The sequence below is a fragment of the Labrus mixtus genome, chromosome 9, assembly GCF_963584025.1.
Source record: "Labrus mixtus chromosome 9, fLabMix1.1, whole genome shotgun sequence".
Classification (NCBI taxonomy): domain Eukaryota; kingdom Metazoa; phylum Chordata; class Actinopteri; order Labriformes; family Labridae; genus Labrus; species Labrus mixtus.
The window spans coordinates 640,732-929,089 of record NC_083620.1 but is presented as its reverse complement, the minus strand read 5'-3'; the positions used below and the strand labels follow the sequence as shown (position 1 = coordinate 929,089).

The window sequence follows — 288,358 nt, the reverse complement described above, 5'->3', positions numbered from 1 at the left end:
TTGAGCTCAGTCTAATTTCCCTAAAAAATGAATACAACTTAAATGACAGATATGTTTTCATTATGATTGATATGTTGCATTGACAATCAGAACATGATTGGCATTTGGAAATAATTGATTCATTATTTTTATTTGAATCCCCTTTTATGGATAAGCATCAATTTGTTAAACTGCTATGAAGGACAAACGTCATGAATTGATTTTGCCCTGGGTAGACTCTCTCAGCAGGTGTTAATGGACAAGAGAAGTATTTTTATCCTTTCTTATGTGACTGTGCAGTAAATTAGAGCAAAAAAAAAACATTACACCAACAGTAGCCTACATTAAGAATATTAACAGGCAAAATGTTCACACAATCCTAATTATTTGGTAACATCTGCAAAATGTAGCCTCCAGCAGTACCAACTTGACAACTTAGTTAATCTGACACAAATGTGAATTGAGAGCAGGTAAAGAAATGCGTTGATATGTAGCCTTAAGCAGTTTTTGGGGAGACACGATCACTGGACCTTTAAAGGGTCGAGACATTTCTGTGGGTATGATCCTCACATACACAGTCACATGTATTCTTTTAAGTTAATCGTTCTGTGATCGCACCGTAGACGTAGGAGGGCACGAACGTATCTCTCCCTCTCTGTCTCTCTCTCTCTCCCTCACTCTCTCTCTCTTGTTTCTCTCCCTCCCTCCCTCACTTTCTCGTTTCTCTCCCTCCCTCTCTCTCTCGTTTCTCTATGTCTCTCGTTTCTCTCCCTCCCTCTCTCTCTCGTTTCTCTCCCTCCCTCACTCTCTCTCTCTCGTTTCTCTCTCTCTCTCGTTTCTCTCCCTCACTCTCTCTCTCTTTTCTCTCCCTCCCTCCCTCGCTCTCGTCTCCGTCTCCGTCTCCCTCTCTCGGCTGGCGTCAGCGGTCTCCCAGCAACAACCAGGCTCGAGCTCATCTCAATCATCCTCTCGTGAGCGCCGTCAAGGCGCAGAAACAAACTGAGACCACAACAGGAAGAGAGGTGGAAAATAACAGCACAATGATTCTGGACGTGTTTTGTGTAGTTCATATCAACGCAGGCCTATTGGTCGTAATCTTTTTTTTATTTTTATCTTAGACTAATTTCTCAAGACAAGTTTTGAAATGACACGTCTTTCAGATATAAACATAGCCTATAGCCTATTATTTATATTTATAGCTTATATCACTTTAAAAATGTTAAACAATTTTTTTTTAAAGTGACGTAATTTCCATTTTCTGTTTCTTAGAGAATTACCTTTTAAATTGTGTTTCAGGCTACAGGAGAGTGAGAGGTGCATATACAAATCACTACTATTATGATATACACCACCGACATGCTTCACTTGTGTTTGATTTTGAAAACATCAACCGGAAGTCGTATATCTGCAAAGCTACTTTTTTGCCCCCAGGTCAGCTCATCTGCAGTAGAAGAACAGAGGAGAGATATGAAGCGCAACACGCGGGCGGAAAGATGCCAGTTTGTTTCTATGTGTAGGACACTTTTAGAGACAGTGGGTGTTCTGTTTGTAGGTCACTTTTAGAGACCGTGGGTATTCTGTCCTTCAACGGTGATTGGATTTAAGTTATTACACCCGCGCGTAAATTGACTGGAGCGGTCGAGGAGAAAAGAAGTAACCGGGAGCTACCAAAGAACGGGAGGAAAGGAGGAGTGCCTGAAGCGCTTCAAAAAGAAAGGGACGCGGGTTTGATACAAATGCCATCGGTGCAGTTTTTGTCCACGCAGTGAAACAAACAAGAGTGTGTAGAGGAGATGCCGTTGTACGCCCGTACGCTGCGTATCACCCGGACTGCTATCATGTCTGTCACATGCCTTTAGAGGGAACACTTACTTTTGTTCATTGAGCTGTGAGCGGAGCTGAGATTTCATTGAAGAGGCTCTCCATAAAACGCAGTGCATGAACATTTACGAACGATGGTGAAGTTTCACAACTCAGATCTCTGGATAGCCTGGGTGGTCATTTCCTTCATGAAGGGTAAGTTGTAGCACTTTAAACTTGTGTACGTTACCAATCCCTAACCTAAAAGTAGGCTATATGAACATTATTTTGAAAAGTAAAGAACACCCTAAAGTAGGCTATATGAACATTATTTTGAAAAGTAAAGAACACCCTAAAGTAGGCTATATGAACATTATTTTGAAAAGTAAAGAACACCCTAAAGTAGGCTATATGAACATTATTTTGAAAAGCAAAGTAATTTCTATCACGTTCCCTAATCATTTACAATCCATCTGCAGCAATTCTGCAAAAAACAGATGTATCTGGAATTAAATTGTGCCAATGGTTCAGTCTCTCAAAGCCCCCCCTCCCCTATTTGTGGAGCTGACAAATCCCCGATATTACCACATAAAGCACTGGTTTAGGATGGATTTTCCCCAGAAGTCGAAATGTCGGCTCACGCTCAAAGCATTTGGGACATTTTAGTGTCCATGTCTTTCTGCTTTCTGTAGTTACTGATTTCACTTTTTAGGATTTTGAAGCTTCACATTTGGTTTCAATTATCCTCTTTTTTTAAAACGTGGAAGTAAAGACGTGCTACAACTGTATTACTGTTTAGAAACAAATACAAAGGAGGAAGAATGACTGAAATACCAAAGATCACAGAGGCATTGCTGTGAAGGACAGCATGCATTGTGTGACAGTTCATAAGCACTGTCTTAGCATTTAGAAGACTTTTGATATTTGTTGTACACTGAAATATCAGGCACATATTGAAAATAGAACAATCTCACTTGTATGTGATATGTGATGTTATTTTTTGATTTTCTATAGACTAGTTCTATATTTCAGAGTAAGCATTCAGAGATATAATTAAAGATGGACAAAACAGCAGCTATTCATTAAGTGAGCATCACATGAGCATGATGTCATGATGTGAGCACACTTTATAGAGATGTAAAGACGCTACAACTGAAAAAGGAACGTGTCAACATTTTGGCAGAAAAGGGCAAGACGGAGCAGATACAATGCTGTAAAACTCCATCCTATTAGAGCCTTATATAAGAACACAAAAATAACTTTTCTTTTATTTATGTATACACATACACACACACACACACATCACTTTATTAGCCTTTGTAATGAGTGAAGGTAAAAGTCCGGTGAAAGAACAAATTGCTCAGCCAGAAAAAACTCAGCTGTTCTGTTCCCCGACTTTTACAGAGAGAACTTTGTTTACTGGAGAGTTCTTTCTTTCTTTCCTTTTATGTCTTGTAGGGATCTGCCAGTGTTTGTTCAAAGTCCAGAAGTAGTGACTTGTTTTGTCTGTATGAACTGACCTCCCTTTTTTAAATGTCAGACCTCTCACTGTATTGATCCTATCTGTGATTTATGTTACCAGACACTGAACTTCTTGGATTTTTAAGTAATTTTGTAGAATTGTAGAATTGTAATGATATCTTAATGGTTTTATTTATCTTGCTTTCCTTTAAAACATATTGTAATATTACAAGACAAAAGAGTAATATGCGTGAACATAATGGACATACCAGAATGTGTGTGTTTTTTTGTAGCTGTGTACGTACACTGGGTACTTAAAAAGAAACGTTTTCTAAGTCTTGAAAAGCCAAAATAATCATCAACTATGAAGGGAGAAAGTCAAATTCACAAGAGACCGGCTCAGGCATCAGCCATCTACCCATAAATGTTGAATCTGTTCTTCTGTAATAATAAATACGATCTTACAGCAGTAGTGCAGAGCTGGCTGCTTCAAATGTGAAAATGTGCCTCAAAGTTTAAGAAAAAGTTTGTGAAAGTAAGAAGAAAAGCAGCAGAGGCTTTCTGCTGATAAACAAATTGGTTCAGCTGTTGTCACAACACATCCCCCTGGCGATATGAACACAGAGATGCTCTGTCCATGATGCCCAAACTTAACGATTCACCCAGAACAACCCTCAGGGGGGTGATTCAGGGACTGATCCGGAGCTCCATTCAATACAACACTTTGATTCAAGCGGAGGTTGTGACTTTGAAAAGTCCAACTAGTTGTGTCTGTTTTTGTGTTGTGCACAATAGATCTTATAGAACATTTCAAACTTTAACACTTCAATGTTAGCGTCTCCATGCTTCTCTTGTCCAGCCAGTAAGACTCCAGTCTGCAGTTAAAGGTATAGTTGGACGAGGAGCACTTAACCACAAACACAAAACAACACAATTGAGTATTAGTTTAGCACATGACATTGATGACCTCCATGTCTGCATCAAAGCTGTACAGGCAAGTTCTCTTGTGATATCTCTGTGGGCTTGTTGCTCTGCACACAGTCATGAAATGACATAGCAACCCTGGTCTGTTTGTTGTTTACATGGTCGTCTCTGTTAGATGATGCCATTTGAGTCCATTTTCATTCAAATACAATTCATGCCATTCAGTTGCTCTGTGTTTGTGGTCGAAGTTTTTGATTATTTACAGGCCAGAAAACATCTAAGTGTCAAAGCAAAACCTGTTCTAAACTTACATTCTGTAGCTATCTCATAATGTTTAGAAGGTTCTAAATCAACAGCGTGTTTGAAGGTATAATGAAGATAAAGATAACTAAGTATGAAAAGCTTTAAGAGCAGGATCTTTATGTTCCCCTTGATTTGTAATAAAAAAATGTATTTCACCCCTTCTCTTTGTTGGAACATGCCCCGCAGGTTTAAAATCCTATTGATGCAGAATGCTAATGATAAAAAAAAATCCTGTCTGTGTCAGTTGAGTCTGATAGGTTGCGCCCCACCCCCCTTTTTCCGCCTGCTGCTAAAAAGGAGCAGCTGGAACAAGAGTGTTGGACAGATGGAACTTTCCACCTCGATTATTTTTCTCTCTAAAAATAGCTTCTCAAAAATTAAAAGACCTCTGGGACCGCTTGGAAAGTGCCTGAGTGAGCATGCGTATGCTCGTGTATGGATGATCGACAGAGGCGCAGAGAGGTGCAGCTTCAGATGATGGCTTCCTCAGATGATGGCAGCAGCAACCATCTTGGGAGCGTAGATGAATAAATGATAGGCAGATATTTGGAGAAGAGCTAGCACAGCATTCCCCCAGTCTCTTAAGCGCACACTGAACCTAACCCTAAAGAGTCCACAGTCTGCTCTGCTCAAAGGCAGTCGGCCAAGTATCTGGGCACGCGTTTGACGTGGTCAGTTCACAGTTTTTTGGGGGCGTTGGGGCCCCGGTTGTACCGTTAAAGAAAGTGGTGAATTGTTAGTAAATCTTGAGAGTGTTAGCAGGATGATGTAGTTGATTAGTTTTGAAAGATCCTGTGAGCTACTTAGTTGGAGTTAATGTTGGTGAGCCATGTGGCCGTCCTCTCATGTCTCTACTGAACTTGTCTCCTATGTCATGTTTGTAATGAAAAATGTCTTCCTGATTTCTTTTAAAGGCTTTATATGTGATTTTTTGATCCAGCAGATGTCGCCCTTGAGCACCAGCATGAAACCAAAACAACTCACGCTGCATTGTTGTGTTAGCATGCTAATGCTAGTGATCTTTATTATGCTCGTATCTTCACACTGCATGTAAATTTACCTGAAATGAGCGTGATCTAGAAACACAGTTAAGCAGTGAGTACAGTATGTTATTCTTCTTTTCTCTAGTCCCTCAATTAAACAACTTTTATACACGAGGGGAGGAGTCAGCCGGCCGTCCGGGCGATGTAAACAAACTGAAGATAGGACTCTGAAAACATCACAAACAGTGGGACTCGGGTGTTACACCCATTGTAGACAGTCATGACTCACAGAGTTATTTTCAGAGGATAAACTTGATTTATATTATATTTAAGAGTGAAAAATCAAAGCCTTTAACATTCAAGTGTGCACACTTTTGGTAACAGCACAATCTCTGTCTCATGTTTGTATTTACACCTCACCACTCTGTAGAAGTAAGAATATGTGGTATTGCGAGTGTTGTTTGAACGACTGGCCTGGCGTGTAGACTTCATGTTTTTAGTTGTTTTTGCGGATCCTTGTGCACAACAGTTGTTATCAAATGTTGTAGTCCGCACACACTTTTATGAAAACGCTAATGAAAAACAATTTCATTTTCAGTGGATGGTATACAAGTAAACGTGGTCTAAGAAAGCTGTCATGTACCAAATAGAATAACATCATATGGCAGGCATTACATCATTATTTATTTATTGATTTATTTATTTATTGTTTGTAATTCTGGCCTACAGCACCTCATTCTAAAACACTTTTATTTCCTGTGGTAGGGCTGTACGTTTTAGTTTTTATATGAAATACATTTAAATGAATAAACTCAGACCAGCTACAGGGATTCATGTTTGGTAAAGATGGTCAGGTTTTATTTAAAACACAAGTCAATCTAGATTCATGGCGTGTTCAGCAGTATCTCTGGTCAGTAACATACTGTGACAGATTGAACCATTTGGATGAAACCATCGTTCCTGTAGAATGTGCGTGCAAAAAGCCCCGAGCTTATGCATATTTGAAGCGATGTCTTCCTCATGTCAGGGCACACTGAAGATCCTCTCCTTCAAATGAACATTTGTGCTTCACTACTGGACTTTTTACAGGGCGTTGGTGACAGGCCTCTGCCAATGACATCGCTTACCTACATAGATAATGTTTCCACAAATATTCAGTCTAAAAATCTCACTTTCAAAGTTTTAGTTCAGTCAGTATGTTAGGGGTGGTAAAGTCTGTGTATGTGAACAATTATGTTCAAAACTCACTTTGTTGTATAAAGGAAAGCAAGATTAAAAAATAAGTATATTTTCGGCCTAGCTATTAAGGACTTAGATAAACCCAGCTTCTTATTCTGGTGCTATTGCTTTTCATTTGTTCACTCAAACCTTACAGAACCTAACAAAACCTTAAGCAGTCTATCCAAGTACAACAACATGAACATGAAATGTTGTAGGACCTGCATTGTGTTGGACAGTAAGAAAGTACATATTACTTGATTACTGTACATTTAAGTTAAACATTTTTAGTATCTGTACTTTTCTTGAGTAAAATCCAATTTGGAAATCTGAAAGACAATAATCTGTTTGGGTAGTGCTGCGTCTGTCTCAAGTGGTGGTGATGTACATGTCACACATCTCATGGTTGAAAGTAAAGCAAACACAGCGCTAACGTTACGCAGATCAGGCAGTTCATTTATGGGATAGAGAAGCTTTTCTTTTCATGTTTAAGTTTATGACGCTGGGAGCTAACCTCACTGCAGAGAAGTGGAAAATCAAAGGGAGCTTTAGCTGTATCAGGAATAAAAAATATTGTGCATAATTGCATAGTTCAAGAGGCCTTGCACCTACTGAAAGAATTCTCTCACTGCAGTGTAAAGCCTGGCTGGCCATCGGGTATTTTTGTTTGTTCCTATTACTGTTCTTATTATTTTGGAACTGCAAATCTTGAAATCTGTAGCATGTGAGTTTAAAAAATGTAAATAATGTTTTCTAAATATACATGTCTGATGATATACAGAATGTACACCCATGTATTCTTGGCCACAAATCTCAAAATACATTTTGAGATTTTAAAAACAAGGAGTTTGAATAGCCTACTTAAGTATATTAAAAAGCAAAATATCCGTTTCTTTCACTCAAGTAATAATTTGACTGAGCAATTTTCACTTGTATAGGATTAACATTTGAGCAGGAGTATCCATACTTGGTGTACTTAGACAAACCTGTACTGCATTGACAGCAGGCTTTAAGAATCATGCAGATCAGTTTCAGTTGTTTTATGTCAGGGTTTCCAGATACAAGTGCTGAAACTGGGACTATATATAGATATGTTCAACTGTTCTCTCTGGAGTCCTGTGGCTTTGCATCACTAATTTGAAATTGATTCTCAATCGATCCAAACAAGAACTAAATGACCTTAGAGTACTTAATGAAGCCAGAGGCTGAAGTGACTGGTGTAACACAGAGATGCTAGAAATGATTTGACCTGCTTTAAGTGTGCTCTCTGACAGAAGCACATTAAAATGCAAATGTGACAATGACGGTGTAAAAGTGGCCAGGTTTATTGCGTAATGTGTAATGACAGCAGCACATTACAAAGCACATTTTGAAATGACAAACTTAAACCTTTATCCCTGAAAAATGTGGTCGTGATTACTGACAAACAAAGCTTGAACCTGCGTGCTGGAAGTCCTGACGCCGACACTGGCTAATGGAGTTTAATCGCAGAATACTGTAAAAAGAGGAGAAAAGAGGGGAACAAAGTGAAAATGGGGACAGATTCTCCTGCATAAAACATGCCCAGGGCTTTTCACAGCCATAGGTAATTCATAAACTGGCTGTTCATAGAACACTGTATTATTGTGCCTTTGCCCCTTTAATCTTAATAAGTGTATCTTCTCTCAAAAGCTATGTACTAGAATCCCATTTCTTTAGACAGCAGGGTGGTAAATACAGCTTCAAGTAAAACCTTTGGCTTCATGTGACCTGAGATTTCATTTATAAATGTGATGTTAGCACAAAGCAGGGTCTAAAGTGGCACTTCCTATGCAAAGTGAGTGATCTATAAAAACAAACTTGATGGAAAAATGTCAAACTGGTAAGCAAACTCTGACCCAAAAGACACATTTTGGAGGCAGGGGGATTAGCGATGCAGATGTGGAGGTGTTGAATTGAAGCAAGGTTTAAGTAACTATCATATTCATTCAAACACTAGTTTAGTGCTCAGGACTGCAGTGACTTGTTTTCCATATTAACCTTTCAATATAAAAAAGATTTAAACATTTATTTAAATATAGCTTGCTAAATATTTCATTAGAACTTTCTCACCTTCACATTCCCCTGAAGGGCAGAGGAGAGGATTGTGTTGTATTGTAAATGAAGAGCTGGATGTTGAAATCAGATCAGATCCCTGTGCACAAAGACTGCAGCAGACACCCGGGTCACTACTTTACACTCTCTGCTGTCTCCTTACTCTACACCTCATCGTGCTGCTGGATAAGTTTACAAATGAGGGTCTGTGTTCACAGATCGAACATGTGTCAGATAAGATCCTCGAGTGGGGGAGGGGCAGCTGTTTGAAGTGTGCACTCTGACAAAATGTGAAGAAATCTGTGTGAGTGCTGAACACATAGAAACACTGCAGTGACACATTCAGTACATTTACAAGATGTTCACATGTTAGTCTGACTGAAATCGTACCAACTTGAATTTCTAAATCACACTAGCACACCTGGAGAATGTAGTTCAGAGTACTCTTACACCTCAACAGGGTAAGAAAACAGGACCAAGGTATCAACATGGCAACAGTACAGACATAAATGTGTCCATCTTTTCAGTGTTCGACATTCAACCGATTTGCTACTGGCAAACTTGTTCATCAATTGTTTATTATATGATGTAATAGTTCAACCAGAAGAACGTCCACGAGTAACTATCTGAAAGCTGAGTCCCCAGGTGCATCATGGGTGAAGTGAGTTGTCAAATTGAATGAATATTATCTCTAACTGTAGCTGAACTTAACTGTGCATTCGACTCAACTTTATTGATCACCCATTGGAGGAATTCTTTTATTACAACAGCTCCAATATAGAAGGTAATGTAAACACACTGGATGTATCCTGCTAACTTCATTGAGCACTGCAGCGTTACTTAACCACTGTTATGTTAAGGATATGTCCTTAAGAGAGTGAAGGGAGAGTGCTCTGGTCCCTTGTAAATGTGTGTTTACTGGCTGAGTGCAACATGTGACAAGACTCTCAAACAACTGTTGCTTTTTGCTATCTCCCAGGTGTCATTCTTATTAACACAGTTCACAATTCCCTGGTTTATTTATATTTGCCTAAATCCCCATGCATGTCTCTCTTTCCTCCTTCTATCCTTGGATTTGTTTCTTGGTTTTATTTTATTTTACTCATTTCAGAATTTCCCTGACTTTGCTTTTTTCATTTTTCACTTTCTTTTTTTCTGTGTCTCTCTTCCACACACTCTTAATGTCTCTCTGTATGTGCTTTCTTTTCTGTGTCCTCCCACACACTCAACACACAAATTACTTTCCAGGGATGAAACTGAAAAGTGGTCCCCACTTGTTCTATCCTTGCGTACGACAAATGAGCATGTCAAATCTGATGCATTTGAACAGCCAGGAGGAAGTGCGTGTTAAGGCACAAAAGAGAGAGAAAGATAGACAGAGAGAGAGAGGGATTAGAGACAGAAGAGAGAGAGAGCGAGCGAAGAGGTCCCATCTGTGCATTTTTACAGCAGACTTCACCATAACAGTGTGGCTGTTTTATCCCATAGAACCTGAGGGGGCACAGGTGGAACTTTACAAACTCAGGGAAACACATTTACACAATTTATTAATGCACACGCATCATCATAACAATAAAACACTTATAAAATACTACATACATTGAAATAAAAAGACTTTCCATTTGTTTATACAAAGAAATGTGATATTCTACATTATTGTACAACAGGCTTCTCACCCCGGCTCTGCCTTCCCTCTCCTCTCTCTACAAACTCTTTGCTCTGTTTTTCCCTTTTCTCTTTTTACATGTGGGTATTATGAGCAATGACAGCTAGCATGGAGAAGGTTGTTCTAGGACGCCGGAGCTAACTATGAAGCCTCTTTGAGGTGTTGTGTACGGTGGCCGGTAGGGGTCAAACGATCAGCCACTGATGCAACGACATAGATTTAGAAAAACGCCCAGCATATATAGAAACACTGCACATTCAAAAGCAAATGCAAACTACCACAACAAATGTAAAGACACAAACGCGCTGCAAATAGGCAAAATAACTGCAGAAGCGTCAAACGCGCTGGAAGTACAGAAACAAAACTTAAGTCAAAACACAGACAACCAGAAAACAACTGCAAACACAGAAACGCTGCAAGTTAATCCTTAAACTGAAGTGCTCCAGGCCTGTAGGGGCGCTGTGGATCTGTTTATTTCGGTTTATTTACGGGAGAGAGTAAGAGAGACAGCTAGGAACAGAAAGTTATGATTAGATAGGGAAGTTGTATCGTTGAAAGACACGGGATAACTTCAATGTTACTGGCGCCGTTGCCCGGCTTGAGTAGGCGTTTCTGTGTTTGCAGTTGTTTTCTGGTTGTCTGTGTTTTGACTTAAGTTTTGTTTCTGTACTTGCAGCGTGTTTGACGCTTCTGCAGTTGTTTTGCCTATTTGCAGCGTGTTTGTGTCTTTACATTTGTTGTGGTAGTTTACATTTGCTTTTGAATGTGCAGTGTTTCTATATATGCTGGGCGTTTTTCTAAATCTATGTCGTTTCATCAGTTGCTGAGCGTTTGACCCCTACCGGCCACCATAGTTGTGGGCCTTACTTGATGAAACATTGGTGAAGGGAGATTCCACACTAATGGCCATGTGGTAGAACAGGTAGTAGTTGGTGCATAAAATGGAAACATGGTTTGTTAAAAGGTGTTGCTGTCAGGGTTGAGGTTGCCTCTAAGGGCCATATGGTAGATTATGTGATGAATCAGCAGGGCAGGGAATCATTGGGAGGAGGGGTTTCTTCTTGTGTTTTATTCCGAATCACTCAGAACAATTTATCAGATGTCTGAAATACAGCATTAACATTTCAACTAGCAGAAACGTTCATGTTCTCCTTCCCATGTGGAGAGGACGCTGGTGTGTACATCGCGCCTTCTCAATCTAATTGATTTTGTGTCGATTTGAGCTTTCTCTGTATAAGTAACTGTGGACTACTCAGTTACTTCCTGTCTGTTCTAACCTTTTCCCAGTCCTTTGTAGCTCACAGGTCACTGGTTTTGATGGTTGTAAACTTGTGGCTCTATATTCACATGGAGACTGACAACAGGCTGTTAGCCTCCTAGCTAGCTGGCATAGTGGTTATCTGTCCACTGTTGTACTGAGCACTGTGGAATATTTACCTTGATATACACAGACTGGACTGATTACAGATAGGACAGGTTTGTCCTGGCGCTCCCCGGTTGTCGAATTAGTTTTAATGAATGAATCCATAAGTTCATCTGTCTGCTCCACATACCCACTTACAACCCTATGGTCGACTTCAGTATTCACGTGCACTCCAGTTGCACATTTGCCACTGTATTCCTGTCACTAGTGGACTGTTTCAACATCGCACAGCACGTTTGAGGTCCCACCCAACTCAGTGGTCACACACTGGAGAGCGCTCAGCAGGTACAAGGTGATCCAGAACCAGAAAGAACCATCATGTTCATGAACATTCAAACAGTTCATCCACTGAGCTGAATCACACAATGATCCTCCTGTTACCATGCTAGATGGCCTGTAGACATACTTTTTATTTTTTACTCTTATCCTAGTGTATATTTTAATATTACGTTTGTATTTATATGAAATATGTTTTTCCCTCTAAATTTATTACATTTGGGGCGCTGGTGGCGCAGTGGTTAGTGCGCGCGCCCCATGAATGGAGGCTGTCATCTCAAGCGGCTGGCCCGGGTTCACTTCCCACCTGTGGCTTCTTTCCCGCATGTCGTTCCCCACTCTCTCTCCCTGATTTCCGACTCTATCCACTGTCTTATCTATCCGTTAAAGGCACAAAAAGCCCAAAAATAAATCTTTTAAAAAAAAAATGTATTACATTTTTGCAATTTAGCATTTTGCTAAAAACACTGAGAGCAGCTCATCTTGTGCATGGTTAAATGTTACAGTATGTCCATTTCAAATAAACAAATAGATTATTTAATTAATGTGAGTGGGGATGTCCACAGACTACAGCAGGTTGTGAGGTGACGTTGTTATTGTTAAATTACCTGCAGACACCGTTTGACCGGATCACACGTGTTCCCGACTCGGTCCGTAAGGATCAACTGTGTGCAAAGGTGCACATGGTGGCTGCTGCTCGTGTGTGTGTGTGTGTGTGTGTGTGTGTGTGTGTGTGTGTGTGTGTGTGTGTGTGTGTGTGTGTGTGTGTGTGTGTGTGTGTGTGTGTGTGTGTGTGTGTGTGTGTGTAGCAATATATGTTGGTGTATCTCAGCTCACAGTCATGACAGCAGAGAGAGGAGCAGGGAGAAGTAGCTGCAGCTACATAAAGAGCGCTTCATACTCATAGAATAGTTTTTACTGCTCTGTGGTGGATAGTCCTCTGAAATGTACTCGCCAAACTGAAAATCTACCTGCATTTGGTGCTTAGTGGGTGTTAATTTCAGACCCTATAGGAGCAAGGCACCGCAATAGGAGTAGTGGACCTTCTCTCTCTCTCTCTCTCTCTCTCTCACTCACTCACTCTTACTCACTCTCACTCTCTCTGTCTCGCTCGCTCTCTCGCTCACTCTCTCTCTCTTTCTCTCTCTCTCTCTCTCTCTCTGCTGATGTGATTCTGCTCTCTTGGTTTTGCTAGTCAAGAGGGATTTTTTTATGTTGTCCTCGCATGCTCTCTCTCGCTCTCTCTCTCTCGTGCACTCTCTCTCTCGCGCGCGCGCGCTCTCTCTCTTACTCTCTCGTGCACACAGCAATTTTATGAATAAATGAACAATTCAATAAAATTAAATATACTTGGGCGGCCAGGTGTCATCACTGTTGTGTAGTCTCTTAATGATTGTTAATAATTCTTTAAGTAAGTCTGGAACATGAACTCATTTAACCTTTCTCACACTTTTCATAATTGAACATAACAAAAGTCCAAATAAAATCAAACTTCGACAGTATCTAACTGCCATGTCGTGATGTATTTTCTTACTGAAACAGGATAGAAACAAATCTTAAGATAGAAGGCGGGACATATTGTTAAGATGAATTTGATTGGATTGTTAGCTTAGACAAAGCTTTGTCGAAAATTAGTAAACTCCCTTGAGTGCAGGATGAGTCATCAGGCATTTATAAGTTTTACAGGAAGATAACATTCAGTCATTTTGGTGTAAAAATACTCAGATAAGGCTTGATTGAAGTAAATGTGACAGATAATAGTAGATAAATGAACATTTAACACAGGAACTGGCAAAAAGTGTCATTTTAAAGATCCATTATAGAGCTATACCAGCGTAAACTGCTCTTTTCCCTCTGTCATTCTACAGGTTTTTTCCTGTCCTTTTATTTTTATATTTTTACGTGAACATATTTCCTCTAACACACTTGTAAATGGACTTGAGCTTATATAGCACTTTTATAGTCTTCCAACTACTCAAAGCACTTTTACACCACATGTCACACCCTTTCACACACTGATGGTAGTGATGATCACTATGTAGTATCATCCATCAGAAGTAACTAATCCCATTCATACACCACCACAGCACCACCCAGCAATTTGGGGTGAAGTGTCTTGCCCAAGGACACATCGGACATGTTGCCCAGCTGGGGATCGAACCCTCGACCTTCTGGTTGAGAGGTGACGACTCTACCAATTGAGCCACAGCCACAGCTTGTATTTTATTTTATAACTAACCTATTTTGTCACCCACTAAGGCAGCGTTGTAACAATATAAAGGGGATGGATATCATGCTGCTGTGATGACAAGGAGGGAAACACACTCCAACACATACTGCTCAGTATTTCAGTGTGCTCAATAAGGAAATCCTCTCGGCCCCTTGATAGATAAATATATTGATGGAAATTTAATAAACCAACAAAATATCACATATAGACACAAATATACAAACACATGCATTAATATCATAAGGTTATTAACAGACTTAAGTGATTTTACCAGTTACTATCAAACCCACTGAGACAGTGTTTGTTTGTTTGTTTGTTTCATTTCTCAATGATCCTACCAAAAGCTTTCTTTTAGTACATCTCATGTACTGAAGCAGTTTAAATATTCTCACCAGACTAACATCATGTTGCTCTGTGAACCTTTTTTCTCACATGACATCAACTGCAGGAAGGGCTAAGTATAGAAATACATTAGCCCCTTTTCCAGATTACTAACCTGGAGAAATACACTTACTGACGGTATGAATAAAAAGGTGAACCGTTTTATGATACATATTTCAGGATATTTGTTCCAGTACCAGCTGACTGTGTGCTCATTAGCATACAGACTTAATGAAAAAAAACTGGAAATACACATTGTTGAACAGCTGATAAAGCTTTTGTATACTTCAATAATACTGACAATGCAATGGACCTATAAAGTACTTTTCTGAATACTCAAAGAAGCTTAACAACAAAACAAAGAATACAAAGATGAAATAATCTAAGAGAAGGGGGATAAGAACAGAATGTGTCAGTAGTTTTAGTTGATGTTGAAGAAGTGAGTTTTTAGCGATTTCTTGAGGATTGGGAGTGAGGGGGAGTCATTGATGTTTTTTGGGAGTGAGCTTCAGAGGGTGGGAGAAGGCCCTTCCCCCCAGGGTGGGTGGTTAGTCTTGCAGTGGTGGGACCGGAGAGTGTGTGTGGGAGTGTGCTGGTGAAGGAGCTCAGACAGGTAGGGGGGAGCCAGGTTGTGGAGGGCTTTGTAGGCGATAATAAGGTTTTTAAAGTGGATACACCCGGGGAATAGGGAGCCAGTGTAAGTTATGAAGGACATGGTAGTTGTGGTCACAGGTGTGGGAGTGTATGAGAAGGCAAGCAGCAGAATTCTGGATATATTGTAGCTTCTTAACGGTATAAGACTATTGCAGTAGTCCAGTCATAAAGGGATGAATGCGCAGATGAGGGTCTCAGCAACTGAAAAAAAAGAGGGATGGACGGAGGCGGGCAATGTTTCTGAGATGGGAAAAGGCTGTTTTGGGGCTGTGTTTGATATGTTGGGTGAAGGAGAGGGTTTGATCAAAGTTGACACTGGAGAAGTTCTGGGTGGATTTGATGAGGGATTTAGAACAGATTACGATGACTTGTTAAGTTTTAGAAAGTTGGATTGAAGTCAGGATTTTATTTCAATGATACAGTTGGTGAGGATAGAGTAAGTGGCAGGAGTGATGGCTTTTGGTGCAACATGGAGCTGGATGTCATCGGCAAAGCAGTAAAAATTAAATCCATGATGGTGGATTATGTGACCAAGGGGGAGCACTTACAGGATGAAAAGGAGGGGTCTGAGAACTGAACCTTGGGGAACACCTTGGGAGAGGGGAGCAGTCCCCCACTGCTCCCCCACTGTATACAGTTGTTAATGCTGATGAACTAATATCTGTCAGAGAGATTTTATATGAGCACTGTTGGCTGATTTATTCTTTGTTTCCATTACAATATTCTGAAATGTACCAACCTGATGCTTCCCCGCTTCTCATCTTATTAGCTATGGCTGATGATCCATGCAGCTTGTCTCCTAAGAGGTGATTTGTGAATATGGAACAATGTGTAAACTATTAAGCCAAAGCCCAAATCATCTGCTAAGATGGGCTTTGGGAAAGATTATGTATGTCATTTGGTCTGTGACCCTGGTTTATAGATTTGAGATAGCTTTGGCTTTATTTGATCAGTTCAGTGACACACCAGCAAGACCTCACGTGGGTACACACACACATAGGTTGCACATAGTGAAAGACAAGCTCGATTCAGTGAGCGGGCCACTGTTTGTACCAATTAATGTATCTTTCATTTTCTAATTTTTATGTAGTGTTTGTAAAAGCGGAGTGACAAAAACATAACAAACTTGAAGGGATTGCAATAATGCCAACAGGTTATAGCTACCTGCTTGCATTTCTGAAGATACAGCCTGGTAGGATATGCTCTGCGGCAATTTGTATTCTGATTAGATACCATAAGGTTACAGGGCAATTTTTCATTTTTTGTCTTTGTCTCTCTTACCAAAAGTGCTTCAAAGGACCAAAAGAATACAAAATAAAAAAATAGTGGGAACTGTGTCTGTAAAAAGTGGAGCCAGAAAAACAGAATAGCACAGCATGTGTGCGCGTGTTTGTGTGTGTGTGTGTGTGTGTGTGTGTGTGTGTGTGTGTGTGTGTGTGTGTGTGTGTGTGTGTGTGTGTGTGTGTGTGTGTGTGTGTGTGTGTGTGTGTGTGTGTGTGTGTGTGTGTGTGTGTGTGTGTGTGTGTGTGTGTGACGGTGTGTGTGTGGGTGTCATATCTTGTCTTCATTGTTCTTCATTGTTGGAATACAACCTAAGTGATTCATAAAATCATCCTGCCTCTTTTGTTTTCTCAACACTGTGAGACTGTGTAAAGACACACACTGGGACACTAATATCATTCCATTGTGTGGCTTAGTGTAGAGTACAAAGGTTTAGTGATGGCAGAGCTTTACTGCTGTGTAGGACTATTGTGTACGGTGGCCTGTAGGTGCATAGGCTTACCCACAATTCACACATACTCCGTGCGCGCCGCGGTCCATCAGCGCCATGGTTTTGCTCCGTCGGACGGCCCATTCACACTGGATCCGTTTCTGGGACGTCAGCGCAGCAGATCTCACTCATGACTCATCACAGGAGAACTACAAGATGCCGCGGGAATAAAGAGAAAAACATGCAAAGAACATGTTGCTTTGTCTTTCTGAGGATGAATTGTTGTTAATTCGGTTCCTGTTTTGACGTAATGTTGATAAAGTGATGAAAAATAGGATCGCGAGTCCGTATATTGTGTTTTATTTTGAAATTAACCGGATGTTCTGTGCGTTTCCTTGTCTGACTTCCTGTCCGGGCTGTCATATTCTGTCCAGCTTGACTTTCCGCCTTCAGCGGACTCCGGTGAAAATAGGCTCGCTGTGTATTTGAAACAGAGCAGACTGTAGTGAACACAATGATTGACTAGAGTGGAAGCTAAATACAACGTAGTGTGTGGCGCTGACGGACTGCGGCGCGCACAGAGTATGTGTGAATTGGGCTTTACAGCTGAAATGGCGTACAGTTAGAGAAATGCACAGCATGTAAAAACAATAAGATATATTGTGTGTGATGCATGGTACACCCTGGACAGGTCACTTACAGGGATGACATCAAGTCATAAAAATGTCGCAAAAGCAAATTGACATCTCCTCCCAGAAAATGCTTTAGTTCATTAGAACTTTCTTTAGTGTCAGACTAATAGAGTTTAGCTACAATGGTTATTTGTGGTGTTGTGGCAAAATATTCAAACTGAAACCTGAAGACATATGATGCTATGATGTTAAGTGGACCACTCGGCCTAAAATAGTAGTGGTGTAGGGGGTCCTTTGTCACCTGTTTTACAAATTGTAGGTAGGGAATATATCTGGGTATGAACATTTTCACTCAGAAGATTTGACAGTGTTTCCCCTACCATTATATTAGGGGGGCGGCCCGCCCCCCCATTGGCACCCCCCGCCTCCCCTTGAAGTTCAAGTTAATTAAAAATTGTATTTTATTTATTTATTTATTTTTTTTGAGCTTTTTGGGCCTTTATTGTAGGGATTGGATAGTGGATAGAGGCGTAAATCAGGGAGATAAGTCATTCAGGATACCTTTCCGATAGAAAAGGACATCTGTCATTGAAAGTAACGCATGAACACCAAGATTCATTCAAGTGTTTGTGTCGGCGGCTGTCTGCCCGCACCCCTCCAAAGCTGTAGACCTAGGGGAAACACTGTTTGATTTTGTATTAACAGAAGTAATCAAATCAACCACACAGTCAGATTTTCATTTGAACCTGAAAGGGAATAGGAGATTCATGACAGTTCTGCGCTAGTGGACTTAAGGTTGAATTTCTTTCTTCTAGTTTTGGACAACTATGGCTCACATGATCTTTCAGTTACATTTAAGAAGTTTTTGGTTAACTAAACAGAATCAACCAAAAGATTATTAATGCCTTAGTTGCTACAATCATAATTTATCTACAATAGGCCATTGTATTTTTGAGTAAAAATACATTTTTGCTTTATTTGCCCTCTGCTGCTGTTTTGCTATTGCTTTTATATCATGAAAGATGCTCAGGTGGAAATGAGTATAGCTTCCCTCATTTATGACGTCAGATTAAATCACACATGCTGAGGTAGTATTTTAAATTGTGCCTTAAAGCACATGAATTCAGAAGAGATAATCTAATTTCAATGGTAGATGAATACATTTCCATGCTCTTTTTTTCCTTTCTGTTTTATCTTCCTTTTCTTTAGTTGTGTTTTACAATTTCAATCTTTTGCTTCTGTGATTTGATATTTTCTTGTAATGCTCTTTCTCTCGTGCAAACCAGTGTTTCCTATTGTGAGCGTCAAACAGTATTCCACTTCCCCTCTTTTATCCATTTCTCTTTCACTTTAATGTGTCCATGTGACCAACCCCCCCCCCCCCCCCCCCCGCACCATTAAAAAGGCCTGTATACTCAGCCTGAAAGCTAAATGCCAGTCTTTCTCTGCCAGGCGCCTGCTTAGAGCTGGTCTCCTTGGTGATGAGACCAACAATCAGCCTGTTCTGCACCAGACATTGAATGGCTTGTGAATGAGCCTGCATCTTTTTGTGACTATGTGTGTTTATGTTTGTTACAGTTTATACTACATTTATGATTAAGGATACTGTATGTTAAGGAGAGGAAGCATGCAGTACAAGGGACATATCTTTTTTTTCTTGCTCATTATCATGTGAATGTATTGTGTTTTCTGTTGACATGCCATAGCCGAACAAGGGGGCTCTGTTCTCTGTGCCAGGGCTCCTGAAGGGACCTAACGGGTTGTGGTTATGCACAGGCACAATTCACCAGGAGTGTAGCTCTACAGACACTGCTTTTAGCCTTATCCTGATGAAGTCTATCGAGCATCTCAGCAGCCACTTTGTGGGAATGAAAGACTTCTTTCACAAATGTTTAATGGCAATTTGATTAATTGAATAATGAATAAAAGAATATATCCTGAAATATATCTATAAAAATGTAAGGATAAAAAAAGTTCAAATTTTAAGAAAAATTGAATGTCAAAATTGACAGAAATGTCTTACAGTGACAAAGACATGTCTGCATTTATTATCAGTTTGGTACATCCATTAGGGCTGACATTTTTTATTTGAAATTCAAACAATCATTACAACCTAGCGGTGGGAGGTGGGGGGGTTCAAACAGTGTATTAGGCAGTCTGATCCAGCAGAGTAACTTAACCATTGAATGCATTCTTGACCTCAGTTAATGAAGGCTGTGATGTTGTGGCAAAAGCAATAGAGCGGGGTATTACCTCTGATTGCCTGAATCGATTCTATTCCACATCACAAGGTCCCATTTGGGTTCAATTCCTGATTTGATTTGATACGATATCGATTAATTTAGGGATATTTATGTTACAATTCCAATTCTGCTTAAATACTGTATGATTAGGATTCTCAGAGAACTAATGTTGTAAATTAGGGAACCTTCTTACCATTATTAAAATAGAACCTTACGGTGTAGCAGTTTACCATGAAATCCACTCGCTTCAACGAGTCGGTGGCTTTCCTCTGATACACTCTGTGTTTGTATATTCAGTGACTGTGTGGATCCAGTCCTCCCCTAAATGAGTGAAATCTGTCATGATTTGTGTAAACATTTTAGTGAAAATAGTGTAACATCTGTTAGCTCACCCGGCTAATGCTCTTGTTTGGGGGCGGGGGGTATTTCTTGCTTTTTTTCCCTTTAACAATCACATCACCGATCTGTCCATTGTGTATACCTCTGTTGATAAAGTACATAAACAACACAGAGTTAAAGAGTTGTTGGACAGCTACAAGAACTACAGCTTAATCAACAAATATCTGGAACAAAGACAATGAAGTCCAGCTTCTTTGCCATGCAACGAATTAAGCCCTGATGTCCTGATTATTTTTTCCTCAAACAAATCCCCAGATTATTAAAAAATACTGGAGGAAAACTTTGTCTAGAATAGACTTTGTAGACAACAGGCGCGCACATAGCCTCTGTGATGTTCCCCTTATGTTGGCGCTCGGTTTCTAGCTGCTGTTGGTGGTATTGATCAGACAGACAGAGACTCATTTTCTGTTGCAAATGACAAAACATAGAGTAAGAGGTAAGCCATGTTGTCTGACCTACCACACCTCACTGGGACCAATTTAATGTCCATACTAGCTGTGGAGCTTAATGTGTTTAGGGAGGGATGTAACATATACAGATGTGTTCATACATTTGCTCCAATGTCTTTGTGCAAACAAGATTAAGATGCTTTGACTCACATCAGTAAGAATGACAGAAAGTGAATTAATAAAACGTAACTCATATAATTTATTGTTCGATATGTATTTGGAAATACAGGAGTTATGTGACTGGGGTAAAGTAACATGGTACGTTCTGAAAAAGGTCATTTCAAATTGAGGTAGGGTATTTATTTTCATAGTATTGATTCTTCCAAGAACAGAGGATTTGAGACCCCCTGCTGATAGATGAAAGGAGATGGTCTGATGAGATGGTATGTTGAAAGGTAAGGCAACAGATTTGCCTTCATTATTTTTATTACCTGACGAAGAACCAAAGGAGGCGAGAGTTCAGTACTGCAGGAGAAGATTTATCAGGCCAAGATATTGAAAACATCTCTTACAAATAAGAAAATAACGTGATATATATGTATATATATATATATGTATATATATATATATATATATATATATATATACGTATATATAAGAGATCAAAAAGCACCACTTTCATACAAATGACTGTAATATATCACAGTTGATCCGTACAAGTTGCATAATAATCATAATGTAATCATTAGAGTGTGTATTCTGTGTTTTGGAACATGATTCTTTGTTGGTTTTATTTACCAACATGTTTTTACATAAGCTGTATTAAAAGGTCTCCTCATCAATGATTAATAGCCATTTTGCTGTAATGTAGGCTAAGGCCCAGGAGGCCAAATCGCTGGAACATAAAACAAATACATCATTCTCCATAAAGGAAAACATCTTTTAACACTGCATCGTACTTACCTGTTTTACAGACTTCAATCTGAGGGCTGACAATGAAAAATCATTATTATGAAGAAGTATTGAGGGGTTTTTATTTCTTGTTTTTAGACTCTCAGTGACTGTGTGTTTTAACATACACACGAGTGAGCACTCTATCTCACTCAAAGGCACGCTCACCTACTATCAAAGCAATACACTAATGACGCCTTACAGAAACAAACAACTTGATTAAGTCTCAGAGGAGAAGAGAATCAGGTGTGAACACTGTAGGTCATAAAATCATCTGTGAACATATGCCAATGCTGTGTTTTTAAAAGTGCTGTTTGTGTAATGCTCCATCACCTGAGGGAGTGAGCTTGGGCATGTTATCTCATACATCTCTGCTCACTTCTTCAGCACACTAGCCAAGGAGAGACAAATGTTGTTTGCCTTGAAAAAAAAATGTTTTGTCTACCTGAAGCTGTGTTTCATCTGAGTTCCAGATTATACTCTTAAGGGCCCGTGTCCACAGACAACCTCTGTTTCAGAGCGCTTCTCACCAGCGCTCATTATTGCTTACAAAAGGTAAGGTTAGGTGCGTTTTAGATAGCTCAGTGTGCTTCATATAGAAAACATGTACAAGAGTCATGTCCTGACATTAGCAGCAGTTCTTCTACCCTCAAACGATGATTCATACTATTGTATCCTCCGCCATTGATGTTAACAAAGCTGATATTAGAACTCCCGATCCTTCTTGTTTTTCACTGGTTAATGAGCGAGAAATGACAATGATGAGCGCCGCGCTGTTCCAAAAGTTGAACTATTTTCAACTGAGAGTGCTGTCAGCTGAAGCAGAGGATGTTATAGTGCTCAGGCTGCTGAGCGCTGAAAACACTGAACTACATTGGTTTTGTATTAAAAACAAAGCCCTTTACTACAAGACCCTATTAGAACAATGAGTCATTCAACTCAAATCATTAACATTATATTTTTGAGTGGATTCAGAAGTTACAACTATAAGATCATTTGAATTGCTCTTACTAGGTTCTGTTTGTCAAATAAGATATTTGACGCATTTAACTATCTTAAGATGTCGGGCACTGGAAAGTATCAATTTCACAACATGGCAACTGTTCATGACAAGATTTAGTGCTGAGCAAGTATACTATGTAAAAACAATTAAATCAAATAACTAAGAATGGTTTAGTTTACGTGTCATTGCTTCCTCAACTTGTCAAAGCAACTGTTATGAACTTTGATATTGTATTTTGAATTAGAAGCCCCTGTAGTCAAAGAGGTCAATGCATCTTATCTATCTGCTTAACTTGTTCTTGTTCTGTTTAAGCATTTGTCCTCCTGACAGAGTTTCTTAGGTTCTAGCTTTCTTTAAAGTATGCAGCTACTCATTCCTCTGAGGGAATCTGCCAATCCCACAACACGGTACCCCAGGTGCTGTAGCCATCAAAGGAACATAGACTTGTATGTCCCCTCTTAAAATCGGTTGTATTGTGTATAAGTGTAAACCAGCACTGGGATGTGTGCTCATGATAATGGAACTAGATTCATTCAAAAAGCACCTTGCTTAAGTGCATGTTGAGTAATCTTGCCAACATGCCTAGCAGCATTTCATGAATATTTATAATCAGGGAACATATAGACTCTGCATGGGGTTTGTTTTCTGTGTGATGTAGCAGTGAAGGACTTTATTTCTAATATGACATCAGACAGACTCTTCTTGTAGATTAGTCATGGAAACATGGAAACATGGAGTTTCATTTTCCATCAAACACTCAAAAAGTAGCAGAATGACATGTTTCACTTTGTATGATGTGACTATTGCATATATATGCATGATATATGACGGCCATTTTCAAAGGATGTACTCTGCAGCTGTGGCTCTGCCTCTAATCGGGATATCAGTACCTGACTCCATGTCACCTGCAGTTTACATGGGAAGGTTTTCTTGGGTAAGACTCTGAGTTTCAATTAGTCAAAGCATGTATGACTGAGTGTCATAAGATCCTAATGGACAGAATTCAAGTCAAACATTATTGAACATAATTAGATCATTGTGCAGGGCTGTACCTACTCTTCTTTATGAGTTTAAGAATGTGTTCATGAGAGGAGAATCTGGCAGATGTAAAAAGTGCTTTGAGTGTTTATAAGACTATAGGAGAGCGCTATAAAGGTGCAGCTTCTTAAGATATAATTTACCATTATATTACTTAAATTTTAACAGTTACTTAAAAAAAGTATATACTTGTCTTTTTTTAAAAGAACAAAGAAATACACTAAAAGGCAAATCACATGTCATAAACAAAAATAACAAAAATCCAGTATTAAAAGTTAATCCCCCAATTTAATTTTAACTAAATAAATACAGCATTGTTTTTTAAATACAAATAAAATGAATTGCAATGCAAAACATCAAACATATACTGTATATTTGCACTGATTTCTCTTTCTTCTGAAACTGAACATTTTGGTGATGTGACTATCACATGCTCTCTATGAGGGGTGTGACAAGTTCTCGTGATCATGGAGGTCAAGTGAAACTTTTTAAAATGAGGGTTTTGTTGTGTTGCACGGACCCCCCTCAGACTTAAGAAAAAATAAAAGCTGTTTACAACACTTGGCAAATACAGACTCCAAAAATCTGTACGAACAGTTTACAAAGCTGTGCACTCATTAAGTCTGAGCAATGGTCATTATGTCTGTGAGAGATGATATCACCTTGTTCTCTCTCTCCCTCTCTCTCTCTCTCTCTGTCTCCCTCTCCTCTCCTCTCTCTCTCCCCTCTCTCACTCCCTCTCCCTCTCTCTCTCTCTCCCTCTCCCTCTCTCTCTCTTTCTCTCTCTCATGTTCAATGTGCGCAGGCAGATGAAAGCATTTCTGTTCTTTAAACTGTCCCAACCCCTCTTTAAAAAAGTGATAATAATGTCATTGCATCGTGATGATTTGATTTGTATCTATCATTTAAAGGCAGTAGTGCAGGTACTGCTTCTGATATTGCTCTTACAAAGATCTTCTATAGTTGTATTTTTATATATATTTTAGAGTTATCTTTATTTATTTCATGGTTTCTATCAATGGGTCTTATCTACAATCTTTTACCAACCAAAATAATAACATAACATGTAACTTAGCTTACACTATTCAAGAGGATCACATGAGACAATACATACACCAAGGCACATCACAAAATGAAAAAAATAAAGACATGTCATTTATATCCCATTTATTCATCTTACACAAACCGCACATACCACATAAGTCCTTGTCCTGTGTTTGACCGTATTGCTGTCGGCTGGCAGGGGAAGGGGGGGACAACTTTAAAGTTTTAGATTGACTCAAAAGTAATGCTGTTTGGCCTGACAACAAAACGTTTGATGCATAATAATTCTTCTTCAGGTGCAAAATATAAGAAAAACAGGCTGGTTTGACTTCAGCCAACTTTGGATGGTAGTAAGGTTTTGATGACAGCAATCACATTTCAGTCATACAGTTTAGACCAATGTATTAAGATGATAAACATAAGAGAGATTACTTAATGTTTGGTCAGTAGTTTACCCTGTGTGTGTGTGTGTGTGTGTGTGTGTGTGTGTGTGTGTGTGTGTGTGTGTGTGTGTGTGTGTGTGTGTGTGTGTGTGTGTGTGTGTGTGTGTGTGTGTGTGTGTGTGTGTGTGTGTGTGTGTGTGTGTGTACGTGGATGTGTTGATGTTCAGTCCATTGCTGTTGTAATAATAGTTAATAATTATCTGTCATTTTCAGTCTCTATTGAGGAAATGGGGATTGCATTTGAAAATTATTGTGACATATTTTTTTTACAAAGACTGAAGCATCTATTAACAGCAATGACTTTCTGCTCAGTTCTAGGCGAGGATTTAATTAACTGTCCCTAGTCAGGGTAGATAACTAATCAATACACATGAAACCCCCCCCCCCCCCCCCCCCCCACACACACACACACACACACACACACACACACACACTGTCCCTCTCTGTCCCTCCCATGTCTGTCTCTCTCGCTCTCTGAGTCAATATGTGTGCCACCCTCACACTATGCCGTGGTTAGAATGAACTATCAATAAGTTGGTGTTGTAGTTAATGAACTATGTAGTTCAGTCTGCCACCAGAGAAAAGATACTGAGAATGATTTTCGTTATAATTGCTTCATCCTTTTGGTAGGGCACTGCTCAACCTCTCTTGTGTTTACACAAAGTAGTCATTATGTTCTCTTTTCTTTTTTTGCAGGATCAGTGTTTGATCTACACAATAAAAAAGGTAAAAAAAGTCTTACACTTACATCCTAGTCAAATCCACACATACAGTACATGATCATGCAGTTCATGTTTACACTTTGTATCCGTCATAAGACACAAGCACATACACAAATATATACACAGCAATAGTTACTAAATAAAAGAATGCATCTATAGCTTTTAAATAATATCTTGACTAAAATACCATTTGTGCACTGTGGGTGCTTAGCTAAATATTTTATTGAAGTGTGTTTAGCATTGCTTTATATTTGATATTGTGTTGATTGAAAGGATCAGATGATTTGTTGTAGAACAGCACTGTGTTTATTGTGTTGTTTAAGATGACAGTTATAGCTGTTTTGGGTTTCACCAGGATTTGATCATTATGGTTATTGTGGGCTCCTTTTGGGCTATTTCAGGCAGATTGAATCTGTAAAGGTTTATGTCTGTGGTCTTCCCTCTGTAGATCCCAGAGTATTTTAGTACTGAATAATCCTCACCATCTGCTGTCTCCTCTACTATGTTTCAGTCCTCAGTATCTCTCCTACTATCTGTCATTCATGTGTACTCTTTCATGCATATCCTCTTCTGCTTTTCTTTATATTTTGTAGGAACCAGTTTTATTTATGAAACCCCTATACCTGAGAAACCAAACACATGATAAATAGTTTATATTCATTCATTCTTTGTACTCTTTTGATCTTAACATTGCTATTTTCAGATCTGTATCTTTTAAGTTAAATGTGAAAACAATAAAATATTAACAGAACAGCAATACTTAAAAGGAAATTATCAATGACATAAGAAATGTGAAAACAATATGTTGCTTGATCAGAATATTGAAATCTCTTCACTTCCATATGATAAGCACTAAGCTGCCCAGGCAAAGCATTTGCTTTTCAGTTCTCTGTCAAATGGTACATGACTAATGCAAAAAAACTTAAAAATGCAGGACTGTATTTGCCCTTACTCTGAACTCTTCTTTTAGACTATTAGATTATCCAAGTGAGACTGTGTTCTCAAATAAATGCAACTGAGACCATGACAAGAACACATGACTCAGCGAAGAGACAGAGTACAAGTGTAATTATCTTGGATACACTTAGATCTGCTGTTTGTCCTCGAGTGACACCAGCACTCGAGGACAAACAGCACAAAATACAGACATGTCAGCACCATGTATGTCAGCCATCAACACATGTACTAACAGCTGGATTAACAATGAATGAATGGATTAGTGTATGTGTTTCTTCAGTTCCTTGCTCTATATTACATTGTTTTATTTCCAACACACTCAGCGCTTCTTGTGCATAGATTTATTGATTTTTTTTTTTTAAATCTGCTTTTTTTTCTAGTTATTACTTGTTTTCAAATTCATATTTCTTATTGTATTCCTATTATTCTGCTGTTTTGTTCAAGAGAAACTGTAACCATCACATTTCTCCAAAAGGGATGAATATAGTTTTTCTGATTCTGTGTGTAAAAGTGAGAATAAGACAGAATGATTAAAAAAAAAAAAAAAAAAACATTGGTGACTCATGTTACAAGTGTGTAAAAGCTGGATACCTCCAACAGAAACTGCTAATAACCTGAAATGATTGATTGTGGCTTGACTGCTAATCACATCACGAAACGATGTGTTCCACATGTAAATGACGGCCCACACACACACACACACACACACACACACACACACACACACACACACACACAGCACTGAGCACATAACAACCTCGTCATCTGACCCAAATCCATTAGCAGTAGAAGTCACAACCTCATCCATCCTTTATTCTCCCTCGTTTTCCTCTTGTTTTTCTTCCTCCTCTTTCTTTCCCGGACATCAGGTCTGGGACAGATCCTCCATCTGGCACAGCAGAAACAGAAACAGCCAAAGTGTGATGCTGTTACGTCTAGTTTTCCTTGAGGGCACTTATTGTGCAGTTAACAAGCTACACCCTCGTTAACAAACTTGTTACCCTTACCCCCTCACTACTCTGAACGTAAACCTTCTTACCATCCTCTGAGCATACACAGTTATATAAAGCTAACTTGTTTTTGTGTGTTTGTGTGTGTCTGTACATTGTTTTATTAATGTGTTGTGCTGTGTGTATATCAGTCATTAATTTAAGACATGCAGTTTTACACTACTTTAAAATGCTTATCGTAATGCTTTAAAGATAGATCCTGATTATTTACTTAATAGCTCACAGATAATATGTGTGGATCTCAAGTTCGGTTTCTACTGTCTCTTACCAAATGTTGATACGTATCACACCCATGCATGACACACACAAACACACACACACACACACACACACACACACACACACACACACACACCTCGATGAATCACTACTACACATTGACCTTTTTGACCCAATAGATAGATAGATAAATACTTTATTCAGGAGTGTCCCAAAACTCACAAGTTAGACAAAAATAGAACAAAGAGAGAAAACAAAACATCAACATTAATTTAAAACTACATGGATATTAACAGTTATTTATTTAGCTTATTGACGGACCAAGTGTGGAGGAGAGAGAAGCAACAGAGCTTTATAAGGACAGACAACAGATGGAGAGAAAATATGTTGAGTTTGGAGAGCTGAGGTTGAAAGAGTCCAATGATTGTTGGTGAGAGAGGAAGACAAGGAGTAAATCTAAGGGGCGAGGGATGGAAGGGAAGGAACAGCTGTCTTTAGAAGTCAAACCAGAGACATCTTTACACAACCAAGAGGAGTCTACAGAAACAAACTGAAGAGACAGAGAGATGGAGAATATCAAACTTTGTTTATTATTGATAAAAATATGTTTCTTAAAGAGATATGTTTTTGATCTGTGGTTGCATGATGAGTAATAAGTCATCTAAAGTCCTGAAAGCGCTGTTTCTTTTACTCCTTGCTTACTTCATCTGAACACCAGAAGTTTGGCTACTGTGTTTTCTAAGGTCGTTACAGAGTCCCATGACACCCACTTAAAACACATAATCATTTCAAAGATCCAAGATGACCGGGGGAAATGAGACAGTTTTCATATTTATTAGAATGCACAAGAGTGCTTCACCACAACAGTGATCCATCTATTGTTTAGGTACACAGATGATCATACATAACTTTAATGAATTTAACACTGTGTGTGCAAAAGACCTGTGACCTCTTTATCATCTCCTGAATGGGTAATGTTTTCATTTGTAGCATAATTAAGTGTTTTAGGCCACAGCACCTCCATGTGACTGAGCAGAGGCTGCTGCTGTTTGTTTACTCAATTTGAACTTCAACTGCAAACAGTCAGCCATGCAGTTACACTATCTTAGATTGTTGTGATTCTTGGACATTGCATGTGTTCTCTTCCCACATGAGCATCAGTCTGGCCTTCTAGGCTTGATCAGATGCAGTGAATGTGTCAAGACTCTCATACTCGATATTGTCGCAAATTGTTAAAATCAATCAATCACTTTTTGTATAACAACTGTTATCTCAATTCACTTTACAAAAGAGCATATGGGATAATATGCAGGCAGGATTTCTCCTTTGTATTCCTTGCGTCTGTGCATGAATGAGGATGGCGATTGTTTAGGGGACAACGCGGTCCGATTGTGGTGGCTGGGTGTCGGGTGAAACCACAATTAAGATATTACCTTAAACGATATAATGCACACTCCTAGTAGCTATTGCCAAATGTGATTTGGGGATGGCCTGGGCCATTATTTAAAATACAAACTATTTGCTAAAGGAGAAACAAATAGAAAAGCAACAGAAGCTTTTATATGTCACAATAACGTCACAGTGTTAGCTGGAGGCCCAACGAAGCTAAACTAGAAGGGAACAACACCACAGGGTAGGAGGCAACAAAGGAGTCTTAACATGATGTCTTGTTGTGTTGTTGGGTGCCAGATTACAAAGAGTAAGAAACTGAAATTCTACCGACCACCCTGCCCGTCAACAACATCAACAACAACATCTTGCTGACCTCTTAATATAGCTAACTTAACAAGTGTGGCTAATATTTGGTTTTCTACTTCAGTGCATGTAAACCATAAAAGTCACACTGATATCACTTATGTAGTTTGGTTGATAACCACTTTCAAATATATGCTGTAGGTCCACTGCATACCCAGCCGTGCAAGCGCAGTTAGCATGATATAGCTGTTAGCTTTATTGACAATGACCCAAGCCTTGTACATGGCTGTCCTTTGTCCTGCCAACGGCTTCGGTCTGTATGACAAAAACCTCATTGGTTAAATCATGTAAGTCCTGTACACAACATAGTTATAGGCATCTACTAGTAAAGTAGTAAATACAAACTCAGGACCTATATACCCTCAGTTTGTATCTACTATACACACTAGGTTTTTCTATCAGGAAGTTGTAGCTAGCATTGGCTAGCACGTTGTTTGGATAATTCAAGGATAGTTATGTGTGTATCGATTATGTTTCCAGTTACTTTTTTGGAAGATAGCGCTTTTGGGCATCATCACAAACATTGGCCTTGCACTTTCAGAGTGATTTAATGTTTGAGAATCATTATCAAAGGCCGACATTTGAACTTTGCAGTGAGGTCTTTTTTATGTTACACATCAGCGTGCATGACATATCAGAACTCATCTGCAAGAAGAAGTCATTACTCAGCATGGCAGATATCTTGTTTCTAATTTTTTCTTTTTTTCAGGTGAAGGCCACTGGATATATTTTATTTACGGGTTTTGTAAATTATTCATGGGAAGGTTTTTCTACATGGAGCAGGCTATCTAACTGTCTACCACCTACGTATGGTTGAGTTATTCTTATGATCCTGCTCTGTCCCTCATGTATTAGTGCATGCCTCAAGGCTTTAATAGAACTACTCATCAAAGATTTTCTCCACTGAGGAGGTTTTTTTTTTCTAAGCAAAAGGTGTTGCTTTTGATGGAACTTTCATGGAGGGGTGACATTCCCCCTCGCAATCCTCTTGAAAGTGTTCGATCTGCATGGATGGATTTGCAATATCATTAGCATGAACACCTTTATGTGTACAAATGATGTGGGTCCTGTTGCGACCCTTCATCCAAATATGGCTGCAGTTTTTCAACTGTTTTGCTTTCTTTTTGCAGCATAAATACCCCTGTGTGTGTGTGTGTGTGTGTGTGTGTGTGTGTGTGTGTGTGTGTGTGTGTGTGTGTGTGTGTGTGTGTGTGTGTGTGTGTGTGTGTGTGTGTGTGTGTGTGTGTGTGTGTGTGGGGGGGGGGGGGGGGGGGGGGGGGGGAGGGCGCTTGGGAAAAAGGCATTCTTCTCTCCAACTGATCTCTTTGAGCTGTCAGTTTTGACAAGGTGTTCAAACAATACCCCTTTCGAAAGTCCTGACTTCAGGTAGCCCTGTTCAGTGGAAATCTTTTTATACTTCAAATTGTTAGATGGACAGTTTTACCTTTCACTTTATTGAAGCTTTAAGAATTGAAGTTTCAGCCCGAGTGGACTTCCTCTGGGAAGAGTTAGAATAACTCCTTACTTTCTATAATTTTCTAAACATTGATCCCTCATTCCTCAAAGCAAAAACAAGAAGACAGAAGGGGACAGATTACCTGCTATGTATAGAACATGGTTGTTCCCCCTTTTCATCTCCTCCCACCCCCAAGACATTTGATACACCTTTTGGTTAGAGTTAACTGTAGATGCAAATAGACCACCCCTTTCATCATCATGCTTTCAAAATGCATTAGCAGGAGCTGCTTGGTTTTTCTTCAGGGTCGAGAGCCTCATGACCAAAACACCTCACAGTCAATAACACGTTCACAGATTGACTGTGAGGTTTGTTTGTTGGCCTCGCAATGAGAGTTGTTGTTTTGGTGGTAAAGCCTGTTCTTTAGTAAGTGGGCTTATGCATGTCTGTCCAATTGGGTGCTGTTGGCTTATGTTAACATATTGAAACAGATGACTATGGTCCACAAAGTAACAGCATCTATTCCCTGATGTTACTTTGTTCTACAGAAGGTTTATTCTCTCCTGGCAGTAAGGCAAGGATATTCTTGCTCTCTAACTTTTTTCTGCCATTTTCACTATTCTGTGCTCTTCCTGCAACCACACTGTATTGCCTTTTTATCTCTGTAACCGATCTTACTAACCAAGATAAATCAAATGAATGAATAATTGTATGTTTATACTCGTATTGAGCAATGTTTCACAAGATGTCTGATAAATTATTACTATACAGAAGTGTATTAGAGAGAGATAGGAGCGTCAGAGAGAGAGTTGGGATGACATGCATCAAAGGAGCCCCATGTTAGATTAGGTCCAGTACATGGTGCATGTGAACTAACCAATAGGCCACCTTAAATGTCCCACATTATGCTTTTTCTGGTTTTATATGCTCTTTAGTGTGTTTTCCAAGTGTCCTGTGCATGTTTAGGTACATCTATGTGCAAAAATTCAAAGTCCGCAGAAACACGGCTTCTCCTACGTCCTCCTGTTAGCTGTAGCATTAGCTGCATGTAACGCTCGGTTCTAGCCCCCCTCGATAAAAATGTGTCAGTGTGACGTCATTGTCAGTGTGAGATCACTGATCTATGCTCATTGGCATTGGCCACCCCCCTAATATAATGGTAGGGGAAACACTGACATTTCTTGATTAAATAGAATTTCACATCTTCAATAAACATACAAGGTTGTTTATGTAAAAGCTGCAGAATCCTTTGTCCAGCAACACCAGACTTTTAGTAGAGGACAGTGTATACCGTATACAGATGTGGACTAAAAAGAAAAAAACTGTTAAATACACACATGACTTGATTACCAAAGGCATATCAGTCGAGAGATTTTGAAAAATAAATGGAATAACATTTGATTGCATTATCATTTCATCAAAAACTCTTTCTTTTTGATTTCTGTCTTATCTTGGACATTTTCATCATCAGCAAATTGCTTTTTAATTTTTTTCCACTGTTTTGTGCCAGCAAGGAAGTGAAGAGACAAATTTTAGTTCTGACCTTATTCCACAGCTCGTAGATGGAGTAGGTCTTTGTTAGCCTCGTTGACATTCCACTTAACTTGATTCATTACTGTGCGCTGATGCTGTTATTGCTTCATGCAAGGAACTGGGCCACTTGTGTAGCTTTGAAATATCCTGATAGAGTTCATGAGACAACGTGGTATGAAAAAGAAAGAATGAGTCAAACACAACTTGTTTGGCTTGTTTACAGACACCAGCCTATTTGTCACCATATTTGGTGAAACCATAGATACATATTAACATATATTTATAAAGGGACTTTATAGATGCCCTTAGTAAACTCAGTCAACAGTGTTACCCAATAGTAAAATAATGATAATAATCATCATCATCATCATCATCATAATAATCATAATAATAATAATAATGCTTTATTTTTTAGAGCACTTTTCAAGACAGGAGCACAGAGTTTGATTTGTTTTATGCTTATACATTTCTTTACATACTTTTTGATGAGCAGACATGTTTTTGTTCAAACTTGTTTCAAACTGTTTATCTGATGGATTGATTGAAATATGGATGCATGGATTGATTGTTCCAGGATGGGGAACAATGATGAATATTGTCACACAAAACAGCAGCAACTTATAAATCACTTTAGAAGTGATGAAGAAGAAGAGCTTATTGGAACTGAACCTCTAACTGATATACATCACAGATACAGTGCTGTCTGAGGTTAGTGTTTGAGAAGGCTGAACAGTCACTGAACTCTTAGGTACATAAAGAGAGCAGTGTGTGGTCATCAGTCTATGCAGTCAGTAGGCCACACACACACACACACACACACACACACACACACACACACACACACACACACACACACACACGCTGGTCCATCTTGCTTCAGGGCTTCTTCTGCATGACTTGCAGTGCTTGTCCTCTTGTTGGCTAAATGACTCTGGGTAGCCTCTCAGATTCTTACTATGACAGTAAAAGTGAACTATTCCTCCAGTTGGAGTGACAATGTCTATTGTTCAGCTGGAGGAATGCGTACGCAGATATTCTTTTGAATTGTTCAACGACAATGATTAACATTAAAGCTCATTTCCCGTGCTCATTGTTTTTCAGATACATCACCCTCAACCGTCACTCCATCACACCCACTTGTAAGAGGATTCCTAATTACCATGTATGGTTATTAAGTTATTTAATACATCTACCCTAAGCATATTATTGCAGGTTGCAGTTAAACCATATGTAACAAGTTTGCACTACTTCTCGTTTTCTTCATTTTGTGTGTTTAATTTTGTTTCTAAACTTGTAGATACTGGAGTTGGAAGTTCCAGGGCCCTCATGGCTTCCAACAACAGCAGAGATTATGTTTGAATTCTGCTTTCAAATAAAAGTAAGCGGAAAGGATTATTGTAGGGTGAACAAACATTAAACTTGTACAAGGAAGTGAAGACGTTGAGTACATTATAAAGCACCAACTACAAAGGCCTCATATGTTAGATGAACAGTTACATAAAATAGGGTTGGACATTATTTCTCTACTCTTTCCAGAATAAACAACAGTTAACATGCTGGTAGAAGCATTTTTAGAATATTTTGTGCATTATTATATTTGTACTTTTACTAGAGCTGTCTAATTAATCGCGATTTGATCGTTATCTCGATATGACCCATTGAAATAAAGACATCTTCAAAGTCTGACTTTATCATATAAAAATAAATGAAGCGTTTCTTTCCCCCTCAGCATTGCACCTATTGGACCTACCACCTACCTAACCTTCATGTAATGTTACTGCAGTCAGATTAAGCTACAGCTAGCTTTTACTACCCATGGGTTTTTTTAGTGCCAGTTAAGTGGAGGAAAATAATTTATTTTGGATTCAGGATGGGATGGTGTACACACATGTATTGTATAAAACATTAAGAACAGCAGATAGCCAAAGAAACTGAGATATAGCTATATGCACTCTTTATTTGTTGTTTATTTGTCACTCTTTATATCATTATTGCAATATTGAAAAAAATCCCACATCGCATATTTTTCACACATAAATGCAACCATCAAAATAAAAGTATTTTTTGGGGGACTGATTGCTCTTGGTGGGGCTGGCTTATGTCAGAGTAGACCCACCATTTCATAAACCCTTTTCATGCTAGATGCTTTAAAATATCATGTCAGTACACTAAATAAAAAAAAGAATGGATTCCATGTCTTCCCAGTTGACAAAGGTCTGGTCTCCTCTGGGTGTATAATGTGACTGTGCTGCTCTACAGGATTTTGTCTTTACCTGTTGGATGTTATTCATGTTTACAGCCTCTGACATAAACCAGCTGTTCATCAGCTCAGCTGTGAGTGTGTATGTGTGTGTATATGTGTGTGTGTGTGTGTGTGTGTGTGTGTGTGTGTGTGTGTGAGAGTATGTGTGTGAGTGTTTATGCTTAGTAACCTACTGCCCTGGTTTGTTCCAGACACAGAACAATCTGATCAATCAGCTCACATCACACCTGTTATATCTGTCAATATCTTTTTTCTAACCTACATATCTCTGTCACATTTTGAGTGTAGGCAAAAGATGAAATGAGATATCTGACCTAAGGAGGATTCTCTGATTGTGTTACTAGCTACCCCCCCTTACCCTTTTGTTTCTAATGTCATGTAACTTGAATCTATTATTTTAAAGATAATTAAATGTTCTAGGCCTCTTGTTTTTTAACATCAGTTAAAACAAACTATTTAATTGAGTTGAAATATATTTATAACATTTGAGTTTCACTCGTCTGCGTCAGAGTTCACCATCTACAGTAGTTTGAAACTGAATGAATTTGGGATCTGTTGGGTCATGAAGGATGCATTGGATGGATCCTTCGTTGGGGAAGAGAAGAATGCATTTGTTGCCAACATTTGAAAGAGCCTTTCCAAATAGGACAGTCTTCATTGCTCCACTGTGACATAATCGGTCTTCAAATGTGCCCTCCAAAGATTCAGCCCCTAAATTGGGACATACCCAGTCACTGGAAACATAATGTTACTTTTTTTGTTTAGGGAATTTGAATCTTTGTTATTGAATTGTTCTTGTATATAGTTTGAGAGGAATGTAGAAGGTTTTGTTGGTCAAAGAGAGATGTTAAAAATAAAATCCTAATTCAAACTACATCTTCTGGAACTCTAAATGATCAACACATGTTTCAAAAGTAGCACATAACTCTCCATAAGAGCTCCAGTGGCACTGAGTTTAAACTCTCAGCTACTCCTGTCTGACTTAATAACTTCTTGCGAGACATCTCAAGATGACTGTCTTATTTTTACATGACAGCAGCTGTGCCACTTGTATGGTGGAGGAAATTGTCCACAGTTATTTTGAGAGTTTCTTTCACCAGCCAGCGTAATTTAATCCATTTTATCTGTGGATGGGCGGGAGAGAGAGAGAGAGACAGAGAGATATGAGTAAAAGAAAGAGAGAAGGTGAGAAAGGCTTCTTTGACCCAGGGAAAGTGAGAAGGGAATCCAGTTGCTGGTGCCACTGAGTGAGTGGACTATTCTAAGAAGCAGTGAACACTTTTATCTTTATTGAGCTGAAATACCTCTCAGGGCAGGCCTGTCTATCTCTCATTATTCTGACTCTCAGTTCAAGGCGTGAGATTTACACGCCTGTGACATCTGGCCCTACAATATGAAGTGCAGCGCTGTGTTTATGTGTGTGTGTGCGTGCATGTACAAGTGTGTGTTGTGAAGCTCACACTCTCTTTTTTTTCTACATGTCTTGCTTCTGCAATGCTGTGATGCCATGTGACATCACAGACTGGGAAATTGATATTTACGCCGTTGCAGAGCTTCATTACAGCATTGTGGCATAATCACAATTTGAAAAAGTAATTTTACTCATTCTGAATCAGTTTCCATACAGCCAAACTCTGGTGCTGATAACTGTTATTCTGTGTCTCAGACAGACAGTGTTCTTTTTAAGAATGAGTGATGTCGCTGTTAACCCTTACCAGGAAACTGAGCCTGTGTAGAGTTCAAGTGTCAGGGGGATCTCTCTGGGTGTATTACTGAAAATGAATGTTATATTTAGCTGCTTTGGTTGTCCAGTGGTAATAAGACTGCAATTGCTTAAGCTGTGTCTCAGATATCTCAGGACTCAGGGTCATCATTTTCTCCATCAAATGTCTTTGAGACATCCCACATGATCTACTGATTTGATCCTTCAGGATTGTTTAGTGACATGTTTTCCTCTGATAGCAGACTTCATTGGCAAACAGTTTTTTACCTCCTTTGTCTTGTACATGTGTCAACAGCATTTTTTTACAGAAAATCTCATCCAGCTTTCGTTTAACAGACGTATCAGAGAAGAATATTTGCCCTTGAAAATGTCAGAAAAAAGAAGTAGACTTTTAGCAACTTGCAGTTAATCACTTTGTATGATCTGTAACATGTGTTGGGTGTTTTAGGCATTTATAGTGAAAATAAATAAATAATCAATCTTGTCGCTGAACTATTTGCTCTAGTAGCAAATAAACATCAGATTTGATTGAATACTGTTTCATAACCCTCTAAAACTCCTCATAGGAGCTTTGTGGTGGAAATGCAATAAATATACCTCAATCAGGCCTCAGACAGGAGAACGCTTGTTTACAAGTGATAAGGACTTCACAATGGGTGGCTGTGGCTCAGTGGTAGAGTAGCTCCTGCAGCTGCATGTCTGATGTGTCTGCTGTTTTGTGTTTTAGAGCAGCGGTGACAACTGAATTTCCCCCTGGGATTAATAAAGTATTTCTGATTCTGATAGGCATGTGGATGTGTATGAATGAAATTTGTTAATACTGATGGACACTAAAAATAGCCTCGATCATCTTTGTGTGAATGGGTGTGAAAGGCGCTATATGTACCATTTACATTAAAATATATTATATCTTACAGGTTCACAGTTTATGTTCCTTAAAGGTCCCAGTGTTTCCCCTACCATTATATGTAATAATATATGTAATAATATATGTAACGCTCGGTTCTAGCCCCCCTCCATAAAAATGTGTCAGTCCGACGTCATTGTCAGTGTGAGATCACTGATCTAAGCCCATTGGCTCGTTGTGGCAAGCCCTGCAGCTCATGTTGAAATTTCCGAGAACCATGCTGAGCAACTGACCAATAACGACAGAGCGGATCGGCAGACCAATCAGAGCAGACTTGGCCCACGTGGGGTCTAACAGTGTGGGCTCAACAGAGTGTCGCTGATGGACTCAGAGCGTAGAGGGAGCAAGGAGGAGCAGTACATGAAAACAGACACTTTTTAGAACTTTAGCTATTGTGAACGTACAAAAGTAGGTACATAGATTAAATATACGAACCCCAAAAAGGGCAGAATATGGGCTCTTTAATACGTGGCAGTAAGAGTGATGATGTTAATGTGACATATGTCCAATGTGATTCATTACTTTGTTTAAACCTGCTTCAAACACTTGAATGTCTCTCTGTCTCTCTCCTTCCAGTGCTGGGGAAGGTGTGAGTTGCTATAGTTGCCTGATTTGCTTTTTTACCTGAAAACAATACAGATGTGGCTCACACTGGTGTGTTGGTGGGAGCTTGTCCATAGAGAGGCCAAATAGAAAGACTGCAATCAATTCTTATAGGTCAGGTTGAAGTTCTAAAGCAGCTAGTTTAGTGCACATTGTCTCTCCTGCTTCATTATGTTTATATTTAGCTGTTTTTCTCCAGGATACATCCAATTGAATGCACAGAGGCAAAGAGAGAGAGAGAGAGGGAGAGGCAGAGAGAGAGAGTGAGAGAGAAAAAAGTGAGTGAGAAAGGCAAAAAACCTTTTTGTATGTTAATTTCAGTTTTGTCTTTTCTGTTTGTTTGTTTGTTTTTTAAGTTAGGCTTGTATTTTTGTAGTTTTAGTCGTACTGATATGTGTATGTTAACTAGTTGTTATACTGTATTTAATATTGTCTGTGTGGTATCAGTATGATTTAAATCTGTAAGGTGGTTTTGCTTATGCTTATGTTTTCCTTTTATGAATCTGTTTTTTAATTTGAGGTTTTAGGTAATTTCTCTTCCATTCTGTTCTGTTCTCTTGGCAATGAGGGGTTATATAAGGTGTTGCAATCCGATTTTACATGTGTGTGTATATAGATTTTTTGTTTAATCAGTATGCAAGTGTGCAAGTTTGCTGATATTATGCACGTCACGTAACATCCAATTATGCCCCTGCATCCCGGAGTCCCTTTAAGTGTGATTTTTCACAGGAGCAAGTGAGAAATCTCAAGGATTGGATGAAAATCACACCAAGTCTATATTCAGAGACTGAATCACGCTTCTTATTCCTTTCATCCAAAGCACTCCCTAAAGGTTACCAACCAAATGGATGTTTGTGTTTAAATGCTGATTTTCAGGTGAAAGTAAAAATATATGCTTGGTTATCTATCTTCTTTCAAGTGGATTAAAATAGAAGGACCATTCATGTTTAAGTGAAGCTATTATTGACTCAAAATATATTTTTCTGTAATACAACAAAATAAACAAGGACAAGTGTTAGACTGAATTTTATCTAAATATTTCATATATTTGGGCCTGAAGTAAATATCGACATTTTTGTTGTTGTTTTTTTTGTACAAGTTGTACAAGCGGAATGGATTCAAAATCTTGACCTCATTTGAAAACGTGTTCTCTCTCTGAGGTCCCTCTCACCCATACTCAATGTGTAAGATGGTTTAGTCCGCCTGCACAAGTTGACAGGATTGATCCTATACTGCAGTCAAAAGAACAAAGTGACTGATGAGGCAGCACCATTTCTCCCGCAAGAAAGCAAAATCAGGATAGGGCTACAGAAAGAAAGGAGAAAGAAAGAAAGAAAGAAAGCTGAGGGAATATGATTTCACAAAGTTTCTTTTATAAGAAAGGTGAGCAGGGGATATACGTATGGATCCTTACAGAGTAATCCACTGTATGCTTAAATGTCAAAGTGATATGTTAAAATATGAGCGATCAAATATAAAAGTATTTCAAAAATAAAATGTATGATCTGAAGGATTTTGGGGTTAAATATATCATGCATTATATTGAAAAACAATTGTAAATTTTTTTTTTTTTACATTTTTTATATAAAATATATCAGTATATTTTTATATTATGTGTTTAAATGAATTTAGTTTTTGCAACAGACGACTTTAATCTGCTCAATTTATCCATGCACGCGCTCAATATTCTGTTATTTATAGGAGTCCAGCATCAGCAGCAAGCAGCCAGCTGTACATTTACATTTTTAAGCCATGAGAAGCTTCAGTGTTGCACAGAGCCGAGCGAGCTGGGGGAGAGATAGAGCGTGCAGGCGTGTGCGCTCTCTCTCTCTCACGCACAGCAATTTTATGAATAAATTAAAAATTTAATAAAAACAGGTCGGACATATACCTGGGTGTCATTACATTTACCTGCCGGCCTGCCCAGGTATCGTCTACGTGTGGGAAACAGTGTTGTAAGTGTGAGACTAACCTCACCAAGCAGGCGAGGTTAGTCTCACATCAGCACAGCAGCATCCTGGGAGAAAGAACAATCTAATCAGTAAAATACCTTCATATTGAAAACAACTACAGTGTTATGTGCGAGTGGTCACAGCAACACTAAATAAGGTGAACACTGATGAATACTGATATGACAATTGAAGCAAAAAAGGTAACACTTAAGTTACTTACCCAAGTAACTCGTTCATTTTATAAAGCACTAACTCTGTTAGTAACTCATTAACTTCAGTAACTAGTAACTGTAACTACAGTAGTTTTCTATCTACTGTAGGGGGTAGTCGACAGATCACACATCAGCTGTGTGCCTTTCTCTAGTAGCTGCCACACAAACGATTTAAAAGTGCTGCCCTCACTAGACACACAGCTCATCACCTGTTCGACCTTTTGCCCTCTGGTAGAAGATAGACATTGGTCCCTCAGAGCAAAGAGCTCCAGGATGATTTAAAGATTTTCTTCACAGTCAGACCGCTCAACTCTACCATCCTGTCAAACCCTATATCACAGCATTGTTACAAAACACTGTACTTTAAAGTATTCTTATACAAGTGCTGACTATTTTCTTCTTTTCATTGTTTTTGTTGTTTTTTAACATTGTTTTTATTGATTTTCAAAGACAAAACAATAACAGCTCAGTGTATTTGCATAGTTGGTCCAGGAGTCACATTCAGCATCTACCAGTATAGTATTTGTGATTAACAGTGATGTTGTACAATAACAATATAATCCTTAATCCCATTCAGTGATCATTATGACAAGCTGCACTTAACATTTAGACGATTCAAAGGCTCCTCCCATTTCCTTTTTAAGAGATGAGTCTTTCCTCCGATACAGTATCTCAACTTTTATAAAGTCACAACATCAGATATCAGTCCACAAGTGAACAGTAGGTGATTCATCCCCAACCCATTTTCTCATAATAACCTTCCTAGCCAACATTAAAAGAAATTGTATTATGTCCTTATGTTCCTTCAAAGGGTTCGGTAGACTTCCTAGGAGGCATAGAAGTAGGCTTTCTCCACATACTGCCTTTTTTTCACACTCCCAAAGACAATGTATCGAGTTCCAGTCTTAGCATTGCATTTGGGACAAATTGGGGAAGCTCCTGTTGTGAACTAACTATTGTGTGGCAATTAGAAATACAAATTTGGAGTGCTGTTCTTGGTCATGGTAAATGGACTTGAGCTAATATAGCGCTTTTCTATTCTTCTGACTACTCAAAGCCCTTCTAAGCTTTTACCCTACCATTATATAAGGGGGGCGGGCCCCCCCTTATATAATGGTCACTTTCTGATTTGGGAGGTCATTCACTTGTTGCAGGTTCCAGTGCAGGGAGACATTACATTGTAGGCAGGGTTGCTCCCAACCTGCTCTCTCACAATGTAGACGGTATTCTCCCAGTATGGTTTAAGCCCCCGCTTTCACTGAGGTCACGGACAAGAACTTTGTCCCCAGGGTCACGCCCTTGCACCTTGTGTCATAGTATTCTTTCCCATTGGAGCTTGACTGGTGGTTGTTTGCATTCGCTATTTGATATGCCTCAGTCATCCTTCCTGCCCATTTCTCTGCATAGCCTTTTGGAGTTTCAGCTTTCAAGTCTGCCATGATGCCAAAAATGACCGAACAGCAATGAATGAGGGGAGAAGTCTATGGACTCGTACTCTGAGCAGTTGCAGGCGTGGATAATGTGGGGCAGGTGGTCTTTCTTGATCACTTTTTTTCGCCCCTAGTGTCCGAAGCATTTTCAATAGCAGCGGGATTACCTCAGAGGTGAAATGGCAAGGTTCTAGAGTAGCCCACACCAGACAATTGTTGGAGTCTTCCAAACAACTACTTCTCAAACTCCAACCCTTGGACATGGTTGGAGTGTGGTTGGACTACCAAACCTAGATGAAATAATTGACAAGCCGGTCAGCGGCTGTTTTACAAGCTTTGTTCCTAGTGGGGTAGAGCTTCGCTAAACTGATAAAGTGATCTACCATCACCAAGATGTATTCACAGCCATGCAGACAGGCTTCTGGTGGAGGAAGTCAATGCAAGTCTATTAGATGTAACACTCATAGGTGCTCTTTAATAGCAGGACAGCTTCTTTTGTTTAATACAAGGTCACTTCCGAGTTATGTACTCTTCTGTTTGTCATTGTTATGTTACAGAAGAGCAGGTTAAAGACCTTACTCATTGCTATATTATTTACAAAGACCCAACGCTATCCATCATGAGCACAGCATTAAGCAACATTTAGCAAAGTTACAGAGGCAAGAAAACAATGTCCTTTTCAAAGGCAGAAATCTTGGGGAAAACCAGGCTCATGATGAACAGCCATCTGCCCAAACTGCGTTTATGAAGATCCATCACTTAGAACGGGCTCCGGAAGGTTTTCTTCTGTTAATTCTGTTTACAATCAGATGCTCTATGGGCAGTAATGGGATGAAAACCTTGATGGCTCATGTAATTGTTAAACAATGTTGTCTGCTATTTCCAATTTGCTGCTGTTTTATACCTTTGTTTCAAATTGGACAGTGTATGCTTGAAAAAGGCAATCACTTTTGAAAAGAATATTGTATAGTAAAAAACGTTGTACTGCAACACAGAGACACATTTTTCCATCAGCATTGTGCAGACTGCTCATGAGCTAGTTAAGTTTTCGAACGCAAAGCTAGACTTAAAATGGCTGTACAAGCTTTAATGAACCATGCTGAGAACTGAATGATTAACCAGCTTTGCTTCTACCAGCCCCACCCAACCACTTTCATTGAGTAATCACCTAATATTTCAACCAAGAGGGGAATAAAAAGTTTTAACCCTTAGTATTGAGATTACTCCTCAGTTCCTCCATCGCTTATACCATCTTTGTAGGACGATCCAAAGAAAAGACACGATGGGTACAAGGTTTAACCTAGGTCATCCATTCTTATTCCAGCAGTGCTGTGGTACAGGTCAAAGCTCTCATATTCCCATCATTTTGACCCTCCACTTAACAGCTTTAGGAGGAGAGGATGAGCTATGTTATTATACATTGCAGTGTCTTCTGAGACATCTCAGTGGAACACCAGCCTAAATTCTGATCCTAACAAACATTCAATGCTAAGGGAATCCACAATTGTCTTTTATTGATTTTGTGGTGCTATGGAAACTCATTAAATTGATTGTAGTTCCAGCAACACCTACATCAGAACACCACACTCTACATTTTACAAGTGAAGGATGCAAGAAAGTACCTAGTTGTGTTCACGAGTTATTCATTGTTTTGCATCAATATCACACGCGATTCAGAGATTTACTTTCTGTGCCATTGCTAGCAATTGATATAAAAAGTATGCAAATATCAATGCATGTTTTTCTGAATCTTTCAACAACACATTTTTTTCTTTTTTTATATATATATTTATAGTAAGATAACCAGGAAACTGTTCCTTGTCAGTCCTTTTCTCTGTCAACAATGAATCGTGTTTTTTGTTTAATAACCGTCATTTACAACTACAATTACAACTCATAAGGAAACCTCCCGTTATCATGTTCCTTCAGTCCCTAGAAGAATAGAGTGATCATGACCAGGGGGTCATTCCATGAAGCAGAATACTGGCATATTTCAATAAGTTTTTAATTTCATTTAAGGAGGGGGTTTTGTTCCATCACCGTAGCTTATATGAATCCTCGCTAAGTTACCATGGTAACTCATGCTGGTGAACAAGTCTGCTCTGGACCAGGCTAACTGTCAAACTGAGTTTAGCTGTGAGTCAAAGAATGTCTGACGTGTAGAAACAGACTAATATAAGACCGTTCAGTCAGGTGAGTTTCAGACATCACTCATGTCATGTTATAATAATAATAATAAAGATCATAAAACTCTCAGCTTTATTCAAAATCTATCATGAATAAAAACCTTAACTATGCAAAAGTCACACATCTAATGCAACTACACATGAGAAAATATAAAAAAAGGTAAAAAGAACATCTTATCTTATCTTCTGATCTTATAAAAAGCCTAATAAATAATTCACATCCCACAAGGACACACCCTACTCTGTCTCTGATTGGGTAGTAAAACAAGAGATACAGGCAGACAGTAATAGACAGAGAGAGAGAGAGAGAGAGATAATAATAATAATTTATGCTTTATTGATCCCACGAGGGGAAATTTGTTTTTACACTCTGTCTAATGAACATACTACACACACAGGTGAAATACACACACATGCACAAACAGTATTATATGGACATGCGTTAATGGAGAGGTCTCAGAGTGAGGGGGCCAGCGCTCAGAAAACCACTATTCAACCTGGTATAAATGGCATCTCCTTTTATATATTATTTTGAAAATATTATGACAATAAAACTGAAATTTCACTGTATTGACCACAGTGGAATTTTAGTAAGTAAGGACTTACAGCTTTTTCAGCTGCACACTAGTTGGACAATAATAATATATTACAACAATTACCTTAAAGTAGGCTATGCACAGACTCATTATGAACTACTTCCATTCACACACTGCTGTACCATAAAGGCTTCTGTGCAGCTGTAACAGAGGTCTGCTCTATATTTTACAGGTGTCATTTTAATCTATGATTTTATAGTATAAAGGGTTTTATACTTATTCATGTATATGTTAATTTACATTTTAATGGTACATGTCTAATTTGTATATGGCTTACATTTGTATCTCTAGGGGTTTATTTTGAATGTATTTGCAGGTAATAGGCTCTATATATACAGGGAGGGGCAGAGAAGTTTTAGTAAAAGATAAAAAAACACAGAATGATATAAAGTGAAACACACGTAGCATGAAACATGACATAACCCGTCGGTATTTTTCTACCATGCCATCTCCCTGGATTATTATTATTTGGAGTTTTACCTTTTTTTTAGTAATAAAATCTTTAAATTCTTCGAACAGCTCACTCAGCAGTGTTGGTTCAGCTGTTGAAAAAACGTTGCTCTTACTCTCCCCTCTGTGTGACTCATTTGATCGTATTTTCATTCATCCATTCATTTGGGCTTCTTGTAAACATCAGGTGCGTGCACAAAGCGAGACTATGCAAGCCTGACTTGAGTAAGTCCTGATTAATTAAGGCTGGATTGTGTTCATGGAACCACTCGAGGCTTATTTGGGAGATGGAATTAGTTTCAGTCTGACAAGTGAGCTTGGCTTTCTTTAGCTATGTTTATGGAAGACCCCCCCAGATTAACTTTTATCCAAATATTTACGACAAGTCGTTCAAATAAAATGTTTTCAAACTATCAATTTCAAGGGCAATCAAACAAGCTTATATGACTGTTTAAGAAGGGGAACAAATGGAGGTTGTGACAAGAACGATACTGTTTAACCTCTCTGCATAGAAAATGTTTTATTTTTTCATAGGGAAGAAGGAAGCTCTTCAGTGATCTATTTGATACACCAATAGTTCTTCAAATATAGATGAATGCATAAATAACTTAAAATGTAAGCATCTCTGAGCGTGATTGTTTCCTCATTTTCCCCACCCCCAACCCTTTCTCTAAAGAACTAATTTGTTCCCTTTGTTGCCACCCAACCCCCACCCCTGCTTCCTTTTCTGAATCAACACTACATGACCATCTCTTTTTTCTCCTACATTAATATATTTTTGAACATCTTTTTATTTTTTTGGTAAATTTTCCTTTTATTTCCAAACAAATAATTGCCACAGCAAGGGTGACTATTATATAACCTACTGTATAGGAAGTGGATGATGGAACTGACAACAGAGTTAGTAAAACAGTGGCTGAAACTGAAGCAAGTTTGTGAGCATTGACCGTTACCTCTTAGAATAATCATTTTACTGTTTGGTTTATTTAGGCTCTTGTTTGTATTGCGTTTATAATGTCTGTATTTGTATAGTATCACTGTTTCTGTATTTCTGTAAGTCTAATAATTCTGATTTAATCTTAAAAGACAAGCCAGCGACAGTGGTTGCAAATTAGCAAAGGCTATAGAAACTTGTCTGCATGGCATCTACTTTGTATTAAATATATGAATCAATGTTCACTGCATGTGTCTCTGCTAAATAACCAAATCAATAAATAAATAAAAAGGTTAGACCCTTTCTATCTATCATTTTTGCAATATTTTTTCTCAAAAAGATTCCACTAAGGTAAACCAAAGCATCGATAAGTTTCTTGTTCTGTCCTAGTCAGACTTGAATCAAACTTAAAATTTAATTGATTGCATACACTACATTTTACAATCACAACATTGTTGTTGCAGTCATCGGTAATTTTTTGTATTTACATATGAATTTAGCTTTTTATTTTTTATTTGTGAACAAAACAATCACAGGCTTCTGGGAATATTGTTAATACATTTCTAAAAGTCGTTTTGAAGTACCTTTTTAAAAATCCTCTTACATGATATGGGCCACTATATCTCCTTTATTATAATTTATTTTTGTTTTTTGACATGAGGTCAGTTTATGATTTGAAGTTCAGAGTTCAGAATTTTGTTTTTATTTGTTTGTGTTTATTTGTGTGTATGTTTGTGTGGTGGGGGTTGCTCTCCATTGTGTGAGTATGAGTTTGTTTTCATTAGTTTGGCTTTTCCGCATGTTCCAGGTTGCAAGAGGAGGCTTCTCTTCTGGTTGCTCCATAGTACACACATACACACCAGAACTCACCCTAGTGGATGACTGCACGTTTCTACGGATGATTAGATTACATAAGAAAACACTGCAGAGCCCTAATAGTTGGTAAACCCAGATTACACAGGATTAGCGTCCCTTTTGCTCCGCCTCTGCTCTCCCTCACTGCATGTTTGTGTGTCAGTATACAAGGAGAGTGGATGGCAGGGGATAAAACAGGAGGAGGAGGATAGGGGAAGGGGTGGTGTGTGGGGTGGGGCAGTGAATGATGCCACAAACACCAGAGCCAGATGGGACAGAACCTCTAAGCAGCTTAGAGCCACAGTAATCACGTACACTAAGTTGCCATCAATCGTGTACGTATGTGCATGTTGGTGTGTGTTGCATGCATGAAGATGTGCATTTGTAGTATTTCATACATTAAACTTAGGTATAGCAGATGCATTCTCTATACAAAAGCTGACGTCAGACAATTTGAGAAAGAGAGGGAGAAAGAGATGAAGCAAAGATTCTTATGCAATCAGAAAGAGAAGGTATTATTCTGTGTCTGTTCATCGAGATGGAGCAGAAAAAAAAAGTTGGAAGTGACGCTACGCTGATATCGGCCAATGGAAATCAGAAATCAATAGCCCTCTGTCAATAGCAATCTGCCTTGAATTTCTGCACCAACTAATCAATGAACATCAGAAAGGCTAAGTAATATCCACCTTTCATGACTAAAAAGTCAGAATATTGAGAACTTACATGATACTAACATAAGGGCCTTTATTTGTTATGATGCATGAACACATACAAGACTTTTAATTCATTTCTGTTGTGTTTCAACACACTGAGAAACGAGAGGGCTTCAAAACTTCAAAACAGCAAACTGTATAACCCAGGAGAGATGCTTGCATAAATGTATTTACCTACATGAATATTCAATAATGGGGCTGCAGCACTTCACAAGGAGAAGAAACCACTGATTTATTCATAAGTGTTTGTGACATGCTATGCAATTATGCCACTGCAGGCAAGCTGTGGGCTGTGCTCTGCCCTGTCCTAAAGCTGTCTGTATGTAGCGTCCACATGTCTGTGTTGTGGCTTTTTGTATTGAGTTTGAGTTTGCAATATTGATTTAAAAAGATCAATAGTGATGATTGTTCCTGTGTAGGCATAACAAAAGAGATGAGTCATTCATGGATAAATTAAAGGCTTCTTTCAGTGGTGTGCAATCAACATTTTTTTTATGGTATCGGTCATCAGAGATTTATGAGCTTCTTTGTATAATTACTTAATTCAAAGGCTGAAATCAAATGTTGATGTCACTCTCTGAGACTCAAATGTCTTTGATTGTATTCCATTCTTCTCTGGACTCTTCTTTTTTTACTCCTGTTTCTTTTGAGAAGGGGGGGGCTGTTTGCTTGGGTCTCTGCTCATTAAACATTCAACTTTGCTTTTGATGGAATTCATTTAAATGTAAATGATGCTATGATGGAAAAGTATTCATTGGCCCCAGCACAACATTTCCCACGCAATACCACCCATGTTCCCCTGATGTGTGAGCCAGTCCACTGAGAGGGAAAAATTAACAAAGAACTCGCTACAGTATCTCTCTCCCTCTGTATGAATAGCTTAAGTTAAAAACAATGTTGGAAATATCTTTAGGCGGCAATAAATAAACCTGGGCCTCAGCCATCAGACCTGGTATATTTATTGGTGGGAAACACTGGGGGGCAATATGTGTTGGCCGGTTTGGGGGGGAGGCAGGTTTCCGGAGGGGCACAGAGTAGTGTTGATCTGGCCCTTTCTGCAACCACATGTCAACATTTAACAGCTTCTGCTGCTTTATCAGGGGCATGTGAATGTTTATGAATTGATTATTTAATAATGATGATGATGATAATTTACATAACAGCCTTCACCATCAGTGTGTGTGAATGGGTAGGTGTGATCTGCAGTGTAAAAAGTACTTTGAGTAGTCAGAAGACTGGAAAAGTGCTTCAAACTCAGGTCCATTTAATTTTGAGCATTTTCACAATTCAAGAATTTTGTGAATTTATGAATGTAACAGCTGCTGTTAGGTCATTCAATGTTTTACCCCTCTGGAAATGCTAAATGCCTGATTGCCTTTGAAAACAGGAATGTAAAATCATGGATGTAAATATTATTGGATCTAACATTGAGTTCACAATTGTATTTTGCAGTACTATTGGTATACAGTATTGCCATGAATTGCAACAAATTTTTTCATGAGAGGTTTAACAAACGTTAAGTTAGTTATATACATGTAGAGGGTTGCACCTATACTTACAGTAACTAGCTATACTAGTATAGGTGCAACCCTCTGAGGCTATTGCTATTGGGATTATCCCCTCGCACAACTGTGCAGCAATGAAAGAGTTATAGTCCACGCCCACCCACATAGCACCCCACTCACGATCTCCCCTCAGTTATTTAAACTGCTGACATCATAGAATCTGCTCCAAAAAAGAACCGCTTTTTTCTTCAGCCATTTATGGAGCCAGTGGGGCCAAAGCATAGAGGGCTGCGCCTAGACTCATAGAATATGGAGTTACAGTACAAAACTAATGTTCTTTGTCTTATACACAAACAACGCTCTCTTAAGGCTGAGATAGATAGCACTCAGATAAGGAGCAAGTAGAGTGAGACAAGGAATAACAGGAGGCAATCCGGTTGGCAGACATGGAGTCACATAAAATGTGCCCTGCAGGGTGCAAATATCTGCTGGAAACGACTCAAGGCAGCAGGGCGCGTAACGTGGCTTTATAGGGCACGCTTTGGGCACAGAAGGTTAGGTGGGTCTTCCTCCTCAGATTTGTGAGGAGGGGGAAAAATCCCATACAGCATTATCACCCTCTATAAAAAGTGGTGATGTTTTTTGGGCACAAATGCAGGACAAGGTCTCAAAACGGCTGAGCTGCCGTCTCATTAGATCCTGAGACAGGAGGAGGGCAGATCACTAACCCTTTTGCTGATGTTAAGGCCAAAAACACAAACTCAAGTGGAACCTTGTCCAGTGGCTCAAATGGAGCCCTAAACAGAGCGCATAAAACCAGCACCAAATCCTACTGTGGAGTCAGGCTGCGTCAGAATGTGTCTCCGTATGCCCTTTAAAAAAAGGCCAGAGACGCTGGCCCAGCTGGACAGCTCCTGATTGCTCTCCCCACCGGAGAGAGGGTATCCCAGCTATACCGGTCTGTTGCTTGCTTGAAAGCTGGGCTGCTAAGCTAAGTTAGCTGCTAAGCTGCTGCTAACCTCTATCCAGGCAGTGTGAATCCGCTGACATGCTACCAGCCATGTTTTTCAGTTTGCTGCCACAGGAGACTCTCCCATTCACCTGTCTCTGTTGTCCTTTCCATCTAACACTATTGAAATCCTGACCACTCAGACCTAAGAGTGTCAATCAATCAATCAATCAATCAATCAATCAATCAATCAATCAATCAATCAAGCTTTATTTATATAGCACCTGTCATACAAATCAAATGCAATTCAAAGTGCTTTACAGTGACTGAAAAAACAAGAACAAGAAAGAAATAAACATAAAATATAGTAGTGACAAAACATGTTAAAAACAAAAACGGATTTAGAAGAAGAGACTAGAAGTAAAAGTACGGACTAATGCACACAAATAGGAATAAAAAATAATGTAATTAAAGATATAAAAAGGTGAAGAGTTAAACATTTGTTAAAATGAAAACATTAACAAAAATATAAATAGTTGAGATAGTAAGAGAGTAAATATAAATAAATAAAATATTCAAATAAAAAAAACACTAACAAGTTTGATAAAATTAATAGTTAAATAATAAAAGATGAATAGTTAAAGATAAAACAATACAAAACAAAACAAAAAAAATAACATTAGAATCAATATAAAATATTATAACAGTGTAAACTCCTATATAAAAAAGCCAGACTAAATATGTCTTTAGTTTACGTTTGTGTCAAAGTGTCAGACTGTTCCAGCGCCTCCGAGCATAGTGGCTGAATGCAGTGTCACCAAACGTTTTTGGGACCACTTAATTATAAGAGAAGAGTTGGAGGATGTGAGGGGCCTTCTTGGTTGGTAAACTTAAATCATCTCTGAGATGTAGTGCGGTGTAAGGCCATGCAGTGCTTCATAGACTATTACATTAAAATTATTAAAATTATTACAATCAATACGAAAACTCACAGGCAGCCAGTGTTAAGATTTTAAAATTGGTGTAATGTGTGCTCTCCTTCTGGTCTTTCTGAGCACTTGCACTGCTGTGTTTTGAATGAATTGCAGCTGATTTACTGTATTCTTTAGTAGACGTGAAAGGAGAGCATTTCAGTAGTCTAGCCTGCCAGTTATAAAAGCGTGCATACGTCTCCCTTTGTTTCTCAGAGAGAGAAAGGCCTCACTATGGAAATGTTCTTTAAATGATAAAATGCTGTTTTTGTGATCGTACATGTGGCTTAAAATTGAAATTAGAATCAAATAAAAGACTTGATAGTTATGTCTTGGCTTGGGCTAAGTCCAAGTGCATTTAATGTTGAAGCCGGTTTCTCTCTCTGCCAGTTCCCCCGGTAGTCTAAGCCTATAGCAGCATAACTAAGAGCTGGTCTACACCAGCACCAGCCCTAACTATAAGATTTATCAAAAAGGAAAGTTTTAAGTCTATTCTTAAAAATACAGACTGCATCTGCCTCCCGGAGGAGAGGAACCCGATAACTGAAGGCTTTACCCCCCATAGTACACTTAGAGACTGTAGGTACCACTAGCAGGCCTGCACTCCGGGACCGTAATGTGAGAAGAAGGATCTTGAATTCTATTCTAGACTGTATAGGGAGCCAGTGCAGAGAAGCCAGGACAGGAGTGATGTGGTCCCTTTTCCTAGTTCTAGTCAGTACACGAGCTGCAGCATTCTGGACCAGTTGAAGAGTCTTTAGAGACCCACCAGAGCACCCTGACAAAAGAGAGTTACAATAATCCAATCTGGGGGTAACAAATGCATGAACTAGTTTTTCTGCATCACTTTGCGACAGGATATTCCTGATCTTGGATATATTACGAAGGTGAAAATAGGCTGTTCTTGAAATTTGCCTGATGTGAGAGCTAAAAGACATATCTTGATCAAATAGAACAGTGGTGCTAGATGCCAGGCTGATGTCATTAAGGACAGTCACATCATTAGAAAAAGTATCTCTGAAGAGCACACTAACTTCAGTCTTGTCTGAGTTAAGTAGCAAAACATTTCTGGTCATCCAGGTCCTAACGTCCTTAAGGCATGTTTCTAGCTTTCATAACTGACTGGTACCATCGGGCTTCATTGATACATAAAGCTGAGTATCATCTGCATAACAATGGAACTGTATGGAGTGTTTCATCATAATATTTCCCAGAGGAAGCATATATAATGTAAAGAGAATCGGTCCAAGCACTGAACCTTGTGGCACTCCATGGCTAACTTTGGTGTGCATAGAGGACTTATCATTAACATGTACAAACTGAGATCGATCTGATAAATAGGATTTAAACCAACTTAAAGCAGTTCCTGTAATTCCAAGTAATTGTTCTAGTCTCTGTTATAGGATGTGATGGTCAATAGTGTCCAATGCAGAACTAAGATCTAACAAGACGAGCACAGCAAACAGGACAATATTGCATAATGTTGTCGCCAAAACAATTCAAAATTATCAATAAAAGTGAACCTAAGATTCTCAAATGCAGCTTTTAGCCATGAGTTAAAGAGCCCATATGCACTTTTTGGGGTTCGTATATTTAATCTATGTACCTACTTTTGTACGTTCACAATAGCTAAAGTTCTAAAAAGTGTCTGTTTTCATGTACTGCTCCTCCTTGCTCCCTCTACGTTCTGAGTCCGTCAGCTACGCTCTGCTGAGCCAAGATTGTTAGACCCCACGTGGGCCAAGTCTGCTCTGATTGGTCTGCCGATCTGCTCTGTCATTATTGGTCAGTTGCTCAGCACGGTTCTCGGAAATGTCCCGCCTCTTTTACCATATTGGGAATGCAGCCACTGGCTCCGTCCGAGGGGAGCATAAACATTAGCACCTTAGCACTACTGTGCTACCGCAGGCTACGGCATATCGTGGGCGTGCTACAGAAGTTAACGGGCGTGCAACATGAGCTGCAGGGCTTGCCACAACGAGCCAATGGGCTTAGATCAGTGATCTCACACTGACAATGACGCCGCACTGACAAATTTTTATCGAGGGGGGACAGGAGGACGTAGGAGAAGCCGCGTTTCCGCGGACTTTGAATTTTTGTACATAGATGTGCCTAAACATGCACAGGACACTTGGAAGACACACTAAAGAGCATATAAAACCAGAAAAAGCATAATATGGGACCTTTAAGTGAGAGAAGAAGACTGCATTTTTCTATGCCCCCTTTGTAAGTCAGCAGAGGTCCAGAGAAGTTCTTTTTCAGTAGCTTTAAGGTTATTGAGAAAAGTTTGGTGATTCTATAGGGTTTCAGACTCACAGTAACAGGTTGTGTCATGGCTGCCAATATGTGCCAACACAGTACTCACATCTGTGTGCTTTTCCAGCATTGCTGTAAACTGTAGAGTGAGGTCCAGCACACGGGCTCCAGGAAAACAGTAGACCGCTGGGGTGACTGTGTTCCGATATTAGCGGAGGCGATTAAATCTATGTTTCTTTCAGAGTGTTGTTTGGCCTGTCACTTGACAGAGGAACATGTGCAGATCGATGATTTTCCTGAAGTTCTTTGATTTTGTCACATTTAATTCAGATCAAATTATCTGGTAAATCCTCCACATTAATGATTTAAAACATGTCACAAAGTTCACATGTTTGGGCCCGCTTATTCTCTATTGAAGTTTGATCTTCCATTTCTCAGAGTCCAGAGAAGTAGCAAGTCGCCCAAGTGGCAGACTAATGGAGATATTCTTATAGAAGTGCTCAGTTAGGTCAAGACTTAAAACGTTTTGTTCTTCGGTTTCAGTTGATGTTAAAATATCATTAATCATATAACTAAAATGATAAAAACGATAAAACAATTTAAAACTCAGAAACAAAACAAACCGGAGAAGACAGCCGGCACCATCTTGGACATGCGCAGAGTGTAACATTGTTGCATTACTCATTGTGTTCTCGCTTTTGGATCCAAATATAATCCAAAATGGGCCCCTACCTCCATGACCCTCACCTGGCCCTTAACCATATGTGAACTGACCACAAAGATGTTTGTGTCCTCTTATGTGCCTGTTTTTAAAGATTTAAACTGGCTTAGTTGATAAACATGCTGTGTTTTGTAACTGTTGCATCCTGACTGAAAAATCTGCCATGCTTTTGATGAACATTTAATTTCAGCTGAAGACTTTTTATTTGACTCCTTACACCTTACAATATGGCAACGTCTGATATTATGAAAATGCTTCTCTGGCATCTTGATAGTCAACTTACTGATCGTCGTTTTCACCCAGGCCTAGATGAACCTTAAGTAAACAACTAGGACAATTTAAACACTTTGCATTCTGGCAAAAGTGTAGTGATCAATTGAAGGAATTTTTGAATGCTAATAGTAATCTAAATATAAGTGGGGTTTTATTTATCTACCTGTCACAGGAATTTGATTTAAAAAGTGAATTTATTATACACCAGCTTGATTCCTTCTGCTTTACTTTTCATTTGAGCAGCACTCGTAAGCCCTTTCAGTTTGCCTCATTTTTGTTGTTGTTATATCCTCATTTTAATAATAAATCACTTTACTAACACCATCTGCTTTTTATGTTGCCTTCCTTTCCCCTCACAAACTGGTTCATAGCTCCATTATATTTGGATCATGAAATGATTCACCTATGTCTGCTATACGGCCTTGGCATAAACATGTGACTCTTTGATGCTTTGTAAACTCAGCCTGTCTTTGACTCTCCTCAGCTCGTCATTCCTTAGACAGAGGTTAAAGGAAATCATATCTTTTGGAAGTCATACTTGTTCAATGTTCTCTCTGGGGCTCTTGAGACAGAAATAGACTGATAGAATGTGTGACTGCCTCCACAGTAATTACATGATGAATGGGTTCATTTAGTGTGTAGCCCTGATCACTGAATAGCTCGACTGTTCATTGAGAGTTGTGTTTTTTGTGTTTACTTGGAGGGAAACATTAGAAGAGAGCTCCTGAACAAAGATGTTTAAATGAAGAGCTAATATCTCTCTCTAATCTTTTTACATGTACTTTTATTTGAAAATAAAATGAGAATTAAAATACCAACACAATCTGTGAAAAAATAAAAATGTGTTGTCAAAATTTACCCCCACCCCCTTTTTTGGAGGCAAGCAACCTGCCCTACGAATTCCAGCCTGTAGACAGACAGTAGAGAATTCACATTTACAAACAAACAAGAACAAAGTAGTGATAATAAAGAGACATTCATCAAATCGAGTCAAACCAACAGAATACAATAGGAAGAATGCCCTAAGTACTAACTTTTGAGAATGGATGTATCAAAGTTATTTAGATTCAAGAGAAGTAAGATTTTACTGTAAGTACAAGATGTTAGACTCCAATGTTTTGAATAAATTGGTATAGGAACCTTAACAGGAACATTTCATCTCTTTGCCATGAGTGAGGCAAATGCAACAACAGCAGAACATTTCTTTCTCAATCTAAAGTATATGGTGACAGTTTGAATTCTTATGGTTAAATAGAGGTGGGTTAATATGACCACATCAGATTCACATCACAGTTGTTGTTGTATTTTTGTTGCTTTTTCCGTTAACTGTATCACAGTATTATGTCAGGCCTATTCAAAGGGATTGAGCAAATAGACATAGACCCCCCCCCCCCCGGGTAACCCCGTGAGTCACAGCCCTCTGCTTTTATTCATCACAGACTTAAACACACCTGAAGCAGGTAGATGGGTTGTAATGGAGGCACATATGCCAAAGCCCCAGACAGAGTCGCTCTGCACACGATCACCTCATGTTATTATTAGCTGAGTGGGGAGAATACACGTTTAGCTGATTACTGTACCACAATTCACTTTCATCGAATTTGCAATATGTTGTGTTGATTGGTTGAATTTGCATTAATAGTTGCGATCACAACATTACAAATTTCTGATGACAGTGATGGATATCTGATTGTATAAATTGGTTAATGAGAAGCCTTATAATTGCAATCAATTTTCCCTTTTATTCAACAACATAACAAAAGGCATACTGACCTTCTAACTCTGCTCTTCATTTTAACAGATAACAGTCGAGGTTAGATAAACGTTTCAGATCAGTCAGCAGAGCAGGCGCCCCATGTACAGGCCTGGTTACTGGTTGGACTCCTGATCAAGAAACATTTGGTGTATGTCAAAACTCTCTTTTCCACGCACTCTTCAACTGTGGAATGTTGGCCTTTTTGCCAAATTCATCTTTAAAAATTATTTATGTAACAATAATGCAGTTTTCAGTGTACAACTCTTCTTAGTGCTTTTTTTAGAACCCCTGTAGAATCTCAGTGGATCTTGGTGCACACTTTATGGCTTTAATTTGTACATCCATTCAAACCTTGGGGAGAAAGTTCATATTGGTGCGAACATTAACTTGTCATGTTCTAAATTTGTTCTAAGTAGTTTTATTGAAAAAATGACTGCCCTAACAGACATAGATGTGTTGGAAAGATGCCATTCACGCATGCCAATACACACCCCTACAAAACAGAAGCCCCAGGACCAGGTCTCTGACCTGCACATCTACAACAGTGAAGGTATTGTTTTTTTATGATAGTGCAGTCTTTGTGAGAAGCTCAAAGCAGCAGAGGAGGAGAGAATGAAATAAAGAAAGATGGGAAGAACGGGCAAAGTTAAAGGAAGCGAGATGGGGGGTGAGGGTGAGGAGGGCAAGAGGAAGGAGTACAAAGATTTGACAAGGGCCTTTGATGCTGTGCTTTTTGCTAAAAAAAAAATCTTACATGTATTCCAAGGCCTTTGAAATGTATTAATTAACAGCTTGAGGTACACTGATGGAAGTCTTATGATCCCTCGAAGAACAAGATTTTGCATTTCACCATGAGCTTAATTTTTCAATCCTGGAGGTTGCAGAATGGATCTTACCCAAGTCTTAACTTATATGAATCTAATAAGGGAATATTATCTGCTGCCCACATGTCCTGTCTCTCTTCTGCTGTATCATTTGTCTTCTGCTATCAATAAATACAAAAAGCAAAAAAAATAGTCTTGAAAAAACAAAGCTTGTTTTGAGGTGAAATGAATCTACCAACTGATAGACACACATGATTATTTTTCTTTTGTCTGCCTTTTTGTTTCCCTTTCAATTTTTCTCACACAATTTTCTGTCTCTCATGTTTGTAGACTTATTTTCAATGATTCTCTTTTTTCATTGCACACTTTCTCTTTGTTGAGGATAAGTAGGAGGCATGTTTGCCAGACATATGGCAGTGCCGGGAGCGTCCAGAACAGATGTAATCGGCATTGGGGCTGTGCTCTGTCAAGCACATAAAAACATACATACAAGCACACTAACCTCACTCACATGCTCACACACTGAGCAAGGCTTACTCCACGCCTGTTGTGAAGGAAGAGGTCCCTTACGATAAAACATTATCTGACTCTCAAAGTGAACATTTGCTTCCCACAGGAGTATCAAAACCCACAGCAAGGAGCGTGTGCTTTAATTAAAAATCAATAAATGTGATTATTAAATGTTATTGCCCAACACAGTGTGCAGTGTTCTGAAATAATGAATCCATTTAATGAACACATATCAATTTAGCCAAATCATTTGAAAAGTATCAACAATGAATGTTTGTAAAACCACTGAAATGCCACCTAAATGTGTAGCCCTGTAAGGCAAGGCAAGTTTATTTATGTTGCACATTTCAACAACATGGCAATTCAAAGTGCTTGACACATCAAAAGCATCATGACAGAGGAAAGAAAAGAAACATTAAAATAGAACATTTAAAAATCACTGAAATTATTCAATCTGAACATATGTTCAAATAAAAATAATTACAATGAAATTAATTGAAATAAATAAAGTAAAAATATAAAAAGAGTTAAAAGTTACAGTGCAGAGTAAAAGTTTAAAATCTTCTTAAAGCTGTTTAATGAAAGGCAGCTGTAAACAGGTGTGTCTTCAACCTGGATTTAAAAGAGCTGAGAGTTTCAGCAGACCTGCAGTTTTCTGGGAGTTTGTTCCAGATATAAGGAGCATAGAAACTGAACACTGCTTCTCCATGTTTGGTTCTGACTCTGGGGACAGAGAGCAGACCTGTCCCAGACGACCTGAGCGGTCTGGATGGTTCGTAATTAATCAGGAGGTCACTCATGTATTTTGGTCCTAAACCATTAAGCGCTTTATAAACCAGCAGCAGGATTTTAAAGTCTATTCTATGACAGACTGGGAGCCAGTGTAAAGACCTCAGAACTGGACTGATGTGATCCATTTTCTTGGTCTTGGTGAGGACTCTAGCAGCAGCGTTCTGGATCAGCTGCAGTTGTCTGACTGATGTTTTAGGCAGACCTGTAAAGACACTGTTGCAGTAATCAAGACGACTGAAGATAAAAGCATGGACAAGTTTTTGTACTATGAAATGTAATTAAAGCATAGTCATGTAATGAAAACTGATTTGCGATTCCTTGATATTTCAAATATATCATTTTATTTATTTCTATTAACTGTACACTGGTTAGTGACGACAGAGTTTTGTTTCATTCATCAGAGTGCAAGAAGACTTGTTTACAGACTTTAATGTTTTAGACTTCCTGGTTTCTTTGCAGTTTGGGAAAGAGCACTCTTGCCTTGAGAGTGCCGACTCAGCATGCTTGGGCATATTTTTTAGCATTTTTTTGCTGAACAGTGGCAGAACATGGAGATGTGTGTTTGTCTTTGTGTATGTGTGTGTCTACAGTACACTTAAGAACTAGAGTTTCCTCTGATTTAAACGACATGTAAATTTGACCAGTATGCAGTTTCAGAATGCAAAGGGGGTTCCCAGTGATTGCTGAGCCAGGGTTTGACCTACATCAAACATCCACAGCAGAAAAAGTCAAAGCAACACGCTGGTCAACACCCAGGCATGAAAACACATCAAAGGGTGTTCGAGAAAAAAAATCAAACCCCCTCACATAAGCACTTCTCAGAGATCATCAGTTTCTCAGAGTTGATTTATTCCTTTTAATGTATGAAAGTTTATTATTAATATCTGAACAAGTGAGTAACAACTTGAAGTGTAACCTTTAACTAATAGTGTATATTATACACAAATGATGAAAGCTTGAGCTATAAGCATGTTCATTCTGGTCTAACAGTTCTGACACAACACCAACCACAGACAATATTTAGTTCCTGTTGGAAAGAGATTTTAAAAAGTAAACACATTTAGTAATGCATTAAACTGAACCAAGGAGGCTGAGCTTTGATATCACTGCAAATGCTATTGTAGTGACCATTATGATGGTCACTACAATAGCATTCTGAAACAATAATATGAATGAAGGAGAGAGCTTCACATTTCTTATTCTGTGAAATACAAAATGACTCACTGACGTCCAATGATCCCTGGTTAATGCAAGAGCATTTGTATTTTTCTGTTGTTTCAATGTAGTAGCTCTATGTGTTATATAAGTCAAACTATTTCTCCCTGTGATGCTCAGGCATGTTAGAGTCAGTGTTAGAGTAGGAGGATCCCCAGCTCCTGCAGTCACATGTCCTTGGACAAGTCTCTGCTCCCACTGCTATGCGGGCAGCATGTTAATGGAGTAGTAATGTTACTGCTGTAGGCGGCAGTAGCTCAGTCTGTAGGGACTTGGGTTGGGAATCGGAGGCTCACCGGTTCAAGTCCAGAAACTGGTCTGGTAGCTGGAGAGGTGCCAGTCCACTTCCTGAGCACTGCCAAGGTGCCCTTGAGCAAGGCACCTAACCCCCCCACCAGCCCAGGAGCGCCCACTGTGGGCTGCCCCCTCACTCTGAGACCTCTCCATTAGTGCATGTCCATAGGATCCTGTTTGTGCATGTGTGTTTATTTCAGCCTATGTTTGTGTAGCATGTTAACTAGACAGAGTGTAAAAAACAAATTTCCCCTCACAGGATCAATAAATTATTAAACAGGACACCAATAAACATAACCTCTGCCATCAGTGTGTTGATGTAGTGTGAATGTGAAATTAAGTGTAAGAGAAGACTAGAAAAGGGCCTATAGTAGTCCATTTACCAGACAAGTCCAGTCAATTCAACTGAGTCTTCCACAAAGTGTCCGTGTAACAATAGCAACTCACTTGCACCTGCCTTGGTGCACCATGTATGGAGAGAGAGACAGAGAAAAGAAGAGAGAGAGAGCTGCTTGATTGATTGCTCCGATCAGCCTGCATGGAGAAAAATCTCCTTATTTTACTGTTAAATAATGCTGACTTTAAAAAAAACATCTGAGGCTCGGACGTCACAGAGATCATCATTGGGGTTGCAAAATTCTGGGAATTTTCAAAGTTGGAAACTTTCCATGGGAATTAACCGGATTTAATGGGAATAAACGGGAATAAACCGGGGATTTACAAAATTGATGCTTGGCCCTGAACAGGGAACTTAAAAATAGTTGGGAAAATATATTTTAGCATAATCTTGACTAAAACAACCAGATGTCATGCAAGTACACTTGAATATCTATTTCTCAATCACATGCACATAGCACACTGCTTACTGCAGGGCTATTGAGGCCACGCCCCCTCCCTGCACTGTGCACTCCTCCATCACATGCACACATGATTTCTAGAACCCTGGACCAGAGCACAAGACTATTGAAGCCACACATTTTAGCCCGTGGACTACATAAAGTGAATTAAATTTTGATGATATTGTGGAGTTTCCGATTTGGAATATTTCCAAAATTCCCCAGCTTAACTTCCCATGGAAAGTGTCTGGAAATTTACCGGAAATGTTCCACCCCTCTGCAACTCTAATCATAACCTCCATGGGTTTATTGCTGTCTGTTTGCTCCTTTGACAATCTTCATCAGAAATTTGTGTGTTTCATAAAAACTCTCATCATGATAGGTTTCACTCCTGATTACTTCACCAGAAGATTTAAGCCTCATGTCGAGACACTTCATATTAATGAGGTTGAAAAAAAATGAGTGCAGAATAACATCAGCTGCAACCAGCAGCACAAAACAACCAACACTTTATTAGAGGGCTCATATTTAACATGTTGCACCACAATCCATACATTTTATGAGTCCCTCTCTCATCATCTGTAGAGTATGTCAGACACAGACACACAAGGATCAGTTGACATATAGACCGTACTCTAGTTGATCAGTTTAAGATGGAAATCCTACACAAATTTAAAAAAAAGAGAAATCCAAAAATCAGCCAGCAAATATACTCAGGCCGCCATTTGGTAAAGGAGTGGGGAGCCAAGGCTGTGACACTGGCAGAGAGTCTCTACAGCTACCACACCATGGCCTCTTTCACTGGATGGAGTAGAGGGAGCAGGTCTCAACTAATTACTGATCCCAGTCTTAACTCCTTCATCTCTCTGGGACATTTGGCCTGCTAAGCCCTTTAAACAGAGGGCACTTTCCTCCTTAGTTAGGGCTGTAATGATAAAGAACTTCATGTAGGGGAAAGGGTCCTAGTGGCCCGTGAATGTGCAGCTATCTCAAAGTCAGGACACTTTTCTTCTGCTTTTGTAGTTCATGTATTAGCATATAACTGTGACACATCATCTTTTTTTCATTCTTTTGTTTCCGTCTATCATGGTGAGGTTTTTCACCTGGAAGCCTCAGCATACCCCACTGGGTCATGCTAAGACCCAACAAGAGGGCACTGGCTGTGGTTCAGACTGTGCCGTCAGTTGTGGCTCAGTTGGTAGAGTTGTCGCCTCTCAACCAGAAGGTTGAGGGTTCAATTCCCAGCTGGGCAACATGTCCGATGTGTCCTTGGGCAAGACACTTAACCCTGAATTGCTCCCACTGCCTCAGTGGTGGTGTATGAATGAGATTAGTTACTTCTGATGGCATAGCAATCACTACCATCAGTGTGTGAATGTGTATGTGTGACCTGCAGTGTAAAAGCACTTTGAGTAGTCAGAACACTAGAAAAGCGCTATATAAGACCCAACATAATAAGCCCAGCACTGAGCAACATTTAGCAGAGTTACAGTGGCAGGGTACATGTAGCTATCTATACATGTTCATGTAAGTTACCGACCACATAGGTTCCTCTGGATAGTTTGTGGGGACGCCCTGCTGCTATGGACCTCTAAGTATGATAATCTGTCTAATATTAAGATTAGCAATGAAATGATGAGGAAACGGGGAGGCCTGATTATGTTAATTAAAGAGGTTGAAGTTGAGCTGCTCTAAGATTCACTTTAATATTCATATTCATGATTATAGATGTGAGCCAGATATTAAAATAAAATAATAAGAATAATACATTTTATTTAAAGACGCCTTTCAAAACACTCAAGGTCACCTTACAAAGCAGAGATAAAAACAACAAATTAACAATACATCAATAAAATTAACATTAAAAAGACACATTTACAGGATGTAGTAGATTTATGAGACTGGAAGGGGAATGATCAGACTGAATATGTTTAAAAAGATGTGTTGAGATGTGAATTAGAAATGGAGAGAGAGTCGATATTACAGATGTGTGGTGGGATATACATATGTATATGTAGAGAGGGGGGGGGGAATAATAATAGAAATAGAATTCCAGGGCCTGGCGATGACGGATGGAGCCTGGAGGGAGGGGGTGGAAAGAGGACTCTTATGTATTCATTTATTTATATTTTTTTTGTCTATTTATTTTATCTTTTAATTTTTGTATTCATCAAGTCTTCTGTTAAATTCCACTTCTTCCATTTTCTCCTCCTGACTATCTTCAAAGCTTTCCTCTTCTTGCTGCACCCAACAATTACGCACACACAGGCACACACACACACACACACACACACACACACACACACACACACACATACACACACACACACAGGACCCTACATCACCCTCAACATACTAAGTTGCAGAATGTTATTAAGGGATACTCTGCTTGTCTTTGTTTTGTCGTTAGTGCATCGTATCGTCATGTCTCTCACTCGTCTTGTATTGTTGTATTGTTGTATTGTTGTATTGTTCTGCATCAGTTAATAAAAAATAAAAAGCTGTGTGGTGGGAGGGAGTTCCAGAGGTGGGGGGCAGAGCGGCTGAAGGCCCTGGACCCCATGGTGGACAGGCGGGCAGTAGGTGCAGTGAGTTGAATGGAAGAAGAAGACCTGAGAGTGAGAGTGTGTTGAGGTGCAGCAGTTCAGAGAGGTACAGAGGAGCGAGGTTATGGATGGCCTTAAAGATGACGAGCAGAATTTTGAAGTTGATATATTTAACCGGAAACTAATGAAGCTGCTGTAGGACAGGGGTGTTGTGATTAAGATTTAAGATTCACTTTAATAGTTATGTGTTAACAAAACAAACCATAGGTCTCAGGCCTCGTTCAAGAGGACTACCTGTATTTCATATTTGCAAAGTGTGATGAATTATTATAAGTAAAAGCCATATACAGATAATTATATTACATTACTCAATTACCTGAAATCTGACTTCATTAAATGGAACAGTCAATTGTTTTTTAAATGATGTGCCTTTCAAGTTTTTCATTTCTATTTTTGACTGTACTAAAAACTGCACCAATAGTTGTTTCTGATAATACAGATTTCATGTACAATAACAAAAATCATATAATTTGTGTAAAAAGTTTACTCAATTTTGACACTTTGTTGCAGTCTAGTACAAATTAACAGAAATAAAAATTAAAAAAGGGAGGATATTTATTTATTATGGAGGGGATATTGGAAAATTAAAAGAGATATTACAGTTAAAAGTTAAAATCAGTGTTCAATTTGATATACAATAATTACAGGACAAACTTAACAAAAGATTAAGTTAAGCAACATTACACAAATATTTACACGCTTTGTTAATAATAGAAATATGGTATTAAAAATTCCTCCATTCATTCATTTTGGGACTGAGATAATATTTGGAAAGAATGAAATACAGCATTGGTGATCTGAGGTCTATGGGGTCACAATTAATATTAATCAACCAGTGTTTATTTTTTCAAGAAATTTCAAATGAAAGGGTGCAGTATCTGCAAAGTTAAATTATTCTTTTTCCTTGAATAGTGTTTAACAAATGTATTTGAAATGATTGTAAGTCTAGAATTTGAATATAGAAAAGACAATGGTCAGAGTAAGGAACAAAGAAACTCGTATGTTGGGACAAGTTGTAAATGTGTTTTTTGTATTTATGACAGATAGACTGTAAGGTCACCAAGGAAAGATAGTTTAATTAGCATAGACTCAATTATTGCTTTAAAAAAATGGTCATTTTGCGTCACTGGAAGCTCCTTTTCAGATTTAGAAATACAAAGATTTTCCATCTCGGGGAAATGAGGGCGGGATGCACGACCATTCAAAAATACTACCAGGTTTCTAATGATACAAAGCTTAATGCAAATGGGTGAAGTATCCCTTTGAATAACACATCAGTAAATACCATGATTTATTTTTGTTTCAGTAACAGTATTTAATACTAGATTATGAGTCAAATACTGTGTATGTGTTATTAGGGGGGGCTCTTCCTTTTGGAGGGGTGGCCACAAGGGGGGACAAGCTCAATGTCACAGGGGCACTGGCCCCTGTTGGCCCCTGCCTAGAACCGCGCATGATGCACACAATTGTTGTTATCTCCATGCTTGTATGAAGCTGCTTCACTTTGCTTCCCACCTGCCAGTATGTTTTGTTGACATAAAATTCTCATTATAGCATTGGACGTTATTCTTCTGCCACTGTGTCATTATTTTTACATGATTTCTTGACTCCTGAGATCTCCCCCCTACTGCCAGACAGGGATAGTCTTCTGCTGTGAGGCGCATGTGTTAACTCAGGATAACTTAAGTCTGCCTGAAATCTTCAGTATAGCATATGTGAAAATGGCTTTAGGGCACAATTTTTATTGCTTGAGTTCTCAAAAGTGAAAATGGGCCATGCATGCTGAGAAAGATGTATGCCAATGTACCTGTATCAATTCTATGACATATGGCTACAGTAGCTAGGGATCACACCCCAACTGATGCGACTGATTCTACCTACTGTATGTGTCGCAGCCTCTCCCGTTGGTTCCTCAAGTCCAACGATGGTGGTTGCCATGCGCCCCGTGTATGAAATGTATGAATAAGTCATTGGCTGAATAAAATCTTAAAGGTTAGATTAAAAAAACATCTAGCCCCTGTCCCTAGCAGCGTGTACCCATAAAGAAAGGAGCCATCGATACCGAATAGTTTTTTTTAACCAGGCTGTAAAAATATTATTTTCTGCTTCTAAAATGGGAATTTAGAAATAAGACATCATGTGGATTTGGCTCATTTGAACCATAAACGTTTTTCCACTGTGTGTATACACATGTAATCCAATTTGCTATTTGTATTTCTTTTTTAATCACTTAAAAAGATAGCAAAATCAGAATCAGAATCAGATTTATTGGCCAGTTATGCTTATACACACAAGGAATTTAACTTTGGTGAACTGTGTATGGAAGAGAGAAAAAGAAGACAAAAGAGTATGTGTGTGTGCGCGTGCGTGTGTGCGTGTGCGTGTGTGTGTGTGTGTGTGTGTGTCTGTGTGTGTGTGTGTGTGTGTGTGTGTGTGTGTGTGTGTGTGTGTGTGTGTGTGTGTGTGTGTGTGTGATGAACAAATAACATAAGAGAAAAAGCAAAAAATCTTAAAACGGGATTACAGTGAGGGTCCTTCATCAGACCGCTCTGTAATCTACGGTTGCCTACTTTCTACATTCTAAACATTCCATTTTTTTAATATTGAACAAACACGAGACTTTCTAACAAAGGGTGATTGGACAAAGTGACCTGACTGTAGGTAGCTTAAGGGCCGTACCTTGCCTAAACTGTACTGATCCATACCAGACCACTCGGTGGAAACGGGGCTTATTATTATCGAGTGCAGGGTTCCCAAAGTGGGGGTCGCGAGACAAAATGTAAAATTTGATATTTTACCCATTATTGTAAAAAGATATAGTAAGAAGTATCTGATTTTTGGTTGCCCTGCTCATCATTCCTGCATTATTCCTGTGAAAAGCAAAGTTTGTCAGTGAATGTCACAGAAGAAAAAAGAACAGAGAAATTGTGAGAGCTGCAAAGTAGATGGTGGCTGATATGAGCAAAGTTTGATTCTTTATTGGGGTGAAGCCTGGTTCATTAGCTCTCTCATGACACACACAACATTAACTAATTGGCATGTTTTATTGTTTTTCTTGTTGTTTGTTATGTTGTAATATCTTTGATTTGAACCGTGTACTTTCGATTAATGTAGTACCCCAAAGTTGGAACTTGATGTTTTTTGGACATTTTGTGTGTGTGTGTGTGTGTGTGTGTGTGTGTGTGTGTGTGTGTGTGTGTGTGTGTGTGTGTGTGTGTGTGTGTGTGTGTGTGTGTGTGTGTGTGTGTGTGTGTGTGTGTGTGTGTGTGTGTGTGTGTGTGTGTGTGTGTGTGTGTGTGTGTGTGTGTGTGTGACTAGGGCTGTATGTGCAGAGCCATCTGTTGACTGCTTTAGCTAAAGTCTTCCAGTGCTAAGGCTTATCTGCACCAAGGCAACGGCCTACTTTAACCTTCTGCTTTCTCAGTGCACACGAGTTTGGTTGATCACGTGTTCAGCTTATTAATATAAACTTACATTTTATTTGCAAAAATGTCATTTTTATGATTATTTTATTAAGTAAAATATTACTTATTTTTAAAAACAGTGAAGAACCCTGCAATTGACTGGCAACCTGACCGGGTATTAACCCTAGAGATGCACTGATCCACTTTTTTCAGTTCCAATCAGATTCCGAAACATATGTACTGTACAGATAACGATACTGATTCTGATATTTTTATATCATATCTAATAATATTATTGGTGTTGTTGGTAGTTTGTGTAAGGTTACACAAAGCATTGCATTGTGCTGGCTTCAACTTACAAACAGGAAGCAACAGCTGTCAGGTTTTTTCAACTGAAGTGTAAGAATTGTAGTTTTTAACATATAGAGGGAGCTTTTCCATCTTGTCTGAACGTCGTCATGGAGACGATTTGTTGGCACTTCTTAAGGCCCTGACACACCAAAGAGATCATCGGCCGTCGGTCCTAGTTGGACCGTCCGTGAGCGGTCGTTGCGCTAGTTTTTACAGTGTGTTCCGCTCCGTTGCTACCCGTCTGCCCCGTCAGCCTTTTTTTGGCCAATTCGGCTCTTTTTTGATAAGATGAACTGTATTTCATGCAGTTAATTTAAACCAAGGATTTTTACTTTCTGTGCAAAGTAGAAAATGCTTTCATTTACTTCAAGTTCAAAAGGGAAAATGTCAACCACAATCACATCACTATTAAAATATGTGATTCTCATATGTTGAATACATACTAAAACTTTAGTGTAAAAATTACAAGTTGTGGTAAATGTGGTCTCTGCTGACTTGAGGAAGTTACCCTACCAATGGTTAGAAATAGCCCAGCACATTGGCCAACTAAAACAGTTGCACTTGGTAGCCCACAATGTGTTGTTAAGGCAGTTTGTAGTTTTTCAATACGTTTTCAGGATGAGAACTGAAAACTAAATGTGCTTGTAAGTTTATTTTTACATCAACCGTGCTTTAAGCATGGTGCTTGATGAGTTGCCATTTAGCAGCTGGGTACACCACTATACCACCTGGGTTACACACATCTCTGCTTGCTTGTTGATTTTTCCTGGTCTCTAATGGCCAGTAGCAGCATCACAGGATCTGCCGTACAAAAAACTCAGTTCATCATGAAGCCTCTGAGTCTACTGCAAGAGACCAGTAAATAGTTTGTGTAAGGGCAGAGGTGTTGTGTGTGGTAATTTGTTTAGTTTTCAATTTTTTATAAATGGTTTTTGCTTTTTTTTTACCTTGCTGTAGGTTCACTTTTAGTATTTGGTTAGATCAATAAATCGCTCTTACTTATCGTTTAAATCCAAAGAGGGAGAACGAGAGGGTGAGAGAAAGTATAGCTATGTTTGCATGAACAACAATCATTTTACCGCTTTTTCCAAACCTGATTCCAAATAATCCAATGAAGGGGGTCATGAGTTTCTTATGGAATATTCCATTCATATTCCTGTTTATGATAAAGCATAATACATCATGCCCATACGCCTGTAGTTCTCTCCAAATTGTGACACTGCAACCTGCATGATGCAGTTGTACATCTTTGTGTTTTATTTATAATTCTGCAAAAGTTGCAACTCCAACTAGTTATTTATACGGCTATACAAAGGAGTATATGTCAGGCCTCTTCTGTACTGCTTGTCTGTCATTTATCTTCCTTGCATCACAACGATCACCTCACTACTAGATAAGAATATAATTAAGGATCGCTGGGAGGGAGTAGTTTTATGAGAAATCAGACAACAAAAGGAAATACAATTTATGTATGTCCCACAGGTCATTTGTCAAACTGTTTTCAATAATGGCCTCAAGCAAGTCACTGGAGCTGTGGAAAATAAAACGTCATCACTAATGCAATTTGGTCTCAAGAAATTAACCTTTTTAGCAAAGCTACAGTATGGTCTCATGCGTATACGGAATCTAATCAAAGTGCAAACCATAGAGAGGCATGACAAGAACATCACACATCCTGCAGATAATCAGATGCATGATGTTAGCCACATGTCTGTACTTCCACCAACAGACAGATACAGGGACTTAACTACACAGGCTGCTCCTCATATGTTCTGCATGTATGACAGGTATTAATAATTTGGCTTTAATATATTCAGGGAATATATGACAGACACTATTATCCAAGTGACTATAACAAATATTAAAAGAAATATATTAACAATATCAAATAACATCTGCAGATGTCTCACTGCATAAGCAGGCACTCCCATAAACATTCATATGCAATTGTCTTGTTTAGAAAGAACCTGCACAAGCAGCTTTGTAAATGACTGTGTGAGATCTGATCTTCTCAATGAGTGTGAAGTAATGACACCCTGAGATAGTTTAAGGCTTTGAATGTGTATATCCTACTCTTTCACAGTATTTGTAATGTACATTGGCAAATGAATGTATTCAATGTTATGATAATATAAAACGTATTGTTATCACTTTACAGTATGTGTGCTGATATCTACTGTTCTGTCAAAGTGTCTAGGAGCATGAATGATGCTAATCAGAGCTGTTCAATTAGGCTCTTCCCCGAGGTAACAGTAAGGTTTTATTTATTTCATGGTCTTGTCTGTTGTTAATACATCTCCTGATTCTTTTTTCTGTGGTAGAGTGGATTGTCTCTCAAGCAGAAGGTCGGGGGTTCAATCCATAGCTACTGCAGTCACCTGCAGAGTTGTGGAAAAGACACTGTGTGAATGGATTAATTAATACTGATTATACTTCTTCCTTCCTGTTTTAAGATTAATCAATTCTATTTTATATTCAATTCCATAAAATCAGGTTCATATCTGAATATTACTGTCCATGTAGACGTGTGTTTCAGTGAGAAAGCAGAAGTGTTGCACTCTCCAAATCATGTAAAATGCACCTTGCTTGATTGAGGACATAAGTAAGCCCACACACACACACACACATATTACCATAATCTCTGAGGTATTTGATTTTCTCATGCAGTAATCAACAGCAGTTTTAAATGAAGGCAGATAACATGTTGTTGGTTGACCTTATAGCACTATGTGCACTACCAGCTATACCTGAGTCGACTCTTTAATCTCTGCCTTCTTCTAATCAACTAAATCCTTCCACCATCTTTCTATCCAATCTATTTTTCCGTGCATTTATTTCTCTTTCTTCTTATCAGTTTCCACTTTCTCATGCTAAATCCTTGTCTGCTTTTTCGGTGTGCCAGTTGCTCATCCACTGCAGTTGACATCCTGCTTAACTCTTACATACAAGATAAATGATGTATTGATAGTTTTTCAATCATCAATGATATCATATCTGTGCCATTCTCTCCCTGACCGTTTAATGATAAAGTAGTAGTAGTAATAGTGATTGAATTACTTCCATTTGGTATTTTAGGACATGGATACACTCTGGTGGGGAAGATCTAACTTAATTTAGATCTGCCATTTATTTGGCTGGTCTGAAAATAAAGATGTGCATGTTTGTCTCTGTTGGACTGTGGTGGTGGTGGTGAGTTCCTTGTATTATTATTGTATTGAGGAAGCAGAAATTAGTACATAAAAATAACCACCATACTGCTTGTCATGTTTATTTAATAAGTGCTTATAGTCAATGTTAAAGAGATAGTTCAAGTTTTTTTTAAGTTGTAAAAGGTATTGTGTACTTTACCCACTTAACAAAGACCTACATCCCAAAATTATTATTTTTTTTTTTATTTGTATTTTTTCTTCTAAGGAATACATGGAAGTTATGGATTTAAAAAGACAAGGGGCTGTCTTACCTTATAGAAGTGGTGCATTGTTTAACATTGTAGTGACTTGTATTTATCAAGTACACGTCCTCTGTGTTTGTGTCTTCTGTTCTGTTTCTGTTTCTCAAACTAAAGGCACATTTGTCACTGATGGAGGTGATACTAAAGTGTGTCTTTCGACACTCTAACAGATGATCAACAATATATATCTCTTGGGTGTTTCAATTTTGATGTGAAGATATCGTGTTTGCTCTTACCACTTACCATTTTTACTGGTGGTGTCTGGTGGTCTTGTTTTACTGGTATGGTTTTTGGTAATGGTTTGGATGGCTTTCCTCTTGCAGTTTGTGTGCAGGCGCTGGATGTGACTGTGTCCCAGAGCAGTATCCAGGTGGCCCGGGGCCAAGCAGCCATCCTGCCCTGCTCCTTTGCCACAAGTGCTGCCCTCAACAACCTGAATATCATCTGGATGGTGATCCCACTCTCCAATGCCAACCAGCCAGAACAGGTACAGTGCACTTCATTAAGGCTTTCACTCAATTTATTGTTCCCATTATTTTGGTACACATGGGTTGATCAGCACTAAGTTGTGCTCTGATTAAAACAATTCAAAGGTTGAAAGAAGGCTTACAAAGTCAAAAGTCAAGAAAAGACTTTGAGACAAATTCACCTAAACTACTTAAATTTATAGGATCCATCCAGTGAGATACATAATTTGTCTTTGTGACACAAGAAATGACTATGAAAAAAAAACATATACCTTGATAAATATAAATTTGAATTAACTTAAATTGGTTTGATTCATATAAATGTATATATATATATATATATATATATATATATATATATATATTGTTTTATACATATTAGGAAGCAGTTTTCCTTCAAACAATAGGAGCACCCTGTAGCTATTTTTAGTCTATTAAAGTTGTTTGAAAAGATGTACAGCAAACGGGAGACCTAAATGATTTATATTAAAGTTGTTGCCATTAAGCTTGTCTTATATCAAGTTTAAAAACAACATCCCGTCCTCTTCTGATTTGTTTCTCCCCCCTTGTAGTGCTAATGTGATTCCATTTGAATTGTTTAACTTGCAGCTGCAGGCCATACAAGCTCACCTGCCTTCTTTCACTTTGAACCCCCACGCTGATCGGCGGTCCAAATAATACAATCATCTTCTGCACTAATTACCTCACGCCTACAATGGGCTCTATTTCACAGCTGTTCTCACCACACACATACACGCACATGGACACACACGAACCATTACACACACACATATACAGGCAAGTACACACATAGACAAGAAAGGGACTGGAGCACCTGCCAGTGTGCCTTCTTTAGTGCCCTTGTTTGGAACAATTATTTACTTTTTGACCACAGCCTGTCGATCAGAATGACTTCAAAACATATGAATAATATAAAGTCAGGAGATTTGTTATCCACTTTCAAATGGGTATATGTACATAGTCACTCCTTCAGTTTGATAATGAGGCAGCTATGAGGAGCCGTTAGGTTCATTATTCAGAACTACCATGCATATACACATACACATATTAAACCAAAGTCATTCACAGAGAAAACCACACACATACAAGTAGTGCACTCATATACGCAACTAAAAAACTGCTCTCACATACACGCTCATAAATACACATGAAAAATATGCTCTCCTAAAGACCACTGAAATGTTCTCACATACTCAAATGAAGAGCTCTAATACACACAACTGAAATGCTCTCAAAAAAAAAAATTGAATCAACTATTGAAAATCTTTCAGAGTTTATATTGATAAGAAATTCAAATTTATATATTTTTTAAAGCGAATCACTCACAGGATACAAACGTGGCCACCCTCTCCCCCTGGCTCGAGGTAAATTCTCTGAGTAATATCCTGCTGCGTTCTCATTAAATCACTAGAGGCTGGCAGTAGAAACTCTGCTGAACTCTGAGTGAACAAATTGGCTGTTTGCATTCACACATACAGCTCCTGCAAATATCAGTAGTCTTTCAGTAAGTTTTCTGTGTGTGAGAGCCCATCCAACAAATACACACTGCCCCAGGCCTAACAGCTTTCTCCTGAATCTTTTGTTCCAGCTAGAGAGTCAAATTAACCCCTGCACCTCGAGGCAGCCATTCTTAAATCAAGTTTTGTGTTTGTTTTGGTTCATGTCACAAAGCTGTTGTTTTGCACAGTGGAAGTAAATACAAGAGATTTACAGTGAGTTGAACCTGGACTGTGACAGCAGGGATGAAGTAGAGGAGACACGGTGGGGATGAGAAGGGGATGAAGGAGGCATGGTGGGGAAGAAGTGGAGAAGTGTCAGGTTCGATGAAAAAAAAACAAAGAAGAGGACCCAAGTGCAGGATCCAAACCAAAAATATTGATTTAAACTAAAGGCTAATAAGCAGACAAAAACATTCTTAAATGTCCAAACAAAGACTAGACTGGGTAATTAAACATAGTTAAAACTAACAAGACAAAGGTGAGGACAATTAGGCCAATCAAAATAGGAGGAAAATTGTTATTAATTCATAGAAGCTTAACTGGCGTTGGTACTTTTAAATTGTGAATTAAAAGAAACTATAAAGTCAAAATAATGAGAATAGTATAAAAATAAAAAATACTGTCCAATGGCCTATTTCTTGAATTTAAATATGTATAAGTGAGTTTATGATTTTTTAAATTATTTTTCAGTTTATGCACTTTTGGGGGGATCTTAATTTGGAGGGATGAGTTAAAGTCTTTAAATTAAAAATTTCAAAACAAACCATTGTCTAATATATAATAGGTTATGTGTTGCTTTTAATATTGTAGCAAAAATCTATAACGCTTTCAAATACCCAGTAATATGGTATTATTAAACTTAAATTTGTTGCCACACAGTTATAGTTACTTAACCATGAAAATCAGCATCTTTCTCTTTCCACTTACAAAAATATTATATATATATATGTATATATCTATATCTATATATATATATATATATATATATATATATATATAATATTCAACCCTCTGTGAGCGGTGAGGTGAATACTGAGGAGAGTAGGGAGTTTTTAGCTGAATTTCTGCAGGTGAGGTGTCAGAGGGATAGGTTCGAGTTGGGATGGTTAACATGTGAGAAGATTTAATTTAACTTTTGTCCACAGAGGGGAAGTGTAGGCAGGATAGATGACATGCTTAACTTAGCAAAGTCTACGTCACCAATACTAGAGCGCCCACCTATCGTGCTATGGCCTCCAGTGTAGTTAAAACCCTGCACAAACACACAGACATATGTATATGTATGTATGTATATATATATATATATATATATATGTATATATATATATATATATACATATATATATATATATATTCAGGCATAATAGAGAAGAGATCCCCCTTTACTTACCTTTCTTCTCTGTACAACACAGACACTAGTTAATATTAGCTCCCTAATATTTTACAAATTTCTGTTCTATAAGCGTGATGGGCATGGTTATATAAGAGTGTTTTGAAGAAGGACCTGATGCTGTAAGTGTGTTTAAACTTCATTATCCTGGAATGTGTTTTACAAACTTCACTTGACTCTGTGCTTCATATTTTATTCAATTTTCCAATTTTTAACGTTTCAGAATGCAATAAAATGAATTTAAAATATAACTGGCATTCATTTTATCCATTAATTATCCTTTAAAATTCTAATGCAGACTCAGCGCACAGTGATGATAATCTGATCATGAATCCTAGCTTACAATATCCTCAGTGTCTGTTGTCTACACTTCTGTTAACTATCAGTGAAATGTAATAACTCCACGTGTCTCTTTTATTACGTTAAGAAAACAGACCAAGATCAGATTACACACAGATCCTACTTATGAAATGTTTTTCTCCTCAATCCTCTGAATTCCACCCTCATCCACTTGATACTTTATAATACACTTTTGGTTTTGTGTACTTTGAATTACTTTTGATATTTATATTTGAAGTTCCTTTGTGCGAATCTTTCTTGTTCTGTAATTGAGCAACATGGCACAACAATTACTCTGGAGATTTATAAAGATATTATTATCTATCTTAAATCTACCACTTGAACAGATAGTGAATATTCATTCCACGGGCCACACTTGACATCTGATGTCCCACCCGAACATCCTAAATCAACTATTTGGGCTGATTTGCAACTGGCTGCTAGTACATTTCTTTGTGTATTGTTCCAACAGCACATAACATAAGGACAGTGATACATACCATTTGTAGTGACATGTGAAAAAAATATTTCTGCGAGCTGCATGTGTGCATGACTTTGGGGATTTGTCTGAAAGTTAAATGAAATAAAGTGCTGTGTTGGGCAACAGTACAAGTAGAAGGTCATTTTAGCGGAAGAGAATGTCATAAATGATTACAGTTGAGACTGAAAGCCATAAAGTATTACTGAATAGAACTCTGACACTTGCCTACCCTGGCATACTACATTACTACTTCAGCAAGTCTTCTCAGATGGCTCTCTGCTTAAAGACCACGTGTGGGGGTGCATGTTGGTTTGATTACTTAGGTTGACAGGACAGATGAAAACCACATAAGGAAACCAAATCTTTAGGTTATTCAATTCCATTTAATTAATTATCAATTTCTTAATTATCAACATGTGACCCAAAATTGTTTTGTGAAACACAGAAACATTTAATAATAAAAAATAAGTTAATAAATCTATTTATATAGAACTTTAAATCAAAGCTTAGTTTATGTTTATAGCTCATTAAAAAATACTATTTAAAAACATTACAACATAACAATTCAAACATTTAAAAAAACTAAGATCAAAAATATGAAACAAAAACATTTTGTGTAACACAAAAAGAATTTCGAAAACGCTAAACATTTCTTGAAACACAAAAACCTTGCATGAAACGCATACATATTTAATGAAACACCAAAAACATTCTGTGAAATGCAAAAACATTTAAGTGAAACACAAAAACATGTAATACAATGCAAAATAATTTAATGATAAACATTTTGTGAAACACAAAAACATTAAATGAAAGGCAAAAACATTTAGTGAAATGCCATAACATTCAAGAAAAGTGAAAACATTTTGTGAAACACAAAATATTTTGTGAAACAATGCATTTCATGAAATGCAAACTTATTTAATGAAATGCAAAAACATTTAGTGAAACAAAAGAAAGCTGTGAAATGCCATTGCTTTAATTACCCCTTTTTTGGTTTCTCAATCAATGAATCAATCTTTATTTGTAAAGCCCTAATTGGTAACAAATGTTATCTCAAGAAACTTTACAAAAAGAGCAGGGCCGAGACCAAACGTTAATCCACCATACAGCACCAAACAACATTACAGTGGGGAGGAGAAACTGCTCCATGAGCAGAGGCAGAATCCATGAACAGAACCTGATTCTGAAATGTTTATGCAGTAAGAGAATTATTTTTTTGTGTCATGAAATGTTTTTTCCACTGAGTCTATCAATATACAGTACACCAAGACAACACTAAACATCACTCAAACACACTGAAGAGCACAGTCTCATGCGCTCATCTGCCTATTCATCTGCACATAAAAGGAAAATGCATTTGGAAATGCACTACATGAACATTCACACTCCTGCACCTTCATCATACTATCAATCTTTTTTGATTAACACAAACACAACTACTAAGAACACACACACACACACACACACACACACACACACACACACGCACACACACACACACACACGCACACACACACACCACAAACATTCAAACATACACATGATACTTTTTTTCCCTGCATTGGTTGAGGGCTCTTTTCAGCAAAATGAATAGACCCTCTGATTCCCCTCAATGAGTTGTGTGAATGTGTGTGTGCATTTTTGTGTGAGTTAGCTTTTTTGTGCGTGAGTGCCAGATTTATTTGCATGTAGTATGTGTACACCCTATTATCTTTTGTGTGGACCCAGCTGAGGGGTGTGAGTTAGTGCCTGTCTTTTGTGTATGTGCCCAGTGTGTATGTGTGTCCTCTTCTTCTTTGGTGTGGGCACAGGATGGGTGAGAGCTGTCTCACATTTGAGCTGTTAAAGCTTGTGGCCTGGCAGAACTAATCATTTTATGCATTTTTAATTTGACCAGAGAAAAACCTACCTTCATCTTTAGATGTGTGTATGTTATCTTTGTAGATATTATCATCATTAAGTTTGAATGATTTAGTGCTTTTGACGAACATTTAATACATAGCATTTGTTGGGACCATCATATTGCAGATTTTATGTTTTCTGTTTCAAATATTTTCAATTTAGAGGTAACACTTTACAATAAGGTAAACAAATGTTGCATTGTTACTGGGGAACAAATGAGAAACGAACTACTAATTAACCATTAGTTAATGGGTAGTTAGTGACTCCTCATCACATTTTAGAGTAGCTAGTGATTAGAGAATTAATGCCAAATGCTGAATGTACTTGATTTGCATACTCTAAACCCTAGATTTTGCCCTCTGAGCTAGAATTGCTGAATTTTAAGTTAAAAGGTTTTTATTTGTCTTTTTGTTCATTTCTCTGGAAATAAAAGCCTGACTGCTCCTTTTCTTTCTCTGCCAATTGTCAAGCTATTTTCCAGCCTCTTAGTAGAACAATGTCTCCCTCTAGTGAGAGACATTTTAACAAGCCAGTTGCAAGAGAGGTGCACTGATACAATGAAAGACCTTATCAAGTTCTACGGTTCGAAAGACTGGCGCCATATAGAATAGAATGCCTTTATTGTCATTATACATTATATGACTATATATATGTAAAGCTTCACCTTAACGTGCACACACAGCTACCTACAACAAACAACTTGCATTCAGTTAAGATGTGCAGTGTGTTTGTAGAGAGTATTTACAGCAGGTAAGATATATATGTGTGTCTCTATAGTCATATGTGTAGAGGGAGTGGGCTCAGCACACACTCCTGTCGAGAGCTGGTGCAGAGTGTACAGGTGGAGGAGACAAACAGTCTGGGGACGGTTTGTGAGGAAGTCTTTTATCCATGAGCAGGTGTATGAGTGGAGGCTTAAGTCATACAGTTTTGTAAGCAGAATGTCCGGGATGATTGTGTTGACGGCTCAGCTTTAGTCGATGAAAAGTAACCTTACATCCTGGTGTTCCAGGTGGCTCAGTGCAGTGTGGAGAGTCATGGCTAGGGGGTCCTCGGTGGATCTGTTTGCTCTATAAGCAAACTGGTGTGGGTCGAAGGTCTGAGGAAGGCTGGCTTTGATGTGGTTTAAAACCAGCCTCTCAAAGCACTTCATGATGACCCGTGTAAGAGTGACTGGAAGGCTGTCTGTGGATGTCACACGGATGATTGTGGCTGATATCAGGCAGGATGGGATGGTAGCTTGTGACAGGAAGTGGTTGAAGATGCTGGTGAAGACTTGTGAGAGCTGGTCTGCACTCCAGCTGTTTGTGCTCCTGTACAGTGAGGGTGAGGGTGCTATGGGCTGGTGGAGGCTGTGTGGTGCTGGGTCGTCTCAAACCACACAGAGAAGCAGTTTCCAGGTGTGATGTTGTAGTCCCTGAAGTTTGTGATGTACTGTATACCTTGCCACACCTGTTGTTACTTGAGGTGGTCTTCTATCCTCCTCTTGTAGACCGCCTTAGCATCCTTAATGTCTCTCTTCAGGTCGGCTCTAGCAGCGCTCTACAGCGCTCTATCACCTGACCTGAAGGCAGAGCTGCATTCTGACCCGGCTGGTCATCCAGCGTCTCTGGGTGGAAAAAACCTGGATGCATTTTTCAACAGTGAAATTTCCAATGCAGTACTTGAAGTAAGTCAGTACTGTCTCTGTGTGTTCAGCCAGGTCCTGATGTTCAAATACATCCTACTGGGTGTTTACAAAGCAGTCCGCTAGCTGAGAAAGTGCATCCTGAAGTTGTGACAGTAGGGGGGAAGGAGTAGAGAAAGGTGGTCTGACTGGCCTAGGTGACAGAGAAGTATGGCTCTGTATGTCTGCTTGATGTTGGAATAAACATGATCAAGTGTATTTCTCTAGTGTAGAGGAGGCTTGAGTTTCAGCAGGAGGCCTGCTGTCCCCGATAACAATCCACGGGGTACCTGTCGCAATGTCGTATATTATAAGTGCGATGAAAAAGTCAGCTATGATAGGTAACTTGTGCCGAAAACCAAAACCAAGTAAGTCCTGGAAGCTGTAGCAGCGGTTTGCATAAGTATCCACAAAAAACACAGAAAATAGCACAAAAAGGGAGATCCGTGCTGGAAAGGGGATTCATATGTTACAATACTTTGACAAGATAAGCTGTTTGATTTTTTACAGAATACAATTTTAAAGCATGTTTCTGAATTATCTTTCTTTTCACCGTATTTTAATTGTGACCTGTTTGTCACTAATGTGTCTGTCGGCCTTTTCCCCATCCAGGTGATCATTTACCAGGGCGGCCAGGTGTTCAGCCTCGCCAACCATCTCAATGGTCGTGTGGGCTTTGTGGCCACCATGCCAAGTACAAGTGCCTCCATCTTCATCAACAACACCCAGCTGTCTGACACTGGGACGTATCAGTGCCTGGTCAACAACCTCCCAGACAGAGGGGGGCGCAACATTGGCGTCATTGGGCTCACTGTGCTAGGTAACCAACTGCAGGTCACAACAGAGTATTGTTTTTTGATTTAAAGAAATTAGACAAGAACAGTTTCTCATCTAAAAAAAACATAATCTATTGCAATACACTTTTTGGTGCTTGGTTCAGTTCTGACTAGTAGATGCTTTTTTGCAATCAATTAAATTGAATTGTTAGTTAAGGTTAATGGAAAAAGGCTTTTATGTTAAGTCTGCAAGAACTGCTTCATGTCAATCTGCTTCAATTCAGTTTTCACTATTTACATTTTTTAACCTTCGATGTTTGTTGTTCAAGCACATTTTAGTTGGTAATGGCAATCAATTCTATCGGAGTCAAAATGATTGTCAATCATGACAAAAATGTAAAAGGTAGAATCTCTAAATCTAAACCTGACAAGAGGAAATTTCCATGCATGTATAGTTGGATTTATGGGATTCCATAAAAGTGATATTAGCTCTGCAGTAGGAAAACATTTGATTTGCTTTGTAAACATATCACTGCTTACACCCTCCTCTTCTGCCAGTGCCGCCCTCAATGCCATCGTGTCGAATCCAGGGTACGCTGGATGTAGGCAGTGACATCATGCTGATCTGCAGTTCAGAAGAAGGAATTCCCACACCGTCCTACTCGTGGGAGAAGCTGGATGCGCTGCCAAAACTGCCGCACAACGCCATGCAAGGTATTACAAACAAGCTGGCCATCGGAGTACCTTTTTGCCCCACCTTTGCTGGTAAATCTGACATACATAGCTCAGACTAAACAGCAATACTCCATCACCACCACCTGTCATGTGTCAGGCCTCAACTACTGCCCGACCCCCGACCCCATGATCCTGCTGAGGGCTGATTGATGGATGGGATCATACAAACCATTTTTTAATGTGTGAGTGTGTGTGTGTGTGTGTGTGTGTGTGTGTGTGTGTGTGTGTGTGTGTGTGTGTGTGTGTGTGTGTGTGTGTGTGTGTGTGTGTGTGTGTGTGTGTGTGTGTGTTTGTGTGTGTGTGTGTGTGTCTGTGTGTGTGTGTGTGTGTGTGTCTGTGTGTCTGTGTGTGTGTGTGTGTCTGTGTGTGTATGTGTGTCTGTGTGTCTGTGTGTCTGTGTGTGTGTGTGTGTGTGTGTGTGTGTGTGTGTGTGTGTGTGTGTGTGTGTGTGTGTGTGTGTGTGTGTGTGTGTGTGTGTGTGTGTGTGTGTGTGTGTGTTTTGTCATCCACCCAGATTATTGTTTGTTTGTGGTGTTTTTTGTGTTCTCCCTCATTCTTTCATAGATAACAATAATGACACATACACACACATGCATGGTCCCATGTGTGAATTTTACAATTGAATGATTTTCAACAACCGTTGATCTACTATAAGAATAACAGGAGCAGGTTATTGGAGTTGCTTTTGGTTTCAGAGAGTACTGGTGATCACCAGTCACTTAAATTTTAATAAAAAGGTCTTATACAAGTTTGATCATTTTTAGTTTTTGCAAAATAATGTTATGATATAACAAATGTTCTCTAACACATTCTTAAATGAGTTAAAAATTAATTTTTCAAAAGCAAATCTCACCCACACTCTAGTGTTGAGATTACAAGTTTATACATATGACCTGCTAAATTAACATGAAATTGAATCCCTCTATATGAAGCAGTGCAAAGAAAAACTGTTAGCTTATTACAACTTGATAATATTCCTTGCATGATACACTCTTTTAACACTTAGACTGCCCAGCTGCCCCGTTTCCACATAATTGAGAAATCCAAAACAGGTTGCCTATTTCAGTCAGTTCACTTGTAGTAGCACAGAAAACCCTTTGGTAATATCAGCCAAACAACCCAAAAATGCCGGAGTGTTGATACCTTTCTGTCAGTACAAAATCCACTTTTTGCCAAGGTCCTTCAGAGGCTTTTAGCTTTCATGTTTAAGAGCAAAGCGGCAAAGCGTCTTCAAGAACTTCAGAATTGTGATTTACAATCTATGGCTACCTTTTGAGTGACAGCACTACTTTTACTTGAAGAAACAGCTGCTACAATGGCAATTCAAAAGGAACAAAAATTCAGGGTTCTAAAGAGCCTAACATGAGTGTCTATCTATTGTTTACATGGCTGCATGTCTCTCACCAAAATTTAAGTTGCATTTGGGAAAAACAGGAAATCCTCAATATTGTTTAACAGTTACGTGTTTCCTCTTCTACCCACCTTTTTGACCAATCAAATCTTTCACATTGGAAGAGTCATTTGTATTGGTTCTCTGATTTACGTTTTTCTGCTTCTGTTTTTTTAACATTGGATTCAAACCAAAATGCAATCTTGGATTGTTAAGCCACCCTCTTTTTATATCGGTTTAGTTTACGTGTCCGTGTGGATCTCTTCCTATAAATCATGAAATGTTGACGCCTTTTAATGAATCCATTAGGCTCCCACCACAACTCATCATGTGATAGCTGACTCAACTATTCTTCCATTGAACTTATTTTCAGATGAATAATAGAGTTCAATACGTTTAGTTGATTTTTTTTATATTATCACACAAATATAATTACATAAAAACTGAATGATTTTGACTTTTTTTTTAAAGAAGACAGGGTAGTTAGTCTGAACGCCCAATGTTCACAATGTTCAGAGTAGGAAGCCCGGGTTCCAATCCAACCTGTGGTTCCTTTTCCGCATGTCATTCCCCTCTCTCTCTCTCTCCCTGATTTCTGACTCTATTCACTGTCCTGTCTCTCCATTAAAGGCATAAAAGCCACATTTTGCCATATGTGTATTGGGTTTGTGCTTTAATCACCTTCCTTACCATGTGGCTCACTGTGTGTTCATCAGATCAGATGCAAGGCACTGTCACGCTGAGAAATGTCAGCACCAGCACATCAGGACTCTACCAATGTACCTCCAGCAACGCAATCGGCAAGAGCAACTGTTTGCTCAACCTGCAGGTTGTAGCCCGTAAGTTGTTGGCCATGAATGTCTAGAGATTTACATATATATATCTATATATACATATAGATATATATATATATATAGATGGAAAACATTTCAATCTCAGGAGTACACTCATACTGTAACTCATTTAATGAATGAAAAACAAGAAGGAATATGCGCTACTACATTACAGCACTCTGAACATTTACTTTTGACAGTAATAGAGGCAGAGGGTAGTTTTTAGTAATACAGCTTTACAGGCCTGACTGTACCATGACAATGTGTGACAGTATGATTTTTAGAGTCCAAATGAAATCAGACATTACAATGACATCAGAAACTACTGAGTACTTACTACTACTACTCAGCAGGAAGAGCCAAAAGAGTGTATATCTGTTTCAGTCTTTTTAATGTAGTGTTTAATGTAAGTATTAAACTGATTCTAATTGTAATTTCACATATAGAAAGGTACTTTGAATGTATTATTGTAACAGTAGTCATCTCGTAGTTTAGGGCCAAACTGTATTTCATGTAAAGTCTTATAGTAACTTAAGGTAAATTGCATGATGACGCATGAGCCAATATCAAAACAAGTGATCATGTGCTTTTTGAAAACAAGTGGATAAGCTTAATATTTGAGCATTATTCATTGAATGATCAAGCTCTCTCTTCAACATACTGTCATTTATTTGTAAGATGTTTGTGACACTTGTTCCTCACATTCCTCTGCCCTGCAGCCCAGCCTCAGAGTGTGGGACTTATAGCAGGCACCATTGCAACAGGAGTCCTGGCTGTCATCATCTGTTCCCTGTTAGTGGCGGTCACACTCTTCTACTGGAAGAACAAGAACAAATATGAGGAGGAGGAGATCCCAAATGAGATCAGGTTTGCTTTTTATTTGTCATTGAGCCCAATATAAGGAACTACTTTAATCGACCAAAGCCTCACATTTCAGAACAATGATTTATCTTTATATTCATTGAGTTAAATAGTTCTTTTGATGATATGAAGCTGTAACATACCTACACCTACATAATTACCCCATTACTCTTATTGTTGCCTTTCACTGCACAACTTTGATTCCAAAATAGTGGTGATGCTGTGGACAAGCAGCATAAAACAGATTATGAGGGCGCTGGTACAGAGGCTGTAGCCCTTAAAGCGGGCTGCCTGTGGCTACTTCCTCACATGCCATACCCCACTCTCTTTCCCCGTTTTTGGCTGTATTAAGTGTCCGTTCTCTCCAATAAAGGCACAAGAAGCCCAATAATAAAAAAAAAAAAAAGAATATGATCATTTTCAAAATATTGAAACCCCATATTTACTTGAAAATAGCACAAATACAACATGCGAAACATTGAAACTGAGAAATGTATTGTTTTTGTAAAATGATATGCCCATTTTAATTTTGATGCCAGCAAAGTTTGCATGACATACCCACTGTGTTACAACAGAGCTACATAGAGAAGCTCTCGATTTTTAATCTGTCAAAAAAAAGATTAGTGCTAAATATCATCAACTTACTTTCAGTCTTTTCTTATAACATCTTCATTATACAAACTTTTATCTCCTTTTCAGAGAAGATGACCTCCCTCCCAAAAGGTCATCCTCAGTAAAGGCTTTCCATGCCGATGCCTCATCTTCAGAAAATGACACTCTGACATCTACCAACACATACAACAGCCGCTACTGGCACAGCCCCAAACCCAACTATGACACCAACTCCTACACACGCTACAATGGAGACACTCGCCATAACTTCACCACGACTGGACAACAAGCGCATGGAGAAAACACGGGACATATCCACAGTACAGTGGTCACAGCAGCAGGTTCAGCCCCACCAGCCCGCCACATGCAACCCACAACAGCAACAATGCCAGCATTTGCAAATGGCAGCCACACGTTACCACCTCCAAAGACTTTGGTTGTCACTACGAACTCCGCCCCTTCACCTCCTGCCATTGTGCGTAGCAATGGCTCTGTGAGTCTTAAACCTGTGGTACCTTCCCCTCATGGGCAACACACACACTCCTTCGCTGTGAGCCAAGCCACCCTGGAGCGGATGGGGGCGGTGCCTGTCATGGTGCCTGCCCAGAGCCGAGCCGGTTCACTGGTCTGAAGTCTGAGTCACTAAACTTAACAGCTCTACTTTTTGAAATCCACTGATGAAAACCAGAAAATGGAACGATGTCTACAGCTGCCCCTTTAAACTCTATCTTTGGACATGTCTTAACCTATTTATCTTAAAACAAACTGCTGTTTTAAAGTGCACAGTTCATTTAATGCCAATTCCTTATAGGAGTGGACCCTCAGTGGACAAAAGCACTACGTGGGATTTGATCGTCTACTTATTGGATATATTTTTCCTAAGGTGTGGTTGGAAGTATTTTTTAAAGAAAAAAGTAAAATGTCCTGCAAAAAAGTAGGTTCAGATATTTTTGTCACAGCTGGCTCAGTGTGATTATTTTGGTTTCTTTTTTATTTGTATTTTTTTCCAGAAGCATAATGTACTTTCATTTCAATGTATCCATACTGCATGGTTAGACAAAAGCAAGCAAGGATTCTTACATAAATGCATGTTTTATTGACAATAATAAAAGTGACATGTTTAATAGTCTGGAAGAACATCTGAGGGAGGAAAACAAAGATATTATTATGTTGGAGGAAGCTAAGAGAACTGCGATACATTGCATATATTATATTATGCTTTACTTATCTTTGTTAAGCTCAACTGCTGTCTTATTTCTCACACATAGTGCATCAATTGAAAGTTTTATCAGCACACACAATACAATGAATATTGGAGAATTTGCAAAGCATTGACTTTAATGGGAAAAGCTCCTGAATACTTTTCATAACAGAAAGCTACCGTCCCCTTGATTTAGCCCTGAAGTTCAAGTGATTTTCAAAGTTTTTAGTGTGTTTATCCTTGCCGTTGTTTGAGACTCATGTCAAATAATTGCTGCTTTAAAGAGAAGTGGATTCAAGGTTGTTTCTTGTCGGCTCACATGAGGGTTGTAAGTAAACGAGTGGGCTGGATTTTGAATTGAAGAAAATGTATCAGATGTCTGACTGAACCATATTTGTCAACTCGTGTCTTAATTTTGATTGGATTTTTCCCTTGTTACAGTACACAGCAATGTGTTACAAAGTCTTTTATTGTATTTGACCGACAGTCTTTATATTTTAACCAAACCTAACCATAGTAAAACAGTGTGTTTTCAATTGATTAATCCTCATTCATTATTGTGCATTTCCTAAATGGACAATACTAATAATTTCTTGTAGCCATTATAAAGTATCTAATGCAGCAATCTTTTGTGGTACATCCAGAAGTTATATTTTTAAATACTTTACTAATGCCTGAGAGGAAAGTTTTGTTTCCCACTTTGTTATTGAGACATGCTTCTCACACACGACTGCTATGCGCTCCCTGTGCACACACCTCAGCAGTCCTCGGGAAGTGACCCGGCTCCTCTCCAGCAACCAGACCAACCTCCATCCTGTGGTCCATACCGGGACTTGAACCCTCCAGTTCGCAACCCAAGTCCCTACAGACCAAGCGACTGCCCCCCCACACAGTGTTTTTAAAGGACTTTTCTTTATATTTGTGCTTCTTCTTTGATTTAAAGTCTTATTTCACAATTGTATGTGCTAACAGCTCCATGTTGAACTAAAATAATCCCATGATGATGATGGATTGTGTCCATATGACTTCTCTGATGAAACTCTTTGTATGACGGGATAGTTTCATGTATGTCTTCATGCAGTTTCCTTGTCGGTGTAAGATCCAGTCATATATAAAAAAGAAAGCTTTCAAGCCTTTTCAGCTCATTTATGTAGCTTGTTGTTTTAAACTTATGTCATAAGTGATCTAAATTCCCCTTAATCTCAACAAATACTTTGGTAAAATGAGCAATAAATACAAGCCAAACTGCTGCACTTTCGGGTTACTGATGTCATTCCTTAAATTTACACAATAGAACATCTTTGTAACATTTATTTATATACTTTGGGACTGAGCTATGGTCATTTGGGTAAGTCCAGCTGCAACACACACATAAACACACATACACGCACCGATTTATGAATACAGTTGATGGGGGGGGTCAAATTATGAAATATCAGTCCACTTGTTAATTTGTATTGAAAATATTTGTTTTACTTTTTCCCTGAGACAATTCCAGGCTGGAAGAGCATAGTCTAACTTTATCCTCTTTTTGGAGAAGCAGTGATAGTGTGCAATCACCTGAAAACTAGATTTAAATTAAATACACATCCTCTATCCAGCCATGGTTGGTGAGTGGCACACCTAGTGTGATATGGGCTCTGTATGTACATGAATAATGACATGTAATATATTGCCGATTGTAAAACTATTTGTAAATATAAGATTCATCTTCTTAGTGTTATAGGTTAAAATCAAATAGGAAAAAGTAACACTGAAAAATGTAGTGAATAAATATTATTAATACAGTCCAGCTGGTATCCTATTTTATTTACTTGTTTGTTTGTTGTATGTTTTAGTTTGAATGATACAAATGTTCTGCCTTGTGTCTTAAGGACATTACATTATATCATTATAAATGATAATCTTAAAATAAATAAAATATGCTATTCAGACCACAATAGTGGAGGTGAATACAAATATGTAGAATTATGCAATAAAAAAAAATATTGCAAATATTAAAATGTAATCGTCCAAAATCTAGTAAAGTAGATTTTGGACTTTACTAAAGTAAAGTAAAGATAGATTCAGGCCCAGTATGTGAAAGAATACCATACTTCAAAACAAACATTTAGTTGGGAAACTTTCTGTTCAGGCTGAATGTTTTATAAAGCCATGTGATGCCTTTGACTATAACGCATTGAATACTTTGTTGCCAAAGCAAATGTCTGAGTAAAATCTCAGAGTGCAGAAATATAAATTCTGATTGTTTATGATGCCTATTCACTAGGTATACAATGTCAAAATTAATCTAGGGATGAAGGGGGTTCGTATTGTGTTAAAGAACCAGTGTGCAGTATTTAGTGATGATTACAAAGGATTACATCTCATCTAAGAAAAAACCTCAAATGTTACAAAATATAGACAACGCAAAAGTGCAAACAGCAGTTGTTAAAATGTCCACCTTTAGCTATGTTTATTTCCATGATCCATATAGTAATGTATATTCTATTACAGTCAATACACTACATAAAGAAATGTTCTTACATCATTTAAGGCTTCAACTAGTAAATGAATTGCCTTGTTACCGCAGGCAATAATACAGCAATACTTATTTCAAATATGGATGTTGCTTATCATATTTGACCAAACCATATGTTATGCATACAAGCTGTGTCATTCTTTAATATCTGACTTGTTTAGGCTCAAGCAGCCTGCCAAAAAGCTTTTGAAAAAGCACCTGCAAAATGGTTGAAACTCTTGATTATACAAATATCAAACTTTGTTTATAATTGAATGTTCTAAATGCATTAGTGAATAGAATTCATCAGGCTGATTAGAGCTTGTAAAAGTATATACTGACACCTAGTGGCACATGTAAGAACTGGATTGTTTGCAGGTGGTGTTAGATGAAAAAGTCAAAGAAACAGGAACTGAGGCTCATGGAATTCTACCTTTAGTTGGACGCAAAACTATTTTATCATGTGGTAAGGCATAATGCTTGCTGTTAGGCCAAGTCTTTCATCTTCCGAGTAAGACAATTTTTTACCAAGCAAGGTAAAAATGTTTTAAGCCTGCTTGGTTTCACAAAAAGACAAACTTTAACCAAAGCATTGTAAGACCAAGAAATAAAAGCAGTTTATTACAGTAATAGTTACTTTACTCAATGAATCAACATCTTTTATTTCCTGTTACAAGTGAAGTAGCCTAATTCAACCTTCGGAGTTTTGAAATGAATACTGAGGCGAATTGAGAGAAAGCGGATCAATCTGTTTGAATGTTCACACCAGCTAGGGGTTCAATTAGCATTAAAAACACCCACTTATAGTAATTAAAATTAGTGTTTTACACTAGTGACAGGAAAGGCTCATGTTTCTCCTACAAAGTTGACTATAATACCAAGGCTGGAATTTAAAACATCAAAAGTTGAGGCTTTAAATCATTAAGGTGCAACAGCCAGGAGGCTGTGGGTCAGTTGGTAGAGTCGTCACCTCTCAACCAGAAAGTCAAAGGTTCAATCCCACAACATGTCCAATGTGTCCTTACTTAACACACTCAACTCTGAATTGCTCCCGCTGCTTTGGTGGTGGTGTATGAATGGGATTAGTTACTTCTGATGGATGATACTACATAGTGATCAAGTATACCATTAGTGTGTGAATGTGTAGGTGTGACCTGCAGTGTAAAAGAGCTTTGAGTAGTCAGAAGACTAGAAAAGTACTATATAAGCTCAGGTCCATTTACCATTTATTATATCTCAAGGAGTGGCAGTCTTTACATTAACCGCACATTAGGGACATGGAAAGCTCCCCTTGAATTAACTACAATAGTTTAATTTAAAGACAAAATATTGCAATGGAAGGGATATTTAGACTGATCTGGTTGTTACTTTTTAAGTTACCTGTTTGTTTGATTTACTTTTCTTAGTTTTCAAAGCACTTTGTAAACTTGTGATTTTAAATGTGCTTTATAAGTATGATTATTATTGGCATATAGGTAAACAAGCAAAAAAAGGCAGTGACTATCAATTAATAATACACACACAAATATATTGTATGTAGGCACACACCAATTTACTTTCCTTTAAATAGAAAGCTATTTTAGCCATGAACATTCAGATGAATCTGCATCTTTGATAGTTGTGTGGGTTTATTTAGGTCACACGGGGCAGTGATATAGACTGCACCATGTTGTGCAGGCTTCCAGCCACATTGAATGATGCATCTAAAACAGAAAAACTTGAACAAGTCATTTCCACTTGGTAGACGAAGTTCAGATTAAACAAGATTCACTCATGCAGCGCAGCTCCGTTTGTATCTTTGTTTCTTTTCTTTTTTTTTGCTTATTTTTTGTGCCGCAAATGCTTGCTGAGATGCAAGACAAATGTCTGACTACGTCTGACAATAAAGTTCTATCTATCTATCTAAAACAGCAAATAGGTTGTACGTGTCACATTCAGTTATATGTTTGATTAAAGTCTAAAGTTATTAAAACTATCAAGAGGTGAACAAATTCCAACTTTTCTATTCCAACGTTCCTACAAACGAATCCAGCAGATGGTGCATCTCAGGGACAGACTGTGTATGAGCTACTCACATCCAACTGGTTCAATGTTCCCTTGTTTCTATGTGAAGTGGAAAAACCTACACAAGAGGACGTAGCTCTCAACTTAAACAGGTCCAGAAGTCAGAAAAGTCCAAACGCTGCAAGCAATGACCACAGCTGACCGTCTGTCCAAGTTCTCATCATGGTCCCAAGAAATCGAGGCAGTGGCCATTCTTCTGTGTCGGGCTCAGAAAATCAGATCAGACGATCCTGTCACAGTAAAGTGAGCATGAAAAAGCAAAGTCACATATACATGTAGATAGTACAGTATTCCAAATTAAAGACTGTTACACGACTTGTTACAACAGCGTTATGTTTACAGCACTAGACTGCTTTACAACAGACAGAACATGTTTGGTCCTGTGTTATTGCCTCACCTGAAGAGGCCGTGTGTTGATCATTGAAACCCTCGATCATTCTACACGGTGTCAGAAGGGGCCCGTGAGTCACGAAAATTAACTAAAAAGGAGGGTAGGCCACAGAATGGCGAAGTTTAATACCCCAGCGAATTTTGCCTTTCACAAGCCGACTGAATGGCTTTGAGCGGTACAGGCTCGTAACAAAGCTTGACAAAGACAACGGAAAAGTGCAGGAGAGCTGTATAAATATATATATATAAATGGTTTACTTTTGCTGAAGACGGACACAGAAACAACTTTGACCTCGTGGTGAGAAAGTTCCCAAGGAAGAATATTATCCACGAGAGGGCGTGTTCCCACCAGCGGGTCTAGAGGCCAGGGGAGAAGTGTTTTATCCGAGCCCTGTATGATCAATCAGAGCACTGTTAGTTCGTTGCCAACCGAGAGGAAAATATCTGCAAACGTATTGTCGTCGGGATGTGAGATAAGGAGCTCTCGCGCAAGCTGCAGCTGATGGTGGACCTAACGCTCGCACTGACCATACAGTCCGTGAAAAGAAATTTGGGAAAGCCCAGATTGTCAGAGATGAAGGGTGCCCTGAAGGTAAAGCTACATGCCACAACTGCCATTAAATAGAACACTGGGCCAGGGTGTGTCGCAACAGCAACAGGTCAGTGAATGAGGTCACAGTGGACTGTGCAACTACAGGTTGATTCCATCCCAATGGAATTTAAAATCGACACAGGTGATGTCAACGTCTTAAAGAGATACTTCACCCATTTGCATTAATCTTTGTATCATTAGAAACCTGGTAGTATTTTTGAATGGTCGTGCATCCCTCCCTCATTTTCCCCTGAGATGGGAAATCTTTGTATTTCTAAGTCTGAAAAAGGAGCTTCCGGTGACACAAATATCGTCATATTGCGTCATTGGAAGCTGTTGCGGTTAGCGGGGTGAAACTACAACATTAGTTCCTCATATTTTCGACCACTGAAGCTACAGACCAATCACAGATCAGTGGGTGGGAACTCACTCCCAGAATCGAAACTTAACATCTGCCATATTGCTTGGAAGCTATGATAACAGGCTCTATGGAGAAAGCTGATAATGGCGAAAAAATATAAATATAGCAGCGAGACGGATGGGGCGGACTGGTGGTGTCGGTGCTCTCACTGTTTGCCTATGGACACAAACATAGATCCAAGATCAATTCTTGAAGAAATCTCTGAATCAGTTGAGGAAATGGTCTTATGTGTTAAAGTAAATATGTCTGTAAATGTTTTTATTTCTATATTTCTACTGCTATACTGTATATTTTGGAGAAACCGTAACAATCGAATTTCCCTCTGGGATTAATAAAGTATTTCTGATTCTGAAATAGAGGACCTTAGTGGGAGTGGCCTGCGGTGCTGTGCATTCTGGGATTTGGTGTCTTTCATCAACATGAGCCAAAAAGACACTTTCTGCCTTTTCACAGTCAAGAAGGCACCAACTTTTTATTTCACATTTCTACTACAGATATGACCCAATGTCAATACAGATTCATGTTTCAACGGGGGAAGTATCCCTTTAAGTGAGGATGCATTCCACACACTGACCCCAGTCAGAGCACTGGAACCTGCTGACACTCCATTGGACAGCCCAGGAGGTGAGCTGTTGTGTCTTTGCCGCTTCAATGCTACAGTTAGCTACTGTTGGAGCCATTTTTGGTGTTTTGTTTATTGGGCTGACCACTGGGTGGCGCTGTAAACCCAGGGAGCCAAAGATTATTTAAATGATGCTGACTAGCAGCAGGTGTTGCTCACAAGGAAGGTCAATGGTTTTTGACTATGGCAGACCATGGCAGACGGTCAGAAAGTTGTATACTGAGGCAGGAATCAGGCTTAAGTCTTTATTATGTTGATCAATTAAAAGGATTGGCATATCCAACTGGAAGATTTTGTGTTTGTTAGTTTGTTTTTGGACTCACGCCAAGGAGCCATGCATACTAAACCGACCCAACAAAGAAATGTGCGTCAACAGCTACAAAGGGAAGAATTAGCCATTCAAAGCATATGTCAACAAATGTCAACAATCTACTCAGCCGGTCCCTGTCAGTGAGAATTAACTTGATGAAGTGACGCACACCACGAGTGGACGGCAGCAAGCACTGTAAAGTGAGCATGGTACATGGTACACTAAAAACTGAAGCAGTCAGAATACAGTTGAAGGACTGTGCTCAACCATACACTGTTCATGCTGCACGCCGTGTGCGGTTCCCAATATTACAAAAAAGGGGTCAACGAGTCAGTCAAAGGAGAGCGGTATATCCTACCTCTCTCGGATGAGAGCTACCTACTGCGCTCTCTGGGGCATCCTGACCTGACCCTGACAAAGTTGAGGCCATTCGACAGCTGGCTCCACCAGGAAATGTCCAGGAGCTAATAAGAGCTGGGCATGGTGAATCAACTGGGGAGGTACGTTCCAAGCCTGTCCACAATAGGTCGACCGCTGTACAAGCTTTTGAAAAGCAAGAACAGCTGGAGCCACTCACAGCAGTCAGCCTTTGACAACATTAAGGAGATACTGACCACGGCGCCAGTTCTTTCCTTCTACCACATGTCCGCCGATGCCAGTAGCTGCGGCCTGGGGAGTGTACTGCGCCATCTCCATGAAGAGGAGTGGAAGCAGGTGGCCTACTGCTCCAGGCGCCTCACCGAAGCTATGGCCAGATGGAGAAAGAGTGTCTGCCTGGCGTATGGGCCGGTGAAAAGTTCAACATATATCTATGCAGCTTGGATCAGTTCAGGTTTGAGACTGACCACAAACCACTAGAACAGCTGTCAACAACAGAAACCTGGATAATGTACCATTGAGATGTCAGCGCTTACTGATGAGACTCATGAGGTACAAACCTGTAGCAGAATATGTAGTTGTTTACGCCCTGTCTCATAGCCCACAAACACACTCAGGACGATGTGGCGTGCTACGTAGCCACAGTGATACAGGGCATCCCAGCATCTCCAACTAGAATGGAGAGCATCAGAACGGCAATAACAGCCCACAGCGAACTACAGGCCGTCATTAAACTCATCAGAAAGGGACGGCAGTAATGTCCCACCATGTGCCAGAGACTACATGAAAGTAAAAAACTAATTATCAGAAGCTGATGGTTTGGTCACACGAGGAAACAGGATTGTTATTCCAAAGACATTGAGAGCAGACATCTTGCAGAAAATACACGATGGGTATCAGGGGCTCATGAAGTGCAGAGACAGGGCCAATACATGGGTTTGGTGGCCAGGGCTCTCTGTAGGACTAAAGAACATTGTACAGTCATGTTGGACCTGTCAGGAGCAGAAGCGGGCTCAGCATCACGCCCCTGCCTGATCGTCCATGGAAACGGATCGCTCTCGACCTCTGTGAACACAACAAGCACAATTATCTTGTGATATCTCACTACTATTCACTGTACCTAGAAGCATTATACCTACCCTAAACAACCAGCACTCAGGTTATTCAGAGACTGAAAACAACCTTCCCTAGGTTTGGTATTCTGGACGAGGTGATGAGTGACAACGGACCTCAATTCTCCAGAGCAGAATTCTGGGAGCTGTCACGACATCTGGACTTCAGACACATAACTCATCAATCTAGTCCTCTAGTCCAGGAAATGGTCATGCAGAAAGAGCAGTGCAGACCGCAAAGAGAATCCTGATAGATCCGCTGTTAGCCCTCATGTGCTATCGTTCAACTCCCTGTAGGCTACTACCCACGGGAGTCAGTCCAGCAGAACTGCTGATGGGGAGAAAGAGCCGAACGACTCTTACTACATTTGAGAGAAATCTGCGGCCCAAATGGCCCAACAGAAAGACTGTTAAAGGGGACATGTTATGAAAAATTCTGGTAAAAAAAAAAATCCCCTCCACTCCCCTGATATTTCCCAGCTTAAAACAAAACTTTTGCGCAGGTCCACCATTTTTATTCTCGTTAGCGAAAGGTGTGGTGTCTAACGGGCGGCTGTGGCTCAGTTGGTAGAGTAATCGCCTCTCAACTAGAAGGTCAAGGGTTCAATCCCCAGCTGAGCAACATGTCCAATGTGTCCTTGGCAAGACACTTAATGCTGCTTCAGTGGCGGTGTATGAATGGGATTAGTTACTTCTGATGATACTACATAGCAATCACTACCATCAGTGTGTGACATGTGGTGTAAAAGCACTTTGAGTAGTTTGAAGACTAGAAAAGCATTATATAAGCTCAAGTCTGTTTACCGGGAAAACTCGGGGGGGGGGGGTCCATTGCATTTAAAGAGACACACACACCAAAATGGAGCGTTCTGAGAGAGCTGGTTTATACAGGGTCACAAACCTCCTCTGGTGCTTGATTCATGTTATATTTTGACCAAAGCACAGCACAGATGTTTCATTTAGACCACAGGGGACTGTTTGAAAAGGTGGAACAGGGGGAGAATATGTCACCTTTAATCAAAAGGACGAAACAAAGCCCTCTATTACAACCATCATGGTGCCAGGCATCTTCCTGCTCTACTGCCAGGAGACAACTACGTCAACGTGAAGCTTGACCACGGAAGACACCAGTCTCAAAGGAATGTGTTACTCCAAGATCTGACCTCGTCATCACACAGGGAGGAGCAGTGCTGCGACGGAACAGACTTCACCTCTGGGCAGAGTCAACCTTTAACCTAATGCATAGCTCACTTACAGTTTGAAAAGAAAACTGAATGATGATGTCATCCCAGCAGTAATATTGTTTGTTATTAAGGAGCTGTTATTATCTCTGTTTAAGTTAACCTTGCAGTTATTTGAAATAACTAGAAAAGGGGGAGATGTCAAATATGCATAGATGACAGTATTCCTTCGATACAGTAATTATTTTTAGACATCTAAAACATAGGTTTATCAATTTTGAGTCCAATTATTTGTTCTAAACACCAACTTTCAATCTGTAATTTGTTTAATTTGTGTAATTGAAGTGTGTTACTTCTTAAAAGTACTACGTCCAACCATATCAGCTGCAGGATCAGCGGCCTGATGTGCTGAATATTTCCTCTTTTCTAGTTTGGTAGGCTACCGGTCATACCACTTAGCAGCAATGGTCCTCTTCTGTCCAATGACTGTTTGCCACTGGGAAAGCACGCTGTTTTTGCTCATGCCAGCCAAAACTGCAATTTCGGTATGCCAGATGCTCTGACTCAGTCTCAGTCATGTAGCACTTGTTGATGGGGAAGAAAATACATTCTTCTAGGCTTTGTGTCCGGCTTGTCATCAAGCCGAGGTTTCTTGAAGGAATTACAAAAGGAGCTTTGTTGTTGTTGGGTTCAGTCAGGTCAGCTATTTGCGAATTGGTTGGAAGCCAATTGACGAAAATATATTTTTTAATGTTTTTTGTAAAACAACAAATATTACAAGACAACAATAGCCTAAATTTAAAACAAAAAGTTTTAGTTAGACTATAAAAAACAACTGCATCTGTGTCAGCTGCCAACTGCGCTCCTCACCTTTCTTGTGAAGGAGGGTTTTTAAATGAATGAACAGCAATACAAATGGGAAGCTTAGCAGATACAGTCTACCTATTCTTAAATGGCTCATATTAGGACATTTGAATGTAGACTAAACGCTATTAACTGTCATGTAGGCTATCACAGGGTGAACTACCCCTTAATCATCCGTTTGAAAAATATATAGCCTATAGGCTAATGTTCACTTAATCGTACAGCAAAAGTTTTCATTCATTCATTTATTTTCGATTTTAGAAAGAATGCCCTTTTGTGAATTTGGGATAAAATGATTTTGGCCATAGCTGTGATTTAACATTGTTAAAGTGATCTAGTGATGCATTCCTGACTTGTGATGCATTTTGGAACCAGATCACTTAGTAATCGAGAAAAGTTATTGTCATGGATCTGATATTAGAATTTAATAGCATGAATATTATAATTCTGAAAAGTCACGGCGTTACTTTAGCGTCCTGAACAGCCATCGAGAGACTCAGTCAGCCAAACTTTTCATTATTATTCATTATTTCATGCTACATGAAGCTATCCGCACGCGTTTTAAAAAATGCCTAGGCCTAAATAAACCAGATATCAGGCATGAGAGGTTTACAACGTCTCTGACAACTCATGCTAATTAACAAGAACACCTGATTGTTGAAAGGGCTCGCTATCGTTATTCTTCTTCCCACTTCATCCAATAATGACTTTAGCCAATGCGCGCTAGTGTTTACAAGCAGCTTGAAAATGTTGCTCTCGGAAATAATCAGGAGTAGCCTTATGAAATTCGGAATAAAAAAATATATTTTTAAATTATCTAGTAATTGCAAAATTTCGTAATGTATCCATGGACATGCATGTTAATTTATTCTGCCGAGGTTGTAGCCTACCTTTTAGCAGTAGAATTGGTATTGGTAGGCCTACTACACGGCCATGAAACTGAGCCAAAATGTGACAGTTCTTTGCTCCAGTCAATATTAATAATTTCAGATTTAAACTGAGATAGTTTAGAAATTGACATTTTTGAGAAAAATCGACAAGAACGGCTTTTCGGGTGTATGATATAAGAATTGTGATCTGACATGGCAGTGTGAATTACTCGAGCAGAGCATATTTATTATTTCTTTAGATGGAGGTTGATTTGTAAATACGAAAGTTTAAGGACTGCTTGTGTATGGCTATTAGAGAGCTTAATACAGATGTGTCATTCCAATTCATAGGCTACTGATGTCACCAACAAGCTCTTTTGTTTTCACTGATTTTATGACGTGTAAAAACTACGATAAACAAGCGTGTGATGACATCTGGAGTTTTTTTGTGACGATAATTTTAGCCTAATTGCAGGTTGATTTTTAAAATTCAAAACCAGTGGCAGCATCTCAATTTCAGTTTAAATATTTGTTATTGAATGTGCATATTTCTGACTCATAAAAGACAACTGGCAACTGCATCGCGACTTTTATCAGGGCGGTCTCTCTCTAATATATCAATCAATCAATCAAACAATCAATCAATCAATTTGATTTGTTGATTTGTTTGGTCTCCTTTGCCTATCCATCATGAGTAATAAGTAATTATCTATTAAAAAGTCTGGAATGGTAGAAGTTAACCACGATTCCATAATGCCATTATGTGAGCTTTTGAGTGCGTAATAGTGATCTTGATTTCGTCGTTTTGATACAGATATAGGCTGATTAACATCAAGCTCCCCCTGAGCTGATGTTAAAACAGATGAAAGCTCCATTTATACTCAGGTTGATCTAATTAAACATTTTAAATACAGTGCTATAGGCTATATTATTTCAAAAACCTATATTAAGAAGCTATCTGGTATTTACCAGCTACAACAAGAAACACACCTTTATAATCCTTTTATCATATTTGTGATTTATTTATTTAAGGTTAAAGTTACTTTTGTTGAACGACACTCTGGATATATAATTATAGGATTAAGCTACTTCTTTAAGAAAAAAAAACGTATGTTAAAATGCATTTTGTTTTAATCGATGAGGCTTCTTATTTGTGACTCCGAATTTTTTTTCAATATTTATTTTTGTCAAGATAAAGAAAAATTCTTACAATGTTGTGTAAAAAATAAAAACAGACAGCTTCTGCCTAAATTAGGAGGATTTTTGCCCAAATCTCCTGGTGCAAGGCCCTGGACATTTACCACTTTCTGCTTAGCTCCAGGGTTAGAGGTCTCAATAAACCTTCATATTATTGTTTTGGTAAGAGATTATTTCGATGTCTTTAATCACTTAAATGTCTTGATTTATTTTTGAAAGGACAGAAAAGGTATTTTTTGAAGAATACAAACTTGCACCAAATGACCCCCCCCCCCCCCCCCCCCCAAAAAAAAATGTTTTGTGTTAGTCCAGAGCTGCTGTGATCATGCAGTCCGGCTGGTCAGACTCCTCCCTACTACTTATAAGAGCCCTGATCTAATCACCACACACAGTCCGAACTTTGTGCTCTGAAATGGAGCACTATAAAACTTCGGAGCGGTTTTTTCAGAGGTCTTCATTCAGCATCGGCAGTCTGTGGAGGCGAGTGGGTTTGATGGATGAACAGGAGACTCTTTCCCCGTTCCAGAAACTAGGAGACGCACATCCAGAGAAATACAGTCCAGAGATAATATTTGACTCTAAGATGGACAGCAAAATCCCAAAACGGCACACTGAAGAACACACCAACCAGGGGACTTTAATTGGGAATGGAGAATTGAGAAAAGGAGATTCAAAGATACACGGGGGCGCAGCAGAAAGCGTTGAACCTAAGAAACCTCCTTTCAGTTATAACGCTCTCATCATGATGGCGATCCGTCAAAGCCCCAAACGACGGCTTACACTCAACGGGATCTATGAGTTTATCATGTACAACTTCCCATACTATAGACAAAAAAGACAAGGCTGGCAGAATTCAATCAGGCATAACCTGAGTCTAAATAAGTGTTTCGTTAAAGTGCCGCGCCACTATGACGACCCAGGTAAAGGCAACTACTGGATGCTGGACCCCTGCAGCGAGGACGTCTTCATAGGGGGCACATCAGGTAAACTCCGGCGCAGGACCACAGTTGGCTCCAGAGCGAGGATTGCACTTAAAAGAGGAGAGGGTAATCTTTTATCCTCCAGCACTGCAACTGGAATGACCTTCACCTCAGCAGGTTCATTTTACTGGCCGGTGCCGCCGTTTCTGCCTCTTCCAACACCAGTGCACACACATGTTGGAACAAAGGCTTACCTGAGCGCTCGCTCACGCCTCCATAACACCGCCACATCGGTAGTTTCACAACGACCACGCTTAAGTGAAACAAGTGCTGCAGCCGCTGACCGGTTCGTGCAGATGCACCAGCAGATGTCTTACATCGGAGTTAGCTGCACGCAGTCTCGTCGCCATCAGACCGGCACTGCCTGTACCGCTTTCTGCGCATCCATCCCTGCACGCAACCTGCAGCTGTCCGATCAAAGCTCCTTTGGTCTGATTTCCGGAAAAGCCAGCTACTTGTACTCTCGACAAATCCCATGTACCAGCACGTTTGGTCCGTGCCAAGATGAGTATACTCACAACCACTACGCCAACCAAAACGCCACAACCAGGACGTCACCAGGACAATTCCTATCCAATAACAATCTGTTGGAGCCCGTGGGGTGCTGTTACCAAATGCCATATTGCTGCCCTCAGGTCAGGTCAGGCTCTGATGCGAGGTGGAATTTAGAACAATAGATTAGGATCATACTCATCATAATATCTACCATTTATAATATGTTGTATAATATAATAGGAGACTACCACACTAATAAAGAATTTAATTTCTTGATTAAATACAAATATGGCCCCAATAAAAAAAAATCTAATTTGAAATGGGAACTTCTTTGCTCTTGTTAAGACGCCACTCTCAGAAATGTGTATGTAATATATAATATTAAATATATATTATCATATATATTCTAATGTGAATCTGATATTTTAGTGTAGCATGGTCAAAATTTAATTTATTTAAAATTAATTTGATGGTCATTTGTTCTGCATCTGTAAGGATACCTGAAAGTTTTCTCATTATATTTCAATGTGTCTAAACCTATTCACTTGTTTATTTAGAAATTAAATCTCTGTCTCAAGTATTGAATTGAATTACAATTGAAAGCCTTTATGTCCTTGTATATCAATGAGATCAAGAGCGCCACTCCAGGTTGGTGCATTACGTTATAAGGTCACACTTTAGGCTATACAGTTTAAAAAACAAAATGCACAGAGAAGCATATCCCATACAAAGAAACAGATTCATGTAAGAAAACAGCCACATTCCATAGACATAGACATGTCCAGTCCATAAAAAAAGAACACATTAATGTAAGAAGCAACTTTAAATAAATAACGAAGTGCTGGCTCAGTAATAAAAAGGTAACCACTGTAGATCTGAGGTTCAGTTGAGTTGTAGCCCATTAATATTACAAAACTAACAAAGAATATCATTGGTTTTTTTTCCATCATGTAGTCCAGGCTTTGGGCTTCTAATGATTTTACAAGGTTTATGAGGCTGACGTCATGGATTAGTTTACCAGCTTAAGAGTCATTGATTTATTTAAAAAAAAAGTGATTTAAAAACGTTAAGTGACAATCTGCTGGGTTTCTTTTATTGTCTTCCATTTCGTTAATATGGCAAATAAGATATATTACATCAATATTTAATTAGACCGGGTATTTAAAGAAAGATGATTTTCATTAAAAACTTCTGTTGTCGACTGTTCTTGGTTGTGTCATTAAATGTTTCACACTGGAGCTTTATGGATCGACGTCATTTTCATATCTGACTGAGGAATGAAAATAGTCCTGATCGGATGCTCCCCTCTTTTCAGTCAAAATGTCCACCTGGCGCGTGCTTGAGGAGACCCCATGATGTAACAGTTCATTGACTGAATGTATTAATATTATTAATAAGAAGAAGAATCACAATCATAATCACAACAATAATAATACTTTAATCGGGCAGACACTTCCAGTCCCTCCAATCTAATAGATCAATTGTTTTAAATATTTGTTTGTGTAGCCTTCACTGCTTAGCGTGTGTCTCTTTATCTCTCCAGTCCCCCTGCAGTGCACATATCATGGCTTTCATTACCCTACATCCTGTCATTTGTCTTTTTAATGTTATCAATGTTGTTACTTTGTTCTTTTTATCTCTGCTTTGTAACGTGACCTTAAGTGCTTTGAAAGGCGCCCTTGAATATTATTATTATTATTATTAGACTATTAAATTCATTGTGTAATGAAATTAAGTATTTTACCAAAGTAATGAAGATTTAGCTCTTTTCTTCGATTAACATTTCATGGTGCTTTATATTCCTACATCTCAGATTGAAGTGCTTTAGGATTAGCTGATTTCTAAACTTGTGAGCACAACCAAAACCTTAAATCAGGCCAAAGAATGAAAACACAACATTATGCAGCTGTGATATATCGGTAGCCTATAATAGAAATTCAATCAGGAGAGACTAACTTAAGAATGAACAACTATTTATTTAACAATTTAGGAAATAAATGTGCAAAGTAGACTATTTGAGGATTAGACTCCATCATCATGACGTAGTCTGAGGGGAAATGAGGCAGACAGCAGGATAGGATGCCCCCCTTTAGAGTCCAGACCCTGGTTGTGATAGGAGAACGCAGGATGTGATGAGGAGTGGGTTTCTGAGGTTGTATCTGGACTCCGCTGAGCTAGATTGAAGGTGACCGGGACGGAGGAGGAGGGTCACAGCGATCGCACTGAAATGTTGAAATGTCAAACTGACAGTGGAAGAGAGAGAACAGGTTTTAAAATTTGACTGCAGCAGGATTGAGAGAGGATGTGGCAGAGTCAGGTTGGATTATTACTTAAAGAGTAAACAACCCAAATCATCTGATCACCAGAGCAGGGAGACGGAGGAAGTGGTCGAGAGAGAGTGGCTAAATGGAATGAAGAAATTGACTGAAACTTTCCTGGGAGCGCTTGAGCTCTCTAAGGCTCTTAGGCTCCTCGAGATCTTTGGTTGACGGCCTGCCAGAACAACCCATCCCCCCCCGCCCCCGCCCCCCCCCCCCATTCCGGTCTCAGTAAACATCGTTTCACAAGATAATGAAAATCTGCTGCTATGAGAATCTTGTACATACTGTTCCATCTACACAGACCTGAAAGGAGAATCATCATTAGATGACAGATTTAAATGGTACATCCACAAAGTTACCAAGATGAATGAATTCATGAAAATTTGTACTTACACGTTATTTCAGGGGTTTGATCCCCTGAACTAACGTCTCCTGCGGCCACATTTCGATGTGTCCTTGGGCAAGACCTCAACCCCAAATTGCTCCTGCTGCTTCGTCAGCGGCGTCACATGACACTTTTCATAGCAGCCTCTGCCATCAGTGTTTGAATGGGTAGACCAAAAGGTATGTGACCAAAAGGTAGTCAGATGACTGGAGAATCGCTTTAGAAACATTAGTACATAACTAAGATTTGAATGCAGAACTTGTAGGCTACTTTGGAGTGGATTACAGTCACAGAATATACTTTTATAACCATCTATGACATACATTTCAGCACAAAAGAGCAATAGATTACATTCCACACTTAAATGGAACACTAAGCCTAATAATCTTGAGGATATTATGATACCACACCAAGCTATTGCTCTCACTGCTAAGCTAGAATATCATAAGCTCTAACACTCATTATCGTTACGGCCTCACACTTCTTGGCCCCATATACTTCCCTGACACATTATGAATGTATTTGTGCAAAATCATCATATGTGATGATACTCAGATAATAAATTGATTTACACATACAAAGGGTGTGTGAACACGGTGAGTGTGTAATAATACAGAAACATACAAAGGAGTCGGCAGACAGGAAAGTAAGTAAGTAAAGTTTATTTGTATATTGTCTACAAGTACACAATTCAACAAAATAAAGTAGGAATAACAAAAAGCACAGGGCTGACAGGTGAAAGCATTGCAACAATAAAACAAATGAGTTTGTAAATATAACAGTAGTGCAAATAAGATAACCAAATGATTGTCTGAATCAAAAAGTTTTTCAGCTGTGTCATGAAGGTGTCACAGGAATATAGGGACTGCAGAGACAAGAGCATTTCAGAGACAGTGAGCAGCAGCTTGGAAAGCATGGCCACCTCTGGGTTTTAAGCGGGTACGGGAACAGCCAATCGTTTTTGTTCAGAAGACCTGAGAGGCCGATAAGAATTGTAAGGGAGGAGCTCAGCATTGGGTTGATAGACCATGTAGATGTCGGGTTTATTAAGAAAAACAAAGAGGTGAACCCAATGGCAGAAAACCAAAATATTGAATTAAAAAAAGGCAAAACGAAACAAAGATCTTCAAAATCCAACAAAAATATTTGCAAGGAGAAGACTCAGAGTCACAAGGTAAGACTATGAACGCAGGCAGGTAGAGGTACTGACAATAAGAGAGATAGGTTCAATTAAAAACAGCTGTACTGCACTAATACTGTATACCATGAGGGATAACCTGTTCTAGTTTTTAGACTGGAGAGAATTTAACTTTAACTTTAGCTGTTCAATTCAGTACCAGAGAGGTACACTGAAGCTAAACAGACATAGGTGAGACAAACAACACATTGCAGAGTGCACAAGCTGGCTGACAGGTTGTTGAAGCACCAGTACTGGTGGAAAATGAATCCTAAATTATAGAGGTAGAAGTACTTAGAGACCCCATTGCTTTTGAATCTTAGAAATGACGTATTCAGGTAATAAGAGTTTCAGTCTTATAGCATTCAACTGAAGGGAGTTGTCAGCAATCCATGTCTTGATGGCATCACAAAACTCATGAAAATTACAATAAAATGATTGGGTGTAAAAGATGAATTCAACTGTATATCATCGGCATAAAAATGATTGTTTTTGAAATAGCACTAAAAGGACTAATCATCTGACTAAGAGGCAGCATATAGAAAATAAAAACGAAACACACACCAAGCACATCTCACCCATACACAGATGAACATCCATACCTGTATTTGTAAAAGAATGTAATGAATCATCTAGAAATAGCTACAGAGAGCAATGAGGTTAAAAGACCATTACTGCACTGAGTCTGGGGCTGAGTTGTATATGTGTTGCCCACAGCTCTGTTCCGCAGCCTGTTTGTGCGTGCGTTGGGGGTTCAAAGTCTACCTGAGGGGAGGGGGGTGAAGAGGGGGTTAGCGGGGTGTGAGGGGTCCTGCAGGATGTTTGTGGCCCGTATGAGGAGACGGCTGGAGTGGATGTCGTTCAGGTTTGGGAGAGGGGAGCCGACAATCCTCTCAGCCGTCTTCACAACCCGCTGCAGATCTTTTTTAGTCAGCAGCAGTGCAGCTGACCACACAGTACAACAATAAGTTAAAATGCTCTCTATTGTTCAGCTCTAGAAGCTGATCAACGTCTCAGAGTCCTCAGGAAGAACAGTCTCTGCTGGGCTCTCTTGATGATGGTCCTGTTCAGGCTCCAGGTCAGCTCCTCAGCGATGTGCACACCTCTCCAATCGTGGTGTGTTTTTTTGTTTTCCTAAATTTTATTCTGATTTCTTTTGTTTCTTGGAGGAGGTCGTTGTCCTTGCACCAGATGGTCAGTGTCTGGACCTCCTCCCTATAGGCAGTTTCATTATTGTTAGTTATGAGTCCCACTATGGTTGTGTCATCTGTGAATTCGATGAGGGTGTTGGAGTTGTGGGAGGGAGTGCAGTCATGTGTGAAGAGAGAGTAGAGGGCTGGACTGAGAACGCAGCCTTTGGGGACACCGGTGCTGAGAGTGATGGTGGAGCAGGAGTGATGGCCGATCCTGACATGCCAGGAAAGGGAAGCAACATTAAACCAGTTGTTTTTGGTAAATTAAAGTTATTTATTACAAAAGAAGCAAGTTGTGATACACAACAAAAGGTAAAACTGAAAAGGGCCAACGAGTGCTGCTCAAATAAAAAGCATAGTAAAACAGAAGGACTCTAAATAAGTGTTTGATATCCCAAGTCTAGTTAGTGAGATAAATGAAAATAAAACCTCACACCACCCCTAAACCTACTGTTTCTAAACAAATACAAACCTAATGTGAGTGTGTGTATGTGTGTGTGTGTGTGTGTGTGTGTGTGTGTGTGTGTGTGTGTGTGTGTGTGTGTGTGTGTGTCTACAAAAATACTAATACCTGCCCAGTCGAACAGAAAACGAGAGCATCAGAACACAGAAGACAACAAGTTCTTCAAAGAACATTTAACAACATAGACAAAGACAACGAGAGGAACAGTGTCGAGCTTAAAACCAACAGAGCTGCCGACTGCTGGCTGACCAAGGCTATATCTGAATTGCCAAGTACATACTCAATCTTTCAGTAGGCAGTAGGTACTATCTGTGCTGCATACTGTTAGAATCTACTATTCAGTATGCACACACAGTATGCAGATATTTGTCCCTACTTCGTCTGATTCATTCAGTATGGAAGTGACGTCATTTACGTTTCCAGAACCAGCCTCATCCACCCGTTTTTTTTCAGTTTTTTTTTGTTTAGCTTTATTCAAGAAGAGTAATGCACATATACAGTCAGGTAAACAAAAAACAATATCACAATGTAAATCAAGTAAAAGACAGATTAAATAACTAAATAACATACAGTACATAAAGGAAAGAACAAATGAAAGACAGTAATATACAGAATATAAAATAAAATAAACAAATAAAGACGCATTTAAATAGTGAAATCATTATTTAAATAGAGGGAGAAAGGTTTTATAATAATGCAGACATTTGTTATATTTTCTGTTGTTAATTAAAAGTAGTGATTTCAGACAGGACTTTAACTCTAGATTAAAAATTGATTCAATTAATCCACGCTGGTTTGTTTTGATTTGGAGGCCCACGTGAAGTGACGATTTACATTTAATTTCGCACAGCATTGTGGGTGGTAAAATACAATTCATTTCCTGAAAGCACGCATCCAATCCATACTGCATGAAACCCGGAAGTTCAGTCTACTGAAACTCCATACTGAATAGTACGTACTGCATACTGAACTGTGACAATTCAGAAAGGGCCCAAGATTCTCAAAGGTGTGTGGCTGCAGGGCTGTCCTTTAAATGCCTCCTGCAGCTGTGTTCCAATCAAGCTTTTCCAGCAGGCAGCAGGTGAACGAAATCAGGCCATCAACACACACACTCTCACACACACACTCTCACACACTTCAAATGAAGGGTCAATCACACAGGAGAGGGGATGTGGCTGTAACACCAGTTTGTTTTTATTGGGTTGATGGAGTTGAATGCAGAGCTGTAATCCACAAGCAGCGTCCATGTAGCTGTTGGGGTTTTCCAGGTGTTTGAGCACTATTTGCATGATGCAAACAGTGTTGTCTGTGGATCTGTTGTTACTGTATGCAAACTGGAGATCTTTATCTCATAATAACAAGAAACCAGGCAAAAAAAAAAATAATTCCCACATGAATGCAATACACTTCCGTATAGCATTCAGTATTTGGTTGGATTTTTTTTTAAACAAAACTGTATCATCTGCAAGTTGCGTAATAATATAAATATATATACTTATTTTGGGTTGGTTACAGTTGTATTGTCTACATTTAGAACAGTAATTGTATTTTTATCTGTCTTGTCTTTTCTTATCTATTGAAATAAGAGTTATTTTTCTCACCAGCTTAAAACCATTTTGCTCGGGATCTAATAAAATCTTAAAACTTATCAGTTTTTCTCTATTTGTGTCTAATAAAAACTTATTCTACTGAAGTCATTAATGTCATTTATATATTTTCTTTTTAATTCTTCTTGGTTTTGACTGATTCTTTTACCATAGTCTACAGAATATTCTCTCACTTTGTATTTAAAAAATAAATAATTTCATAATTTGTATTAACTGAAGATAATATTTTCCACACCATACTACAGTACTGCTTATCATTAAGAAATTTGACATTACATTTCCAGTATTTTTGTCTAAATGAAATTTCTGTTTCTGGCATAATGAGTGCCTTTCATTGGGATGACAGTAACTCCAAACATCAATTAAGGAATAATCACTGCAACAATTCTAAAGATTTGGATTAAGTTCATGGTCCATACAATTCATAGGAAGTCTATCCAATCATTCATCAGGAACACAATTGCCCACCAACTAAAATATTATTGGTTGGATATGTTGCTTTCAGTTCTCTAATAGTATCTGAGATTTGTTCTGTATTCTCCATTATATCCATAAACATTCAAAAGAATCAAAGCAATCCAGTGGGCATCAGTATCTCCTTTAACCTTCATGATGTTTCCTGGACAGTTGTTTAACCATATGGCAACACCAGTACACCTTTAAGATCCATGGATGAACAAAATTGTGTCCCCCCATTGGTTACTCCAGAAGGCCGAGTTCTCTTTACAGGTATGACTCTCTTACACATTGTGCCTGCTGACAGATGTTCTCTTTGTACGGTCATTCAGCCCACTGACATTTAATGAAATAAAAGAAAGCTTGGAACATATTGTAATCATACTATTCTGTGTATATAGAACAAGTTAACAATAAGACATCTCTAAAGGAGCTTAAACTTGTTTAGAAAAAGAAATGTTATTTGGTCCCTCTAAACAGAACTCTCATTTGTCCACTTTAATGATCCATAACTTGTGCGTAGTTTACCTCCGACGGAAATATTCTAATGTTTTTTATGAAGCCAAAGGACCTTCAGAAGAAGGCTCTTGTTTTGTTCTCTTGCTTCTTTAATCCTTGGCCACAGAAGCTCCAGTGCAGCCCTTTCTTCTTCTGTTAAATCTTCTGCGAACCCTTGGAAAGCTTGCAAATCTTGTTTCTGAACTTTTGTTAAACAAACTGAATGATGACTTTCCTGCTGCACTTGTGCTCTCTCCTGCCAAGACAATGAACACTGTCACCCTCTCTTGTTGGTTTGATATGCTCTATTCCTTCGGCTTCGAGAGTCTCATTCAGAGGTAGAAATGTCTTGCCATGGGATACGCCATATTGTTTGTTTTTATGGCATGTATGTGTTAACTGATACGGTCCTATAGTGTACGATGGACGTACCAAACTCTTTGGATCTTCAAACTGCAAGTCATGATGACAGAATGCATGACTTTGAAGAAATAAGTAAACACTCAGACGAAATAAAAATGGTTATTTTATTGAATATTTTGAACTTGAATCAAAGCATAGGTTGAATTGAAAATTTCACATTTCAGCTTTTATGTAAAAATCTACATTTTTAAAACAAATAACTTGCATCTCTTACTTGTAAACTAAATATAATACATTTTAATCATTGCCATGTGTTGCACCTTCACTAATGTCTTTGTTTTTTCAACTATAAGAAAAAGCACTGACTATCTTCTTGCACACACTGCTCCACACGTTGAGCATTTATTGCATTTTCTGGGAGAAACATTCAACAACTCTGCTCGATGAAGGAGTCTCTGAGAAAACAATAACAATGCTGGAATCTCTACATTCCACTGGACTGTGCCGGTGTAAATAAGGACTAAATAATTGATGACTTCAGGCTGTGGGGGGCAGTATTAAGCCACTGTTGCGTCTAGTCGGGCAGTCCAAAAGGAGTAGAAGAAGAAAAAATAAGCAGAAGAAGAAGAAGGACCGGAAGTAGGTCGATCCACGAGACTCGCTGAATCGTTCGAGGGACGAAACCCACCGTTGAAGAAAGAAGGCAATCTCAGAAAACTGGTTTTATACACCATGTAAGCATCAATTTATCGGTCTTAATGCACGTAATATACAATTTTTCAAGACGGATATTAAGATCACAGTAGGAACAGCTGCTATGCTAACATCCCCAGCATTTCCGTAGTTAGCTAGTAAGAGAAATCAGTTAGCCAGAGTTAGAAAACCTCTTTGTCGGGCTGTTTGCCGCCAGATAAGTGCAGGTCCGACTGTGTTTGAAATATGATATCATAATGATGATAATAATAATAATAATATAATATAATATATCTCTTTGGTTAATAAACTACTTTGTGACGAAATTGTAAAGTTAAGCGCTAGAGTTTGAACATTAGCACACACAGACGATACATGCTAACATGAAGCGTGATCTACTGAAATGGTTGAACAAAATAACACGTGTAAAGATGAATGTTTCATTTGTAGAACTTAAACTGTCTTTTGGAAATACATCATTTGTATTCCCAGTTCTAACACTATTGTAAATTCACACGTTATTGTCTTCTATAATGTTTGAGTAACCTGTTTCATTTGTGGAGCTTTCATTGTCTTCCCCCGTTTGAACGCTTTTATACAATCATAGATTATTGTCTGCTACAATGTTGTGTTTAAGAAGAGTGCTTCATACATTTTGTTAACACATCCTTCATTACCAGTTGAAGTTATGCAAGTTTTCACACTACCAATTATATTAAACACAAACAAGAAGAACAGGCAATGAAATACTATAAAATCTTTATAATTCAGTTAAACTTAAGTATACATTCAGTTTTAAAATGTGTAGTAAGCTAGGGAGTTAGCTATAATTCTAACTTCAATACAATTCTAATAAGTATCAAACAATATAGATACCTGTCTGACTACAGTATCATTAATAGAAGTCCTGGATGCCTGATATTGGAATAAGTCTTGGTTTTAATGACCAAACATCACAAGCTAACCTATGCACATTGTCTAAAATGCAACATGATAATCAAAATAACAGAAATTGTATTGTTTTGAAAATCTTAGAAGGCTGAAGCAATATTGTGTCCATTTTTACATTTCTATAGCCCATATGGTGCGACTGTAGAGACGTTTACAATTTATGTATACCATACTAATGCCATCAAGCCTTTGAGGTCATACTAACTCTTTTATTTAAAAAATGTATCAATAATGCTTTTGCTTCATTTTGTAGGAGTCTGTTAACAAAGCCCAAGTCAGAGATGACCCCGGAGGAGCTCCAGAAAAGAGAGGAAGAGGAGTTCAACACTGGCCCCCTGTCTGTACTTACACAGTCTGTGAAGAACAACACTCAGGTTCTCATCAACTGTCGAAACAACAAAAAACTGCTCGGAAGGGTCAAGGCTTTTGACAGGTATTCAGCTTTGTGTTATTTAGTATTTGTAATGATTTAACCACACACTTTTACCATTTGGCTTTCTGTCCTTATTTATTGATCCTTCCTCGCGGAGCGAAGTTGTGGATGGCCTTGAAGGTGAGGAGCAGAATTTTGAAGGTGATGCGATGTTTAACCGGGAGCCAATGAATCTGCTGTAGGACAGGGGTGATGTGATTAACAGAGGGCGTTCTGGTAATGATGCGAGCGGCAGAGTTCTGGACCAGTTGAAGTTTGTGGATGGACTTGAGAGGGAGACCAAAGAGAAGGGAGTTGCAGTAGTCAATGCGGGATGTAACCAGGGTGTTGACGAGGATGGCAGTACTGCTGGGAAGAGTTTATACTTTTCACAACCTATGGGGAAAAAAATCAAGAAAACATCTCAAACCCGTTTGACTTAACATGTTTGAAATGTCTGCATTTTGTTCCTAAAAGATTATTTGTATGATGCAGACAGACCCACTGTTCCCTCAATCCAGAAATGTGATACTTTGAGTAGTGGTGTGGGATAAGACTATTTTAGATTCTGAAAGGATTAGAACATGTTGACGATCTGCCAAAGCAGAGAGATGGTAGAATCATGCTACAGTGTTTATTCTATCATGATGATACGTCTCCCCCTCCCCCTTTGCTCAGCAGCGGAGCAGGATTCACCTGTGAAAACAAAATTTAAGTTAATCCATAAAATAACTCCATCCTGGTTATATGGAAGTGTTTGAGATGTTTCCAAATCGACAGGGTGCAAGAAAGCTTATTTACAACACAAGGAACCTGTTTAAGCACAGTACTTTGCCCCTAAGATTGTTCTGCAAATTAAATGTAACGTGTGATCGACATCTTTCTATAATGAAATGCTACATTAAAAAGTTAATACATAAATAGGCAAGTTCATACATAAATAGGCAATGTCTTATTATCATAAAAATATTAGAAATTAAAATGATGGAAATTTGATGACCCTTTCCGTCAAAATGACCGACATCAAGAAAGTCTAGGCAACCTCTAACTGAAAGACACCTTAATTACTCTGACCTGCTAAAGACTGAACAAGAGGAGAAAGAGCTGAAGACTGACATCACTTACAAGAGCATGCATGGGAATCAATGATTGTACTATTAGAAATATAATTATTTTTTAACAACAGTCTTTTATCATCGCCACCCTCTATCTCATAGTCGTTTCATTCTCCTTTCCGTTCTCACAACATGTGAGCTTCGAGTGAAGAGGCTTGTTAAACCCTTTTCACACATATGGAAATCTGCTGAAAAAGGAGAGGCTTTAGGCTATATGTGAACGCGAACAACCAAATTATTCACTCGGACTTCACCTGAAATTTCTCCTCCAGACCCCTAGTATTTAATCTGCAGCAAGTCGGAGTGAGTTGATGTGAGAACGCAGCAGGATATACTCTTGAAGGATTCAACTCGAGCCAATAGGAGGGAGAGTGCCTTTATATTCTGTGTCTGTTGCACGGTGAATAGAGTGTCTGCACGTGACCACTACAATCTCCGTGCTCTAATTAAACAGCTGCATTATGTTTCCTGTTCGTCAGTATGTTGTTCTCTCTTTTGTGGATGTTGTCATTCCATTGGATTACACATAGCATTGATATAAAGACAAATATTCTCATTATAACATTGTGTAGCGGACTCTGTTGCTACGGCCGCTACTTCAGCGTTGTTTATTTATGTCAAGTCTTACCTCGGGAAATCCCCCGACCCCCCCTCCCCTTGACAGGGATAGTCTCCCCTCCCCTCTGACAGGGATAGTCTCTCCCCCCCCACCCCCCTCCCCTCTGACAGGGATAGTCTCCCCCTCCCCTCTGACAGGGATAGTCTCCCCCCCCCCTCCCCTCTGACAGGGAAAGTTTTTCAAACTAAAGCATTGTGATTTATATGTCAAACTAGAAATTAAACATCAATAGCAGTTATTCAAGATTAAATCAAAGCAAATTAACCACAAAAGCGATCATCACAACCACATTTGAAGTCAAATGTCACAGAAACAATGCCAACTGCTAGCTAACAAACATTCTTGCTACAGAACAGTGCAGCAGCAGCAATGTACAGCGCCTGGTGCTGAAATAAAGCACCATCATGGAAGCAACAGTGATTACCTTTTTTTTTTTTTAAACCTGTACATTAGCCACAGAATATATTAGGTACTTCATGTAAAACCGGCTAAACTGGCAGAGGTGTGGATGTTCTCTTTCTCTCTCATGTACTTTTATTTAAATCGTACTGTACAGGTTTTTAAAAAACTCAACTGTTGCTTCCATGACGGTGCCTTGTTTCAGCATTAGGCGCTGACTACTTCCTGCAGCGCAGCAGGCTCACCGTTCAGTGGCAGGAATGTTTGTGTCAATGATTGTCCAGGCGTTGTTGTTAATAAAATAGATAAAAAAGTCATGATCAAAATAATCATGTGGGCCAAATATTATTGCTGCTGGGCCAGTTACTAACCCCTGATTCACAAAAAAATAAATACATTTTAAAATGAGAGGCGCGATAACCTCCAGTAAGCCACCCTGGATCACTGATATTTTTCCCATGTCGCCCACCTCTAACCAACCTTGTGCTCCTGAATGTCGAGTATTTGTTGCGCCCCAGGCCTCAACTGCTGAGGGGCGTCTGTCTGTCCTCACTAACGCTGTAGTGGAATCACAGGGACTGCTGCATTTGGCTCAGTGTCTGTAGCTCCTGAGGCTAAAAGCACACTGCATCACGCTACTTCCATGCTTGCCCAGGAGGTGGGAGTGTGCCTCGTTTCCTTTCTGTCATGAATATCTTTGCGCCTCTGTTTGTACAGTGATGTGTTAACATGGTCATGTCACATAAATAGATCAGACTTTCTAGTTTACTGTGTTTCCCTACTCTGATGTCCAACATTATCCAGTTTGAAGCTCAAACTGTGAAGAAATATGTTTTGATTTATTTGCAGGATGGTCTGCACATTTTCCAGGCTTGTCTAGATTTTGCAGCAGGCTCTGCACGTTCTCACATCACACTGATTTTTATACTCGACCTAACTCGACCCTTAATGCATACACACCGTTTATACAGGAGGCTCCAGACTTTTTAAAATAAATCATACCCACATTTCTATTCATTACATGACTCCTCTGACACGTATGGATATTTATACATTTTGTTCAACTCGAAGGAACATTTAAATCACTAGAAAACTGGTTAATGACAAATACTGGTATTTTCTTTCAACTGAAAAATGAACCTGTTCAAATTCTAACCAGCATCTTTGTTTCTTACTGTCAATGCAGGCACTGCAACATGGTCTTGGAGAATGTGAAGGAGATGTGGACAGAAGTTCCCAAGAGTGGGAAGGGAAAGAAGAAGTCAAAGCCAGTGAATAAGGATCGCTACATTTCTAAAATGTTCCTGAGGGGTGATTCTGTCATAATTGTGCTGAGAAATCCTCTGATTACTGGGAAATAACTGAGTCTATATGCACCAGTCTTAACCTTTCTTGGTTCTATTTTCTTATCTTTTTTTTTTTTTTTTTTTATGATATTCAACTGTTGACTGATGTGTCTTGTGTTTTCATTTAAATAATAAAAGTGATGCCTGGCTTCAGATGTTTTGATTGTTTTTTGCTTCAGGCTTTTATGCTTACAGCTTTCTGAACCAAATGTTTTATTATATATATATATATATAGTGGTGTCAGTTGTAACTTAATAAATGTATGAAAATATGCATACATTTCTTTTAATTAAATAAATCAGAATAAAATCCCCAGAATATCTTTGACAAAAGATTGTCCTGTATCCTTCCTTCTCACTGCCTTTGGGAAGACAGCTTTTTCTGTGAAAGCCAAGATTCAGATCCAGCGGCAGCTTTAAAAACAAACTATTCTACTTCTAGACACTCCACTCGGTAACCACTGATTCTTTTTCAATTCATCTTTACTTGCGTAGTGCCAATGCATTAACTAAATGTTATCTGAAGACACTTCAAAAAAGAGCAGGTCTAGAGTAGACCATTCTATAATTTACAGACCAAATGTGCAAAGCGCTATGCAAAGTAAATACTTAAGCAGAACCAGACTTTTGTTAAACAGTTACCTGCTGTGGATGTGTTGGGATTGGAGAGAGGACAAATAAACAACGCATGAAACAGATTTATGATTACAATGCTAGTAAATGGTGAAGTATGTATGCTAGTAGCAGGAAACGAAGTGAATGAAATTTGACTCTCCATTCTAGCATTGACTACAATGACAATAAAATGTGGAGGACTGGTAATATTAATTATAGCAGTTAAAGTCTAGCAGCTCTAGATTCATATCACAAATGATAATAGATGTCTTGACTGATAATGGTTGTAGCTATCAGAGTCTGGCAGGTCCACAGCAAGAGGCCGTTTGCAGAGGAACCTACCAGATAAAAGAGGAAGAGACAGGAGCTCCGGGTGCCAGATCCCTCAGCAGTATGGCAGCATAACTAGGGCCTGATCCAGTCCTTTGTCAGCCCTTACTGTAAGCCTTATCGAAGACCCTGACTTTGCAGATGATCTAAAGGAGTGGGGACTGTTAACTGAAGACTACTTTTAGATACTGTAGGTACTACAAGTAGGCCTGCTTTCCATACTGTTCTAGATGGGTCATATTGAAGAACTATATGAGCTCTGTAAGGTATGATGGTGCCTGACCGTTAATATCTTTTTAAGTAAGAAGAAGGATTTTAAATGATCTTCTAGATTTCATACGGAGCCAGTGCAGAGGAGTTAAGTTATGTGATCTCTTTTACTAATTTTACACAGCATTTTTAAACCTGTCAATAAGGTCATATTATTCATTCCTAGTACAGAAGTACTAACTAAGGGAAAGACTTCGTCATCAGTTGACACCTCGCATCGTGTTCTATTGCCTGGGCTGGAGCTCACCGTTGGAACCTCTTGGCAGAGCCTCAGGAACAGCCATGAAAGTATCCCTTGTCACACAACATTCTCCTGTTGTGAATAACTTTCATCTTCACACAGATCTAGTCTTAACTTTTAGGGGAAATTCTAAGAAAATGTCATGATTCTAAGAATTTTGTCACTAGGAGCAACTCTTCGTACTTAGGAGGCTTTGTGAATACGGCCCCAGGTTGCTGAACCGGCCCTCACACCTTTGCTACTTTTGACCCATTTTTTAATGGGTCAAAGTCGAGTTGGCAATATGGGTCAAGAGGCTTTTCTGTAGGTCCTGGCATGATCCCAAAATCCCAAGTTGATTGTGCTGCGGGAACTGAATTTTTAAATATTGTAGGGGCCCTCCATCCTCTCCTTTTGCCACTGGGCTATTTGATCAAGTGTCCTGGTTGTACAGAAGTTTTAAGCCCCTAACAAAACAAATTCCTGTTTAATGACGAAAAAATGTTGCTATGGCCAAGGCTTTGGACATGGACCTTTGACACACAAGGTAGTATAGCAAAAATAATTTGCATGTTCCAAACACATTTTTAAGGGGATATGAAAACCCTTGTATGAATAGTAAGTAAGCAGGAGTAGTAACTTCCTGCTGTCAGTAGGGGGCGCTATGACCAGAGCCCTTGAAAGAGACTCGCGAAAACTGTATTTCAAAGTGATTGATCATCATCCGATTCAGATAGGTACCAGAAGTTTTGGCGGGCAATTTGAATGAATTACACAGAGACAGAACTGAGATTGAATTTGTAGTCAATATTTGCATTGATTTACCCTATTAATATTTATACAGTACACCAACATGTGTATGTGTTTATATGACTTATGTATATGTAGTTACGTGAATACGTCTTTTTAAAACGTAAAATTTGAAGAAATCTAGCATGATAATATTTATTGCTTTGAATTTGTTTCATTAATTAAGTTGTTAAACATTTATGGTATCAAGAGCAATCACATCCTTGTGTTTATTGTTATAATTAGAAGGAGGATGTTCAGAAATTCACATTAGATTATTTTCTCACATTTCAGTAATCCCATGGTAACTGAGGGCCTAAATAATCTTAATGATTTAATATAATCTTTCTGACTATCAAATAGGACAGAAGGAAACGTACACGTGACTATCAATGAATGTTACCTGACAGCACTACAGGTCCAAGGATTAGCCATCAGCAGCATGATTAGAATAAAATACATCTTTCTGGTAGCAATTTGTACAAATCCCTGTACTTATCAGTAAATGCATGAATGCATAGTATATTCAAATTCAAAACAACTTTGTCCAGTTTTTGCTTGCAAAAGGTAGAAATATATCTTTGGCTGATAATGTGCAATCTGATTATTTAATCGTTTTACCTTTAGTGCTCCATTGGGCTGCTCACGTCAACTGCTATTGTCTATGGAGAAGCTTCTCGAACCGCCATTGCTGTAAAAAAGATGTTCTATTTGAGTGAACGGGGATGTCGCGACTCTCTTTTACAAAGGCTCTGACTTTGACTATAGACATTCACTGGTAACACTTATCATACATGCAAAAGTTGGAGAAGATTTGGCTCTGTATTTGGAAGTTTTGATGGTTTATTTTGGGCAAAAAAAACTCTGACCTGTGGGAGCACCTTTGGCCTAATAGTTTGTTTGCGCCCCCCATGGCTGTAGTCCTTAAAGCGGATGGCCCGGTTTAATATCAGACCTATGGCTCCTTTCCCAAGGTTTTCCCCACTCTCAACTCTATCTACTGTCCTGTCTATGAAATATAGACATAAAAAGCCCCCACTTCAGAAAATAGGAGTTGATAACATGAAACCCCTAGTTCCATTTAGTTAGTTTAAATATGAAGCCTGTAAATTGTTTTTCACTATGGTGATAATTTTGCTTAATATTCACGTGTATAAGGGACTTAAAAATGACTAAAGGTTAACTGAGCAGGATTTAACACTTATTCTCACACATTCAAAAATCTCTCTACAATTGACCAATTAATTGGACACCATCAAAGAGCGGGGGTTAGGTGCCAGCAATTGGAGAGAAAGTATGGAGAGACTAGCTGTGAAGGTGTTAAGACAATTAACAAGTGGTCTGGAGGGGGTTGGCAGAAAGGGCAACAGCCTGAAATGGAGAGCGATGAGGGTGTGAAGTGACAGCACATCTGGTGTCATCAATAATGTAGTGGGCCTCTAAATGTCTCTTTGTCACTTATTGAGCGTTGCCCACTGAATTCAAACCCGACACCTAAGACCCTGTCAGGGGAGTTTGAGAAGTAGATTGGGGTAAAACAACAGCAGGCTGCCAGAAGAACCAGAGAAATAAGAAGCAAAACTTTCGCTGAGGCATTTTCAGATAAATCTAATGTACGTAAATCCATTAAAATTTAAATTGTTATGATTAATCGCATTTTCAATCACAAGTTCACGCTTCGTTCCTCCAGCAAGTTTTTCGCACTAAAACCACAATCAGCCATCACCTGCACGCATAAAGTCAAGAAATCCAGAGTTCTGTGTTATGTACCTGTCACTGCATTTGTCCCCATAAGCATCTGAAATAAACATGATTAATTATTGAGCAATTGCCAATAAATATTTCACAGTGTTGCTGGTATAGTACTGTATGATTGACTTCTAGAATCCAGGGGCCTAACTTATCAACAGGGCATACGCATAGATCTTAGAGTGCGTCAGAACATTTGCACACAAAGAATTAATGAATTCATCAACCTGTACTTTTACTACTTATGCATGTACCGAGTTTACTTTAGTTAAAAACCAAAAATTAGTGATTATGTCTAGTTTGAAACAGACACGTTGCTTTATTGATCTCTGAAAACCTTAAAAAGACTTTTAAAATGTTGTTATGGCTCATTTTGCACTCTGAGATGATTTGTCAAACCCTGGATCGCATTATCATTTGTAAGATGTACTTTAAAAGTATATAGCCTACAAGATGTTTGAAATCACATGCTGCAGCAGCTTCTTCACATGCTGGCCATTACATCAGCAGATGAAGAGACTTAATTAGTGATTGGATTCACCTGTGGAGGTAACCACACGTAGAGAAACTCAACATGTCACACTTTGTACTGAAAAAAGGTTGTAGATGAATTGAAATGTCCACACAAATAATTGTGTCTGTTCGGCCCGACTATGAGTCGAAAATAATTTGTTATGTAGTGTTTGGAGAACATATATCCATTTCCTCCTCAGCTTGAGAAACTCTTCATCCTGTTAAAAGTCCTCTCTATTACTCCTAACAGTTTATCATCTTAGGAGCTCTCTTAAGACACTTTGTGAATAACTTTTATCTTTACAAAGATCTAGTCCTAACTTTGAGGGGACATTCTTAGAAAATGTCCTGATTGTAAGAATGTTCTTAGAATTTTGTCACTAGGAGCGACTCTTAGTACTTAGGAGGCTTTGTGAATACGGCCCCAGGCTACTTTTCTCATTTTAAATAATGAAATTATTGCTACATTATTTAAAAACGTCTTTTCTCTTTATTTAAAGCAAACTATTAAACAGGCATTTTTGATTCATCTAACACCTTTTAAGAGCATGTGAGTGTAGAGGTTTGTTGTTCTTGGAAATATCTGTGTAGAAAAAACTTTAGATATTAAGACTTTGTACAACGGAGGATTAGGGCCACGTTAAAAAAACATTTTTTTTTAAATTTGAGATTAAAGTTGTAAATTAACGAGTTCGAGACCAGCCTGCGCGAAAATGATGAAAGTAGAACTCTTAAAGTCTAAAAAAGAATAAAGTTGTTATTTTAGTCTATATCTATAAAAAAATCAGGATGAGTGGTGATTGTAAACTAGTGACTGATTGTGAATTGATGAATTGTGAATGACTCCCTATGATGCTTTACGACCTCCTTTCCAAACTCCTTTACCCTCTGTGGCCACCTAAGTGGAAAAGCGGGACTGAAAAGGACTGCTAGTCCTGAACTGTCCCTACAGGAACCATGATATTCTGTCTGTCTGTCTAATCACAGTAATGACAATTCCGAGAGCGCTACAATACTGAGTAAAAATGCTTTCCATTCCGAGACGTTTGAAAAGAGGTCTCGAGACTGGTCTTGAAACAAGACCGAACGCTATTTTGAGAGTATTGGTGTGATGTTTTTATGCTAGCCAGGAACAACTGCCAAAGAATGTTTTTTTTTTTACTAACAAGGTCATAAACTTAAGAACATACAGAAGGTGCAACCAATTTTCTGTCTACTCGACTGCCTTCACATTTTGGCAGTGGTTACTACTAATATATATAAAAGGCATATGCCTTAAAAAACTGAAACTACAACATTGAGGTGCAACTGAAGACAAAGAGTGAAACTAGTTGTTAAGCGTGTTCAGTGGATGATGGGTAACCAAACACATAAAGATATAAACACATAAAGATTTTATTGGTGCTAAGGTGATCTGTTGTAGGTTATTTGGAGTAAGTGTTGTTTCCTGACAATTAGTAAGTGGGTCTTTTTTTTAAGAGTTGTCAGAAAATGAAGAAAACAGAAACTTTGGGGACCTCATTTGTTGGACTTTTCCATACAGGGTCTCATGTAATCTACCTTTCTTGTGTCAAGATGACTCAATAAGTCCCTATTCCTACATATTTTGTGGATTAAACAATCCATGAGCAGGAAGGTAGATGTTTTATTCAGTAGGTAAGCGATAAGAGGGAGGAAGTGTGATTTTGATAGCGATCTGTCATGCTGTCATTAATCTCCCGAGCAATACAACACCATGGATGGGATCGATCGGCCGGGTAACTGGAGCTGGCACTACAGTTTGTTTTTAAGCAGAAGCCCGCTTGCAATTTCAGTGCCACTAGGTGAGATAAGTGAACAGAACTGACAAGAAAGTGAAGAAAAGAAGACAAGGAAGAATGCTTTACAAAGTCAAAACACAGAAACGTTGCACACTTTCATCTCTCTTGTAAAAAGAGAGTAAAAATGATAGTTACTGAAAGGACAAATTCAGTGGCAGATTTTCATCATTTCTGGTTAATGATCAGTGGTAGTCAAAGTCTAGCAAGGTCGCAGCCTCTCAAAATATTTTTTTTGGCTGATATTGATGTAAAAAAACAAAACACCCAAATGATATTTTAAAAAGCCTAATGAGACAATTGAATAAAAAGGTTGTCTTTTTTAAAATTGTATTTAATATTCAATTAAATTGCTATGAGACTATTCCTCAAGAAAGAACTATAGCCAAGGAAAAATAAGACACAAAAAAGCAGGCCTGTAATCTTTCTCTGACAGCAAATAACAAAATACAAGAATTTGACTTTATTGAGGAACCCCTCTACTACATTTCTATTTAGTGTACAGTGCAAACACTTCTCTGTGATATACAAAGGTCACATCCCCATCTAGTGGATGAAAAAGTGACCTTGAGTGCTTTGAAAGGCACCTTAAAATAAACAATATAAAAATGAAAACAAGCTTTGTTTCTGGGGGGAAAGGGATAATGTCTTAATTCAGTTGGAGTTGAATTCACAAACCACTGAAAACAAACTACAGTTTAAGAGTTGCCAGAAAATTTGAGAGTTTATACCTTTTTTTAGAAGAGTGCCCTTTTATAGCTCAGTTCTTGTTTGTTTTTCTTTGATTTCTCTTTGCCTGTCAAAGAGTACATGTGACCAATGTGTTGCTCAACAACACCAGCTAGGTTTGAAAAAGCCTATAGGAAGAAAAAAAAAACAATGGACTAAAACATGCTAAAAATAAGCGATTAAATGTTTTAAACCATTAGCTGGGGTAGAGATTGTCGAAAGAACAGATCATTAAAATTAAAAATATAATAGCTAAACGTACCCCAATAAAAGTCAATTAAATACACAAAATACATGGATTAAGAGTTGGTTTAAGAATACCACAGTCCCAAAGTTTCTGAAGGAAACATCTTGACGTGTCGCTACTATTTAAAAACGCTGACTCTTGATAAATGAATAACCCTGGAACAGATGTGCTCGGGTGTTCAGATCGACTGAAGCACTGGCTCACGATAGGGTGGGATGAGGGTGATGGGGTCTTGGATGGAGGGGTAGCCACCGTCTCTAATGAGGAACCATGCCTGTGGGGGGTACAGCTGATGAACACACACATCAGAGTGCTTGAAGACACGTGCATCATGGACTGATCCAGGGTAACCCACGAAGAGGTCCAGGAACTTCCCCCTGTGGTCACAGATGGCCTGGAACAGGATCGAGTGGAAGAGCCTGCTCGTGTGCTGCTGGTGCAACCATTCTCACATGGCAGCCATCAATGCTGCCAGCCACACGATCAAACACTGCCGACCCCGCCAGGCAAGCAAAACCAGAAACGGATCACCCGCTTCAAAATACCCAGAATCCTCTTGCTGGCCTTGTGCACCAAGTCACAGACTGTTTGCTTAGGTATTGCAAATGCCTCTGCCACGACACGGTACGATGTGGCACTAGCCAGCCAATAGAGGAAAACCAGCATCTCCACTTCTCTGTCCTATCCATGGGTAGAGTGGTCTTCCTCCAAAGTGGCCATGAGCAAATTCAAGGGGCCCCTGCTCAGGCGGAAATGTGGCCTAGTATCCTCACCACCTAAGTACAACCTCAGGAGTGGTTCCCGGAGGTTTATTTGGCAGTATAGGCCTCTAGCTCCCCTGGTATTCTGAGTTAGAATATGTGTAGTAATTCAGTTTACAATAAGCTATTCAGTTAATGCAAGTATATCATATCAACTGCAAAAACAAATAACTGAAAACATACTGGACTCACTCAGACAATAATTGCACATTGCGTTATTTTACATTGTCTGTCAATTGCAAACAATGAATGACTAGAAACAGATTTTCCCAATGCCACACAGTTTCAGTGTGCTTTTGGTGTGTATGACTTGAAAACAGTGGCGGTTCTAGACCACTTTTACTGAGGGGGCCAAACTGGGGCCAGTTGTTTTGTCAGAGGGGAACATTTTGTGTGAAGCTGACCTGTAGGGTCCCCCAGGGGTCTGTCCTCGGACTTCTTCTTTTCTCCCTCTATATGCTACCCCTGGGACACATCATCCGAAGTCACAATCTGAGTTTTCACTCATACATAGATGATACCCAGCTGTATTTGTCTTTTAATCCTAATGATTTTAACCATTTTAACTCACTGAACAACTGAATCCGAGCTCTTAAATGCTGGATGGCTCAAAATTTCCTACAGCTGAACCATGCAAAAACAGAGGTCATTATAATTGGCCCTGGCTCAGCACAAGTTGAATCCACTTTGGGTTCCCTGACTCTTCAATTCATAGAATTGATTTTAAGATTTTATTATTTACTTAAAAAGCACGCTCTGGACTTGCACCAAAGTATATATCTGATCTCCTCACCCCTTACATGCCAGGTTGTAACCTGAGGTCCTCAGCCAAGGCTTTGCTTGCCATTCCATAGACAAGGCTGAGGACTAAAGGTGACAGGACTTTCTCCGTCAGGGCCCCCACTCTCTGGAACAACCTCCCCGAGGAGATCAGACTGGCAAGCTCTTTGTCCACTTTTAAATCTCTTTTAAAAACACATTTTTACAAATGTACTTTTAGGGGAGTTGCTGTTTGAGCGTGTTTTTCTGTTTTTCTTTTTCGTTTATTCCTTAGATAGTGCTTTTATTACTAATTATGGTAGAATCCAGGGCAGTATCTTAAATCTCTTATGTCCTTTTATGGTTTCAATCTGCCTCTTTCATTCCTTTAATCTTTTTGGTGTTTTTATATTGACTTTTCCTCTTTCTTCTGGGATTTCTTGCTGGTTTTAAATTGTTCTGTATCCTTCTAATTTGTATAATCTGTGGAACTCCTGTATTGTACTCCTCACATTTCTCTATTTTTTTTTGTAAAGCACTTTGTAACCCTGTTTTGAAAAGTGCTATATAAATAAAGCTTATTATTATTATTATTATTATTATAAATACTGCGTTTTTCCCCAAAAGTGGTAACATGTTTCGAATGACATGGCATGGGTAACACTTTATAATAACCATCATCTATAAAGGGTAAATAAGGGTAAATAGATAGTAAATTAGTTAATAGTTATTGTGGTAGAACTGAGCCTGCAAGAAATCAGCAGAAAGAGAAAACCCTCCGGACCACGGCACGAGAGTGAACAAAAAGGAGTAAACCAAAAACTGTTGAGTTGCTAAGTCACACAGTTTATTACTTGCAGCAAGGAGAGAAGTTCAACGATGCATACAGGATACACAAAGTAAGTTCTCTGCCCGCTCTTGGGGCGTACAATCTTTATATTCTTGAACATACAGTGCGTTCTAAGTTCACAGAGTAGGAACAGAGAAAAGGATGTAGTTTTATCTATGCCAGCACCTTGTGGCCTGTGGTACCAATATGTGGAACTTGTCCTTGAGTGACTGAAGAAGTATTCCTTATAGAGGAGCTGTTGTTGAATCTGTGTGTGTAAGATAAGAAAATCTGAGGTGAGGTGAGTATCGGGTAATGTTCGTGTGCTGCAGTGGTCATATAAGGTCATGTTGCATGTATATGTGAGGTTATGTCTAATGCATTGGATCAGTTAATAAGCAAACATAAAAGTATAAAGAATATAAGATTCCACATTATTTACTGTTAACAAACACTGAAACGATAGTTAATAATGTTTGCTAATGACTTGTAATGCTATAATTTATGTTATGTTAACAGTTTATTGACGCACACATTATAACATTTCATACACTTTATAAAGTGTTTGTTAATGATGACCAAATGATTTATAAGCCTTTAAGAGATGGTTTATAAAACATCTATAAACATTACAGAGATACATGGACCAGATATTTGTTCATGGTTTGTAAATATTTTATAAAGCGTTTATTAACATTTTTTGGATTGGTTATTATAAAGTTGGAACTGAAGATTGTAATCCCTTACTGATACTTTGTAAAGCATCTATAAATATTTTTTAGATAGATAATTAATGTTTTATCAATGATTAATAATTGTTTTATAAACCATCTACAATCATTATCCACGCCTTTTTGTGCGCCCCATTAAATGTTTCATAGATGACCTATAGAAGATTAATTGTTTGCACACCAATAACAGTATTGAAAACACTATATTTTACAAACCTTTAAGTTAATGTTGACTGGAAGGAAGACTCAGGGGGAATCGCACCGAGGACCTGCTAAGAGATCACTTGATTGTGATAGAGTGGAACGAATGGCTGGTTAAAAAACAATATAATGTTTTTTTGGGACGCCTGCTTGATGATATTGCTAAGTGTAGCCCATGTTTAACTATGACACAGTCCTTTATTTTAAAATGAACATATATGTAGTGGAGGTGTAACTCAAGATATAAAGTTGTTGAAAGATAGTTAGAAATAATTTTAAGCCTAAAGAAGATGATTGAAAGATAACAAATACAATCATATCTAGCTGTCTCATCAAGTCACTTCTAAGGGTTAAATTTTTGTTGTTGTCTTTGAGTGATTTGATGAGTTTGTAAGTGAGCCAATCGGTGAACTCTATTAGTCCGTGAGCCGACCAATCCAAGTACCAATGCCTTATTTGCTGCATATTTTCCTACAAAAATTAAATCATAGGATGGGTTTAATATGTAGCCAAAACCCCCTTGTATTCGTATGGCATGTGTCATAATTTCTACATACCTCACTGAAATCACTGTGAAGTTTTCCCATTGTCTATTTCCTATTGTGTCCTAGTTTCAATCTACTGCTTACATGCACTTTCCTAACATCATGTTCCAAACATTAAGCTGGATCCTCTCCTTAAATCACATTTAGACATGTATCCTTTATTTGCCATGTAAACATGTAATTGATAATTTTCTCCATTATTTTGCACATTTTAATGCAATTGGTCTGTAATGTCCTGGACTTGTACAATCTTTTTCTTGTAAATTAGAGCTATGACAGGGGATATTTGTTACGGAAGTTTATTTGTTTTGAACACAAAGAACATATTTGTGTGTGTTGGAAAGAAACCAGGATTAATACACAAGTAATCATTTCTTTGACTGTGTTGTTAAAAAGAGTTCCTGAAGATGGAATAGACCTCTTTTTTGCAGCAAATATTCTCAACCTGTCATTAAAAACACTTTGTTTCATTGCATCGGATCCCAAGATGGATTTAAGGATGTTATAAATGACCTGTGTCTTTAAGTGTGTGTTATATGCTTTATGAAAAGTTCTCAGGTCTCAGTTTGATTTGAAACGGTTTGTGAAACATTATCCTGGAGAAATGTCAACTTTCATCAAGTCAAAGATCATTTGTATAACACCCTGGTAATTAAAGTGCAGGGATTTCTCATTATATGGAGAACATTTTTACAATAGCTCAAATGAATTGTCATTATCAAAAATGTTGTATTGAAGGAGCAGTGCTGAAAGACAAAATAAATGTCTGGTGTGACGAGCCCTCCACACCGTGCTGCTGGTTTGTTCTCTGTTACAGGTTCTGGTCAAGGCGGGGTCGTAATCAGGGGATGAGCTGCACCTTGGCCCGGTGTAGTCCTCATATAATCCTCTTCTCAGGACAGACGCTCTCTCTCTCACCTTGTTCTCACATTTGATCATTGTAAATAAATGTGGTGTTATTTTGGTAGAGCTCGTCTTCGACTCCTGTTTTTGTTGCAGCCTCAGAGCCGGGTTGTAACAATGGAAAGAGTTTCTTCTTGGTTGATTTGCATATTCAACCAAGCCCTTTAATTTCTCTTCACATGTACTGAGAGTGTAGGAGTTCAGACTGTCGAGCTGCTCTATAGGGAGGTGGATAAGATTAGCAACTACGTCTTGAATGGAACGATCATCTGATCTGCAGGGAGCCTCAGCCCCTGAGTAATGTGGGCTTTCCTCGCCCATTCTGTCTTGTTAGGAACAGGACTTTTGTGTACAGCCGACAAAGACAAAAGGAAAAACCGCAGGTGACGAGTAAGCTTAGCCTGAGCGCTAGTTACTACAATCTATTTTTATGAGAAGATTTCACTCCTGTTGGTAAGCTGGCCTATGTGTTAGCTACACAACAAGCTCAATTGTTGTCTGAACAACAAAGAGGACAATGGGTATTACCTTACCTATTGACCAACAACATACAACTAAGTCACAGCTTGATGTCTGTGTTGCGACCTAGAAATATTTGTATGCAATTCAATTTGACAGAAGAAAGCACACTACACTATAAGTTAGAAAGTACTTTATATAATATTAGTTCACATTTGTTTAATTTGTTAATTAAAAATGTTTTAAAAAACATACAGGTACTGTAATTTCATGTTACTTTACACAGAAATTAAAAAGTTGTTATTAACTCTTTTAATTTTAGGTTTTGATATATGATTACTGTGCATTTACAGTGCAACAAAGCTGGTTTATTGAAGGCCTCACATGGGGCACCATTTGTTGGGGTTGTATCAAATCAACTTTGGTTATATTCTTTAATAATTATATTTAATTATTAATAATAGAAATAACAATATCATTAAACTATGTTTAATCTCGTTTGGGGCACCAACCTGTACTCAGGGAAATATAACCAAAATATCACTCAAATCAGTCTCAAATTAGTTACTTAATTAATAATATTATTAATAATTAATAACTATATTTAATAAATTGAAGGCGTGAAATCCGTACACAAAGCCCTCGCACCCAGCTTATATCACAATGCAAATACACCAGTAATCACACCAATTGCTCTCTTAAAATTATAACAGAATTTATTTAAACAAGAGAGAGAAGAGCAATGGAAGTATTGGAGTTTTGTAGCCTGGCCTGTTCCATGGGAGGTCTACCTCAGGTCCCCTCCAATGAGGAGAGAGAGGTTCCGGTCCCCCCTTACTTCGCGCGTAGGTGTGATGTACTGCAGGGGATTCTGGGATTAAGAGTCCTTTTAGGCCTCTTTGTGATCTCAGTGAATAACTCAAATGAGGCTTCTCACAGAGGTGCAGGCCCAAGTCCATTGTTTGACTGTCCTAAGCCTGCGTGGCCCAACACACAACACAATGTAACACACAAAGACACAACAAGACACAACACTGCACAACAAAACAACACATGATATGAATAACACCACATAACACATAAACACAATATAATATGGAAACATAATATATGAAAAAATCAAGCCACAACACAACAAAATACAAGACAACACATGATGTAGTATAACACACATATTTACACATTTACACAACATCATGTGAAAAAAAAAAAAAAAATCACAACATCACATTAATATCCCCTGACTATGTTTCAAGTTTCCAGTTTTTTATTTTTATGGTCTTAAGAGACAGAGTTTACCGTATTTGGATGAGAGGAGGAGTCGAAGAGGAGCAAGAGGTTACCAACAGAAACATATCAAAAAGTTATCAGACAGTCTGAGCCCGTTGTAGTTGATGAGCTGGTGAGGGAGCTTTCTGACTGAATAAGTCGACAACAAACCTGAATCTCAAACAAGAGCTGCAACAATAAATGACAAACACTCAACAAGATTCATGTTCAGTGAGTAAACACACTGTTATGTGCCTACAGCGAGAGCAACCAGAAGTTCATAATAATACATGCTGTCACTGTGATATAACTCATTGGTTTGTTGTCTTTTTAAAGCCCGTTGTTACCTGGAGACACAGGTCAATCAATCAATCAATTTTTATTTGTATAGCGTCAACTCATAACAAGTGTTATCTCGAGACAAGAAGCAAGTAAAATACCTTACTCTTTGTCTGTTAACATTACAAAAGAGCAGGTAAAAGACCTTACTCATTGTTATGTTACAAAAAGCAGGTAAAAAGACCTTACTCATTGTTATGTTACAAAAAGCAGGTAAAAGACCTTACTCATTGTTATGTTACAAAAAGCAGGTAAAAGACCTTACTCATTGTTATGTTACAAAAAGCAGGTAAAAGACCTTACTCATTGTTATGTTACAAAAAGCAGGTAAAAGACCTTACTTATTGCAGGTGCATTATAACCAAATGCCAATACAAGAAGAGACCAGATAACCAAACAGTCTGGACAAATAGCTAGTAAACACAATGTTCATGACATTAATGTAGTATGTGACTGAAGTTATCTAAGATGCAAGAGTTCATAAAACAGCAGACTTGCCCCTTACTCGCATTTATTTCAAAGGTTAGAGCAGCAGGAGAATGGCAGGTACCAGGAACTAAAGTAACAGGTTTCTCATCACACAATCCTGATAACCATGCAAGAGCCATTACAATTCAAACAATGTAACAAGCCAGGTACATTTAGATTATGTTTCTATCACACTTCATATTCAGGTTTTTGTTTAATTTCAAGTTATTTCTGATGCGACCATATTTGGACATGAGTAGGAGGAGCTTGAGAGGAGCAGGAAGTTAGCAAATGTCAAGTTATCAGACCAAAAGTCCTTACTCTTTGTCTGTTAACATTACAAAAGAGCAGGTAAAAATACCTTACTTATTGTTATGTTACAAAGATTGTTCCGGCAGGCTGTCAACCGACGATCTTGAGGAGCCTAAGAGAGCTCAAGAGCTCCCAGGAAAGTAGGTGGTTAGTGACTGAGATTTATAGATAGATACATGCAGTAATATGATGTACTGTATATGCAGAGAGAGAGAGAGAGAGAGAGAGAGAGAGAGAGAGGAGCTCAGGGTGCCAGTTCCCCCGGTAGTCTAAGCCTATAGCAGCATAACTAAGAGCTGGTCTACACCAGCACCAGCCCTAACTATAAGATTTATCAAAAAGGAAAGTTTTAAGTCTATTCTTAAAAATACAGACTGTGTCTGCCTCCCGGACCCCGGCTGGAAGATGATTCCAGAGGAGAGGAGCCCGATAACTGAAGGCTTTACCCCCCATAGTACATTTAGAGACTGTAGGTACCACCAGCAGGCCTGCACTCCGGGACCGCAACGCTCTCGAGGGACAGTACGGCACTAGTAGCTCCTTCAGGTAAGATGGTGCCTGGCCATTTAGAGCTTTGTAGGTGAGAAGAAGGATGTTGAATTCTATTCTAGACTGATTCTATTCTAAACACATCACAACCATAGACTGTAACATTGACGTAAACACGGTGATATAACCCTCGGTTTTGTTGCCTTTTGGAAGCGTTTGTTACCTGGAGCCACAGGTGACTTGAGGAGAGGGTGGAGCTGAGGAGGAGCGCTACATGAGAACAACTTTGTGCAGGAGATGTTCAATATAATGCTGGAGGAGGAGCTGGAGAGGAGCAGAGGTTAGCAAATGCTTATTTAGCATGTGGCTAACTCATTAGCTGCCTAAAGAAAGTGATAACAGAACATTACATCACAACCATAGATTTGTTAAATGAATAGATGATCCCACTGTAATAGAACTCATTATTTTGTTGCCATGTCAAAGCCTTTTGTTACCTGGAGACGGAGGTGACCATGTTTGAATACGACGGTGGAGCTGAAGAGGAGCGAAGCGCTGGCAAAAGACAAGTTGCACGACCAAACAATGTAACAGTGTTAAAACACAGAACGACACAATATACCAGGTACAGTGAGTAAAGACACTGATACCATGAGCACAGTGTTAAAACACAGAACAACACAATATACCAGGTACAGTGAGTAAAGACACTGATACCATGAGCACAGTGTTAAAACACAGAACAACATAATATACCAGGTACAGTGAGCAAAGACACTGATACCATGAGCACAGTGTTAAAACACAGAACAACACAATATACCAGGTACAGTGAGCAAAGACACTGATACCATGAGCACAGTGTTAAAACACAGAACAACATAATATACCAGGTACAGTGAGTAAAGACACTGATACCATGAGCACAGTGTTAAAACACAGAACAACACAATATACCAGGTACAGTGAGTAAAGACACTGATACCATGAGCACAGTGTTAAAACACAGAACAACACAATATACCAGGTACAGTGAGTAAAGACACTGATACCATGAGCACAGTGTTAAAACACAGAACAACATAATATACCAGGTACAGTGAGTAAAGACACTGATACCATGAGCACAGTGTTTAAATTATTCAATGAAATCCTGGGTCTTTCATTTTCACATTTTTGTGATTTTTGGAGGAGAGGAGGAGCTGGTGAGGAGCAAGAATTTAGCAAATTAAGATGTCAGTCAGGACCTCTTATTAATTCATAAGCTGCTAAAACAGCTAGTTTTTTTCACATTATAGAATAGTTATAACATCACAGCACATCACCAGGAAGATGACGCTTCCGTGGAGGCTCTCCTTCCGCCCGTGCAGCCGGACCCTAACCCTAACCCTCTTCTGATGATGCCTAACAGAGGAGGGAGAGGAGGAGGGGGGAGGAGGAGAGGGAGGGGAGGAGGGAGAGAAGGAGGGAGTGGAGGAGGTAGAGGAAGAGGGAGAGAAGGAAGGAGGGGAAGAGGGAGAGAAGGAGGGAGAGAAGGAGGGAGTGGAGGAGGTAGAGGAAGAGGGAGAGAAGGAAGGAGGGGAAGAGGGAGAGAAGGAGGGAGAGAAGGAGGGAGAGGAGGAGGGAGAGGAGGAGGTAGAGGAAGAGGGAGAGAAGGAGGGAGTGGAGGAGGTAGAGGAAGAGGGAGATAAGGAGGGAGTGGAGGAGGAAGAGGAGGAAGATGAGGAAGAAGAGGAGGAGCTCACTTGAAGGTCAAGGATCAAGCAGTTAGAGGAACAGGCAGGAGGAGAAACTGAAGGGGACCTGGGTGGAGATGGTTCTGGAGAGCTGGCTGCTGCAGGGACCCTCAGACTGGTCTGATCCGGGGCGTGGACAGTCCAGTGGGAGCACTAAAGACAGAAACAAACCAACATTTCAACATTTAAAGTCTGAAGTTATAAAGAACATTCAATAAGCGTTCCTTTAAGTCATTCAAACAAACACATTTCTACAAGTATTTGCTGTAATTCATATTTGTATTGTTTTGTAGGCAGGCTGTCAGCCTATATGTTTATTGTTGGTGTGATGTGCTTCACCTCTCAAAAGACCAAAGTGCACACTCACAAAGATTGATTTTGGATAAAAAATGAATTATCTGAACAAAACTTCTTTCACAGTTTCTTCCACAACACAATATTAATAAAAAAACATTGAGGTTTTTAACCAGTAAAAAGATAAGTAAACATAAATATTTAGTTTGTAAAAAGATCATGACAGAATCAGCTGTTAAAATGATCAAGGGTTTAAAGAAGGTTCATATGTAACTTTTGAATATGTTGTATATTTGAGTTTCTATATAGAACTTTAAATAGCCTCTAAATAAAGGTCAGTATTTAATGTTAAACTAAACAATCAGATAACTACAAACAAGACTTTTACTGAAACTTCAAGTTGTTAAGGATCAGTGATTTACTTTAGGGTTTAAAAAAAGATTTAAATCATGCTTGAGATTAAATACAAACCAACTGTTGAGTTAAAAGGAAATAAGTGAATAATTACCTCTGCAGGAGAGGAAGGAGAGCAAGGAGGAGTTACAGGCAGGGACCTCGGTGATGAATCTCCTGAAGAGCCGGCTGAAGACGGGATCCTCCTGAGGCTCACCCTCGGGCTGGACCAGTCCGGGTCCTGGACGAGGGTGTAGGCCATCCTGAATCGCTGGTTCGTCTAAAAGACAGAAACAATCCCAAAATGTAAACCTCTGATAAATTGAAGAATATGTTTTCTAAAAAATTAAGTCCTCACATCCTCACATTACAAAGTTATGACCAACAATCAATAATTCTTCATGAAATGATTCAAAGTCACATTTCTATGAGTATTTACAGTAGAAAGTATTTTTTTAATATCTATATATTCTTGGTTTAATGTGTTATTAAAGTTTACACTCACATAGATTCATTCAGGATCAAACTTAAAGTTCCTGAACCAAACTTCTTTCACTGTTTCTTTCTTAACACAATATAAATGAAATAGACTATTTGAGTTTGAAAACAGTTAAAATCATTTAGTTTTTATAAAGATCACGACAGAAGCAGACATTATTATGTTTTAATATTTAATTTATTACATGTATTCATATTTGTTTGTGATAAAAAGGTAAACGGTCTTAAAACCTCTGAGTCCATGTTATCTTATTGAACTTTAAATGTGTGATCGTATCGATCTAGTTTTATTCAAATCATCAATCTTACGTCCTGCATGCTCAAACACTTGTTGAGGAGGAGAAACGTTTTCGTTGAAGATCTTTTGTGAAGAAATCCTTGAAAATATGAAACTTTTAAACCACTTTGGATATTTTCTGTTGTCTCTGAGTTTGTTTTTGTTCGAATAAATTCATTTTCGTATCTGGTCTATCACCATGGCAACCATGCAGCAGGTTACTATGGAGATTTAAAATGCTGTTTACTTTTTAAATATAGCTAACTTTATTTTAAAAGTGTATTTAAACTACAACATGTAAATTAAAAATGAGCTAGACTACAACATGTAAATTAAAAAAGAGCTAGGCTACAACATGTAAATTAAAAAAGAGCTAGGCTACAACATGTAAATTAAAAATGAGCTAGACTACAACATGTAAATTAAAAATGAGCTAGGCTACAACATGTACATTAAAAAAGAGCTAGACTACAACATGTAAATTAAAAATGAGCTAGGCTACAACATGTACATTAAAAAAGAGCTAGACTACAACATGTAAATTAAAAATGAGCTAGGCTACAACATGTACATTAAAAAAGAGCTAGGCTACAACATGTACATTAAAAAAGAGCTAGGCTACAACATGTACATTAAAAAAGAGCTAGGCCTACTCTCCTAGACAAAAAGAACATAAATAAAGTTAATGAATTAAGACCCTAACGATGAGAAACTAATAAAGGATGAAAACTGAGACAAACGCACATCAGTCCAACATCTGGGGCAAAGTTAGACTACTTTCATTAGTTCTTTTTTTGTTGTCTATTTGAACTCGACCTGGTCTAAACTCTTAAATTAAATTGTGTTACTATTTTCAGTGTCTGTCAAACGTCTGTCATGTGTTAATGTGAGTTTTAAATGTCATTTAATAAACTTTAATCATGCCTTGTTTAATCTCAAAGTTACGATCGTGTCGACAGTAAAACAGGAAGTTTTATTCAAAGAATCAATCTTACGTCGTCCATGTTGACACTCTTGAGCTTCGTGATGATGTTCAGTCGATGTTTGGAGAACAAAAAGTCCTTGATGAAGATCTTTGTCCAAGAAATCCTCCAAAATATCAAACTTTGAAACCACTGTGAATATTTGCTGCTGTCTCTCACTGAGATTTGTTTCAAAGTACTTTGACTTTGTTTTTGTTCGAATTACTTAATTTTTTGAATCGTCTCCTGGCAACCTGGGTTACTATGGAGATTTGAAGTATGCCTACACATTATTTAGGCTATTTGAATGTAGGCTATTTAATTCTACAATCTACATTTTTTTTAAATATATAAAACTGGAACTTATTTTTAGCCAATTTTTTTTTTTTATGAAATTTTACAGACAATCTAAAGTCTCACTTAAAGTAAAATGCACAAGTAACACATCTAAAGTGTTATCTCCTTTACAACAAAAACATACCAAAGTGTTTTTAAAGAGCAAGCACTTCATAGTCTTTGGTTTGGTAAACTACATTACAGTATATTCAAAATGGTAAATGGACTGGACTCACATAGCTCTTGTCTAGTCTTCTGACTATGAAAACACACTGCATGTAGCCTATAACATTCCCCACAGATTTGTTTGATTTTTTTCCCCCATATTAACCCTTACATGCATGAATTATAATATCAGGTAACCCGTTTTTTTTTTAATGCAATTTGCAAATTGCAAAAAAACCTAAAATGCAAAAATACTTGTATTTATTCATTTTGGAGTGCATTAACTTTTCATCTCATAAGTCCGATTTTTTTATCTCATAATTTTGACTTTTTATCTCATCATTTCGACATAATATGGGCAATAAAAAAATTCTCAACAAAGTTTAAATTTCAATATTTCTAACTGGTGGAAATGGGCTTCCATAGTCTGATTGGATTAAATATTAGATTTCACTATGCACTTTTAAGTTTATGGCACCATTAATCAATCAATCAATCAATCAATTTTTATTTGTATAGCGTCAACTCATAACAAGTGTTATCTCGAGACACTTTACAAGAAGCAGGTAAAATACCTTACTCTTTGTTATGTTACAAAAAGCAGGTAAAAGACCTTACTTATTGTTATGTTACAAAGATCCGGCCTATCCATCATGAGCACTTTAGCAAAGCAGCAAAAGTTACAGTGGTAAGAAAAAAACTGCCTTATTAAAAGGCAGAAATCTTCGGCTGGATCCCCGGCTCATGTTCTGGCAGGCCGTCAACCGACGATCTTGAGGAGCCATTAGTAAAGGAATTCAACCAACCAGGGCTCTCCAATTATTAAAGCCCCACAACGGCTATTTAGTTTTTAACCCTAAAATTGATGCTCCTAGTCTAACATATATAATTGTTTTCCAACAATGGGGAAAAAAACCTAAACTGTAGGCTATTTCATTAACTGTAGCCTACTTCCCCCCCACACACTATAGCCAATGGAGAATTCCTTCACAGCAATCGCTGGACCAAACTTTCTGCCCTAATTAGCCCACTCAGACCGAGACAAGAGTTGTTCCATGTCAAATGCTGAAGCAGAGTTACCCTAGAGCAAATCTAACAGGGGGAATCAGATAAAAAGTCATTAACAAAACTCCTAGTGAAGTCAATTCGGGGGCGGAGCGCACATGGAGCTCCGCCCCGAATTGCACACTGCAGGACTGTCTCGCCGCTATATTTATATTTTTTCCGCCATTAGCTTTCTCCATAGAGCCTGTTAGCATAGCTTCCAAGCAATATGGTGGATGTTAAGTTTTGATTCTGGGAGTGAGTTCCCACCCACTGATCTGTGATTGGTCCTTAACTTCAGTGGTCGAAAATATGAGGAACTAGCATTGTAGTTTCACCCCACTAACCGCAACAGCTTCCAGTGATGCAAAAATGGTCATTTTGTGTCACTGGAAGCTCCTTTTCAGACTTAGAAATACAAAGATTTCCCATCTCGAGAAAATGAGGGAGGGATGCACGACCATTCAAAAATACTACCAGGTTTCTAATGATACAAAGCTTAATGCAAATGGGTGAAGTATCTCTTTAAGTGAATGATGACATATCTGTTCAATTTAATTGTGTTTTATCTGTTTATAGTGATTAAAGGGGCCTATTTTTAGTTCATTCTCGCCACTGTTACCAGTGCAGGGAGGGATATTTAAGCACATAAACGTCTTAATGCTTCAGAGTTACAAAAAGTCCTGTGAGGAAACTATTCATGCTGATGAATGTTAACTTGCACTATGCAATTTATGCCATTTTATTTATGATAGTTACTAATGTAACTCAGGTTCTCTGAAACTTGAATTAGACATTTATTTTTATAAAAGTTTGTCTATTAACGTATTTACAGTTTTGATACCTGAAGAGAAATGTAAGCATTGTTGTACAACTAAACTGAGATTTTGATTTGCCTTATGGGTTTACTGAACTATTACACTCATTCTATTTTGACAGTAGCCAGTAGCAATTGATTTGATTACAGAATGATAATTGAGAGAAATGATCTGGCCTCATTTCTAGGTCAGGTTTTGGTGACGGGCTGGAAATCATCAGACAGCCCGAGGTCCATTCCACAGAGGACTACGGATTCCAGATTGTCCTCAGATCCAGATATTCACAGGTTCCAGTGTTTCCAGATTGCACACAGATTCCCAGTCCTGTTGGCTGGGTGGTGAGCTGGATCGTGACTGTGATTTTTACTTTAGAAGGATTTTCCCTTCCTTGCTCATCGTGTGGTATGTCAAACACTGACACACATTCCTAAGGGCCCCAACGGTTGAAAACTAAACTCAAGGGACAAAAAGGGTTTTCCTTTCGTTCGCACTTTATTATTTTAGTTTGTTATTTTTCACATCTGTCATACCTGTTTATCTATGTATGTATGAACCATATTTTGAGTATTTAATATACAGGTTCAAACTTTCATTCTGGTGTGGAAATTCTCTTTATTGATATTCAAATTCTCTGGCTCTTAACAATCTAGTTTATTTTGATATTGGTCCACATTCACATTGATGACAACATATAAGATAAAATTCTAATATTGTTTAGACCATTACTAAACTGTAAGAAGGGCTACAGAAGCAATACAAATAGATAGAAATCAAAAAGAGCCGCAAGCGACAATTATAGGGGTCGAAGCATTGGGATTGCATTAAAATAAAGTTGTCATTTCTGAGTTGTTGTCTTATCTTTTTTTGAAGTCCCATGACTTTCTGTTTATAAATGTGTGTTACTTGATGTTTTATAAACCACTTAATATTTCATTCAATTCAATTATAAATATTACTAGTATTAGTTGCAACGTTATAATAGTCATTCACATATTGTTTATGAATGGTTTATAAACCATGTATAAAGCAATTGTTAAAGTGTTATAAACATCAATTCCAACTTTATAATAACCATCCAAATGAAGTTAATAGATGCTCTACACATTATTTATGAACCATTTACAAAGTATTATAATCTTCAGTTCCAACTTTATAATAACCATCCAGATAATGATTGTAGATGGTTTAAAAACCAATTATTAATCATTGATAAAATATGAATTATCTATCTAAAAAATATTTATAGATGCTTTACAAAGTATCAGTAAGGGATTATAATCTTCAGTTCCAACTTCATAATAACCATCTAAATAATGTTAATAGACGCTTTATAAAATATTTACAAACCATGAACAAATATCTGGTCCATAGCATTACAAATCATTAGCAAACATTATTAACTATCATTTCATTGTTTGTTAACAGTAAATAACTATGAACTCATGGTTAATTTACTATCTATTTACCCTTATTTACCCTTGCATGCATTTATTTTTTTCATTTCGATTCAATAATCGTTTAGGAAGAGAAGCACCATGATTAAACTATAGGCTATTGTTACCTATTTATAGCCAAACAAAACTGAACATTCACAGCCTCAGCATTATAAAGAATTTAAACACATATTTTATTTCTTCCTATTTCCCTCTTTTCACCAACATTATATTTTAAACTGGGAATTTCCTTTTTCTTGGGCTGTGCGCCTCTCCCCCAGCTCGTGTGCTCCTCTCCATAGTGCGCTCCTCTCCTCCCTCTAAAGCCCACTGCTGCTACTCTGTAGGACACTTGAATTGGGGGACCTCACCACTGCTTGTACCCCCGTCTTCGATACCTTTTTCCAGAGCATTTATGTCCGATCAGACACAGCACTGGCCAGCTGTCTGGAGCACAACAATGTGCAGAGTGTTGCGCCTGAGCGCCACAGAGGACACAGCTCACACCTCCTGCATGTATGACAATTCATCTTCAAAAGATGGAGGGAAGAGAGGCCCTGTTTAATGCCGAGGTTTTCTTATAAGCCCAATTTTCTTTTTGCAATATTCAGATTTATTTTCTATAACTTGAAAATATTGTACGTTTATTTGCCTCTTCCACTGATACCTATTTTGCGCTTGCAGTCATCCTGCTTTCCGTCCAAACTCTCCATGACGTAAACCAGTAGAACACACAAAAACCTAACTTAAATACCGTAGTACCGCCTCCACAAGGTTTGCACCTGTTGTCATTCACGCTAATGTTCTTAGTAGATCACCGGCAAATCGCACACCAACCAAACGTGCAATTTTTTGGAGTGAACACGCAATTTAGTACTCTTTAAATGGGAGCTTAGTAAATCTGACCCTTTGTGCATCGAGTATATTGACATGACAAAAGCACTAAGAACAAGATCAGTTGCAACAGGGGTCATTAGTCTGATTCACATCTTCAACACTAGGAGCACACAGGATACATAGCCTGCTTATCCATTAGAGGTGCCCTGTCCAAGCCCCTTACTTTTAATCAGCTGTGTTCAATTTGCATTTTCACATGGCATTATTTTATATACTTATTTGAAAGTAAGGGTGTAGCCCGGTTGAAAATTGGGCTCTGTAGTGTTTTCTAATGTATTATTGTGTGTTTTCTAATCTGTCAGTCAGGATAGTGTCCCTCAGATTCTGCTCCCATTGGCTGGTTCACTGAATACAGACTCTCGATTGGCTATGGGAGATTAAGTCCCGCCTCCAAACCAAAGAAACCAAACGAGTGCTACTCAGGGAAACTTATTTCGAACCAGTATAACATTTGATAAAAAAAAAGTCTAGCTTGCAGTTAGACGACACTTTGAGAAGAGGGAGAGATAACCACCAGGAGCTTGAGAGCTGCAGTGTCTTGGCTAGGTTATTGAGGTATCCTAGATTGGATGTGGATTCTCTTGACGAACGAGATGGCGAGCCGACCCTGAACCTGTGAGGAGGGAATCATCATTTCTTCTATCCCATCACTTGATATCAGTGTGGTAGGACTGTTGAAGCCCTATGGTTGAAGCCCGACTTAAGACCACCTGACTTTTGGATCTTTCAAAATAAGAGCTCTTGAACTGAATGACATTGACCTATCTGACTAAATCTTAACTGACTTCAACACAAGAACATTCAAACTTAAGGAACTTTCAACTCTTTAAAGAGACTTTTGGAAGGGATTTGTTTTTATTTGTTGTTTATGAACACTGTAAACATTTTTGTTAATGCTGTTAATGCTGCATTTCATATTTCAAAAGTATTTCGTGCTGGTTTAAAGGGAACCATTTTGTGTTCAATATATATTTTATATAGTACACTGTGGCTCCAGTTCTTATTGTGTCTGTCAAATTACTTTTAAACCCCTTCCTGAGAACCTATAGACAGATTCAACTTATTTTCTTACTTCCACATCGCAATGTTTCAAATATTTGTTCACAGATGCAACTTATTTTCAAATGGCAATATTTAAGAGTATTTATTTTGTTTGCAAGTAATGCAAGTTATTTATTTTCTACTGTTTGAGAGAACTTGGTTTTTCTTTAAACTAAGACGTTTTCAATTCAACCAATGCTTTGTTTTCAGTTCAAATCTTTCAAATAAATAAACATAAATAGTTCATTTGTGTGTTTCCTTTATTTGTTAAAAATCACAAAGCCATGCACTCTTACATGAGAAGAAATATCCCAGAATTAATAGTTGAGGATATTTACAGTACAGACCATGTCAGTGAACCATGAGGGTAACAAAAACAAAAGAATCCTTCATTAGGCTAATCGAGGTCAAATGTTCAACTAAACATGATATTGACTTGAGGTTATATTTTCCAGCCCTATTGTGCACTGTTTCAACATACTTTTTGTCTGTATCTAGATGCGTTACTTGTGGATCCTCCGTCGGCGTGAATAGCATGACGCGCTCCTCTCCTGCTTGTGTGTAGCTGGACACGCCTGATCAGTGTGTACGGCTCACTGCAAGTCTTGTAACTCTTCGCTGTTGTTGTGTTTTTGTTTGTATTACTAGTGTATTTATGTTCAGGGACAGGGACTGCTTGCGGGGCTCGTACCTGCCCCTCTGGTGTGACGGTGCTGCATTCATTCAGGAATAACTGCTGCTTTGCCTCGACACGGCTTCGTTGAGCTTCGTTTTGCCTGTTTTGCCTCTGTGCTGCTTCACCTTGCTGCCTTCTTTGAGCTTGCTTTGCCTTGCATGACTTCTTTCGCTGGCTGCTTGGTGTGTGATTCTTATGTGTATTCATGTAGTTGTCAGCAGTGATAGTGCAGGGTATACGTTTCTTATTTAACTGTCTCCATAGACTGTAACCACTTCCAAATCTCCTCCGATTCACACCAATGATTGATTGACTGTAGAATGTTGCAATTTTTTGTAGGATGGTGAGGGAATCACTCTTCCTACTCTGTCTGTAATTGGCTAGTACACACCAATTATGGAAGAGTAGTTTTGCATGTGCATTTTTACAGCAGAGGCCATTAATCCTCTGCTGGACAGGACACTTAAGAACATTTTTTTAGGGAAACATTAAGGCACCACTACAACACTGGTTGTCAGCCCTCCTTTTGCAGGTCAATTTAAGGGGTTCATGTACTAAATGTGGGGTTGATTATATGCTTATTTTGCTCTTGATTTGCTGTTCATATTTTTTTTTTCATCTTTTGCCTATCTAGTAGCTGAGCCTGCTACACGTTTCCGTAAATGGTATTGTCATGTTTTTGTTAATGAATTTAGTTAGTCAACAGGAGACATCAACATTTTTTATATTGAATTTTCATTATCTTTTCTATTTTTGTTTATTGATTTTTTAAAAACATCAGAACCTAATTGGGCTCAACTGAGTGATTTATTTTCTATTTTCTTTCATTATTTGTTTCTGGGTTATTTTGATTCTTAACTTGCAATTGCAGGTTGTTTTGGCGGCATTTATTTAGTAATCGAAATGAATCTGTTAAACGGTGGCTGCCAACCCTATACCATTTGGTAAATTTTGTTTGTAAATTGTGTTTTGTTATGTTCTTTTGCTAAGTACAACCCCACCAATATACTTTGCAGTTGCTGAGAGGTGGTGGGGCTGGTGTCCCAGGTGGTGGTTTCCCCCTTCCTGTTAGCTGTGTATCCTGGTCTTGATTTTGCTTCACTTTAGTCTGTGCGAATGACTGCAACTGGTTTTTGTCTGTCATATGTTCTTTTACACCAAACAAGTGGACAAAGGATGCTATTTTAGCAACATTTGGTCCATACTCTGCCAGTAAAGGGGATAGTTGGGTTGCCATACCTTACCTTTCCTCAGGCCTGGCTTCTTCTGTGTGCATGTCCTCTTATTTGGTGCTTATTTGGTTGCATGTGATTTTGCTGTTTCCTATCCCCCTGTGTGTTCTTTGTCTTGCAGTTGATTGTAATCAATCTACTGAATACTGTTGGTGGTGAAGCCCTCAGTAACCCTTTTCCCTTCACTTTTCTCCTCCTTTGGGTTCCCCAGGCGCCCTTCCCCCTGTACTGGTAATGTCAATCTATCTATATTGAAGCTTTTTTTTTTTTCAATATCTATTTAATTAAAACGATCAATTTCTGCAACTTGAAGTTCACATCTCTGCCCCATTCTTTTGATTAAACAGACCTGGGTGTTTTGGGGATGTTGTCTGGGTTAAATTCCCAATATGTCGGTGTCTTTCCCTTGGTCTGATCAATCTTTTGAAGCTGATTCTGGATTTCTTGTCCCTCCATAGAAAACCTGTAAATAACTTGAATACATTAGGGGGAATTTAAGTGGTAAAGCTGATATAAGAAATAATAGTCTACGTAAAATATTCATCTTAATCAATTCTGCCCTTCCACATAGTGAAATAGGTCAAACTGGATCATCTTAAGGAGGTGTGGGCCATTTAAATCAAAAATCTCCTGTATGGGAGTCCTGATGTTTAAACATTGTCTATTTTGACATCAAGTGGAATACCCAATGTAGAGAATATTTTGTCAAGTTTAGGAATCGTCCACACCAACTTTTTCCCATGGTGACTGAAACCTGGCTGTGTCGAGATGAATATGTTAGTTTGAATGAATCCACTCCTCCCAGTCATTTTAGTACTCATATACCTCGAGACACTGGACGAGGTGGTGGAGTAGCAGCTATTTTTAATTCCAGTCTTTTAGTTAACCCTCGACCAAAGCTGAATTTTTCTTCTTTTGAAAGCCTTGTTCTTAGTCTTCCACATCCAGTCTCAAGAACCTTTCAGCCAGTTCTAGTTGCTGTAGTTTACCACCCTCCTGGCCCATATTCTGAGTTTCTATCTGAATTTGCAGAATTTTTATCAGACTTAGTCCTTAGCAGTGATAGAATAATTGTTGTAGGTGACTTCAATATCCATGTGGATGTTGATAATGATAGCCTGAGCACAGCTTTCATGTCACTGTTAGACTCTATTGGTTTCACCCAGGGTGTAAACAAAACTCATCGTTTTAACCACACCCTGGATCTTGTTTTAGCTTATGGAATTGAAATCCATAACCTTACAGTTTTCCTAGAAAATCCTCTGCTATCAGACCATTTTTTTTATTACATTTGATTTTGTCCTACCAGAATTACCTCTGCCTGGAAGAGGTGTGCTCTCTAGAAGTTTGACGGATAGTGCTGTGGCTAGATTTAAGGAAGCTATTTCAGCTGTTTTTGATTCAGTACCGTGTTTTAACCCAGTTGGAAACTCTTATGATAGCTTTAGTCCCTCTCAGCTAGATCAGTTTGTTGATAGTGAAGTGGATTCGCTGAGAGTTACTCTTGATTCGATTGCTCCCCTGAAACAGAAGGTTGTCAAGCGGCGGAGAGTGGCTCCATGGTTCAACTCAGAAACCCGTACTCTGAAACAATCGTCGCGGAATTTTGAAAGAATATGGCGCTCGACCAAAACGGTAGAATCTCGTTTTTTCTGGCAGGATAGTCATAGAAGATATATGAAGGCTCTACGTCACGCCCGAGCTGCCTACTACTCCTCTCTAATCAGGGAAAACAAAGGCAATCCTAGATACCTTTTCAGCACTGTAGCCAGGCTGACAGAGAGTCATGGCTCCATTGAGCCTTGTATTCCTTTAGCCCTCAGCAGTAATGACTTCCTGAGCTTTTTCAACAACAAAGTTCTAGACATCAGAGACAAAATTGGTAACCTCCTGCCCTTACCTGGTGCAGATACGTCTGATACGGCAGAGACAGTTCCAGGACCAGATATTAGTCTCGATTGTTTTTCTCCAATCGACCTTTCAGAGCTATATTCCATTTTTTCTGCGTCTAAACCGTCAACCTGTATTTTGGACCCAATCCCAACCAAGCTGTTTAAGGAAGTCTTTCCCTTAGTTAGCAACTCCATATTAGATATGATCAATATGTCTTTACTGGCAGGCTATGTACCACAGGCATTTAAAGTAGCGGTAATCAAACCTCTACTTAAAAAACCTACTCTAGATTCAGGAACTCTAGCTAACTACAGGCCTATATCCAACCTTCCTTTTTTCTCGAAGATCCTGGAGAAGGTGGTAGCTGAACAGCTGTGTGACTTTCTCCATGACAACAGTTTATTTGAGGAGTTCCAGTCAGGATTTAGAGTCCACCATAGCACTGAGACTGCACTAGTTAGAGTTACAAACGATCTACTTCTAGCCTCAGACAGGGGACTTCTGTCTGTGCTCGTCTTGTTAGATCTTAGTGCTGCTTTTGACACCATTGACCATCAGATCCTGTTGTACAGACTGGAGCATTTGCTTGGAATTACAGGGACTGCTTTAAGTTGGTTTGAATCCTGCTTATCAGACCGATCTCAGTTTGTACATGTTAATGATGAGTCCTCTATGCACACTAAAGTTTGCCATGGAGTCCCACAAGGTTCAGTGCTTGGACCAATTCTCTTTACATTATATATGCTTCCTCTGGGAAATATTATGAGGAAACACTCCATACAGTTTCATTGTTATGCAGATGATACTCAGCTTTATGTATCAATGAAGCCCGATGGTACCAGTCAGTTATGTCAGCTAGAAACATGCCTTAAGGACGTTAGGACCTGGATGACCAAAAATGTTTTGCTACTTAACTCAGACAAGACTGAAGTTATTGTGCTAGGCCCTAAGAACCTCAGAGAGACTTTTTCTAGTGATTTGACTGTCCTTAATGACATCAGCCTGGCATCTAGCACCACTGTTAGGAATCTAGAAGTTATTTTTGATCAAGATATGTCTTTTAGCTCTCACATCAGTCAAGTTTCAAGAACAGCCTACTTTCACCTTCGTAATATATCCAAGATCAGGAATATCCTGTCGCAAAGTGATGCAGAAAAACTTGTTCATGCATTTGTTACCTCCAGACTGGATTATTGTAACTCTCTTTTGTCAGGGTGCTCTGGTGGGTCTCTAAAGACTCTTCAACTGGTCCAGAATGCTGCAGCTCGTGTACTGACCAGAACCAGGAAATGGGACCACATCACTCCTGTCCTGGCTTCTCTGCACTGGCTCCCTATACAGTCTAGAATAGAATTCAAGATCCTTCTTCTCACCTACAAAGCTCTAAATGGCCAGGCACCATCTTACCTGAAGGAGCTACTAGTGCCGTACTGTCCCTCGAGAGCGTTGCGGTCCCGGAGTGCAGGCCTGCTGGTGGTACCTACAGTCTCTAAATGTACTATGGGGGGTAAAGCCTTCAGTTATCGGGCTCCTCTCCTCTGGAACCGCCTTCCAGCCGGGGTCTGGGAGGCAGACACAGTCTGTATTTTTAAGAATAGACTTATAATAAATCTTATAGTTAGGGCTGGTGCTGGTGTAGACCAGCTCTTAGTTATGCTGCTATAGGCTTAGACTACCGGGGGAACTGGCACCCTGAGCTCCTCTCTCTCTCTCTCTCTCTCTGTGTGTGCATATACAGTACATCATATTACTGCATGTATCTATCTATAAATCTCAGTCACTAACCACCTACTTTCCTGGGAGCTCTTGTTTGCCACACGCGCTGCATGTTTTCCTCCGTGCCGAGCACGGTATTCTTTCACGGTGGGGAGAAGTACCAAAGCAGTTGTTGCATCTTTTCTTTATAACTCCCCTCCCCATATCCGCCAGAACACTTTTTTTGCGTTTGTTCCATTCCCTTTGCCTGAATCTCAGCAAGTGCCATGGTTCTGCCGAGTGAGAGGAGCTCTGTCAGCGTCATCTCTGGTTTCTGTAGTGCTTGAGGCCGCGGATTATTACATGTGCACGATTGAATAATTATAATAATACATTTTATTTAAAGGCGCCTTTCAAAACTCTCAAGGTCACCTTCCAGAGCAGAGATAAAAACAACAAAGTAACAACACAATGATACAATTAACATTAAAAACACAAATGTACTGGATGTAAAGGAGTTATGAGAACGGGTGGAGAATGATCAGACTGAATATGCTAGTTTAAAAAGATGTGTTTTGAGGTGAGATTTGAAAATGGTGAGAGTGTCGATATTACGGATTTGTGGTGGGAGGGAGTTCCAGAGGTGGGGGGCAGAGCGGCTGAAGGCCCTGGACCCCATGGTGGACAGGCGGGCGGGTGGTGCAGTGAGTTGAATGGAAGAAGAAGACCTGAGAGTGCCAGTAGGTGTGTTGATGTGCAGGAGTTCAGAGATGTAAAGCGGAGCGAGGTTGTGGATGGCCTTGAAGGTGAGGAGCAGAATTTTGAAGGTGATGCGATGTTTAACCGGGAGCCAATGAAGCTGCTGTAGGACAGGGGTGATGTGATTAACAGAGGGCGTTCTGGTAATGATGCGAGCGGCAGAGTTCTGGACCAGTTGAAGTTTGTGGATGGACTTGAGAGGGAGACCAAAGAGAAGGGAGTTGCAGTAGTCAATGCGAGATGTAACCGAGATGGGTGTTGACGAGGATGGCAGTACTGCTGGGAGTGAGGGACGGGTGGAGGCGATTAATGTTACGTAGATGGAAATAAACAGACTGGGTGACATTATTGATGTGAGCTTGGAATGATAGTGTGCTGTCTAGGATGATAATCATAGTTTTGATCTCTCTTTCGACATCAGGAAAGTCACAGGTTGCTGCTAATTGCCACATCCTTGTGCGATAGGAGAGTTTCGCCAGCTAGTTGTTAAGCTTGTCTGAATTTCTAAGTCTCATATGCTATGTTCATTTTAGGGGAGAAGTACCCAGTGAGTTTGTCCTTTGCACATTTATAATCCTTTGCTTTCCCGGTGTTAGTAAGTGTATCAAATATGTCTTGTACACCTTCACTGGAATAGTGTAGAAGCATTGCACGTTTCCTTGTATCATCCTTTACATCCAGTGCAATTATGAAGTTCTCAAAACACTGTAGCCACTTCTTCCAACGGACGGACGAGTTCTGATCTTCAGTGATATCGAAGGCAGGGAACGGCGGCAATGCAGCAACCATGTTTGTGTCCAAAAAAAAAAAAAGTTTAATCCTCAAAGTTTCTAAATCTTCAACACATGGTTTTAAGGTTCTTTAGTTAGATTTCTGGTAGCATAACATTCTGTGTTGTGTCTGCTCTCATAGCCTCAGTTTTCTTCTTCATTTTTCCAACACATCTTTCAAACATGAACCAAGAGGGCCCCCTTGTGGGCCAAACAGAACACTACCAAATTACAGCATCACAAGCATAAAACATAAACATTACATGGACCAGCTCCTTGTTATGCTGCTGTAGGCTTAGACTGCCAGGAGAACTGGCATCCTGAGCTCCTATCTCTCCCTCTCAAATCATATTTCTGAATGTCACTATCAGTGAGGGCACGCTGCAAGCTGACTGCCTTACCTTCACTCACTGGAGCCACCAAACCGTACACTCGGTAACGCTCTTTGATGGTAAGTCTAATATGCCAACTGCTGTCCCGACGGCATCCACGGTGAAATCTTCACGTCCATTCTACAAACTGACCGGCTACCTGGTGTTTACACTACCACTGGCAGGTGATGTTCATTCAAACCCTGGACCAGCAAATAAGGTGGAGCAAAAGACGCCGTTAACCGCAACTGAATCACACCATGGAACAAAGAGCAACGCTACCCTGCTAAATGACGTTTTTAACCCCAGTGTTTGTGCACGCAAAGAACTTAAAAGCAAAACGGCGAATAAATGGAACTTTAATTTATCAAAGGTCTTATGGGATAAACGAACAAAGCCGAAAGGATTACTTGGCGGACATTTAAATATTAGAAGCATGGTATCCAAGACCGAGCAACATGAAAAATTGCTGATTGACTCCATCATGGATTTTCTTTTCCTTTCTGAAACATGGCTTAGTAAGCTCTGAGTGCTTTTGTTATACCTGCATACCATGTTTTTAGAAGAGACAGAAAATCCGGCAGAGGAGGAGAAGTTTCTTGTTTGTTCGAGATAATTTCAAATGCGCAGAAGTGCACCTGAACTCCTCAGAGGACTTCTGTATTGTCCCCTCATGTGTCTTTTATCATTGTTGGTATTTATTGAACCCCTAATTCTAATAATTTATTTTATGATAAACTTGACTTATTATTGAAAGAAATTGGCACTAAAATGTATTTAATTTTATTTGGTGATTTTAACACCAGATAGAGAAAGCAAACAGGAAAAACTCATAAGTATATCTGATCAGTATTATCTTACTCAAATAATTAAAGCACAAACACAAATAGATCTCATATTAAGTAATAAACCGGAAAGAATCACAGAAACATTTAATTTTGTAACAGGCATGTCAGATCATAATCTGACTTTAATTGGAAGAAAACTCACCAAACAACGATATTTATACAGACAGAAGAGAGTAAGTGCTTTTTTAGTGTGATACCTAAAAATGTAGTCAGTCAACTCGAAAATACAGTAAAGCAGCTGGACTGGAATGACATCCTGCAGTCCAATGATCTAGAAAAGGCATCAAACATATTGATGGAAAGAGTTAATTGGACAAAAAGTGAATTTTCTAAGAAAGTCCCTCCCTCACGCAAAAAAATGAAGTTGCCAGGGGCATCTCTGGACATTAATTAAGTAGAGAGGCGTAGCATTAAAAACAGCACTTAAATCTGGGTTAACACATGATAATAGAACATTTCAGGATTTAAGAAATAAAGTAGTAAAAGAAATAAGACAGGCAAAAGCTAACTATTTTATTAAATTAATTTATGAGTCTCAGGAAAATAAGAAATCAATTTGGGAAAATATTAAAAACATCTTAAAGAAGGAGGACAAATCAACTCAAAATTTGACTTTAAAGGAAAAATCAAGTGATAGAAGATAAAGAAGAAGTTGCTGAGATCTTTAATTCATTCTTTGTGTAGTCAGTGCAATGTTTAGCCAAGCATTTTTAAGACCAATAGTTTTTAGACCATCAAATAATGAATTATCTGATTTTACTATTGAAAATGTTTCTGAATCCACAGTAATGAAAGTGTTAGACTGCCTTAAAGGGTCTAAATCTAAGGATGTATTCAATATCGATGCTAAATCTGTAAACGATTATAAATCAATACTATTAACCCATTTGATAAATCTTTCAATAACAAATTCTTATTTTCCTTCCTCTTGGTAGACTGCAGTGGTGACTCCTGTTTTTAAATCAGGCGAAAGAACTAGTCCATCAAATTATCAACCTATTAGTATCCTCCCAATAGCTTCTAAAATCGCAGAAAGGGTAGTTTGTAGTCAACTAGTCTCTCATTTAAATGAAAGTGAACATCCACTGCAATTTGGCATTCGAAAGAACCTTTCAACAGAAACAGCAAACCGCTTTTTTGTTGAAAAAGTCAAAAGTTATCTTGACAAGGGTGGTGCCGTGTTCTCAGATTTTAAGAAGGCATTCGACACATGTTAACAATAATGTTTTACTATCAAAACTATAAATATTTAATTTTTCTGAAAGTGCACTGGCATGGATGCAATCCTATTTTATTTTTTTTAAAGATTTATTTTTGGGCTTTTTGTGCCTTTTTTTAATGGATAGATAGGACAGTGACTATCCATCACTGTCGGAGTCGGAAATCAGGGAGAGAGAGTGGGGAATGACATGCGGGAAAGGAGCCACAGGCTGGATTTGAACCCGGGCTGCCTGCTCGGAGGACTACAGCCTCCATACATGGGGCACGCGCACTAACCACTGCGACACCAGCGCCCCAGATGTAATCCTATTTAAATGAGAGAAGTCAATGTACAAGAGTGGGTGATAAGATTTCCTCACTTACCAGCTGTACTGCTGGGGTCCCTCAAGGGTCCATCCTTGGACCAATTTTATTTAGCGTATTTATAAATTATTTCCCTCAAGTTGCAAAGTCTAAAGAAGAAGCTTCTGCTAAACTGACAGCTGCTATGAGCAGGGTGTCAGATTGGCTCACTCAATCCTGTGTGACTCTAAATTTAAACAAAACTGTCTGCATGTATTTTACAGCAAGGAGAGACAACTCAGTGAATCCTGACATTCTGATCAATGGTGAAGTCATCACATCTGTGACACATGTTAAATATCTGGGCATTATACTTGACACAAATTTATCCTTAAAAAAGCAAGTCAAGATTCAAACAGTTAAATTTAATGTAAATAATTTCAAAAGCATCAGGCATCAGTTATCCTCATCCGCGGCAAAGCTCTTTGTATACACTTTGTTATTTCCACATTTGTCTTATTGCATTACAACTTGGTCACAGGCGAATGTCACTCAAGCCTGTGCACTCACTCTACAAACACATCTTAAAAGTATTAGATAAAAAGCCATGGGATTATCATCATTGTAATATCCTGAAGAAATATAATTTCTTCAACTTTGATAATTTCCTTTTTTTACTCTGATACCTGCCTGATGTTTGAAATTATTAATAATCTTGCTCCCCCTCCCCTTAGAGAATGCCTGGCCCAACCCAGCTGTGGCAGAGCAGGGAGGACTCGAGCATCCACCAGGTGGGACTAGGTGTCACAGTTCAGAAGGTTGACATTTAATCAATCAGCAATTTCAATTACAGCAGTGACAAAGAGGAACTATACCTACAGACACTAGACATTTAGGAAATCTTTTTGGCCATAATCTCCATGTTCCTTTTATGTGAGACTGATATGTGAACACTGTAAATGTTTCAATCAAGGTGTTAGAGGTAATAAAATGATTATGGATACCAACTGCCATAAATAAAGATTAGAAGAAGAACTTATAATTCAGACGTCACAACAAGATGGCAAATGCACTATATAGTGCACTACATAGTAAGTAGAGGGTTATTTTGGACACAGCCTGTGTGAAAATGGCAATTTTAACAAGAAAGTTTACTTGTGTACCAGATCTTTCCTTTAAAATAATCAACAAATGGGCTGATGAATTTGACAGGATCCCCCAAAGGCTTAAAAAAGGATACAGCAAATGGAATGAGCATTATATCCACAATGTTACACGGACCACCGGAACAACAAAAGAAGTCAGCGAAACCAAATAATTAGCTTATAAAAGTGTTAAACAGACTCTGACATTGTTGTTTGACTAATGACTGCATCGATAAAGACCATTGCCATTTGCAATTCATATGTAACATTCACAGGGAAATTGTTTGACTGTTGTCATTATTATTTCAAACAGCCTTCATATTTGGTTCTGATAAGAGCAGATACACACCACTCTGTTCATACTGCCTTTTTTATTTTGTAGCTTTAATTTGAGCCTCTGAGGGGAATTAAATACTTGTTCAATGTACACAGGATTTTGCAGAGATGTGGCCCTACAGAAGAGTTATAACAAAGTTCAATCAATCAATCATTATTTGTATAGCGCCAATACATAACAAGTGCCATCTCCAGACACTTTACAAAAGAGCATTTGGAATAATATGCAGGAAGGATTTCTCCTTTGTGTACTTGTGTTCCTGTTGTCATTGAAAACTTCATATTGAAAACAATTGACATGAATGCAATTAGTTGCAGCTGGTCCAGGATGAGCTCATTTCAACTACTTTAGCCTACACAAAGTAGCTAGTAACAATTATTTTATGATCATGTCTGAAATTGTTCATCTTCAAAGTAACAATAAATGATAGGCCTAGCTGTCCGAATAATTTACAGGGAGTTGAAAAGCTAACTGATCTAGGCCTAAATGTCTCTGAATCGGTTTTGAAAAGAAGCATGGCTAGGAAAAAAAAAGCTTATTTCTTAAAGAAAATCATACCTACGTAACCTACAAATGTTTTAAACAACTGAGATTTACCTCATACGATTTAGTGTAGCCTAAACTCTGGAATGCAGGTATTTACGATGCACACGTGAACGCCTCATGGGATTGAGCCGACTTTGAAGCTGGCGCGTTGAGCCAAACTCCAGTGAATTAAAACCACACGGACCAACCACCCGGCCGACCGAGTGAGCAGAGACAGTGTAGAGCAGACAGTCGATCACAAAGTGAAAATACAAGTGTTTAATTTGAGTTGACCTGCTTCTTCTCGACTCTTTGGCTCGTTGAAACAAATGAAGAACAGCGAGTTGACAGGCTGGCTCCACTAGGCTACTGTATCTGTTCTCTCCTCCCCCTCCTCCACCCGCTCCACCACAACCAGGAAATCGTCGAGGTGTGCTACTTTATACTTCTGGTTTCTCCCAGTTTTCGAGTGTAGCTGTGGGCTTTTGGCGGAGTTTTTCCGTTATTATTTCACCACTTTGACATTAAGAGCCGGGTTTCAGCACTGAAGTCAGACAAACTTGCCTACCAGGAGAGGATCTCCACTCCGAGCGAACAATGAGGTGGGTAAAGCAAATCCCTTCATCTTCATTGTGTTCCCAGGCTACATTTTGTGTTACGGCCTCGGTTCACTAAAGCGACTGATACGTGGTGACACTGTGATGTTTTATGAGTTCTGCAGAGTAGTGTAACCTACAGTAGTTGTTGTAGAGGTGTACTGAAATAGATGTTTCGGTGGTGATTCACTCACAGGGTTCAGCTTGAAACGGTGCAGCAGGTTTTTTGTTACATTTCCCAACAAATAATCGGATGTTTCGTGTGTCAGGAAGTAGCCTAGAAGTGTTTGCAAGGTCGTAGTGGGTGCCAGCTACCACCTGTTCACGTGTGAACACTTTTAAGTAAGTATTCATGAACTGTAGGCTAGTGTAGGTTAGACCAAAAAAAAAAGAATCGGCTTCAAAAACTCTGGACTCTTGTTTCACTACAGGGGCGTATAGCAGTTTAACACCGCTTCCATGTCTAAACCAAAATCACTATCACATAATAAAACAGTGATAGAAAAGGGGAACAGGTTATTTGTAATAAAGTGCTTGCTCAAACATTAACGGAACTAGGTGACTTGCATGAAGGCACTGCAGCAGGATGGGTTTTTTCTTTTTTCGTCATTTATAACTTCATAATACATTTGCTTGCTGCCTCGATCATGGTCCTATGTATTCCATGACCCTTCTCCAAATCTAGCCTCTTCTATCTTTTTTTCTCTCTTAGGGAATACAGAGGCTTGCAACGAAATCAAATTGCTCTGTTGAAAGCTCATGTCCACAAATTCCACATCCCGACAAAGACAGTGCACTTTGTAATCTAGCTCTGAAGCCATTACTGCAGGATGGGCTTTCTCTTGGCTGACTTCTTAGCGCTTTACAGATGCAGGTTTAATTGTGGACCATGTGGTACATCAGAGACTGATGTGGGGAATTATTAAACTAACCTTGTTAATGAAGGCATTGAAAAAGTAGTGCATAACTTACTGTTTAAGTTGCACTAAAGGCATCTGTCTGTTTTAACTTGTTGATACACTTTTAAATATACAATCAGTTTAAAAAGTAAGTGTGGGATTCACACATACATTCATCGTACATAATACAAATCATTACACAGCATGCTGTAAGAGAATCTATTGTGGAAATGACCAGTATGAGTCACAATACACTCCATACTGTAATTATCAAAAGTAAGGAGCCTTTCTGTCTCTATTCAGGTTGATGATCTTAAATGTGGTATCTGTCAGCGGGTCATGCACTCTTTGATCCCTGTTTGATGATTGTAGGTCTTATTTTACTTACTGCTCCTGCCAGCCCTTCATTTTGGCCTTAACAGCCTATGTCTCCTTGAATAATAGGCAGAGACTGGAATGCGGCTCCACTCATGTTCATTGTCATTTGTGCCTGTGGTATGTGAGTGTTGACACAGAAGCGCAGTCAGTTGGTCAAAAGTACAACAATTTGACCTAGTTGAGAAAGTTGTTCAGTAATAAATCCTAAATTGAAGCTGCCTGTACAACATTAAAAAGAGTGTTCACTTGTACAGCTGCATCATCACTGATTGACTGGTGCACATAAATTGAAGATGCAAGGATGCTACTGAAATTTGGAAAATACCCACGTGTTATACTTTTGTGATTTTTTTTACACTGAACATGTTTGCATATTTCCTAACCTGTTTTTATTTCTCCATTGTGTTTCTATGTACCATAACTCTGTTTAGAGCCTTGCATGAGTAAGTATTTCATACCATCTTACCATTTTGTAGATGGGCCTGGGTATTGTCAAGAACCTCACAATTAAATTTGTTTTAGATTTCTTTGGGTCACGATTAGAGGTGGGGAAAAAAATCGATTCATATAAAAATCGAGATTCTTATCTTCTGAGATTTAAAATAGATTCATCACTTCCAAAATCAAAAAAAAAATGTGTGGCTAATCGGTCACTCCCTGTTAAGTGCTTAGGCTAGCTCTTTAACTCAGCAGAATGCCAAAAGGAGCAGCAACAAATTCAGCCAGTCTCACATTTGACTGGAGTAGATCCTGAAGTTTGAACTCATTCAAAAATAGATTATGAATCCAATCGTGATCTCCAACGATCGAAATCGATTGTCATGATTCGATACCAATATGCTTCGATATCCATTCAATAATATGCATAGAATCTGACAGAAAGACCCATATAATTCAAAACATTACCTTCTGGTATTTGTTAAATAATAATGTGTTCATTATTTGTAGTAGTGTTACTTATGGTTCAGATCGGATCACAGATTTGGATCGTTTTTTCAGATACACAAAAATAAAATACTTAACTTCTCCATTCCTCAGCTAAACATAACTCAACAAACTGTAATAAAGAAAAAACTGAATCCTATTAGAAACAGTATTTTTACAAGTGACATCAACTTTAAAAACACAAGATAGAAATCTTTGGTTCATAGATCGGTCAAACAAATGGTGTGCATCCGTTTACAATGGATATGTTCAGTTTTTGGACTGAACACAGCCCTCTGTAACAGAGTTTAAGTTTACAGCAACAGACCAAAGCAAGCTGTAACATTACTAATGTGAAGCTATACTTCACATGCAGCCAACAGCTGTTACCTGCATGAGAGCAGACGGAGTGAGAGTGAACAAAGACAAAGTCACTATCCACAATGAAATCTCAACGCTTGACCACCTGTTTCTGTGTTAACAAATATATTTTAAAAGACTGTAATGTCTTCCAATTTGCAGCAGGTCTACATGAAGCTACTTAAACGCCACCTTCTTTTCACTGAGACTTTCTTTGTTATAGGCTACATCATGGCACCATCGAGCATTATCTGTTTCACCACCGCTATTGATTTAGAAATTAAGGTATTGTTTAGTCAAGTTGGAAAGTGGTACAACTAGGAATTAGGTTAGGGCGGTATCAATTTCTTCATACTTTCATAACGTCTTGCCATTTTACCAGGGTATAGGGTTATGATGGTATTTGTAATAAAAAAAATGACCGCTTTCATGCAAAGTATTTCTATTGGCTCTGTTTGTGTGTGCCTGTGAGTCCATGCACTGGGATAAGGACATTTAGCCCTACCATTTTGGATGTCAGACCACCTTATTCTTTTGATGTTGTGGCACAGGCACCGCATCCATCTGTTTTAATATTACAGTTACCATCATAGCTGACTTGAAGCTTCCATTTATGGCCCACTGATTCGGTCTTTGTGACTAAAAGGTCTGTCCTATGTCGCGTTACAACTGCATCAGATTACTTATTTAAGATTACTTGCATGATACAGCACACCCACAGTTGTATTTGGTCCACTCTACACTGTTTACAATTTAACAAATTGATTAATTGACAGCAGTTTATTTTCAAGCAAAGTTTCCTGTGCTTAGTTTAGAATCCCCTGTCTAGAAGCAAGGCCACACTGGGATCCTCCACATTTCTCCTTACACAGTTATGCAAGTCTATTGATCAGCCGTGAAAGTGGGGGATAGGCCTCCATCTCCATCTCCCTTATCGCTCTGGTTCAGCTTTTTTGTTTTGGTGCCTTAGCAGTAACTCAAAAGAAATGCAGCACTAACATTGATCTTTGAATTTTTTCTATCTGCTTCCTTTTTCAAAATTATCTTCTTGTCATTTCCCTGACAGAGCAGTTGCATGTTTCATTCACCAATATTCTTGTTTATTTATATGTGTGGGCTAAAGAGATAAAACTCTTTTGGTTTTGTTGCTGTTGTGTAATGTTCACATTAACAAGCATGCTGGGATACAGCTTTTTTATGTCTCTACTTGTTGCCTAACACTTTGGCGCACCAATATTGCAATACACATTTTATGGAAACTCATTAGACATCTTTAATGATAAAAGGACTGCATGGATCTCAGAATACTGAAGGATAAAAAAACTATGTATGAATGTAGTAAATCGCAAAACCAAACTAGATGTTCTTAACTCCTGTTGAGTTTAAATAATTGTTTATAGAACTATAATATAAACAAAATATTTGTCTGATACTAAGTCTTGCCAGTATTTTTGTTTAGGACGGTAGCTGCCCTTATCTAATCAATTCTTGATGTCTTATGTGGATCAGTGGTAGTCAGTTGCCTCAGATCCCGAGCTCCTGCAGTCATATGTTAAAGTATCCTTCAACTCAACCTTTCAAAGACTGAGCTCCTTGTCATCCCAGCCAGTCCCTCTATGCAACCACAGATCAATATCCAGCTTGGAACAACCAAACCTGGAACCTGAGTGTCATGATTGATGACCAGCTAACTTTTAAGGTTCAAGTAGCCTCGATTGCCCGCTCATGTAGATTTGCCCTGTACAACATCAGGAAGATCAGACCTTACCTGTCAGAACATGCTACACAGCTCCTGGTACAGGCTCTTGTGATATCACACATCGATTATTGCAACTCTCTACTGGCAGGTCTTCCTACATGCACTATCAAACCTCTGCAGATGATACAAAATGCAGCAGCACGACTGGTCTTCAACCTTCCTAAAAGAGCACAAAAGAGTCACTCTGCTGTTCATCTCCTTACTCTGGCTCCAAGTTACTGCTCGCATCAAATTTAAAACTCTGCTGCTCGCTTACAAAACAGCGACAAAAACAGCTCCTCCTTACTTTAACTCATCCAGGTCTACACTCCCTCCCGCCCACTACGCTCTGCCAATGAAAGGCGTCTGATCCAACCTTCACAACAGGGTCCTAAGTCTCTGACTAGACTCTTCTCCTCTGTTGCCCCTCGGTGGTGGAATGAACTTCCAAACTCCATTCGATCTGCAGAGTCCCTCTGCACCTTTAAGAAAAAGCTAAAGACCCAGCTCTTTCATGAATACCTACTAACTTAATGATGATGGTCTCCATATTATTGATGATGATGATGGTAATGACGATGGTTTTTGTTTAATAAACGATGACTTATAAGATGGTTTCTATACTGATTAGAGCTCTCAAGAACTGCCCTCAATGTTGTGCTTTGCCTCTGGTCACTTCCTGTCAGCACCTGTGTGTCCAATCAGACTCAAAGCTGATCGTTTGCTCTTACTGACATTGTTCCCTTTTTTCTAGATCCTTGCTTGTGTTGTACTTACTCTCTGATGTACGTCGCTTTGGATAAAAGCGTCTGCTAAGTGAATTGTAAAATTGTATCCTCCCACTGCTGCGTCAGCTACCTGTGAATGTTTATGAATGGATTAGTTTATACTGATGACATTTTACATAGCAGCCTCTGCAATCAGTATGTTAATGTAGTGTGAATGGGTTAGTGTGACCTGCACTGTAAAAAGGGTTTTAAGTAGTCAGAAGACTAGGATAGGGCTATACAAGCATAATTCCATTGCTTTTATTCTGAGTCTATTGCTTGGTAAATAACGAGCTTGATAAGAATGTAGCGGAGAGATGTCCCCACAGGAAGTTTTATTTATATAATTTCTGTATTATAGCTTGTAAGACTTATCTCCTAGCAAAGATCTCAATGTGTAACCCATGTGAAATCAAGCAGAACTGTGGACCAGCCAGAGCTTGTTGTGGGCAGAAATGCTATAGCGATGTATAAGGTTTGCCCTGCTAATGGGTGCAAGGATACATTGGGTTCATCAGGAGTCCATTCCTTAATGGAGTGTAATGGATACCAGTTACTGTACAATGTGCTTGATGATATCAGCCATCTTAAAGGCAGAATATGCCTTTAAAATAATTTATTGATCCAGCAGATGTCGCACCCTTGAGCACCAGCATGAAACCAAAACAACTCGCTCTGCATTGTTGCTAGCGATCTTTATTATGCTCGTATCTTCACACTGCATGTAAATTTACCTGAAATGAGCGTGATCTAGAAACACAGTTAAGCAGTGAGTACAGTATGTTATTCTTCTTTTCTCTAGTCCCTCAATTAAACAACTTTTATACACGAGGGGAGGAGTCAGTCAGCCGGCCGTCCGGGCGATGTAAACAAAGTGAAGATAGGACTCTGAAAACATCACAGACAGTGGGACTCGGGTGTTACACCCATTGTAGACAGTCATGACTCACAGAGTTATTTTCAGAGGATATACTTGATTTCTATTACATTTAAGTGTGAAAAATCACATATAAAGCCTTTAAAAAAGTTTAGCTTTAGGCCATTAAATTCTAACTGGTATGATTGTGATTGCTTTATTAGAAAACTGTATTGGAGGAGGCCAAGCAGATGATTTAATGAGCAGCAGTTTAATTTTGTTATCATTATGCACCATGATAACGCTGGGTCACAAGAGTATTACCAGATATGAATAAAGAGTCAATTATAACTATGGACAAACAAACATTGGAAAGGTCAGTGAAACTACATAATTTAAAGGCTTGTTAAATAAACGCAGTGGTTCCCACACATAGATGATACCTGGGCAGGAGAGTAAGTACAACACAAGCAAGGATCTAGAAAGATGGAGACGTCAGTAAGTGCAAATGGAACAGCTTTAAGTCTGATCGGACACAGGTACTGACAGGCAGCTGTTTTAGGGTGAAGGCATACGCAAAAAGACCATTTTAGCTACCTAGGTGTCATCAATCATGAAACCTAGGTTCCAGGCAGAGTTTGTGGGCATGAGTTTAGTTGTACCAAGTTGTACTTTTTTTGGCTGATTCGTCATGTTGAATCTGCGGTCTCTCTGATTGGCTGTTGGGAGGTTTCATTGAGACAGGTTCAGGAAAGCCCCTTGATCACGCCACTGTAGTATCCATGCTCTCATTGGTTTCTCCTTATTTGTTGCCTCCACCTCTTCTTTTCTGTGGTGCCGTGTGAAAATGGTTTTTCGTATCATAACAATGGACTACCGCCCCCTGCTAGCATGGAGAGTTGTTTCCTCTCACGCATGCTCATAACGTACGTGGTGATTGGCCGCTGGCTCCCTTCATCGACACTAGTTCTTTGCCATCTGCTTGTTGTGTCAGGGCCTTTAGTAGTAGCTTAATAACAGTCGTTTTCTAAGTTGACAAGGTGACAGGCGCATTTTGTGGCATAAAATGGTATTACATGTGACTGTATAATTGTAAACAGCTTGTGATTTTTAATCAGTAAATTCTTAAATGGGATTAATCATTAACATCACTAATATCTATATTTATCTATGTCTACAGATTAAAGATAGATCTAAGAAAAATATAGTTTTTTTCTCTCCCTAATATCGGACCCAAAACTCCCTTTTCGGTCTCTCCCTACCACCTACCTATTTACACCCATTCACACACTGATGGCAGATGTTGCTAAGTAAAGTGACCTTCAGTATTAACTAGGGATGCCAATTTCAGTCATTTTTCTTAACCGACAGTTGAACACCTTAACGATCAATTATCGATTAATCATTAATAATTAATGAGTTACAAAGTGCACGTCTTTTTCTCAGTTTATGTTTTATTGAAACCATTATAGCAGCACAGTAGTTGCTTGAAACATTAATTCATTAAATACAATCAGTTTGAACTAATAAAACAACAAGGCTCTCTCTCTTTTAAAAAAAAAAAAAAAATTATTTATGGGCTTTTTGTGCCTTTTAATGGAGAGATAGGACAGTGGATAGACTTGGAAATCAGGGCGGGAGAGAGAGAGTGGGGAATGACATGCGGGAAAGGAGCCACAGGTTGGATTTGAACCTGAGCCGTCCGCTTGGAAGACTACTGAACAGCTTCCATACATGGGGTGCACGCACTAACCACTGCACCAGCGCCCCGGCTCTCTCTCTTTTAAATGTATGACGCTCCTTATTTAACGGCACTGCTAACAATACCAATCGTGCGCTACTGCTGTTTCTATACTAACAAGGCTGACCGAATGAAACTCCTTTTTAAAATCAACATAAAGTTCTGTATTAAAGTGAAATAAAACCATTTGAGCCTCTTCACAATACACTTAATTCTTCTGTTTTGTAGTCAAATGATCATTTCTACACATTCAGGAGTGAGCGCATAAAAATGTTCTTCTACTTACTTATTATGATTATTATCTATTTGGTGTCATGCTCCCTGAATGATGCTGCATAAGAACGGTGAAACTAAGATGGTGGTTGCCCCAGCCTTTTCAAATGGGAAGATCAGTCACTGTCGGGATACTGGGGAGAACTCTGACAACTGTTGTGATGACTCACTCAGGGTAACATTGTGAATCTAAAACAGCTTTTTGTTTAAGATTTGAGAGTAACAGGAGAACTCACTCTTTTATATTACTGTGAGTAGATTAACCCTGACCAAAATGAACTGTGAACGGGGGCTTAATGTTGATTGCCTGTTGTGATTGTTACTGTTTTAATACATTGTTCTTTTTAAAGATTTGGCTTGTTTCAGGTCTGTTTATATTTGCTGTTGCTTGTTAATGTGTCTGACTATTTCTCTGCAATATCGGGTACAAATTCAGGCTGCAAGGCCAGGAAGTGGTTAAAACGATGAAGTAACCTTTTGTAATTCCTTTTCTGGTTTGAATGTGTATTGAAAGCTGTGAAAAGAATAATTACAGCAATTATGAGTCACAAAGCTGCATGGAAGTAGTTCATTTGCAAAGTCGCGAGGATTACTTAATTATTTATTTTTTTAACCCCCCCTAATATAATGGTAGGGAAACACTGGTAAGAATAGTGGTGTTATAACCTCACAGAGGTCATTATATCACTACTTAGTCTACTGTAACTTGGATGTGTCTTGGTTTGGCTCCAGGACTGAAATCTGAATAGTATTTTTCTTATCACCACTTGCATGATTCACATGATAAAGGATTTGTATCACTGTGCTAAAGCTGCTCTTATACCTGCTTCTACATATGGCATTAAGAACACTGCATGAATTCAACCAAGTAACAAGTGCCAGCAGGTCTTGTTCTTGGATCACATGATTGAGGGAACATGTTTAGGAAAGTAGAGAAAAGTTGCAAAGGAGAGATGTGGGAGGGTCAGGTAAACGGAGGCGGAGCAGGACAGAATACTCAGATCCACTGGGCCTGACTGTACTTGCCAGCACATTTGGGAAATAGCTCTCAGATCACAGCCATATACAGACATCTCGAAGAGTGCATGTTTCCAGGCTGTGCTCTGTGATTTCCTGTTAACCCCTCCCTTACAGTTTAACAACAGAGGGATTATGAACTCACTCTAAGTGTATAAACAGCAAGTAAAGATGGACTGGGTTTACTTTTGAAGGTGTTTGGAAAAATCATTTGCAATTTGCATGGCATCCTTTTTATCTTCTTTTCTTTGCTGAAGTCCTCTGTTGTCTCAACAAAGTCCTTTTTTATTGGAGGTATTTTCCAGGGTTGATGACTCAAATCCCTCTCAGAGCATCAGCTAGAGACCTATTTGTGTCCAAGAGAAAACCTCCTAAGTCAGTGTTCACTTAGCTGGCTTAGCCCTACAGCTAATAACAGTGTCCGTAGAAAAGGGCTGGTTGGTTTACTTCAGAGGAATTCTTAGCATTAGAGCCCGCCTTCCATGATGGACAGTCCAGTCAGCTGGCAAAAGTGAAAAGAGCACCTGAAGTGCAAAGTGCACATGGCAAACATGTGAGCCCTCTTCACATATGAAATTGAACTTAAACACTATCCTTTCAAAACCTGGACTGCATATAGAAGTGGTGAATAAAACTTTACACCTTTAATGACTTATTTGTTACCAAAAAGCCATCAATTCTATACAGCAAGTAGAACTGCTGAAACTGAAATTAAATAGAAAACAAAATATTCTTAGAATTAACGCAAATATACATTATTTTCAAAGTATATAATATTATATACTTTATATATATTATAGTAACGCAAAAAAAAAAAAATCAATAAGATGAAAGTCAAAATAAAAAGAAGCTGAGTTACCCCTCCCTCAGGGCCCGGGCTGGGCCATCCCATTAAAAAAAAGTCTTGAATCACCCCTGCTTGTTGATCTTGCGGCAAAGGTCTCTATTTACCGGACAGAGGGGGCAGCAAGTGAAGGACAGGGGACTCCACTTACATCAGGTAAAAGTCAGACAACTTTGCAAAGATTACAAACTTTCCTTCATCTGATTAACAGTGACTGACGCTCTTTCTGTTGAGAATAGAAAGGCTGTTGGATATCTTAAAAATCCAAGAAACATCTTTAATAGAATCCAAAACAATATGGTATAAGAAAAGGAAAGCGTTTTAACTTGTGGCTCAGCCACAATTCATACCATATCGCTGCGTCTGAGTCTGTGATTGTATCAGAGTATAAAACTCACTCTTGGATGTAACTCAAGAGCGGAGCAGAGATGTTTATCAGAACAGAATGAATAGATTAACAAGGTCCCAATTCTAACGATTGATTTAGGGATATTCAAGTAAAAATAGCAATTCTGCTTCAATGTTTTTAGGATTCTCAGAAAAATTATTTAGTAAATTGTATAAGGAACCTTCTAACCACTATTTAAAATGTTAAGGTCATCAAGAAAAATAAAACCAAAACAAACACGACAAACCTCCAATTCCTCTACACTCGCGTAGGCACAACAGAGTTATGAATTAGAACACACCCATAAGAGGGCGCCACAGGAATGAGTCCTAAACCCTGAAGTGAGTTAGCATTTGAGCGCCATGGGGTCTAACGTCTAAAACTCAATGAGGATTATGAATGGGTTTGTGGTTAGATGCCTGAAATAAGGTCTGTGGTTAACAAAAAAAAGGCAGTGGCTAAATGTGACTACAGTGGTTGTCGGGGACATTAAACGTCATCACGCCGGACACAGAGGCCGGGAACTCTCTCACTAGTCGGAGATGTCTCCTGTAGGTTTAATCTTTAGGTTAAGGTGAATATTATGTTAGTAAACAATTTATTAAGATACATGGATTAGTTTATCAGAGATCGTTTGAAGCATAACGGTAGTGACATCACAATCATCTGACCGTGGTGTAGTTAGCTTTATCATAACGTTAGCTTTTTACTTCTGTCGGCCACATTAACTCTTCAAACATCATAAAAATGGCGTTCATCTGTGAAGATTATCCTGCTGAACAAAATGCCTATACTTCAGAAACATATGTCAAAGTCAATTGATACAGAGAATAGTTTTGTATTCATAACATGTAGTTTACAAAGTCAGAAAGTATTATCAGAAGTGTTGCGACACCTGTGTGATTCATTATCCTTTTTTGGAGTACATTAAATTATTCTCATTTAGGACAAAGCACTGCAAAAAGGCTTACCATTATTTTGTTATATTCATTTTTTTTTTCAGTTCCTACAGACACCTGGCATACGCCAATGTTGTGCGGTGGTGCTGGGAATACCTGGGCCAGCACATCAGGGTGGTCATGCCGTCTTGTGTTGTCACCCGCATCAGGAGAGTTCCCTCAACCTGGTATAGCTTGTACAGGTTTCCAACTCCCTCCCCTTGAATAAAAACATTACTGGAGCTCTCTCATATCCACAGCTACATCCAGTCCACGTTTTTGTTAGGGCAGGATGTTTCCCTACCACATCAAAGAGTTTAAGGCAATACAGTTTTGATTGGAAACTATAGCTGAAGTTTTATACTTTTTGGGGAGGGGGGGAAGGGAACTTCTTCTTCTTTATGAATTACATATGGACATGTCCTTTTTAGATGGTCCTGGTTAAAAGGCAGCAACAACTTCACAGTGATAACAGCATATCATAAAACATGTCATATGGCCCTTTATCATATAAATAGTAGGAGAAGCATGGGTAGTAGTTTAACACCAGCAGCAGTCATTTAACTGTACCATTTGCAATAGTAGATTGATGTTCAATTAACACTCTTTTGTAAACTATAAAACATGCTCCACTCTGTTTCCCAGTTTAAATTATAAACTACAATTGATTTTGAACAGTCTGTGATTGATCAGGAGTATTTCATAAGCACCATCAAAAATAAAAACAGCAAAATGAATAAGCACATTAGGGAAGAGACACCAAACGCCTGGAGTTGGTGCTGTGCAGCTTGAAGGACAAATTGTTCATGTCTCAGTCGTCCATGTGAAGATTGCAACCAGACAGTACACAGCAGTCTGAAGTGTATTCACTTGGGGTGACAGGAACTTACTGCCTGCAAAAAAAAGGAATCATAGTCACATAAACAGCAATACCAAGAAATGTATATTTACAAAATATTATGTAGTGAGTAAAACCTTACATGTTCTTGAAGAACCTTGACTGGTGTCTCCGCTGCCTCCTTCTTGTCCAGTCTTGTGAACTGGGCGCAGAGTTTCTCTGGTACAGAGTCTGTGTCCAGGAACTCCTGGTATAGACAGGGGTCTTTCATAACATTGTGGAAAATGTTAATCTGTCCAGCAGCATGTTTGGTGCTGACTGGTTCTGTCTGTCACCCGATCACCTCTGCTCAGTTTAGGCTGAAACAGAACATATGCTATATCACCATTCCACTTCATCCCAGCTATTGGACTCTCGCCGTAAACACAACGGACGAGTGTATCCACTGCACTACGTTCCCCCAAAAGCTTCTCCGCCGCCGGTTTCCCGGGATACCTGGTTGATCCTGCCAGTAGCATATGCTTGTCTCAGTCTAAGTAGTGTCATCTCACCTGCTGTTAGGGTCTGGCAGGGCGGCGTGCGTGAGTGGTTGAGCGACTGAGAGAGAGGGAGCGGTGAAGTGAGCGGACCAGAGCAGGGATTTTGACAATCTGACAGTTTTCTTATAGTTAACATCACATAAGGGGTATATTGAACAGTTTCGGGTTTAAAGGCAGCGGCCTCCAGATCTGTGCGTTCACCTTTGTCTTCAGTCAGAACGGGCTCTCGGATTTGTTTTTGAGGTCTAAGTTTCGACCCTCCAATAGCCCATTCTATTATTTATTTCACGTCCTCGGCATTCGGCTATTTGAGTATCGTCAATCTGTCTCTGTGTGCTTTGAGAAAGTTACGTTTCTCTCTTTGTCAGTTGAGTTAAGTTGCTACAGTCATTTCCTGATATGACATCAACAAAATAAAAGCATTCCAGGAGGACTTTTATTGTGACGGATTTTTCGGAAATACAATGTTTTTAATCATCGAAGTGACTGCGCTTAAAGTAAGTGTGCGATGTTATACACAGAAATTTATAACAGAAATCAAATATATCCTATTTAAATGTCTCTCTGAGTCATGACGGTCTACAATGATTGAGAAGCATTGATTTCCACATAGTCCATGAGCACTGTGTTCTGTTAGTGCCACGGATTTGCTACGACGGACAGCAACCGTCCCGCCCTTCTGGGTCAGTTTCTGGATCATGAGTGCTGCCATTAGCACCTGTACACATATTCCAGGAGAACAACTATAAGATCACAGGAATAAAGAGAACATTTACAAATATGTTGTTTTGGCTTTCTGGGAATGATTTACTGTTAATGTGGTGCCTGTTTTGACATCAAGATGATAAAGTAATGGAAAATACAATCAGGAGTCTGCATATTGTGTTATTTTTTTAAATTGTCCGAATGCTTTGTGCATTTCCTTGTCTGACTTTGTTCGGGTCAATATATTATGTTCAGCTTGACGTTTGCTTGCAGTGGGCCCTGTTGAAAATAGACTTGGAGCAGATTATTAGGAAAGGAGCAGAGCTTAGTGGCATACTGCGGTGGAAATAGGAGCATTGCCTTGAGTGGCAGTGAACAGCGCCATAGTAGTATGGACTGATGCGCACATAGACAACATATGACTCTATGGCCTGCGAGGTCCATGCGTCACAGTCAGATCTGCTCAGCTTTTCTTTGACTTCAGACAATCTTGTTGTAGATTTGAAGAAAAACTTTCTTAACAGTATAATGTACGTCTGTTGAAAACTTGGTTTTGAAAATCCGTATTTTCCACAATGCTATACGGACGAAGGTTTTGCAGGTAAAATGAACTATTGACTTTATGAAGATGCTTTTGCTTTGTATAAAGTTCTGGGTACTTCAGTGTCCATTGGTTTGCTGTTAGTCATTTGGTTTGCTCTGTGTTCAGAAGGTGACATGCACAGTGGGCACTCATGTTGGTAATATTTCCACAATATAGCACCTGGCCTATCACAGAGTTTGCATATGGCTTTAGCCATGTCCAGCTCTGCTTTTCCAGACATTTTTTTTTTCACAAAGTGCATCCATACTTGAGATTTAAATTGTAAAGATGCAGGCTTAAGCTCATCTTGCTTCAAGCTGATCCTGGATAGCATCGGCTTGAAGCGGAAGATGCAAAGTGATGATGTAACGCTTCCGCCAACGCTTCCGGGAAGACTGTTGATTTTAAAATTGGCCAACAAAGAATACTTCGATTAATCTGTTTTTCCCCCAGTCCTACTTGGTGGCCAAAATTGTTATCAATAATGTAGACACTAGGGATGCAACAATACAGTCAGCCAAAAAACCAAAAAACTGTTTTTGGTCATGGTTCACGGTTCGGTTCTGACAGGCCGGGCTGTTAAAATGTTTCCAGTGTTAAGTATTTTAGGCAAATTTTACAGAACATCAAGGGATTTAGAAAGAGAGCTACTTTTTTTCATTTTAAAACTATTTATTTTACTTTGAAGCAAAAACAAATTCAGGTGCTCTCCTTTCAGCCTATTGCAAAGGTCAGATTAGATTTGAACATGAAGTAAACTACAATTAGCTCAATGAATGTCAACAAAAAAGTGCATTGGTGGCATACTGTCATATTTCTCTTTTAGTTACGATTATGGCTCCTCTCTTATTCATGTAATGTTCAGTATTGTAAATATTTTGAGTTTTAACAGCAGCTCAAACGATTTAAGAACACTTCAAAAGACATCAAACCTCACACTGAAGGTTCAGACGTGGTTTATGACCAGTTTAGAGTTTTTAATAAGAGCAGTGAGGGTGATGCGCAGACGCACAGACAGAGGAGCACTCAGTTGATGTTGAAAGACATCAGTTAGTTAACAGACAGCAGCCTGCCATGTAGTTCACATACTTCACTGGTTAACATGTAGAGCAGATGATCAATTTCACTTTTTGTTTCTTGTCCGTCCACTTATATGCGTAATGGCACATTCCCCGACTCTCGCTCATCCGTATAGCGCTCTCTCCCTCTCACGTTCACGGACCCACAGTTATCTTTTAATGCATGTTTTTGACATAATGAGGGAGAGAGGCTTTCGGAAAAAGGGCGTTTGTGGTCGTTAATATACCTGGACGAGTGGGAAACACTGCGCAGTACATGTTTTCCAGGCGCACACACTCGCTCCACACTATCAGAAACTGGTCAACATCGCTACTTGAGCAATGACTGCAGCCTGTATGATCTATAGACTGTCACTGTACCGGCCCTGGCGGCCCTTCAGGCAGCCCGGCCCACCGGGAATTGTCCCGGTTCTCCCGATTAGCCACTCTGGGCCTGGCTGCTCCTCACTGCTCGCCATGCTAAAAGTAATGTTGTTGTCCGCGTCACCAAACTTTAGCGCGTGGTGATTGGCTATTAACTCACTTGGTGAGCGGGGTTTCCTCATCCCTGTGCGCTGACTCACAGGCACACACAGACAGAGCCAATTTAGAGAGAAATACAATGCGCGGAAACTAGTTAAACGCCAAACCGATAAAACCGCAATTCACAAGTCAGTATTGAACCGTGGATGCCATACCGAACGGTTCAATATTTTATTGCGAATTGTTGCATGCCTAGTAGACACAGTATTTGTTCTGAGGCCTTGCTTTCAATTTCTCAGTCCAAACCTCCAACTTCCATCAGATACATGTGCATTACAGCTCTGCTCAAGCACGGAGCAACACCACAGGATAGTTGAAGTCCTGAGACCAAGGAGTTACCGTGGTAACTAGAGAATCACGTGTGGCTTCTTTAAATAGGTATTTTAACGTTTAACGTAGTTTGCAGGACAAGATGGTTAATAGCATTACATCCTAAATTATCTCAAACATCTCTAACACTTTTTTTTACAACATTTATTTCCATCTGAAATTAATGCAGGTATATTAAATTGGAATAAGGTACAATATAAACCAATTTCTCAGTCCTCATGGTTTCCATAGGAAATGTTGTCATCCCCAATGCATTGCATAATTTGACAACAACTTGTACACAGTAATGGCCCTATCCAAAGGGTTACACATCTCGAATGCTTCTACAGCCAAACAAAGCTCCTGTGAGGAACTTACAGTCTGCTTTATTTTAACAGTGAAATGTATCAATCACTGTCAATCTTAACTGGAAAAGGTTAAACAAAACAAAGGAGCTAGATTGGCTGTGTTCTGTTAGGGCACGGTCACACTGGCATGGAGGCATCATTATCAATTTCAGTCTGTCTCATAATCAACTATGAGAAAGACGTATGTCAAAGAAAACAATTACATTTAGGTGTTTTAAAGTTGCAGTTTTTTTCATTATTTATTGCTTGTTTCTATCAGAATCACTCAACAGATAACAGGCAAATTTATTGGCCCAAAAACTTGAGAAGGAGAAGAGCAAACAAGGATCTCAAATACTTAATCATTTATTAATAATATTATTAGATTACTCTGTCTTTATTTAAGGTTTATTAAGCTGTAAGCATTGAAGCAAAAAAAAAAATCAACAATGGCTTGATTTCAATGGTATATGTTAGATGTTTATTTTTTTTTCTTTAACCTATGAGAGTGTGGCCAGTGACTGTTCACCAAGAGGCACACCGTATTAGGCATTGCTGGCAGCAGGAAGTGGGTTGTGGCTTTGGTGCAGTTAAACAGGAAGTAGCAGATTGTATCATTGGCAGGACAGATGGAGGGGGAGAGGGGGAAGAGATGGATTAAGGCACCAAGGGAAGAATACGGAGGGTAAAAAATACAATGAGGAGGGGGAACAGACCAGTTAAAAAAAATCTGATTTACAGTTCCTCTGTCTCTGTTCATCTGTAACTTTAATAATTATTCTCAATATTTTCTTCCTTTTCCCAATTAGTTTTATACAACATATTTTTGAGATGTTTGTTTTTTATAGTCATGGTATCATTTTCAAATATGAACAATTTGTTTCTCTTAAGATCTGTGTCCGAAACATACATTGCATTCTCTGACTCTTCTACCTGAAAGTGCATGTGTTTGCATTCCTGAATGTGTTGTAACTTGTGTGTATTCTGCTTGCTGTGAATAAGCTTTTGTCTCATGCCACACTTTTTCTTATGTGTTTTTAGATGGAGGTTTGTACAGCTTGTCTCAAAGAGCTCAGTTTAGGATATCTCCAGTGTTCAGACAATGTTATTAAAATTAGTAAAGGGACAAAATAAACCCAATTTGACGTTGTAAATAATTGTTTTTCCCACACTTCATCAGACACAGGATGTGGGATAGATACAGTGTGGCTCCAGGAGCTCAGCCTGTTTATCGGTCAGGATTCTTTTAGTGATTGACATTCACAGGCTTTTAACAGAATAATCTGTAGAGGCGATATTCAGTGTTTCTCAGATGCTTTAAGGTTTAAGGTGGATTCAAGCTGAGCTGCCATTAAGTTTCATTTAATTGACGTTGTGATGGATTGAGAGAGCGATCGATAGCTGTAAGAAACAGCAGGAAGGTTGAACAGTTTAAGCTGTGTGCGCAACAATGAACTTCTACCTGCTGGTGTGGGTTGCTCACACAGTGACGGGGCTTAGCCCTGAAGTTACCTAAATATCCCCTGTGCTTTCTGTCTACGCTCAGGACTCAGCAGGGAAGGTTAATTCTGTTGTTTGCAGCATAAGGGATGAAATGCTCTTAGTTTAGAAGTTTTAGGGCGCACTCACTAGTGCTGGGATATGCTTTTGTGGCAATTCAATTTTATCACGATTCTTGGTTGCTGATTCGAATAATATTGTGATTCAATACTATTGATTATTGCGATTTTATTATTATTATTTATTTATTTTGGAAGCATACAATGGGAAAGAGAATATAATATCATCATGAAATAAATCAAACTTTATTGTTTTTAAGGTTCAGTCTGAGAGTGGAGTTGTAGGTTGTTGATAACCTGAAAGACTCTGAACTACTGAGAAACCAAGGTGTACATTGACTGCTCCTTCACACTTTCAGAAGCTCTCGGCTCACCTCACATCTGTAACGTCACGATGATCGATCCCAACACAGGACCCCATACTATAGTTCACAAGCTGCAGTTGTATATGGAGATTGCAGCAATTGGTGGAGCAGCTGCAAGAAGAATGGTGTTGAATGTATCTCAGCATGCAAAAACTGTATCAATGATGATGTAGAGCAGAGGGTCCCAAACATTTGAGCCTGGGACCGCCAAAATGACTGTGCTAGAGACTGGGGACCCCCACTGTCATTTATTGTAAGATAGGCTAGAAGCAGAACACAAGTTATCTCCATGCATTAAAACTGTAGGACTGAGTAGAGACTCAAAATGTAATAAACAGACACTCAGGTGATGTATGTGCAACAGACACACCTACATTGTTGCACTGAAGTGAAAACCTACATTTAAAAGACTATTTTTAAATTCAACTACTTGTTTGTATATATTTTGACAATAATGGGTCAAATATGCCATTTTAAATCATTAAACTTTTTTATTTGGTTATGAAAGGCATCTAGGGACCCCCTTCTCAGGTTCTCAGGAGCCCAAGGCTCTAGGGTGTCCCAGCCCCCACTTTAGGAACTGTAGATTCTGGAGACTCATACGTGGACCCCTGAGACAATTAACAAAGTGTTGCAATATCTCTTTTTTTTTAAATAGTATTCCAGAAATTGAAATAAACATATAAAGCTACTTTAAAACATACATTTAAAAGGGGGCGTGGCTGTTTTCCCACCAAGGAGTGGATTCTTTTGCAAAACTAATGTTTGCAATGGATTCAGAATCCTGAAAAACATATCGTTTGACCCCTCACAAGCTACCTAAGGCAGAGGTTAACATTTTCAATTTTTCCCCAATGAGGTTCCAGGTACCCCAACTTTGAGCAGCTCTCCTGGATTTTCCTGCAGAAGTTGGATATAAATCTTTTTGTGTTAAAAGACACCTCTAAGAACACATTTGTGAAGAAATTTCTTGGTGAGACCATTTTTTCTCAGATTGGCCAAATATCTGTTAAATTCCCTCACTATATATCTGGGCTGTAAATTATACCCCCACAGCATCCGCAAGGCAAATGCTCATGCCTGTCAGATTTTCATATTAAAAGCTAGGTAAAAAGTCAAGTTTCAATTTTGATTTTGTATTCCCGAAAAACAAAATATTCAAGATAAAATTACTATTTTTGCCCATAGGTTTTGTCGTGTATAGAAATGTTCCAAAGTGTTGTTTTGTTTATTTTTTATATTTATATATATATCTATTTTTACTTATTTTCATTTGTTTTTCAAAGTGTTTAGAATGTCAGTGTTAAGATGTTAAAGTTTGTAAAATGCATGAGTAAATACATTAATAGATATAGATGTATACAGTCCTGTCTGACAGGGATAGTCTCCCGCTGTGAGGTGCAGAAGTGAACAGCCAGGTCAGAAGAATATCTGGAGCAGTCCTTCTAAAATTATTTAGATATTTTCAGGAGTGCAGATTAGGGCTGCAACTAACGATTATTTTAATAATCGATTAATCGGCTAATTATTTTTCCGATTAATCGATGAATCGGATAAAAAAAAAAAAAAGAACATTTTGAATTTCCACACGTTTATTCAAAAACAGAACATTAGTTCATTGACAGTGCAAACAAAAGTTTAAAAAAACAACAGGTTACTGCTTGGACGTCTCCATGAGCTTTGTGAAATGGGTCCTTGAGGGAAGAGTGTAGCCAGGGTTCAAGGTGGGGATCATTGTAGTGAAGTTACATCTTCATTTTCAACCATCGTCAGAGGCCTCATGTCAGCGATGAGCATGTTGAGGATGCTATCTGTCAAGACGGATGCTTGCTGTGGTGTACATGATGTTTTCTGCAATGACAAAGATAGTATTAGTATGTAAAACAGCACAATTTACATCTAATCAATGTGCCTTGTTGTTTTAGTTATGAATTATTGTTATGTAAAGGCAAGTAAGTAACCCAAAGAGCACTTACAGACAACACACGTTTTTATAATATATATTTATTTACACTCATACAGGTACCCTAAAAACTACTTATTTACACAAATTTAATTAAGTGTCTAAATGCACTTGCATACAGTGCAGTGTATTAACTCTCACCTTATTACAGAAAATTAACACTGGAAGCTTAATCATTACATTATTAAATCATTGAAGTAAGTACATTCGTTTTTAATTGTTTATTTATTTACAGCAAGCTGACAAAGTGCTTTAAAAATGTTTTAAACTAAAATAAAATGCAAAACACACACCTACACAAATACGTCAACAGAAAATAACGTGAAAAAAACAAAGAATATATCTGACAACGTATTGAATGTAGGCCTAAAAGGCAAAATAATAAAGTTTGCTTTAGTCTAAGCTTGTTTGACATTGGCAAAGTAAAAAGTTTGCTCTACCGCCGTCATTAACCAGCTAACGCTAACGTTAACGTTAAAGCACCAGCCGAGCAACCGGAGAGACTAACGTTACATTTACTTACTTGAAAACGGAACAAACATGGGATTTTGTAGTGACTTACCCTGCTGTCGAGCTCCCTTCCTAGTCAGCGATGACTCCGACATGTTTACTTTTCAGGTGGTGCTCCCGTGCCGCGTCATATCGCTATTGCAAAGCTTGAAACTAACTCATGTTTTTATGCATTGTGAAGTGCTCCCACACTTTAGAAGATTTCGGTTGAACCGTTCTCTCCGCTCTGCTATGTTTAATATCCGAAATACCAGCTCCGCTCTGTCACGCTCTAGCTCCGGCATGCTGTGCTGCTGTCGGCATGTAAACAGTTCGGCGTGTACGTCACCAGTCTGCGACGAAGGCAGTGACGCATTAATTGCGTGACGCAACGAATCGATAATGAAATTCGTTGCCAACACTTTTATTAATCGATTTTTATCGATTCGTTGTTGCAGCACTAGTGCAGATGTTAAAATGGTATTAGTGTGCAACTATTTGTCCCTAAATTAATATACTTTATTGGTGTTAAAGCATATTTGTTGTATACCTCCACTCCATGTGCTTTGTATAAAAGCTTCTTTGTCTTCTTCCTGTCATGTTGAATACTGATATAAAATGTGAATCTGAACAGAATACCCCAGAACTTGATTTTTTTTAGACCTGACTTGAATGTGTGACCTTCATAATGCCATAATTCATCTCAATAATGTTTCTTTCTTCCAGTGAGTCAAGTATTTGCCAAGCTCGGGCAACTGTGATGATCTACGACGATGGCAGTAAGAAGTGGCTACCAGCAGGTGCTGGGCCCCAGGCCTTCAGCAGAGTTCAGATCTATCACAACCCCTCCACCAATGCCTTTAGGGTAGTGGGTCGCAAGATGCAGACGGACCAGCAGGTATATCTGCAAGTTTTTGGTTACCTGTGTATATGTAACCACATTGTAGACACATGCAGAAGGTAGCGTGTACTTCAAACTAGAGTGTGTTCTGATATTTCTGGTGGTGCATTTGAAACTGTTAAATGTATTTTGCGGTATTAGGCTAGTATTAGCAGGTTTCTGAGGGATATTCCATCAATAAAAACTATTTTTTTATAAGCCCTTTTTGTGTCCCTGGAAACAGCAGAGAAGTAAATGACAACCAAAGAACTGACAAAGCCAAAGAGCTGTTGTTCTCAATGAGAAAAGGTTTATTTTATAACAACAGAAGAAAACTGAATTTGATGAACAAGGTGGGGGTGAAGATTGGACAAAGTGGATGTGCCAAACAAATAAACTCAACAAAACAAAAGCGGACCCAACTAGTCTCTAATCTCTTAAAATGAATCCAAAAACAAACCTAACTAACTTCTCTACAAAATATTGAAAGAGAAAACTACATGGGTGGCACAAACCACACTTAGCTAGTGTTTCTAACAAAGTCAACTGAGTAAGTGTAGCAAATGTAGGGGAACCCCAATTTACCTAGTCCAACCTCACCACAAACCTTTCAGAACAATGATCCAAAACAAAACTGACAGAGAATGATAATCCAACATGAATGGCAGAGTTACTTACTGCAGAGTTGGTGTGTGTTTTTATGGAGCCTCTCAGGTGCTGATCATTTGAGGTTGATTAGGTGATTACCTAGAGGAGCAAATCAAAAAGGAGTGAGGTCTCATGCTGTCAGCCATGTAACAGCCCTGTTTAAATGAATCATTTAGACTCAAACCGTTACATTAACACAAGTCGTCCATGTCAGTGTTACTCCAACAGAGCTAAAATAAGAGGCTCAAGCATAGACCCAGAATAGACCCTGTGTGGAAAAAGAAACTGCTGTGTTCTTCTAAGCAACAGAACAAACCTTGCTGATGGAATTGTGTGTTGAATACTTATTATTCACCAAAAATTACAATAATGTTTTTAACACAAGTCTATTTTTTATTGATAAATGAACGTTAAAATCACTAAATACAAGGCTGAGACTTAAATATTAGGTATTGTCAAAGATATGTTTGTACGTAAAGGATTTATTTACTGATATACAGCCAGGTGTTAGCCCAATTGGTGCGGTTCTTAAAGTCCCTCTGACCTAACTCTGGATCCATATTAATATTTCACCGTTACATCTCTGCATGAGTCATCTAAATATCCAGACATGGCGTTTCATGTGGCCAGAGTTAATGATCCTAATCCATTCCCTTGATGCATTAGTCGTGTTTATGTGTGAAGTCAACTAACCTTAGGTTAAGACAGCAGGATTGATGTTCTCATTAAAATTAGTCTGCATTTGTGCAATGGATGGGCAGATTTTCTGCCAAAACTACTTAAAAATGGACCCAGCTGAGTCTGAATGCGCCCTTAGTTGTACTGTAGTGAGTATGACAGTTGTATTTGTCTTTTTTTATTAATTGTTTTATTATATATAACCATTTTTAAGCTGTTCCTTTTACCTGTTTAATCTTTGAAAAAGGTATTTTAATAGTGGTGAGGCTTTCAAGTTTTAAAAAAGGACACCTATTGAATTGTATTGATCATCTGTCCTATTCCTTCCCCAGGTGGTGATAAACTGTCCAATTGTGAAAGGTCTCAAGTATAACGAGGCCACACCAAATTTCCACCAGTGGCGGGATGCCCGGCAGGTATGGGGGCTCAACTTCGGTAGCAAGGAGGATGCTGCTCTATTTGCCAATGGCATGTCTCATGCCCTGGAGGTGCTCAATTCCATGTCAGATGCAGGTAAATAAAAACTAACTATATTCCCAGGTTCACATTCATGGCTAAAGTGATTTAATATTTGCTAGAGTAGTTAGGGCTAAGCAGTAGAGAAATCATCCCTGTCCCTCTCTGTCTAGACTACACTTTTTAGGTTTTCTCTGCTGATCCATAACAGTAGTTCTGTTCTTGTCTTGCTGAGTCGTATTGTGCCCGTATAAAGATGACAGTTGAAGTTTCCGGATGACTAGCTTTGTCAAAGTGCATCTATAAGCAGAAATGGTCCACTTAATCATTTAAATGAGACACAACAAATTATGAGTAAACATCTTGTACGTTTTGCACAGTAATGAAAAGAAAAAATAATTTTCTCCCAAAGATGTCAAAGTAGAAAATACTACATATTTATTAGCTTGTGGAGCCCCAAATAATTCACAACAAAATTAATTGCCAACACTTTTTATTATTGATTTGTATCAATTTGAATCATCGCAGATATAAATGTTCCTCCTAAAAAATGCCCTGAAGTGAATTCAGTGATGAAATAGTGACAGAATATATTTTAAAACACTCTGCTTCCCTTCTGGTCTTCTGACTGTGTAGACGGTAAAAGTCGACAGTGCAGCAGTTGATGAATGGGCCAGTTCTTTTTTTTTTTTTTTGGGAAGGGGGAAGTAACACAAATTGTATGCTGTAAATGATAAAATAATAAAAACTGCATGTTGTAAACGTTAAATGTCTGTTGGATGAAAGGCGATTAATTTATTACTGGAATATCACTTTTATTTTCAATTTACACAATTTCATCATTTAATATTTCAAATCGCATGAACTTTTATCACCTCCTTCCTATCATCACCTATAGCTACTCCCAGAATGCACAGCAACGCAGGCCACTCCCACTAAGCTCCTCTATTTACAGACATGTACTTCAAAACATAAGGCCGTTTCCTCAACTGATTCAGAGATTTCTTCCAGATTTGATCTTGTAAATTCCTGTCAGAAAACAGACTCTATGTCTGTGTCCATAGGCAAACAGTGAGAGCATCGACACTACCAGTCCGCCCCAGCTCGAGCCGGCCCCAGCTCCTCGTCCTCACCGCAGTAGCTGAGCCGGCGGCACATCAGCCGAGGCATAACACCTGCCTGTCGGCACCAGCTGCTTCGCCGCTATATTGCTGTTCATAGAGATAGCCACAAACATCCGATTCGAGCACAAGTTTCTCAGTTTGAAGTTGAAAGATAATATTTTTGCCATTGTCGGTTCTTATCAGCTTTCTCCATAGAGCCTGTTAGCATAGCTTCCAAGCAATATGGCGGATGTTAAGTTTCGATTCTGGGAGTGAGTTCCCACCCACTGATCTGTGATTGGTCTGTAGCTTCAGTGGTCGAAAATATGAGGAACTAGCGTTGTAGTTTCACCCGGCTAACCGCAACAGCTTCCAGTGACGCAAAAATTGTCATTTTGCGTCACTGGAAGCTCCTTTTCAGACTTAGAAATACAAAGATTTTCCATCTCGAGAAAATGAGGGAGGGATGCACGACCATTCAAAAATACTACCAGGTTTCTAATGATACAAAGCTTAATGCAAATGAGTGAAGTATCCCTTTAATTAATTGTCATCCATTTTTCAAATCATTTGAATTTTTATCATTTTTTAAAATTCTTTAATTCTTCATTAAATGATGTAAACACCCCCTGTTTTTATCATTTATTTTTTGTTAGTTCCACCCCTCATACATAATCAGCATACATAGTTTGAGTCAAAAGTCAGCTCTCTATTTGAATTAAATCTGATTGTTTTTTGTTTGAAAAAATAAATACCGTGAATAGAAATGATGCTGTAATGTAAGACCACTGCAACATTGTTTAAAAACTATTATATTATAATTATAATGTAATATAAATATAATTATAGGTCCAATCCCTGATTGTGGCAGATAAGCTTTTTTGTTGACATGGACAGTCCTCAGACTTTGAAATGCAGCTGCATGGGTATAAAAGGTGTTTACAACAATGAAGGCACACAAATAAGAACATTGACAACAACATTTGATCTTGTTACCCATGATATTTGTCATTATTATCCACATTGTCTTTTGTCCCTGTATTTCTTTTCGGCAGGTTATGCAACCCTCCCCCGCCCAGTGTCAAATGGACCTACACCAGAAGAGCTCGAACAACAGCGGAGGTACATTCAGAATTACTTTTTTAAAAAAGTATTGACTCTCAATGGCACCATCAACACTTCATTGTGATTGTCCTGATAGCAATACCAAGTGTATTCTGAGTAATGTCAGTATTTGTTTTATAAGTAGATTTTCTTTGGAACCAAGAATCTTGAGGATATTTTGGTTGTTCTGTGAGACTGAGAGGTTTAAGTTTGTAGCCACCAAACTTCTGGTTCTATTTGAATAATTATCAGTAGCAAGTCAAGCTGTCTTGGCTTTGTGGTTATCCTGTTGGCATGGCGTGTGTAGAGGATTTGATGGCATTAGTCAGTAGTGCTAAACCGAGCAGCCCCTGTAGGTTAAAGCTTAGTGACAACAAAAGGACTGCTCACATCTGTGCCACCTCCGTTCCATTCACCTATCTACTTCTACAGATAGTAACAGATATATGGCTAGATTGTAGTTGTAGTAACACCATGACTGCTTTCATTGAAAAGGTATTAACCTTGTAATCTCATTTAGACTACATGGTAAGATGTTTCAAAGTCAATGAGGCTTTTTGAATTGCTAGAGATCCTGTTACTAGGACTTCCAGTGGCCGGTGACATATGCAGCTAATTGAGTCTTCAAACCTTTTTAATAATATCAAAAGGAAGTACTCCATAAGTTTGTATTATTATGCAGACGATACTCAACTATATATATCAATAAAGCCAGGTGACACCAATCAGATATGTAAACTAGAAGCAAGCCTTAAGGACATTAACTGACCTGGATGACCAGAAATGTTTTACTACTAAACCAAGCGGCAGTCTCCGGTGTTAAAATTGAAGCTGATGCAGAAGAGCAAAAACCTGCAGTTAGTCCAATGTCTGCTTCAGGCTTGCTGCAGAAGCAAGTCACATATACATCCATTCAAAAAAGCTGTTTTTACTGCAGAAATGACCTTCTTCAAGGCTTTGTTCAAGAAGATCCTGAGCCCCCTTGTCTCGTAGGTTCCTCTGGAACGTGGGTGTGGACCCGCTTGAATCCAACTGTTGCATCTATTATAATCAGCCCATTTCATGATCATTATAGTTCCTACTGTTGATATTTGAAATATCAGTCTATTATCATGCATTGTTGGTCCTGCTAATACCACACATACCGTTATCATTATTACTGGCACTGAGCTGTAAATCAATCTTATTCATTGTATTTGCAGTTGTTGCCCTGTTACTCCCTATTCATCTCTCTCTATCCCCAAAACAGTTCCTGCAGATGGCTTTTCAACATGACTTCTGTTCTGCTCTACCTTTCATGCTCATGGGGGATTATTGTTAAACAGTGTATGATCCAGACCTACTCTGTTTGTAAAGGATCTTGAGATAACAATTGTTAGGTATTTGCGCTTTACAAATAAAGAATGTATTGATTTCGTAGCAGTAAAATTAAAGATTGTAATTTACAGCTCAAATAATCCCCCTCCCCTGTTTGACAACTTTTTTCATTTTGTGCATGATAACATATATTTATAGCTGAAAGGTGTGTGTGTGTGTGTACACAGATTGGAGCAGCAGAGATTGGAACAGCAGGAGAGAGAGAGACAGGAGCGGGAGCGACAGGAAAGAGAGAGACTGGAAAGAGAGAGACAATCTGCTGCAGGTCAGAAAACAACTGGGATGGTCAACATAACATAAAATAACATCGATTAGAAGACAGTCCAGTCTGAGTCCCTAATATTTTGCCTGCGTATGGTAATGACTTTTTCCTTAAGTATTACCACCTGTTATAAAGTAAAGGCAAAACAAAATAGATACTTTAATAATCCCCTGGAGAGAATTCGTTTTTTTTAACACTGAAAACATTACACCAGAAACTGAGAGCAACACAGTACAGACAATAAGGTGACATAAGACATTGTCCAAGGTTCTGAGTGCAATGTTTACATTATTTCCTCCTGTTTGTGCATTGACATCGACTGGAATTTCTAATACTTTAAAACACCGGCTATCTTTGGACACCTAAGTATTTTGTGTGCTATCCTATTTCAAAATATAAATCAGTTTTGGTTTGAAGATCAGTAACTCCAGCACCTTTTTATCAAGATTATACACTGTCAAGGAAGTTTACTCTCATAATTTACCTACATCACACTGTCATATCATTTAAGAATGGTAACTGATGTTTTCTCTTTTTCTCTTTTGAAAGTCCCCATTCCACCTGCTCCACCTTTGGCCCCTGTAAGCGCTGCTCCACCACCAGCACCTCCCCCACCCCCTTGCCCTCCTCCCATGGCTGGCATCCCTCCCCCGCCAGGACCACCTCCCTCAGGACCTCCCCCAGCCCCTCCCCTTCCTGCTGCAGGAGGAGGTGGGGGAGAAGGAGGAGGGGGCCTTGGTGGTGGTGGAGGGTTGGCAGCTGCCTTAGCAGGGGCTAAACTCCGCAAAGTATCCAAGGTTGAGTATAAAACTACTGTCTTTTGATTTGAATGGGTAGGACCTGTACTGATTCTTTTAGAGTTTTATCTGCTTACCTTTGTCAGTCATTCAGTCATTGAGGCCGGGTTGTTCAGAAGTTATCCAACAGGATCTTATTGGATAAGATCATCTTGAAATTCTGTTGTTCAAAGGAAAAACAGGATTACATAATCGGATGAGATCTGTCCCCGTTCCTCATATGAACTCATTTAGCTGGATAATATCAGGATAACCTGTAAGGGGGAGGTACCTTAAGCTGAACCTGTGTTGTACACACAATGAAGAGGTATTGTAGTCTGGGAAGATACTCACTCTCTTGCCATGGAGGGCGGCCTTAAGGAACACCACCTCTCTCTTGAAAATAGTGACATTTCACCACAACCACTCTCGGAGGCTCTCCTTCGCTGGGTGGGGGTCGTAGGCTGTGGTGGGCCCAGTCTGAAGTCGAGGATCAGCAGCTCCTGAAGTAGCTTAGCGATTGGCCTCCGCTGTTCTCGAGTCCTTCTTTTATTCTGACAATGCGAGCATTACAGGTTGTCTAGCTTTAGCTGTAGCATAGCAACCTCCAATTTCAACTGGCCGACATCCCCCTCCATATCCGTCGTGTTATCCAAGTACGTGTTCAGTCCGTCTTCCAAATCGTTCAAACAGGTCTCTTGTTTCGCCATGTCGTCCCGTATAGAGTCTATCTGAGACAGTATTTTACTCTCACTGCTTGCAATGGCAGCCATCACCACAGATAAGTCCATAGCCTTGTCGTCCGGGGCTCTCACAGAGCCTGAGGCTTTAGCGGCCTGGTCTTTACCGGATCTGATTTTACTCATGGCACCCTCCAAACTGTCAAAAATGGAGTATAAAGTTGGGAATAATATATAATCTGGACTGGATTTGTAATATGTGTTAAAATCCTAAAGAATAACCAAACCTGGAATAATAAAATAGACAATAAATGGTGTGCTAAAGTCAAGAAAGTAATTGATAAAGTAATGAAGAAATAACTAATGTCAAGTTAAAGTTAAATTATGAAACACATTTTATCAATGTATATGTTCTTGACTGTTAAAGAAAATTACCATGGAAGGTCTTTTTTGAAATGTTTTTTTTCAATGTTGAAATAAGTGACCTCATGTTAGCTGTTCTACCCTTTGTTCTCCTCAATATTTAAAAAATATTTGTTAAAATATTTTAAACTGGAATTATTGCATCCCCACTGACATTTAAGATTTACTTTTATTGATCCCCGCAAGGGGAAATTTCAGTTTTTACACTCTGTAGGTCATGAACACACACACAGGCTGAAATATAAACACACGCAGAAACGGCATCCTAATGCACTAATGGAGAGAAGCCAGAGTTACGGAGCAGCCCACAGTGGGCGCTCCTGAGCTGATGGTGGGGAGGGGGTTTGGTGGGTGGTGCCTTGCTCAGGAGGTGATCTGGCACCTCTCTAGCTACCAGACCAACTTCCATATTTGGTCCGCACCGGGACTTGAACTGGCGACCCTCCGGTTCCCAACCCAAGTCCCTACAGACTGAGCTACTGCCGCCCGCGACATAGTTGTGAGGTAGAAATGGTTTCATAGAAAATAACAAATGAAATATTCCACCAAATAGCTGTTAATATAAAAAATTACCAGATCTGAATCCTTCTTATCCTGATAAAACCTTTTGAACAACTGGGCCCAGCTCTACTAGATGTCCTCTGAATTATTGTATCTGTTTTGTATTTGCTGCCCTCAGCAGGAAGAAGGAGGCACTGCAGCACCAATAAGCAGAGCTGACTCCAGTCGCAGCAGCAACTCCTCTATTGGAGGTGGAGGGGGGGCTGGATTGATGGGGGAAATGAGTGCCATCCTGGCACGAAGGTGAGTTACATCAAGTTTAATGCGAGATAATATATATCATTTCTCACACTTTATTACTCTAATGTGATAACTTGATTTCAATTTAATATAGTTCTTTTTATCTTCATTAAAGCAAATTATTTTAATACGTCTATATTTTGTCACTATTTTTTAACTGAGCCTACTTCAGAATGATGTACATTTTTATTTTTTTTATGTTTTAAGACTTATTTTGCGGCTTTATTGGAGAGACAGGACAGTACATCCCCCTGAGTGGGAAATCAGGGGGATTGAGAAATGACATGTGGGAAAGTAGTAGATTTGAACCTGTGGCGCCTAATTTGACAAGGGTCGCAAGTGAAATGAAATGGTTCTTCAATAGTTTAGTGTCTCCTCTGGACAGCAAGACCCCTGTATGAAGCACGGCTAGAGTACCAACTCTGAAGCTAAGCCATGAACTGCTGTGGATGGGATTTGGAGAAAAATGTAATAAAACCGCTGAAAATGTATGAACTAAAGTGTATGCTATATATTTGCACACTTCCAACTCTTCATGTTGTCATCAGACTGCCTTTTCTATGGCCCTATGTTTTTTTCTGTATTTTCTACATACTCAGCATATACAGCTGTTTCGGTTAGGTGTTTATGAAAAAGAGAACAAAAGCAAAAAAGGTGAGATAAATGTATTTGCACCCGTAGGTAGATTTGGTGTAGTGAGTGATCGACCTCCTTTAAAACATAATCAACTGCACAGGACAGTACAAAACACAATTCACAGTGCTCAATACTAAGAGAATAACCCTTAGTAAAGATAAGATCAAATATCTCATCAGTAAGAACGAGGCAAATTAAAGCAAGATAGAAAAGTAGTATATTTAACCAATCAGTAAAATCATTGTAAGCTTAAATAAGATCACTAAAAACAAGATGAAGGAAAACAAGATAGAATGTGCAGAGATCCATAAATAGTCAATAAATAGTACTGAATTTTGCTCCTTCAGCATCAGTGCGTTCATCTCTAATGGCTGCTGGGACAAAGCTATTTTTTTTTACCCCTTTTTGACTAGATGGTACTTTATACCTAAGTCCAGGTGTGAGATGCTGAAATTCACCATATACAGGGTGGGTGTCATCTTTTAGAGCAGGCTATCCTATAAAAACTGTCTGGTGTACAGGGATTCTTGACTAAGCTGTGACCCTTCCATCAGTCCACTGGACCCGTTTCATGATAAAATCACATCATCAAGGTTGTATCAATGTGGAAGGAGGAAAGTTTTCTCAAGCAGAAAAACTGCTTGTGTCCCAATTATACACATAGCTTCACAATTTATGATGTAAATTACAAAATCTTGTTCATGTTAAAGGATACTTTAATGAACCAGATTATACTGAGGTATAATAAAGGGAGAGGGACGCAGCCCTTTTATATCTGAATCCCTTTTAAAGTTTAGATATATTAGCAGTAACTTTGCACTTCATGTGTTAAAGCAGATGTTGCACAACAACACATTCATATACAGGTATTTGTAAACCTCATATATTTATATTTTCTGCTTTTAGTTTTTGTGCCGTCATTACTGTATCTACATATATTCTTAATTTTAAACATATTTGGGTCATTTCTTTTTTTTAAATGTCTATCCATGTGTTTCTTTAATTTGTGATATTTGTTTTGGGGTGAGGCTTTAAATAAGCTCTCTGAGTTTTCTGCGTCATACTGCACAGTGTATTATCTATCTTTGTTATTTGTGTATTTTCTTAATCATACAAAACAAAAAAATAAAACGAATAAATTGGTATGAAATATGCAATTATACATCATGCTATATAAATTAGATTAAAATGATTGATTTTGGAGAAGCAGAAAGTAATTAGATATGATTTTCATTGATTTATTTGTAGGTGCTTGTTTACATTGTAGCAAAAATATCTAAAGTTATGTTTGGGTACTGATAGAGAAGTGATGTGAGTATGAAAATACTCCTAATTTAAAAATGTCATTGATTATTAAACGATCTTTGAATCAGCTTGGTCCTTTGCTGATATGGTTATTGATCTGTTTTGCTTCAAACCCCATCCACAGGAGAACATGGCTTAATTTAATGTTGGTCCCTCGGCTTCTCCAAACAGAAGCTGTGCTGACTGCCATCTACTGTACGCAATAAACTCACTATCGAAAGGCACCTTGTAAAACTCCAGTTCAAAAGGTCCAGACTACCCCTTTAAATCGATTCCTCTTTACCTCAGGAGAAAAGCTGCGGACGTCGGAGAGAAGCCACCTTTGAAGACGCAAGATAATGTAACGTTCACTCTTTTGTCATATTTTTTTTAATCCTCAAGACTACAAAAAATGTGTTTTAATACAAGGTCTGGCAATATATGCCATAGTCCCGACCAACACAAATAGAAATAGGTTGAGGATGATTCACTCTTTTTTTTCTTCTGTACAGGATGATCCAGAGCCTCAAGGTCAAAGTGGTGAGAACTAAACATTTTTTCGTAAGCATGCCATCTATATTAATCCAGGTGATACATTTGAACTAAATGAAAAGGTAAATGAATCCCATTTGTATCCTTTGTCCTCTCAGACACCCTGAGAAGACCTTGGGAGAAGTCAACCATGACCAGGTAATCCAGGATTCAGTTATTTCCACACAGCCATCGTCAGTAAATCTGTTACTTCCAGATTTGGTGCCCTGTATTCAGAGTTGTACTCAAATTAGGTCCCCTTCATGTGTGGTTATGTGTATATGAGTGAACCTTTGTTTCCCTCTGAACACAAGCATGCTCATATGTGACAATCTTCCATTTTTCATTTGAAGACAAGGCTGTGTCTGTCTTACTTACAGGAATAATTCGATTGGCAAGAGCCCAGACTCGACTCCGTCACTGTCCCAAGTGTCCAGGTATACATATTTTTCCTTTTTACTCACAACCTTAGTTCTCTTTGCTTTTCTTTTCTTTGAGTTGTTAACACCATGTAATTGACCCAAGAATGACATTCACCCATGGGACTTGTTAGTGTACTGGCTGAATGTATTAAATCTGAATAATAAGAAATAGAAGTCTGATTGATGTACATCACAAACTTACTTCTAAGCACTGGGGTCAATGCTGTGCTTGACTTGTGGTAAACTTAACCACACCATGTAACCCTTTTTTTTTTTACATTATTTCTCTCACTGATCATTTCTCTTTGATTACTTGGCTTGTCTTTTCTACTTTGAGCTATTTAAACACAACTCTGGTGCTTAAAAGGTACAAACACCAATTCCAGTGGGACATTGTGTAAAACGTAAATAAAAACAGAATACAATGATTTGCAAATCCTTTTCAACCTATATTCTATTGAATGTCAAGACAACGTCAAGATTTTTAATGTTCAAACTGAGAAACTTTATTGATGTTTTTTTTACAAATATTAATTCTTTGAATTTGATGCCTGCAACACATTCCAAAAAAGATGGGGCAGGGGCATGTTTACCACTGTGTTACATCACCTTTCCTTTAACAACACTTAATAAGAGTCTGAGGAGAAATTGTTGAAACTTTGTGGAATTCTTTCCCATTCTTGCTTGATGTACGACTTTGGTTGCTCAACAGTCTGGGGTCTCCGTTGTCGTATTTTGCGCTTCATAATGTGGCACACATTTTCAATGGGAGACAGGTCTGGACTGCAGGCAGGCCAGACTCGCACTCTTTTACTACAAAGCCCCGCTGTTGTAACACATGCAGAATGTGGCTTGGCATTGTCTTGTTGAAATAAGCAGGGACGTCCCTGAAAAACATGTTGCTTGGATGGTAGCATATGTTGATCCAAAGCCTATATGTACCTTTCAGCATTAATGGTGCCTTCACGGATGTGCATGTTACCCATCTGCACTAACACACCCTCATACCATCACAGATTATGACTTTTGAACTTTGCGCTGATAACAATCTGGATGGTCATTTTCCTCTTTGGCCTGGAGGACACCACGTTTATGATTTCCAAAAATAATTTGAAAAGTGGACTCATCAGAGCACAGCACACTTTTCCACTTTGCATCAGTCCATCTCAGATAAGCTCGAGCCCAGAGAAACCGGCTGTGTTTCTGGGTGTTGTTGATATATGGCTTTGGCTTTGCATGGTAGAGTTATAAGTAGCACTTGTAGATGTAGTGACAAACTGTGTTAACTGACAATGGATTTCTTAAGTGTTCCTGAGCCCACGTGGTGATATCCTTTACAGAATGATGTCACTTTTTAATGCAGTGAGGGGTCGAAGGTCACGGGCATTAAATGTTGGTTTTCAGCCTTTCCTCTTACATGCAGAGATTTCTTCAGATTCTCTGAATCTTTTGATGATATTATGGACTGTAGATGATGAAATCCGTTGAGAAAAGTTGTTCTTAAACTGTTGGACTATTTGCTCAAACAGTTGTTCACAAAGTGGTGAACCTCGCCCCATCCTTGCTTGTGAACGACTGAACCTTTTGAGGATGCTCCTTTTATTCCCAATCATGACACTTACCTGTTTCCAATTAACCTGTTCACCTGTGGAATGTTCCAAACAGGTTCTTTTTAGCATTCCTCAACTTTCCCAGTCTTTTGTTGCCCCTGTCCCAGCTTTGTTGGAACGTGTTGCAGGCATCAAGTTCAAAATGAGTGAATATTTACAAAAAAAACAATAAAGTGTATCAGTTTGATCATTCAATATCTTGTCTTTGTAGTGTATTCAATAGAATATAGGTTGAAAAGGATTTTCAAATCATTGTATTTTGTTTTTATTTACGTTGTACACAACATCCCAACTTGACTGGAATTGGGGTTTGTAGATAAAATCCAGATGGGTATTAAAAATGATAACCATGAAATTATATTTCAGGAGAGCACCAGCCTCATTTATCTTGGTTGATATCACTGGAATTAGTTTATTAAATATTAGCATCATTGAGGTGGATATATGTTCTGAAAGGTTAGTAAGTGAGAATGTATACATTCTCTGTTTCTGTGTCCCTGTGGTACTAAAGAGATGGCCTGTCAATGCAGTGCCAATGCCCTTCTTGGCTTTTGTGAGACACATAAATTATGCATTTGTATTTTTTCTCTTCCTTTTCTTTTTACAGGGCAAAGCCTGCAGGACAGAGTAATGATGCGGATGGTATGGATGACTCAGATTTGGAGAAAATGAAACAGGTACATTTCTTATCATCCTATAATCTTAATTTCTCCACCCAGAATCAGTAAGACTACACGCACTCAAGTAACAGGGCCAAAGTTTTCCCCTGAAACATGATGTGGGATGAAATATCTGATACAAAAAAAACAACAACCAGAAACTCAAACATTCTATCTCTACAAGCAATCCCTTTAGCCAGAAATGAGATGTTGAAATGTGGTTGAATACAGGATGAAATCAGGTCTGAACATCTATGATATAATTACCACCTTTTTTCAACCGGCTTAAATATGGCTTTAATATACTTTTGAATCAGTTTTAACTGTCTTTACAATGGTGGTCATAGGTGTCTTTTACACGTCTCTTACCTGAAAAACAATGATTGGGAAGTAAGTAAATTTTTACAGGCTTAAATAAGAAAGCTATGCTTCTGAAGTTAGGTTTGGGTAGGAAGAAAAATATCGACTAGACCTTTACTTGTTTACATTCATTACATTACCCTGCTTACTTAAGTGCATGTAAACACATTTGTTGAACTGTGTTACCACATCTGACTGTCTGTTTGTCTCTTCTGTAGGAGATCCTGGAAGAAGTGCGCAAAGAACTACAAAAAGTAAAAGAGGAAATCATTGGAGGTGGGATTATCTTGTACTCTCTAAAATGATTTAACAGCTTCTATGTATAGTATTTTGGGTGCTTACTGTATGTTTCTCATCTCCCCTTTCACAGCCTTCATTCAGGAGCTTCAAAAGAGAAGCACATAGTTCTGCTGAGTGTGAGGTGTATCAGAGGGATGTGATGGATTGGTGGGTCAAGGCTCGCTGTGACCTCTCATCTACTGAGCCCTCCCATGTAGCCCAGGGATTTTTGTTTTATTCTGCTGCACATTTTCTCTTTACTCTTTCTCTCTTCAACAAACACTTGAGCATACTTGCTTATGAGTACATTATGCTTATTCACTTAATGTAAATTGTTACCCACGGAACCTCATGTCGCCATCCAGCACTTTCAATGATCACTTACTAACATTGCTGGGGTTATCCTACCTATCCTATCTCTACCCTGTTTATTTATCCCATCCCTTTGTGTGCTAAATCAATGTAGAATACACAGCCAAAGTTGCGCTGTCCATTTTGTGATCAGATACACTTCATCATTATCACCTTTTCTACCTGTCTTTTCCCATCTGCTATCAGACAAACCAATTACTGAAAGAGCTTCCTTCAGCATTCAGTAAAATTCGGGCATTAAAGATGCTTGCTGAGATTGTTTTTCACTCTTTCTCAGATGACCAAAAATGATTTTTCCTCAAACTTTTAAATGTATAGGGCAGTTCAGTACATCGCCTAGTAGGAAAGGGGTTGGATGTGATAAAACGACTAAATTGAGGCTGGATTGGCAATCCCAACTTTCTGACTACTGCAATGTCTCTCCCTCGAATAGACTTTGAGCTCCCAGCAATGGCTAAGAACTTAAACAACACACCTGTCTTCACTGCTGCAAGACAGAGAAGTTGATGGAGGACATGACAAGTGAGGGGAACCAGATGGATAAACCAAGTGCTGTGAAAGATGAGTCTGTTGTTGTTTTAAGATGTGAGAAATGTATTCTTATTTCATTGCACTTGTTCTAGAGGAAGTGGGCCTGTGTGCCACACTGCCTTGACAGACTACTTCCTCTCACTCATGAGATAATTGTGTGCCAGTGTAGTGGCCCTACCTACACTGTGCTTCTTCTAGTTTTTTTTTCAATCTTTTTCTTGCTGCAAAACATATATAATGGCCATGATGGAGTCCTTTTTTGCCATGTCCAACTGCCTTGAGAAAAAAATATATATAAATGTATAAATAAGGAAAATATATTTGTTTTGAGGGAAATGTATTCAAAAGAAAAGAAATTGTGTTTCTATTTTAATTGAAATGACTGGTGAATGGGGACTTTGTTTTTTCTTTTTCAATTATAGTTTTCTTATCAAATGTTTTCTTTGGGGGTATAGTGTTTCATTTTCTAGTAGAGTCTAGGCTTTTTACAATGAAATATAAAAATCAGCTGATAGACACTGGATTAGAGATGTCTTTATAGTTCAATACAGTTGCGTCTTGAAATGCATTACGGTGTCTTGGCTAATCTTTTGCATCCAAATGTTAAAGTAACCTGAATTCAGTCAAATGAAGAAATTTGAAATATAGGGCATAATGGCGAACATGCACACATTTATCAGAATACAAGATAGATTTTTTTTTTTTTTTAGCTTTGCCTTGAATTGTTCTGAAAATGAATATAATAAGGTTTTTAATCCCAAAGAAACTCAAAAGATGTGCGGACTGACAATAATATTGACTCTTTAGGCTACTGACAAGTGGTTTTACTAAATTTAACTGATATCTAATTTAAGGTTGTGGGTGTCTGTAGGCTATTTCCACTAGGAGTTTTTGCTTCTTCCTCGATGGCCAAGTTGGACACAAGCTTTAAAAGATATACTCTCATAACAGAAATACATGACTTGTTTGTAAAGGAATTGCCCTTCATTCACAGGAGCAAAATTACTAGTTTTTATATAAATGATTGGAATTGTTGAAACTTGCTAATAGCTGATAAATCGACAAAACATTTGATTCACCTTTAATTAAAAACCATACATTGTTTAGGCACCCTTCCCGACCCAGGTTGAGAGACCCTTCCAGAGCTACCAAGATGCTTCCGGATTGGGAAGCCTCTGTACCGTTTCCGCCGCCATTGCGGATTTCGGACATAAAATCAGTCATAACCAGTAGCCACTGCTTTCCATCGATGCAGCGCAGAGAAGGAACAGATAGGTGGGACGTTACGTACTCAACACGTTTACTTGTTTCAGACTTTTGAAACACGACACGGCATATTACCTTGTATCGTGTTGTATTTTCTACTGACTGGCTTCGACCTACACGTACAGTAAGGAGGTCGTAGCTAGCACAAGGCTACTGCCTCGCTAACTAGCTGTACGGGTTGGCTAGAATATCAGAACTCCCGAGTATTTAAAAGAAAACCACCATGGCACAAATTCTACCTATCCGCTTCCAGGAGCACCTGCAGGTATGTACTCAAACTACTGAGCCTTACAAAACAAAACACACTATTAGATTTGAGTTTCCCCACATAACTGTTGTTTGACAGATTGGAGCTAAGCTAACGTTCAACCCGCAGCAAATGAATGAATGCCCCCGTCCTCCCGGTTAGCCTGTAGCTCACACCTAGCTTTCAGGCTAGCAGCTCATTCATCTCTCTGATACTGATGCCTTGTCGACTCACCGTTTACCTACGTCAGCTGTCAATTACGACTTAGGTTGAGAGTGAGTAAGCGATATAATTGATTATTAAAAGCCACCAGGATATTTTTCTTTCAGTTCAAGACAACTATTGTGTCAACAGTGTAAATACAGTAAAAGATGTATGATTTTGTTTACGTCGGTTGTCAAAGTGAACACAAACTTTCTGAGAGAATTTCTCAGTAGTTTTTACTTTTGGTATATTTAGTAAATTTGACCTCCAATTGCGTTTTTCTGTCTTCTGTAAATTAGCATAATATCAGAAACAGCTTTATATGCCAGTTATGCTTACACACACACACACACACACACACAAGGAATTTAACATGGGTGAACTGTGCTCTCTTATGAACAGGTACAACATTAAACATCAACAATAAACAGAGTAAGAAAAGACTAATATTTACATGACTAAATATGAAACAGTGCAGTGGTGAATAGTGCAAAAGATGAAGTAACTGATAATAAAAAATGCAGTTATGTGACAGATGGGTTAATTTACATGAGGTAGAGTATTCAGTATTTACATTAAAATTGTGTAGATTGATCATTTAAATGAAATAATAGTTATATACGTACGTATATATGTACATTCACAGTGACAGTTTTGTTCAAGGGTTACTTCACAGTGACAGGTCTGACACTCTGTGACTGTTTAGCGTTCATCGGAGTGACAGCCTGGGGGAACAAACTGTTCTTATGGCGGCTTGTTTTGGCGTACACTGATCTGTAACGCCTGCCAGAGGGGAGGAGTTTGAAAAGTTTGTGTCCGGGGTGTGAGGGGTCTGCAGTGATACCTGCCAGTTTCCTGGCCCGGGACTGGTATAAGTCCTGGATGGGGGGGGCAGGTCGACACTGTCGATTTTTTTCTGCAGTCCTTAGTCTGTTGCAGTCAGTGTCAGTCCAGTTTGGTTGCAGATCCAAACCAGACAGTGATGGAGGTGCAGAGAACAGACTGGATGATGGAGGTGTAAAACATGATCAGCAGCTCCTGGGGCTGGTTGAACTTCCTGAGCTGATGCAGGAAGAACATCCTCTGCTGGGCCTTCTTTCTGATTGTGTCTGTTGGAGGTCCACTTCAGGTCCCGGGAGATTGTGGATCCCAGGAACCTGAAAGAGTCCACAGTAGACACTGTGCTGTTCAGAATGGTTAGGGGGGCTTCTGCTGAAATCCACTGTTATCTCCACAGTCTTGAGTGGGTTCAGCTCCAGACGGTTCTGACTGCACCATACAGCCAGCTGTTCCACCTCCCGTCTGTAAGCAGACTCGTCCCCATCCTGGATGAGTGTTTCCCACAGGATTTCATGAGACTACGGTGGGGGGGACCGAACCCTCTAGGGGGGTCTGGGGGCATGCACCCCCGGGAGAAAAAATGTGTACATTTTAAAGTTACCGGTAGATGCATCAATTTTGTGCAAAATTAAGAGGTTAAATGTATCATAAACTTTGTTCTTTTATAACAAATTTGTGCTCTTGTAGTGCACAAATTGTCAAATCATAAAATCCAAAGCCCATGGAAGTTAAATGGCTTTAGGCTTGGCCCATAGAGACCCTCAAGCAGGCATACTGTTCCTACTCCTCTTTCAGTTATGATTATCGCTCCTCTCCAGCCTCTTGTCCAAATTAGGATAATTTCTCCACAACATGCTTCTATTTGATGACGTCATAAGATTTACTGCACAAAAGCATATTTTATTAATGAATTGTAATGTTCAGTATTACAAATATTTAGAGTATTAACAGCAGCTCAAACAATTTAAGAACATTTCAAAATCAAAACGTTCACACGTGGTTTATGACCAGTTTTTAATAAGCAGGGAGGGTGACGTGCAGACGCACAGACAGACGACCGCTCAGCGCACATTGAGCAGTTTGGACGCCATCATTCTGTTTACAGAGACTGCAGTCAGCCATGGTTGACATGTAAACTAGCAGAGTAATGTTCAATTTAACTTTTTGTTTCTTGTCCGTCCACTTACATGCGCAGTGGCACATTCTGGACTCTCGCTCGCCCGTATAGCTCTCTCTCTCTCTCTCTCTCTCTCTCTCTGCCTCTCAAGTGTGGTCCGCGGACCCACCTTTATCTTTAAATGCACGTTTTGACATAATGAGGAAGAGAACCTCTTGGAAAAAAGGTCTGATCTAATGTTTAGACTTATAATTAAACTTTAAGTGCAGTTTTTCAAGACAACAGGTGAGCTGCGGAGCTGCGCGGCGTCTTAAGGCGAAATGGATTTGTTTCATTCTTTCAGAAGTTGTTTTGCAGGTTCAAAAAGAATATTCAGCTCGAATTTCGATATCTAGGTTTACAACTAGTTATGCTGCTTTGTCTGACAGGGTGATCAAACGTCTTTGATTGTGTTTAAAACCTCCGAAACCTGTGCAGCGATTGAAAAGCTCCGAAAAGCTCTGAGTTGTAACACTCTGCAGGAGGTATTATAAACAAGGTACGGACAAACAATCACAGATTCCGGTGTAGGCTACTGCAGCCACACATCACATTTAACGGGGTAAACTGTACTTTAAAAGTTCTTTATAGTTGATAATAATTCCCTGACACTAGCATGGCAAATTAGACTATGGCGCGACAGATCAGACTATGGCGGGCTGCCACAGTTTAGTTAATTAATGGGAAACACTGTAAGTGTCAATAAATATTTGTGTTATTTTGGTGGGTTCGACTGGATCATGGGTCTATTTCTTTAAGAAAAAAGTAGGTACCGGTAAAACCCTTTGCCTAACTCGTACAACTGACACAGATCCTGAAAATTCTTTAGATTTCCATATTTAATTATTCTACAGAAGGAGGTGATGCCTCATTTAGTTCATTGTTTATACGTATGGTCGTGTAATTTCAGGAGGAAGTGTGGATGGAATGCAGGCCAGCTTGTTACTTAGTTTTTTGGCAACACTCTAACTGTGGCATCGAGCGATGCAGCATGTTATGCTAGGCACGCCGTCTATTTTCATCCCATAGGATCGGCATTTAAAACCAACTAGCTGTTAGGTTATGGACCTCCCTCACTATCTACCTCTCATACATGTCACAGGTCTGTACACCACACTCTGCAGGTGACCAGAGAGAAAAAGAGAGAGATATCCGCTGTTAGGTCTTTCAATGCAAAACACATTTTGTGCAGCTGCATACTGCAGATGTGATTTGATTCAGCTCTCTCTTGGTTTTACCTTTTTGCTGTGTCTTGACAAGAAATCTCCCCACATGAGGGTCACCCGTTGTGATAAAGGGATCACGGAATTAAGTTAAACTTTTTAAAACAGGAGTTTTGTTGTGTTCAACGAATCCACCGTAGATAATCTGTGCGTTCAGTGCGGTCTGGATGTTGATAATCATTGCCATGCAGCAAGCGCAAGCAGGCAGATGCGAGTGTGTCTGTCCTTCAAAATGTCGTAACCCTTCTTCAACAAATAAACAAAAAAGGAACTCAGAAAAAAAAAAACTATGATCACGTCTTCACTACCAAAATGACCATGTTTTAGAAATGAATTACATTCTGGATTATTGGATTAGAATGGATACATTTTCATATTGTTTGCCATTCTAATTAGTTCATGAACAAACCAAAAAAAATTTATATATAAAATCCTAAATTATATATCAGCTATACATAGTTTATACAATATGTCATTTTCACGCGTTGGGATTCACAATTAATTATATATATATATATATATATATATATATTGCGTATGCAAACATGTATGTATAATACATGTTTGCAAGTCTATGTATAGACTACTAAAATTCTGCAGGGCTGGAACAGTGCAAAAGCACTACTGGGTCTGGCGGTGTTCAGGAGCGCTGTGACAAATAGGGCAAGGCACAAAGCAACAAGCAGTTAGAATCCATCAACCATCCATATACCACTGAGTAGCGACGACAATCTTGTAGCCTGCTAGAAGATGAGGAGGGGTTTCAAAAGCTGCCGTGGATGAGCCAAATGATCTGCAGCTGTCAGTCCCTCCAGGATTTTGTGGACTTTTTGGGGGATTGTTGCGGCCTAAAATGCAACTTTAAAAAAAAAATTGCAATGCAAGTTGCAATGTTTTTAGATGGGTTTTTTTGCAATTAAATTGCGGCAGCAAGCGAAATTTGCAACAATAGTTACAATTTTTTTTACTGAAAAAAATAGAGACTTTTCATTATTACACTTATTTTCTTACACAGGCTTTGATGTGATTGAGTGATGCCTAGATTTTAACCTGAGCAGAGCCATTAGCTTTGTGAAGTTACATATTCCTCTGCTTCACTCAGTGAAGTCTCTCTCTCTCTCTCACTATTTTCATTAATACACACACACACACACACACACCCCGTTTGTTTTGCATTCAGACAAGCTCTATCCATGCTTATTTATTTAACTCGCCTTGCGTCTTTCAGCCTCTGTCACTGATTTGTCTTGTATGTTGTCCGTGTGTTCCAGTCATTCTCCTGGTGTGTTTTGAGGTAGATCGATGACTTTTGTTTGTGTTCCACCACAACGCTGCACAGTGTGCAAAAAAGTTTTGCTGCTTCCGTGCAGAACATCGGGGAATTGCCTTGCACGGTCCTTAGCTGTTTTTGTAGGAGGTAAATGTGCAACGTTTGTGTCGGACATGTCTGCATCTGCATGTAAACAAGGAAGTGAGTAAACTTTGGTGACGTATGGCTCGCCGTTTTCGCGGGGGACTGCTATGATTGGTGAAACTCGCGGGGGAAACTATTTTGATTGGTCAAAGTTGCAGAAAGGTTGCGGTGATTGGACAAAATTGCAAGGTCGCCCAGAATTCACAGGGATTGGTTGAATTTGCTTTAATTTCCTGGAGGGACTGCTTAACACTTCGAAGACTAAAGAACTGGTTGTTGACTTCCGCTAAGAACTTAACAGGATCCCCAACTAGGATCTCCCTGCAAAATAAGCAAATATGTACCAGCACTTAGGTCACTTAGGTAAAAGAAATGAGTCTCTCAAATTGACCTGCACCTTGCTCATAGGTATGTGCCACTGCTCAAGCATTTCCATGATAGCGTTTGAAATGTGGTGGCGCTGCTCTGCGGCTGACACGCACACGAGAACTCTGTGTTTGTCTGATTGTAAGTGTTTGTTTTTATGTGTTTTTATGTGCTGTCCTGTAAATGTTTGTTTGTATTGTGTTTTTTATGATCTCTGTGCAAGGCAAATTCCCCTAGGGGCAATAAAGGTTTCATTCATTCATTCATTCAAATACAGCAGTTGGTGTGTGAGCCTTTTAAGTCTTTAGCTTGTAGCACCGGACCTTATCGCTCGGTCACTCTCTCTCCTCGCATGAGACTGATTTCCAGAGTGACAGGATTGAGTGTTCTTCAAGGTAGCGGTTGAAGAGATTGCAAAAAAAAATCCTAAGCCTATAGCATTATAACTAGGAGCTTGTCTATACCTGCACCAGCCCTAACTAGAAGGGATGTTTTAAATCTATTCTTGAAAGCTAGGAGAATGTCTGCATCCCGGACCCTGACTGGTAGATGATTCTATTTTCGTCTTGCCATTGGAGAGATTATTACATGTACTGAGAAGTACTCTTGAGGTTTTTGTAACGGAATGGTCTCCATTAGCAATATTCCTGAAAGAAGAATGGTTAAGTGTAATGTGAATGGGGATACAAATTATCTGAGTAAGTTTCAGTATATCAAATATTTTGCAATCTCTGCTTGTTGTGATTACTGCTATTTTTCTTTTTAAATTGCGTTTGTGTTTGTGCCTGTTGTTGTTTGTGGTTTTTATTGTCTTGTATTAACGTGTATGTCCTTGTATCTCGTTATTTTAATTTTTAAATTAAAAAAGGAGAAAAAAGAGTTGCACTATTTGCCAGCACAGCCTTTCACAGATACTGTTACTTACCTGTTACCAACATTCAATGTTTTTTTCTTTTTTTTTTTTGGTTATTTTTAATAAATTATGGAGTTTCAATGTTTTGCTACTCTTCTGGGGAAGAGCATGTTGGCTCGAAGCTTCACTTATCAATAAATCCTTCAAACAGGAGCTTCCTGGTGTGCAGATCTTGTTTCTCTTTACCTATATGTGTTCATTGGAATGTCTTTTTTTGATTTTCCATTTTACGCAAGGTCCCAATTTTTTTGAATTTGGATTATTATAAAGAAAATACTGACATGTTATTTTTCTCATTTCTAGACAGAAACATTTTTATTTTAGTTATTTTAATTCAAGGCTGGTTAGTGCCTCCATTACAGCTACAAGGCTGAGTTAGATGCAACTTACCTCGGCTGAGAGGCAAGATAGTCAAGATAGTCATTGTATTGTTTAGAAAATTATGTGAGACTGTATGAGAAAAGTAATCACAGAACATATAGTTTCATTTTGTGCCTGCATATGAACGCATGTGTATACACTACAACTAACCCTTCCCCATGTCAAACAAGCCTATGGAGCTATTATTGTGGCAAAACTATTTGAAAATGTGTACACAGATGTACTGATCTGCAAATGTAGCGATTGCAAAATGTTTACTGATTTAATAATGGCAGAAAAGTGAGCTTTTTTTGCTGCAAGTCCTGAAAATCCACACAAATCATTGCTTACAACTGAGGTGGGCCTCTCCATTGGCCTCTCCATTTGTTGCCCTGAGCTCAGGGTAACAAACCAACAGGTGTGTTTGCAGATCATCAGACACACATTTGAAGATATATGTACGCATTTACGGATCTTGCGCGGCAGGAGTGTTGCAAAAGTCACATCGAAAATGAAGGCCAATGGAGAGTTGTTTCAGGACTTAGAGCAAAAAAGGTAACTTTTCTGCCATTAGTAAATAAGTAAACATTTTGCAATAATTGCAGATCAGTACGTGTACGCATTTGTAGATCTGTGTGTGCATTTGAGGATCTTTTTACACATTTTCAAATAGTTTTGCCACAATAATAGCTCCATAAAAGTCTGTGATGCAATACTCCACTCGTGTCTATGCATAAGACTTTAGATAGGTGTTCAATATAGTGAGTCCCGTTCAGCATTTGGGCCGTACACATCCACAAGATGCAGTACATGGCCTGTAAGAGCAGTGCTGAGGCGGAGGGGATGTGACAACAACACAGAAGCAGGCACAACGATGGCAGAGAGTTTTTGGGACATACTGATTAACCACATGGGTACGATGTGTCATTGACACGGTGATAAATATGCCTGTTAAGTTAACTGACGAAAGGTTGGTTCTTTTTTAGAATTCGATATTGAAATCTGCAATCTAATGGGAACAAGAAGTTGTTTCAGTTTAACCAGTGACCCTGAGTGTGTCTGTGGCTGCATTTGTATTTGTTTAGTTTTCATTAAATACTTATCTGATGTGTTTATTTTGGTGTCATAATGAAAAGCAACACAAAGATGCAGTCGTGATGACACGTTCAATTTTCAACGGCTGCTGTAACTATGACATCTATGGACACATTCTTTTGAAAGTCACTAGTATACGGAATAAGTCATTAAAACAACACACATGGGGTCATTCCATGAAGCAGGATTAAGCAGAATCCAAGCTTTTTTCAGTAAGTCTGGCTCATTGAAGGAGGGGGTTTTGTTCCATCACCGTAGCTTATATGAATCCTCGCTAAGTTACCATGGTAACTCATGCTGGTGAACAAGTCTGCTCTGGACCAGGCTAACTGTCAAACTGAGTTTAGCTGTGAGTCAAAGAATGTCTGACGTGTAGAAACAGACTAATATAAGACCGTTCAGTCAGGTGAGTTTCAGACATCACTCATGTCATGTTATAATAATAATAATAAAGATCATAAAACTCTCAGCTTTATTCAAAATCTATCATGAATAAAAACTTTAACTATGCAAAAGTCACACATCTAATGCAACTACACATGAGAAAATATAAAAAAAGGTAAAAAGAACATCTTATCTTATCTTCTGATCTTATAAAAAGCCTAATAAATAATTCACATCCCACAAGGACACACCCTACTCTGTCTCTGATTGGGTAGTAAAACAAGAGATACAGGCAGACAGTAATAGACAGAGAGAGAGAGAGAGAGAGATAATAATAATAATTTATGCTTTATTGATCCCACGAGGGGAAATTTGTTTTTACACTCTGTCTAATGAACATACTACACACACATAGGTGAAATACACACACATGCACAAACAGTATTATATGGACATGCGTTAATGGAGAGGTCTCAGAGTGAGGGGGCCAGCGCTCAGAAAACCACTATTCAACCTGGTATAAATGGCATCTCCTTTTATATATTATTTTGAAAATATTATGACAATAAAACTGAAATTTCACTGTATTGACCACAGTGGAATTTTAGTAAGTAAGGACTTACAGCTTTTTCAGCTGCACACTAGTTGGACAATAATAATATATTACAACAATTACCTTAAAGTAGGCTATGCACAGACTCATTATGAACTACTTCCATTCACACACTGCTGTACCATAAAGGCTTCTGTGCAGCTGTAACAGAGGTCTGCTCTATATTTTACAGGTGTCATTTTAATCTATGATTTTATAGTATAAAGGGTTTTATACTGTAGCGACCCTAAATGGACAGTCGCTCTGAGATCGGACAGTTTGTGGAGCAAAGGCTCATGGGAAGGTTAGTCCAGTTAAGAAAAGTGTGTTAATAAAGTTAAAGTCAATGTCCAGTAATGTGGTTGTTATAATTGAGCATGTTTAATGTTCACTGTGATAGAGAATGTGAAATCAGGTAATGATTGTTAAACCATGAGTGTGAGAGCTGTTGCAGGTGTTAGATCTTATGAGCAGCTGTTGGATGCTTCAATTTCCCTCGGGATGAATTATGTTTTTAAAGAATCAAATTAGGTATCTGTATCTATCCTAAACGTTAATTTATTAAAACATTTGCAATGAAAGGTAAGGTTTTTTGTGCAGCAGATTTCAGACAGAGGCAATTGAAAGTGCATTAAAATAGATAGACATTTTCAATAAAAGATATAGAATAATGTAAAGTCAAATGCACATGAACCTGAAACATGCATAACTTGATCATTTAGTCTGTCGGTATTTTTCTACCATGCCATCTCCCTGGATTATTATTATTTGGAGTTTTACCTTTTTTTTTAGTAATAAAATCTTTAAATTCTTCGAACAGCTCACTCAGCAGTGTTGGTTCAGCTGTTGAAAAAACGTTGCTCTTACTCTCCCCTCTGTGTGACTCATTTGATCGTATTTTCATTCATCCATTCATTTGGGCTTCTTGTAAACATCAGGTGCGTGCACAAAGCGAGACTATGCAAGCCTGACTTGAGTAAGTCCTGATTAATTAAGGCTGGATTGTGTTCATGGAACCACTCGAGGCTTATTTGGGAGATGGAATTAGTTTCAGTCTGACAAGTGAGCTTGGCTTTCTTTAGCTATGTTTATGGAAGACCCCCAGGATAATTAGGTCCATGCACTGAGCAAAATGTTAATGAAACGGGATGCTGATTTTACTGACAGTGTGTTCTGTTCATCGGTAGCCTAACATTATTATCTTATTATCTACTATTGAATATTTTTATTATTGACGTTATTAACATAATACTCGATATACTCAATCTCAATAAAGTTAATACACTTGTGTTTCTGGTGAATGATTTTAAAAAACTGAAGAAATTGCAGTGTGAGAGCTGGCAAAGCTGTGAGCATTAGCAGCTACCAAAACAGACATGGCTGTTGCAGCCATCGCTACCACAGTCTCTTTTGCAGCTTTTTCTACCTCCAATCTGCAGCTAAAATATTTAAAGTCCTTGAGCACCACCTGTAGGCAATCATCTGTCAATTGGTACAACCTTAAAGTATAAGTTCACTAAAGAAAGCACAAGTGTGTTGCCAACAGCCACATGGTGGAGCAAAAAGAACCATAAGCAAGTATTTCAGGAAAATTATGTAGAGGAAGTTATTTTTCAAGTTTAAAAAGAAAAACTAATTTTGAAATACACATGTATTATAGTTACTGCAGCGCCCCCTTAAATGGTATGAAATCTTCATCTTCAAGGAAGAAAGAGCAACATTTTACAAAAACATAAATGTGTCTCTGAGTCAGACTGTCTACAATGAGTGAGAAGCGTGAGTCCTGCCAGCTGAACTTTTGTCAGAGTCGTGTTTACATCATGTTTGGACAGCTGTTTAAGTCAAGGTCTAGAGAAAAGAAGAATAAACTAGCCTACTCACTGCAAATTTTGATGTCATGTAAGTTGTCTTTAGATCATGATCATTCTGTGTCAATTTATGTGCAATATAAAGCTTTGAGTTAACCAAAGTGTGCTAACATTAGCATGCTAACACAACAATGCGCGCCGCAGGCAGTTGCAGCTCGAGCAAAGGACAATTTTGTCTGCCTCTTGTGCTTAATGGTGATTAGTTATGGTGTGTTCTAATTCATAACTCCTTCATGTGATCGTGATTGGAGAGGGGTTGGAGGTGTGCTGCTGGAGGAGTGCAGAGGCTTCAGAATAGAGGAGGTGTCAAACAGCAGTTTGTTTTGTTGTGTTTTTGCTTTAATGCTGGTGCTCAAGGGCGACATCTACTTGATCAAAAAATTGCACATTCTTCAATTAAAACAACTTAAAGCATACTCTAACCACCCAAACCCTTAAATCTGTATAGGATTCTACTCCAGTTACCTTGTAAATTAACCTTTCCCCCTATAATATAATTAGATGAACGGTATAGGTCCTTGTTTCTGTGACATCCCCCAACATCACAGAAAATAGATCCAGCTCCAGGTATATAAACTAATTTTCAAGTACATTTTTGAACATCTTCCCAAAATGTAGATATCATATAACAATACCAAAAAAGATGTACTGTTGACTCAGATTCTAACAAAACCTACATTAATCTGATTTTCTAATACCCCAAATATTTAACATTTTTCTAGTAGCAAGAAAGTTATAAATAATTTTTGATTGAAAGTAACTTGTGAATGAGTCAACAGCTGTTTTATATATCGAACCAAAAAACACTTTCCACGGTGTAGGGCAGTCTAAAGTATCCTCCCATTTTTTAAAGGTAGTGTGTGGAATATATCCCAAGGACCAGCGTGTTAAATGGAAGTTATATATGTTTCGGTTCGTTTCCTGTTTTGTAACCATCTGTGATTTTTTTTTTATAGCTGATTGACAAACTAACAGTTTGTAAATTTCCATCATTATTTTTTCTTATCAAATGTATTTAAAGAACAGAACACAGTTGATTAAAGGATTGGAAGGAACAAATAGTGCCATACATTTCAGTAAATTTGTTGCTCTTCATTAACAAGGTCATTTATATACAAAACACCCTGTTCAAAGAGTTTCTTTCTAAAAAACTGGCTTCCCTTATTAAAATATTAGAATTAAACCATATAACCTGATGCAAAACCTAATTTCTTCCCACTGGAGGATTAAATCAAAGTCAAGTTAATGTCAAGTTATTGCCAATTTTTTCACAAGTGCTAGACATACAGAAAAAAAACCAAAAAAACGTTTCTCCACGGTTTACGCTGCAAGCTAAGTATAAAAAGATTTAAAAATACAATACAAAATTACAAATATTAGGATAAAAAAAGATATACAAAAGTACAAGATTAAATTAAAAACATAACCAACTCTGCATTACCGCTTTCAAAAATACAGATAAGTTTCCCAGTAAGTTCTCCACTAAACCTGTATGACGAGGTTGGATTTGAAAAAAAGAGTAAAGCCTTCTTTGGAACAGAGGATGAATACCTTCCAACAGCTTGGATAAAAACCAATCCATGTGCAAGTACTTTTTTTTTTAACAAAGGTGGCCTTTAAAGTAAAGCATAATACTTCAAGATTATGTAGTTTTAACTCACCTGATTCATAATTATTATTAAATATGACACTATGTTTAATTCTTTCCGGTTTATGACTCCAGAGGAATCCAAGAATCTTTTGTTCAAGAGTCTTAAAAAAGGGCCGTGATGGGCTAGGGAGGGACATAAACAGACCGAGACTTATCAAATATTAATAATTTTGCAGCTGGTACCATTATATAGTACTCTAATCCAATTAATCAATGATTCACTGAAATTAAAAAATCCCAAACACTTCAAAATAATATCCAAATACATTTTTTGAAAAGCCTTCTCCAAATCAGTAAAAAATATCTTTAATTAACAATTTTCCATAACTTTCAACAATTGTCTTATGTTATTACCAATGAAGGGAACCTGCATAAAGCCTGATTGATCCTGATGAATAATATTAGACAACACTTTTTTCAATCTATGGGCTATGCACTTTGCAAGTATCTTAACATCATAGCATTGGAGTGTGGTTGGTCTCCAGGATCTACTGGGTCCTTATATTGACCATTGGGTTTTCTGTTTTAGAAGTAGTGAAATGAGGCCCTCTTTTTGAGAATTTGACAGTTATCCAACATTATATGTACAATTAAAACAGGAAAGTAATGGGTTCTTAATTAAGCCGAAACATTTCTGATAAACTTCTACGGGTATTCCATCTAAACAAGGAGTTCTGCCTGCTTTAAAGGACATTATATCAGAAGATTATATCAGAAGATCCTCCTCTGTAATCAGTCCTTCATGTAACTCTTTTTGAATATCCGTTAATTTTCTTTAATAATTATCTGGAAAAAAGAGTAGAGCTTAGGCACCACAGTAGTTACTTGAAACATTAATTAATTAAATACTATCAGTTTGAACTAATAAAACAACAAGGCTCTCTCTCTTTTGATGCTCCTTATTTAACGGCGCTGCTAACAAAACAATACCAATCGTGCGCTACTGCTGTTTCTATACTAACAAGGCTGACCGAATGAAACTCCTTTTTTAAAATCAACATAAAGTTCTGTATTAAAGTGAAATAAAACCATTTGAGCCTCTTCACAATACACTTAATTATTTTGTTTTTTTAGGCAAATTTGCAAAGCTGCATGTTCAGGAGTGAGGTGTGAGCTCATAAAATACTCTACTCTACCTTCGTCGGCGGCCTTCATCGCCACTAGTTCTTTGCCGTCTGCTTGTTGTGTCAGGGCCTATAACAGAAGCCTAAAACAGTCATTTTCTTAGTTGCAAAGGTGACGGACGCCCTCTTTTGGTATAAAATGGTATTACATGTGACTGCCAGTAAAATTGTAAACAGCTTCTCGGTGAATACATTTTTAATCGGTTAAATTCTTAACAGCGAATAATCGATTAACGATTAATCATTAACATCCCTAGTTTAGAGTAGCGAACCTCTAAATTGAATGCAGTTTACAGCACAGCAAGCGATCAGTTTAATCCGACGAACATGTTGTGCGAATATTACTTTCCTAAGGATAATGGTATGCGAGTTATGAGCCTTGAACACAAAACACTTACAGGGATACTTCACCCGTTGAAACATGAATCTGTATTGACATTGGGTCATATATGTAGTAGAAATGTGAGATACATTTTGAAGTTGGTGCCTTCTTGACTGAGAAAAGGCAGAAAGTGTCTTTTTGGCTCATGTGGATGAAAGACACCAAATCCCAGAATGCACAGCAACGCAGGCCACTCCCACTAAACTCCTCTATTTACAGACAGTTGAGGAAACGGCCTTATGTGTTGAAGTAAATATACTTCAACACATAAGGCCGTTTCCTCAACTGATTCCGAGATTTCTTCCAGAATTAATCTTGTAAATTCCTGTCAGAAAACAGACTCTATGTCTGTGTCCATAGGCAAACAGTAAGAGCAAACTGGGCCTGCTTGTGCTAGTGCATGAACTGTACCGTGCTGAAGCACACCTCTCTGAAACGTGCCAGGGCCAAGGATGTGTATCCTGCTTGACCACGGTACGGAGCGGTCACACTGGTCAAATGAACTGGACTTCATTGGTGAAGCGTGCTGAGGCACGGTACGGATTGCCAGTGTGACCGCTCCCTAGGACTCTGGGAAGTTGTCCATAACAAATTCCTCTGTTGGGCTGATTATTTGCTCAACCTACCTGCCACCTTGGCTGGTGGGTTGAGTAAGCCAACACTGTCAAAACCACAATTTAAGTCCTGTACTATATGCACTGATCTTATAATTCTTCATATTTAACAGTGTAGGGCATGAACTGCTACTAACACTGCATATGCTTTTATACATATATATATATATATATATATATATATATATATATATATATCTATATGTATATATATAAAATAATAAAAAATAAAAATATATATTTATTACCTGTCACCTCCAAATTAATTGTATATTGTATACTATATCGTATTATTTAATTGTATTTCTTATTTGAATATTTGGTTTTAGTATTTGTATATTTGTATATTTCTGATATTAGGCATCTGCAGGCTTGCTCCAACAATATTTCGTTGTACATGTACAGTGACAATAAACATCGTATCTTATCTTTTCTTATATTTCAGCTCCAGAACCTGGGAATTAACCCAGCCAACATTGGATTCAGTACTCTTACCATGGAGTCGGACAAGTTCATCTGTATAAGGGAGAAAGTAGGTGAGCAGGCCCAGGTTGTCATCATTGATTTGGCAGACCCCAACAACCCCATACGCAGGCCCATCTCGGCAGACAGTGCCATCATGAATCCTGCCAGCAAAGTAATTGCCCTTAAAGGTAAGCTCTGCTACAATGAATATGTAGCACGGTTATCACTTCATGCCTCATGCGCAAGCTATAGAGAAGTGTTTAGTGCTTCTGGAAGCAAATAGAAATGGTGGGTTTGAAAACATAGGATCATTTATATTAATTGTGTTTGTGTTGTCAGTCAGTTATGTAATTGTTATAGACTGCCTCTTTTTTATGTTCATATGCAGACCACTCCATTTGTGTTTGTCAGAAAGGTCAATTAACTAAAGTGAAGTGTAAGAAGTTTGAATGTGCAATACAAGATACTGTTTAAAAAAAGAATCATTTAAAACCTCAGCACCAGTAGAAGTGAAATGTCATGCTGTCATGAATGCTTTGTCTATTTTGCTTGTTTTTGCTCTTTTCATTTCCTACTGCTTCTTATGTTTGCAGACGGTGAGTTGAATTTTACATTTTATGAGTTGTAAAGTGTTAACCTGTATTCACCGTATTGAAATGTTTGCAAATTAATTCATTCTATGAATGCTTTTATAGATAGATAGATCCTTTAATAATCCTTTACAGGAAATTACAGTGCCACAACAGCTTCAAGACAGAGAGAACACCACACATTTCATAAGATAGCTTCCATACTTAAGTTAAAGTTAAAATACAATAAAAAAAATTTTTTTTTTAAAAGTGCAAAGTTATTTTTGTGCATTATAAAACCTTATAGCAGCTGGTATACAAGACTTTCTGTATCTCTCAGTTTTGCACATTGGTGCAATCAGTCTCTGACTGAAGGTGCTGCTCTTGTTCACCTTCAGGGCGTGGAGTGGGTGAGTGGAGTTGGTCATTATTGAAACCAGTTTGTTCAGAGTTCTGGCCTCTGCCACCTGCTGGACCGTTAGTTATTTAAATGATAAGAAGCAGGGAATATACAAATGAAGTCAGTTTAAAGGAGTGTTTTTTCCCCTTATACTACACTGAATACCATAACTATTCTATGAACAGCCAGGCTTTTATTAACTTCAGTCAATGAAATGACTCTTCCTTTATTTGGGACAGGTGTCAATACCAGGCCGACCTTTTATTATTTTCAAACAAATCTTGTGCACAGCAAAGATGGGAAAGAGTATGAAATTGTAAGAAGAAGATGATATACTTTATTAATCTTCCGAGTAGGACTGGGTATCACCACTGATTGCTTGGATCGATTTGATTCACAAGTTCCCAATTTGATTCAATTCCCGATTCCATTCGATATCGATTAATTTAGGGATATGTAAGGGTACAATACCAATTCTGCTAAAATATGATTAGGATTCTCAGAACTAATGTTGTAAATTGTATAAAGAACCTTCCTTCCATTATCAAAAATGTTAAAGTTATCAAAAAGTTAAGGTTTACATAATAATTTGACCCCAAAGCAGTTGCATGCATGTACTTTTTAGTTATCTTGGACAATAGTTCAGCTTGATTCATTGCCCTGGTGAATGCCTCCCAGAAGTTGACTTATATATTCATGGAAATCCTGGAGACAAACATTTTTCCTTTAAAAAAATAAATAAATAAAGATATTCATCTGCCTTTTAACAACACTCTATGATCCAGTTCATGAATAAATATTATATAGTCGACGTATATGATGTCAGCCAGCAGAGACCGGTTAATTTACATTATTTTAAAATGTGCTCTACAAAAAATAGAAAAAGAAATTTGCTCAGAAATTTCACCATACACAATAGGGTTTCAGAGTTTTGCGACACTGGACTGAACAGAACATTTTTTGCATTAGGATTGGCCTGAAAGTAAATGATTTATTCCACTCCTGAGCTAGCTGTGACTGCATTTAGGCAGCTTGACTCACAATGCATCTCAATAACTTATTCCATCCTTACCTTTCTTCACTATACACTATACTTTACTAGTCCAACTATAATGTCAAGCAAGTCAGATACATCTGAACAAACTTTTTAGTAGGATAGTTAGTTATTTAAAAAAAGTCTGAGTACAACAGTCTAAACACAGAAAAATAAACATCATTTCTGTAACAGTATTTGTTACACCCAACTATGTAAATCAACATTAGAAACACCAAAAATAAATCCGTCTGTTGTTATATACAAAAACAAGTGTAGATAAAAACAAGTGTAGAGTAAAAGGAGAAAGTCAAAACACTGTTTGATACAAAGTAGACAACCACAATGAAATTTCAAGAACACTTTAAGAAACGTCTTAATATTTCTACAGAGTGCCTACACACACAGTTTAAATGCTGTGATCATTCACTCTGTATTGGTATTCATTGGTTGTAAATGTATTTTACACCTTTATACATTTTTTACAGCAATGCACAGATCACATATTTGAATTTTGGGGTATGATCCTTTGCACCACTAATACCTCACCATATAGATCAGGGGTGTCAAACTCATATTTGGTAGGGGGACGGATTTGTTCAAATGGGGGCTGGACTTTTTTGCCAACATCACTATAACTCAACACATGGATATAGGCTGCTGGCTGATTATTATTATAAATAATTAAATATAAGTTATTTGTACCTATCAGTTAGCACTGCATGTTAACACATAAAAATGTAAAAGTACATCAAGCAGAGGGGTAAACATGAACAAGTCTGAAAAAGTTATGCAGAAAACATTATGCTATCTCTGCAAAATGTAAAAAAAAAACCCCATCTATTTCTAATTTGAAGGTTTTGTCATTCACTAATGATGACTTAAATGTCTTTGTGATTATTCACTCACACAGTATATTATAAATTTTGCTGTTCACGACTATAGCAACCCATTTTTTTTATGAGTACAATAATGATAGAAGATGGGAGAGATTTGGGGTTTGTAGCAACAAATAAAAAAGTAGAACTTAAGGCCCTGACACACCAAGGAGATCGTTGGCCGTTGGTCCTAGTTGGACCGTCGGTGAACGGTCGTCGCCCTAGTTTTTGCCGGCTCTTGTGGCCATCGCAACAATTAACGCAAATTCAACCAATCCCCCCGACCTTGCAATTTTGTCCAATAACCGCAACCTTAGTTAGATAGTTAGTTATTTAGAGTTAAATAAATAAGCATGGATAGAGCTTGTCTGAATGCAAAACAAACGGGGTGTGTGTGTGTGTGTGTATTAATGAAAATAGTGAGAGAGAGAGAGACTTCACTGAGTGAAGCAGAGGAATATGTAACTTCACAAAGCTAATGGCTCTGCTCAGGTTAAAATCTAGGCATCACTCAATCACATCAAAGCCTGTGTAAGAAAATAAGTGTAATAATGAAAAGTCTCTATTTTTTACAGTAAAAAAAAATTGTAACTATTGTTGCAAATTTCGCTTGCTGCCGCAATTTAATTGCAAAAAAACCCATCTAAAAACATTGCAACTTGCATTGCAATTTTTTTTTTAAAGTTGCATTTTAGGCCGCAACAATCCCCCAAAAAGTCCACAAAATCCTGGAGGGACTGGAGCAATAGTCACATCACAGGATGTGCGATGGGCAGTAAGGGAAATTAACTCAAAACGTCATTCAACTCATACAACTCCTTTGCTGATTGTTAAGAAAGGAAAATTCATCCAGTTCTTTTTTTTCCATGATTCATCTACAAAAGAAGTATGTCTGGAATAACATCATTTCGTCTGATTTGGGTTATTGCAGGGATCGGTAACCTTTTCTATCAAAAGAGCCATTTTTGCTGGCAGTCCCCCCCCCCCCCCAAAAAAAAGAAAATCTGTCTGATGCCACAAAATACATTTGAACCTTTCAATGAAGTTTATGTAGCCTGTATAAGCCCATTCACATTACTAATAGATCTAGATGAGAATTCATTTAAATACAAACCCCAATTCCAATGATTTGCAAATCGTTTTCAGCCTATCTTCAATTGAATGTCAAGACAACGTCAAGATATTTAATGTTCAAACTGATAAACTTCATTGTTTGTTTTTTTTACAAATATTCACTCATTTTGAACTTGATGCCTGTTACAAAAAAGCTGGGACAGGGGCATGTTTACCACTGTGTTACATCACCTTTCCTTTAAAGGGATACTTCACCCATTAAGCTTTGTATCATTAGAAACCTGGTAGTATTTTTGAATGGTCGTGCATCCCGCCCTCATTTTCTCGAGATGGGAAATCTTTGTATTTCTAAGTCTGAAAAGGAGCTTCCAGTGACGCAAAATGACAATTTTTGCATCACTACAACGCTAGTTCCTCATATTTTTGACCACTGAAGCTACAGACCAATCACAGGTCAGTGGGTGGGAACTCACTCCCAGAATCGAAACTTAATGTCCACCATATTGCTTGGAAGCTATGATAACAGGCTCTATGGAGAAAGCTGATAATGGCGAAAAAATATAAATATAGCGGCGAGATGGCTGCTGCCGACAGGCTGGTCTTGTTGTTGTTGTTTTGGCTGCTGCGGCCGCCGCAAGCAACCGTCTCGCGGCTATATTGCTGGACGCCGCTGGACGCTGCCAGCTCAGCAGCCAAGACATAAGGCCTGCCTGTCGGCGGCGGTGAGGACGAGGAGCTGGGGCCGGCTCGAGCTGGGGCGGACTGGTAGTGTCGGTGCTCTCACTGTTTGTCTATGGACACAGACATAGAGTCTGTTTTCTGACAGGAATTTACAAGATCAATTCTGGAAGAAATCTCTGAATCAGTTGAGGAAACGGCCTTATGTTTTGAAGTACATGTCTGTAAATAGAGGAGCTTAGTGGGAGTGGCCTGCGTTGCTGTGCATTCTGGGATTTGTTGTCTTTCATTTACATGAGCCAAAAAGACACTTTCTGCCTTTTCTCGGTCAAGAAGGCACCAACTTCAAAATGTATCTCACATTTCTACTACAGATATGACCCAATGTCAATACAGATTCATGTTTCAACGGGTGAAGTATCCCTTTAACAACACTTAATAAGCGTCTGAGGAGAAATTGTTGAAACTTTGTGGAATTCTTTCCCATTCTTGCTTGATGTACGACTTCGGTTGCTCAACAGTCCGGGGTCTCCGTTGTCGTATTTTGCGCTTCATAATGAAAATTTGAAAAGTGGACTCATCAGAGCACAGCACACTTTTCCACTTTGCATCAGTCCATCTCAGATAAGCTCGAGCCCAGAGAAACCGGCTGTGTTTCTGGGTGTTGTTGATATATGGCTTTGGCTTTGCATGGTAGAGTTATAAGTAGCACTTGTAGATGTAGTGACAAACTGTGTTAACTGACAATGGATTTCTTAAGTGTTCCTGAGCCCACGTGGTGATATCCTTTACAGAATGATGTCACTTTTTAATGCAGTGAGGGGTCGAAGGTCACGGGCATTAAATGTTGGTTTTCAGCCTTTCCTCTTACATGCAGAGATTTCTTCAGATTCTCTGAATCTTTTGATGATATTATGGACTGTAGATGATGAAATCCGTTGAGAAAAGTTTTTCTTAAACTGTTGGACTATTTGCTCAAACAGTTGTTCACAAAGTGGTGAACCTCGCCCCATCCTTGCTTGTCAAGGTCAATGTCAAGGTTTCTTTATTCGTCTCCCTCGGGAGAACGACTGAACCTTTTGGGGCTGTTCCTTTTATTCCCAATCATGACACTTACCTGTTTGCAATTAACCTGTTCACCTGTGGAATGTTCCAAACAGGTTTTTTTTAGCATTCCTCAACTTTCCCAGTCTTTTGTTGCCCCTGTCCCAGCTTTGTTAGAACGTGTTGCAGGCATCAAGTTCAAAATGAGTGAATATTTACAAAACAATAAAGTGTCCAAACATTTCTGACGGTTTTGTTTCAGAGTGGTACCATAGACGCCAAGAGAGATGGTCATATCGCAACATATATCGCAGGGAAAAAAAATATTGCAAAGTCAGTTTTTTCCAATATCGTGCAGCCGTAATCGCTACCCGTCTGCCTTTTTGGCCGATTCGACAACAGCTCCAGACTCCAGCTCTCCTCACAGGTTCAGGAAAGCCCCTTGAGCATGTCGCTGTAGTATCCATGCTTTCACCCATTAGTGCAGTTTCTCCTTATTTGTCTCCTCCGCCTCTTCTTTTCTATTTCTACTAAGACTAGAAGCTGACAACGCCAGCACCATTTTCTACTTTTTATCAGACATTATTCTCCATTAGTAGGCTACCTATAATACGAGTGGTGCACGACAGCGGTGTGAAAATTGTCTTCTCGCATCATAGCAACAAGCTACCTCCACCCCTCACATGCGCAGAACGAACGAGCTGAGTCTTTGAGATGTGTTCAAGTGCAACTTTTTGGCCAAGGCGAGAGGCGACGCCACAGGCAGCCTTCGTCTCCACTAGTTCTTTGCCGTCTGCTTGGTGTGTTAGGGTCTATAAGTGGAAATGAACACCTACATTTTCACTTGCTGCTTGACACCTAAAATGTTCCTGTCAGGGATTAGTTTCTGAGCAGTTACGTTTTTCATGTTCTAAAGATGTGTGAGTTTTGTTTGAAGGTATTTCTGGAGCTAAACTCCTGAGCACCTGTGACAGTGGAACTTGTACTTGTAGAAAAGGCCTACATGTGTATCAGTTCATTTAAAGTCAGAGAAAAATGCTTTAGGAGTTGCAAACTTTTACAATTTTCTGTGTCTCCCATAAACACAAAACAACACTAACACCGCATCAAATTCTTCATTGCAGGTGCAAAAAACCTCACAAATCACAAATTAGAAAAATGAAACGCTTACATTTTTGCTACAGTTGTTGCATCAAATATGGTGCAACACATTTGCACACCCGTATCAAAAACTTTCAACTCATTGACAAAATGTGCACATCCACAAATCAGCACATGATGAATTCATGCAACGAGAGTAGCACACCTTTAGAATACTTTCTAACAAATACTTTTTTCTTGGATATTAGCACGAACATACAACAGGGCAATAACTGCAACAGCTTGAATCAGCCGCTATGAGTCTCAAATGCTGGTTTTCTGCTCACATATTTCAAGTACGCGCCACCCCTGCCTCTACAGGATCACAAATCACCTTTGCTCAACAATTACTGAGATATATGGTGTAAAAATGATTTGTGCACCTGTAGAGTTTGCCTTGTCCAACCCCCAAACAGATTTCATTGGTCCCCCTAACTCCTTTTTCGTTCTTCTTCTGAGTGCTGAGTCTCTAGCAGTCGGTCTACAAACTAGATTAGATCAGCTTAGAAACAGAAAGCTAATGCTTTGCTAGCGAGATTTTAAGACAAAAACTTTGCGTACTATTATCAAAGTAAATATCATTTGGTCGTATGTTTTACAACAATACTAGCTAGCTATCCAGCGCTGCCATTATCCCCAAATCAATATCAAGATATTCACAAACCTGTGTCGGCTACTGTCAGCCCCAGCCTTAACGTAACAACGTGGACTCATCATGTTGTGTACACTAACTATGTACTAATGATGTTTGCACTAAGGATTTCTGAATAATTACTTTCAAGTCATGTGTGTCATCTTCAGTTCCCCCTCTTTGATTCCTGGCCAAGAATTCAGCAAGTTTGGCTGGTGAAAACTAAGGGAGGGGAAGAATCTCGACTGCAGTCTGAGAGGGGAGATGACTAGAGCAATTAAATTATGCTTCTTTACATGAAATTATTATTGTTGTTAAATATATTAGCTTGTGTTGAATCAATGCTAGATATTGTAATTTTCAACATCAAAGCTGGGTAATGGTCGCTCGGTGTCACTCTCAGACTGCATGTCTGTCAACACTACAGTCTCTGGTCAATACAACGCTGTTTGCATATTAATGATGATGTTACAGCAGTGTTATTTAATAAAGGCAAATGCTTTAGTTAAAGTAAATAAGCAAATATTATTTCATTCGTTTTGTGACATTCTTTGCTGTTATGTGCTCTGTTCAGAATACCTTTGGCCGCCTGTACGCAACACATTTAAGCCATTTTCTCATATGCACTCCAGATAATATCTAGATATTTACAGGAGGACTTCTCCAGAGATTCTCCCGAACTAGCCGTTCACATATGCTCCTCACAGCGGGGGACTTTCCCTGTCAAGGGGAGGGGGGGCGGGGGGATTTCCCGACGTAAGACGTGACGTAAATAAACAACGCTGAAGTAGCGGCCGTAGCAACAGAGTCCGCTACACGACGCTATAATGAGAATATTTGTCTTTATATCAATGCTATGTGTAATCCAATGGAATGACAACATCCGCAAAAGAGAGGAGAACAACATACTGACGAACAGAAAACATAATGCAGCTGTTTAATTAGAGCACGGAGATTGTAGTGGTTAGACACTTTAGCCGGTCACTATATAAACGTCACTTGGGTCCCATTGGCTCGAATTGAAATCTGTGGAGTATATGCTGCCGCGTTCAGACATCAGCTTACTCTGATATTCTGCGGATAAAATACTAGGGGTCTGGTGAAAAATGCTTTGTTTGCGTTCACACATAGCCTAAAGAACCTCCGGGTAGACAAATCTCCAGAGTTTTTCAGGAGATTTCCGTATGTGTGAAAAGGGTTTTAGTCCTGTTGATACGTTAAGGCCTACATATGTTGAAAATCTTGATATTTTATTTGGGAATAATGGCAGTGCTGGATAGCTAGCTATTATTGTTGTTAACATACAATCAAATTATATTTATTGTTTGTTAATAGTACACCAAGTTATTGACTTTGAATCTCGCTAGCTTAATGGGGTTATGTTTGAGCTTTTTCATTTACAGTCAGGTTTTGGTTATGATTTTTATTTTATTTGGCTCAGCTTTCTGGTTCAAAGCTGAGCCAATCTAGTTCGTAGGTGCCCTGGTGCCGACAGCTAGAGACCGAGCACTCAGAAGAAGAAGAATGAAAAGGAGTTGGGGAACGAATGAAATTTGTTTTGGGTGTGGTCAAGGCAAACTTGTAAGAAACTTGTAATTTGTGAGCAGAAAACCAGCATTCGAGACTCGTAGTGATTCAAGCATTTTGAATGATCAACTTGCGTTTGTGCTAGAAAAAAAAATCCAAGAAACAAAACATATTTGTGAGAAAGTATTCTACAGGTGTGCTACACTCACTGCATGAATACACTGATTTAACATTTTTTGATACTGGTGTGTAAATGTGTTTTGCACCATATTCACTGCAACAACTGTAACAAAAACGTGAGCATTTCAGTTTCCTAATTTGTGATAAGTGAGAAAGGATTTGTGCACCTGCAAAGAAGAATTTGACAAGTTGTTACTGTTGTGTTGTGTTTGTGGGACAGACAGAAAATTGCAACCCCTAAAGCATTTTAATCTGTGACTTCAAAGTGTACTGATACAGTTGTGTGACTATTTTCTACAAATACAAAGTCCACTGTCACAGGTGCTCTGGAGTTCTGCTCCACAAATACCTTCATAGTTTGGACTTGTTAAGGTTCATCACAGACAAAGTTTGCTCTGTACATACAGAGTTTATTTGATGTAAATGCTGTCTTCTTTGGGTAATTTGATGCCAGGCATTATAGAATAAAAAATGGTCCCAAAAAGGCAGACATGAATTTATCTCTCAAGACAGGACACACTGGTAAAAACCATCAGGATGTTGTCCTGTAGCTCTGATCAAATCTTGGGAACTTGTTTTGAAAAAATAAGAAAACAGTAATACTGCTTGTTCCATCTTTCTTGAGTTGCATTCTGTGCCTGCCTCTCTCTTTTTTAACAATGTATTTGCAGAGCTAACATAATGCAGGAGCAGCAATAATGTGCTTGTGCCCTTTTTATGATGTTTCTCCCTGCTGAGAATATAGTTGAAAGTGCAACATTTGATTAATTTATGGTATCATCATAATTAACTCTTACTTTGCTAATTATACATAGTTTTTAACAGCTGGGTGAAAATGTAAAGAACATATTTTGATTTATAAAAATCTAATTTTCAAAATGTCCCCCCTTTCCCATAAACATCTCGTGGGCCAGATGAGGGACGCAAGTTTGACACCCAGATCTAGATTTCAAGACATTATTATTCATAATAATGACTTAAGACTTAACTGGAGGATAAAAACAAAAGGGTGTGAGTGCATCTTCCCCTTCATTATATCTATTTGTGTGCTTCTGTTGCTAATCTGCATTCAGACCATAAGGACACAATTTGATGTAAATTCCATATGGACTTCAACAACATGCCTAGAGTTTCACATCAGGTGGTCAGGGTTACAACTGGACACATAACATAAAGCGTGATTTTGACTTGCACTGGGTGCTATAGTTCTAAGCAGAATTTGGTCCTTTATTGATCTGGTTTGATTCAGTAGATCAGAATTGAACCACTGTACCTTATTGATGAGGGTGTGTTTGTTCACAAACTGCTGAGGAAAATATAAGATCCAGGCATATAACTTTACAGGCTAACCCAACATTTAAACAACACACAATTTTCTATTCTATGAAAAAAAAGAATAATAATAAAGTGATAGTAAACATCTAAATGATTACACACTTGTTATGAGTTGACGCTATACAAATAAAAATTGATTGATTGATTAAAGCAGTAGATGTGCTTTTTTCACCTAGATGCTGAACCTGCACATATAAAGCCAACTATTTTTCCCATGAGACCTAACTGAATGCAGATAAATCACTAATGTGGTTACCCTTTTGTTGGTTGTGCCTCTTGTCTTGACAGTGGTACTGGCTTTTGTTATGGTCTTTTTTCACTCAAACCAAACCCTGACAACATTTCTGCATAAATTGAGTCTTGAATTTCCAAATGTGCTTTTTACTGCCAAAATATATTGTGGTTTGTGTGTGGTTGCTTTAGTATTGTAATAATTATTATTATTTTGATTATTCAGGAAGTTACAGGGTTTATCTATTTCACTGTTAACCTTGACTCTGAATTCTTTCAGCTGCAAAGACCCTGCAGATCTTTAACATTGAGATGAAGAGTAAAATGAAGGCTCATACGATGACAGATGACGTGAGCTTCTGGAAATGGATCTCCCTAAACACTGTTGCCCTAGTCACAGACAATGCAGTCTATCATTGGAGCATGGAGGGTGACTCTCAGCCAGTCAAAGTCTTTGACCGCCATTCCAGTCTGGCAGGCTGCCAGATCATCAACTATCGCACTGATGCAAAACAGAAGTGGTTGCTGCTCATTGGCATTTCAGCACAGGTAAAAAAAAAAAAAAGTACAGACTCAGATGTGTTTTCAACTGCACTGAGGAGTTAAATGGGAATTCTTGTGCCAACTATGTGGCACAATAGAACACATAAATAGGGACAGTTTATCTATTTTGTTTCTGTACATAAAGAGTAGACTTTGTTTAAAATTGTATCTAAATGAAAAATATTTATCACACGAACATATTAATATTTTTCAGGCCATGATTCCAGTTAAAAGGTGCTGGTTCAGCTCAGCTGGTACAGCAGGTGCCCCATGTACAGAGGCTACAGTCATTGTCACACTGGTAGCTTAGTGCATGTAATCCACAGTCTCTCCCCACATTTCCTGTCTCTCCAGCTGTAATGTCAAGTTATGCTTTTTTTTGTTTTTGTTACTACAACAAGTAGAACGATAGGACCACTTTTCAGTGTTTCCTTCTTTTCTCTGAACTTTTTTCCAGTTTTGCTTTCGTCAGCTGTAATTAACATATCTCTGAGATTCTTCAGTCTCTCCTTACCTTACAGTATAACCCTTTTCACACATACGGAAATCTCCTGAAAAACTTCGGAGATTTCCAGGAGGAGCTGTATGTGTGAATGCAACAGCCATATTTTTTACTCCGATATTACCCGGAGTTTATCCTGCCAGACCCCTAGTATTTTTTCTGCAGATAATCCGGAGGAGCTGATGTCTGAACGCGGCCGAATATACTCCGGAGATTTTCAATTTCAGCCAATGAAAAGAGAATTACGTTTATATAGTGACCGGCTAAAGTGTCTGACCACTACAATCAATGTTTCCTGTTCGTCAGTATGTTGTTCTCCTCTCTTTTGTGGATGTTGTCATTCCATTGGATTACACATAGTATTGATATAAAGACAAATATTCTCATTATAGCGTCGTGTAGCGGACTCTGTTGCTACGGCCGCTACTTCAGCGTTGTTTATTTATGTCACGTCTTACGTCAGGAAATCCCCACGTGCGCCCTCCCCTTTGACAGGGATAGTCCCCCGCTGTGAGGAGCATATGTGAACGGCTAGTTCGGGAAAATCTCCGGAGAAGTCCTCCTGTAAATATCTAGATATTATCTGGAGTGCATATGTGAAAACGGCTTATGTTTACTTTTACTACAAAGCCCCGCTGTTGTAACACATGCAGAATGTGGCTTGGCATTGTCTTGTTGAAATAAGCAGGGACGTCCCTGAAAAACATGTTGCTTGGATGGTAGCATATGTTGATCCAAAGCCTATATGTACCTTTCAGCATTAATGGTGCCTTCACAGATGTGCATGTTACCCATCTGCACTAACACACCCTCATACCATCACAGATTATGACTTTTGAACTTTGCGCTGATAACAATCTGGATGGTCATTTTCCTCTTTGGCCTGGAGGACACCACGTTTATGATTTCCAAAAATAATTTGAAAAGTGGACTCATCAGAGCACAGCACACTTTTCCACTTTGCATCAGTCCATCTCAGATAAGCTCGAGCCCAGAGAAACCGGCTGTGTTTCTGGGTGTTGTTGATATATGGCTTTGGCTTTGCATGGTAGAGTTATAAGTAGCACTTGTAGATGTAGTGACAAACTGTGTTAACTGACAATGGATTTCTTAAGTGTTCCTGAGCCCACGTGGTGATATCCTTTACAGAATGATGTCACTTTTTAATGCAGTGAGGGGTCGAAGGTCACGGGCATTAAATGTTGGTTTTCAGCCTTTCCTCTTACATGCAGAGATTTCTTCAGATTCTCTGAATCTTTTGATGATATTATGGACTGTAGATGATGAAATCCGTTGAGAAAAGTTGTTCTTAAACTGTTGGACTATTTGCTCAAACAGTTGTTCACAAAGTGGTGAACCTCGCCCCATCCTTGCTTGTCAAGGTCAATGTCAAGGTTTCTTTATTCGTCTCCCTCGGGAGAACGACTGAACCTTTTGGGGCTGTTCCTTTTATTCCCAATCATGACACTTACCTGTTTCCAATTAACCTGTTCACCTGTGGAATGTTCCAAACAGGTTCTTTTTAGCATTCCTCAACTTTCCCAGTCTTTTGTTGCCCCTGTCCCAGCTTTGTTAGAACGTGTTGCAGGCATCAAGTTCAAAATGAGTGAATATTTACAAAAAAAACAATAAAGTGTATCAGTTTGATCATTCAATATCTTGTCTTTGTAGTGTATTCAATAGAATATAGGTTGAAAAGGATTTTCAAATCATTGTATTTTGTTTTTATTTACGTTGTACACAACGTCCCAACTTGACTGGAATTGGGGTTTGTAGATGTTTACATCATCAATATTTAATAAATATTTGCATTTAAAGTTAATGAAGGTGTGAGTCAGAGCACTGACTCATAGCAACACCAATAGTAATCAATGCTACTCAAACACAGAACTAAGGTTGTCAAAATGTTGACTACTTTGATACCTTTCGATACAACATGCCCATATGGATACAGTAGCTGTTATTTTTACGTTTGATACCAGTTAAAGGCACCCTAGTTATGAAAGAAAAACAGATATACACTTGTATTTTCAAACTAAAGAGAGAAAGTAAGAGGGGGAAGCGATGGTTGCTTGACATTGTGATTAAGTAGAGAGTGAGATAAGTGATAAATAGAAATAAGATGTTACTGTTAGATTATTATATTTTATAATATAATCTAACAGCATATATAACAGTTACTGTCCAAAGAAGTGGGTACCCAAGAGGTCATGAGTTTGTGCGTGCTTGCATATGGCATGGGAAGAGATAGGACAAGATGGAGACTACCACGATGTGTATCATCACCAAGCCTGCCTGTAGTGGAGAGCAAAGAAACACAACAGAGAAAACAACAACAGGACACTGCAGTCTGTCAAAATGAATCAAAAAAGCAGGTTTCAAAACGGATGTTAACACACTTTAACCAATGTCTCTGATCAACACAGTCTCATGTCAAAATGTGTAATACCTACGTTGGTCCACAGCGCAAAACGGAGTAGTTTCACAATAAGGACTCTAAAATTGTGACAGGTCTACGTTTCCTTTTGCCTATTCTTTTGTATAGGCATACCTCAGGTCACGTGACTGCCCAGTTTTCTAGTGATGGGAAAAGCAGTTCTTTTCAGTGTACTGAATCAGTAGAATCAGTTCAGTAAAGTGATTCGTTCAAAAGATTCGTTCACTGAATCGTTCAGTACTTCTCAGCAGCTCTGTCTGTGAATCAGAATTTAATAAGCTGAAACACGGCCGACCGTTTAGTTCTGCTCGCGATCGTACTGAGAACAGCCGGTGGTGAATAATAAACCAATGAGCTGAGAATTTAGTTGGATAAAGTTACAGTTTGCAAACTGAAAGCTGCTAAAACAATCACATTTATTTTCCCCGACCGTTCTTTTCAGTACGTTCAGTACACGAAGAGGAAGAGAGTGACTCGGAGGCGGAGCTCTCAGTCAGTCAGTGATTCATGTAGGAGCTCTCGTTCAGTTCGTTCATTGAACGAAACACTGACTGAACGTGAACGAGCGAGACTGCGAGTCACCAGCCTCAGTCACACACACACTGTACTGACTGAAACACGATCGTTAGTAGATGTTAAAACAGTCAGCTGAGTGAAATTAAGTTGGATATAAAAGCCGTTTGCAAACTGACAGCAGCTATAAAAAGCACATACATTTTCGCGACACCTAAATGTTAAATAATATATTTTCTACTTCCTCAATTTTGGAGACATGAGAGGGAGAAGTAGGGGCGGACTTTAGCGACACAGAGCTCCTGACCGACTCCGTCCTGTTGGTTCAGTCAGTACATATCACTGACATGAAAGGAAGCGGGAGGGCGGGCTTTGAGTTACTTTTACGGTCTAGAGAGAGAGACGGGAGACGGGAGAGAGGAGAGCGCAACTGAAGTTGAGAAATGAACGACTCTTTTCAGTAAGTGATTCAGTTCAGTTCGTTCACCCAGATGATTTGTTCGTTTTGAACAAATCGTTCACGAACTACACATCACTACAGTTTTCCCCTGGCGAAAAAAAAAACATGGCGGACATCCCTTCTATTTTCGGTGGAAAATGCAATATTTTAAGATAGTTTGAGGCTTAAGTGTCGTTTTGATAACCTTTCTGGTGACAAATGTACATTGTATCTTCATAATCTTCGTTCGGTTTTTGTTTATGATCTTTAGTTTGTTCGTTTCTATGAAGATTCTTTCAGGTCTCGCTAGAAAAAACGTTGGAATGGTACGTTTTCTACTGTTGCTATGGTGATAGCTATGGACGCTATCAACAACGAACCGGAAGGAAGTGGACGTTCGGTTCTTGGCTCTTAAAACGGGTTACATCAGACCCTAGACATCAAACTAAGCTCTTATGCAATAAATAATGATTTCTGTTACATTGTTATGGATGTCTTTCATTACAACCAAATTTAATAAAAACGATTGGAACAGATCGATGCATATTAGCAACATTATAAACTATAAAATGTAACAATCCTTGATACATAAAGACAATACTGTACAGTTCATGTGTGATTTATATTATTTTATTTAACAAAATAATCCTGACAGATTAATACTATCTTTAAAACAGGTTTGATTTGACCACTTTTTTTACAATATACAGTACATAGTCTAGATTATTTTACAAAACCCATTCGGCTTTAGTAAATATTTGATATAGTGGATAGATGAGACCTTTCCAACGATGTATGTCGTTCAGCTCTAAGCCAAAAACATAAATATTCTCATTTCATAGGCAAGGGGTCTTGCAGTCATACTTTCATAGAGCTCTTTCAAAGCCCAGTACATAAAATGTTTTTTATTTTTTTAAATTTTGTTTGTTTGTTTGTTTGTTTGTTTTGGTTTAAGTATATCCTAAAATCTGGGGAACTATATGCTTGGAGGACAGCCTTAAGTGCTTGGTTTAGAATTATGGCTAAAAGTAAAAATCTCTTATGCTCTTGTCCATATTGGGCGTTGAATCGATAGTGAACTAAAAGTTACCAGGTGCGCGCCCTCGGCCTTTAAACCGACAGTGGGCGTGACTGCACGATTGTGCATGTCAGCAGCACACTGGCAGACCATAGCATAATGGGCTTTTTGAATGGGTTTTTGCTTAGATTCCTGGAATGGGATCTTTGGTTAAAAAACATCAGTAAATACCCCCTGAAAGATCTAATAAAGAGGTCGCTCACAAGTGACGATTATCAATACGTCATTATGTGATGTCAGTGTCATGCGCCCGTTTGTAGTTCTTATCACCGGCCGGTTACTTTATTGATTGCATTTTCTGGTATTAATCTAATCCGTCAGGATTATTTTGTTAAATAAAATTATAAAATCATATAAATCACACAAACTGTACAGTATTGTCTTTATGTATCAAGGATTGTTACATGTTATAGTTTATAATGTTGCTAATATGCATCGATCTGTTCCAATCGTTTTATTAAATTTGGTTGTAATGAAAGACATCCATAAAAATGTAACAGAAATCATTATTTATTGCATAAGAGCTTAGTTTGATGTCTCTGATGTAACCGGTTTTAAGAGCCGCGAACCGAACGTCCACTTCCTTCCGGTTCGTTGTTGATAGCGTCCATAGCAACCACCATAGTAACAGTAACGTAACATTCCAACGTTTTTCTAGAGAGACCTGAAAGAATCTTCATAGAAACGAACAAACTAAAGATCATAAACATAAACCGAACGAAGATTATGAAGATACAATGTACATTTGTCACCAGAAAGGTTATCAAAACGACACTTAAGCCTCAAACTATCTTAAAATATTGCATTTTCCACCGAAAATAGAAGGGATGTCCGCCATGTTTTTTTTTTCGCCAGGGGAAAACTGGGCAGTCACGTGACCTGAGGTATGCCTATACAAAAGAATAGACAAAAGGAAACGTAGACATGTCACAATTTTAGAGCCCTTATTGTGAAACTACTCCGTTTTGCGCTGTGGACCAACGTAGGTATTACACATTTTGACATGAGACTGTGTTGCTCTGATCCAAGCCTCTGACTTGGAGATGGATATTTTATGCAACAACCAGATCTCCTCCAATGAGGGGGGGTCTAGCTTTTCTGCTTAGCTACAGTAGGTGTGATGAAGCACAAGCTGGGATACTGAGGAATTGTACTGTAGTCTCTTCTGTGTCTTTGTTCTTTTCCCGCCAGAAATACTTTTGTCAGGCTTCTACATTTAAATACAGACTGGAAGACTCCAGTCTTTGTCATTTCTTTTCTATTGATATGTGCATATTTTATTAGTGTCCTATTGAAGTTTAAAAATTCTGGTAGGCTATAGCATCAGCCGTTTTGCAAATCAAAATGTCTGGACTTTTGTCTAGTGCGAAATGTAATGAGATTTTGTGCAACCATAATCATTTAAAAGAGCTAGGTTTATCTTGGCCAGTGAAAGTTACTTCGCTACCAGGAATTAATGCATTTTTGCAACAAAAAAAACAAGTTATGCCTGTGTAAACAATACAGGCAAAGGATTAGAACATTTAAACAATCCGCCATTGCAGTTCTATGCTCAAAAACGGACACGATCAAAGTTGTTTGTTTTTTTACCAGTGTAACAAAACATGTTACTGCAGCTCTTAATCCCAAATGGTTCTGTGCAATGGCTTAATTGCTTGTTCTCTCCTCTTTAGCAAAACCGTGTTGTCGGGGCCATGCAGCTGTACTCTGTTGACAGGAAGGTGTCTCAGCCCATCGAGGGGCATGCTGCTGGCTTTGCACAGTTCAAGATGGAAGGCAACACTGAAGAGTCAACCCTTTTCTGCTTTGCTGTAAGAGGACAGGCAGGAGGAAAAGTAAGAATTATTAGCACTGAAATTTCTCAGACTGAAAACTGCAAAAAAAGCAACTCAGATATAAATTAACTTGACTGTTTTTTGAAAAATTTCCAGAGAACCTTGTTGCCTTGCTTTGTGTTACTTACTTTCTTACTTTTTATTTAAAACGTAATTTTTTCTCTAGCTGCATATCATTGAAGTTGGGACTCCGCCAACTGGGAACCAGCCATTTCCAAAGAAAGCTGTTGATGTTTTCTTTCCTCCAGAAGCACAGAATGACTTCCCTGTTGCCATGCAGGTACAGAAACTGTTTAGAAGAAGCAAACCCTTAGCTTGTTACCATTTTTCTTCTGTAAAATGGATTACATTCCCTGGTTTATAACACCTTTAAATTTTCCCCTCCTGCCCTTTCAAGCTCTTTTTCAAAAAACCAATGAGGCATAACACTCAGACAGTTTTGTTGATCTGTTTGCGGTAATTGCACCTTTTTTTGGGCTCTTTGGAATAGGCCCACTGCCTCTGTAAAGAAGTCCTTCTTAGGTATTGAAAAGACACAGATTTTTATGTTCATGGGCTTTTTGCACACATAAAGATATAGCCTTGCAAGCGCCCATCAATTTAGATCCCCATTAGTTATACACACTAATGTACAACTAACTAGTGTGTCTTTAACATGCTGTTGAAACTTGGCCTGAAACTCTCTATTTTTAGGTATTGTTCAGTTGTAATTACAAAATTAAACAAGTAGTTCTGAACAGTCAATCAACTGAAAATCTGTGGAATCTTGAATTTGCAATACCTTAATAGACATTGAATACAATTTCTTGCTTAAGGGCATTTTGATCATTAGTTTACGATTAACATCCACACTAACCTTCAAACGTACAACTTACGACTTCTCTCTCTGCACATCTAGATCAGCTCCAAGCAAGATGTTGTCTTTCTCATCACCAAATATGGTTACATCCACTTGTATGACCTGGAGACCGGAACATGTATCTACATGAACAGGATCAGTGGGGAGACCATTTTTGTAACTGCCCCCCATGAACCTACAGCTGGTATCATTGGAGTCAACAGGAAAGGACAGGTACTCTTACTCCCACACATCATGGTTCTGCACATAGATATAGATTGGTTATGTTGAGAGTCTTCTCAAAACTTCCCTCTTTGGGTCAGTTAAAATGGGGTGGGCTGTATGGAAAAAATATATCAAAATTGTTTTATGGCAGGATCAAGGTCACGATTTTATCATGATTTTTTTCATCCTGATCCTAAAGACTAATTTGCTGACCGTTTCTATAACATCACTGGACTAAGTTTGCTTTATTTACAGTATGGTTGAAATAACAATACTTATTTCTCTGTCTACTGTTTTCAAATGCACAGAAACTGTGCTAGAAGTTTAGTCTATTTGAAAAATGTCTTTGTTAGGATGGCCTGGAGGTCTCCCCCCAGAATATTTTAGCACCAAAAACACATTTCCCTACATTCTGATCAATTTGTATGCACAATTTTAGGGTTTAACACACCACTTAAATCTATTTTGGTGTTCATCAGGTATGTTATCATACAGTGATGCATTTATTGAAAACATGTGGACTTAAAGTTCTTGTGTTTCGGTTCTATTTTAGCCCTGCAGAATTCCTACAGATGTAGCTTTATACAAAAAGCCTTTGTTCATAACATTATTGGACTAACTTTGCTTTATTTACATAATGGCAAAAAAGGATAATCAAATATAATCCAGAATGTGATTTTTCTGTGACATATGGTCAAAGTAAAGTATTATTCATAGAGGGGTTAGGACAACGTTGATTGACAGACGGTCACCATGGTTAATCTCTTTCACCTGCCTGCTAAACACTAAACGAGAGAAGAAAGAGCCACTGACTGGTATCACTTCAAGCAATATGCATGGAAATCATTGCATTGAAACAAATTATTGTTAGGTTAAAAAATCGCCCCCCTTTTTTAACAACTAAGGGCCGGACCTTGCAAATATGATCGCCTCCCTCTGTTTCATAACTTGTTTCAATCACCTTTCCATTATCACAACAGGTGAGCTTTGAGTGGAGAGGCTTGTGAGTAACTTGTAAAAACCAAGATAGAGCTGAATAACACCGGCAGCAACAACAACAGGATTATATCTCCCGTCACTGATCTATCTATCTATCTATCATCTATCTATCTCTATCTATCTATCTATCTATCTATCATCTATCTATTTATCTATCTATATCTATCTATCTATCTATCATCTATCTATTTATCTATCTATCTATCTATTTATCTATCTCTATCTATCTATCTATCTATCTATCTATCTATCATCCATCTATCTATCTATCTATCTATCCATCTATCTATCATCTATCTATCTATCTATCTATCTATCATCTATCTATCTATCTATCTATCTATCTATCTATCATCTATCTATCTATCCATCTATCTATCATCTATCTATCTATCCATCTATCTATCATCTATCTATCTCTATCTATCTATCTATCATCTATCTATCATCCATCTATCTATCTATCTATCTATCTATCATCTATCTATCTATCATCTATCTATCTATCTATCATCTATCTATCTATCTATCTATCATCTATCTATCTATCTATCTATCATCTATCTATCTATCCATCTATCTATCATCTATCTATCTATCATCTATCTATCTATCTATCTATCATCCATCTATCTATCTATCTATCTATCTATCTATCTATTTATCTATCATCTATCTATCTATCTATCTATCTATCTATTTATCTATTTATCTATCTATCTATCTATCTATCTATCTATCATCTATCTATCTATCTATTTATCTATTTATCTATCTATCTATCTATCTATCTATCTATCATCTATCTATCTATCTATCTATTTATCTATCATCTATCTATCTATCTATCTATCTATCTATCTATCTATCTATTTATCTATCATCCATCTATCTATCTATCTATCTATTTATCTATCTATCTATCTATCTATCTATCTATCTATCTATCTATCTATTTATCTATTTATCTATCTATCTATCTATCTATCTATCTATCTATCTATCTATCTATCACATCTATCTATATCTATAGAAACCTGGTAGTATTTTTGAAGGGTCGTGCATCCCTCCCTCATTTTCCCCTCAAGTCTGAAAAGGAGCTTCCAGTGACGCAAAATGACGATTTTTGCGTCAGTTAGTAGTCAGTAGTAGTTTCACAATAAGGGCTCTAAAATTGTGACATGCCTACGTTTCCTTTTGTCTATTCTTTTGTATAGGCATACCTCAGGTCACGTGACTGCCCGGTTTTCCCCTGGCGAAAAAAAAAAAACATGGCGGACATCCCTTCTATTTTCGGTGGAAAATGCAATATTTTAAGATAGTTTGAGGCTTAAGTGTCGTTTTGATAACCTTTCTGGTGACAAATGTACATTGTATCTTCATAATCTTCGTTCGGTTTATGTTTATAATCTTTGTGGTTAGCCGGGTGAAACTACAACGCTAGTTCTTCATATTTTCGACCACTGAAGCTACAGACCAATCACAGATCAGTGGGTGGGAACTCACTCCCAGAATCGAAACTTAACATCCGCCATATTGCTTGGAAGCTATGCTAACAGGCTCTATGGAGAAAGCTGATAATGGCGAAAATATAAATATAACGGCGAGACGGCTGCTCGCCCCAAACCCAGCCCCCGGGAGTGCGGCCGCTGGGAGCTTGGCCGCCGCAAGCCAGCCGGGAGCTCCAACATTTTTTGTCATATCGCCCAGGCCTAGGTGTGTCCGTGTAGGACCATAAACATGCAGCAGAGTGAACAGAGCTTGATTCTATGATCTCTCTGGTGTTTAAAGTGGTGCATAAAGGTGTTTTATGACACATGTAAAAATATTTTAATTCAACTCCTGTAGGAAAATCAGTGAGAGCTGCTGAAAGTTGTGGTACCCAGAACTTTATTGGTGATTTTTTTTTAATGTTAACCTCTGCCTTGGGTAGCTTTTTAGGAGTCAAAAACCCTTTTCACACATACAGAAATCTCCTGAAAAACTCCGGAGATTAGTCTACTCGAGCCAATAGAAAGAGAATGACGTTTATATAGTGACCGGCTAAAGTGTCTGTATGCGACCACTACGATCTCCGTGCTCTAATTAAACGGCTGCATTCTGTTTTCTGTTCGTCAGTATGTTGTTCTCCTCTCTTTTGTGGATGTTGTCATTCCATTGGATTACACATAGCATTGATATAAAGGTAAATATTGTCATTATAACGTCGCGTAGCGCCTCCTGCGTGACCTCGTTAGAAGCTTAATAACGCTACGCCAGCCCTCATTGGCTGGCAAGGATGATGTCTATGTCTGGAGGGGATGCGCAGATGAGCGGCCGGCAGTCTGAATATCCCACGGCCCGTCGCCCGTCACCAAGCTGCTAAGTCCCTGCAGAAGGAAAAAGATTTTCCGTTTTTCCCGGAGCTGCTCGAGGAGACAGCGGTCACGTGGAAAGACCGGCCGTACAGCAAGAAACACCCCATTGTGGGAACTTCACTGCTGGATTGCAAAGGGATGGAGCCCAACAGCCTCCGCAATATGCCGCCTATTGAGCCGGCGAGTCATCTCCACCCGAAGGCCTCCATGTCTTCTTCAACCCCGTCTCTCCCTTTACTGACGGACCGCTTCCAGCCTTGCTGACAAGTCTTACAAGCAACGGCGCTGTCAGCCATTCTGTCAGCCTACCAGGCTGAACTAGAAGAGGACATGACGCTTAAACCAGATGCCTGTGTGATAACAGACCACATCCTCCACCTCCACTAGGTAGCCATCCAGGCTACGGGGAGAGCCATGGGTCTGACGTTCCTCCAGGAGAGCGCCTGCTAGCGCTCACCAACCTGTCGACAGCTCCTCGACACTCCTATCCTTCCACAGGGTGTCTTCGGTGTAGCAGTCACCTCCATGCAGAAGAGATGTGAGGAGAAAAAGAGAAACCATGAGGCCCCTGCCTCTAGGATCCCCAAAATGCCTAAACTGCAGGCAGCCTCCTAGGCCCCCCGAGATGGAAAGACCCCATGGGCTAGGAAACAGTACTCACAGGCCAGACCTCAGTTGACGCCACCTCATCCTCCTCCCGCAGCTGCGATGATAAATTTGCCTCTCAGGGGATAGCTTACGAGTATATGGTCCGCCCATTCGGCCTATCTCTAAGTCCAGGCAGCTGTAGCACCTCTCGGGGAGAGCCAATCACATCGCGCGTACAAGCATGCTGTGAGGTTCAAACCTAATAAACAAATCCCTTTGTAAAAATTTGCATTGAAAACACAACGCAAGTTTCTGAAATAATAGAGATATATAGACCTATATTAGCCATTCTGTTTACACATCCAAAATCAAACATTTTATTTAAACAGCAATTTTGAAAAGATAATGCCATGTAGGCTCTGTCTTTGAAACTATAAAATTGTAATCAGTAAAAAATATTAGCTGTGGGGTCTGGGAATACAGCTGTTTCTCCCTATAGGTTTGGTCATTTGGTCACTTTATTGTTACAATTTTCTTTGTCACAACAGCTCTAGAAACAGGAATATAATTATCAAAAATAACAAGAAGTTAAAAATCAAACATATGTACATCAGTTAAATAAAGGGAGAAAAAATACAATAATAGAATAATACCAGGTATGTACACTTCCACTTGTGGAAAGAGTTATTATTATTAAAAACACACACAGTGTGTAGCATTATTGAAATGTGTCATGAGATGGTGAAGACTCTGATTAAACAGTCTGACGGCAGATGGGATGAACGACCTGCGGTAGTGCTCTGTCTTGCAGGGTGGGTGTCTCAGTCTGCTGCTGAAGGAGCTGCTCAGGGCCCCCACAGTGTCATGCAGGGGGTGAGAGGGGTTGTCCATGATGGATGTCAGCTTCACTAACATCCTCCTCTCACCCACCTCCTCTACAGAGACCAGAGGACAGTCCAAGACAGAACTGGCCCTCCTGACCAGTCTGTTCAGTCTCTTCCTGTCTCTCTCTGTGCTCCCTCCTCCCCAGCACTCCAGTCAACAAAGTCCATGATGACCTGCCTGTACTCCTGTTCGCTCCCCTTAGACACACACCCCACGATGGCTGTGTCATCGGAGAACTTCTGCAGGTGGCAGCTCCCAGAGTTGTAACAGAAGTCCGAGGTGTACAGGGTGAAGAGAAAAGGGGAGAGAACTGTCCCCTGCGGGGCCCCTGTACTGCAGACCACCATGTCAGACTCACAGTCCTGAAGCCTCACGTACTGTGGTCTGTTGGTGAGGTAGTCCGTTGTCCATGCATCCAGGTGACAGTCCACTCCCGCCCTCTCTAGCTTCCCCCTGAGCAGTGCAGGCTGGATGGTGTTAAAGGCACTGGAGATGTCAGAGAACATGACCCTCACAGTGCTGCCGGTGTTCTCCAGGTGAGTCCAGGATCTCTGCAGCAGGTAGATGACGGCGTCTTCCCCCCCGATGTTCGGCTGGTAGGCGAACCGCAGAGGATCCAGATTTGAAGTCAACAGGGGGCGGAGGTTGTTGAGGACGATCCTCTCCATGGTCTTCATCAGGTGAGAGGTGAGGGCCACAGGTCTGAAGTGGTTAGGCTCCCTGGGGTGAGATGTCTTTGGGACTGGCACCACAGAGTCAGGACCCTCTCCAGTCTCAGGCTCAGGCTGAAGATGTGCAGAAGAACCTCACAGAGCTGGTCTGCACAGTCCTTCAGGAGTCTGGAGCTGATGCCGTCGGGACCTATGGCCTTCCTCGCCTTGATCTTCCTCAGCTGACTTCTCACCTGATCAGCTGTTATGGAGAGGCCGTCGGAGGAGGAGGAAGAGGAGGAGGAGAGGGTTGTTGAGGGGGATGGCAGGGTACTCAGATGGAGTGTCTGGGAAGCGGGCTGGTCTGCGCTCTGGTGGGTGGGAGTGGGGTTGGGAGCAGAATCAAATCTATTGAAGAACAGATTCAGTTCATTTGCCCACTCCCTGTCTCCTGCTTCAGGGCCCCTCCCACGACCTCTGCTGTGACCTGAGATGTTATTCAGGCCCCTCCAGACTTCTCTTGCATTTTTCTGTTTTAATTGCTCCTCCATCTTTGCCCGGTAGCTGGCTTTCCCCTCCTTGATTTTTTTCTTGAGCTCCTTCTGCACCCTCCTCAGCTCCTCTCTATCTCCAGATCTAAAAACCCTCTTCTTTTCCAGCAGCAGGGTTTTCAGCTCAGGGGTCACCCAGGGTTTGTTGTTGGAGAAACACTGTATTTTTTTGGTGGGTACAGTGTTCTCAACACAGAAGTTAATGTGTGATACAGTGTGTCAAGGTAGTCCTGCAGCGCCAAACCACCTCAACTGGCTCCCTTCCAGAAAAAGACGCAGGGTGCAGCGTTTGCCTTTGCAGAATCCACACGCTACTGATTTCACTCTCTGTTCGTTGGGATTATGCTCTGCAATGAGATAAACGGACTATTGTAGAGTGTTAGCTAACCACTAGCGGGACTCTGTGGCTAGCGACGCTAGCGGCTAGTGGGGCTAATTTGTATTAACTATCACCTCATCGGCTCTCTACTTCAAACGCCTTTTTACGCCTTTACTAAATACCCGTGGATAAAGAACTGCTATCCAATGTGTCTAATATTTTGAGGTTATTCCTTAAAAAACTGAATGTTTATTACCTCAGAAACTAATTAGCGAGCTATCCTAGTAGCTCCAGAGACACAGTTGTATGAAACTGAACACAGGCATGACTTATTTTAGTCAGGATAGAACATTATCCACATAAATAAAACTTTATTGTTTTTAAGGTTCAGTCTGAGAGTGGAGAAGACTCTGGTTTTTCTGTATACGGATATGACGTCATGATGAACGATCCCGGGGGAATTAATCAATTTTTTTAATCGTTCAATATGAAATTGCGATATTTTAGTGAATCGATCTTTTTTGGGCTTTCTTCTGTAGTAATACAACCTGCATTCGCGGATACCTGTGAGAAGATAGAAGGGACGTCTTACCTGTTGACGCGAGCTATGTCACGCATCATCACCGGTCACATGTGACTTTGTTGATATTAAATACTCAAACTGCGTATTTAACTCAAACTAAACTAGGAGCATTAAAATAAAGAAACACATAAATGAAACAAACACTAGGGAGAAAGCGACAAAAAGAACAAAATAAAATCAAAACTCTGAAAATATACAACATACAAAACTATATAAGACAAAATCATGGAAGGAGCGCTTAAAATAGGACCACAGCACCACCCCAATATGACCAAACCAGACTCAAGGTTCCCTCATCCCCCAACCAAACCAGCCTCAAGACCAGAATTAAATTATCAAAAAATTAAAATACATAAAATATTGGAAGGAAACAACTCAAAAACAGAGTCTACACATTGACAGATTTACCTGAGCACTGAGAAAGAGCTGGCAGACCTACTAACTGTGACACATTACAGGTAAACACAGAGCTCCACTTCTACTGTGGGAGGGGAATACCCGCCCAAATTACACATGCACAATCTGAATTTGAACACACAACACACTCCCATATATTGTGTGGAAAAAACAAAAATGCAAGATCACAGCTGCAAAATGTATCACAGTCTGTTAGAACCTGAGGAAAACCAGTGGAACCTGAAGACACACAAACACAGACACACACACAGGAACAAAGCTACACACATACCCAATTTAAACAATTTAGACAAAAACAAAAGTCCCTGAATATCTTTACACACACATACTCACACAAAACCAATCTACACACACAACATTAATGTTAAACACACACACACAACACTTTTCTCTTTAATTTGTTTTTGTTTTGTACTATATTTCAGATTTGTATTAATATATATCTGATTATAACTTGTTATAATATCATAATTGATAATTATTACTGTGACTATTGAACTATTCATTATTACTATGAATAATTATTATCATTCTATTTTTTTTATTGTGTGCTTTGGCAATATTTTTAACATTCATGCCAATAAAGCTTCCTGAATTGAATTGAATTGAATTACTTTTTTTATGGACAAGTATAAGATATATGTATGTAAGCATAACAGTGCATTGTTTTATTTTAGAGATTAAATCCCACCCTTGCAGTGTATCTTGTAGTGGTTAAAAATATATCCTGCAAATGTGCTATTCCAGGTGTTGTCGGTTTGTGTGGAGGAGGAAAACATCATTCCCTACATCACCAATGTCCTCCAGAACCCAGACCTGGCTCTACGTATGGCTGTCCGCAACAATCTAGCTGGTGCTGAGGAGCTGTTTGCCCGCAAGTTCAACACGCTCTTTGCAGCAGGGAATTACTCAGAAGCAGCCAAGGTGGCAGCCAATGCACCCAAGGTAGAACAACGTGACATTACTCAGAAATAAACTAATACAAGTTCAGACTGTTAAGACTTTAGATTAATGTAGCTTTGTGCAGCCATAGACCTGGATCACACCGAGACACGCTGCTACAGGCTCGGGCGCTCATAAAATGCCTCAAAAGCGCGTTGGGCAAAACAGCGTGGTGCTCCTGGAGCAGAGCTGCGTGCCAACGGGGCGATTAAATGTTATTTGGTAACAGGGGATTCAAGCAGACTCCGAGCTCTTGACGTTGCTGTCCTATTGGATGAGGAGGGGAGGAACAAAAAATAAGCAGAGATTTTGGGTCTGACATACTGAACAAAAGGAAACAGTATGGTGAAGACCACCATCTCTTTAGTGGCACAAGAAAAGAGCGCGCGCCAGGCACGCTATACCATATGAAAATAATGGTTCTGCTGGCGACGCGCTTCTAACGACACGTCTCTGTGTGATCAGGGCCATAGTCAACCAAAGGTGTGTGGAAAATCATCTTCTAATGTTGCACCAAAAGAGTGTAAATGTTCTTAGGAATGTTAATGGGATAAAGTCTTTCGATGATGATTTTTTAAATTTCATTTATATATATCTAGTGTTTAGTTTTCAAAGTTCACCTAATAATATTGTTCACCACTTTTCTTCTATGCAGTACTCTAAAGTGACTTTACTTATGTCTATCCATCCATCTTTCTTCACCAGGGTATTCTGCGGACCCCAGACACCATCCGTAGGTTCCAGACTGTTCCAGCCCAACCAGGCCAGACGTCTCCCTTGCTCCAATACTTCGGAATCTTGCTGGACCAAGGCCAGCTTAATAAGTTTGAGTCTCTGGAGTTGTGCAGGCCTGTTCTCCAGCAGGGACGCAAGCAGCTACTAGAGAAATGGTTAAAAGAGGACAAGGTTTGTGTCTAATAGTTGGTTTCAAAGTGGACAATCTTTTCTTTAGAGGAATTATTTTCACCAGCCATGTCATGAGAGATATTTTATCATGGTAATTGTCAACATATAGTCATATTGCTGGATTGACTCAACATTAAAAGTGTATTCCGAAGACATATACTTATTGAAAGTTAAATTATGACTTGACTCATCAAAGGGCATAACTAGAGGATATGTCACTATTTTATGTAACAATCGAGCATAGACTGCTTTAGAAATCAAAATGAAAAAGACTGCTCCTTATCATGTATGGATTGGTCCAGAGTTTATAGTAATACCTCTTTTTATTTCCGGAATCTAAATAATAAACTAAAAACAAGTGTAGTATTGCATTTGTTTTTATCTGCTACGTGTAGTCCGCTTTGTGTAGGCTATAGTAGGCTTTTATTGTGGTAGCGAACATCAGCGTGCACCGCCCGTCATGCCTGTACTTGCCATGTTTTTAGGCTTCTGTGTGCGACTTTATACACCTAAAAGTGAAATACAGGAGAATGATAAGGAAGCACATTGCATTCACCAAAGAAAACAAACAGACACATAGACAATTTATCTGGTAATTACCAGATCTTTTCTTCTAATGTCATAATGAGATAAGTTCTGCTCAGCTAATGTTTCAGCCTTCGTGTGTGCAGCACTGACCTTAGACTGACAAATATGAACTCGCCACCTAGATCAGTTTCTTAGCGTACATAACTTGAGTGATGTCCCTCCACCTCTGTGCCTGACTGTACTGTCCCTCACATGCTTTAAACCCACTTCACACCGGGTGCCCAGGACCGGGAGCTGACTAGTCAGGCAGCGCCTCTTTATAAGGGTCTTTCTTCCTAATTTTGTAAAATGTGTAGAAAGCATTTATATTTTGTTTAGTAAATAAACCTTATGGAGAGGAGCTTTTTATTCAAAAGGCTACCTAATGTGTGTGTGTGTGTGTGTGTGTGTGTGTGTGTGTGTGTGTGTGTGTGTGTGTGTGTGTGTGTGTGTGTGTGTGTGTGTGTGTGTGTGTGTGTGTGTGTGTGTGTGTGTGTGTGTGTGCGTGCGTGCGTGCGTGCGTGCGTGCGTGCGTGCGTGCGTGCGTGCGTGCGTGCGTGCGTGTTTACAGCTGGAGTGCTCTGAGGAACTTGGAGATTTGGTGAAGTCAGTAGATCCTACTCTTGCCCTTAGTGTCTACCTAAGAGCCAACATCCCAAATAAGGTGATTCAGTGCTTTGCAGAGACTGGACAGTTCCAGAAGATTGTCCTCTATGCCAAGAAGGTTTGTGAAAAACATTTTTTTTTATTCCTTTGATAAGTTTCAGAATGTAAGACCAGTTTGGTACAGCTAGTATGACGCTACAAAAGACTATTTTGCATTGAAATCTGAAATCTAAATGTTGTGGTAAAGTTTTCAGAGGTCTGTTGTCCCTGTAGGTGGGCTACACTCCAGACTGGATTTTCTTGTTAAGGAATGTAATGCGGCTCAGTCCAGAACAGGGCCTCCAGTTTTCCCAGATGCTGGTTCAGGATGAAGAGCCACTTGCTGACATTACACAGGTAAAAAAAACACACCTTTACTATTTGTTCGTGAAATGAACACCTACTGTCTGTATTGCAGGGTTTCACGCCATTTTTACCAACATGTTTGCACAAGTTACTGTTACTTACCAGTGCTTCAAGTGCAGTAGCTTTTCACTAATTGAGACATTGGCGGCCTTAGTTTTAGAGTTATCTTGTGACTAAAAGATAATAATAATAATAATAATTTAAAAGCAGAATTATGCAGTAACTGTCACAAAAAACAAATAACCTAACAATCAATGAAATAATGCTGTTGAAGGTTAGGAATGACAAACATTATTATTACATCTGTATTTTGTGTTTTCAGATTGTTGATGTGTTCATGGAGTACAACCTCATTCAGCAGTGCACATCTTTCTTACTTGATGCCTTGAAGAACAACAGGCCCACGGAAGGTCAACTGCAGACACGACTGCTGGAAATGAATTTAGTCCACGCACCACAGGTACATAAGAATCAGGAATTCACAATTTCAGTGACATAAGTCCAAATGCCAGAATGATCACAGTTGTCTCCTTGTTGGGGCTGTGGCTCAGTTGGTAGAGTTGTCGTCTCTCAACCGGAAGGTCAAGGGTTCGATCCCCAGCTCCCTGCACACTTAACCCCGAATTTCTCCCGCTGCTTCGTCGGCAGCGTTTGAATGGGATGAGTTATTTCTGATGGTCTCACTACATAGCAACCACTACCATCAGTGTGTGAATGTGTAGGTGTGACCTGCTGTGTAAAAGCGCTTTGAGTAGTCAGAAGACTAGAAGAGCGCTATATAAACTCAAGTCCATTTACCATTTGTTCTCCTTGTTTAACATAACCATCACCTTTACTAAACAAATCACATTTTCCCATCTCCTGTTTCATGTTAACAAAGCTTTAAACAATGTTGAAATGTCTTTGTTCCATACTTTATGTTTTGCAGGTTGCAGATGCCATTCTCGGAAATCAGATGTTTACCCACTATGACCGCGCCCACGTTGCACAGCTGTGTGAGAAGGCTGGTCTCCTGCAGAGGGCGCTGGAGCATTATACCGACCTGTATGACATTAAACGTGCTGTGGTGCACACACATCTTCTCAATCCAGAGGTACAACACAGGCCAAGAAACTTGAGAAAATAATAATAATGTGTCTGTAATGATATTCTTTATACATGTAAATGTATTCTAATTATTGATATTTCATTACTTGATTTGCCTTTTACAAATGTTTTTTTTCCTTAAGTGGTTGGTGAATTTCTTTGGTTCCTTGTCAGTGGAGGACTCTTTAGAGTGTCTGAGGGCAATGCTATCTGCAAACATCCGTCAGAACCTGCAGATCTGTGTCCAAGTCGCTTCCAAGTATCACGAGCAGCTCTCTACACAGTCCCTGACTGAACTTTTTGAGTCGTTCAAGAGCTTTGAGGGTAACATGGAAACATGATAAGTGTTACGTAGTCTTGCCTTCTTTGCCACCTTGAGAAAAGATTTAATTTTAAAGAGAAGTTGCAGTTAGTTCTCTTGGTGACTTTGAGCTTTTCTTTGTCTTTCAGGTTTGTTCTACTTCTTGGGATCCATTGTGAACTTTAGCCAAGATCCAGAGGTTCACTTCAAATATATCCAGGCTGCCTGCAAGACAGGCCAGATCAAAGAAGTGGAGAGAATCTGCAGAGAGAGTAACTGCTATGACCCTGAACGTGTGAAGAACTTTCTTAAGGTAAGAATTGGCCAAGTGCAAACATAACAACACACAGATAATCTAATAAGAATGAGATGCCTTTTTGCCTCCAATTACCAAGGCTTTTTCAGAACAGACACTTATTATTGAATTTAAATGTTTTCTACTTTTCTTTGTAGGAAGCCAAGCTCACTGACCAACTGCCCTTGATCATTGTATGTGACCGCTTTGATTTTGTCCATGATCTGGTCCTGTACCTGTACAGGAACAGCCTGCAAAAGTACATTGAGATCTATGTTCAGAAGGTAACTTACCTGGGCTTTGCCTGATGATATTGTGTGTTTTAAAGTTCTGAATATGTGTAGTGTAGAATTTAAAATGTTTCTCTTTGTTTACCATGAGTGAAATCAAAGAGGAACTGCACAATATCCTTTATCATGCTTTCTCTGTGCCCGCCCTGCCTCCATTTAAAGTTGGACTTGTGTTTTTTTCACTTGTCAGTGAAATTACTGTATGATCATTTATTTCAGGTGAACCCCAGCCGTCTCCCCGTAGTCATTGGAGGGCTACTGGATGTGGATTGTGCAGAGGATGTGATTAAAAACCTGATAATGGTGGTTCGAGGACAGTTCTCCACAGATGAACTGGTGGCTGAAGTGGAGAAGAGAAATCGGTATGAAGAGACTAACTATTTGACCATAAAAATAGTAGAATCCCTGAGTCAACTCTTGGTGACATAAGTCAGCAGTGTTTTGTTCTTCAAGCCTTGCTTAACTTTTGTCAAATACTCACTGGGTATATCTCCAGGCTGAAGCTGCTGCTGCCTTGGTTGGAGGCTCGTATTCATGAAGGTTGCGAGGAGCCTGCGACCCACAACGCCCTGGCCAAGATCTACATCGACAGCAACAACAACCCTGAACGCTTCCTGAGGGAGAACCCCTACTATGACAGCCGGGTGGTTGGCAAGTACTGTGAGAAGCGAGACCCCCACCTTGCCTGTGTGGCTTATGAAAGAGGACAGTGTGACCAGGAACTGATTCATGTGAGTTTAAACTGAAATTGTGTTGTAATTAAAGGCAGAGATGGCGGACAGAGTACTTCTCATTGTGTTGATGCTGTGCTTAATGACAACAGAATAAGTTTCATGCTGTATTCCTGACTTTGTTTTTATTTTTCTAATATAAATGAATTCCTAATTCTCTCATGTAAACTTGTCAGGTGTGCAATGAAAACTCACTGTTCAAGAGTCTGTCCCGCTACCTTGTACGTCGCAAAGACACGGAGCTGTGGGCAAGCGTGCTGCTGGAGACCAACAATTACAGAAGGCCACTTATTGACCAGGTCAGAGTCCAATGTTTTTTTAAACCAAATGATGCCACATGAACACATTTATAGTTTTTGAAGAAGACAGCTAGGTTTAGCTACACCATCAGCGTTAGCCAATCAAGTCTTTTAAGGTCTTTTACCTGCTCTTTTTTTACAACTGAACAAAGAGTAAGGTCTTTTACCTGCTCTTTTTTTAGATAGATATAGATAGATAGAGAGAGAGAGAGAGAGAGAGAGAGAGAGAGAGAGAGATAGATATATAGACAGACACACAGACAGACAGACAGACAGACAGACACACAGACACACAGACAGATGGACAGACAGATTGATTGATTGAAGTCATCTGTCCCTGTCTGCTGCAGGTTGTCCAGACAGCTCTGTCTGAGACCCAGGATCCAGAGGAGGTGTCTGTCACAGTCAAGGCCTTTATGACTGCCGACCTCCCCAATGAGCTCATTGAGCTTCTGGAGAAGATTGTCCTTGATAACTCTGTCTTTAGCGAGCACAGGTGAGGATGGTTTGAGGTTACCTTTTATTCTGAATAACGCATTAACTTTCTCCATAATATTTCAGATATTTCTAAGGCCTAAATAAGCAGCATGTCTCCTGAGCTAACTTTTCAAATTTTCAGGCATTTGTCAGTTGTTCTGATTTCCTTTATAGAAAATTCCTAAATTGTGATCATATTTAAAAACACTGAAATCTTACTTTATATACCCTTACTAAGAATGGCTTTGTTGTTTATTCCAGAAACCTCCAGAATCTTCTTATCCTGACAGCTATTAAAGCTGATCGTACACGTGTTATGGAGTACATCAACCGTCTTGACAACTACGATGCCCCAGACATTGCAAACATCGCAATAAGTAATGAACTGTTTGAAGAGGCTTTTGCTATTTTTCGAAAATTTGATGTCAACACCTCTGCGGTGCAGGTCAGTTGATTACAGTCCAAAAAAGTAAACCTGTAAGCTTTTATACTCTGTATGCTATTTAGGAATCATCTTCATGTCCTAAACCAATATCATAATTGCCGCCACAATAATTGTGTTATTGTGAATTGTGGTTCACCATGATATGCATGTTTTCTCATTTTGTCCAGGTTCTGATAGAGCACATCAGTAACCTGGATAGAGCTTATGAGTTTGCTGAGCGCTGCAATGAGCCACCAGTGTGGAGTCAGCTGGCAAAAGCCCAGCTCCAGAAAGGCCTGGTCAAAGAAGCAATTGACTCTTACATCAAGGCCGAAGACCCCTCTGCTTACATGGAAGTGGGACAAGCTGCTGCCCAAGGTGGTAAGTTTAACTTTACAGCAGGGTTCCTGCCTCCACCTCCGAGAACTCACCTCCACTTCAAATAAATACAAGCATGAAAATAAATGGGCTACCTTTATGTCTGTGTATGTCAAACCCACACCTGTAGGCTGAGTGAGTGTGAACCGGGAGGGGCGAGCACTCTCAGCTTAAATGAGCCTTCAGTGTTTGATAGAGTTAATGCACCGTAAGAATTGACAAAGTTATCTAATTTTGCGTCTGCTGCTCCTCTCTCTCTTTATTAAAAGCTTTATTGGCATGAATGTTGCATAAACAATATTGCCAAACCATCAATACAAAACAACATCAACTGTAATCAATGATGCAGCATGAGTAAAATTAATAATTATATACAGCAAAAAATAAACAGAAGGAAAAAAAATGAACTGTGTGTGTTCAGACAAGAAAATTATAAATAGAACAACAATTATAAACTTTATATGTACAGATATACCAAATATTAAACAAATAAATAAAGCAGTGTGCGCTGTTAGGTGACTACATACACCTGTCAGCTGTTGTGATGGTTGTCCCTTAGGCTGTGACAGGATTGGACATATTTTGCTGCCTCTCTGCTGCTGTGTTCCCCGAGTATGTCCAAGAGTGACTCAAAGTCTGGGACCTTATATTTAATGTTGTTTAGACACTTCTCTAAAGTCTTTCTATTTGCTGCAGTGCAGCAGGAAGTGAGCCTCAGTCTCCACCTGTGGACAGAGCTGACACATACTGTCCTCTCTGGGCAGCCAGGTGTGTCTGTGTCTACCTGTCTCTATGTTCAGGCTGTCATCACTGAGTCTGTACATGGTTAATGTTTTTCTCACTTTCTTCTCAGTCACTGTGCTCAGATAATCGGCTACAGCAGGGGTGGGCAAACTTTTTGACTCGCGGGCCACAATGGGTTCTAAAATTTGACAGAGGGGCCGGGCCAGGAACAGATGGATGGAGTGTTTGTGTGAACTAATATAAATGACATGTAAAAGCCATTACATGAAAGGATTTGGCCTTTAACAGGTAGCAAAGCATGAATATGCAAGGCTCATTGTACAGATTGATTTCCAAATGCATTCATTTAATTAATTTAAATTTGAATAAACACAGTAGAGAAACTCAAGTTCAGTTTCAGTGGGAACAGTGTTGTTGATCTCCCTTTTTTGCCAGTGCATTAAAGTCTGGAGTTAGTTTTGTAGTGGTAATTCTCAGGATAGATCCAAGGTGTTGGTCAGTTAACTTGGATCTGTGAGGGGCTTTGTTGATGTTCATGACGCTGAATGTCTGCTCACATATGTAGGTATATTGCTTAGCTCAGGAAATTCATCGGATTTCCCCATTAACTCCAAAAATGCGCTGATCTCCTCTTTCAGCTCCCACACTCGTTGAAACACTTTGCCCAAACTTAACCAGCGGACACGAGAGTAGTACAGTAAGTCCTGATGATCTGCATCAGTTTCCTCCAGGAACATAATAAACTGACGATGCTGAAGTCCCCTCGCTCATATAAAGTTAACAAGTTTTACAACTGGATTCACGACATGATTAAGCTGCAATACAGACTTACATCCTGATGGATGATGCAGTGAAGGAAAATAACATCCTGGTCAGGGTTTTCCTCTTTCACTTTATCCTGGATTCTTTTCAGCAGCCCAACATGTTTTCCAGTTAAATTTGGCGATCCATCCGTTGTGACATTGGCAAGTTTACTCCAAGGTAGCTTCATTCTCTCGATGACAGCAGACACCTGCTTATACAAGTCCTCTCCTCGCGTTTTTCCTTTCAGGGACTCCATGGTCAAAAACTCCTCCGTTATCTCAAAACTGTCATTAATCCCTCGGATAAAAATGAGGAGCTGAGCAGTGTCTTTCACGTCATTACTTTCATCCAGTGCTAGTGAATATAACTTAAAGGACTCAGCCTTTTTGTTTAATTCGCTGGCTATATCTTCATCAATCAGTTCCACACAGCGAGTCACAGTCCTGTGTGATGAACTGATTTTTTCAAACTGGCCTCCAGACACAAGAGACCTGCTGTCTCTACCATGCATTCTTTTAAAAACTCACCTTCGGAGAAAGGCTTGCTAGCCTTTGCTAATTTGAATGCCAGCAAAAAACTTGCCTTGGTAGTTGACTCTTGAATCGCAGTTTGTTGGTGAAAAAAATGTTGCTGAGTCTGTAAATTAGCCTTCAACCTCTGAGCCGCAGCCGCCCGTTCTTGCGTGGACTGCTTGCTAGCGTAGTTAGCATGCTTCGTAGCAAAGTGACGGCTGATACTGTACTCTTTGAAAACTGCGACAGTTTCTTGGCATATCAGGCATACAGCCTTTGATCGGACTTCAGTGAAAAAATATTTAGTTGTCCACTCCGTATTAAACACTCGGTACTCACTGTCCACTTTTCTTTTCTTTGATCCGCTCATTTTTACAGAAGGGCTCATACGGGTTCATAGGGCAAAGCGAAAAAGTGAAGAAGGGAATAATACACCACACTCTTAAGTGCGCCATCTATTGGGGAAACGCGGGCATTACAGGGGAAAACGAACAAGGTTTAATTATAATAAAATTTAATTGAATAATAATATAATTTGGACAAGTTCGGCGGGCCGGATTAAAAAGCCCATGTGCCGTAGTTTGCCCATGCCTGGGCTACAGTGTACTGTCTGTTTAGAGCCAGAAAAAACTGAAGTTTGCTTTGACTTTTTGTTGTGCATGTCCAATAGTTCATATACCTGTCTGTTTCTCTCTATATAATTTGATTGGTTCAGATGTTGTGAGGACTGTCCTGAGGCCTGGTGCTGTTAGAAGGTGTGAGCCTCAGGATCAGCAGGCTGAGGTAACTCCTCTCCATGTTCTTCTCTTGGTAGTGCACAGCTTTGTAATGGTAGGAGCTGGGATTACTGCTTTTTAAGTCTTCTTAAAAATTGATTGCTCGTTTTTGGATTCCAATTAAAAGGGTGAATTGTCCGAGCTCAGACCTGCAGCCATTGTTGGGTGTGTTTCTGTGGACTCTGAGGATACACTTACAAATCTCTGTATGCAGAGTCTCTATTGGGTGTCCCATTTATCAAAATCTTGATTTTCACTACCATATAATGTGATGGGTTCGATTATAGATTTGAATATTTTGAGCCAGATTCTAATTGGTAATTGAATGTTTGCAGATTTTTTAATGGAATAAAAAGCCCTTCTCCCCTCTGTCTGATCTCTTTCACAGCCAGATTAAAGCTACCTGTGGATGTGATTTTCAGTCCTAAATATGTGTAGTCGTGTGTTTGTTCTATGTCTGTGGAGTCCAGTAAAAACGTCTGTTGGTTTCTCTGACCCCTGGGTCGTTTCTGGAATATCATAAATTTAGTAATGTCCAAAGTAACGGTCAGGGCCCAGGTCTGACAGAAGGTGTGCAGATGATCCAGCTGCTGTTGTAATTGTAAAGCATCCTTAGATGTAGCCAGCAATATGAGATCACAAGGAGGCATTTGATTTCATAGTCACTGAGGGTCAGACCAGGTATATGTGACTGTGACAAGGATTGAGCCAGCTCATCCATGTAGATGTTAAACAGGGTGGGGCTGAGACTGCAGCCCTGTTTCACCCCTATATTTTGTGGGAAGAAGTGTGTTTCTTTATCGCCAATTTTTACAGCACACTTCATATTTTGATACATGCTTTGAATCAGGTCGTACACTTTACCCCCTACACCCTTCTCTATTAACTTGAGAAACAAACCGCTATGCCAGATGGAATCGAATGCTTTTTTTAAATCCACAGAGCAAGAGAAGATCTTCTTTGGTGAACATGTTTCTGAATGAGGGTGTGCAGGGTGTAGATGTGGTCGGTTGTTCGATGTTTGGGTGTGAATCCAATCTGACTCTTGTTCAGGACATTATGCTCACAGAGAAAGTCCTGCAGTCGGCTGCTGAGGATGCTGCAGAATAACTTTCCCAGGTTGCTGCTGTCTCTGTGATTATTGGGGTTGAATAATTTGTTTCCATTTTTAAATATTGGGGTGATGAATCCTTTGCTCCAGAGGTCAGGGAAATGTCCAATGCTCAGGGTAGAGTTGAATAATTTTAACATGGCAGTGACACATTTATGAGGACAAGATTTGAGCATTTAATTTAAGATGCCATCAGGACCTGTGGCTTTCCTCAGCGGTAGAGTCTGGATTTTAGCCAGTAACTCAGCTTCAGTTATTTGGAAGTCCAAAGGGTTCTGATTGTCTTTAACAACTGATTCTAAAATGTCTAATTTGTTAAGCAGTTCATTTTGGGCCGAATTTAGGGGGAAAGTTTTATACAGGGTTTCAAAGTGTTGTTTCCCGATGTATCTCCGTTTTGAATTGAGGTTTGCTGAAAGATTGCCATTTCCTCCAGAAATCATTTGAGTCAATGGACTTTTCAATCATATTAATTTGTCGCCTGTTCTTTTTACCTCTGAGCGTTCGTCTGTAGACCTTCAATGCCTCCAATTACTGGAGGCGGAGGTCAGGGTCATCGTCTGTGTTTCTGAGTGTTTTTCTCAGATGCCTACACTCTGTGTCGAACCACTCCTCATTGGTTCCCTTGTTTGACCTGTGGTTCTTAGTTTTTTTCAGACTGGATAACTCTGCCACATTGTCAAAGATGCAGTAAAAGTCCAGTAGAGCCTGGTTCAGGCCATCCTTACTGACGGGATATGAGGAGGAGAGAAAAAGGTCTAATTGAGTTTGGATGGTTGGGTTTTGGAAAGCTGTCTGGTATTGGTCTTTGCTTGTGTCAGTCCATCTATAAGGTTGTTGGGTTCTGTTGTGTGAAGGCTGTTTACTGTCTTTTTGATGTTCAAAGTGATTTTGTTATGGTCTGATAATAGGGGGCTGAGTGGACTGACTGCAAATGCTCTCAGACAGAAGGGGTCCAGGTCCGTGATGTTATAGTCAACTGTTACCAAGAGAAGAGCTATGAGTGTAAAGACCAAAAGAGTCCCCTCGATTCCAACCGTTAAACACGTACAGACCCAGTGCAGAGTTGCAGCAGCTGGTGTCCACTTTGATTGATAGTTTTGTCAAAGTTGTTTCTCTGGGTGGGGGAAAGGAGGGGGATGCTGATTTGATCCGCTATATGCCTGTTGCCATGTGTATTAATAGAATCAGTTTTTTATACCAGCCCTGGCATTCAGGTCTCCACAGATCAGAATACTTCCCTGGGCCTGAAAGTAACTAATCTCGTCTTGGAGAATGGAGACACTGTCTTCTTTATAATAAGGAGACTCTGATGGGGGTATATGCAGCACACAGAAATATATATGTGCCTACAACCTCTTTCTTTATTTTTAACCAATTTGAAAATTCTCCTGTTTTGATAAGCTTGAATGAGTGGATAAGGTTGGCTTTGTAAATCAGCATCCCCCCTGAATCCCTTCCCTGGGTGACACCTTTTAATTTGGTGGATGGGTAAAATATTTCGAAGTAGCCTGAAGGACAACCAGTGGAGGTGTTTTCTCGATACCATGTCTCTTGTAGGACAAATATATCTGGATCACCTAATTCTCTTCTGAAGTCTGGGCTCCTACTCTTAAGGCAAAAAGCCGAAGAACTCAGACCCTGAATGTTCCAGGGTTCAGGAATAGAGGGAGGTGGATAGGGTGGAGCCTGCTGTTCTCCTCACAGCCTGTGCATAACTCAATGGGCCAGGGTGAAGCTCCTGTCGATGTGGTTGTGTTGGGAATCCCTGGGAGAGGAGTGGCTGTGGTCTGGTTTGGTGGGGATTATAGTTATTCAGGTGGGGTCTCATTGGGGGCAGGTGTGGAGGGACATGGGGGTGATCTGTTCTTCTTGGGGCTGGTCTGGTTGGCGGTTGAGGGTGTATTGTTGCTCTTAGCGGGTTGTAGGTGGTGCTGCTCCTTCTGGGGGATGAGGATTGTTCCCTGTTGAGGGCAACATCCTTCAGTGTCCGGGCAAAGATGGGGACTGTGTTTTTCAATAAGTGGACATTGCTGCTATTAATCCTCAGTATGATGTCAGGGTGGAAGTCCTTCCTGGGTAGCAGAGAGGATATGACCACTCTGTTGTTAGGGAAAGAAAACAAGGACTTCTTAGATGAACTAACAGCCCAGTTGTGTGGGACAGACAAGGACGGGTGTTCCCAGCAACAGCAACAGCAGCAGGAGCTATGACTATCTTCCTGTTCACAGTACCCACAGATCCAAGCAAGAAGGCCACACAAGGGTGAAAAAAGTGTCATGGCTGCAGCCTAGAGGATGGAAAGACAAACCTGACACTGTGGAAGTGAAAGGCCTGCAGTACTGCAGTGTTTCTCAAATGGGGGTACGTGTACCCCTAGGGGTACGTGGCAGTACTGCAGGGGGTACGTGACAAATGTCAAAAAAAGTTGCATCACAACAAAATAGTGTTGTGCGATACAACGATTGTGAAGGATTTGAACGTGTTGACAATCTGCCAAAGCAGAGAGACAGTAGAACGGAGCTAATGTGTTCATTCATCATGCTGTAGTTTATGCTCCTACACAGACGCGTCACCCCCTCCCCTTCTGCTCGGCAGCGGAGCGTGATGCATCGCCCGAAAACTAAACTTAGTTAGACCGTAAAAAGAACTCCAACCCGGTTATATGCAACTGTTTGAGATATTTCCAAACCGACAATAAACAGTTATCTGAAGAGTTTGCAAAGTTAAGTTGTGTACTTCGGGTAGCGACATAACAAACCCTTAACAAGACAGAGAGAAGTTCACAATCTGCTGAGAGTCAGACAGAGCGGAGCTCAGACAGTCAGTGATGAGAGATATAACCCCAGTGTTTAAAATGTTGCGCTGCTCTCTCTCAGTATTTAGAAGTTACTAACAAGCCTCTCCACCCGAAGCTCACCTGTTGTGATAACGGAAATGAGAATGAAACGGAGGGAGGCGATGATATCAGCGAGCTCTGGACCTCGGTTGTTAAAAAAATGTTTTTGAACATTCACCTACAATAATTTATATTTTAAAGCATTACTATCGAAGTGATGTCAGTCAGCAGCAGTCAGGTGAGAGTTAGTAACCATGGTGACTGTCTGTCCGTCAATCAAAGATGCCCCCCCCCCCCCCGTGAATAAAACTCTTAATTCAGTAAAACTTACTTCGACCATGTGTCACAGAATAATCACATTTTGGATTATGTTTGAAAAAAAATGAAAATGTTCTCAGTATGAAAAAAAAATTGTGATAAAATCATGATCGTAATATGATATTTTTTCCATATCGCCCACCACTAATCTGGGTGAATACATTTTTATGGGATTTATCTCCATGTATTCTGATCCTCTCGAAGCACTGTTTGTCTTTTGCGGGGTGACGTTAGCCAACAGTTTCATGAACACCACATACATTCATTTCATGTTCTTTTACCAAATTGTTTCCTGAAAAATGTCCTTGGCCGGACAAGGGGGTACTTGGCTGAAAAAAAACATGAAAGGGGGTACACAAGCCCAAAAAGTTTGAGAACCCCTGCCTTAGTGGATAGGAACTGCTTTGAGCGGTGCCATATCTAGTGCACAAACACACACACACTCCATGCCAAGCTTTCTGTGGTGAAATGATTGTATTCTAATTACCTTTCCCATGTCTTACCTACATTATCAATGGTGTCATGCTTGTATTATTATTTTATTAACTTAATGTGTGAAAAGGTGAGACAGTCTTGTGTTTGTTCTCTTGTTTGTGTTGGTTGAAATATGTTTGGTAGCTAAAATACAATCCTGCTATTTTTGTAAATAGTTGAATACTAAATGTCCTTTATATATTTCCATTTATTATTTTATTATTTTATTATTATTATTATTATTATTTTAGCTATGTCACTGCTCAAAACAGTTCCCAGGAGCAGTTTTGAGTAGAGGCAGGAAACTTTTGGAGCAGTGGCATAGCTAAAATACAAAAAACGCCTAAGTAGAATTTGTAAATATTTGAATCAATTCTTTTTATTTTTTCAAATGTACTTTTTATATTTAAATTTTTATACATTTGAAGTTCATTTTTATCAATTCAAAACATATTGTTCTGCAATCTGTGTTTTTTAGAATAATAATATAATAATTTTCTCAAAATGAATTCTCTATTTTTTGTGTGTGTTTGGGTCCTGTGTGTTGATACATTATCTTTAAGTGACTAATGAATGGTCAGATCATAAAGGTGAGGTTGTGCTGAAAAAAAATGATACCAGGCACTTATATGGTAAACTTTTTTGATGTAGTATACATAAGTAAAATTACATTATACCCATCGGCCAAAATAGCCTCAGACCTCAAAGGGTTAATTCATGTCCAACTGCCTAGGAACCAAGGAAAATGATGTAATACATTACCAAAATTAACATATGTATTTGATCTTGTCACAAATAATCATCTAGTGGTATTTTAATGCATTTCCTTGAACCAGAAAATGTTTATATTGTCACCAAGATTGACTTGGCTTGGAAGACATAAGCACTTAGCGATTTCACATGGCTGCCATCTCCGAAAAAGTAAGTTAGAGCAGAGGTCACTAAACTTGGAGAGCCTGTGACCCTAAGATTGACCCAGTATAAGATTACATAAGTAAGACGTAGTCATATCTCAGACTGGTGACTCTAGTCTAACTGAGATGTCTGTACATCTACTGGGAAACAGTCGAGAAAGTTCAGTCAAAAGATTTGGTTTAGCTTTAATCCCTGAGACTTTATTTCCTTTGCACATTGGTGCTCAGATCTGTTATTTATTTATGTTGGTTTTGTCATTTATTTTTTTATTGTTTTGTAGCATATAGTTAGTTTATCAAAGTTGTTTGATGTGTGCAGGAAACTGGGAGGACCTAGTGAAGTTTCTTCAGATGGCTCGTAGGAAGGCCCGTGAGTCTTTTGTTGAAACAGAGTTGATCTTTGCCTTGGCAAAGACAAACCGCCTGGCTGAACTGGAAGAGTTCGTCAATGGGCCCAATAATGCTCACATTCAGCAAGTAAGTCCTGGGAAGTATGCATAACACACTCACATAGACCCTTGTCTGTGCCCAAATCTCTGTCAGCTCTTTACAGTAAGTACATTTACGGTCTTTTTTTATGTGTTCTTTTTGTTTTAGGTGGGTGACCGTTGCTATGATGATAAAATGTACGAGGCAGCTAAACTGCTTTACAACAATGTGTCCAACTTTGGCCGCCTGGCTTCCACGCTAGTGCACCTGGGAGAGTACCAGGCAGCTGTGGATGGAGCTCGCAAGGCCAACAGCACCCGTACATGGAAAGAGGTTAGCAATGAGTATACAGTTGGACATTTCTTTTAACAGTTGTGAGTCAGGGTCTTGTAATACTTTTTTCTCTTTGTAAAACTTAGCATTCTACAGCATCCATAAAAAGGCTTCTGAAGACAGTCCATACATTTAAATAAAACTTTCATGTTATTTTGTTCTCTACCAGGTGTGTTTTGCATGTGTAGATGGGAAAGAGTTCCGCCTCGCCCAAATGTGTGGCCTGCATATTGTTGTTCATGCAGATGAACTCGAGGAACTCATCAACTACTACCAGGTAACTGGGGTTACTGGTTGCAACATGTCAAAGTCTATTATGGAAAAAGCTCCCTCTCTGGAATTTTTGTGATAGGAAAAAAAAAAGTACATTATTAGTGCTTATGTGGTCTGTTTCATTGGTTTTAAAGGGCAAAGTCGCATTAAGTCTGTCTGTACTTTCCAGGATCGAGGCTACTTTGAAGAGCTAATCACTATGCTGGAGGCTGCCTTAGGTCTAGAGCGTGCACACATGGGTATGTTCACTGAGCTGGCTATCCTGTACTCAAAATTTAAACCCCAAAAGATGAGGGAGCACCTGGAGCTTTTCTGGTCCCGTGTCAACATTCCAAAGGTAGGCAGTTTTAACCTCTCCAAAAATCATCACTTGGATGTCTTGCTGCCAACACATAAGTTAGTCTCCAAGATAATAGAATGTATTTTAATGGCCCCATTTCTGAATGACTTACAGGACTCAAGAATCTTGCTGTTTTGTTCACCTCTATGTTGATAAACTGACCTGTGTGTGTGGGCTTCAGGTTCTTAGGGCAGCAGAGCAGGCCCACCTTTGGGCCGAGCTTGTGTTTCTCTACGACAAGTACGAGGAATATGACAATGCCATCATCACCATGATGAATCACCCAGCTGATGCATGGAAGGAAGGCCAGTTCAAAGACATTGTTACAAAGGTATAAAAAAAAAGTTGGAGAAAAAAAGTAGAACTACTTGACGTTCAGTTCTATAAGCAACAGTGTCATGGCCTTAAGACATTACTGTGTAATTACATTGTTTCATTGAGTATTTTCTCATTGTAGGTGGCCAATGTTGAGCTGTACTACAAGACAGTACAGTTTTATCTGGAGTTTAAACCATTGCTACTCAATGACCTTCTCATAGTTCTCTCCCCAAGACTGGACCACTCACGTGCTGTCAACTTTTTTAGCAAGGTAAACCTTTATCTAATTGTTTACATGTTTTTGATAACAAAATACTTTAATTAAATTATTTGTGTAAAGTTATGCAGGACTGTTCCCCCAGTAGGTCTTTTGTAATTGATGGTGGCCGACCAAAATCATGAGTTTAGGAGGACAATCATTTGAAAAGGAACACAGACGAGTGATGTTTTCTTTTCTATATTTTGATTAGGTGAAACAGCTGCCTCTGGTCAAACCTTACTTAAGGTCTGTCCAAAATCACAACAACAAGTCAGTGAATGAGGCACTCAACATCCTCTTTATCAACGAGGAAGACTATGCGGTATGATGTTTCATTATTGTACTATGTGAATCATAACTTTATCATTTTTTATTTTGAAAAATATTACATTTCTTACTTTTTCGAACTGTAAACATGCTCAGTTGCTGCTTAATTTTCAGAATTTTTACCAAAAGGATAAATGTTTCTTATTTATAGTTTCTTTATCAAATTTGTCTCATAACCTCTCCTCATTCCTATCTAGGCACTGCGTACTTCGATTGATGCCTATGACAATTTTGACAACATTTCATTGGCCCAGGGCCTGGAGAAGCACGAGTTGATTGAGTTTAGAAGGATTGCAGCCTATCTTTTCAAGGGCAACAACCGCTGGAAACAAAGTGTTGAGCTGTGCAAGAAGGACAAGCTTTACAAGGTGCACAGTTTATACTTTAATTGTTTGAAACCAAATAAAAAACAGCATCACAATGCATCTAAGAAACTGACTGCACAAAAATGTTTTCACTTTTTTATCAGTCAAATACTTAGTTCTAAATGTGCTTGTGTCTCTTCAGGATGCCATGCAGTATGCATCAGAGTCAAAAGACACTGAGCTGGCAGAGGAGCTTCTGGCTTGGTTTCTAGAGGAAGACAATAAGGAGTGTTTTGCAGCCTGCCTATTTACCTGCTACGACCTACTGCGGCCTGACGTGGTGCTGGAGACCGCATGGCGACATAACATTATGGACTTCTCAATGCCATACTTCATCCAGGTCATGAGGGAGTATCTCTCAAAGGTGGGTTGGCCAGAGTTAACCAGTCTGTAAAGTGTAAGGAAAAATGAATCAGAATTAGCTTCATTGCCAGGAACGCTTAAACACACAAGGAATTGAACTTCGGTGAACTGTGCTCTCTACTCTATGTACAAAACATACAATATTAGATATCAGCAATAAACACAAATTAAACAAAGACTAATACAGGGATATGAACTCAAATCAATATAACCATTAATTGAACATTTTACCGCAATGACAATTAATGAACGATTATCTTGTTTTGTTTTTTGCCCTCATAGTTCACCGACAAGTTCTGTACTGTATGCACAACTTTTAAATCTGGGATATTTTTTCTAATGAAAGAGTATAAACTTTATGGTTTTGAAGAAATTAAGGAAACACACACAGATGAATTATTTATGTTATTTGTTAAATATTTTGAACTGAAATCAAAGCATTGGTTGAAAACGTCTCATTTTAGCTTTTAAGTAAAAATCAACCTCTCTAAAACCGTAGAAAATAAATAACTTGCAGCTATTTCTTGCAAACAAAATCAAATTTTTTTTATGACCAACATTTGCATTGTTTTCAAATGTTTTACAACAATTCAATACCAGACAATAAATTATATAGAAAAATACCCAACAAGGGCAACACTATCAATGCAAGAGAAAAGAACAGACCTGACAAACACAAACATTATAATTCAATTAAATTATATACAGGAATAAAGTAGGGCGATTAAAAAAAAAAAATATATATATATATATATATATATATATATATATATATATAAATAAATAAAAAATGAAAATAACATTACATTCCACAACCACAACATGAATATTTCATGTTATGTTATATTTCTCATAATATGAGTAGACTGCATGGAAGTATTAAGTTGTCACCTTTTACAGAAAATTGTGTTTCCATAAGATTTACAGGGGGCTGTCAGCCTACATCACCAAACCAGCCTGTTAGGCTTAGTGTATCAGCAGCATGCTGAGGCAAAAGAGAGTAGTGATTACTGCTGTTTAGCAGAGAAGTTAAGATCCTGTGACAACATTAATATATTTTCCACATTTAGCATTGTATAAGTCTAGTCAGTCTACCATCCTATATGTTAAGTCTTCAAAGGCTGCCGCTATACTTAATTGAGTGAACCAAAGGCTGGACGGAGGGAGATCTGCTGCCTTCCATTCTCTAACTAGGAGCTTCCAGCCCAGCATGATGGCTGTATGGATCCACCCTGCCTGAGATTGAGGGAACCCGCTTAAAGGTGTAGAGTCCCCCAGTATATATAGGCTAGGTATGAATGGAATGTCCTGCCCCACAACCAATTTAATGTTCTCATGGATTGCTGTCCACCATATCAAATGGGTTAGTGTGCCCGGGGTCTAAAATCAATTTTAAACATGTGAAAGTGCCATGTTTTGCACATTCACCAATATCTTCTTTTGTTGTCTTTTCCAACTATAAGAAAAAGCACTGACTATCTTTTTGAACACCCTCATTGCCCACTCCACACGCTGAGCTTTCATTGCCTTTTCGGAAATAATTCTATTATTGATGGTTTCAGTGCTTAACAAAAATATCAGCACAACATAAGGAACACGTTATCAAGTTGTTAAAACATGCACACCGTTCAGTTAGCGGAATGTGTTAATTAGACAAACATAGGGTTTGACTTCAGCAGGCTGTACTAACATGAAGCTTCAGATATTTATACAGTAAATTCACCAGCTGTTACCTGCATGTTGCAGAGATGGGGTGTAAGAGAACGGAGAAAAAACGCAGCAGCAGGGTTTGAAATATTAACGTGTTTTTGTGTGACATGAGAAAATATGCAAGAATGATATGAAATATATTTGAAAAGACTGTAATGTTTTCCTATTTGTCGAGTCTAGAGTGCAACACTTAAACATTGCATTCTTTTCACTGAGACTCTGCACAGGGATTTAGCTCTGATGTGTATAAAAGGTTACACCATGTTTATACATCACCCATGTGCAGTCCCAATCGTAGGGGGAGATCCGAACAAACCACAGATCAATCGATTTATGAAAATCAAGACACCACCCAGATACCCGCATTTAGATTCTCACATTGTAGCTGATGTGTCACAAAGCTGATTACTTACTCGTTGCTCCCAATGTTGCTTCCATGTCATAAATTGGACAGGCCGGAGTAACTTGACTTTAAAAGCATTAACAGAAATAAAATAAATAAATAAAACGACATGGTCAGTTAGAGGTTCTGAATGTCGGTTTGAATTCATTTTTGATGAATTGTCCTGATCTATACTAAACAATGAGAGAATAGAGCAGTGGTGGGTAGTGCAAACATGCTGAGATAAACATGATAATAAAATATGTAATTAATTTACATGAGGTGGAGAGTTTTTTACTTGATTTACTTTAAGCGTTTGCATAGATGGATGTTGGGTAATAATAATACAGTATTTACATGATTAAGTTATTGACCCTCAAATTAGTTTAAATAATCATATATACAATCACAGTGCATGTTTCATTTCAAGGTTACTGGAATTCCACAGCAACAGTTCTGACATTCTGTGACTGTTGCAGACTCTTTCAGGTTCTTTGGTTTTGCTTTGAATGGGGAAAGAAACTGTTCTTTTTGGTTTACAGTGATCTGTAAAACCTACCGGAGGGAAAGAGTTTGAAAAGTTTGTGACCAGGGTGTGAGGAGTCTGCTGCTACCTTTCCATTTCCTGATCCTGGACCTGTAAAAGTCCTGGATGGGGGGGCATGTCGGCACCACTGACTTTTTCTGCAGTCCTGATTGTCCGTTGTAGATCCAAACCAGACAGTGATGGAGGTGCAGAGAACAGACTGGGTGATGGAGGTCTAAAACATGATCAGCAGCTCCTGATGCAGGTTAAACTTCCTGAGCTGACACAAAGATTTCACCCTCTGCTGGGCCTTTTCCTGATAGAGACTATATGGGAGGTCCACTTCACAGTGAAACCAAAGAACCTGAAAGAGTCTACAGTAGACACTGTGCTGTTCAGAATGGTGAGGGGGGATTGAAGGTAGGCTTCAGCTCCACACTCTCCACAGTGTAGAGGGAGAAAACACACACCTGGGGGGTGCCAGTGCTGCTGATGGTCCGGGTGCTGGATGTGACTGTCCTCAGCCTCACCTGCTGCCTCCTGTAAGTCAGGAAGTTAGTGATCCACTGACAGGTGGAGGCTGGCACCTTCAGCTCAGGGAGTTTCTGGGGGAGGATACAGACAGTCCACAAACAGAATCCTGGCATAGAGCCCGGGGAGTCCAAGTAATAGAGGATGTAGTGCAGTACCATGTTGTAGGCAAACTGAACGGGATGTAGCAGGGGGCATGTGATGCCCTTCAGGTGGCTCAACACCAGTCTCTCAAAGAACTTTATGACCACAGACGTGGAAAACCTGCAGTAGAAGCTGTTCAGTTCTTGGCCAGTCTATTGTTACCTGCAGGGTGGGTTGAGGGTCTCCTGTAGTTAGTGATGGCCAGGCCCTAGGGTCACTTTCTAAGATGTGTTGTAAACCAGGGATTTGTTTTTGTTGTATGTGCAGAAGGTCCTGGTCTGCAAACACATGTCCTCACAGAAGTTGATAGAAGATGTCACAGTGTTTCTGATGCAGCTTCAAAAACAGTCTAATCAGTGCAGTCACTCCAGCTTTGACTCATCTGTCCATTCCTTCACTGTAAAAGGTGAGAAGCATAAAAGCAAAAAATCCTACCACTTCTTGTCAAGCCAGCTGTCACCCTACAGAGGCTCCAGTTTCTCCTCTCCTTTAAAAAAGAAAGGCATTTTTAGCTTTCAAAATAAAAACAAGAAATTTTCATGTCAGGCCAAATCTTGAACTTGAACAAAGAAGTCTAAAAGAATTGTTCAAAACATTTGATCCTTTCCCAGCATCTTCAGTCAAACCATGGTCTGTTGATCAGGGTATTCATTTTTGTTATTTAAGCATCATCTAGTTTTTTATTCAATTTAAAACATCATAAGGTGAGGCTTTAAATCAGGACTGTTATTTCTCAAAGAATGGCAGTCTTTACATTAACCGCACATTAGGGGTTAACATGGAAAGAATGTTCTACCCTAACTTTGATTAACTACAATAGTTTAATTTAAAGACCCAATGGTGGAATGGGAGGGCGATTGAGACTGTGATCTTCTTGTTACTTTTTAAGTTACCTGTTTGTTTGATTTACTTTTCTTAGTTTTCAAAGCAGATACGTCGTATCTGTCACATTCGGTTGATTTAAACTAAGTGAACAAATGCAAGTTGTGGTGCATATAAACTTTAACCGCTGTTTTGGATGATAAAGAGAGTCACCTGCTGTTGTCTTTTTTTTTCAACTTTATTTATAAATGTTAAGTACATCAGGATTCAATGAAAGGAACAAAGTTATAAGCTCGAGGTAAAACTGCTACAAATGAATATAGAAAACAATGATAATAACAACAATATTAGGAAAATAAATAAATAAAAAACAGACCATTTAAGAGAAAACAAATTACAATGCAAGTATATCATAAAAAGCTGTGTTTTTTAGGGCTTTAGTATTTCTGCAATAATTTAATGTCTCCAGGTAGGAGTTTAAGTATGACATAAAAACAGTATTGCTGGGTTTCTGTTTAAAAAATGTGCTCGTATGAATCTGGAATTTTGCAAGTAAAATGACAAGATTAATGACATACGTTTTGTTGTAGAGGTAATTCGAATTCGAACAAATAGCACTTGTACAAACTCTTCAAAGACACTTCTCACCTTTTTTTTTTTTTTTTTTTTTTTTACTCTTTATTTGTACAAGGCACAACAAAACATACACAAACACACATCAATGTGGTGAGGGGCTCCGTCTCAATATTTCCTCTTATCAAGTCTTTTCTGCACAGCAGATATCACTATCCGTCTTTTTATACTGGTAATCAGTCCACTTTTTCCAGCGTTGATCATGGGTCCGTGATCTAGTTCGCAGGTAATGAGTCAGTTTTTCCATAGAGAAAATTTCTTCCACTATGGCCAACCATTGTGCTGGACTTGGAGGATCGCTTTTCAACCAGTTCCTTGTGATGGCCTTTTTACAAGCAAGAATCAGGATTTTAAAAAGGTAGATATCCTTCTTATGGATCAAGTCATTAGGGATCAGGCCCAGATACACAATCCGGGGGTCTCTGGGAATCTTATAACATAAAATATCTTCAAAGGACTGAATAACCCTATCCCAGAATGTTTGCAATTTTACACATAACCAGAAAATATGTGAGTTATTGGCGTTCATCTGTCCATACTGTCTCCAACATTGCTGTGGAGTACCGAGTTGCTTATTTTTAATTTGGGGTGTGACAAAAAAGCGTATAACATTTTTCCACCCAAATTCCCTCCACCTTCTAGAGCTCGTGGACGACTGTTGTGTTTCACAAATAGAAAGCCAGTCACTCTTTGACAAGTTTGTATTCAGTTCTAGTTCCCATTTAGTCTTAACATACCATGTATTGCTTCCATTCTGTTTCTGCAAACTTCTATAAAGTTTAGAAACAATCTTTGATAGAGTGTTTTTGTAAGCACCAATCAGAGTTTCAATCACCTCGCTACCTTCAGCTGAGATTTCTTTTCTTATTTCTGTATCATAGAAATGTCTGAGCTGTAAATACCTAAATAGGTCCCCATTCTCTAGCTTAAATTCTTGTTTAAGTTTCTCAAAAGTTTTAAACCTTTTTCTCTCTATGAGTGTACATATAGCTGTTATTCCCTTTTCACCCCACTTAGCAAATGTATTATCCATCACTCCAGGTTTAAATCTAGGGCTCTGAGAAGGCCATATCAGAAGTTTACTATCCCCTTCCAGTTTATATTTCTTAATAACTTCATACCATGTTTTCAGTGTTCCCTCTAAAATAAAATTCTCCACTTTTTTGTCTATACTTTCTTTTCCACCTAGTCTGGCCTGGGGTTGAAACTGCATCACGTTCAGCTCAATATGTTTCCATCTAGCTTGGTACTCTGAAGAGCACCAACACACAATGTATCTCATTTGGGCAGCATAAAAGTATTCCTTAAGATTCGGGAGCGCTAGACCTCCGCTCTCCCTGTCGATTTGAAGAGTCTTGAATTTCACCCTTGGTCTTTTACCTGCCCAAATTAGCCGAGATATTTGTTTATCCCAAGTTGTAAACTGAGATTCTGGGACTCTGACTGGTAGTGAGAGGAAGAGATACAGCAACCTTGGCAACACATTCATTTTCACTACCTCAATTCTTGAACTAAAGTCCAATACTAGTTTTGACCATTTTGTCATATCTTTCTGTATCTTATTGTTAATAATGCTGTAATTTGCTTCATATATATTATTCAGGTCTTGAGTGAGTAGCACTCCCAAATACTTCATTGATTTTGCTTCCCATTTTAGATTATATTTCTGACTGATTAGCTGGTTTGGTTTGTAGTTCAGAGAGAGTACCTGTGTTTTTGTGATGTTAAGTTTATAACCAGATATCTTACTGTAGTCATCTAAAACTGTCATAAGTATGGGGAGAGTTGTATTTGGATCCTGGAGGTAAGTTATAATATCATCTGCAAATAATCCAATTCTATGTTCCTCTCTTGCTATGTTGACACCTTTAAGTTCTTTGTTTTGTCTGATGGCTTGAGCTAAAGGCTCTATGAACATTGCAAATAGAGAAGGACTAAGGCAGCATCCCTGACGAGTACCTCTGAACAGTTTAAAACTGCTCGTCAGATGGCTGTTGATTTTGATTCTGGCGGTTGGGTAAGATTTAATACACTTAATGAATTGGTTATTAAAGCCCAGTCTTTCTAGCACCCTGTACAAAAAAGGCCAACTAACCCTATCAAATGCCTTTTCTGCATCAAGACTTATCAGGGCTGCTGTCAATTTCTGTTTGTTTACTTGATCAATAACATGAAGGGTTCTCCTGATATTATCCTGTGTTTGTCGTCCTTTTATAAATCCGGTCTGGTCCTCGTCTATTAAGTCAGGCAAAAAGTGTTCCATTCTAGCTGAGATTATTGATGTAAACAATTTATAATCTACGTTCAGAATAGAGATTGGACGGTAGGACCCGCAACATTCTTTATTCTTACCTTCTTTAGGGATGACAGATATCACAGCTTCTTTCCATGAAGGTGGTGTCATTGCTTTATTGAGTGTCCAGTTGAAAGAGTCTAACATTACAGACGCAAGGTCCTCCTTAAATAACCGGTACCACTCATTCGGAAAGCCGTCACTCCCAGGGCATTTATTTGTTTTCAATTTTCTGATCGCTATGTCCAATTCTTTTCTTGTTATGGGTGCAGTTAAATTATCATTCTGTGTTTTTCCTATTGAGGGTAGATCTAACGATAATAGGAACTGTTTTATTTGTTCTTCCTCTACAACCTCAGACTGTGAGTATAGGGTTTTGTAATAGTCTTCAAAGATTTCTTGAACTTCTTGCAGTTCATAGGTTATTTTATTGTTTACCGGGTCTCTAATCTTGTGTATTGAGTGTTGCATTTGTTGTGACCTGAGTCGTCTCGCTAATATTTTTGTTGCTCTTGAACCTGATTCATAGAAGGTTTGTCTTGCAAATCTCAGGTTCTTTTCAAGCTCATCGTTCAAGAAGTCCCCTATTTGTTTTTTAGTTTCTTTTATTTGGTTAGTCAGTCCTCTATCTCCATTTTCCTGTTGCTGTTTCTCTAGTCCTCTCAGTGTCTCTTGTAATTCATCATATTTTGCCTTCTTCATTTTGGTTAAGTAAGCAGTTCTTGAAATTAATTTCCCTCTCATTATTGCTTTAATGGTATCCCATAATATAGTTGGATCCACTTGGACATTGTTGTTATCTTTTATACAGTCACTGATTTCTCTCTTAACCTCTTTTAAAACTGTTTAATTGTTTAGAATTCCAACATTTAGTCTCCAGAGTGTATGTTTCGATCTGTTATTTATATTAATAGTAAGGTAGCTTGCATTATGATCTGATATGTCTGCTGTTCCTATTGAGCATTCCTTTACCCTGTATCTATCTATGTTGTTTATTAAGAAATAGTCTATTCTGGAGTACACGTGGTGAGTAGCTGAGTAATGAGTAAAGTCTTTTTCTTGTGCATGAAGGCTCCTCCAGACATCGTACATCCCTGCTTCTTTAAGTAACATATTAAGGTCTTTTGACTTAAGGGATGTCTGTCTAATTTTACTTGTTGTATCTATAGAGTAATTAAGAACTGTATTCCAGTCTCCAGCACAGACTAAAATGCCTTCACTTTCTGAGATTATTGTGTCAAACATGTTTTTAAGGAATTTCCTGTCGCTCTCAGGTGTGTGACCAAAGTGTTGTCTATTCTTCCTTTTATAATGATATATCTGCCTTCTTTGTCTCCCTTTTCTTTGATGGGGTCAAAGTTAAGAGAGTTTGAGATGAGTGTAACCACTCCTCTTTTACGACTATTTTTGCAAGAACTAAAGAAGGTGTTAGAGTACCCAAACTTTTTAAGTTTATCATGCTCCTGTTTTGACATGTGGGTCTCTTGTAAAAATATGACTTGCATCTTATCCTTTTTCATTTTTGCTAACACCCTACTCCTCCGGGTTTCTGAGGCCATTCACATTTAAAGAGACAATTTTCAGGTTATGAGATCCTACTGTGCACATGCCAAGTCTTAACTGGTTTGGTAGCCCCTCGTAACAGAAAAAGAACAAAGTTATGAACTATTGAACACATACAACAAGAACAGACCTCCAATAGAGGGGGAGACTCTTGCTCCTCCTCACCTGTGACCCTGTTGGCAGGTCGGGGGAAAAACCTCTCACTAAGAGAGGGCCCAGTCTTAAAGGTGGCCAGTAGAGAGTCAAATAAAATTAACTCAACCATCCTTACAGTCCAACACATCCTGAACTAAACATAATCGCCTCTCCCAGGCATTTAGTAAACAAAGAATGGCCAACCAGATTATTATTATTATTATTTTTTTTTTTACTATACCGGATCGGATCATGATGATAAAGTCCTCGTTCACACTTGCTCAGCGGATCCCCTCTGGAACTCCTGTAGTCGTTCCCTCGCTCTCTGGGCAGCAGCCGACTCTCTCTCCCGGTGACCCGCTGCTCGCTGCCACCCCAACAGCTCACGGAGCCGCTCCCCTCCGCCTCCCTCCGCGCTCATCCTCCACGGAAAAACCTCGCTTCATTAAATCCCGCAGCACCTCCTGGGCTCTAGAGTATGTTCGGGGTCCAGTGTTCCAGTGAATCCGCATGCTCGTGTACGGTGTTTGAAAGCGGATCCCTTTTTCCTTCAGGACTTTCTTTATTCCAATATACTCTTTGCGCTTTTTTACGATCTCGGTCGCATAATCATGATCAAAATATAGAGTTCTGCTACCCAGCTGGATTTTCCAAGCTTCACCTAGAACCGTCTCCTTAGTCGTATACTCCTGAAAGTTGATAATTATGGGTCTCGGTGGAGCTTCGGGTCGGGGTTTAAAGGCAGGAGAACGGTGAGCCCGTTGTATTTTTAGCTCCAGGTCTTGTGGAGTTTCTCAATGAACTTTGGTACCGAGTTTCCCTCCTCTCCCTCTGCTACTCCAAAAATGCATATATTGTTCCTCCGGGACAGGGACTCTAGGTCCGTTAGTTTTCGCTGCAGGGCCTTTTGCTGTTCCAGGCAGGTGAAGAGCGCCTCGGTCGCCTCCGCAGCCCACTCCTCCACCTGCTCCACCCGTGTCTCCGTTTCGCCAACTCGGTCAGACAGACCCTGCATCTCCGTTGAAAGGTCGTCTAATTTTCTCTTGATTTCTTGTCCCACCTGATTAAGTTCTTTTCTCAAGTTATCGTTATCCCCTTTAGGTCATCCTTTAGGTCTTGTATCGCTGTAAGTATATCTTCGGGGTCTAAGCTTGAGCCTGGGATTTTCTGCCCACTTGCACCTCTAGCTGCGCTGCCGATGCTAGCTTGATCTACTACGGTGTTAGCTTTCGCCGCCGAGGAACTTTTTTCTTGATATTTCGGCATTTTTTCTTCCCCTTTAAGGCCTTTTGTGTTTCGTCTCCCACTCATCTATAACCAAACTGTTAAGTGTTGTTTTTTCGAGTTCTAGGGAGGGTATTCCTCAATAAGTCTGGGAAAGCGATTTCACGTGCGTCCAACTACTCCATCAGCTAACCGGAAGTACCACTTCTCACCTTTTTTGACACAAAATATTTCCTTGGTAATAACCAAGCCTTTTTCCAGTCAATGCCAGTGTACAGATTATTCCATTCAAATATAGATGCAGGTTTACTACAGGTTTCTCTCAGAATTATTTCTCTTATACATTTGTTATTTGTTTTAACACTTAGAAAAGGATCAGAATTCCCTATGAACAATTCGTCAAATGTAATTTGATGCCCATCATCTCTCACATAAATTGACAGAAGGATTTTTGAACCAGACGGGATAGCGTCAAATACAATTGCATATTCCCTAGGGGTCACCGGAATTTTAAAAATAAACTCTTCATAGGTAAACAACTGACCCTCCCTGTTGAACAATTGATGGACAAGTAGTATGTCATTTTCAAAACGATTCTTAAGAAACAAAGATTTACATTTAAAATAAATATCCTTCTTATTCCAAATATAGTATTTGAGGGGATAAATTATCTTTGTATACCAGAGACCAGGAGAGGAGTAGCTGTTTATGAAAATTACAGAATTTTATGGGAAGTTTTTCAATATTGTAATTGAATCTCAGTAAAAAAAAATTGAAATTTTCAAATCCAAAACAAAAAACACCAACCAGACTTTACATGTTTGGATACGGGATGAAAGGTTTTTTACCTTTTTATCCAATTTCAGTGGAATGCAGTGTATGAAAGTCTAAAACATTGAACCCACCAGCACTTAGTTATTAATCATTACATTTTTCGGATGAGATGAGATTTCCTTTTCCAAATAATATCAAACAATATCTTATCTATTCTTATGACTATATCCTTAGACAAATCTAGAGCTGAACTGGCATAAACAAGTCTAGGGAGTCCATCAGCTTTTGAGAGCAGGATTCGACCAGTTATAGTTTAATCTCTTTGGAGCCATGAGTTAAATCTCTGCTGTACTGAAACTCTCAGCAGATTAAAGTTTTCACTTATTTTAAGGTTAGGTCTTTAACAATATAAACACCTAGGTATTTGATTTGAGATTTCACAGGAATTCCTGAAATTTCTAAATCATTGCAAGCCTTAATGGGAGGCAATTCACATTTGGAAAGGTTAAGTTTTAAACCTGAAGCTGCTGAAAATGTATCTAAAAGTTTACCTGCAATTTCGATTAGTGATCTATCCTGTAACCTACTGTCTCCAAGCGTTACTGCTACAACAAGTTACGTCATGTCCTGACAGTGGAGGGGTCTCACAATGGAGGTCTGCAGCCATACTACAACATGGACACAGGAATACAGAAATAAATAGATGTGGAAATGTAAAAATGTATGAACATAATTGAAGAAATAATAACATATACAGAAATAAATATTAAAATACAGAACTAGCCTTTTAATTTATAAAATGTTTTATGGTTAATGTATTGGTGCATTTATTTCCACACTTATTTATTTTACCTGCATTTATCTATTCATGTCTTTAATTATTTATAATTTATTCATTTATTTATTTATAAGCGCATGAATTAATAACAAGGGTTTAATTCATGTTTAATTCTGTGTGTATAGGGCGCAATAGGACTGCGTCATGGGGTCTAACGTCTAAAAGTCAATGTGGATCTTGAATGGGTTTGTGGTTAGACACCTGAAATAAGGTCTGTGGTTAACACAAGCTGAAGAGATGTTGGTGTTTTGTTAGATCACATAAACTCCGTTAGGTAATACCCCCACTTATACATTTTGAAGTTTTTAGGCATCTTTAAAAAGGCGGTTGCTAACAAGTGGCTAAATGTGACTACAGTGGTTGTCGGGGACATTAAACGTCATCACGCCGGACACAGAGGCCGGGAACTCTCTCACTAGTCGGAGATGTCTCCTGTAGGTTTAATCTTTAGGTTAAAGTGAATATTATGTTAGTAAACAATTTATTAAGATACGTGGATTAGTTTATCAGAGATCGTTTGAAGCATAACGGTAGTGACATCACAATCATCTGACCGTGGTGTAGTTAGCTTTATCATAACGTTAGCTTTTTACTTCTGTCGGCCGCATTAACACTTCAAACATCATAAAAATGGTGTTCATCTGTGAAGATTATCCTGCTGAAAAAAACGCCTTCGCTTCAGAAACATGTGTTTCCCATGTTTGCTTATTTTCTGAAATGATCCAAAATCCAATGCAGAAATCCCATAGGAGAATTCTTGTTAGACCCCATGGCGATGCTACTTCAGGGTTGGCCTACAAAAATTCCTCATGGTCCTCATTCCTATGGTTTGTTCTCTATAATCCATGTTTCTCCACTTAAAACTATAATCCAAATCCGTCTCTGCACATTGCCTCTGCGCTATCAGCCCTGCTAACCATCAATTTGTAAGGTCCTGTTGATATAGATAACAGCGCCTGAAATCACACTCACGTACGTCAATCTGTAAATCAGGCTGTGTGTAGTATGAGAGCTGACAGCACTTTGCTTACTGAGCAGCCAATCGTGAGGATTGTCGCCTACATTGCAGTGAATTTACTCCGTGACCAATTACATTAGAGAAGCGTGACACTCGGCGCCACCCTTCCGTCTTGTTTTTAATCATTATTACAGTGTAAAGAATAGTTCTAGCTATGTTTTGCTTGATTGGTCGATAAATACACACTGACTGCGGAAGTTATCCATGTACATATCCAAACGCACGTTAATCACACGTACTTCATCCCCACGCTGATGAGTCCACACGTACATTATCCAGACGCAAAGTTAAAAAAATATCAATTTCTCAGCTATGCCTCTGTGAGGGGTGATTCGTGCCACCCATAGCCTCACTGAGCAGTGTCGTAACGTGTCGAATGCCGCCTACCATACGTTAACTGAGACCGTGACCAGTGACATTAGAGAACAAACGTGACACTTAACGTCCGTACACCACTGTGACGTCTCATCTGCCTGACCAATCCAGGGAATAAACAGAAGTTGACAAGCTGCCATTACTGCAGGGACATCTCCCATCAACAGCTGCTGCAGACTGTAATGCCAGCTGTCCTAAAAAGTGAATATGTTCCTGATTCCAACAAGACTGTCTACGTAACTTTACCTTTTATGCAAAGGGCTTCAGGAAGAACCTGCAGAGTTCTACATTTCAGTAACAGTCGAGAAAACTTTAACTTTGTGAAAAAACAGAGAGTATAGCCACACACACACACACACTGGGATATTCTTCAGATGTGTGTCGAGACAATATTATAATAATTTTAAGAACTTTCTGTCCTCTCTGAGTGATCTATGTGGTGCTTATCCATCACCAGCGGCCTCATGTAGAAAAGACTGCGCAGCTTCTATACTGAAAGATAGCATACTCCCAAAATTGGGAAAGTACTTACGTACAGAAATGTCCACATGTATGAAACAGTGAGCTCGCCTGTTCCTGCGCACGTTCCTTTAGACGTCCCAATTAACGTGAAACTGAGCGCAGCTGCACGTGCCACTTGTTCCGCCGTGTCTCCTCCCATTAATAACTATTCAAATTATAATAAACCCGCCACCATGCTGCGACCTACGGGCCAGATAACGATGTAAACGTAAACAGAGGGATTTCACTGACTGTGACTGAGGTGGAGGCCACAAAACACATTTTATTATGTGTTCTTTTATCAGGAATTAGATTCTAGATCTGAGGCCAGCGTCTTCAAAGCAGCTGACCGTGCGCTCCCGGAGGCGTACGAATCCACTGCACCCTGGGATTCAACGGCTGAGGGGCGCCAGTCAGATGGCTTCCTCACTGACGATGTGCTGGAATCACAGACACTGATTGTAAATACGACGAAATATATATGCAGCAAATATATCCTGGTGGAATAAGTGACACATTAAATGAACTTTTTAAATAATAAGGAGAACGTTTGCCTCAAATTTTCGCATTGTTTCAAATTCTCTGTATCCTAACGGTGCTTGCACAGGAGGTGGGAGTGCGCCTCGGAGACTGTACAGTCCCTGATGTGTGGTAACATCTCCATGTCACAGAAATAGTGATTTTTGTTTTGGCACAGAGGTTAAGACATCTTTTCGTATAGATGTCTTTTTGTTGCTCAAACTATGAAAAATATGTTTGAATTCACCCCACTTCATGAAAACAGTTCAGTAAATTGAGTGGCAAATGTATTATAGCTCATCTGGCGAGTTAAACAAGTGGAACTAAGAGTTTGTGGGATGGTCTGCACATTCTCACGTCACGCTGATTTTTATACATCTCGACGTGTGCATGAAACACAGTGTACTCACACGCACCGTTTATACATGAGGCCCCAGGTGATTCATGAAATGATCTCTGTTAACGGTCGTCTAGAGAGCGTCATGTAATCATGTAATCATTACAGACCAGCTGATTTAGGAAAAAAGTGCTAAATGATTAGACTATCTATAGAAATGTATTTCACAATGAAACTAATATGTGACGATTAAATAGTTGATAAATGAAGCTAACGAGCTTGTAGAATAACGTTGTAACATTATTTAAACAGCATACCATCACATATTATGTAGGATGGTTGAGGTTTTTAACAAAAAAGAAGTTGTCATCAGGTCATTGTTGTAAAATATGTCTAATATGTAAAATCCAAATCATATAAAGATCTCATCATTAAGGTTTTATCAGCAGCTGTCTGACGGTTTTAATCCAATTCTAAAAGCTGCTGTCAGAATAAACAGGCAGCGGCAGACGCGGACATGCCACCGCAGTATTGGCGGCACCCACAAACCGGCCATAAGAATGAATCTATACAATATATACAACTGTGTTTAGAGTGTTGATACATGGATTTAAGGGACAAATAGGAGAAAGTGATACTCATATAGGATGAAAGTGTAAGGTTTCAAACTCAACTAGATCTCAGTCTTTTTTAATGTCAAGTTTATTTGTTTATATTTGTCCAGGGTTTAAAAATGTAGCCCACACATGTAGGAAAATGTTTTGGTAACCTATGGTCTACACACCACCACCACCACAAGAATTTTGAACAATTCTCATTGAAAACACATTAAAACAAGATACATGGGGCAACCCATTGAACACACCAGCTATGAATGAAACTGTTTGTTAGTTTACATGTGAGTCTTCCACCACATGAGCTGTCCTTCACAGACATTATCTTCTAGATTCAATTCAACACTAAACATCACTAAGGCTGGGACACTTACTTCCTGCCAGCGCTTGTTTCCATCAGGACTCAGCACCATTACAAGTTTTTAAATTACCATGTTTACTTCCATTTTAAAATTCAAATTTGATCTGTCTACACATCACTGCCAGTATATTTAAGTCTACAACACTCAGGGTAAATTACAAACTGCAATGCCAACACAACTGCCAGATACAGTTACTTATTTACAAAGCTTTTAATACATTTTTTGTAAATATATTTAATTATTTAATTTATACAATTAGGTCATTAAGAAATTAAACTTTGACATATTTAATTGTTTTCCTCATCATACCACCATAATGAATAATAAATGAAACATTCAAGTTGGTTGAATTTCATCTTTAATTAAGTTTCACAGATATATCCCATTAAAAACACACTTTCAGTAAAAAAAAAAAAACTGAGTTGGATGATGATGTGAAAACCTGTTAAAATGACACCCTGCCTTAAGTGCAACTTTGGATACATCCCATGCCTTTTCGCTCTTCTCTACTTAATCGAACCCGAATCGAAGTATTTCCAGACCCACCATATTAAGCTGTGTCCCAAAGCTCTTAAAACTGCTCGGAGGAGTGAGGAGGGAGATCTGAGGAGTGATGAGCGACATATACAGGAACAGACTTCACAGAGCACTCTCCCTCATTTCTGACTCTATCCACTGGCCTTCAAATAAAGGAACTAAAAGCCCCAAAATAAAATCTTTAAAAAAAAAAACTAAACTAAACTACAAACCACTACCTGAAGAGATCTGTATATGTAACCTCTTTAAACCATGGTCCACACATTATCTTTGTTTCAGAAGCTGCAGATGTGACCATGTGGTTTTTCATCTACAAAGGACAGAGAAGGGTAAAAGAGCTGCGTGTGTTTGGAACGAAACTACAGAGGATTAAAGTGATCAACTGTCACGTCACATAAATATGTGGGTGTAAATGTCTCTAAATTAAGGAACACTACACCAAATCCTCTTACTGAAAAATAAATGTCAAAATAAAAAGTTTGCTAGCTCGATATAACACCTCGTCTCGCCCCACTCATCATTATTTACACTGACGTATGAATACAAAAGGTTTTAATATCATCCAGGTGACGTTACATATGTTATTCTTTTCTAAAACAGCTGATAACCCAGACTTTACATACTATATATAACCACTCGATTACAGCTATGAACACTGTTAGAAACTAAAGAAATGTTATTCAAAAGTAAAGAGTTAATAATGACTCATCAGTTTATGACTCCTCTAATCACAGTATGTGCTCGTTTGACCAGTTTGACAGAGAGAGACTGAACAGACATTCTTTAATTGTGTTTATTTTATAATGTTACGATGTTATGATAAATAACGATCTCTGTTCACAAAAGTCACATTTTATATGTTTACATCACTGGTCATCAGATTTAAGCCCATACTTACCGTTTTAAAGTTTTTATATTTTGAGCAGGACAAAAATGTCCAATTCCAAAAAACTGCTATACAAATAGAACAGATTGATATTTGTTTCTAATTTATTTTGCATAAATCTCTTAAACAACTCCAGCCCTGCTCAAAACTACCAAATATTGAATAATTATCAGGAATTTAACCCTTTAAATGACAGTTGGATTCTGGCATTTAAAGGGTTACATTCCTGTCAGTCCAAACAGGGAACTACATTTTAAATCTGATGCTACACAAAAACTAACAATGCATCAAAGTCAATATTTTGGATAATCTTTGACATATCCAAGACTGAATAAAAAAAAATACATTAATACATTGAATACAATGCAAATATATTTTTTTTAGTTGCGGACATTATTGAGCTGTGCTCTGAGCAGTCTGAGCTCATTGAGCTCTTCTATGGCATATTCCTCACCACATACACCGCCGACACGCCAGTGCGCATATTGAGCACACCTCTGATACGTCACCGTGACGTCTGACATCTGCAGTCACCGTAACAATGTGTATTCTCCATCAACACATTGGGTTTTTACCCCAGACGCAGGCGAACATATACAAGTCAGTTATCCAGTTCTTGGTCAGCTCTCACACCCCACAACGCAGCTGTGTGCATACATGTGGGACTTTTATGAAATCATAAGACGTATTGGCTCTGCTGAACACTTAAAACATCCTGTTGTTTCAGATAACCGTGCCTGAAGTGAATTAATAAAAAGCATGCCTGTCTGTGAACATTTTTCCCTGTTATAGTATTTAAACAGGACTTGTTATATTGTGCTTGCATTATTTTACTAACAATGAGCATGTGTATGAGGTGTGATTCATGCCACCCTCAGCCTCACTAAGGACAGGACTGTGTCGATCGATCGCCATCTACGATACATGAACTGAGAACGTTAGAGAACAAACATGACACTTTTGTCCATACACCTCTCGCCAGAGAACTGGCATGAGAAGCCAGACCGATCCAGGGACAAAACTGAAGTCTATGTGACAGTTTATCAAAGCGTTCATCATCAAATGCATGTGTTTCAATAAAACGGCGAGTCATAGTGTTAGTGTGTGTGTTTGTGTGTCACTTTGTAAATTTGGGAGACTTCCATTTCTTTTCTTTTTTCCTCCTTAAGTTGCTTCTCTGAATTTTCTTTCCAGGTTGATGCGATAAAGGAAAAGGTGATAGTTGAATTCATTTTCACATACTCCTTTTGACCGCTCTCCTCGATCCTGTAACCTGTAGTTTAGAGCAGTAAAATGAATAGAAACTGCATGAATCCATTCCTCCAAGTTACTCTGCTATTTTGATTGTAAACTTCTAGTACCGAGTGTCACCTACCAACCCAGGGCTCTTACTATCTATTCCTCAGTACAGTAGCTACTGTAAGGTGTGGTATATTGGCTGCCTTCTTCTGGTAACCTTTAAACACCATTCCTTCTATCACAATCTTTGCCCTCTGCTCTCTAACTTTTTTCCATGCACACTTCAAAGAAAAGAAAAAAACAAAAACTGACGCTTCAGCATGTGTCTCAACCCCCCTCCCCTATTCTTGAAACAGCCCGCTTAACTAACTGTTGTATTAAATCAGAGTACTTAGAGAACTCAACCTTTACATGAAAGGTCACAGGAAAGGCAAGATATCCAGTGCTATCATTTAGCTGTTTTAAGCTCTCTATTAGTTGGCTAATTCTTTGAACTCTTTCGTTCTTTATTTATTCTTTCATCAGTGAAGCACTGATGAAACTATGGCATTTCAGTTCATTCATCTTCAGTGCTGCTTTATTTATTTGTTTAGCTGTTTGCACCCATGGAATAAATTGATTGGACTACTGTATATGCTGGTGGCTTTGCTCTGAAAATGTAAAACTGTTCCATCTTAGCAATTGAAAATGTTATTGTTTCCACCTATAGTGTGTGTATGTGCATACATACATACTGTACATACACACACCGATCAGCCATAACATTATGAACACTCAACATTTATTATATGTGGGTGGCTGTTTTTGGGACCATTATATCCAAGTAGATATTTGTCTTTGTTTCCCCTCCCTATCTCTACAACTTTCAGGAATTAATGTCTAACAGCTACTGTTTTACAAAAGCTTGATAGTGTAGCCTGTAGGTTTCCAGTTGCTAATTTCCCTGTGTAGAGGCTTCCAACGCTGCCTCAAGCAGCCTGCTCTTAATTAAATCTGGACTGTTTTCATCTTTGCCTGTCAGGAATGGTCCCATCCGTCAGCCAGTGAAATAACACAGAGGTCAGTTTTTAGCAACCTGGCGTCTCAGCCAATGCTCTTCAAGAGCCCTACCTTCCAAAGCATACCTGGAGTCTAACAACACTACTTGGCTTTTCCACAGGTTGACAAACTGGAAGCCTCTGAGTCCTTGAGGAAACAGGAGGAGCAGGCTACCGAGTCTCAACCCATTGTTTATGGTAAAAAAAGACCACTGCATTTCTGTAATACAGTGTTAAGCATTTTGTAAGGTCACATATTACAAAATACACTTCACCATGGTTTTCTAAAACTCATATTGTCCTATCTTCAAACCCTCCAATTCATGAGAAGTCCATCTTGGTTCTCCCCTCTGAGTCTGCCTTCTTAACAATTAAGAATAGGGCATGGTGCAAGAAAGCCCAATCCCCCATGCCCTTCTAGAAGAGCGTAGTCAGACACAGCTCATTTGCATTCAAAGCTATAATACAGAAACAGAAACAGCCTATGATGAGCAGGGCTGAATAGAGGGGTTTATATGCAAAATGGATTTTTGTCAAAAAAAACTTCAGACATATTTTGGGGAGCTCTGAGACTTATTTTGTACTTGTTGAAAAGGAGTAAAATATGTGACAGAGAAGTAGCGCACCCATGCTTGTTGAAATACTTACTCTGATACTTCTGTTGCAGGCACACCCCAGCTAATGCTCACAGCAGGGCCCAACGTGGCGGTGCCTCCTCAGCAGGCTTATGGTTATGGCTACACGGCACCAGGATATGGTCAGCCACAGCAGCCCAGCTTTGGTTATGGCATGTAAACATCACTAACCACGCCCCCTGACAAAATCTTAAACCCACACCTTCTTTCCATTTGTCTCTTTGTGTTCCTCAAAAGCTTCCCATGGTCTTTTACTCAGAATGAGCAAACAGCAGGCCACTCTGGTTTGAAGTATTTTTATGATGTCCTGTTACAAGAGAAAATTTAACTGCATTGAAGGACTGCATTGTTTAAGAAAAAAATCACATTCCATATTAATGACTTTTTATTTGGATTGTTTTGTGTTTATGTTTGTCTTTTTTATTGGTTTATGTTTTGTGCAGAAGTGGACATGCTCAAGCTCAGCAATGAACATTTGAAGTAGGTGGAGGAGCACTGGATTTTGCACTTGTGAAAACGTTATTGTAGAGAAGCTCTTAATTTTGATGTACTGAACATGTGAACAGCTTAAAATGTCTTGTTTGTATGTATAATATAATATATTCTGAGTAAAAGATGGGGTTACGTATAAAATTTCAACATATATCGCCATTTAAATGGCTGTAGCTAGCAACACTAAGTAATGATATTATATTCTGCACAGGCATCTAGCTTTATGGAGTTTAAAACTTACTAACAGATGAGAGGGATGTATGAGGGTGTGTTTGTCTTTTATGTGTGGATGTGACTCGATGGTCTTAATAAAAATTGTACCTCCTTTCTGCCTGTGCTGGGCTACCCCGATCCACCCTTTAGATGTAAGCTCTTCAATAGCCTCATCAGGTCCATGTGCCGTGCTTTGTGTGAGACTGTATCTGTAAGTGCAAAGACAGGCTACCACACCCAAGGGCCCTTAAATCTTTAACTGTACTGTTTGTGTGTATGTATTTACTCCCTCCTCTTACTGAGGCCTGTGTATGCCAGGTGTTGTGCTGTTTCTCTTTCCCTTACTTTTTTCCGTGTACAGATGTGAACATGATGAATTGCAAACTTTTAGATGGAGACCCCCACTATTCCACCTTCCACTCAGTTTCCTGTTCTATCTCCTCCCTCGATGAGCATTAGCAGTTATTACAAACAATGTGGCAAAAGAAGACAACCTTGTTAAACCTTTGGTGTCCTAATGCCAGCGAAATGAGATGGATTTACACTTGTATATGTTGTGTGTTTAGATGGTTAAGATTAATAAATGATGTCTCAGTACATCTAGTTCTTTGTCAAGAATGGTCCAAGATAAGAGATTGTATTTACCTTGATGTAACTTCCTTACATGATTTAAGCTGTGTGTAAAGTGTCATCCTAATCTTAACCTAAATTGAGTTCCTTTTTGTTGTCTTGCATACTACAAATAAATGTTTCCTTTCAATAAAAGTGGAAGGAAAATAAAATAATAGACTCAATAAAAAATGTAAACTTTATCAAGTCAGTGTCCTTTACAGTCAGTCTTTGTGATAGGGTACAGTATCTCAATGTATTCAGAGGTGCATTTCAATGAACATGATTGTAGATTAAAGCCATGGAAGTTTAGATCTTTATTAGTTGTTCACATACATGTTGTCAAGTAGTACTTAATATGTTCTTCCTCCTGTAATGATACCGTATAAGATGTTATTATGGCTTCATGTCATTTACAGGTATGAGTGAGTCAGAGTAAAAATGCCTTGACCTTCCTTTCCACTTCAATGCAGTATTTCTCAGAGAGCCCTGTAGCCCTGCATGTTCACAACAAATAGAAAGTTAACACAAACTCAGAGTTTGCAATTTCAAAATGTCAGCCAAAACAACCTCATACATACTTACTTGAGCTCCTTCAGCTTCTTCATTTTGATCTCATTAAGGCGCACACGTCTCTGGCGGGCTTCTTCAACCAAACACTCAGCCTCCTTGAAGATCTCTCTGCGTTTAAGTACGGTTGAGAGCTGTTGTTCCTTCACCTGATGTCTGATGGCCTCTGCGTGATGCTTTGCATTCTGACACTGCTTTTCCTCCTCCTCTTTCTGTTTGTTTATGGCTTCTTGTTGTACCCTTTGTAGAGAAGGAAGCCAAAACTGATATAACTTAAAGGGTATTGCTTTGTGTGTATTAAATGAAAAAAATATTCAACTGTATATTATTTCTATATGTCTAAACATTGTCACTTCCACAAGTTTTCTTACTCTAGCAGCCGTTCAATCTCGGCTTTCTCTCTGCCAGCTTCAATCGACAGCAAGCGTTCTTTGCACCGAACCTGTTCCAAGCGGGCCATCCTCAACATTCCTTCTTCTTGTGTTTTCTTTGCAGCCAGATCTTTCTCTTTTCTCCTCCATTCTCTGTCTGTAACTTCTTGATTCCTCATGGTGCGGATCTCGTCCTGTCAAATGCGAACATACACCCACATACATTCAAGTTGATCATTTAAATGCTTTAATGTTCATGTATATGTCTGTAAAATAAATCAATCACATATATTCCAGAGTTAAATTCAGCAGGTACCACTATGGCAGTGGTTAGCTGGTGTTTTTATTCTTCACCTGCTCTGCCTTGTAGTCTTTTGCTCTTTGTTGCTTGGCCCTCATTCTGGCAATCTCCAACTCCTTCTGTTTCTTAATGCATCTCTGCTCTGCTTCATATTCTGCCTCCCGCTCCTGCATAGGTCAAGAAATGTCAAGGTCAAAGACACCCTGGGAAGAATAATTAATAACATAATGATAGAGTAATCCAGTCGATTTTTAACACCTATCAATGGAACTTTATTGGTATAAACTGCTGTTTGTGTAATTGTATTTTCTGCTGATCCTAAGGATAGGTGGTTGTCTGTGGAGATTATATATTTTTATCGAACCAGTTTGTTTTTGATATATTCCATATCTCTCATATCAGCCAGCTTCTCCTCCTCTCTCCTCTGCTCCTTAGCCCACATGGTCTCAGCATTGATGCGCCTGACCTCCCCCAGCAGGCGCTGTTGCTCCTCCCTCTTCTTCTCAAGGGCCTGGCAAAAAGACAACCAATCGGAGAAAACACACTCATTTCTAAGTGCTCAGATCAACTTCTTATTTTCTTATTTCTAATGTTTGTTCTTGCATGAACTGCACCTTTAGGTCTTCCAGATTCATTTTCTCCTGGTTTTCACGCATCTGTTGTTTTTCCTGCTCTTTCATTTCCTTGAGTAATTGCTCATCCTCAAGACGTTGTAGGATTTGGTTGTAAATTTGCTGCATCCCACTGGAATGCAAAACACACATGATCGCTAAATAAGAAACTATCCACCAGTAAACTGATGAGAAGAAGTGGCATCTGTTTGAATAAAAATCATTCATGTCCAAATAAATCCGTTAAGATATTGATTATTTTCCGGTAAAACTTTACTTCATTCTCTGGTCTTTGACCAGCTCATCAATTTGCTCCATGGTCGCCAAGGCCTTGCGGCGCTCCACCTCCATCATGTCGTCTAGACGCTTCTCCTCCTCTGACAACTCTGCCTGGATCTGTTTTTTTTCTTTGATCTGGGCATCACGTGTGGCTTGACACTGAGCACTTAGAATCAGCTGAGGGGACCACACACATGTTAATATTTGTAGTACAGAATGACGTGGCCCATTATTAAGGAAAAGTTTATACTTTGGAGGTCCACATGTACAACGCTGCTTCCTACCATGTTAAGCTTTTTGATCTCTTCCTCCTGCTCGATCCTGAGGCCATTGGAGTACTCTATCAGGCGCTGTGCATGGTTCTGGGACTCCAGTTCCAGCTCAGTCAGTCCCTTTCTTTTTCTGCGGGCCAGGTCAGCCTCAAGGATTTTGTGCTTTCTGTCCTCTGCTTCTTTCTGGGTGAGGGATGTAATTCAAAGAAAAAGTTAAGTGTCTTATTGCAAATCTGCAAGCTACCGGTACTTGAAAATAATCTTTTTTATTATTGGCAGGTAATTCGATTTTCTCCTGCATTTACCTCTTCTTTCTTCAAATGACAAGCCTCTGTCGGGCCCTCTCTTTCCTCCTTCATAGGAACCCGGGACATTGAGGCCAACCGCTCATACTCAGCTGATGGTAGGATAATGAACTCTCCTAAAGAATCCTTTAATGGGATCCTTGCAAGATGACAGTTGTTTCAGAACACAGGCGCTGTAAAAGTGCTAATGCCTATACGTTTTTGCATAGGTACAGGGGAATAAATGTAGAACTAACTACTAGTTAACCATTAGTTAGCAGGTACTTGTAAAGTTGCTGAATAATATTCCACACAGCAGAGTATGATTTTAAGGTTCTTTAGTTACATTTCAGGTAGCATCACATTATCCTGTAACGGCTCGCATAGCATCGTTATTCTTCGTTTTCCAACACATCTTTCAACATGAACCCAGAGGGCCCCCTTGTGGGCCAAACAGAACATTACCAAACTACAACATCACATGCATAAAACATAAACATTACAATACTTGTGGTACACAAAAACGTGCATAGCTACTAGAGAACGAGGAGGTAACTAACTACTAATAAGTTCATGGTCTATGGGATTACTAGCAAAACATTGATTACATGCTTGAAATATGTTTTTACTTAAAAAAGGGAACATGAATTTACCATGGAATAATTAAAATAAACACCATATTCGTTTTCCATTTTGTCTTTTACACTTGGTGAAGACGTCTGATGCATCCTCATTTGTTCCCACATAACTATGCAAAATGTTTTGTAAAGTGTTACACTACTTTTCACATATTCGTTGAAAGGCTATATTGTTTGATAATGTGCTCAATGAAGTTATTTCAACTTAAATTCAGCTAGGCTACTTCAATATCCATCTAGGCCTAATTAAAAAATCTGTGTTGCGCTTTTCATGTCTATGGAGCACTGTAGCTTTCTTCTGGGTTTAGAAGGATTCTCTTACCTGAGATTGCGAATGAGGTCTTTGGTTATTATTTGAACAACCTCTCCATCTTGGCAGTGCCGGGACTGATTCTTGGACTTGCAGGCTGAGTTGCTACCTATGTCCAACTGTGATGATAACTGTTAGGCTATTTCTAGCAACATCTAGAAACACGACACAATGTTGTTGTTTTTTTTTTAATCTATTTACAAAACAGGCGTAGGACTACTATAGGATCATAGTCACACACTTGTAGTAATACTTCAAATTGATGACATTATAAATAGAAAATCGCAATTTCATAGCTAAAAGGCTACCGTAGGCTACTAACCTTTGTCGAGCTGCCGAACAGGGTTTCATCTACCTCAGAGGTGGACGCTTGAGTCCGGTACCGGCGGGTATAAGAGTTACTCATTGATCCCAGTCTCTACATAGCCTAGATGACCAAAACAGTGAGCAAAACATGAGAAAAACAGATGTCAATGAACAAAATAGCCTAACCTTTTATTTTTAATTGTGTTCAGCATCCAATTTATGTAGCCTAAATATTCTCAACGTAGGCTATTGCATAATTCTTTATTTAAACTTACCATGGTCATCGGTTAGGCTATTTGTGTCGAAGACATGCAAAAATGATTTGAGCGAATGAAAAAGTTTCTCACACTGACGAATCTGTTTTGTTGGAATCAAAATGTAGAGTCTCATAGTAGGCGAGACTACCAGCAAAATAATTTACGAGAAATGTAGCTATCGTCTAAAAACTCGTGATCCGTGAAACATTTGGAAATGTTGACTGTTACCATGGGAATGCGATAGTTTAAAGGAGGAGGAGTTATCCAACGCATTCTTTCCTTTGTGTCTTTGAGTTACCTAGCAACGACAGAGCAGACAAGCGTCACTTCGGAAAGGGAGGAAATGTCCGTTCTCAAATCACAAAAGATGGGGGGATTTTTACAGAGCCCGGGAGGTGACATGAATGAAATCTTTTTATAAAGATTTATAGACCTCCACTGTGAAAAGTGCACTATATAGTGGCGATAGACACCTGATTCAAAAATCAGGCTTTTTGAATGTAGTTTTTCAGATTAAATAAATATTTCTATATAAATGCACTCCTTTGCATGAGTATACATTTTAGATTTGAAATGACAAGACTAAACTGTGCATTAATGTTCAACTCAATAGCTAAGGTAAGGAAGTCTACTTTTACACAACTTTTTATTCTTTTGACATTTTTTTTTACCAAATACTAATGTAGTTCATAATTTGCCCTTAAACACAGCCCCATTCCTAAATCAAGATACATGGAGAGTAAATAAGATCAATAACTTGTGAATAAAAACAGTTAAAAATTATTTAGAAATGTAGTCTTCCCAGGTCAATATCACATAATATCAACTTCTCCCATTTAAACTGGACAAAGGGTTTTAAAATGGGAAGAAAATGGTTTGATTGCAAGTTGTTAGGAGGAGATCTATTTTTATTTGAACAGCTGAAGCATGAATACAGTCTTCCAAGGTGCAAACCCTCCTTCTCCTTCTTCTGAAGCCTGTGGAGCTCCTTGATGTACTGCTGTCTTATCTGCTGACCATCTTCTCTCACCAGAACTTCGACTGTTGAAAAGTCATTCAGAAGAAGCTCGAGCATGTGACATGGATCCAGGAGAACATGGACTTTTAGTGAGGGGTCTTCAGGATGGCAAAGAACGAGAGAAAATAGCAGTTATTCATTAAATCAATTTGTTTGTGCATTTTCTGTATTCATCTACGTGTAAGAGTACATTTATAAATTCAACAGTGTACTACCCAGACAACAAAGGTACAGTATTCAGGTAAGCAACATCTATTCAAAGTTAAGAAGTTAAACCTTATTGTAATCATTCTATTTTCAGCTCTCTCACTCACTTGCACAATGATATTCCACATCAAATTGTCTCAGATTTTGTGTGAGGAAAAATTGAGCAGTTTATTGTGGATAGTACTTCATCTTAACATGAACAATTTCTTGGATGGTCTGTTAACCGCACAGCAAGCCGTGTATGTTGTCAGATATGTGTTAAACAAACTCTCCAAACAAAGTGAAAAAGAGGAGAAATCAGAGGCTGTTAGTCTCCTGACCTGCTGAACTGACAGACAGATGCAGCGCTCAGAGCTGTCAATCAAATCTGCCACAGCCCTTATATGGGCATAGTCGTTTTCCTTAATAGAATAAAATCCGATGAGTTATAAAAAAATCCCCCCCCCCCCCCCCCACCACAGTGTGAGCACATGAGGTCACCAGGCTGTAAACATGTTGATTCCTGTGGTAAAAACAGACTTTATTGGCTGGGGGCTTATGGCACTTCCGACGCTTCTGCAGCCAGCCTCAAGGAACTGCAGTTTTTTGTACTTCCGCATTGGCTTAATTTTTCGAGACCGGAGGTTGCCCCTTGGTCCTTATTTAATTTTCAATTTATTCATAAATTTGCGTGAATGCGCAAGAGAGTGAGAGAGAGAGAGAGAGAGTGCAGGCTCCGTGCAACCAGAACCTCCGTATTATAAGTCTCTGCGTTCAACATAGCAAAACTTCCTTTTAAAAAAAAAATCCCACTCTACTCCTGTGGAGAGTTAAGACCACAAAAGAGAGCAGAATCACATCAGCTTCAGAGAGAAAGAGAGAGACAGAGGGAGCGATAATGTCAACTGTCCGTACACTCTTGTAAATGCATCAAAACTGAAGCTTCTACTGGCTCCGTATGTGAGGCGTACACCTGGGTGCTCATTTATCAACAGTGCGTAATGTGTGCGTAAGAACATTCCCACGCAAAGAGTGGGATTTATCAACTTGTACTTTTACTTAGAAATGGGTGCAGTTCCGGTGTCGTGGCGTCGGTGTAGGTAATCTCGGCGTCTACCCTCCTCAAACTTATAGACTGTATGGGCATTTACGCACATTCACTTCCACAAACTCTTTAGTCAAAGCAGATGCAGGAAACAAGACAAAAAACTGCAGCTAAACAAGTCAGGATGGCTCAATTAAACATAGAGCTCGGTGAAGAAAATGCAGCCCTGGCGAAATGGCAAGACACTTCAAAGAAGCTGATGAGAAATCTGAAGCACGTGCCAACAGACTGGAGAAACAAATTGATACCATGAACGCAATTCTGTCACGACACACGGAAGAAATAAGAACTATCCGCTCTGAAATGGAGAACCACCTTTGATTTTGTTTCCTTCTATAGCGGCGAGATTACAGACTGACTAAAATGCGGGGGTGATGGGATGTGGTATTTAGGCTAAAGTGTGTTGCCCAAAAGCCGAAACCCATCATTCTCAACTACGGAATCTTTTGCCATGAAAACACCAATGCACCTTGTAATCTCTCTTGTTCTTGCAATCGTTTGGGCAAGAGGGGCTTCAAACTGGCTTGTCAGTGTGGGTTTGCCTGTTAATGTGTTTTTAACAAGGGGAGTTGATTGGAGCTTCTCATTGTGTTGTGGATTAAATGCTGCATCATGTTTGTTGGGCTATTTGTGTAGTTCCCTGTCTTCTTGTAATATTTGCACACAGTTTTTGTCCTTTACATTATCTTCTCATCTCTTTCATTTTCTCTCTTGAGGAAGCCAAAATGTTTCCACACCTCCAAGTGTGTTGATACAGCATCTCAAGGTGACTAATGAATGGTTGGATCATAAAGTTGAGGTTGTGCCGAAGAAAGTGATACCAGGCACTTATATGAGAAACATTTTTGATTTAGTCAGATATGAGTAATATTAGAGGCAAAACAGCCAAAATAGCTTCAGACCTTGGAGGGTTAAAACACTCACTACGGAAACAATCTAGTGTATGTGAGAGGTGTTTGTGAGACTAACAAGACACAAAAGCAGCACCTGAGCAGTGAGCAGCACCTGAGCAGTGAGCTACGTACTACGGGTGAGCGTATTGCATCATTTCCTGTTCTGGTCTCCTCTGTACTGTGTTACTGTGTACCTACTCTTAGCTTAGCTTAGCAGTTAGCTTTACAATGGCTTCTTTTTCTGTCTCTCCCTCTCCTGCTCTCTCCTGCTCTACGTGTCAGATGTTAAGTTACTCCTCGTCCTCCTTTAGTGATAATGATACATGTAAGAAATGTAGTTTATTTTTAGCTTTGGAGGCGAGGGTGTCTGAGTTAGAGAGACGGCTCCGCACCATTGAGTCAGAGTCATCATATGCAGCTGTAGTTAGCCAGCCACTTGTAGCCGGTGCGGGCCGACATAGCTTGGCTTCCCCCCCCAGTAGCTCCCGAGCAGCCGGGAGGCAGTGGCTGGGTTACTGTCTGAGGGAAGCATAGTCGAAAACCGAAGCACACAGTTCCTCACCAACCACTTCACGTTTCAAACAAATTTTCCCCACTCAGCGACACACCCGCTGAGAATAAAACTCTGATTATTGGAGACTCCATAGTCCGAAACGTGAAGCTAGCAAAGTCAGCGGGCATAGTTAGGTGTATACCCGGGGCCAGAGTGGGCGACATCGCATCTCATTTAAAGTTGCTGACAAAGACTAAAGGTAGATTTGCTACAATCGTAATTCATGTCGGCACTAATGACTCCCGACTACGCCAGTCGGAAGTCACTAAGGTTAATGTGGAGTCGGTGTGTACTTTTGCTAAGACGATGTCGGACTCCGTAGTGTTCTCTGGACCCCTCCCAAATCAGACCAGTGATGACATGTATAGCCGCATGTCATCACTCAACCGCTGGCTGTCGAGGTGGTGTCCAGCACACGATGTGGGCTTCATAGATAACTGGCAGTCTTTTTGGGGAAAACCTGGTCTGCTAGCTAGAGACGGCATCCATCCCACTTTGGACGGTGCAGCTCTATTATCTAGAAACATAGCAGAGGTTATTAGTCCAAAACCCTGACAACAACACAGAGTTCAGACCAGGAGGCAGAGCTGCAGTCTTACACACTTCTCTGCGCCTCCCTTAGAGCTGTCTCCCAGTCACTATAGCTGTAATTCTGAATCTAACTGTAATTATACTATAGGTACTGTGTCTGTCCCCCGGCCCAGACCCGTTTTTATAAGTCATCCAAACGTAGAAAAAAAAGGCGTAAATCGTCAAAATCTCATTAGAATCAATGAATGAATACGATTTTGCTAAAAAATCTGAAAATTCACTGCAGACTTTTGAACATTACTTACATTACATACTGGCAGGCTATGTACCGCAGTCATTTAAAGTAGCAGTAATCAAACCTCTGCTCAAAAAACCTACTCTAGATTCAGGAACTCTAGCTAACTATAGGCCTATATCCAACCTTCCTTTTTTCTCGAAGATCCTGGAGAAGGTGGTAGCTAAACAGCTGTGTGACTTTCTCCATGACAACAGTTTATTTGAGGAGTTCCAGTCAGGATTTAGAGTCCACCATAGCACTGAGACTGCACTAGTTAAAGTTACAAACGATCTACTTCTAGCCTCAGACAGGGGACTTCTCTCTGTGCTCGTCTTGTTAGATCTTAGTGCTGCTTTTGACACCATTGACCATCAGATCCTATTATATAGACTAGAACATTTACTTGGAATTACAGGGACTGCTTTAAGTTGGTTTGAATCCTACTTATCAGACCGATCTCAGTTTGTACATGTTAATGATAAGTCCTCTATGCACACCAAAGTTTGCCATGGAGTGCCACAAGGTTCAGTGCTTGGACCAATTCTCTTTACATTATATATGCTTCCTCTGGGAAATATTATGAGGAAACACTCCATACAGTTTCATCGTTATGCAGATGATACTCAGCTTTATGTATCAATGAAGCCCGATGGCACCAGTCAGTTATGTAAGCTAGAAACGTGCCTTAAGGACGTTAGGACCTGGATGACCAGAAATGTTTTGCTATTTACTTGCCCTAAAAACCTCAGAGAGACTTTTTCTAGTGATTTGACTGTCCTTAATGACATCAGCCTGGCATCTAGCACCACTGTTAGGAATCTAGGAGTTCTATTTGATCAAGATATGTCCTTTAGCTCTCACATCAGGCAAATTTCAAGAACAGCCTAGACTGACTCTTCAACTAGTCCAGAACGCTGCAGCTTGTGTACTGACTAGAACTAGGAAAAGGGACCACATTCCTCCTGTGTTGGCTTCTCTGCACTGGCTCCCTATACAGTCTAGAATAGAATTCAACATCCTTCTTCTCACTTACAAAGCTCTAAATGGCCAGGAACCATCTTATCTTAAGGAGCTACTAGTGCCGTACTGTCCCTCGAGAACATTACAGTCCCAGAATGCAGGCCTGCTAGTGGTACCTACAGTCTGTAAGTGTACTATGGGAGGTAAAGCCTTCAGTTATGGGGCTCCTCCTCTTCCAGCCGGGGTCCAGGAGGCAGACACAGTCTGTATTTTTAAGAATAGACTTAAAACTTTCCTTTTTGATAAATCTGATAGTTAGGGCTGGTGCTTTAAAGTTTAAAATTTTCATGAAGTATATCGGCATCAAAAAAGTTGAAAATTTTCATGAAAGAATTTCGGCTTCAAAAAAGTTGAACATTTTCATGAAAAGATTTCGGCTTCAAAAAAGTCGAAAATTTTCATGAAAAGATTTCGGCCTCAAAAAAGTTGAAAATTTTCATGAAGTATTTGGGCTTCAAAAAAGTTGAAAATTTTCATGAAGTATTTGGGCTTCAAAAAAGTTGAAAATATTCATGAAGAAATTCGGCTTCAAAAAAGTTGAAAATGTTCATGAAGTATGTCGGCTTCAAAAAAGCCGAAAATTTTCATGAAAGAATTTCGGCTTTAAAAAAGTTGAAAATTTTCATGACGTATTTCAGCTTCAAAAAAGTTGAACATTTTCGTGATGTATTTCAGCTTCAAAAAAGTTGAAATTTTTCATGAAAGAATTTGGGCTTCAAAAAAGTTTAAAATTTTCATGAAGTATTTCGGCTTCAAAAAAGTCGAAAATTTTCATGAAAAGATTTCGGCATCAAAAAAGTTTAAAATTTTCAAGAAGTATTTCGGCATCAAAAAAGTTGAAAATTTTCATGAAAGAATTTCGGCTTCAAAAAAGTTGAAAATTTTCATGAATAGATTTCGGCTTCAAAAAAGTTTAAAATGTTCATGAAGTATTTCGGCATCAAAAAAGTCGAAAATTTTCATGAAAAGATTTCGGCTTCAAAAAAGTCGAAAATTTTCATGAAAAGATTTCGGCATCAAAAAAGTTGAAAATTTTCATGAAGTATTTCGGCTTCAAAAAAGTCGAAAATTTTCATGAAAAGATTTCGGCATCAAAAAAGTTTAAAATTTTCAAGAAGTATTTCGGCATCAAAAAAGTTGAAAATTTTCATGAAAGAATTTCGGCTTCAAAAAAGTTGAAAATTTTCATGAATAGATTTCGGCTTCAAAAAAGTTTAAAATGTTCATGAAGTATTTCGGCATCAAAAAAGTCGAAAATTTTCATGAAAAGATTTCGGCTTCAAAAAAGTCGAAAATTTTCATGAAAAGATTTCGGCATCAAAAAAGTTGAAAATTTTCATGATAGAATTTGGGCTTCAAAAAAGTTGAAAATTTTCATGAAGTATTTGGGCTTCAAAAAAGTTGAAAATATTCATGAAGAAATTCGGCTTCAAAAAAGTTGAAAATGTTCATGAAGTATGTCGGCTTCAAAAAAGCCGAACATTTTCATGAAAGAATTTCGGCTTTAAAAAAGTTGAAAATTTTCATGACGTATTTCAGCTTCAAAAAAGTTGAACATTTTCGTGATGTATTTCAGCTTCAAAAAAGTTGAAATTTTTCATGAAAGAATTTGGGCTTCAAAAAAGTCGAAAATTTTCATGAAAAGATTTCGGCATCTAAAAAGTTGAAAATTTTCATGAAAGAATTTCGGCTTCAAAAAAGTTGAAAATTTTCATGAATAGATTTCGGCTTCAAAAAAGTTTAAAATGTTCATGAAGTATTTCGGCATCAAAAAAGTCGAAAATTTTCATGAAAAGATTTCGGCATCAAAAAAGTTGAAAATTTTCATGATAGAATTTGGGCTTCAAAAAAGTTGAAAATATTCATGAAGAAATTCGGCTTCAAAAAAGTTGAAAATTTTCATGAAGAAATTCGGCTTCAAAAAAGTTTAAAATTTTCATGAAAAGATTTCGGCTTCAAAAAAGTTTAAAATTTTCATGAAGTATTTCGGCTTCAAAAAAGTCGAAAATTTTCATGAAAAGATTTCGGCATCAAAAAAGTTGAAAATTTTCATGAAGTATTTCGGCTTCAAAAAAGTCGAAAATTTTCATGAAAAGATTTCGGCATCAAAAAAGTTTAAAATTTTCAAGAAGTATTTCGGCCTCAAAAAAGTTTAAAATTTTCATGAAAGAATTTCGGCTTCAAAAAAGTTGAAAATTTTCATGAATAGATTTCGGCTTCAAAAAAGTTAAAAATGTTCATGAAGTATTTCGGCATCAAAAAAGTTGAAAATTTTCATGAAAGAATTTCGGCTTCAAAAAAGTTGAAAATTTTCATGAATAGATTTCGGCTTCAAAAAAGTTGAAAATGTTCATGAAGTATGTCGGCTTCAAAAAAGTTGAAAATTTTCATGAAAGAATTTGGGCTTCAAAAAAGTTGAACATTTTCATGAAAAGATTTCGGCTTCAAAAAAGTCGAAAATTTTCATGAAAAGATTTCGGCCTCAAAAAAGTTTAAAATTTTCATGAAAAGATTTCGGCTTCAAAAAAGTTTTCATGAAGTATTTGGGCTTCAAAAAAGTCGAAAATTTTCATGAAAAGATTTCGGCATCTAAAAAGTTGAAAATTTTCATGAAAGAATTTCGGCTTCAAAAAAGTTGAAAATTTTCATGAATAGATTTCGGCTTCAAAAAAGTTTAAAATGTTCATGAAGTATTTCGGCATCAAAAAAGTCGAAAATTTTCATGAAAAGATTTCGGCATCAAAAAAGTTGAAAATTTTCATGATAGAATTTGGGCTTCAAAAAAGTTGAAAATATTCATGAAGAAATTCGGCTTCAAAAAAGTTGAAAATTTTCATGAAGAAATTCGGCTTCAAAAAAGTTTAAAATTTTCATGAAAAGATTTCGGCTTCAAAAAAGTTTAAAATTTTCATGAAGTATTTCGGCTTCAAAAAAGTCGAAAATTTTCATGAAAAGATTTCGGCATCAAAAAAGTTGAAAATTTTCATGAAGTATTTCGGCTTCAAAAAAGTCGAAAATTTTCATGAAAAGATTTCGGCATCAAAAAAGTTTAAAATTTTCAAGAAGTATTTCGGCCTCAAAAAAGTTTAAAATTTTCATGAAAGAATTTCGGCTTCAAAAAAGTTGAAAATTTTCATGAATAGATTTCGGCTTCAAAAAAGTTAAAAATGTTCATGAAGTATTTCGGCATCAAAAAAGTTGAAAATTTTCATGAAAGAATTTCGGCTTCAAAAAAGTTGAAAATTTTCATGAATAGATTTCGGCTTCAAAAAAGTTGAAAATGTTCATGAAGTATGTCGGCTTCAAAAAAGTTGAAAATTTTCATGAAAGAATTTGGGCTTCAAAAAAGTTGAACATTTTCATGAAAAGATTTCGGCTTCAAAAAAGTCGAAAATTTTCATGAAAAGATTTCGGCCTCAAAAAAGTTTAAAATTTTCATGAAAAGATTTCGGCTTCAAAAAAGTTTTCATGAAGTATTTGGGCTTCAAAAAAGCTGAAAATTTTTATGAAGTATTTGGGCTTCAAAAAAGTTGAAAATATTCATGAAGAAATTCGGCTTCAAAAAAGTTGAAAATTTTCATGAAGTATATCGGCATCAAAAAAGTTTAAAATTTTCATGAAAAGATTTCGGCTTCAAAAAAGTTTAAAATTTTCATGAAGTATTTCGGCTTCAAAAAAGTCGAAAATTTTCATGAAAGAATTTCGGCTTCATAAAAGTCGAAAATTTTCATGAAAAGATTTCGGCATCAAAAAAGTTTAAAATTTTCATGAAGTATTTCGGCTTCAAAAAAGTCGAACATTTTCATGAAAAGATTTCGGCATCAAAAAAGTTTAAAATTTTCAAGAAGTATTTCGGCATCAAAAAAGTTGAAAATTTTCATGAAAGAATTTCGGCTTCAAAAAAGTCAAACATTTTCATGAAAAGATTTCGGCTTCAAAAAAGTCGAAAATTTTCATGAAAAGATTTCGGCCTCAAAAAAGTTTAAAATTTTCATGAAAAGATTTCGGCTTCAAAATAGTTGAAAATTTTCATGAAGTATTTGGGCTTCAAAAAAGTTGAAAATTTTCATGAAGTATTTGGGCTTCAAAAAAGTTGAAAATATTCATGAAGTATGTCGGCTTCAAAAAAGTTGAAAATGTTCATGAAGTATGTCGGCTTCAAAAAAGCCGAAATTTTTCATGAAAGAATTTGGGCTTCAAAAAAGTTTAAAATTTTCATGAAGTATTTCGGCTTCAAAAAAGTCGAAAATTTTCATGAAAAGATTTCGGCATCAAAAAAGTTTAAAATTTTCAAGAAGTATTTCGGCCTCAAAAAAGTTTAAAATTTTCATGAAAAGATTTCGGCTTCAAAAAAGTTGAAAATTTTCATGAAGTATTTGGGCTTCAAAAAAGTTGAAAATTTTCATGAAGTATTTGGGCTTCAAAAAAGTTGAAAATATTCATGAAGAAATTCGGCTTCAAAAAAGTTGAAAATTTTCATGAAGTATATCGGCATTAAAAAAGTTTAAAATTTTCATGAAAAGATTTCGGCTTCAAAAAAGTTTAAAATTTTCATTAAGTATTTCGGCTTCAAAAAAGTCGAAAATTTTCATGAAAAGATTTCGGCATCAAAAAAGTTGAAAATTTTCATGAAAGAATTTCGGCTTCAAAAAAGTTGAAAATTTTCATGAATAGATTTCGGCATCAAAAAAGTTTAAAATTTTCAAGAAGTTTTTCGGCATCAAAAAAGTTGAAAATTTTCATGAAAGAATTTCGGCTTCAAAAAAGTCGAAAATTTTCATGAAAAGATTTCGGCATCAAAAAAGTTTAAAATTTTCAAGAAGTATTTCGGCATCAAAAAAGTAGAAAATTTTCATGACAAGATTTCGGCATCAAAAAAGTTTAAAATTTTCATGAAGTATTTCGGCTTCAAAAAAGTCGAAAATTTTCATGAAAAGATTTCGGCATCAAAAAAGTTGAAAATTTTCATGAAAGAATTTCGGCTTCAAAAAAGTTGAAAATTTTCATGAATAGATTTCGGCATCAAAAAAGTTTAAAATTTTCAAGAAGTTTTTCGGCATCAAAAAAGTTGAAAATTTTCATGAAAAGATTTCGGCTTCAAAAAAGTCAAACGTTTTCATGAAAAGATTTCGGCTTCAAAAAAGTCGAAAATTTTCATGAAAAGATTTCGGCCTCAAAAAAGTTTAAAATTTTCATGAAAAGATTTCGGCTTCAAAATAGTTGAAAATTTTCATGAAGTATTTGGGCTTCAAAAAAGTTGAAAATTTTCATGAAGTATTTGGGCTTCAAAAAAGTTGAAAATATTCATGAAGTATGTCGGCTTCAAAAAAGTTGAAAATGTTCATGAAGTATGTCGGCTTCAAAAAAGCTGAAATTTTTCATGAAAGAATTTGGGCTTCAAAAAAGTTTAAAATTTTCATGAAGTATTTCGGCTTCAAAAAAGTCGAAAATTTTCATGAAAAGATTTCGGCATCAAAAAAGTTTAAAATTTTCAAGAAGTATTTCGGCCTCAAAAAAGTTAAAAATTTTCATGAAGTATGTCGGCTTCAAAAAAGCAGAAATTTTTCATGAAAGAATTTGGGCTTCAAAAAAGTTTAAAATTTTCATGAAGTATTTCGGCTTCAAAAAAGTCGAAAATTTTCATGAAAAGATTTCGGCATCAAAAAAGTTTAAAATTTTCAAGAAGTATTTGGGCTTCAAAAAAGTTGAAAATTTTCATGAAGTATTTGGGCTTCAAAAAAGTTGAAAATATTCATGAAGAAATTCGGCTTCAAAAAAGTTGAAAATTTTCATGAAGTATATCGGCATTAAAAAAGTTGAAAATTTTCATGAAAAGATTTCGGATTCAAAAAAGTTTAAAATTTTCATTAAGTATTTCGGCTTCAAAAAAGTCGAAAATTTTCATGAAAAGATTTCGGCATCAAAAAAGTTGAAAATTTTCATGAAAGAATTTCGGCTTCAAAAAAGTTGAAAATTTTCATGAATAGATTTCGGCATCAAAAAAGTTTAAAATTTTCAAGAAGTTTTTCGGCATCAAAAAAGTTTAAAATTTTCATGAAAGAATTTCGGCTTCAAAAAAGTCGAAAATTTTCATGAAAAGATTTCGGCATCAAAAAAGTTTAAAATTTTCAAGAAGTATTTCGGCATCAAAAAAGTAGAAAATTTTCATGACAAGATTTCGGCATCAAAAAAGTTTAAAATTTTCATGAAGTATTTCGGCTTCAAAAAAGTCGAAAATTTTCATGAAAAGATTTCGGCATCAAAAAAGTTTAAAATTTTCAAGAAGTATTTCGGCATCAAAAAAGTTGAAAATTTTCATGAAAGAATTTCGGCTTCAAAAAAGTCAAACGTTTTCATGAAAAGATTTCGGCTTCAAAAAAGTCGAAAATTTTCATGAAAAGATTTCGGCCTCAAAAAAGTTTAAAATTTTCATGAAAAGATTTCGGCTTCAAAATAGTTGAAAATTTTCATGAAGTATTTGGGCTTCAAAAAAGTTGAAAATTTTCATGAAGTATTTGGGCTTCAAAAAAGTTGAAAATATTCATGAAGTATGTCGGCTTCAAAAAAGTTGAAAATGTTCATGAAGTATGTCGGCTTCAAAAAAGCCGAAATTTTTCATGAAAGAATTTGGGCTTCAAAAAAGTTTAAAATTTTCATGAAGTATTTCGGCTTCAAAAAAGTCGAAAATTTTCATGAAAAGATTTCGGCATCAAAAAAGTTTAAAATTTTCAAGAAGTATTTCGGCATCAAAAAAGTTGAAAATTTTCATGAAAGAATTTCGGCTTCAAAAAAGTCAAACGTTTTCATGAAAAGATTTCGGCTTCAAAAAAGTCGAAAATTTTCATGAAAAGATTTCGGCCTCAAAAAAGTTTAAAATTTTCATGAAAAGATTTCGGCTTCAAAATAGTTGAAAATTTTCATGAAGTATTTGGGCTTCAAAAAAGTTGAAAATTTTCATGAAGTATTTCGGCTTCAAAAAAGTCGAAAATTTTCATGAAAAGATTTCGGCATCAAAAAAGTTTAAAATTTTCAAGAAGTATGTCGGCTTCAAAAAAGCAGAAATTTTTCATGAAAGAATTTGGGCTTCAAAAAAGTTTAAAATTTTCATGAAGTATTTCGGCTTCAAAAAAGTCGAAAATTTTCATGAAAAGATTTCGGCATCAAAAAAGTTTAAAATTTTCAAGAAGTATTTGGGCTTCAAAAAAGTTGAAAATTTTCATGAAGTATTTGGGCTTCAAAAAAGTTGAAAATATTCATGAAGAAATTCGGCTTCAAAAAAGTTGAAAATTTTCATGAAGTATATCGGCATTAAAAAAGTCGAAAATTGTCATGAAAAGATTTCGGCATCAAAAAAGTTTAAAATTTTCATGAAGTATTTCGGCTTCAAAAAAGTCGAAAATTTTCATGAAAAGATTTCGGCATCAAAAAAGTTTAAAATTTTCAAGAAGTATTTCGGCATCAAAAAAGTTGAAAATTTTCATGAAAGAATTTCGGCTTCAAAAAAGTTGAAAATTTTCATGAATAGATTTCGGCTTCAAAAAAGTTGAAAATGTTCATGAAGTATGTCGGCTTCAAAAAAGTTGAAAATTTTCATGAAAAGATTTCGGCCTCAAAAAAGTTTAAAATTTTCATGAAAAGATTTCGGCTTCAAAATAGTTGAAAATTTTCATGAAGTATTTGGGCTTCAAAAAAGTTGAAAATTTTCATGAAGTATTTGGGCTTCAAAAAAGTTGAAAATATTCATGAAGAAATTCGGCTTCAAAAAAGTTGAAAATGTTCATGAAGTATGTCGGCTTCAAAAAAGCCGAAAATTTTCATGAAAGAATTTCGGCTTTAAAAAAGTTGAAAATTTTCATGACGTATTTCAGCTTCAAAAAAGTTGAACATTTTCGTGATGTATTTCAGCTTCAAAAAAGTTGAAATTTTTCATGAAAGAATTTGGGCTTCAAAAAAGTTTAAAATTTTCATGAAGTATTTCGGCTTCAAAAAAGTCGAAAATTTTCATGAAAAGATTTCGGCATCAAAAAAGTTTAAAATTTTCAAGAAGTATTTCGGCATCAAAAAAGTTGAAAATTTTCATGAAAGAATTTCGGCTTCAAAAAAGTTGAAAATTTTCATGAATAGATTTCGGCTTCAAAAAAGTTTAAAATGTTCATGAAGTATTTCGGCATCAAAAAAGTCGAAAATTTTCATGAAAAGATTTCGGCTTCAAAAAAGTCGAAAATTTTCATGAAAAGATTTCGGCATCAAAAAAGTTGAAAATTTTCATGAAGTATTTCGGCTTCAAAAAAGTCGAAAATTTTCATGAAAAGATTTCGGCATCAAAAAAGTTTAAAATTTTCAAGAAGTATTTCGGCATCAAAAAAGTTGAAAATTTTCATGAAAGAATTTCGGCTTCAAAAAAGTTGAAAATTTTCATGAATAGATTTCGGCTTCAAAAAAGTTTAAAATGTTCATGAAGTATTTCGGCATCAAAAAAGTCGAAAATTTTCATGAAAAGATTTCGGCTTCAAAAAAGTCGAAAATTTTCATGAAAAGATTTCGGCATCAAAAAAGTTGAAAATTTTCATGATAGAATTTGGGCTTCAAAAAAGTTGAAAATTTTCATGAAGTATTTGGGCTTCAAAAAAGTTGAAAATATTCATGAAGAAATTCGGCTTCAAAAAAGTTGAAAATGTTCATGAAGTATGTCGGCTTCAAAAAAGCCGAACATTTTCATGAAAGAATTTCGGCTTTAAAAAAGTTGAAAATTTTCATGACGTATTTCAGCTTCAAAAAAGTTGAACATTTTCGTGATGTATTTCAGCTTCAAAAAAGTTGAAATTTTTCATGAAAGAATTTGGGCTTCAAAAAAGTCGAAAATTTTCATGAAAAGATTTCGGCATCTAAAAAGTTGAAAATTTTCATGAAAGAATTTCGGCTTCAAAAAAGTTGAAAATTTTCATGAATAGATTTCGGCTTCAAAAAAGTTTAAAATGTTCATGAAGTATTTCGGCATCAAAAAAGTCGAAAATTTTCATGAAAAGATTTCGGCATCAAAAAAGTTGAAAATTTTCATGATAGAATTTGGGCTTCAAAAAAGTTGAAAATATTCATGAAGAAATTCGGCTTCAAAAAAGTTGAAAATTTTCATGAAGAAATTCGGCTTCAAAAAAGTTTAAAATTTTCATGAAAAGATTTCGGCTTCAAAAAAGTTTAAAATTTTCATGAAGTATTTCGGCTTCAAAAAAGTCGAAAATTTTCATGAAAAGATTTCGGCATCAAAAAAGTTGAAAATTTTCATGAAGTATTTCGGCTTCAAAAAAGTCGAAAATTTTCATGAAAAGATTTCGGC

General features: G+C 38.7%; 6 protein-coding genes across 12 annotated transcripts; 5 read left to right on the top strand and 1 right to left on the bottom strand.

The window, feature by feature from the left end:
- Positions 1 to 863: 863 nt before the first annotated feature.
- On the top strand, positions 864 to 86,382 carry igsf11 (immunoglobulin superfamily member 11). Of its 2 annotated transcripts, XM_061045804.1 has the most exons (8): positions 865 to 1,995; positions 25,921 to 25,950; positions 70,738 to 70,901; positions 78,795 to 79,002; positions 79,517 to 79,672; positions 81,800 to 81,922; positions 82,636 to 82,783; positions 83,477 to 86,382. In XM_061045804.1, exons 1-8 carry the CDS (start codon positions 1,935 to 1,937, stop codon positions 84,018 to 84,020), a joined length of 1,434 nt encoding a protein of 477 aa, XP_060901787.1. In that variant the 5' UTR covers positions 865 to 1,934; the 3' UTR covers positions 84,021 to 86,382. The 2 variants fall into 2 exon arrangements, with proteins under 2 accessions (XP_060901788.1, XP_060901787.1); XM_061045805.1 differs by lacking the exon at positions 25,921 to 25,950 and having other exon boundaries at positions 864 to 1,995.
- An 11,079-nt stretch (positions 86,383 to 97,461) lies between these two features.
- foxg1c (forkhead box G1c) lies at positions 97,462 to 98,943 on the top strand. Its single transcript, XM_061045691.1, has one exon. The coding sequence runs from the start codon at positions 97,503 to 97,505 to the stop codon at positions 98,745 to 98,747; it is 1,245 nt and encodes a 414-aa protein (XP_060901674.1). The 5' UTR covers positions 97,462 to 97,502; the 3' UTR covers positions 98,748 to 98,943.
- An 8,664-nt stretch (positions 98,944 to 107,607) lies between these two features.
- On the top strand, positions 107,608 to 112,716 carry snrpd2 (small nuclear ribonucleoprotein D2 polypeptide). Its single transcript, XM_061045819.1, has 3 exons — positions 107,608 to 107,762; positions 108,926 to 109,105; positions 112,404 to 112,716. Coding segments are annotated over exons 1-3 (357 nt in total). The 5' UTR covers positions 107,608 to 107,760; the 3' UTR covers positions 112,579 to 112,716.
- A 37,079-nt stretch (positions 112,717 to 149,795) lies between these two features.
- vaspb (vasodilator stimulated phosphoprotein b) lies at positions 149,796 to 187,012 on the top strand. The gene is made up of 14 exons (XM_061045815.1): positions 149,796 to 150,157; positions 171,299 to 171,470; positions 173,111 to 173,291; positions 175,393 to 175,459; positions 176,986 to 177,083; positions 177,630 to 177,877; positions 179,639 to 179,763; positions 181,990 to 182,041; positions 182,193 to 182,220; positions 182,331 to 182,370; positions 182,592 to 182,648; positions 184,851 to 184,920; positions 185,481 to 185,538; positions 185,633 to 187,012. Exons 1-14 carry the CDS (start codon positions 150,153 to 150,155, stop codon positions 185,665 to 185,667), a joined length of 1,236 nt encoding a protein of 411 aa, XP_060901798.1. The 5' UTR covers positions 149,796 to 150,152; the 3' UTR covers positions 185,668 to 187,012.
- Positions 187,013 to 187,137: 125 nt separating this feature from the next.
- LOC132979983 (clathrin heavy chain 1-like) lies at positions 187,138 to 269,445 on the top strand. Of its 6 annotated transcripts, XM_061045810.1 has the most exons (34): positions 187,138 to 187,975; positions 202,589 to 202,796; positions 213,609 to 213,877; positions 220,514 to 220,675; positions 220,842 to 220,955; positions 221,574 to 221,747; positions 229,835 to 230,032; positions 230,735 to 230,935; positions 232,074 to 232,226; positions 232,382 to 232,504; positions 232,836 to 232,973; positions 233,442 to 233,606; positions 233,743 to 233,923; positions 234,050 to 234,213; positions 234,354 to 234,479; positions 234,705 to 234,847; positions 234,982 to 235,216; positions 235,393 to 235,515; positions 235,866 to 236,011; positions 236,254 to 236,437; positions 236,605 to 236,797; positions 245,606 to 245,763; positions 245,884 to 246,048; positions 246,218 to 246,325; positions 246,491 to 246,658; positions 246,843 to 246,992; positions 247,119 to 247,250; positions 247,450 to 247,560; positions 247,763 to 247,933; positions 248,073 to 248,294; positions 266,212 to 266,232; positions 267,278 to 267,315; positions 267,416 to 267,491; positions 267,961 to 268,099. In XM_061045810.1, the coding sequence occupies exons 1-33, from the start codon at positions 187,934 to 187,936 to the stop codon at positions 267,444 to 267,446; spliced, it is 4,917 nt and encodes a 1,638-aa protein (XP_060901793.1). In that variant the 5' UTR covers positions 187,138 to 187,933; the 3' UTR covers positions 267,447 to 267,491; positions 267,961 to 268,099. The 6 variants fall into 6 exon arrangements, with proteins under 6 accessions (XP_060901793.1, XP_060901794.1, XP_060901790.1 ...); XM_061045811.1 differs by lacking the exon at positions 266,212 to 266,232; XM_061045807.1 differs by lacking the exons at positions 266,212 to 266,232; positions 267,278 to 267,315 and having other exon boundaries at positions 235,875 to 236,011; positions 267,961 to 269,445.
- Positions 269,446 to 269,535: 90 nt separating this feature from the next.
- On the bottom strand, positions 269,536 to 273,676 carry cfap45 (cilia and flagella associated protein 45). The gene is made up of 12 exons (XM_061045814.1): positions 273,460 to 273,676; positions 273,201 to 273,305; positions 272,891 to 272,997; positions 271,952 to 272,090; positions 271,659 to 271,829; positions 271,373 to 271,551; positions 271,099 to 271,228; positions 270,849 to 270,995; positions 270,538 to 270,651; positions 270,184 to 270,377; positions 269,828 to 270,052; positions 269,536 to 269,739 (listed from the first exon to the last, which is right to left on the bottom strand). The coding sequence occupies exons 2-12, from the start codon at positions 273,282 to 273,284 to the stop codon at positions 269,673 to 269,675; spliced, it is 1,557 nt and encodes a 518-aa protein (XP_060901797.1). The 5' UTR covers positions 273,285 to 273,305; positions 273,460 to 273,676; the 3' UTR covers positions 269,536 to 269,672.
- Positions 273,677 to 288,358: the final 14,682 nt, after the last annotated feature.

Excerpts from the sequence above, each read along its gene's own strand:
- igsf11 (XM_061045804.1), top strand. The coding sequence starts at position 1,935 with ATGGTGAAGTTTCACAACTCAGATCTCTGGATAGCCTGGGTGGTCATT. Across the intron at positions 25,951-70,737 it reads TGATCTACACAATAAAAAAG|TTTGTGTGCAGGCGCTGGAT; the intron begins GTAAAAAAAGTC and ends TTCCTCTTGCAG. Across the intron at positions 79,673-81,799 it reads GCCGCACAACGCCATGCAAG|ATCAGATGCAAGGCACTGTC; the intron begins GTATTACAAACA and ends TGTGTTCATCAG.
- foxg1c (XM_061045691.1), top strand. The coding sequence starts at position 97,503 with ATGGAGCACTATAAAACTTCGGAGCGGTTTTTTCAGAGGTCTTCATTC.
- snrpd2 (XM_061045819.1), top strand. Across the intron at positions 109,106-112,403 it reads AGGGTCAAGGCTTTTGACAG|GCACTGCAACATGGTCTTGG; the intron begins GTATTCAGCTTT and ends CTGTCAATGCAG.
- vaspb (XM_061045815.1), top strand. Across the intron at positions 177,084-177,629 it reads AGAGAGACAATCTGCTGCAG|TCCCCATTCCACCTGCTCCA; the intron begins GTCAGAAAACAA and ends CTCTTTTGAAAG. Across the intron at positions 184,921-185,480 it reads ATTTGGAGAAAATGAAACAG|GAGATCCTGGAAGAAGTGCG; the intron begins GTACATTTCTTA and ends TCTCTTCTGTAG.
- LOC132979983 (XM_061045806.1), top strand. The coding sequence starts at position 187,934 with ATGGCACAAATTCTACCTATCCGCTTCCAGGAGCACCTGCAG. Across the intron at positions 220,956-221,573 it reads ACTTCCCTGTTGCCATGCAG|ATCAGCTCCAAGCAAGATGT; the intron begins GTACAGAAACTG and ends CTGCACATCTAG. Across the intron at positions 230,033-230,734 it reads TGGCAGCCAATGCACCCAAG|GGTATTCTGCGGACCCCAGA; the intron begins GTAGAACAACGT and ends TTTCTTCACCAG.
- cfap45 (XM_061045814.1), bottom strand. The coding sequence starts at position 273,284 with ATGAGTAACTCTTATACCCGCCGGTACCGGACTCAAGCGTCCACCTCT. Across the intron at positions 272,091-272,890 it reads GACCTCATTCGCAATCTCAG|GATCCCATTAAAGGATTCTT; the intron begins GTAAGAGAATCC and ends TCATCTTGCAAG. Across the intron at positions 270,053-270,183 it reads GAGATTGAACGGCTGCTAGA|GGTACAACAAGAAGCCATAA; the intron begins GTAAGAAAACTT and ends TTCTCTACAAAG.